We start from the raw sequence: 288,358 nt of genomic DNA on the forward strand, positions 1-288,358 counted from the left end.
GGTTGTCTCCTGAAACATCCCCATGCCTTGCTTTTTTGCCTCTAAAGTAGGGATGATGACCACCTTCTATCCAGAGCTGGTGTGAAGATTAAGCGGGACAAGGTTTCCAGATGCAGCGCAGTGCCTGGCACATGGAAAGCTCCATGTAAATATTGGGTATTAATGTGAAACATTAGGCTTGTCACACCTGCCAAGACGTGGATGTTTTTTTGAGGACACAACCCAAGGTGACACTCCCCTCCCCAAGGCGATTGAGCTTGTTTTCCCTCCTGTGTGTAGGCTCCAGCCTCGCCAAGGTTTCGGCCAACTATGCCAGAGGAAGAATGGCTAGCAATGGGCTCAGCCCCACCATGCAGCTCCCGGCTCCAGTCTGCCCTGAGCCCCCTGCTGCTCCCTAAGGCCGGGCATCCGGAACTGATGTCTTTACGCCACCACCGGGGCTTGCTCCGTTTTCTCTACTCCAGTTCCCATGCAGGTTCTGACCAGGTACCCTCCACCCTGCTGCCGCCCAAGGTACCCTCTCAGGTAGAGCCCTGCTCTAAGCTCCACTTGGTGATCAGTGAGCAGGGTGGGTGCTTGCCTGTCCTTCCCTCTGCCTGTCCCACAACTGGGGGCCTGCCACTCACAGACAGGTCCCAACCTATCCGCTGAGTATCAGCTGCCTCCTAGGATCCCTGCCCTGCACCTCACCTCTCCAAGCACTGTTGTGTGACTAAGAAAGTCCTGTAGTGACCTGCAGCCAGGGAGGCAGGGGAGTTCGAGGAAAAGAGAAGGGCCTGGAGAAAGAATAGCATGAAGCAGAACTCGGGGGAATTCTGACCAGACAGGGCTTGAGGCTGCAAAGCAGTCAGTGTAGAGTTGCCCACGCTGTTCTCTGAGATGGGTGCCCTGCTTCCCAGAGCTGCCCTTGAACCCTAGCAACTCAGCAAGGACATTATCAGTGATTATAGCTCTGGACCCTTCATTCTCCAGCCCTCCCTGTCCCTGCAGAAGCTATTTCCTGTACGAAAAATGCCTGCCAACCTCCCCTGATACACACCGTGAATGAATTCCTATTTATCCTTCAAAACCCAGCTCAAATGTCACCTCCTCCAGGAGGCTTTCCCTGAACGCTCCCTCCACAGTTAATCACACCCTGTTGTGGTGTCCCACAGTGCCCTCTGCATCTCTGTTCCTCTCTGTGTTGTGCTCTATTGGCTCATACGTCATCTTCTCTTGCTCTACTCAGGTCAGGGAGTGTGTCTTGTCCATCTCCACATCCCCAGCTCCTACCACAGAGCTCGGCACTGGGTGGAGGCTTGGCTAAAATATGCGGAAATGGATGACAACACCTTCTGACCAATCCTTCACGGCCTCCTAGCAAAGCAAATGTATTCCCAGCCCAAGCCCTCTGTGGGGTTGGACATCTTAGATGGGCGTCAAGACAAGGTTCCGAGCATCACATGGCCTCATGGAGGAACCAGGACATGCCCACTCTTGGGAAGGGGTGAGTCAAAAGGAAGCACGGAGGCAGCAGTGCACTGGGTGGATTCAGGCAGGATTCAGGAAGTCTCACGCTGGTCACGGAGGAGAGGGAAGAGCAGATGCATGTGTGTGCATGAGTATGTGTTTGTGCATGTGTCCACCTGTGTGTGTGTGGTATGTGTGTGTGTATACAGATCATGGAGGGGGCACAGCTTCCAGTTCCATGTTCTGAGTGGGCCTAGATATCAATCTCACAACCTTCTGCGGGGCTGAGCACCACCGGTGTTGGTAGAACTTACTGGTAGCTGTCTCTCCAACTATGCGGAAAGCCCATGGAGGGTGGGATTGGGCTGTCTCTGCATCCCCAGACTCTCCCTCCATGCCTGGCACTGAAGAGTGTTTGGTACGTGGTGGGTGGATTTAAATCGTGTTGATTCTAACGGAGTCACGCTGACAGGATTTGAAACTGTCTATGGCAGTGGGAGTCCCCCAGGCTGGAGGAGCGGGGCCCAGCAAAGCTCACTGTGGCTTTGTGCTGTTTAACACACACGCCGTCTGCAGGCTCAAATGTTCCTGGGTGATGTGTAAGGAGGGATAGTTGAGGCAAATACTTTGATGACTCCAGACTCACCTGCTTGCCAGTGAGGCCCAGCTCCACACCCTCGAGGACGCTGAGTTCCCCCAACTCTGCCCTCACACTGCAGGCCCCAGCCTGGCCTATATCCAGTGGCCCTAAGCCTGGGGCGTGTCAGCCTTATCTGTCTTCAGGGACAAAGAAAGAGGGTAGAAAAAGATGAGCAGGTGACTCAGGAGATCACACGAGGTTGGCTGGCAGAGGCCTTACATTCCTGTAACTGCTCTGTCATTGGAGGCACAGGTGGGACTATTTCAGAAATTCTGGAGAACAGAGTTGTGAGGAAAAGGTGGACTTGGAGAGGAGAGAAAACCCCACATTTCTTTCTTTTTTTTTTTTTTGAGATGGAGTCTAGCTCTTATTGCCCAGGCTGGAGTGCAATGGCACAATCTCGGCTCATCACAACCTCCGCCTCCCAGGTTCAGGTGATTCTCCTGCCTCAGCCTCTCGAGTAGCTGGAATTACAGGCGCCCGATACCACGCCCGGCTAATTTTTTGTATTTTAGTAGAGATGGGGTTTCACTATGTTGGTCAGGCTAGTCTCGAACTCCTGACCTCAGGCGATCCACCCGTCTCTGCCTCCCAAAGTGCTGGGATTACAGGCGTGAGCCACCGCGCCCAGCCACCCCACATTTCTTGAGCAAATGCCATGTTTTAGGCACTGAGCCAGCACTCACCTCTGTCATCAATGCATATTCACAGCAACCCATAAGGGGCTCTGGGCCTTCATTTTACAAATGTGGAAACCGAGTCACAGAGCTGTTGAGTCACTGCCCAGAGCTCGCATGGCAGAACCGAGGTTCAGAGCAAGGCTCTTCTGATTCCACAGTCAGCGCCCTCAGAGGCAGAGGAAGGAAGGGGCACTGTGAGGAAAGATGCTCCCTGGAGAAGCTGGGAGGGACCGGGTGAGTGGGCCCAGTGGCTGCGAAAGGGTTGTTTTGGCCCAAAGCCAAGGGCTGAGCCTGGGGCTCCAGGCAGAGAAGGCCGTGTTTTCCCCAGGCTGAGGGTCAGTAAGCCTGTGAGGGGCCTGTGGACAGAAGAGGTCCCAGGAGAGGACTGGACACTGGCACTACCCGCAGGGGCGCAGCGTCCAAACCGTGGGCCTGGAGGGGCCTTGTTGCACACACAGTCCAGCTGCAGTCACTCTAGGTCAATAGAATGTGTGGGCTGGGGGACTTCCCTGCATGTGCAGGTGAGCTGAGGCCACAGTACACTCCAGTAACCTGGAAACAGGGTGCAATCCTAGATGGAGAGCTTGACAGAAATGCTTTCCCATTTCTTGCCGCAGCCCTGCCTGTCCTGGCCTGGTTGTTGGGCTAAGCTGGGAATCCACTAATCTCTTAAAGGGCCAGCTCTCAGATTTTACTGTCTGAAAGCTTCCTATACCATCTCCCTGATATTGGAGCGCCCAGGATCTCTGTGACTACAGCAAACACACACTGGGGGCCCACACTGGCCTCCCGGCAACTCGGAAGAGGGTAGGCAGAGGTCCCATCCCTGCCCCATGATTCAGAGGGGAGGACTTATGCTCTAGAGATTTGAACTCGCTCTGCTCACGTCCTCAGGTGCAGCCAGGCACAGAGCTGAACCCCAGATCCCAGACTCCACAGGCCATAAGGGAGACGATTAGACAACAGGAGCCTTTCCCCGCCTTGCCCATCACTGTTGTAGGACATCGTGCTGTTGGGAAGGAGGGAGAAGGAAAAGGTAGCCCCAGACTCTTAGTAGGAGAATGACACTCTCCCCTCTATTCTGCACAAATAGACCTGAACAGCTTTATGGAAACCTAGAAACCCGTGCCAATGTCAGCTCAGGGAGAATCGGACCATCCCAGGAGGCCGGCCATGCCAGGATAGCACCTGTGCCCCAGTCACCCTTGGAGAGGCCAACAGCAGATGGATTCTCTGCCCGTAAGCCTCCAGGGACAGTTTCTTTACATAGCAACCCTTCTGTGGGCTCCAGATTTTGTAGACTTTTCGCCACTGACTGCCAGGGAGGCCACAGCTCTGAGAGGCCACAGGCTGAAGCAACGAGGGCCACCAAGAGTTGAAGGACAGACTAAAAAGTGAGCTTCCGGAGGGGACAGGCTAAGGCAACGGGAACTCTGGCTGTTATTAGACAAACGTGGTCCTCCATGCCAGCACTGCCATGGCAGAAGGCAAGGGGGCCCTGAATAACCACCCATGCTATCTCATGAGATGTCGCTGAGTCTCGGCAAAAGCCTAGGGACTCCCGTCAGCACCAGTCATTCTTTCTCAATGTCCCACTCCCTTCTGAAGCATGCAGGTTCACTGCCAAGACTCCAAGCGTGGAGCACACTGGGGATGGATGAGAACAAGAGGAGGCCAAGACCCTGGGACTGCTGTAGGCAAGGAGAGAGCCAAGGAGGCAGGTGGGAGAACATGCTGGGGCAGGGCTCGGCCCAGGTGGGCACCAGGCGAACAGGGACAAAGAGCGGACAGCTCCCCAGTGGTCTCCAGGGGTGTGGGCTGCTATGATGGACAGGCCTAACCTGCAGCCACACGGTGCCCATGGAGGGTGTCCTGGGAAGACATAAGCAGAGGCCCCACAGCCATACATCCACTGACCACTTAAGGGAAGGGGTCCATTGCAGGCCAGAGGGGCTCTCATTGGATGACTATTGACTGAGGCGAATGAGGTGCTGGGCCGATGTAAGACATCACCACCGTGTTCAGGAGACTCGGCTCTAGCCCCACCTCCACTCTGCTCTGTCCCTACTCCTCCCCCTCTCTGAGCTTCTCTCCAGAGCAGTTAGGACTACCTCCCACCCCACTCCAACCCCACCCTGGCCTCAAATTGAGAGGTCCCTCCTGCGAGTCAAAATCACCCTGTAGCCTTCTTCCTCCTACGGCTCTACTGGAGAGGAGCTGGGACAGCGTCCTCTGGGTGCCCCTCAACAGGGCAAGAGGCCAAGGAGGCTTGATGTTGACCTTCGCTGTCTCAGACCAGCTGGGTGATGAGGGATTCTGCACACCCTCTCCTCTAACCAAAAAAGAGTGGGTGTAACATTCTGCAGGTGTCCCAGAAAACTTTTCCAGAGCTCCAGAGAAAACATTTCTCTAGAAGAGGAACTGGCAGGACCAGGAGCCCAAGCTTCCCACGCTGGGCACGGATGCTCTCCCTGGTGGTTCATCTCCCACATAGGGCCTGGGCAGAGCCCAGCTCTCCCCACCCAGGGCTCCACCTACCCCCACTTTGCCTTGACTTCGTCCCTGGGGGATGCAGGTCTTCAAAGAGGGCAAAGTTTACTGGCTGCCGTGAAGCTGGGAAGGAGGAGGATGGGACGGCACTGCCTTCTTCAAAGTGCCAGCTTCCAACTCACTCTCTCATTGGTGACATCACCCTGCTCTGTGCTCCTGACCTCACATCCCTGGATTGTTAGAGCACAGCCCGCCCTGTGTCTTGACAGGAGGAGGGCGCACGTCGAGGGCATTGGGAACGCTCCAAACTCTCGTCCAGCTGTCTGCCCATATTCCTACTAGAGTCTCCCTCTATCTCAAGGTTCTCCATGTGGAGTGACCGTGACTCCATTTCCAGTGTCCTGAGGCTGCAAAGCTCACATGCTTGCAAGAGTGTGTGTGTGTGTGTGTGTGTGTGTGTATACAGGGAGACCTCTGGCCCTGGTGTCAAGCTACTCAGGGTCCTTGCCAGTCACCCCCAAGGCCCCAGCATCTCTGTGGGAGTCTAGAGAAGGGGGATGCCTCTCTAAGGCCTTGCTGGTGGAAGCCTGGAAGAAAAGAAAATCTTTTCCTTCCTAGGCACAAATACTGGAGTGGCTGGGTTGACAGAGGCTAGGTGAGAAAGTGGCAAACTGCCTCCATTCCCCTCCTGCCCTTACCTTTACCTGACCCCAGGTTCCCAGCCCTAGCAAGCCGGGGTAGATGGCTTAGGGGCAGGTTCTCATGGTCTAAGAATCTGGGAATGGCCTGAGGCAACCCCTCCCTACTCCGGGCTCAGAGAAGTCCCCCCAGTACATGGATCAGTTTATATTTATTTACTTCAGTGCTTCCCAAATTTATGATCTCTAGGATGCTTTTTGAGTGTTTAGCAGCTATTAGTCTAGGGCACTAGCTGCCACAGACCTCACTAGAAGTCATTGTGCCAGAGAAATTTCCAACTTAGAAACATCTTGTGTAGGGGATTCTCATTTCCCCTCTTGGGGTCAAATGATCAAGGGCTTCCCATGCACACCTGCAGGCTCTCACAGAATCAAAGCACTTTTCTAAAGAGGTGTTTTGGGGCGTGCATCTGGAAAGCAGCTTTTGTGTTCCCTTCTTCAACAAATATTTATTGAGCTCCTTCATTACCTTTTCCTTTGTTAAATAATTGCTTCCTATGTACTTTTCAGCTGGGTCCACAGGAAGCAAGCCCTTCCCAGCAGGACCAACACATTCCAGAATCTTGGGTCCTGTCTGCAAAGCGAGGAAAGTTCCAATTAAGTTGCCCTGGCCAAACACAGGGCCCAGCAAGACGAAGGCCCGGGCTGATGAGAGTTGGGTGTGTGTGGGCAGGGAGGACAGATGGCAGGAGAGCTGCAGGGGGAGGAGGGTGGGGCTTCAGAGGCAGCTGAGGGAGGCCCCTATGGAAAGAACCTGTGAGGAGGAGGTAATCCTGGGGGCATGGTGGGCCTGGCTGTGGCAGGAAGCTCCACACGGGCCCCAAAGGCTGGAGCTGGGTCCTAGCAAAGGCTGGGGGAGGACAGGAGGGTGAATGGTTCTCTCCATTGGGCAGGGAGCTCCCAAACTCAGTCCAGGTGCGAGCACCCTCCCGAGCAGAGGGCTAAGGAAGCAGAGGGGGTTGGGGAGGAATGGTGGGAGGGAAGGGCCCGTGGGACAGAGCCATGGCAGACACCAGTGCCTGCGGCAACAGTGGGTATTGAGGGTCCACACTGAGCCATGCAGCAGCCATCGGCCTACAGAGGTTCCCAGAGCCCCTTGCTGATGACATCAGGCCTCAGCGCCCTTTTATGTGGAATCGAGAATGCCTGGAAGAGGTGAGCCAAACACAGTTCTCAAAGCACTAGCGAGCAATGCAAGCCCCAGGGTAGATAGTTTGGGGCAGATTCTCGTAATCTAAGAAGCTGCGAAGGGCCTGAGACATTGGTTGGAAATGCAGATTCCTGGACTGTACCTCAAACCTACTGAATTAGGAATCCAGGGGTGGGTCCCAGGCATCTGTGTTTTCCCAAGACCTCCAGGGGATTCCCATGCACACTCAAGTTTAAAAAACCTGAGACTAACAGCATCCTGCCCTAGCATCCTACTGAGGGCTGGGATCAGGGCAGGCTGCGCCCCTACGGCTGGGCCTCTAAGGAGAGCCAGACTGAGCGGAGCTCAGGGCCACAGGAAGCTGGAGTGGTTTGCCTCTGAGTCATGCCCTCCCCTGAAGGGAAACCCCACAGATCAAAGGCAGCTGTCCTGTTGGGTTGTGAAGCCTGGCTTCCTGGGCCTGGATGGTGGAAGCAGTGCCTCAGCCCCTCCACAGACCCACAGGCCCAGAGCGAGCCGGTACCTGGGGCACAGCCACATGCAGGGACATCCTTCCTAACTCCAAAAAAATGGAATGCTTTATTCAAGTTTGCCAGTCCTACAGCACCTGCCACCACTCATTCATCCAGCATTTGTCCAATACCAACCATGCATCAATTACTGTCAGACCCTGGATACACCACAGTTAATGAAGCAGTGGGCCCCACCTCTCATGGAGCTTATAATCTAGTGCGGACTAGTGAAAAAAATGGTGCTGAGCTCTTTATCTATCTATTTATTTAGAGGCAGAGTCTTGCTCTGTCACCCAGGCTGGAGTGCAGTGGCACGAACAAGGCTCACTGTAGCCTCAACTTCCTGGGCTCAGGGGATCCTCCCACCTCAGTCTCCCAAGTAGCTGGGACCACAGGCACATGCCACCACATCTGGCTAATACACATATATTTTGTAGAGACAAGGTCTCACCATGTTGCCCAGGTTGGTCTTGAACCCCTGAGTTCAGGTGATCCTCCCACCTCAGCCTCCAGAAGCGCTGGGGTTACAGGTTCGAGCCACTGCACCTGGCCTGAGGTCTTTATTGCTCTTTCCATTCATTTCTCTATCCGTGCACATACCTGGCCCTTCCTCTCTCCATCCATCTCTTGGAGCACATGCTATGCCCCCACCACACCGGGCCAGCACAGTGCTTTCTGCCACGCAGGGCCCAGGTCTCAGTGCTGCACATTGCTGCACCAGCAAACCAGGAAGTGAACGTGAGCAGCACACCACACCCCTCACAGCCCTGTGCTGGAGGGCGGAGAACAGATGGGCACGGCTGAACAGAAGCCAGACGACCTTGGTAGGTACATTGATTCTTAGTTCTGGTCAGTCTTGGTAGGACAGGGAAGAGGTATGAGGAACATACCCTTTACTGGATGCCAAGGAAAGGGATAAAGACCATTTGCCATCTGCGCTTTATTCTTTCTCTCATCTAGTGGACAACAGCCCCTCATCAGATTGCCTCAGGCGCTGCCAAAGCTGCTTTCTGGTGCTGTTCTCAGCAGTGTTTACCAGGAACTCAAGACTGCTTGGCCAAGGGTGTCTGCTGCCCGCCAGCCAGCCAGCCAGTCTAGCAGTCTAGCGTGGTGGGTGGACATGTGGCCGGTAGAGTCAGACTGACCAGAATCAGATCAGATCCACCACGTGTCTACTACTGCGTGACCTCAGACAAGCCGCTTTCTGCATCTTACATACTTTCCTCATTCCCGCTATTAAAATAAGCATAGTAATAAAGTCCACTTCATAAGATTAATATCAGGATTACACTGATTAATATGCATAATTTATTGAGCAAATAATAAATGTTAGAATGTATTATTTTTTTTTTGGAGACGGAGTTTCACTCTTGTTACCCAGGCTGGAGTGCAATGGCGCGATCTCGGCTCACCGCAACCTCCGCCTCCTGGGTTCAGGCAATTCTCCTGCCTCAGCCTCTTGAGTAGCTGGGATTACAGGCACGCGCCACCATGTCCAGCTAATTTTTTGTATTTTTAGTAGAGACGGGGTTTCACCATGTTGACCAGGATGGTCTCGATCTCTTGACCTCTTGATCCACCCGCCTCGGCCTCCCAAAGTGCTGGGATTACAGGCGTGAGCCACCGCGCCCGGCCTAGAATGTATTATTATTGGCAGTTGTCATGACAAGTCTTGTATTTCTTACATACATACAGGATTGGCATTTTCACGCGGCTGATGACACCTCAGATCTCAGCACAGAGTCTCTGGCCTGAGACCTCCTGCAGGACTAACTCTCCTTGACTTGTCTACCTGGCCAACGAGCATCCGTGGGAAGATGCCTGTGGATGTTCGTAGATCCACAGAATAGGCCCACAGAATTGACTATTCCAAATTACTTGTTACCAAATGTTTTAACAAGTGGAGGGTGGATAAGCTCAGTCTTGACTAGATCATCTGAGAAGATGAGAGAAAGAACAGAGCCGAGCCTGGTTACCAATCCTCCTGCGCAGGCGTCTCCTGCACACCTCTCGTGGGAGTGTCGTGCCTCGGCCTTTCTCTTCTCGAAAGCCTCTTGGCAGCACACAGGGAGCAGTAAATGAGTTCATGCCCTTTGACCTAGTAACTCCACTTCCAGGAATCTACCTCAAGGAAGCAAGCAGAGAAGTGCACAGAATTTTATGTGAGTTTGTCCATCATAGCACTATTCGTGTCTTAAAGTAGGAACAAATGTCAAATGCGAGGGAAATGGTTAAAGGAGCTACATGTCCATGGCAGAGTATTATATAGCCTTCAATAATCTCTTCAAAGATCGACAACGAGCCTAAAGTTTAATGGAAAAAACTCAGGCTATAAACCTGCTAGCTCCTGTGCCCCCAGTTGCTCCTCTGGGAAAGGGAGGGACCTCACGTGACTCAGAGGGTTGCTGTGAGCTTTACTGAGGCTGCCACCTGAGATGCAGGTCCTGCAACCAGTGGAGTGCAGGCCACCGGGTAAGCACTCAATAAACGGGCTATTATTAGTCCCCAGCAGCTCCCATGAAATAAGAATGAGGCTTCCTACATTAACAAGAAGGAATATAAAACTCAGAGTAGTTGATCAGGGGCCACGAAGGTGGAAATAATGCTGTTTCAGCCTCAGAAAAAGTGGGTGTGGAGTGAGTCTCCCAGACCACACCTCTCCCATCGTCACTGGCTAGAATGATTTATCCCACGGCAGAGCACTTGCCAATTCTCAGAGCAGGTTCTCAGACGGTGTTGCTACCAACTCTCAGCAGCCCAGTGACCCAGGATGAGCAGATATTATTCACAGCGCCCAGCCTGATGGAAACGGATTCAAATCCACACACCACCACTTAGCAGCTGTGCGAGCCAAGGCAACTCGCCCTCACAGCACCTCAGATTTCATTTGTTGCTTGAACCTCTTGGAGACGCTGTAATGATGTAAGAAGCAGATATGGAAGTGCTGTTTCAACTGCACAATGCCAAGTGGGGTTATGGGCCATATTTTTCAGATAAGGAAACTAAGGCTTCAAGATGTTGGGAAGAAAGCTTTCTTTAGGTCCTGGGATTAGCCAGATACAAAGTTGGGAAGCACCTAGCTCTTCCAAAGTCTTAATTTTTCTTTTCTTCTCTAAATAGCTTTCTAAAATGTAATTCACATTCCATAAAATTCACCTCTTCAAAGTACACAGTTTAGTTGGCTTTAATATTATTTAGTATTTAGTAATTCACAGACTTGTGCAACTATCGATGCAACCTAATTATAGAACATCTTTATACCCCCCAAAGGAAGCAGGTGCCCATTAACAGTCATTTCCACTTCCTCCCAATTCCTTCCACTCCAGGCAGCCACGAATCTTTCTATCCCCATAGATTTACTTAATCTGTTCACTTCCTATAAATGGAATTATACTATGTGATCCTTTGTGACTAGCTTCTTTCATTTAGCATTGTTTTCAAAGTTTGTTCAGGTTAGCGTGAATCAGTACTTCGTTCTTTTTTATGGCTGAATAGCATCCATTGTATAGATATTTTGCTATCTGTTCATCAGTTGAAGGACATTTGGGTTGTATCTACCTCTTGACTCTTAGGAATAATGCTGTTATGAGCATTCATAGACAAGTTTTGTGCAGACATATGTTTTCAATTTTCTTGGGCATATACCCAGAAGTGGAAATGCTGGGTAATCTTTCTGTACTGTAATATTTCTCAGAACTTTTGACATGTTAATGTGCATTTCCAAACTTACTTGGCTGGGAAATTCTTTTTCCAAAAGAGCATCTCAGAAGACTTTGGAAAAGTCTGATTAAGTCCAACTCCCTCCCTTAGGGGAAACGGAAGCCCAGAAGGGTTGAGCGACCTGCCAAGATCACACAAGCAGGTGAGAGGGGAAGCCATCACAGCGCTGGAAGCCAGGAGAACCTTGGGACTATTTGCATGGGAGACAACTTCCTAACCATAAAGGACTCTGAAGAAATCATAAAGGAAGAGGAAGAGAAATATGGCTACATACACAAATGTTTAAACTTCTGAACCCCAAGTGTATATAAACAAAATTAGCAAGCAAATGAGAATGTTAAAACAGAACACCGCATCTCAGCCCTGGCTGCAACGTAGAATTGTCCTGAGTCCAGCTAACTATTCTGATGCCCCGGCTTTACCTGCAAACATCGATTTAACTTTTAAAACCTCTCAAGTGATGCTGACGTGTATCTGGTAACAAAATTTAGAGGGCCTAATATTATATAACTAGCAGAGGAAGACATATTAAAAGATCAGTAAGGCTGGGCACGGTGGCTCACGCCTGTAATCCCAGCACTTTGGGAGGCCAAGGCAGGCGGATCACGAGGTCAAGAGATCGAGACCATCCTGGCCAACATGGTGAAACCCCGTCTCTACTAAAAATATAAAAAATAGCTGGGCATGGTGGCGCGTGCCTGTGGTCCCAGCTACTCAGGAGGCTGAGGCGGAAGAATCGCTTGAATCCAGGAGGCAGAGGTTGCAGTGAGCCGAGATTGCGCCATTGCACTCCAGCCTGGCGATAGAGCAAGACTCCGTCTCAAAAAAAAAAAAAAAAAAAATCAGTAAAAAAAAAGTCCTGTGCTCCAACAGAAAAGTGGGCAAAAATTAGCACATTTTTTTGTCAGAGTTCTCCTTTATTAGGCAAGACAAATGAAAAAAAGTTCACTATTAACTAAGGAATGCAAATAATGCACATGGAATGCAAACAATGTACTTATTATTTATATATTATAATATATATCATTTGTAATTATGAATAATTTATACGTTATAATGCAGGTATTATGCTGCACACAGCTTACATTTTCTTATTTAAGCCTCACAAGTCCATGATGTATTCCCATCTTATAGATGAAAAAACCGTAATGGAGGAGCATGCCCTAGGTCACACAGTCTGCAGGAGGCAGAGCCCCCAGAACTTAAACCAAGACACCATGCTTAATCTCAGAATGGGGTGCCTTCCTACCCACCAACTCAGAAACGATCTTGCAAGCTAACTCTCCACATTGAGGCAGACACAGGGAACGGGTGGCTCTTGCCCATCGCTGGTAGAATTGTTAATGGGTGCAATCTCTCCAGAAAACGACTTGGCAGTATGTGGGACGAGTCATACCAGTGCTGATGCCCTTTGATCCCAGACTTCTACTGATCTATTCTGAGGAATAAGTACAGATGGGGACATAGATTTATGCGCAAACATCTTCTCTTGAATGTGAAGATTAAAGAATTTTTAAATTAATTTCCTTTCTAAACTAGCTTAAGTTCCTCAAGAAAAAGAGCTGTCAAGTGCTCTGGCCCAGCATTACCTTCGCTCCTCCAGACTCCTATACGGGCCAAGCAGCTGTTGGGCCTGCCTGCTTCCCTGTTCCTGATGCAGCTCAGGCCAGGAACGGCTGCCTTAAGTCCAAAATCTGCTTCCTGGCCACTTCTAATCATGGTTTGGTTCCGGTTGGATATGGAACAAGCTTCATTCCTTTCACAGTGACTGATTTTCAGCAAGTCAGCTGTCCACATTTAGATCAGTTTCCTCTAAATAATACTATTTACAAGGTATCCTTCTACAGCTAATTTAGCTCTAACCCCTACAACAACCAGGCAAAGTAGACTCCTAAACCCATTTCACAGGACAAGAAAACTGAGTTGTGGAGTAATTTGCCAAAGGTCACACACAGGTACATGGTGGAGGGATGTGGAAACCCAGGCCTGCCTGAGCTCAGGTTCTTTCTGCAATCTTTCCCTGAAGAGGCTGCAGGTTTTCTGCCTTCTCTGCATGGACTGATGAATGCAAAGCGAAAGTAACTTCTCTCTCTCTTGTTCTGGGCTCCAATGTAGCCATGGATGGAATAGGCCAGTTTGGCTTTATGTCCCATTGGACATACCCCACACCCTGCTCAGCTGCCAAGGGGGAGCCCTGGGCATTGGGTTTTTATGTGACTGGACCTGATTCATACTCATCTTGTCAGAGTCACTGTTACTCTGGCTAGACAAAACTTTTTGGACCCTGATTCTATCACTAACAAATGTTCTATCCTGCACTCCAGCTCATTAGTACACTGATGCACGATGGTGCCAGGGACTCAGAACTCTGGAATCAGATTTGGGGTTGAATTCCAGCTCTGACACCTGGTAACATATGGCCTTGGGTAAAGGAGACACACACTGGAATTTCAACTTTCTGTTCATAATGGGAATGATGGCAGTACCTAGGACCCAAAGATAGGGAGCATCATGAGCAGGGAGCAGGGACATGGCACAGGGCAATGTAACAGGTGTCAGCCAGACAGAGCCAATATGGACGTGTGATCCCCATTGTGCACTGAGAGGGAAATTCTGAACCTCTTCTCTTCAATTCCAGATAAGTACGGCCCCTCTGGCCAGCCAGGGCCCCATCCTCCAGAAGGGCATGGCTTATGAGTGTCCCAGATCATTGAAGAGAAAGCATTGCCATGGAGGGTCAAGTCTGGAGGTGTGGAAGAACACCTCTCTTCCTGGAGGTCCAGGACACCGTGGGATGTCAGGGACTGTGCCAGTTCTTGACACAGATGCCATGCACTATGGAGACCCTCTCCATGGCGATGCCATGTCCATGGGAGCCCGTAGGTGCCTGGGCAGGGCTGGACAGTGTTCTCCACACTGACTGCCTCTTCTTCCCAAAGACCGCTGGTCTGGGAGGCTCCACTGGACTCCATCTGTTCCTTTCACATCCCCACCTCGACTTTACCCGCACCCTCAAGCCCACAAGACAGGGTAATCCCAACTCCTCCTGGGGCCGACTGATTGCTTACTGTTCTCTTTCCCACTGTGTATATGGACAAAAAACAGCCTTCGTATCCAGAACACTGTGCCACAAAACAGGTTTTCAGTTTTGAAAAAGTGAGTGTGATCGATTTGGATTGGGAAAAAATCTTTTTAACTCTCAATGCTTCTTGATTTTATAAATTAAAAGCAATGACTTTCATAACTATTGCTTCTGAAAGGGGGACTTAAAAACCTCTTTTGGAAATAAAAAATCTGTAATGATTTTCTTTCCTTTGTATTCCTGCTGCAGCATCCCAATCCTCCTGAAAGCAATGGACGGCTCTGTCTGCAAACATAGAAGCAGCAGGAGTGAAGGGAAAGCCCTCAGCCTAGTTCAACACACGCTCTCCCTGCACTACAGGTGTGTGTTGGGTTAACATTATTTATCCAAGGATGCCAGGGGCGAGGGACCAACCCATTGCTGAACACGTCAGGCGCCACCATCCAGTGGTTGTGAGTCCACCTCCAGCCCTGAGGTCCTGGAGGTCAGAGTCCATGGCTTACTCCTATCCCGCTCCCCAGCACCTGACCCACTTTTGGTGCCGTTTGGATCATTTGAGTTCATGGGCAGAAAATTTTTAATATTTAAAAAAATATTATTCTTAAGTGACCCTTTGCTCATCAGATTCTGTGTCTGCTACAAGAGAGTAGTATCAAGGGTTTGGTAGAGAAATGGAGGTCCCTGCGGCAGGAGGCCTGCACGAGGGTGAGGCAAGCCCTACGCTTGGAGGTTTATGGCCTGGTTTCCAAGCTGTGTGACTTTTGGAAGTTCCTTAATGTTCCCTGAGTCTCAGATTTTTCAGCTGCAATAATAGATTGAGTAGCCAGGAAGAATTCTTAGCAAGGGGACCCCCTGGCTTTGTCCTGATTCTGATATTTCAGGGCCTGTGATAGGCCAGAGGGTAGGCTGATGGCACACACAGGCCTTCCAGGACTCTCATCACATGCTGTGCATGGGTCATATCGGACCCAGGTCTGGCAACCGTATTCCACAGACAAAAAAGCGGATGATGCTGTCTGGCTGTGAGCCAGGACACTGGAAACCAGATCTCAAGGTGCCATGCTTCTCCCAGGTCCATGAGCACTCCACACAGCTCATCTGGATCCCCCAAAAGCAGTGTGGTCACTGCCCTGCCCCCCTCCCTGGCCTGTGTGAGCCCCAGCAGGGAACACCTCTCTGTGTTGACTGGGCAGATGGCAAGTCCCCCGACTCCACCCCATGTTCCACTCTATCGCCAAGGTGATGCTGAGCACGGGTCTGTGAGAGCAGAAGGCAGGCGCCTGAGCTCTCCCAGGTCCATTAGTTGCTAAGTTGGAACTGCCTTGCAGCTGGGAGCCTGCGGTGCAAGCAGACACTCCTGAGCCCTGGGGAGGGCGGCTCCCTTGGAGCAGTCTGGGGTCTCCATGTTTGCTGGCCTTGTTCTCTTCCCATGTGTGGTGGCTGCCCCGGCTCAACTGGAGGTGTCCAGGCAGCCCTGGAGGGAAAATTTGGGCACGGAGACCCTCCCCACAGCTCCTGCAGCAGCTTCCAGAAGCGAGGAACATGGGCTTCTGTAAAGCCGTCCCACAGCCCACCACTCGTCCCCCAAATATCCCCTACTTGCCAGTCACAGGATCTAGAATTCACTTTTTGAGTATCTGCAATGTTCTGGGGACTGACTGAGGCTATAGAGAAACTGATTTTAGTCCCTCTAGCATGGATTCACAGTCTAGTTGGGGCACTGACAAAGAAAAAGAAAATACAATACAGAGCAAGAAGAGCTATTTTAGGGGTATGGGTAGGCTTCTTGTTTTTCATCATGCCTGGGGTGGAACCAGGAAGTCTTCCTAGAGGAGGAGGCCGCCACAGCCCTAGACTGAGAAAAGCCAGGAGGCTGTGTCTAGTGGCTGTATCCTCACTCACTGCAGAGAATGCCCTCATTGATCAGTGATGTCGGTAACAGAAGGGACAGTTTGACAGCCCTTGGGCCAGATATTTGCAGACCCTGTCTTAGACCTTAGTGGGAATGAGTACCTCAGATTCTTTCTAAGGAAGTGACAAAGGAAACTCATATTGTTTTGATTACAGCCAACATTTACTGATTATTTCTTAAATGTCAGGCGTAACCATAGATGATTTCACAACAACCCTTGGAGGTAAGAACTATTTTTATCTCTATTTTCTTGATGAGGAAATTGAAACCCAGAGAGGTTAAAGGACTTGCCCATAACCACAATGTCAAATGTTAGTTCTGGAAGGAACTTCAGTCCTCGTCTGCTCTAAACTCTTCTTCTTCTTCTTTTTTTTCCCCCTCCTTCAGGTTTATTTGTACAAATAGCACAGGAGGACCCCAGCCCCATGCAGATGGCAGCCCCGCGGGGAGGGGTCTCACCAGTCCTTCTGTCCTCACGTTGGCAGACAGAGATATCTACTCTGAAGGCTTTGTAGGGGCCTGGGCGCCTTTGGGAGTCTCAGCTGGAACTGAAGCTGGAGCTGCAGCCTGGGCCTTGGTTTGATCCTGGGCCTGGGCCTTGGCCCTGATCTTTGGCCAGCAGAGCCTGAGCCCCTTGGCAATGCGTGCACGAGCACGCTTCCCAAGCTTGGGGTGGGCAATGTAGGCAAGTCGGTCGAGCTTGCGGCTGACACCCTTTGGGATCTTGGACTTAACCTCCTTGGGCTTTACGAGGGCCTTGATGGCCTCGGCACGTGCGCTCATGGCCTTGGCATTGTTGGCCTGCATCTTCTTTAGGCCCTTCTTGCTGTGCTTCTTGGTAAAGCGCATGTTCCTCGGGAACTTGGGGTCCACCCCCTTAAGAGATTCGTACCTTTGTGATCGGGGTTTCTTGATACCATTTCTGTGCCATTTTCTGGACTGGCTGTGTGTGGTGTGGTTCTTGGACTTGGCCATGTCTGCACCTAAGCCGCAGTTCCTAAACTCTTCTTTGACAAATAAGGAAAGGAAGCCCTGGAAGGAAGAAAAGCATTTTGCTGAAGGCCATTCAGAGCTGGAAGGCTGATGATGGGAGAAAAGGTCCGCAGCTCAGCCGGTCTCAGGGAGGGGCTGTGGGCAGCTAGGGCTTGTCTGGGAGAATCAGGCATTTGTTTAGAGTGAGACAGTGATTGAATCCATGGAAGCCCACTCATTGTCCACAGTATCCATTCTCCCTTGTTTCATTTTAGTAATGAACATAGCTGAGTTTAAGATGGGCACACATCTGCCGCACTAGAAACTACATTTCCTAGGCTTCTTTGGGGATAGGTGTGGTCATGTGACAAAGTGCAGGCTAAAATAAGTGAACAAAGACACCTCCGGGTCATCTTCCTAAAGGCAAGTCGCTGGCCTGCACGCCTGGTTCCCCTTCCTCCTGCCTGGGAAATGGTGCCACTTGGGGAGCTGCCATGGACACTTTTGGATCAGAGACCCGCTGCTGGGACCCACAGCTGATCCCTGAATAACCTCAAGGCGCTGAGCTGCCTACTCAACAGAAAAGCATTCTTGAGGGTCTCACACAGGCAATTCAATTGACCAGCTGTATATCCAGCTCAGAAGTGATCTTTGCCACGGCTGCCCTGAGCTAGCTCTATGGACCCACCCAACCACAGGGGCCGAGAAACCTAATCCTACCACATGCCTAGAAAGGGAAGGACCTTTGGTGAATAGCAATAATAATAATAATAATGGGGCTTCCTCCACAGCTCTGCCTGGGGCCAGTCCTGAGAAGAGCTGCCTTCTCCTCCGTAAAGCCCAAAAGTCACAGTCCCTGAAGCCACAGTTCCCCAGGACTGGTCCACAGACCAGTCTGGAAGCAAAAGGCCTCTTAGATTCCCCTCACCATATCCCTTGGCATGCAAGTTGATGGGTGCGTGCCCTTGCCTTTGCCTTCCTAGCACCCAACCAGAACCAGACACACAGTAGAAGCTCAACTCCTAGGTGATGGATAGATGGGTAAATAGAAGGCGGGGTGGGTGAGTAAAGAAACTAATGGCAGAATCCCCCACACCTGCACAAACCTCCCTCCTGAGGGAAGACTTGCCTGAGGCGTGGCCAGCTTCCTTCCCTGGTCTCGATGCAGCGGAATTTGCAACTCTGGTTTCTTAGCCACATGTTTTAGATTGTTCTAACTCAACACCACAAGCATTGATTGAGCACCTGCCAAGTGCTGGGGGCTTTTACAGGCTCAGTGGGGCAACAGAAATGAACCAGTCTCTTGCTGGAGCTCTTGACTGAGCAGGACTAAGACAAGTACCCAAGAAATGATCCACCCAAGGCAAAATAGCATATATGCCACAAGACAGGGAGGAAGCATGTGCTTTGGGAGCACCAAGGAAGGAGCAGTGGTTTCCGCCTGCCAGAGGTGGGAGTGAGGGTGAGGAGCGTGTCAGGAAGATTCCCGGAAGAGGTGAAAAGTGAGCAGGGTCGTGCACGATGAGTCATCTTCAAAAGTGCTTAGGTAGGAGACTTTCAGGTGAAGGGAGCTGCTGGACAAAGCGTGAAGGCAGGCGCAGGAACGCCAGGCTGTGGGTCATGCTGGCCAAGCCCAGAGGGCAGGGACAGCTGTCTGGCAGATGATGAGTTCTCACTCCCAGCTGAGTAGCTTAGTGAGCGCAGACCCTCCCTTTGCCTTGAAACGGAGGAGCTGGGCAGCCCTCGCTGCTCTCTGGCTGTTTACCTTGGAAAGCCATCTCTCTCTTTGGGACTCAGGTCCTCATCCATGAATGAGGGAACTCAAATTGCACAGGCTGCCGAAAGCCACCACAGGAGGAAGCTGTGTGTGTGTGTTGTCCTTGGGGTCCCCAGTGCCAGGTTCTGCTCCGCCCCAAGGGACTCTGGTACCTGTCAGAATAGCTGGCTGGTTCCCCGAGGTCACACCCTGGGGCTGGGGCTCCCATTTCTCTCTAAAGGTGAGGTGATGACGTCAGCCAGGCCCCTGCGAACGTTTCTCACCGGCTCTTCCTGCTCTTCTCAGACGCGGTGACAGAAATGTACCCTGGCAGCCATAGAGAGAAAGGGCCTTTGACTGAGGGGCCGGGGAGGGGCTCAGCTTTATTTGTTGACTATAAAAATGTCAGCTTCTTTGGGCAGCTTCTTGAATCAATATTTGCTGTTCTGAGGCTGAGTTCAAATGCTCGGTAATCCACTCGGCCTGTCCTCTTCCTCCCTCACCTGGGTGAGGGCTCACACCCACACATACTTGGCAGGGCCCCTCACTGACGAAGATGGGGAGCCTGCTCCAGGCCCTCCACCCACCCCTGAGAGGGGCCTGGGAGTTCTGTAGTGCAAAGGTAGCTTGCTAGGAAGGAAGGGTCCGAGAGACAGGATTGCTCTGAGTTACAGAATAGTAACACCTACTTCCCAGGGTAAGTTCAGACGAAAGAAGGATGTGCACAGGTTTCCTCAGGCATCAGGCTGTGCAGCACAGCAACAATGACGCTGACGACAATGATGGTGACGGCGAAAGCATTTGCTGAAGCGTCCTAGGTGTTGCCGTGCAGTTGAGTAGCCTCTAGCACAGTCTTGCGGCCGTGATCTGCGAGCACACACATTCTAGAATATTTTTCCCTGCGACCTCTGCACCAGCCACTAGCTCTCAGCCTCCAGCAGCTGCCCGCCCGACACTTCGTTCTGGTAAGGGGCCAGGGGAATGTTAGTGAAGAAATATGGGCATGGGCCTCAGAAGGCAGATGGATCCTTGATCTTCCACCTAGCACTGCATGCCTTTTGATCAATTACTTAAGCTTTCTGAGCCTCAGATCTCACCTACAAGATGGACCAAGGCCTGGCCTGCAGAGCTGTTGTGTGGCTTAGAGATAATGCATGCAAAACACCCAGTAGGGCATCCGGTACTTGGTAGGTGCTTCTCAACTGTTTATTCTTCCCTCTTGTCGTTGGCACATCCTGGTCTAACACAACCCTCTCCTCTCACATGTGGGTATTGCACTGGGTGAGATCCTCCTGGGCCCCGGAAACCAAGAGGCTTCTTTGCTGGCACACAGGAAGCTCCTGCAATAGAGAGTACTTTCAAGTTACTCCATCCTCCATCTTTGGCTCCAGATTTGGCTTGGCTGCCAGAGTTGGTGCACAGCTTAATACCTGCCAGGGCACACAGAGAGCCATCAACCTCCCGGGGCAGGTGGCAGCCTTGCATCTGATGCCAAGAGTGGCTTGGGATGAAGGGTACACATTGAATGTGACTCACACAGCACCCGCCTGGGGCTCATCACTTCCAACCGTGTGGTCATTGCTGATGGACACAGGGCCCCACAACCCCTGTCCACCCATTGCTGTCTGCCATGAGTTTCTGAAAAGATGGCTCGACCTTCGAGGAGGCCTCATGGAGAAAAGTCTCATGTGCACTATGAAGCGGCAGTACAACTTCATCTTGGGCCAAACAAAAAGTGTAGACATGATGACCCTGGGAGCCTCAGGCCTCCCCAGATGACGCTCTCAGAGCACCCATTCTGAGACTTGCTGGGCTCCGGGCCCAGGTACAGTTGAGCTGATGGTCAGTGAAGCCTGTACCCTGCTGGGGCTGGTCATGAGCAAGTGGGGAGGAGGCAGCCGCTCCTTCTCCAGCCTGTCTGAGGCACAGCCCAGGCAGTACACATCTGAGCTTTCTTCACTGATGCCCAGGGAGGCTTCATGCAAGAGAGTTCTCCTCCTAGATATATAAAAATTCCGGGAGTAAAGAGTACCTTGGCCCACCAGAGGCACAACAAGCTGTCCCTCCTCCTCTCTCTGCTTGAGATTTGAGCAATCCTGCGTCCCCCTGCCATGGTATGATAGCTATGAGAAGCCCCCTGCTCAGAATGAGAATGAGGGAGGGGGAGCCAGCTGGTGAGGGCTGATGTCTTAAACAGTGTTCCTCCAAGGTTATTCCAGGGCCAGCAGTGCCAGAATAACCTGGATTGTTTATTAAAAATGCAGATCCCTGGCACCACTGCAGACGATGTGCATCAGAATCTTTAGGGTGAAGCCTAGGAATCTGCACTTTTAAAAAGCACCCCAAATGATTCCTATATACATTAAAGTTTAATGACCCTTGCCCAAATCCCATGTCCAATACATGCTTGCTCTGAAATAATGTGTCTCTTTTTATTATTATTATTATTATTTTTATTGCATTTTAGGTTTTGGGGTACATGTGAAAAACATGCAAGATTGTTGCATTGGTGCATACGTGGCAGTGTGATTTGCTGCCTTCCTCCCCTTCACCTATATGTGGCATTTCTCCCCATGCTATCTCTCCGCAACTCCCCAACCCCTGCTGTCCACCCCCCACTCCCCCCCAAGAGACCCCAGTGTATAGTGCTCCCCTCCCTGTGTCCATGTGTTCCCATTGTTCAACACCCGTCTATGAGTGAGAACATGTGGTGTTTGATTTTCTGTTCTTGTGTCAGTTTGCTGAGAATGATGGTTTCCAGGTTCATCCATGTCCCTACAAAGGACACGAACTCATCGTTTTTGATGGCTGCATAATATTCCATGGTGTATATGTGCCACATTTTTCCTGTCCAGTCTATCATCGATGGGCATTTGGGTTGATTCCAGGTCTTTGCTATTGTAAACTGTGCTGCAATGAACATTCGTGTGCATGTGTCCTTTTAGTAGAACGATTTATAATCCTTTGGATATATACCCAGTAGTGGGATTGCTGGGTCAAATGGAATTTCTATTTCTAGGTCCTTGAGGAATCGCCACACTGTCTTCCACAATGGTTGAACTAATTTACACTCCCACCAACAGTGTAAAAGTGTTCCTATTTCTCCACATCCTCTCCAGCATCTGTTGTCTCCAGATTTTTTAATGATCGCTGTTCTAACTGGCGTGAGATGGTATCTCAATGTAGTTTTGATTTGCATTTCTCTAATGACCAGTGATGATGAGCATTTTTTCATATGCTTGTTGGCCTCACGTATGTCTTCTTTTGTAAAGTATCTGTTCATATCCTTTGCCCACTTTTGAATGGGCTTGTTTGTTTTTTTCTTGTAAATCTGTTTTAGTTCGTTGTAAATTCTGGATATCAGCCCTTTGTCAGATGGGTAGGCTGCAAAAATTTTTTCCCATTCTGTTGGTTGCCGATTCACTCTAATGACTGTTTCTTTGGCCGTGCAGAAGCTGTGGAGTTTGATTAGGTCCCATTTGTCTGTTTTGGCTTTTGTTGCCAATGCTTTTGGTGTTTTGGTCATGAAGTCCTTGCCTACGCCTATGTCCTGAATGGTTTTGCCTAGGTTTTCTTCTAGGGTTTTTATGGTGTTAGGTCTTATGTTTAAGTCTTTAATCCATCTGGAGTTAATTTTAGTGTAAGGAGTCAGGAAGGGGTCCAGTTTCTGCTTTCTGCATATGGCTAGCAAGTTTTCCCAACACCACTTATTAAACAGGGAATCCTTTCCCCATTGCTTGTTTTTATCAGGTTTGTCAAAGATTGGATGGTTGTAGATATGTTGTGTTGCCTCTGATGCCTCTGTTCTGTTCCATTGGTCTGTATCTCTGTTTTGGTACCAGTACCATGCTGTTTTGATTACTGTAGCCTTGTAGTATAGTTTGATGTCTGGTAGTGCGATGTCTCCCGCTTTGTTCTTTTGCTTAGAATTGACTTGGCTATGTGGGCTCTCTTTTGGTTCCATATGAAGTTTAAGGTGGTTTTTTCTAGTTCTGTGAAGAAGGTCATTGGTAGCTTGACGGGGATAGCATTGAATCTGTAAATTACTTTGGGCAGTATGGCCATTTTCACGATATTGATTCTTCCTAACCATGAACATGGAATGTTTCTCCATCTGTTTGTGTCCTCTCTTATTTCGTTGAGCAGTGGTTTGTAGTTCTCCTTGAACAGGTCCTTTACGTTCCTTGTTAGTTGTATTCCTAGGTATTTTATTCTCTTTGTAGCAATTGTGAATGGCAGTTCGTTCTTGATTTGGCTCTCTTTAAGTCTGTTATTGGTGTATAGGAATGCTTGTGATTTTTGCACATCGATTTTGTATCCTGAGACTTTGCTGAAGTTGTTTATCAGTTTCAGGAGATTTTGGGCTGAGATGATGGGGTCTTCTAGATATACAATCATGTCATCTGCAAATAGAGACAATTTGACTTCCTCCTTTCCTAATTGAATACCCTTTATTTCTTTTTCCTGCCTGATTGCTCTGGCTAGAACTTCCAGTACTATATTGAATAGGAGTGGTGAGAGAGGACATCTTTGTCTAGTGCCAGATTTCAAAGGCAATGCTTCCAGTTTTTGCCCATTCAGTATGATATTGGCTGTTGGTTTGTCATAAATAGCTTTTATTATTTTGAGATACGTTCCGTCGATACCTAGTTTATTGAGGACTTTTAGCATAAAGGGCTGTTGAATTTTGTCGAAGGCCTTCTCTGCATCAATTGAGATAATCATGTGGTTTTTGTCTTTGGTTCTGTTTATGTGGTGAATTATATTTATAGATTTGCATACGTTGAACCAGCCTTGCATTCCCGGGATGAATCCCACTTGATCATGGTGGATAAGCTTTTTGATGTGCTGTTGCAATCGGCTTGCCAGTATTTTATTGAAGATTTTTGCATCTGTATTCATCATGGATATTGGCCTGAAGTTTTCTTTTCTTGTTGAGTCTCTGCCGGGTTTTGGTATCAGGATGATCTTGGTCTCATAAAATGATTTGGGAAGGATTCCCTCTTTTTGGATTATTTGGAATAGTTTCAGAAGGAATGGTACCAGTTCCTCTTTGTATGTCTGGTAGAATTTGGCTGTGAACCCATCTGGATCTGGGCTTTTTTTGGGTGGTAGGCTCTTAATTGCTGCCTTGACTTCAGACCTTGTTATTGGTCTATTCAGGGTTTCGACTTCTTCCTGGTTTAGGCTTGGGAGGAGGCAACTGTCCAGGAATTTATCCATTTCTTCCAGGTTTTCTAGCTTATGCGCATAGAGTTGTTTGTAATAATCTCTGATGATGGTTAGAATTTCTGTGGCATCTGTGGTGATATCCCCTTTATCAGTTTTTATTGCATCTATTTGGTTATTCTCTCTTTTCTTTTTTATTAATCTGGCTAGTGGTCTATTTTGTTGATGTTTTCAAAAAACTATCTCCTGGATTTATTGATTTTTGAAGGTTTTTCGTGTCTCTATCTCCTTCAATTCTGCTCTGATCTTAGTTATTTCTTGTCTTCTGCTAGGTTTTGAGTTTTTTTGATCTTGCTCCTCTAGCTCCTTCAATTTTGATGATAGAGTGTCAATTTTAGATCTCTCCTTTCTTCTCATGTGGGCACTTATTGCTATATATTTTCCTCTAGAGACTGCTTTAAATGGGTCCCAGAGATTCTGGTATGTGGTGTCTTCGTTCTCATTGGTTTCAAAGAACATCTTTATTTCTGCCTTCATTTCATTGTTTATCCAGTCAACATTCAAGAGAAAGTTGTTCAGTTTCCATGAAGCTGTGTGGTTCTGGGTTGGTTTCTGAATTCTGAGTTCTAACTTGATTGCACTGTGGTCTGAGAGACTGTTTGTTATGGTTTCTGTTCTTTTGCATTTGCTGTGGAGTGATTTACTTCCAATTATGTGGTCAATTTTAGAGTAGGTGTGATGTGGTGCTGAGAAGAATGTATATTCTGTGGATTTGGGGTGGAGAGTTCTGTAAATGTCTATTAGGTTTGCTTGGTCCAGGTCTGAGTTCAAGTCCTGGATATCCTTGTTAATTTTCTGTCTTGTTGATATGTCTAATATTGACAATGATGTGTTGAAATCTCCCACTATTATTGTATGGGAGTCTAAGTCTCTTTGTAAGTCATTAAGAACTTGCCTTAGGTATCTGGGTGCTCCTGTATTAGGTGCATATATATTTAGGATTGTTAGCTCTTCTTGTTGCATTGATCCTTTTACCATTATGTAATGTCCTTCTTTGTCTCTTTTGATCTTTGTTGCTTTAAAGTCTATTTTATCAGAGATGAGAATTGCAACTCCTGCTTTTTTTTTGCTCTCCATTTGCTTGGTAAATCTTTGTCCATCCCTTTATTTTGAGCCTTTGTGTATCCTTGCATGTGAGATGGGTTTCCTGGATACAGCACACTGATGGGTTTTGGCTTTTTATCCAATTTGCCAGTCTGTGTCTTTTGATTGGGGCATTTAGTCCATTTACGTTTAGGGTTAATATTGTTATGTGTGAATTTGATCCTGCCATTTTGATGCTAGCCGGCTGTTTTGCCCATTGGTTGATGCCGATTCTTCATTGTGTTGATGCTCTTTACCATTTGGTGTGTTTTTGGAGTGGCTGGTACTGGTTGTTCTTTTCTATGTGTAGTGCCTCTTTCAGGAGCTGTTGTAAAGCAGGTCTGGTGGTGATGAAATCTCTGAGTACTTGCTTGTTCACAAAGGATTTTATTTTTCCTTCACTTATGAAGCTTAGTTTGGCTGGACATGAAATTCTGGGTTGAAAGTTCTTTTCTTTAAGGATGTTGAATATCGGCCTCCACTCTTTTCTGGCTTGTAGGGTTTCTGCTAAGAAATCTGCTGTAAGTCTGATGGGCTTCCCTTTGTGTGTAACCTGACCTTTCTCTCTCGCTGCCCTTAGTATTTTCTCCTTCATTTCAACTCTGGTGAATCTGATGATTATGTGCCTTGGGGTTGCTCTTCTGGAGGAATATCTTTGTGGTGTTCTCTGTATTTCCTGGACTTGAATATTGGCCTGCCTTGCTAGGTTGAGGAAGTTTTCCTGGATAATATCCTGAAGAGTATTTTCCAGCTTGGATTCATTCTCTTCATCACATTCAAGTACGCCTATCAAACGTAGATTAGGTCTTTTCACATAGTCCCATATTTCTTGTTGACTTTGTTCATTCCTTTTTACCCTGTTTTCTCTAATCTTGCCTTCTCGTTTTATTTCATTGAGTTGATCTTCAACCTCTGATATCCTTTCTTCTGCTTGGTCAATTTGGCTGTTGAAACTTGTGCATGCTTCGCGAAGTTCTTGTGTAGTGTTTTTTTAGCTCCATCAATTCACTTATATTCCTCTCTAAGTTGTCCATTCTCATTAGCATTTCGTCAAATCTTTTTTCAAGGTTCTTAGTTTCTTTGCATTGGGTTAAAACATGTTCTTTTAGCTCACGGAAGTTTCTTATTACCCACTTTCTGAAGGCTGATTCTGTCATTTCATCACACTCATTCTCCATCCAGTCTTGTTCCCTTGCTGGTGAGGAGTTGTGATCCCTTGTAGGGGGAGAGGTGTTCTGGTTTTGGGTGTTTTCATCCTTTTTGCACTGGTTTCATCCCATCTTTGTGGATTTGTAGTTGTTGACTTTCTGATTGGGTCTCTGAGTGGACGTCCTATTTGTTGTTGATGAAGTTATTTCTGTTTCTTAGTTTTCCTTTTAACTGTCTGGCCTCTCTGCTGTAGGACTGCTGAGGTCCACTCCAGGCCCTGCTTGCCTGAGGATCACTTGCAGCAGCTGCCGAACAGTAAAGGTTGCTGCCAGTTTCTTCTTCTGCTCTGTCCCAGAAGGATACCTGCCATATGTCAGTCTGAGCTCTCCTTTATGAGGTGACTCTTTGGATAAACAGGGGTCAGGGAGCTGCTTGAGGAAACAGTCTGTCCTTTATATTAGCTCAGGTGCTGAGCTGTGAGCCCCATTGTTCATTCAGAGCTGCTGGGCCGGTAAATTTAAGTCTGCAGCAGCAGGACTCATAAACCCCCTTTTTTTCCCCAGGTGTTCTGTCCCAGGGAGTTAGGGCTTTATGAGTTTCTGCTGTGTTGCTGCCTTTTTTTTTCTTCAGGGCTGCCCTTCCCACAAGAAGGCAGCCTAGTCACTCTCAGCCTGTAGACGCTTCGCTGAGCTGCTGTGGGCTCGGCTCAGCTGCTGTGTGAACTTCCCTGCAGTCCTGTTTATATGGGTGTAGTTAGAACTGCTTCCACTATGTTGGCCCACCTCTGTAACAATGGCGTCTCTCTATAATGGTGGGTTGCTTCGGCAATGGCGGGTTGCCTCAGCAACAGCAGGCTGCCTCAGTAATGGCGGATGCCCCTCCCCCACAGAGTTGGACCGTCCCAGGTTCAGCTGTGCTTGCTGTGAGAATCTCAACTCTGAGCATTTCCAATTGCTGTTTTTTTGTTTTTGGTTTTGTTTTTGTAGGGGTGGGATCAGCCGACCCTGATTACCTGGCTCCCTGTCTCAGAGCCTTTTGTTTTTTAGTTGAACGGTCGGCTCTCTCCCAGGTGTCCTGGTTGCCTGTTGAATAGGTGCCAGGATCTGTGTGATTTCCCGTGTGGTGACCCACTGCACCGGCTGAAACCGTGGCTCTGAGATTCGTGGCACTTTTTTTGCCCAGGAATCTCCTGGCCTGGCTCCCTGTTTCAGCTCCCCTTGCTGGCTAAGTGGGAACACAGTCCTGTTTACTCTGCACTGGGAGCTGCTGCACCAGGGCACAGGCAAAACAGCCGCGCCGGCCAAAACAGCTGCCCTGGTGACCCATGGGGTTCCTCCGCCTGGGAATCTCCTGGTCTGTGGGCAATAAAAATCCATCTGGAAATGCGGCATCCACTCACCCTCTGCACTTTCACTCGGAGCTGCAATCCTGAGCTGCATTTAACTGGCCATCTTGGAACTCCTCCAATGTGTCTCTTTTTTTCTTTTTTCTTTTGAGATGGAGTCTTACTCTATCACCAGGCTGGAGTGTGGTGGCACAATCTTGGCTCACTTCAACCTCCACCTCCTGGGTTCAAGTGATTTTTCCACCTCAACCTCCTGAGTAGCTGGGGCCACAGGCACGTGCCACCACGCCCAGCTAATTTTTTTGTATTTTTAGTAGAGATGGGGTTTCACCATGTTGGCCAGGATGGTCTTGATCTCTTTGACCTTGTGATCTGCCCTCCTCGACCTCCCAATATGCTGGGATTACAGGCGTGTATACCTCAATTAATGTGTTTCTTTTAATTGAGGTATACTTTACATACAGTGAACCTGAAACTTGTCAATTTTAATGAATGCATATCAAGACACAGAACATTTCAAAAAATAAAGGAAGCTTGACCAATGGCCAGTAAGCCCATCATGCCCATGACAAAATGCTCAACCTCATTAGGCACTAGGCAAAATGCAAATTAAAACCACAATGAGATACCACTGTATACCAACAGAAACGATGGAAATGAAAAAGACAATACCAAATGCTAAAATAAAAAGAGATCGACAACAATAAATGCTGGTGAGGATGTGGAACAGCTAGCATAAGATCTTATATATTGCTAGGAGTGTAAAATGAGCAATCATTTCACAAAACTAAAATTTCTTCAGAGTTTAAATATCTACCTTAATTTGATTTTATAGCTTACAACAATAAAACCACATGCCTTCATCAGTAACTAGCATTTGAAATACGGTTTTTAAAGTCAAAATTATAAGTGTACATAATAAAAGAATCAATTAATTCAGTAAAACTTACAAAAGAGGAATTGTCAACTCCCTATTTCCCTTTCTCAAGAGAGCAATCATTTCCATTCCATTAGTTTTCTTTTCTAACTTTGTTTTGATTTTTCAGTCTAATTGGCTTTTTACTAGTGAAGATAAGGATTCATTTCTGTTTAACCACCATACTACACAACCAATTATCTCTTCCCTCACCCCATTCTTACAGTGTAGCTATATCTCAATTGTTGGATACTTATTCTTTATAATGTTATGACTAAATTCTATTAAGGGTTGAACCATATAATAATAATAATAGCCATCCTATTATTTTTTCTTTCTTGCACTACTTTTCATTTTCTTTGAAGTTTCTTCTTTAATTATTTGCTTAGCTTTAATCTTAGCCCCTAAAAAGGAAAGTCTGAAGCAAAAATTAAAATACTGGTACTCTTTTTGAGAGATGCAAATCCAGATCACTGAGGTTGAGGAAAAAGGAAGGGAGGCAAGGAAAGATGTGAAGTAATGCAAAATGATATGTTACTGCACTTGGCTACTGCTTCATAAAGAGCCACTCAGTGACACAGCAGGTTGTTCAGCAGGTCCGTTTATTTTGTTATCCTAAAATCTCCTTTCACCATCATTTGGAGATGTTCTCCCTCTCTCTCTTAAGTTGAAACAATCTCCTGAATTACATATCTTCTTCTTTGCAATCCATCCGTCTGACAAAGGCTAACATCTAGAATCTACAAGGAACTTAAACAAATTTACAAGGAAAAAAAACCCATCAAAAAGTGGGCAAGAGATATGAACAGACACTTCTCAAAAGAAGACATTTATGTGGTCAAAAAGCATGAAAAAAAGCTCGTCATCCCTGGTCATTAGAGAAATGCAAATCAAAACCACAATGAGATACCATCTCATGCCAGTTAGAATGGCAATCATTAAAAAGTCAAGAAACAACAGATTCTGGAGAGGATGTGGAGAAATAGGAATGCTTTCACGCTGTTAGTGGGAGTGCAAACTAGTTCGATCATTGTGGGAGACAGTGTGGCAATTCCTCAAGGATCTAGAACTAGAAATACCATTTGACCCAGCAGTCCCATTACTGGGTATATATCCAAAGGATTATAAATCATTCTACTATAAAGGCACATGCACATGTGTGTTTATTGCAGCACTATTCACAACAGCAAAGACATGGAACCAACCCAAATGCCCATCAATGATAGACTGGATAAAGAAAATGTGGCACCTATACACCATGGAATACTATGCAGCCATAAAAAAGGATGAGTTAATGTCCTTTGCAGGGACATGGATGAAGCTGGAAACCATCATTTTCAGCAAACTAACACAGGAACAGAAAACCAAACACCACATGTTCTCACTCATAAGTGGGAGTTGAACAATGAGAACCCATGGACACAGGGAGGAGAATATCACACACCAGGTCCTGTCATGGGGCTGGGGGGGCTGGGGAGGGATAGCATTAGGAGGAACACCTAATGCCGATGATGGGTTGATGGGTGCAGCAAACCACCATGGCACGTGTATACCTATGTGACAAACTTGCACGTTCTGCACATGTACCCCAGAACTTAAAGTATAATAATTGTAAAAAAAGAATCCTTAGAGACAAATTACCAAATTATCATTATTTCCTATAAAATTAAAGAAAGAGGCACAACACAACTAAGACCAGCTTTCTGCCCACAATACATTTAGTTTTAAAAGAGGTTAATAGGTTAGTAGGTTTAAGTTATACAAACATTAAGCAGTGGCTGGGCACAGTGGCTCATGCCTGTAGTCCCAACACTTTGGGAGGCCAAGGCAGCCAGACTGCCTGAACCCAGGATATTGAGACCAGCCTGGGCAACATGGTGAAGCCCTGTCTCTACGAAAATACAAAAAAATTAGCCAGGTATGGTGGCAAGCTCCATTACTACCAGCTACTCAGGAGGCTGAGGTGGGAGGATCGCTTGAACCAGGGAGGTTGAGGCTGCAATAGGCCATGATTTCACTACTGCACTCCAGCCCAGCAACACAGTGAGACCCTGTCTAAAAATAAATACATAATAAAAAAATTAAGCAAAGCAAGGTGTAATGCAGTACTAACTTGATTGATGCAGAACCTGATGAAGCCACTTTCTTGGTTTATACTTTTGTTCTGGTAGAAGACCTACTAAGAAATGGTGCATACTATGCACAGGGTACACACAGTTCAATTCTGGAGTTAGTATTAAGCCTAGGCCTTAAAACGGCCAAAAAAGCCAAATGCATACTTAAACATAATTTCTGGCATCTACGAATTTTTACTAATCAATAATCACGTGACCTTGAGGTTTACCACCATATCTAATTAGTGCTAAACTGTCAGTAATGTGAATAAGCCACACCATTCAAATTATTGCTAATATTAGAATATTCACCTTCAAACGTAAGTAGTCACTTTAGATGACTTTTGGAGTGAGAATCTACTTGTGTGCTTTATATATTGTAAATCTATCAATTACTTGGCTATAAATGCATTTGTATTATTAAAAAATTGAACATTTGGTAAAATTTGGCTGTGAATTCATCTGGCCCTGGGGTCCTCTGGTTTGGGGGATTTTTTTTATTACTAGTTCAATTTCATTACTTGCTATTGGTCTGGTCAGGATTTCTATTTCTTCATAGTTCAATCTTAGAAGGTATTACATTTCCAGGAATGTATCCATTTCCCCTAGGGTTTCTAGTTTGTGAACATAGAGATGTTCAAAGTAGTCTCAAATGATTTTTTGTGTTTCTGTGGTATCAGTTATAATGTCACCTTGATCATTTCTGATTGTGTTTATTTGAATCCTCTCTCTTTCTCTTGGGTAGTCTATCAATTATGTTTATCTTTTCAAAGAACCAACTTTTTGTTTTGTTGATCCTTCGTATCATGTTTTGTTTTGTTTTTTGTTTTTTTGGTCTCAACCTCATTTAATTCTGCACTAATTTTTGTTATTTCTTCTCTTCTGCTAGCTTTTGATCTGCTTTTATTTTTCTAGTTCCTCGAGGTATGACATTAGTTGTTGAGTTTATGGCTTTCTATCTTTTTAACGTAGGCATTTAACACGATAAACTTACACCACTGCTTTTGCTGTATCCCAGAAGTTTTGGTGTGTTGTGTCTGTTTTCATTTCTTTCCATCTTTTTAATTTCTGTATTAATTTCATCCTTTACTCAAAGATCACTCAGGAGCAACTTGTTTAGTTTCCATATATTCGTATAGTTTAGAGAATTCTTCTTGATGTTGAGTTCTAATTTCATTTCACAGTGGTCCAAAAAGACATTTTATATAATTTTTAAAAACTTATTGAGTTTTGCCTTATGGCCAAGAATATGGTCTATTTTGGAGAATGTTCCACATTTAGATAAGAAAAATGTATATTCTGCCGTTCTTGGGTAGAATGTCTGTAAATGTCTATTAGGTCCATTTGGTCTAGAGTCCAGTTTAAGACTTTGCTGATTTTATGCCTTGATGATCTGTCTAGTCCTGTTAGTGGGGTGTTGAAGTTCCCACTATCATTGTATTGCTGTCTATCTCTTTTCTTAGGTCTAGCAGTATTTGATTTATGGATCTTGGTGGTTTGGTGTTGGGTGCATATTTATTTGGAATAGTTATATCTTCTTGTTAAATTGAACCATTTATCATTATATAATAACATTTCTTTGTCTTTTTTTTACAGTTATTGATTTAAAGTCTGTTTCATCTGACATAAGTATAGCTAATCCTGCCTAATTTTGTTTTCTGTTTGCATGGTCTAGTTTTTCATATGTTGATCACAGCACGAGTCACAATAGCAAAGTCTTGGAATCAACCTAAGTGTCCATCAACAGATGACTCGGTAAAGAAACTGGACATATATATATATATATATATATATACACACACACACACACATACATACACACACACACGTGATGGAATGCTATGCAGCCATAAAAATGAAATTATGTCTTTTGCAGCAACATAAATGGAGTTGGAGACCATTATTGTAAGTGAAATAATTCAGAAACAGAAAATCAAATACTACATCCTCTCACTTGTAACGGGAGCTAACCAATAGGCACACATGGACATAGAGAAGGAAACAAAAATTATTGTTATTATTATTGGACACTGGGGACTTTGAAAGTGGTGAGAGTGGGAGGGGGTAAGGGTTGAAAAATTACCTGTTGGGTACAATGTTTACTATTGGGGTGATGCACATGCTGGAAACCCAGACTTCACCATTTCACAACATACCCATGAAATGAACCTGCACCGGTACCCCCTAAATCTGGTAAAAAGAATTGAAATGCTGCAAAAATGAATGAGTAATTTAACATATGAAAACAATTATTACAAACATCCAAATAGCTGAATATATAGGAAATAGAGTGTCTGTTGATTTGAAGGTTAAAAAAGAGTGGATTAGTTAGATAAACATAGGAAGAACTTCATATCCTTTTTGAATAAAATGTGAATTAAAAACTAAATGATACAAGAAAGAATAACAGAGATTAGATTATATCATAATTCACATCACTGTAGAATTGTTTAAGGTACTAGCACTCAAAACACTAACAAAATAAATTTTAATAACTATATTTAACTTTTTGTTATTTCCCTTTAGGCCGAAAGTATTTCAAAAAAATTTGTCATGGCTTGTGAGGATATGCTTTGTCCTCTCGACATTTCATGAAAAGAAAAAAAAACTTCAAAACCATGTACAATATCATCCATGATTAATCATCTGCAATCTAGACATAACAAACATACAAATAATACATTTCACAATTTTAGAAAAAAATGAGGTAAACAAAACACCTCACATGTTGTGTATATTTTTCTCTTGATGAAATATCAAAGTAACAGACATTACAAGAGTTCTTTAAGATTTTTTTTTTTATAGTTTTGAGTCTTTGGAGGCTAAAAATGTAAATAATATACTTGTTCAAAGAGTTGAAATAGACTATGATCAACTTTCAGTAATTAAAGATGATGAATTTTTGGCTGGGCGTGGTGGCTCCTGCCTGTAATCACAGCACTTTGGGAGGCCGAGGCAGGTGGATCACCTGAGGTCACAAATTCAAGACCAGCCTGACCAATATGATGAAACCCTGTCTCTACTAAAAAATATAAAAATTAGCCAGGCATGTTGGCAGGTGCCTGTAATCCCAGCTACTTGGGAGGCTGAGGCAGGAGAATCATGTGCACCCGGGAGGCGGAGGTTGAGGTGAACGGAGATTGCGCCACTGCATTCCAGCCTGGGCTACAGAGTGAGACTCTGTCTCAAAAAAAAAAAAAAAGACAATGGATTTTTGAGATTTGTTCAAGCTATGAATTCCACATTAAATAAACAAATATTAACAAAATACTCCTGATTATATTCTTTTATGCAATAGAGATATTATTAATAGTAATGCTTTGGATATTAATATAGTTAAATCAGCTTTCTTTTGATTAGTATTTCCATGGTATACCTTATTCCTTCTTACTACTTTTTACATTTCTAATCATTGTATTTCAAATGCATTTTTTGTAAGCAGCATATAGCTCAGTTTTTATTGTCTGAAGTGAGGGTAGTTGATATTTTAATATCATAAATCAACATTGGGCCCTGCTTGCCAGTGCCAGGCCCATGGGCCGCCTATCTCCCTACTGCTTGGATGGCTGCCTGCAGCCAGGCTTCCCACATTCCCTGGGAAAGATCCAGCAGCAGCCTAGAAGGGAGGTAACAGCAGCTAAGGGGATGGAAAATGGAGGAGACAGAAGCAGGTGCCTGTGTATGAATTTACGCATGTGAACACACACAAAGTGTCAGGTTTACAGACCCTGGCTCAGAGACAGTTTAGGATAGGAAAGGAGGTAGGCAAGAAGAAGCACATATTTTTCTGGAGTGCCTCAGCCTCACCCTATCCCAGGGACAGACATATGGGGTATAAGAAACCCACCCCTGGGTTCCAGGCTTCAGGACTGGAGCCCTTTTGAGTCTGGTGGATTCACAGATTCAGTGTGTGAGGACACTCAGTCTGTCTCCTTCTGAAAGCCCTGGAAAGGTGGGAGGTAGAAAGTAAAAGGAAACAGGTTTCTGACGGATGGACTCGACACCTCAGCCGTCACTGGTGTCCGAGTGAGATGGTGATGCTCTCAGCCTTATGTTCCTACCGTAGACCTGCGGAGCCCACAGAAGGCCTCATTTAGTCCATGGAACACCTCCTTCTCTGTGTCTTCCCCATTGGTCAGCTCAGACAGGCTAAATATGGAGTTGTTCCGGCCACTCCTGGAGACCCACTGATAGAGGAGTTTTCCCATTCTTCTGGCCTCCGCCAGAAGATTTGCTCTTATCCAGTCACTCTAAGTTCCCTTTCTCCCTTAGTTCCTCTAATACAACCTGGATTGATCCCACAGGAAGCCTCCACAGCTTGACAGTGTTGAAGAGCAGGCTCTCCTGAGCGTCCATCGCCATCATGCTGGACTATTTGTGCAGGCGGCAGAAGGGCAGAGCCAATGTACACCAGGTGGCCAGCTGCTTCTGCCACGTGGCCACGTTCAGCTGTAATGTAAAGGGCAAGGGCGGGAAGTGATGCTGCCACAACCGCCTAAAATTCATCACCATCAAAATAGCCCAGGAAATCCCACATTTCTTATTTTTTAAACCTGGCTAAAAACCTTTGCTTTTTAAATGCAGTATTTGGTTCATTCATGTTTTATGTAATTGCTGAGGTATTTGGATTCAAGTCTGTTAGCTTACTGTTTTATTTGTCTTACTGGATATATGACTTTTTCTCTCTTGTCCTCTATTCAATTAACCAAGCTTTTCAAAAGTATCTTTCTCTACTCCATTAACTTTTATTTTTATTTTATTTTATTTGAGATAGGGTCTTCCTGTGTCACCCAGGCTGGAGCATAGTGGCATGATCATGGCCCACTGCAGCCTTGATCTCCCAGACTCAAGTGATCCTCCCATCTCAGCCTACCAAGTAGAGCTAGGACTACAGGTGTGCACCACCAAGCCCAACTCATTATTTTTTATTTTTTATTTTTTTAGTAGACACTAGGTCTCAGTGTTGCCCAGGCTGGTCTTGAACTCCTGAGCTCAAGTGCTCCTCCCAGCCCAGTCTCTCAAAGTGCTGGGATTATACGTGTGAGCCACCGTACCCAGCCTAACTTTCACTTTTCTTTTGATGATTACACTTAGAATTTATAACACATGTCCTTGACTTATTAAAGTCTATCATAAATTACTACTTTTACTATTTTCCAGATAAGGACCTTTAAGACTTTAATTCCCCTTACTGTCCTGCTTTTGTGCTATTTTTATCATATATTTTAATATTTTTTAATCCCACAAGAAATTACCATTACTGTTTTATACAGTCAATATTCATTTAAGTTTGAAATATTTACCTAGTCATTGCTCTTTGTTCCTCCTCCATTTCCAAGCTTTCATTTGGGATATTTTTTTCTTCCTAAAGAAATACTTCAATAACAAGTTCCTTTAGCATTTTTCCCGAGAAAATCTCTTCGTTGTATATTCATGTTTAAAGATACTCTCGGTTTTTAATTGTTTCTCATTTAGCACTTTACAGACATCAGGCCGTCATCCTCTGTCTTCCATTGTTTTTGTTGTAAACCCAACCAGCCTTACTGCTGCTCCGTGACATCTCTCTTCTCTTACTGCTTTTAGGATTTTCTCTTTGTCTTTGATTTTCAGCAGATGCATCACGATGTGACAAAGCAATTTTCTTTGAATTTATGATACTTTTTTTTTTTGAGTCAGAGTCTCGCTTTGTCACCCAGGCTGGAGTGCAGTGGCGCAATCTCAGTTCACAGCAGCCTCTGCCTCCTGGGTTCAAGTGATTCTTCTGCCTCAACCTCCCAAGTAGCTAGGACTACAGGGTGAACCACCATGCCTGGCAAATTTTTGTATTTTTAGTGGAGACAGGGTTTCATCACATTGGCTGGCTGTTTTCAAACTCCTGACCTCAAGTGATCCACCTGACTCGGTCTCCCAAAGTGTTGGGATTACAGGCGTGAGCCACCACATCTGGCCTCTTAGAACTTTTGAATCTGTTGACTGAATTTTTTTTCACAGTTTTAGAAAATTATTGATTAGTAGCTCTTAAAATATTGTTCTGTCCCATTCCCTTTTGGTTTGTCTGAGACTATTACATACTGTTATGTATTAGACCTCATCGCTGTATCACATATGTCTCATGGGCTTTTCTGTATTTCTCATCTCTTTATTTCCCCTCTCCCTGAACTTCAGGATGGATGTGTTCAGTTAGTCTGTCTTCCTGGTGATGAATTCTCTCTTCTGCTGTATAACAACTCTCTGGTAGGGAGGTAGAGAAGAAGCAGAGCACATGAGCCCCTGTTAATCATATTGAGATGACACTGGTTCAAGACTAGATTTTAGTCTTTTGTGAAAGCCATTTGTTTCTGCTTTACCTTACCTCTTGGAGTCCTAATGGCAGGTCTAGAGTGTTTACTGGGGCCTTCTCTTGGTGAACCCTGAACTCTAATTTTTGTTTCCTTAGGCTTATTTGACTGCTGAAAGCTCGGCTCAGCTTTTTAGTCTTATTTAAGTGTCTGTGGCTGCCCTGTTTCCTAGCTTCTCAGCCCTGTGCTGCTTTTAAATTGGCAAATGCCTCGAGGAAAAAGCCCTGCAGAATTCTTGGTTTATCTCAAAATATATTTCTTTGCTCTGATATTCTCACCATTCAAGTCTGGCCACCTCACTCTAACTGACTCTGTATCTATTAATAGCTATGTAATGTCTTCAAAGAGATTTATTTTTGTCTTGCTCTTATAACTTTTTTTTTTGGTGGGGGTTGGTCTGCAAAAAGCGTTCCCAGAGTATAAACTTTAACAATGTTATTTAATGTGCTACTTCTGTATCCTGAACATCAGTCACTTGGATGTGCAAAAACAGAAGAAGACTTTGTTTTTAAAGATTGTCACTACTGGGAGAGGTGGCTCACACCTGTCATCCCAGCACTTTGGGAAGCCAAGGTGGGTGGATCTCTTGAGATCAGGAGTTTGAGGCCAGCCTGGTCAGCATGGCAAAGCCTCATCTCTACTAAAAATACAAAAATTAGCTAGGTGTGACGGCATGTGTCTGTAGTCCCAGCTATAGGCTACTCAGGAGGCTGAAGCAGGAGAATCGCTTGAACATGGAAGGTGGGGATTGCAGTGAGCTGAGATTGTGCCATTGCACTCCAGCCTGGGTGACAGAGTGAGACTACAATGGATTAATGATGAATGCTTGCAAAGGAATCAGGTAGCGGGGTAAGGCAGTTTCACCAAAAGAACAGTGAAATTGATAGACATATTCATAGAGTAGAAAACAGATCTATAGCTTGACCATGGAAAAAACATGGTGAAGGTCATGAGGGATTTAGGAATTACAAGCAAAACATTTTGTATACATCCTTAAATTGTGTATTTAAAATGTAATTATAATCGTATATTTTAACTGAATTACAGGAAAAAGCAAGAAGATGGTGAGGCATTCTCATTATTATTCTTTAGAGACCAACTGCATGGCTTTGAAGTTGTTTTGTTATTTATTTTTTTAAAATAGAGATGGGGTTTCGCCATGTTGGACAGGCTGGTTTTGAACTCCTGACCTCAAGTGATCCACCCGCCTTGGCCTCCCAAAGTGCTGGGATTACAGGCGTGAGCCACTGTACCTGGCCAATTATTTTGTTATTTACTTATATGAGATGTTAAAACAAAATGGAACAGGAGTCATCACATATTAAAAATGGCTTGATTTTTAGAAATACCTTAATGTTGTATGCTTCGGTAATAATAATAACAATAACTTGTTAGTAGGATTTGCTAATGCCTGAAGATTGATTGCAGAAAGTCAATTCATACGCTGGACTCTGCTGGAGAGGTAATCAAAATGATGGATCTTGAGAGGAAACTTTTTCTTGAATTATACTTGTTAAAAGATCCACCTTTCATTCTACTTAAGAAAAGATGCTGATACTTGTATGCATGCAATGATATCTTAAATACAGACGAAAAGCTATAGATTCTGTTATTCTGAAATCTAGTTATGTTCCTTTATTTTCACCCCTGTTTATCCAAGGATTAAAGAAATACACAATGTATGTGAGAAGAAAAATCTGAAGTTTCCTTCTGAAATATTCAGACATTACAAAACTTCAACATGCGTGAAATAGCATCTTTACCAGCAATCAAATCTTCAAGTAGGAGTTGAAAAGAAAATAAACATTACCTTAGTTACTACAGAGAAAAGAAAAGAATTATTTAGGAGCAACATTACCACTAGTGTGCCCTGTACTGGCAAGACGACACTAAAAAACAACTCACCAACCTCGTATCTGGCAGCAGTGAGGCTGGGCCCACACCAGGCCACCTGGTGTCCACTCTCAGCTCTGCCACTGACACTGGGTGAGCTTGGGCAAGCCATGTCAACTCTCTGGATCTCTGTCTCCTCTCAGTAAAAAGAAATGTGAAAAATAATATCCACACAGTTAATAAAATAATAGCATCTTCTCACATGGCAAGGTGCGAAGAACTCGTGAGAACAGACATCTGAATCAAACAAGCTTTATTTAAGTGGAAGAGATTATTTTTATTGCAATAACGTGAGAGTTGGTAGTCTTCAGATGTTGTGTGTGTTTCTCTCTCTCTGCTTTCTGAAGGAGCAGAGCTCGAACAACAATTCCAGAGGCAGGTTTTCAACGTGACAGCTTGACAGCCACCTGCCTCATCGGCAGGATCAGGAGGCTCAAACACCCCGTGCACTGATGACATCACTCAGAAGTGAGCAAAGGTCAGACTCACACAATTCCCAGACCCTTGATGTTGGGTTCACAGTGCAGGCCAGGTTTTGATTTCCCTGTTTGAGACCAGCGGAGGCCTGTGGCTGTCATTTTAACTTTATCTCAGCTTAACTGAGATGGCCTTTTCATCTCCCCAGGCCACCCAGCCTATCCCCACTGTCACTGCCACAGCCTTAGCGCAGGCCCAGACTAGGTCCAAGCTTCCCAAGCCTAGACCTTCATCTTGCCCTCCTCCAGTGCACATCCCACGCTACAGGTGGTTGCAGTCAGTCTCACTGACTGCACGAGTCTGATCACATCTCTCTCATTTTGAAGCCCTCAGTGTGAGTGGGAGCGGGACATTTAACTCTTCCATGTTCTTACCATTTAGTTATGCCTCACATAAATAACACATCGCTGTTTCATCTTAGCCTGGTCATTACTGTCTTTCCTCATTCTTGCCTTTTATAAAAATTACCAAGATGTTTCCTTCACTTCATGTTTTCTCTCTCTACAGATTTGGAATATTCACATGCTGTTAATATTCTTTTAGCGGGTACTGCAAAGTTGACTGTACCTGTTTATCATAAAGTCTTACAGTCAAGCAATATCTTCATTCCTCTCCTCATATTTAGCTCCAGTGCTCCTGCTCTGAACTCAGAGTATTGTTTAGAATATTTTAGTTCTGACTTTGAAGTATCTTTGCTCTTAAGTTCTTCGTTTTTCTTTAATCTTATATGTATTTCCTGCACTCTGGATACATTCTCTTTCAATGTGTCTAATCTTTTGTTTAATCTATTGACTATGTTTTTCATTTCAGTGGTTATATTTTCCATTCCTAGAATTTCCATTTGTTTGTTATTCAAATCTGTCATTTTTGTTGGTTTTATGCAGTAAACTCATCTTTGCAACTGCATCATTTTTTGAAATAAAATAGGAGGCAGGGTCAAAGATGAATTCATCGTGAAAATGTAAAAACACTTAGAAGTAAGTGATAGTGAAATCACTACATATCAAAGCTTATGCAGCGTATGTAATATTTGGCTTTTTCCCCAAATATTTGATACAAATTCAACATTAGAAGCAAATACTTGAAAGAAACCTTTCAAACAAATTTTTACAATCCTTAAATACTTGTATTAAGAAAGAAGAAACTGATTAGGTAAGTCTCTACCTTAAGAAATGAATGGAACCCTTAAAGAAAATAGAAGGAAGTAAATAATAAACTAGAAATTAATGAAGTAGAAAGCAAGGATAAATAGAATTAACAAAACTGAAATTCGATTCTTTTGAAAGAATAATCTATACTCACTATCTTCACCCCCACAATTTGGCTCTACTTCTTCCGCCATTCTGTGAATGTTACTATGGCAAAAAAAGGTTCTAATAACTTCCTGGGTATTGAATCTTGAAGAACTATTGTTAGTCCTTATCTGATTTGCCTCCTGAGTGGCAATGGGTATTCTTGACTACTTCCTGAACTTCAGACTCAAATATCCTACTGCCTGTTCAAAATCTTCACTCAGATAGCTAATGAGCATTTTACACTTAGGTCCAAAGTTGAGTCCATGAAGTCCTCCTTCCCCAGATTTATTCCTCTATTTTCCCCATATCAGAAATGTCAACTGTGTTTTTCATTTCTCAAATGGGAAATATTTCTCAAGTTCTCTGTTTCCCTTCTTGGTCTCTTAAAGTTTATTCTAAAACCCAAAGCCATAATAATCTTCAAAAATACGAATCAGATCATATGACTCCTTCAAAACTTCCAGTAGCTTCCTACCACCCTTAGGAAAAAAAAAAAAAATCCATACTCCTTACCCTGGCCTTCATGATCTGGCCTCTGCTTGTCTTTCCAGCCTAGCTCTCCCCATCCTTCTGCTCATCGGCATCCTCCTGCCATCCTGGGCCATCATACGTGCTTTTGCCCCAGGGCCTTTGTGCTTGTCACTTCTTCCCTCTGCCAGGAATACTGTGAGCCCAGAGCTCTCATGGCTCCCACTGTCCCTCCATTCAGGTGTCTGCATAGATATCTCCATTTTAGACAGGCCTTCCTTAACACTGTATTTAATCTAGGACACACATGCCTTCCCCATCCACAGTCACTGTTTGTCCCCCTCACACTATTTTACTTTTATTTACAACGCCCATTACAATCAAAATTCTATTTGTTTATTCATTTGATGGTATCGTCATCTATCCTTGCCCAACTAGAAGTACAAAAATTGTCTTACTCACCAGCGTGTCTCCCAGGTCTAGAACTGTGCCTGGGACATCATGGGGTTTAATGACTATTTGGTGAATATCTGAATTACATGATTACAAGGATTAATAAACAGACCAGGTTTGTAAGAGAAAAAGAAGGATAAGACCCATAGATAGAAGGGGTTACAGGCAGTGTTTTAACTCGATGCCACCTTCTTTATGAAGCTTTCCTAATTCTCAACTCTCTCTGCCCACAGCACATCAGGCCTGTTCTGTAGCACAGAGTCCACCTGGCAGCTTGGGTATGTTTAGGCTGCTGTGATATTCTTGAGAACAGGTGCCATCTTTCCATCACCTCTGCATCTGTAGTGCCTGCCCTCATCCTTGCCATAGAACAGATGCTCAGTCATTGCTTGTCAAGTTGAATTAAACCCGTACTGGCTCCAGCCAAAAATGTCTTTAGCTTAATTGTTAGCTTAGTCACTTTTACCAACAAAAACCAGATTTTAAAACTATTGACAAAAAGACTAAATGGAACGAAGCTCTTTCCAGGGTAATTTTCCTGCTTCAAAGCAGCCTGAGAGCAAAGGAGAAATGACAATATATTGACAGCTCCTTGATGGTAGGGCCTAAATATAATGAATCATTGTAAATCTTACAGTAACTCAGCACTAATGGTTACCAAAGTGATTTGTAAATAAACAAATGTTGCATGATTTTTTTAAAAGACCCTCCCCCTTTTACAGGTTTTGAATTGCAAAGTGCCTCCAGAAATGGTCTCTAGGGCCCCTCAAGCTAGATAATTAAAAACTTCCAGTTTCCTTTAGGAGAAGTCTTGTGGTTCTTAAGCCTAAGAAAGTGAAAGCTCTGGGAAGTGTCATGGTGTGGCCAAGGGGTGCTGGGTGGCTGTGGCTGTGCCCTCTGCAGCCTTTGCCTTCGCAGTGTTGCTGGGAAATCAGGAACCATGTCAACCAAGGTCTCTTCTGGCATCCACTGGCTCCTGGAGAGGACAAGGAGAATTCTGCTCCCTCCTCTTACTTTTCAAGAAACTTTGCTGGCGGGTGAACAACAAGCCATGGGCTCCGGGCCAATGAGGCTGCTGCGCCTCTCTAAGCCATCTCCCTCGGGCCTCCCCACAACACAGGAAAAGCACTTAGAGCTGAGTATGCACAGGTGATCTTCAGTGCCCTCTCCCAGAGCTAGGCTGACAGCGAATGCGGGTGAAGAAAGGAGAGGAATAAAGTATCTGAGGAGCACCACGTGCTCTTGAAATCACAGATGTTTGTCAAGTGGAAAAACACCAAACCCTCCCCATGCTTCATTTTGTGTTTCTTAGAAACATTTCATCAAAGGGGCAAAATGAAATGTGCCATCTCCCCTGGAGCCAGGTGTGAGCTGCTTCCTTCTTTCCTCCATAAACAGGGTTGCCTTTTCCAAGTATTGTTCTGAAGAGAGCTGAGGCCCCGAATGCCCAGAGGGAACTGCGGATTGCGTCACACGGGTGCCCTTTCCAGGAGAATACCCCCAACATGCCTTGGGAGGCTTCCGGCAGGCTCTAGTTTTCTTCTCAGTCCTGATGTCTTCAGGGACTGCACTGTGGACAGTGCTGACCGGAGCTGGTCCCGCACAGCTTCTGGAAGCTGCAGCCCACCCTGGCCTCTACGCCAGGCAGAGGGTAACCTCAAGGCCGTGACTTCTTCCTCCTCTGGTGCTGCTTTTGAGCCAGGAGGGAGGCCCGGCCAGGCTTCCGAGGTCCCGCTCAGCTGCAGGCCCTTGTGGGGCAGCCCAGAGCTCTAGTGAAACTCACCCAGTCTGGGCAACAAGCTTGGACCAAGCTGTGGAAGAAACGGCCCACCCAGCTCTGAAGGGGAGTGCAGGGTACCTGTAACATTTCCAGTGGGTGCCGGCTCTCAGGGATGGTTGGTTTCGTATTCTAAGCTAAAGTGGTGAGGGCTGCACCCACAGGTAGACTCAACCAGCCATTGTTAGATGTGGTATTGCCAAGTGGTTAGGAGTGCATGCTTTCATTTCGAATAGCCCCTAAGCCTCTCTGAGGCTCAGTTTCCTTGCCTGAAAATGCGAGTGATGCTAGCACCTCCCTCAGTTTGCTATGAGGAATACGTGAGATGATGTCTGCAGTGTGATTAGCAGAGGGCCTGGCGTTTTAGAAAGGCTTGACATGCAAGGGTGTTATGGCTAAGCTGAATGAGAAAAGCATGAGGTGTAGAAAGATTTACAGTCTTCACAGGACATGCGGCAGCTGCCCTCCACTTACAAAAGTCATGGTAGACTGGACGGTGGTGAGCAAGGCTGGGGCCAAGTGGTGACTGTGAGTGAAGTCCTGGACTCCTCTGTCCCAGACTCCAGTCCAGCAGGACAAGCTGTTCCAGAAGGAAGGAGGGGCTGAGCCTCAGCTGGTCAGGCCTAGTGATGCCATGTGGGACAAGCTATTTAATCTTTACAACCACAACCACTCTGTAAAAGTGTCTCATTATCTCATTTTTCAGATGGAAAAATTGAGGTTCGGAAAGAGATGTTATAGTTGTGGCCCAAGATCACACAGTGAATATGCCGCAGACCTGGGCTTTGAACCCTGTGTGTTTGTCTTCGCTGTTGTTTTGTTTTTTTGGTCGCCCAGGCTGGAGTGCAGTGGCACAATCTCAGCTCACTGCAACCTCCACCTCCCAGGTTCAACTGATACCCCTGCCTCAGCCTCCTGAGTAGCTGAGACTATAGGCGTGCACCACCATGCCTGGCTAATTTTTTGAATTTTAGTAGAGATGGGGTTTCACCATGTTGGCCAGGATGACCTAGATCTCCTGACCTTATGATCTGCCTGCCTCAGCCTCCCAAAGTGCTGGGATTACAGGCGTGAGCCACTGTGCCTGGCCCTGTTGTTATTTTTGCTTGCTTGCACCTAAACGGCCTTCCAAATTTTAGGGAAACCTGCTTACTATGTGAGTCTCAATGGGCAGAAAGCTCTCTCTCCCAGGCAGCCCAAGCGAGCAACTGGACCCTTCTACACTGTTCACCTAGATACAAACTGCAAACCTTGCACGAGGCTGTAAAGCAAAGGGACACTAAGAACAGGTCTGGGGTGGTCCAGCAATGGGGCTGTCTGGCAATGGCCCCCAACTGGGGGTTTCTGTGGCCTGGCCTCTGGAACCCCTGCCGTCTGCCTATTCTCCAAGCCTAGGTCTCTGTCTTTCTGTAGACTATCTGAGCCTCCATATATCCTTCCATAAACACCTTTTATACAAGTAGTCAGAGTTGGTTTTTTCTCCTTGCATTGAAGAACCCTGACAGACAGCCCAAAGCCTCATCAGGCTGCCTCCTCAGTGATGCTGCCTGGAGGTGGCTGCTGCTTTGGGTCCTTACAGGGCTTAGCTGGCTACCTTTGGCTTTGCTCTTTCTCACTTGAAGTGCCTTTTGCTAAGCCCAGCTTTCTGGGGGACTCCATTACGTAAACCTGGCTGCATAGTCAAGTGGGGTGGGACTCCAGCAGAGAGGGTTGGGGGCCACCCACGACAGTAACCCCTATGATACATAACCACACGTACACATAGATCCTTGCACTCTTACAAACAACGCCAGCTTCACATCCTCCCCTCCTCCGCCTGCCTGTACACCCCACATGTGCACATTCTTTGTCCCTCTGGCTCCTGCGGCCCTGTCTATTTCTCTTCCCCATCAGCCAACTGAGCCCCCCATTTTGGTGCTGGAACAGTGTGAGCTGGGAAGCAGCAAGTGGTGGGTGATGAGGCTAGAACAATGTGGAGGGGCTAGACTGATATCTCCCTGTGAGGACAGGGAACCTCTGAAGTGCAGTATCAGATACAAGATCCTGGGGTGCCAGCTGGAGGCTGCTGCTGTCTGTAGCTCCCTGCTCCCAAGTTAGCACAACTGTGCTGTGGTTGGAGGCCCATGTGAAGAATCCCTGGACAACTCTATGGCTGCTCCCCTCCTAAGTCTGTCTTCTTCATTTTTAAAGACAAGGTCTCAGTCTGTTGCCTAGGCTGGAATGCAGAGACATGATCATCACTCACTGCAGCTGCGATGATAGCTCAAGCAATTCTCCTGCCTCGGTCTTTGGCATAGCTAGGACTACTGGTGCGAGCCACCATGCTCGGCTAATTTCTTACTATTTGTAGAGGCAGGGTCTCACCATGTTGTCCAGGCTGATCTCAAACTCTTGGTCTCAAGCAATCCTCCTACCACAGCCTCCTGAAGTGCTGGGTTACAGGCGTGAGCCACCATACCCAGCCTTCTTTTCCTTCCTCATCTGGGGTCCTCTCCTTTTGCCATACTGCTTTCTGCTTCCTAAGATGGATAAGATAAAACAAACAATCCAATCTCCAGGTCACATGTGCATTTACACTGGGGCCTTCACGGGCAACTTCCTGGCTTCCCCTTCTTCAAGCCCACCAGATTATAAGGCAGGGGCTCTACCTTGTTCCTCTTTCTAGAGCATCCCATAGACATATGAATTGGACTGGGAGTGCAGGTGCGGGGCTAACTACAGTGTCCCAGATGTTTCTTCCTTATTAACAACTTCAGGTCAAGGTAGCCTGGAATGCTGGGCAGTTTACTTCTTTGGGGTCATTTCTCCTAGATTTTGGTCTGGTGATCCTTCACTAGCTTTTAGTTCTTCAATGATTTTAAAAGATTTACCTTTTTGTTTTACAATTTTTGTGTTTTTTTGAGATGGAGTTTTGTTCTTGTTGCCCAGGCTAGAGTGCAGTGGTGCAATCTTGGCTCACTGCAACCTCTGCCTCCCGGGTTCAAGCAAGTCTCCTGCCTCCGTAGCTGGAATTACAGGCGCATGCCACTACACCTGGCTAATTTTTGTGTTTTTAGTAGAAACGGGGTTTTGCCATGTTGGCCAGGCTGGTCTTGAACTCCTGACCTCAGGTGATCCACCTGCCTCGGCGTCCCAAAGTGCTAGGATCACAGGCATAAGTCACTGCACCTGGCCTTGTTTTTAAGATTTATTTGGCTTTTCAAGTTGTCCTCGGTGGGAGGGTTGGCGGAAAGTCCATAGGTAACATTAATAGTCCAGTCTGCCAGAAAATAAAATAGGCAGTTTCCCTACTCCTTGGAACTGCCATTTTCCTATAAAACTATTTCTAATCCCTTTTCTCATGTTCTTTCACCTTAAATGCTCACATCGTCTCCCCATTCCCTCTCTTAATAATCTTACTTCCTATTTTGTTGAGAAAATAGAAGCAATCAGAAGAGAACTCCCCAGTGCAGCCCCTCCCACTACCTGCTTTTCTTCCCAGGTGCTCGGCTTCCAAGCGCTCGTGAGGCCACGCCCACCGCCAAGGCCACGCCCACCTCCGACCTAAGGACGTGTTTCCTGCAATTAACCTCTCTCCTGCAACACCAGACTTTTCCTCTCTGAGGGAGTATTCCCATCAGAATAGAAATAGGTTGTAATATCACGCTCCAAAAGAAAATCTCTTCTCGATCCTCTCACTCCTGGCTACCACCTATTTTTATGCTCCTCACTGAAAGTGAAACTCCTGTACAGGGCTGTTTACACTCATCGTCTCTACCTCTTCTTCTTCCACTTCCTCTTGAAACTCCTCTGAGCTGGCTTCTGCCCCCTCATTCCACAGAACAGTTTTTGTCAAGATCACCGGTCATCGCCATGTTGCCAAACCCAATCCAATTCTCAGGACTCACTTTACTTAACCTATCAGTGGCTCACTCCCTCTCCTTGGTTTCTGGGTTCTCTATCCAGCCTCTTGGCTCTCTCTGATCTTCTCTGCTCCCTTCTTATCCCACAGACCTCTAAACACTGGACGGCCTCAGGACTTGGCCCTTGGGTGATTTCTTTTCTCAGCCTCTAAGTGGCTTACCCTAAGGGATCGCAGGTCTACAAGGCTATACCTTGACAATTGCCCACATTTGTGTCTACAGCCCAACTCTCTTCTGAACTCCAGGTTCACAGGGTTAACTACTCTCAGTAAACAGCTGGATGTTTAATAAGAAATTAAAATTTAACATGTTCAAGAACAAACTCCTCATTGCACCCCTCCTCGATCTTAATCTTCCCCATTCAAAAATGGTCACTGCATTCTTCAATAGCTCAAACACACTAGAGTCAGACATTTTCTATTACATACCCATAATCAATCACGTCAGCTTTATCTTCAAAATATAGACCACTGTTGCTCTCCCTCACCACTGGTCTGAGTCACCAGCATTCCTCACCTGAATTATCTCGGTAGCCTCCAAACTGGTGTCCCTTGTCCCATCATGGCTCCCTACCATCTGTTTTCCACACAGAAGCCGGAGTGACCCTTTGAAAACAGCAGATCACGTCACAACTGTGCTCAGTCTCCCCGGGTTTCTATTTTGCTTGGTATAAAAGTCAAATCTTGTGGCTCACGCCTGTAATCCCAGCACTTTGGGAGGGCGAGGCGGGTGGATCACGAGGTCAAGAGATCGAGACCATCCTGGTCAACACGGTGAAACCCCGTCTCTACTAAAAATACAAAAAATTAGCTGGGCATGGTGGCGCGTGCCTGTAGTCCCAGCTACTCAGGAGGCTGAGGCAGGAGAATTGCCTAAACCCAGGAGGTGGAGGTTGCGGTGAGCTGAGATCACGCCATTGCACTCCAGCCTGGGTAACAAGAGCGAAACTGTGTTTCAAAAAAAAAAAAAAAAAGTCAAATCTTTCTTTTTTTGAGACAGGGTCTCACTCTGTCGCCCAGGCTGGAGTGCAGTGGCGCCATCAAGGCTCACTGCAGCCTCGACCTCCAGCCTTCTCCCACCTCAGCCTCCCCAGTAGCTGAGACTACAGGTATGCATCATACCCGGTTAATTTTTTTTTGTATTTTTAGTAGTGACAGGGTTTCCCTATGTTGTCAAGGCTGGTATCGAACTCCTGGGCTCAAGCGAACCTCCCACCTCAGCCTCCCAAAGTGCTGGGATTACAGGCACGAACCACCGTACCTGGCCAAAAGTCAAACTATTGACAAGGGACCACAGGGTCTTCCAAGATGGGGCCCTATTACTTCGCTGGTCTCCTCTACCTTCCCCTAGCTCATTCTGCTCCAGCCTCTTGCTCTTGTTGAATGGGTCATGCACTGTGCTTCTGCAGCCCTGCCTGGAAGGACTGGGTGCTGTAAACTGCAGTGCCCTCCTTGCCTCAGTGCCGTCAATGTCTCCTTTTCCTAGACTGCCTCTCCCTCGCGTGTTGCAGCTAGACGCCTGTCACATCCTACAAACTTCTCATTGCTGAAATTTCAGTCAAATGGATAATTCCTCTCTGAAAGCTTGAGTTATAAATTCCTCACCACTCTAACTTCACCACCACGTAGCTCTTCCCTACTTCAAAAGGTTCAATTCCGTCCCCTAACTTCACCCTTACTGAGGTCAATTCACTTCCCTTGTTCCCCGGCTCATCTTCCTTCTATGCTCCTACACACCTTTACTAGCAAAACATAATCTTCGTCTTGCCCATCTCTTCTTCTGGCTCGGAGGCTCCGGAGTTAAATGTCATGGTTGGTTCTGGATCTCCAGTGTCTCACACAGTTTTTGGTACATATATATTCCACAAATGTTTAAAGAAAAATAATTTCAAAAGGACTTAGGCAGAGTTATGGCCTAACAACTATGGGAAACTACAATTTATATCAGGAAATATACTATTCCACAACACACCTATTGTTCTACATGAGCTAAAATCATTCGTAGGGTTCAAATCAGAATTCTAGGCTACTCTTGTCACGAGATTGTATTTTTCATCTTCTACTAAGTCTTTCCTATTAGCTCAATGCCTTTAAAGGCAGGCAGTCACATTTTAAAGGAAAGGGGAAAGTCTTTTTAGTCTTGTTTGTAAAACGTTTCATCACTGACTTGGTTCCAGTGAAGGCTGTGGAGGCCCCAGCAGGCTGCTGGTATGGTAGGCTTGCCTCAACAACCAAGAGCCTTGCACCCTACTGTCATCCAGCAGCAGGCTGTATTGACAAACTTAAGCAAGGTGTTTCACTGTATCTCCAGCCTCCCAGGCTTCAATCAGCTGATCCTGGGAGGGAGAGGGAGAGGAGACAGGAGAGAGAGGAAAGAGAGAGAGAGAAGGGGAAAGGGGAGAGGAAGGAAAGGGAGGAAAGAGAAAGATATTACCGCCCTCTAGTGGCATCTATTTCTAGACTCTTAAATGCTGAACTGTTTGAGATTACGGAGCCCACACCAAATCCATTCTGTATAGTTGTTCAGGCAAGCCTACCATACCAGCAGCCTGCTGGGGCCTCCACAGCCTCCACTGGAACCAAGTCAGTGATGAAATGTTTTACAAACAAGACTAAAAAGACTTTCCCTTTTCCTTTAAAACATGACTGCCTTCCTTTAAAGACATTGATTTTGATTCACTGGAAGTTTTGGAGTGATGAGTATTTTTGAAATCTATTCCCGGGGAGTCCCTTAACCTCGTAAGTAACATTCACTTTTGCATCTTATGGGCTCTTTGGTACTGGCGGAGGACCGAACCGGACTTTTAGAAGGGAGAATCACTCTTGAAGATCTTGGTAGGTACCCCTGTTGGACCCCCACTGAAGGCGTTTAAGAGCTGCAGGAAGGGTGTCTTATGGCTCTCAGTAAAATGGATGTCCCTGTCCAAGTTCCAGGCCAGTGTCCCCACCTGTTAAGAGCTACAGGAAGGGCTGTCTTATGGCTCTCAGTAAAATGGATGTTCTTGTCCAAGTTCAAGGCCAGTCTCCCAACCTGTGCCTTGGCTCTCAAAGCCCTGGCCCCTTCTTCAGGTATCTCTGCCTTATCAAATAGCTTTTTCCCCTTGTTTTCTAATTCAGTCACCTCTTAAAATTCAGTTCCAGTGTCAGTTACCTCAAGAGCCTTTCCTGATTATCCTCTTCCCTCCCAATCTATGCTAAACTTGATTAGGATCCTACTCTACCCATATCATACTGAAAGCACACCTCTTAGAGCATTTGCCACAACATTAAGCAAGGCAGTCCTGTTTGAGGGTAGAGATTTTATTTTGATTTCTGTATACCTGAAGCCCAAGAGAACTTCTGGCAAACAGTAGGTGAAAGCTCAAAAAACGTGTGGAATAACTATATTAATGATCTCATGAATTACGTTCCAATGTTCTAGTCCAGTCCTGTTTCACAGAAAATAAACTGAGGTCTGAGAAGCTGAATAACTTGCCTAAGGCCTCACAACCAGTCAGTCAGGGAAGACCAAGGATGGCGATTTTGGATTCCTGACTAATTAAGGATCCCTGACACTAGGCCCTCCTGACACTCTGTGAATTGTTGTTTGCTGTGTATTTTCTACATTTGCAGAAAACAGAAGCAATACATGGCATTCCTCTTTCATAAGGTTTAGACTTTTCTTAGTCTTTATGGCTTTGGTAAAGTTTTTGTTGATAGAAAACTCAGAGTCAAGAGTAATAATGGACTGTAGTCACCCTTAAATGGGGCAGCCTGGCCTGGTGGAAGAGTATCAGCTCTGAGAACTGGGCTGTTTATTCAACAAATTTGTTGTTAAAAGGAATAAAAAGATGACTAAGATACTGTCTACGTCCTTAATCTAGTAGAAGATGTAAAGACATGTCCACAAATGAGTATTAGAAGGCAGAATATGAGGAGTTGTGGAAGTTATGAACAACTACGGATGTACAAACATGGAAGAACCGCTCAAAGTCTGGGAAATCAGGAAAGGTTCTGTGAAAGTCTTTAGTCTTGTGAAGAAAGACGAGCAGGACTTTGCTGGAAATGGATAAAGGCCTTTCAGATGGGGAGAGTAAAGCTTTAAGAAGGCTGAAAATTATAGAGGAACTTATAAAGAATATGAATAAAGGTATCTATATACACATCTATCTATTCATTTCTGGAATGGCAAATGGCAGAGTGAGAAGCTCAGCAAATCATTTCCCTCAAAAGGAATAACATGGACAATTAAAAAACCCAAACCATTTAGGATTCTGGAAATTGATCAAAGGCATACAACAAATTGAGAAGTTTTTATTCAAGAAAAACTTTCAAAGCAGGTAAGAACAGTGTGTCTGCGGTGTTTTAGCCCCGAGCTGCTCTTCTCCCCTTCCAGTTCCATCTGCGTGGCAGCTCTACCAGGGCAGGACAAGTTGTGAGGGGATTACTTGATTTGGAGTGGAATGCAGAAAAACTCAGTGCTCCTGGTCATTGTTAGAAATGAAAGGAATCTGAGTAGCAAATGAACGGGAAAGGCCAGTGCAGCTAGCCTGAGGTTTTGGTTCTGGTTGGGCCAAGCAAGACATTGGCAGACAAGCCAGAAACTTAAGAGGGAGATTCGTGGAATGAGATGGCCACAGTGTAGTTGCCACCTATCTCTGGTGGCATGGAAGGATGCATGCAAGGACAAGGTGGAGCACAATTTAAGAGGAACCAGAGAAAGCCCTAGCTACCTCCAAACATTCCTGCCTAAATGTGAGGCCTTGGACATGAGGCCTTGGGTGAAGTGGAACCTGGGAAGACTTGTCAACTGCACAAACTTTGAATGTGTTCTCCAGCTTACACGTGGATCCACTGGCAACGTGTAGAAGCCTTTCCTAGCCAAAGGTATTTGGGTATAACCTCTGACAAATCATTAGCTGACCACTGAACCATATTGACACAGGGCTGACTCCTTGGACGCCAGGCTTAAAAAAATATAACAAGATTTTAAAGATACAAAACTAAGCAAAGACATCAATGATGATGCAACATGGGGAAAAGAGCCTCCAAAGAATTAGTCTGCACCAATCACTAAACAAACAGAACAGCAGTTGCAACAACTACCACCTCCCTGGGTCAGAGAGATCAGATCGGAACCCAGAGTTCCTCAGTCATGTCCAGTTTTCAACAAAAAAATTGGAAGATACGCAAAGAAACAGGGAAGAGTGACCCACTTTCGGGAAAAAAAGTACCTGAATTCTACCCCACTAGATGCCAGAATCACCCCCTACCCCCAGTCATGACACTCAAAAATGTTTTCAGACATTGCAAAATGTCCCTGAAGGGAGGAAGGGCAAAATCACCCTCTGGCTGAGAACTACTGATCTAAAGCCAGTTATCAACATAGTGTGGACCTGGAATACGAAAATACATATATCCATGGAACAAAATTAAAAGTCCAGAAATTAATGTCAGTGGATATTTCACCAAGATGGCAAAGCAATTTATAGGAAAGGAATACTCTTTTTCAATAAATACTGTGATAATTGGATATTAAGGCCCAAACCATTGTTAGACCTTCATATTCATGAGGAATTAACTCAAAATGAATCAGAGACCTAAATGTAAGAGCTAAAACTATAAAACTTTAAAAAAATAGGTCTAAACTCTTAGTGACTTTGGATTATGAAAGAAAGCACAATCCATAGAAGACAACATTGATAAACTGCACTCCATTAAAATTAAAATCTTTTGCATGTCAAAGACACCAGTAAAACATGGAAAAGACAAACCCCAACCTTAGAGAAAATATAGAATATACAAAGAACTCTTATAACTCAGTAAGACAATTCAATTTTTAAAATGGGCAAAATATTGGAAGAGACATTTTACCAAAGACATGAACAGCTACTATCACAGATGGCCAATGCCAGTAGTTATTTGAGCAATGAAAATTAAAAGCACAGTGAGATACAACTTCACATCCATTAAAATGCTTCTAATAAAAAAAGGAGATAATAAAAAAACAGTAACAAGTATTAGTGGGATGTGGAGAAACTGGTATCCTTGCCGTCATACATTGCTAGTGAGAATGTAAAAACAGTACTATGGAAGACAGTGTGGTAATTTCTTGAAAAGTTACACATAGCTTTACCATATGACTCAGACATGTATCCACCCAAAGACTTGTATGCAAATATTCTTAACAGCATCATTCATAATAACCAAAAACTGGAAACAATCCAAATGTCTATCAATTAGTGAACAGATAAATTAAATATGGTATATCCATATAATGAAATTTTTTCAGCAGTAAAAAGGAATAACTCTTGAGAGTTGCTACAGTGTTGCTAAACCTTAAATGCAAAATGTTATGCGAGGTTAAAGAAGCCAGATGCAAAAGATCACATATTGTTTGATTTCATTAGTATGAAATGTCCAGTTAAAGGCAGATCTACAGACAGAAAGCAGCCCAGTGGTTACCAGTGGCTGGGATGAAAATGGAGACTGACTACAAATGAATATGTGGGATCTCTGTGGACTGTGGGATGGTTGTACATTCTATAAACTTACTAAAAATCATTTAATAATACACTTAGAATGGGAATATTTTATCATACCTAATAAAAACAATTTTAAGTTAAACAAGGAAATTGCAAAAAAATCTTAAATCCTTACCACACAAAGATAACTGCTATTAACTTTTTGTATATATTTTTTGATGTGTATCTAACAAAAAATGACTTCTGCTCTACAGTTTTTAAACTGCTTGGTTCACATGCATTATTGATGTATTTGCATATTAAACTTTTTTTTATAACCACAAAAAAACTACATGTCTTATTTCATAGAACGATAACACTGAAAGACTATCTTAAAGATCATCTAATGCCTTCATCTTACCCTCCCTTTTGGGTTTGTTTCCTTGTGCCTAAAATGAGAAGGTATAGATGGTTTTCTTGGCTCTTCACTGCCTTAATTGCCCTTCTTTATGTTTTTTTCTATTCCTTTAGAAATGATTACTCCAATCTGCTAACAAAAATACTTTAGAACACCTAAAGCTTTAAGCTAAATTTGGGCTAGGTGCCTGGATTTTTCTCATTTAATTCTGCTAAAAATCCTGTATTATCCCTCTTTTTGAGGTGAGATTAAGATTTAGTAGTGTTAAGAAATTTGTCTTAGAAAGTAGATTTAAGGTTACCAGGTGCCATGGTTTGTTGTGTCTCCACCTGAATCTCATCCAGAATTGTAGCTCCCATAATCCCCACGTGTTGTGGGAGGGATTTGATAGGAGGTGATTGAATAATGGCAGTGAGCTTGTGCCCCTGCTGTTCTTGTGATAGTGAATAAATCTCATGAGATCTGATGGTTTTATAAGGGCAGTTCCCCTGCACAAGCTCTCCTGCCTGCTGCCATGTAAGACATGCCTTTGCTCCTCCTTTGCCTTCCACCATGATTGTGAGGCCTCCCTAGCCATGTGAAACTCTGAGTCCATTAAATCTCTTTTTCTTTATAAATTACCCAGTAGCAGTATGTCTTTATTAGCAGCATGAAAACGGACTAATACACCAGGAGTTGGGGGATGAAAGGGAGCACTGGGGAGTCATTGCTCAATGGTTACAGAATTTCTGTGTGGAATGGTGAAAAATCTGGAAATGGGTAGTGGCAACAGTTGCACGACATTGCTGATGTAATTACTAATGACATCAAATTGTACACTTAAATGGTTAAAAGAGCAAATTTTATGTTAGATATATTTTACCATAATAAAAAACAACAAAAGAAACTTGTTAGGTCAACCAAGAAAAAGGTGCAGGCTTAGTACCTGAACCATTCTGAATGCTATTTGCATGATGACAGTTCCTTTGCAATCCAATGAAATAAAGATGAATATTCCAGCTATCTGACAAAGAGAAGCCTAGATTTTATCAAACTATAGTCACTTAGAGCTCCTTATTTTTTAATTTTTTTTCTGGTCTGTTTTAGTTTTAGTTGCTCCAGAAAATATAAGTCTGCAATTAATTTTGATACATTCACAATGTAATTTTAGTCTAAAATTTTGATCAAGTTGAAATTCACTGTGCCGGGAAGAATTAACACATGAAGGATGTAAATTGGCTATTAGTTCAGAAGGTTTTTACAACTACCTTATTTGATGTTCCCTGGGTGCAGGGTTTTAAATATCCTGTGCTTTTACAGTATTGACAGACTAAACCACTATCTATAGTTGAGCTGATCCTATTGCTCAAGTCTTTTGAGGCTATATTTGCCCAAGAATCACTTAAGAAGGGTCAGGTCAGATTTTAACATGACAGAATGAGGTCTGGTGACTGAGGCAATCTTTAAGCTTGATGATCTCAGAGGCTGGACTGGACTAGGTCTTAGAGATAACATCACAGTAACAGTGTAAGGTTGTCACATAGGTCTATGATTTGTTTTCTCAAAATCAGTTGGCATAAAAAACGACTCTCTAACCAAACTCTTCATCTTTCTGTAACAACAAGAATGTAAAGATTAGCTGATCCAAAAGAAATACTCTGAAAGAGACACTGAAGACTACCAGTTACCGCAAAACCCAAAGCTGCTCTTCTGTACACAGGAAGCAACCGACCTGTCATCAGTGGGTAAAAATGAAGGCTGAACAAAAGACTTTTCACTTAAAGAACATCTTTATTTGAACTTCAATATACAATATTACCTTTAATTTGTAAAAATCACATACTAGAGGACATGACTGGAAACCAGTTCAGGAGCAGCCAGTGGGTACCAATTTAGGAGGCTATACTTACCCCACTTATTAGTTTAGGAAAAAAAAAATCTATCAACGAATTTGAGACCAGTGAGATTGAAGGATGGCATTTCAACCTCCAAATCCAGTAATTAAAATTGAAGATACTTTTAGTCAGCAAGAATTTCTGAATTTTCTTTAAAAATATTTTTCCCAACAAAGAACCAAGCTTATCTTTATTAGGTTTTCCGGTATACATCTTGCAGTAGAATTCTGTAGAAATCAAATAACCACAAGACTTTTGCAACTGTTTAAAATCCTCTGCGTATTAATATGTGTGGGTATGGGTGTACGTGTTTAAGTTCCCACACTTATATTCACACTGAGCTGAAGCAATCTTACAGCATGTTGGACTTGGAAAGGCAGCTCATCTACAATGTGGAAGAGAGACAGTAAGTCTCCGCTCCTCTATCATTCTGAATACAGACTTCCCCTCCTCTAAAATTTCCCCAAATAGTAAAATATAAACTTCTTAAAGAAAACTCTATTATCTATTAGAATGACTGGTGCACTGCAACGTATATGCTAGTAATGTGGTGTGTAATTTCACGAGCAATTTTATGAGTTCTGCAATTACTGGGCTCAAACCAAGTTTGAAACGGATTAGCTGTTAAATAGTGGAAGTTTAAGGATGAGGTATGATTTAGTTGAAAAATGATGCATATTGACTTCTGAAATAATGCTATTAACTTGTAAAGGAATTGAGGAGAGTTATGCAAGAGAAAGGGATTCTCCTTTTGGATACATCTTTTCTCTGTACTCATCAGATTCAGGCTATTCTAGAGGTAACAGGGGCAGTACTGTTCTGCAGTCTAAAAAAGGGATAGTGGCTGCCAAATAGATGAGTCACATAACCCATTTTCTATTGCTCAGAATTCTTCAAAAGTTTGCTTTCTGCAGCACAAAGATCAGACGTTCTATCACACTCTTGTTGTGGAGCTCTAAGAGTATCCAAGTGGATGAATTTCTGCAGCTCCAGCAATCCAGAATCCCGGTCCTAGGGTCAAGGAGCAGAACTTGGAGAATATAGTATTTTGACAATACACAGACCTTCCTTTTACACAGAGATTCTGAAATTATGGCATTAAATAACAAGGCGAAGATAATGGCTGATAGCACACCTACCTTCCCTAACCCCGTTCTGCCTCTTTCATTGTAGTCAATCATTATGAAACCTGAACAGACTCCAGGAGGAGTGTATCTACTTTCAAGACAACAAAATATATAGTTTTAGGTTATACAAATATACACAATCATACATACACACATCTTTTTGATTTAAAAATGAATTGTGCAAGTCAAAACAGAGAGAAAACACATAGATCAAAGGTTAGAGGGTCTAACACAAACTAAACTTGGGATTGGGGTCACCAACTGTGACCCATGGGCCAAATCCAGCCCTCCATCTGCTTTTGTAAATAAAGTTTTCCTGGAACGCAGCTACACCCATTCTTTACATAGTATCTATACCTGTTTTCAACACTTCAACAGCAGAAATGAGTAATAAAAGAGATTGTTTAACTCCCATAGCCTAAAATATTATCTGAAAGCTTGCTGATCAGTTACAGATCAAAAAGAGCATCTCCATCATGATCTGAATGAGCCAAAGTAACAGAAAATCATCTTTATCAGTGTTATTGATCCAGAATAAATGGATTAAAATAGCTTCATATCATATATACTCAAATATTCTGCTTATAATTTGCGCAGCCAAAACCATTTTCAGCTGTTTATTAACAAAAAGTATTAAAAATTTACCTGTGTATAACTGTATTTATATACATACATAGATCATATATATATATATGTAAAGAGTGGAAAAGATAGGAGCTAGCCAATTTGTGTATAAGGAATTCTAAAGAAAAATAATAACTCAAAATGCTATTATTAGGAACTGTTGTTTGGAACTTGGAAATATTTTAGTATATTTTTCTTTATATTTAACAGTATGGGACTATTAATAGGGCCCATATCAGAGCAAAGACAATTCACAACTGCAAGTTTTACCCATGAATTATATGGCAAAATCTTTTTGAATATAAAATAACCAGCATTTCTATAAAACACTGCTTTTTAATTATGCAATTAAAATGATAGAGCAAAATAAGAATGTTTTTATTTCTAAAGTAAATATTTTAGTCAAAGTTGCATCATAAATATTTCTTTGACATTTTCAAGAGATTTTACTTATTAACTACAATTATAGTTAGTATTATATAGTAACACATTGTTTTAAAACATATTATAAACCTTTTCTTTTTCCTCTTTAATTTATATGAAATATAAAATTAAGAATTTTGTAACACAATTCATATTGGAAACATTTAAAATGTTGTGAACTACTCTCATACAGAAAATGCTATGGAATCACATAAAACATTCTAATGATTGGAAGTGCCAGGCACAATGCTTGGCACATATTAGATACTTCATTAATGTTCGTTCACTCATCCTCTCATTTACTCATGCACTTATTAAAAAAATTCCAGGCTTAAGGAGAAACTGCATTGTAATGAGAATGGCAAACACAATCTTTTATCAACAAATTTGGAGTTCTGACAAAGACTTTGGCAATGGAGAGTGGAGAGGATGAGAGGATGATTAAGATTTCAAACTGCTTGGTTAAAATCTACCAAGTATAGCCCTGAGTTGCCCTAGATGACATCATAGAGGATCAGGGTCAATACTCCATGAAAAGAATGCATTCCTTCGATACCAAGGTTTTACTTTTACATATAAACATCTGCTTAAAGTCAGGAATACGTTGGTGTCAGAGAGATATAAAATGTGCAACCCACAAGAAAGTAAAAACCACCTGACTGGGGACATATTTTTGTGAGATGAGACTTCTTTTTGGTTAGGGCCCCATTGTCTTAACAACTAAATACTGGTTGAATAAAAAAAATCTGGTTTAACGTAAAAAGTGTGAATTTAAAATGAAGAGAAATAAACGTAGAGGACAGAAGAGTGTTCAAAATTCCTATTTTTTTCTATTATGCACCAACTGACCTAGGTATTCTGCACATTTGTGCCAAAGGCACAGGTAAGGTGTCAGCTCTTTGAAGAGGCACCTGGAAAGGACCATTTCTGGGTTCTTTGCAGAAGGTCTTATAAATGCAATGAATATTTAACCTGAGTATTAAGGTCTACAAAATGCAAAGAGCTGTAAAAGACAGAAGTAAAGAATACTCTTGGAAGCTAAGCATTATATGGGATGAGAACTGATCTTGAAGGAAATAATTTAAAAATCTATTACAAAAATAAAACATGACACTGCCAAGTCATTTGTAGCTGACTTTAATTGCCTTTGGTATTCAGGAGAAGAAAAAAATCGAAGTACTTTCATAAGCTCTGGTCTTTCCATCACACAGAAGGTAGGGAGTGGTGAAGAAGACCCTTCCATTGTCCCTGTCAAATTCTTTGCTTGTACCAGAACGGACTCTGCTTGTATACTTCCCTGTCTTCTCTTAAGCTCCAGTCATCTAAGTAATACAAATAGGGCACTTGGGAGTATGGGTTCTGTCTCCTTATCCCTTGAGAAGTTCCTGGGGAACTAAGAAGGTCCCTTAACTCTGCATTCTTCTAAACAAGGTGAAAGAGAATTCAGAGTTCATTGCCATCTGCACTGCTGCTCTGGGTCTTTGCCAATTCAAGTTTTTCACTTTTTCTTAGTGATTCATACGTGGGCTTGTGCTACTTTGATGAGGAAGGCTAACTGTTTTTAAGAACCAAATACTTTGCCTTTTCCCTTCTACAGTTACAGTAATATGTATATCTTCTCATCTAGAAATTTAAATGTTCAAGTAGTAAAAGATATTACAAATGTCAAAACATGTGCTATAATTTAACTCTCTTAAGGACTATTGTAACTGGCCCTGCATCCTTATTTTCTATGTATACTGAAAAATTTTGCAGTGGTTATCATTTATGGATCATCAGCAGAACTGTCAAAATTAATGATTTGTGGTATAAGATGATCCACCTTAGAAAATAATGTATTAATTAAATCCTTTCCCAACTTATATCTAAAAGCTAATTTAAAAACAAATGCTATCAAACAAGAAAATAAGCCTTCAGAATTCCAAGGTGGGCATCTCGTACAAACTTGGTTTCGTGTAATCTTCAAATTCAGAGTAAATATTATACTAATTATAATTAGTTTCTATCTTTTATTAATGTCAATGGAAGATGTCTATATTAAACGAAAAGAGCAAAAATGTATCTTGCACTGTCACATAAATTTAAGGACAGAAAATTTATAAGCACTAGATATTTATCTTATAATTTCTGATAAAATTTAAGTTCTTTTTGCCAAAATATAAAGAACTAGTAGTTTATTTAAAAAGAAATGGCAATGCAAAACCTACTGATAGTAAGATAAAGTCCCTTAGATGTAACCCAATTTTAGTGTAATATGATTAATTACACCACTCTTTTATCACTGAAAATTTTGAAACTATTCTGATTATTTCTGTAAATATTCTTGGAGAAAATTAAAAAAACATACAATATCTGTGAACAACTCACTCATCTGATGAGATTATAAATAAACGACCCCCCCATTCCAGATAGAACAAGAAAGTTTCACTGTGTTTGTTTTGCTTTAGTAAGTTATAAAAGTAATTTAGCTTATCAAGGCAAATTTAGAGCTGCCTAATGGTACAGAGATTTTTTTGCCAAGCCACATAAATAAAGTAATAAGTTGAGTGACTCTCCTAACTTTATTATGAGATTAAAGTTGATAAAATTTACGTGGTAGATGTGATGGTCTGGAAAAAATAATGTACTAACAAAACAAAGGATTGCTCTTAGAAGAGGTTTCAAGGCAACAAACTGCGGCATTTCTCCCACTTTCTGTCATGCTACCAACATTAGACTGAACTACATGCACAAAACCCCAAACTCAGGCTCATAAGTGGTGATTATGATAAATATCAGTTTCAATGATTCCACATGGAGAAAAAGACTTGAAGAGTATTCTTTGTGAGATCATGCCCCCAGAGAAAATTAAACTTAACCAAGAAATTTCAATGAAATAGATTGGGATTTGAAATGGTTGCCAGTCTGGTCATCCAATGGGGAACTTGAAAATTCAGATAGGGATGGGTACTCCTGTTTCTTTTTTGAGTCTTCTTGTTACTGATGCAGTTAAACTATTCTTTCATTCTTGTTTCTTTTAGTTCATTCCATTATTAAAATGGAGAAAAAGGGATAAGCAATATGTAAATATTTGATTTGAATGCTGCTCCACTGTAGGAGGAAACAAATATATATAATTGGTTCCAAAGGCCATCTTTAAATCCTGCAAGGTGCTCTTTATTCTTGGCTTGCTTTCAGGAAGTCTAGCCTCCAGACTTCAGGACTCTAAAAAACCAATACAGTAGTACCAGGCATCATTTCTCATGAGACCACCTCATTACCAATCAAAGCACTTCCAGGTCTCTGTCCTACACACACCAGAACATGTTTTTGGTCAGGTATAAAATGGAATAATTTCAAAGCTGATATATCTACAAGTTGAAAAGTCTTAGGGAGAACAGTTTCACCCTGTCATGTTGACACAGAGGTCCAGGTTTTCAAAAGCCGCCTCTCCAGATGAATTTCTGTAGTGGTCCATGTAAACAAAACACAGGTGAGAATGGTCCTTCTGGAACTGCTTTCATCGAACAGCAGGATTACCTGAAAGTGTGGTGTTGGCTAAATGTAACACAGGCAGAGGGTGAGCCTCTGTATTAAACACCCAGTGGTCTAAAGGTAAAAGGTCATCACCAGAGAACAGCAGATACAAATATCTGAAAATAAAAAGGGGAGAAAAATGAGCTTCAAATAGAATTCAACAAGATGAACTGAGCTCAGTTATAATGGCAGAAAAAAACCAATAACCTATTTTGAGCAGCTTTGATTAAAAATATCACAGAAATAAACCTCAGTCCCCCAAATGATCTAAACACAAAGACAACAGGTTTCAGCATAGTGTGTAAGAAATCCAGTAAGATGAACAACTAGACCTGCTGAAATAAAATAGTTAAAAAAAACATTCCGGCCAGGGTAGTGAAGAGAGCAGAGCGTGATCTTAGAGTAACACATTCAATTTTCCTTTTTGTTTTTTTAGACAGTCTTGCTCTCTCGCCCAGTCTGGAGTGCAGTGGTGTAATCTCAGCTCACTGCAACTTCCGCCTCCCAGGTTCAAGCAATCCTCCTGCCTCAGTCTCCCTAGCTGTGATTACAGGCACATGCCACCACATCTGGCTAATTTTTGTATTTTTAGTAAAGACAGGGTTTCATCATGTTGGCCAGGCTGGTCTCAAACTCCTGACCTCATGATCTGCCCACCTTGGCCTCCCAAAGTGCTGGGATTAAGGTGTGAGCCACCACCACGCCCAGCCCACATTCAATATATTAGCTGTAGGTTTTTCATATATGCCCTTATCAGGTTAAGAAATTTCCTTCTGTTCCTACTGTGCTGAGAGTTTTATTTATTTATTTTTTTTTTTATCAGAAATGGATGTTGGATTTTGCCATAAAACTTTTCTATGTCTACTGAGGTGATCTTTTTTTAGTTAACTGATTGATTTTCAAACATTAAATCAACCCTCCACACCTGGGATAAACCCACTTAGTCATAACGTATTATCTATTTAATATGTTGTTAGACTTGATTTGCCAAAATCTTGTTTCGTTCTATTTACATTCAGGAGGAATATTGGTTCTGATGAAGACTCTGCTGTCATTCATTTCTTTTTTCCTTAAGTTACTGGGGTACAGGTGGTATTTGCTTACATGAGTAAGTTATTTAGTGGTGATCTGAGAGATTTTGGTGCACCCACTACCCAAGCAGTATATACTGCATCATATTTATAGTCTTTTTCCCTTGCCACCCTCCCACTCTTCCCCCGAAGTCCACTGTATCATTCTTACACCTTTATGTCCTCACAGCTTAGCTCCCACATATCAGTGACAACATACAATGTTTGGTTTTCCATGCCTGAGTTACTTCACCTAGAAAAATAGTCTCCAATATTATCCAGGTCACTGCAAATGCCATTAATTCATTCCTTTTTATAGCTGAGTAGTATTCCATCATATAAATATACCACAGTTTCTTTGTCCACTCATTGATTACTAGGCATCTGGGTTGGTTCCACAATTTTGCAATAGTGAATTGTGCTGCTATAAACATGTGTGTGCAAGTATCATGTGTGTGCAAGTATCTTTTTTGAATAATGACTTCTTTTCCTCTGGGTAGACACTCGGTAGTGGGATTGCTGGATCAAATGGTAGTTCTACTTTTGGTTCTTTAAGGAATCTCTACACTGTTTTCCATAGTGGTTGTACTAATTTACATTCCCGCCAGCCGTGCAGAAGTGTTTCCTGTTCACCACGTCCATACTCACATATACTGTTTTTGATTTTTTTATTTTGGCCATTCTTGCAGGTGTAAGGTGGTATCGCAATGTGGTTTTGATTTGCATTTCCCTGATCATTAGTGATGTAGAGCATTTTTTCATATTTGTGGGCCATGTGTCTATCTTCCTTTGAGAACTGTCTATTCATGTCCTTAGCCCACTTTTTAATTTTTTTTTCTTACTGATTTGAGTTCATTGTAGATTCTGGATATTAGTCCTTTGTCAGATGTATTGAATGTGAAGATTTTCTCTCACTCTGTGTGTCGTCTGTTTACTCTGCCGACTATTCCTTTTGCTGTGCAAAAGCTCTTTAGTTCCCAGCTATTTATCTTTGTTTTTGTTGCATTTGCTTTGGGTTCTTGTTCATGAAATCCTTGGTTAAGTCAATGTCTAGAAAAGTTTTTCCAATGTTATGTTCTAGAATTTTTATAGTTTCAGGTCTGAAAGTCCTTAATTCATCTTGAGTTGATTTTTGTGTAAGGTGAGAGATGAGGATCCACTTTTATTCTCCTACATGTGGCTAGCCAATTATCACAGCACCGTTTGTTGAAAAGAGTGTCCTTTCCCCACTTCATGTTTATCTTTGCTTTGTCAAAGATCAGTTGCCTGTAACTATTTGGCTTTATTTCTGGGTTCTCTATTCTGTTCACTGTTCTATGTGCCTATTTTTATACCAGTACCATGCTGTTTTGGTGACTATGGCCTGAGGTATAGTTTGAAATCAGGTAGTGAGATGCCTCCAGATTTATTCTTTTTGCTTAGTCTTGCTTTGGCTACATGGGCTCTTTTTTGGTTCCATATGAATTTCAGGATGTTTTTTCTAGTTTGTGAAGGATGATGGTGGTATTTTGATGGGAATTGCATTGAATTTGTATATTGCTTTTGTCTGTATGGTCATTTTTACAATATTGATTCTACCCATCCATGAGTGTCATCTATGATTTCTTTCAGCAGTTTTGTAGTTTTCCTTGCAAAGGTCTTTCATCTCCTTGGTTAGGTATATTCCTAAGTATTTTATTTTTGCAGCTTTTGTAAAAGGGGTTGAGTTCTTGATTTGATTCTCCACTTGGTTGCTGTTGTTGTATAGAAGAGCTACTGATTTGTGTACATTAATTTTGTATCCAGAAACTTTGCTGAATTCTTTTATCAGTTCTAGGAGTTTTCTCTGGAGGAGTCTTCAGGGTTTTTGAGGTAAACAATCATATCATCAGCTAACAGCGACAGTTTGACTTCTTCTTTACCGATTTGGAAGCCCTTTATTTCTTTCTCTTGTCTGATTGCTCTGGCTAGTACTTCCAGTACTATGTTGAAGAAGAGTGGTGAGAGTGGGCATCCTTGTCTTGTTCCCGTTCTCAGAGGAAATGCTTTCAACTTTTTCCCATTCAGTATTATGTTGGCTGTGGGTCTGTCACCAATGGCTTTTATTACATTGATGTATGTCACTTGTAGGCCAATTTTGCTGAGAGTTTTAATCATAAAGGGATGCTGTATTTTGTCAAATGCTTTTTCTGCATCCCTTGAGATGATCATGTGATTTATGTGGGGTATCACATTTATTGACTTGTATATGCTAAACTATCCCTGCATCACTGGTATGACACCCACTTGATCATGGTGGACTACCTTTCCGAAATGTTGTTGGATTTGGTTAGCCAGTCTTTTGTTAAGGATTTTGGCATCTATGTTCATCAAGGATATCAGTCTGCAGTTTTCTTTTTTGGTTTTGTCCTTTCCTGGTTTTGTTATTAGGGTGATGCTGGCTTTACAGAATAAATTAGGGAGATTTCTTTCTTTCTCTATCCTGTGGAATATTGTCTGTTAGAATTCTGCTGTGAATCTGTCTGGTTCTGGACTTTTTTATGTTGGTAACTTTTAAATTACCATTTCAATCTCACTGCTTCTCTATTGGTCTGTTCAGCATATCTAATTCTTCCTGATTTAAGCTAAAAGGGTTGCATTTTTCCATGAATTTATCCATCTCTTCTAGGTTTTCTAGTTTACGTGTGTAAAGGTGTGCATAGTAGTCTTGAATGATCTTTTGTATTGCAGTGGTGTCAGTTGCAGTATCTCCTGTATTGTTTCTTAATGAGGTTATTTGAACTTTCTTTACTTGGTTAATGTTGCTAATGGTCTATCAATTTTATTTATCTTTTCAAAGAACCAGGTTTTTGTTGCATTTATCTTTAGCATTTTTTGTTTTGTTTCCATTTCATTTAGTTCTGCTCTGATCTTGGTTATTTCCTTTCTTCTGCTGGGCTTGGTTTGTTCTTGTTTCTCTAGTTTCTTGAGGTGTGACCTTAGAATGTCAGTTAGTGCTCTTGGGCTATGACCTTTCCTCTTAGCACAGCCTTTCCTGTATACCTGAGGTTTTGATAGGTTGTGTAATTATTGTCGTTCAGTTCAAAGAATTTTTAAATTTCCAGCTCGATTTTGTTTTTGACCGAATGTTTATTAAGGAGCAGGTTATTTAATTTCCATGTATTTACATGGTTTTGAAGGTTCCTTTTGGAATTGACTTCCAGTTTTATTCCCCTGTGAACTGAGACAGTGCTTGATATAATTTCAAGTTTCTTAAATTTATTAAGGCTCATTTTATGGCCTATCATATGGTCTATCTTGGACAAAGTTCCATGAGCTGTTGAATAAAATGTGTATTCTGCAGTTGCTGGATGAAATGTTCTGTACATATCTGTTAAGTCCATTTGTGCCAACATATAATTTAAATCTATTATTTTTTTGTTGATTTTCTGTCTTGATGACCTGTCTAGGGGTGTCAGTGGAGTACTGAAGTTCCCCATTATTATCGTGTTGCTAATTTCTTAGGTCTATCAGTAATTGTTTTATAAATTTGGAAGCTCCAGTGTTAGGTGCATATATGTTTAGGATTGTGATATTTTCCTGTTGGACAAGACCTTTTATCATTATATAATATCATTCTTTGTCTCTTTTAACTGCTGTTGCTTTAAAGTTTGTTTAAACCAACCCTCATTCTTTTTTAAAAAATTTTCTTCTTTACTACTTTATTTTTTATCAATTTTACTTTCTTTTGCTAATATTTTTATGGAACAGCTTCACCCCATAAAGGATCTGGGCTATCTATAAAATTTCAACATAAAAGAAAACATATACCATTTAAAAACATATATATCCCTTTCTGTTACCATGCTTCTATTAGTGAATATATACTTATAAAAGGGGTTTGAAAGTGATTTTCCAAGAACAACGCGAAAAGTAAAAACAGTTTTATCTTTTCTCCAGTTTTCATTTCCAAAGTATATGTGCTGCTAAATAAGAAGTTTTCTTTTTCTTCTTAGATAGTTCATGTTGGCACTTTTTGGGTTTTAAAAAATTATGCATTTTCACAGGGTAATCAGATGAGCTTCTTTATAATAGGTTTTTGTCATTGTTTTATAGTAAACTCTTGCTTTTTCAGAATTTGGAGGCAGTCTTCAGTGGCAAATATTTTTATTATTATGACATTCATGAGCTGTCATGATATAAACATCTTCTGTAAAATTACTTTAAGTCTTTCAATTTCCTGCATCAGAAGGTTTAAAATTTCATGCTTGATTCTTGCTGCCATTTTTATATTTGCCCCTTTTTACCTAATTTTTCTTTCTGCTCTGGTTGCTTTTAAGATTTTTTTCTTTACCCCTGGTTTTAAGCAATTAGATTATAATGTGTCTTGGTGAAGTTGTCTTCATTCATGTTTCTTGTGCCTGGAGTTTGTTTAGCTTCTTGGATCTGTGGGTGTATAGTTTACATCAACTTTGTAAAGTTTTTTGCCATTATTTCTTCAAAAAAAAAAAATTTTTTTTTTTTGGAGGGGGTCCACCTTCTTGTTTCTTCTCTGGAGATTCTAATTTCACGTATTTTAAGCCACTGTAAGTTGTCACATAGCTCACTGATCTCTTTCTAGTTTCATAAAGGTTCTTATTTTTTGCTCATGTTTCATTTTGGATAGTTTCATTGCTAAGTCTTAAAGTTCACTAATTTTCACTTCTGCAATGTCTAACATGCTAATAATTTCATCTAGTATATTTTTCAACTCAAACATTACAGTTTTCATTTAGAGAAATTTGATTTGGGTTTTTATATCTTCTAGGTCTCTACTTTTTGAATAGAGGGAACATAGTTAATAAATATTTTAATTATCATTGTCTACTAATTCTAATATCTTTATCAGGTCTAAGTTGGTTTCAATTATTTTCATAATTACTGATCATATTGTACTGTCTCTTTGCATACATGGTAATCTTTGACTAGAAGCTAGACACTGTGGATTTTACCTTGTTGGGTGGTAGTTATTTTTATATTCCTTTATATAAATCTTGAGTTTTGTTCAGGGATGTAGTTAGATCACCTAGAAACAGTTTGATCCTTTTAGATCTTGCTTTCATTATTTGCTACGTAGGTCCAAAGCAGCAGATTATTCCCCACTATTGAGGCAGGATCTTCCTGAGTACTCACTCTACCCAGTGACACTTGAATTATGAATTTTTCCAGTCTGGTTGCCGGTAACAGGTACTGTTTCTGACCCTACTGTGAGTACCAGAAACTGCTGCCTTTAATCCTCTATGATGATTCTTTCCCTTACCTCAGGAGGTTCTTCACATGCATGTGATGATCAGGACTCTGCTGAATACTCCAGTGGGTTCCCCTGGTTATTTCTCTCTGCAGCTTTCTCCTCTCTGGTACTGTCCTGTGAATTCTAGCTATTTCAGTTTCCCCACACTCACAGCTTCATCTCCCCAGGGAGTGCACTGGGCTTTGTCTCAGATCCCCTCCCTGTACTATGTCCTGGAAACTCTAACAGGACAGTCAGCTGGGCAATCACAGGGCTCACTTCGTTTCCTATCTCTCAGAGATTACTGTCCTTCACTGCCTCCTGTCTGGTGTTTCAAAAACCATTGTTTCATATACATTTTGCCATTTATTAAAGGCAGAAGGGTAAATCTGGTTCCATCTTTAGATTAAGCAGAAGTTCCACTCATCCATTTTGAGAGACTGTGTCAAACAATTTGCTGAATGTCATGTAATTATATTCATGGAATTCCCTACCCTCGTGTCTATTATTAATCCAATCCAAAAAGAATATTAGATGGTCCAGCAAGAACTTGTTCTTAGAAATCGTTTCTGATTCTTCATGATGACTAGTTCCTTTCTAATCTCTTCATACCATGACTTCCTAGAATTTTATGAAAGTAGACATTAAATACATCTATACTTTCTTCAATCCAACTGCATTTGCAGTAGTAATTTAAAATAACAAGTTACTTTTCTTCCTTTGGGGCTCTAGTTTCATCTTAGCCATATTTGTTTAACTGGAATATAATTTGTTATTTTAAATTACTGCAAGAATCCAAATAAATTATATATCAAGGTGCTAGTTCAAATGTGACTTTGAAGTCAATATTATATTTTAGGAATACTGGAGGGGAACAGTGGGATAGGAGAAAGATAATTTTAAAGAAGGGAAAAGTTGGATGAAGGGGTTAGAGGAGAGGAAGTTGGAGGTGAAGTATGAGTGCTTTGCATTTTATCTTATAATTCCCTTTTTAGCATGCCATTGCTTTATTTTTTTTATTGTGGTAACAAACATATAACATAAAATTTACCATCTTAACCATTTTTCAGTGTATAGTTCAGTAGTGTTAAGTATATTCACACTGTTCTTTGCAAAACTAAAACCAATTTCAATTCCCTCCCCAAGTCCCTGGTAACCACCATTCTACTTTGTTTCTATAAATGTGACTACTTTAGAGACCTCACAGAAGTAAAGTCACCCCATATTTGTCTTTTTATGGCTGGCTTATTTCACTTAGCATAATGTCCTCAAGGGTCATCCGTGTTGCTGCCCTGATTTTGATTCTAGAATTCTATTTCCTACTACTTCTCCTAGTGAATGTACTTTAGTTGGTCTAGTTTCTTTAGTGTTTTTTAAAAGGTATTTTTTTTCAGGCTGAATCCTTCTTTTCAGAGAGCTACTTTCTGTTTTACTTCACCTATTAACATTTTACTAATTCAGCATCATTTTAGTCTTTCTTCATGACTACTTCAGCCTGATCCAAAATTCCCTTCTCTGAATTTCTAAAACATTTATTTTCTATTTACAAACTAATACAGTTGTCCCTCAGTATCTGTGGGGAATTGGTTCCAGAACCTCTCAGATACAAAAATCCTTGGATGCTCAAATCCTGATATAAAATGGCATTTTATATTCATATAACCAATGCATATTTTCCCACACACTTTAAATCTATGTAAATAGTTGTTATATTGCTTAGGGAATAATGACAAGAAAAAGGTCTATACATGCTCAATACAGACGCAATTTTTTTTAAAAAAACTGTATTTTCAATCCAAGGTTGGTTGAATTCATGAACCCATGGATATGGAAGGCCAACTGCATATATACTTTGTACTTTTATTAGATTTATCTATGCCTAAAGGTAAGAGACTTCTAAACTACACTCCAAGCTTTTTATGGGTAGAATATATGTTTCATATACTTTAATTTTCAAATAGCACAACTCTGAGAAAGCTGGTACTTAATAAGTACATATTGATTTGACTTAGCTTGTCTCCATGAGTAAGTGAGCAGAAAACAGCAGAATAGGGGACTTGATGCTACTCTTTTCGTCCAGCTGGAAAAACAGTCCTCTCATGGTAGGAGGCTAACTTCAGGATCCAGTTACAGACAAGATAAAAGATAAATGAAAGGAAACAGTGGCTTTGTTTTTCAGTCTTCTCTTTTTTTCCCCCCTTATCTGAGAATCCTCACGCACAATACCACCACTGATTCCCTCCTTCTCTAAAATATATTACTTAGTCACTTTTGCTTAGAAACTTAAAAAAAATTTTGATGTTTTATGGACGAAGCCACTATCAGAGTTGTCTATGAGCTTATTTCAAAATCTTGCTCAGGGAATTTGCTTTAATAGTCTGATAGCTAGCTAACTGTGCATTCATTTACTTATACTGAAAATAGCTTAATAAGCAAATGAAGATAACAGTAGCAGTAAAAAAGAGAATTAAAACTAGAAGAGGATATAATAATAACATCAGTAACAAAACCTATTCTGGATAATTTACTAGTTTTTCCCTCCTTTTTGCCCCAATATTTTATAAAACTTTTTTTTCTTTTCTTTTCTATTTTTTTTTTTTTTTGAGACAAGAGTCTTGATCTGTTGCCCAGGCTGGAGTGCAGTGGCATGATCTCAGTTCACTACAACCTCTGCCTCCTGGGTTCAAGCAATTCTCCTGCCTCAGCCTCCAAAGTAGCTGGGATTACAAGCGTGAGCCACCATGCTCAGCTAATTTTTGTATTTTTAGTAGAGATGGGGTCTCAAACTCCTGAACTCAGGTGATCGACCTGCCTCAGCCTCCCAAAGTGCTGGGATTACAGGCGTGAGCCAACGCGCCTGGCCCGCAAAACTTTCAAACATAGAAATGTTGAAAGAATTTTACAGTGAAGTGCACATATACTTACCTCCTAGACACTACAAGTTGGTATCACAAATCTATTACTCTATTCATTTATTACTAGCTTTCTTTATAATACTACAATATATTCCCTTAGAAAAAGTAGCTAAGTTAGCAAATCAAACTAAATATCATGAATAACTTGTTTAGTAAAATTGTTTGCAAAGGAAGAACTAGATGACAATGAAATTTTTTTAAACCAGGACAAACTTAGGGCAATAAACTGCAGGCAACAATATTTACTTGAGTTTTGAGAGAAAATTGTTGCTACCAATTCTTTTTTTCTGATTTTTTTTCAAAAACATATGATTAACAGGCCATCAAAAAGTGAATGGACAAATAAAATGCGATATAGCCAAACAAGAAAATAATACTCATCAATAGAAAAGAATAAACTAGGGCTGGGCACTGTGGCTCACACCTGTAATCCCAGCACTTTGGGAGTCCAAGGCCGGCGGATCACAAGGTCAAGAGATCGAGACCATCCTGGCCAACATGGTGAAACCCCATCTCTACTTAAAAAAACAAAACAAAAGGTAGCTGGGTGTGGTGGCATGCGCCTGTAGTCCCAGCTACTCAGGAGGCTGAGGCAGGAGAATTGCTTGAACCTGGGAGGTGGAGGTTGCAGTGAGCCAAGACTGTGCCATTGCACTTCAGCCTGGTGACAGTCTGTCTCAAAAAAAAAAAAAAGAGAGAGAGAAAGGAATGAACTACTGATAAATACAACATGGATTAACCTAAAAAATATCATGCAAAAAAGAAACCAGACATAAAATAAATGCTGTTTTGGCAAAAAGCCACCACATAATGTAAAATTTCCCGCCTTAACCATTTTTAAGTGTACAGTTCAGTAGTGTTAAGTATATTCACATTGTTCACCTTGTAAAACTCAAACTCTATACCCTTTAAACAATTATTCTCCTTTACCTCCTCTCAAATATTGCATGATTCAAATTATATGAAATTCTACAAGCAGCAACCTATAGTGACAGAAAGCAGGTAAGAGTTTGGGGTGGGTAGAACTGACTGCAAAATTAGAACAGAAATGTTCCATATATCCACTAAGGCTGATATTTACCCAGGTTTAAACATTTGCCAAAATGTACTGTACACTTACTGCATTTCAGTAAAGCTGATTTTAAAAGTTTTTAAAAAATAAACTAATGAACAAAGATGAAAAAGGATAGCCTTACTGTGTTACTGCTATGTTAAGTACAATTTGGGTTGTAGCTCCCTCTACCGTAGCAAAAGAAATTGGCAAAGAAATTGGCAAGCATATTTCAAAGATTAAACTTTTGAAACTGGAAAATGCTTATATTAAATAGTACAAATGAAATTCACTGTGTGTTCCTCTCTCTCTCTCTCTCTCTCTCTCTCTCTCTCTCTGTGTGTGTGTGTGTGTGTGTGTGTGTATCCCAGTGCCTAATATGTAGATTGTACAGCGACAGGACATAGGAGGCACTTAAAAATGTGGAGACCATGATTCTCGTCTTCCAGTACACCTATTTGAAGAGACTGAAGTACATAAATAGAGCAGTTAAGCAAAGACTTACCCACCTGACTTTATGGTCTGCTAGGTTCTCTGCCTGTATAGTTAATTCATTAATCTCTAATTGCTTCCATAAATGTTTTACCCAGTCACAGATGTCAGTGGTTCTCAAAGTGTGATTCCCCCAGACCAGATGCATCAGCATCACCTGGGAACTTGTTAAAAATGCAAATTCTTAGGCCCCACTCTAGACCTATTAATCAGAAACTCCGTCAAGAGAGCCTAGCATCCCCTGTTTTAAGAGGCCTTCCAGGTGATTCTCATGCACACTCAAGTTTGAGAACCACTTTTCTAGGTTACCAACTTTATGTAACTCTAACAACAGTTGGTTTGTACAGTTTCTTCTTCTCTCCTTTATGTGGGCATCTGGACCTTTGACTCTCCACTGAAAACAAATCCGCAGCCCTGACATCCTCAGCTTCCACATCTTGCCTTGGGTCCTTTCTTCTTGCTTTATCAATTCTTTGACTCATTATCAACTACCTCCTAACACTAAGTGAATTCTGAGATCAAGCTCTAAGCCCCAACCAGGAAATAAAGTAGGTCTATTATTCTCTTCTTCTTCCCCCTCCTACTTTTATTATATACAAGATCTTATAAAATTGCTGGGGTTTTTTAGCTGTCTCCTTTGAAATCAAATGATACAATCCTTTATTCAGCAAACATTTAATACTGAAATACATATTATACGTGTGGCCCTCCTGTAGATACTGAGGATAAAACAACAACCAAAATATACGAAAATGCTGTAAACTCTTCGTGTAGTTTATATTCTAATTGGGGAATGCTTAAGAAAACTATATGCTATGTTGGAAGATAGGTGCTACGAAGAAAAGTAAAGCAAGGAAAAGAACATGGAATAAGGGCACAATTTGAAATTGTATACCAGATGATCAGGTAATGCTTTAAAAAACACAACTGAAAATGATAAAATGATATAATTAAAAACTACTACTTAAGAGTAATCAGAGTACAGATGCAAATAGCCAACAGTTTTTCTTGCCTAATAGACTAAAAATTTATGAACGAACTCAATACATATTTACTGAGTGTCTCATGTGCTAGGTGTTAGGGAGATCACAGTAGTTAAAAGGAAAAGTCTCTATAGCTATGAAGCTTACATTCTACTGGAAGAAGATAGGTTAAAACACACAACTAGGCTCAGTGTGATGACTCATACCTATAATCCCAGCACTTTGGGAGGCTACGGCAGGAGGACTGTTTGAGCCTAGGAGTTCAAGACCAACCTGGGCAACACAGCAGGATCCAGATCTCTACCAAACAACAACACACACCTATGTCAGATGGCAATATGGTCTGGCTATTGTCCCCGCCCAAATCTCATCTCAAATTGTAATCCTCACAATCCCCACATGTGGAAGGAGGTGACTGGATCATGGGGGCAGTCTCCCCCATACTGTTCCTGTGATAATGAATGAGTTCTCATGAGACCTGATGGTTTTATAAGCATTAAGACAATTCCTCCTGCACATGCTGTCTCTTGCCTGCCACCATGTAAGATGAGCCTGCCTCCCCTTCTGCCATGATTCTGAGTTTCCTGAGGCTTCCCCAGTTATGCAGAACTGTGAGTCAATTAAACCTCTTGTCTTTATAAATTACCCAGTCTTCAGCAGTTCTTTATAGGAGTGTGAGAATGGACTGATGCAAATGGTGATAGTGTAATGAAGAAAAAGAAGGACAAGGAAAGAGAGTAATGAAGTGTTTGGATAATACACACAAGGCATATTTTTACAGGCAGGCACTCAAAACAGAGTAATTATAAGTTAGGGAGAGGGTGAATGAAATTTTTAGGATATAAGTTCTTTTATGTTAGGATTATTCTATTATAGTCACTGACATAGCCCTAGCACACAAAACAGCTGGCACACATTTGTGTTTCATATATTACATTGTATTGTCTATATATTTTAATCACCACTTAGTAGAAAAAGAGCTCATATCTTGATAAAGAATAAAGAGGTAGAATTAAGGATTCCAGAAAGCACTAGTTTAAAAGTGTGAGCAAATACTGAAACTTTGATTCCATTTACTTCCTAAGAATGATTGTTTGACTTTTAATCTGTTCTTAACCTACAGAAAACAAGTTTTAAGTGATTGATTCTGTTGTCTGAGGTAAGATTTACTTAAAAACTAAAGGTTTGTTCATTCAAATCTTACTACACACTATCAGATACTGTGTAAATGTTTCTATATTTCTCAAATACCCATCTGATGTTAACCATTTCTAACTAATTTTCTAAAACTTTCTGAGAAGTTTTCTGAAGAGTTAGCTCTCTCAGCTTATTTTGCTTAATTCTATTTATAACAAATGCACATGCCATTGCCCTGGCCATCCATTTTACTTCTAGGAATCTAACCAACATTTATCTTCACACAGGGAGCAGAGATATATGTAAAAGGACATTCACTGCAGCTCTGTTTATAAAACCAGAACCAACTTAAATAACTAACAATAGGGTACTGTTTAAATAAATTATACAACATTCCTCAGTGGATTTATATATGCCAGTATGGAAACCTTTCCTAGATAAAAAGATAAAAATGCAAGTTTCAAAAAAATACGTATATATAATCTTATATATGGAGAAAAAAAGCTAAAGGATATATTATAAATATATATTTTCATATATTTGCATATGCCCAGACAATTTCCAGAAGGATATCTCAAGAACTATTTAATAATTACTCTCTGTGGGGAGTGAGACTGGATGAGAGGCATACATAAACTTATCTTTTTTTTGTCATTTCTTCAGTTCTATACTATTTAACTCATTTTGCAGTAGCCACATACTATTTTTATAATTCAAAAAAAGCCATATTAAAAACAATATTAGCCTTAATTTTTGAGAAATTACACATTGTCGTAGAGCTACGCATCACAGTGTTTACACTATTGATTTAAATATGACAAGTGCTATGCTATTATGCATAGCTCAACCAACATGTTGACTGCATGCACGGTTGTTCTAACTCAAACACTAAAGCACTGAGGATATTAATATCTCACATAGACTCTCAGGACAAATGAAGTACTGACAATACACACTTAAGGATATTTTAAGAATATTCTTCCAAGTGGGGTGAGGGGCCACAGGTGGACCCTGCTTCCTTAACAACAACAAAAAAGAATATACTTCCAGTGTTTGAAAGTGACTAGGTTCTTATATCCTTGTCAACACTAGAAGACAAACTTTTAAAATCTTAAGCAGTGTGATAGTAAATAAGACATAGTACCTGATGTTTAGTTTTATTTCATTTATTTCTTACAAGTGGATCAAGCATTCTTCATGTGTTTATAACCATTTCTTCTCTAAGAACTGCTTCTACTTATTTTTTAAGCTTAGTATTTTTTTTTTAACAACTTCTAATTTTAAAAAATGCTTTCCCACTGTGCCATTTGTCTTTTACTTTGTTTAGTGCTCTTTTTTCCTTACAAATGTTTTCTATTTTTATGTAATTAAAGTTTCAATCTTTTCTTCCATGATTTCTGGGTTTTGTATCATGACATCTTCATCCCCAGAGTTGGAAAAAAACTTTCAATTGTTTCATGATTTTATTTCTTTTTTTAATATTTAAAGCTTTGCTCTATAGAAAATTAGTTTTGGTACTTAGCAGGGATCCAGCCTTACTATTTTTTTTCAAAATAGATAATTTTTAAAGATTTTTTAAATATTTACAAAGGCAAAAACAAAAAATATTTTTAAAAATGAAAATAACTTCAATTAAGCTAAACTATAGTTCACATTTTGATATTGTTGAAATACCATTAACATGTTCATCTATGTGTTACATATGCACGGGTGGACTTAATAGCCCACTTATACTCTGAAAAGTCTATAAAAATACATTGTTTTGGCTTCATGATACTATTGTGGATGTGTCATAATTTATTTAACCATTCAGCTATTATTGAACAAATAATGACTCTTATTTTTATAACAGCAATAAATATCTTTGTACATACATCTTTTTCCATAACTCTGATTAAGATTATTGACATATTCTTACATAGCTTTCCAGAATTTTACTAGAATATTCAAAGTTTGAATTTCAAGAGATAGGGAGGAAAAAGGCACACAAGCAAGAGATACAGACCTAACTCCTGCCATTGAGACTTTGATACCAGTGAAAGGAGACATACTGTGGTCATAAACTTGATCTTAATTTTATGCTATTTCTCTTACCTTTAATAACAAATTTGTTAAGACTGTGTTTCCAACTAACCTGTGATTTCTAAGCTGCCTAATGCCTGATATATATAAAAGCAGAAAAAAATGGTTGAAATGTATCCTCAACATGTATACTTTTCTCAGATCTTCAAATAAATATGCAACAGAATTGAGGTAAGATGCAATGAAAACCTAATTCAATGAAAGATCTAAGTGAATGGGTGTAGACACTAAGGTACATATATAAAATAATACACTCCTTCAAAGTTGTTGATAAGAGGCTTATAAAGTGATAGAACTATACAGAATCCATGTGGGAGATACTCATTAAACAATTCAAGTGCTGCTGCTAGAGAAGTGCTCCTAGGAATCTCGGGGTTCTATCTGCTACTTTCCTTGCAATTCTTTTAGCTTAAGGGACTTCTGACCAACTTCTATTTCACTGAAACAATGAAAAGACAGTCCTTGGAAGGACAAAAGCCATTATCAAAGAACATATTTCTATTTCTTGCAGCTGAAGAAAGGGGGCAGTAATACCATTTAGCTCTTCTTACAAAACAATCAAGACTCCAACCAAGTGTCTTTAAACAAGTTCATATGTTAACAAAAAGCGATTCATGGCTTTTCCTTTCTTGCACATCTCTCCTTGTTTAAAAAGCAGGCTGACTTTATTTAGTAGTAATACTGCACCTAAAATCTTCACCACTGTTTAAATCTCCTCTCAAAATACTCAGATGTGAACAGTCTATACATTTAATCTTGAAGAAATCTCTCTGGAGCCTCTGTCCTCCTCAATCTCTCTATATATTATTCTCTTAATCTTCCTTTTACCTTTTCCCTGCATTCATGTCTTCTTTTTTGGTTTATGTCAAAAAAGAAGCATATCCTCCAAATATGCTTTTCACGGAGCATATCCTCCAAAAACTTAACTGAGAAAGAGGATTGGAAGTGGATTTTTGAGACCTTACATGGCTAAAAACTCAGAATTCTAAGTTGGAATTAATTTTCTCTCATAATTTTTAATCAATTGCTCTAATGCTTCTAGCTTTCATGACTGTTCTTGAGAAGTATGAAGCCACTCAATCCAGATCTATGAGACTTTATTCTATTCTCTCTCCCTGTGGAAGCTGTGAGAACTTTCTTTTACCCCAGGGGTTTTGAAATTCCAAGGTGCTGTGCCTTGGTGTGGGTCTGTTTTCATCTGCTATGCTGGGATCTTGATGGTTTCTTTCAAACTGGAAACATATCCTTCTGTTTTGGGTATTTTCTTAAATTACCTTGTTATATTCATATTTTAAACTTTAAAAATCACTATAACATACATACAGAAACATGCACAAATCTTACATGTTTATAGTTGAATAAACATTTCTAAGTCAATACTATATTAATACTTAAAAGTAAGGCACTAATATGCTGATTAGAAACTGTAGTCAGGTTGGCGCTAAAAACTTTAATATTATCTCTGATTCTTCCTTCTTACTAAATCTCCTTATATCTAATTAGATATTCAGGCTTGTCAATTCCACCTTTAGAGCTCTCATCTCATTCTGAATATCCCATTGTCTACCTTATAGCTATTCCCCTGAATACCAGTTCATCCTATTTTACCCATCTTGCCTTCAAATCTGGTTCAAATGCTACTACTTCCAGGAAGTCTTCATGTTTTCCATGTTAAGCAAACTCTTGCTTCTCTAAAAGACTTCTGTATTTTGTTAATATTTTATTTACACATTTAATGTATTTAAAATTCGTTGTATATATTGCATGTGTTTTATTTCCTGTACTAGAGTATATGAGTTTTAGAATCTTTGGAGGAATCTATCTTTGACCTTCTTCATTACATAGTTTTTGTTATGCTTTCAGTTTATATGCTAGATAAACATTAATAAATAAAGTAAGGACTATTGAGGGAAACCAAAAAGTAGGAAACATGGCCTCTTCTGGGGAAAAAAGTACTATCTATAGCAATAACTAATTGATAGTATAGCACTTATGACAAAATGTAAAAGGTAAAATGACCCTCAATTTAGATCAAGAATACAGGCTTTTTCATTTAACTTTGCCACTGCTGTGACAATGTTCCCATCTCTGGTAGCTAAAACACATTGATTGTTGTCTTTTAATAAATTCACAATGAATTTCCACCATTTGGTAAAATACACAATCTTAAATTGACAGTTACTCAGCTTTTGAAGCCTATTTACATTAACTGATATTTGAGAAATATTTAAGGGATCATACTTATCTTCATTCCTCTATAAAGTTTTAAGTTCTATTTTTACAATAAGAAAATTATAAAACTACAGCTACATTAATTTAGATCTTCAGACAAATGACTGTATTCAATTGTATTTAATATAATGCCATCAGTTTTTATAAAGAGCAAATCAGATTGAATCTTTTTGCATCTTCTCTAAGATCACTGCTTGAAAATGTTTACCATTACCATTATATATTAGGTTGAACCATATTAAATTGCCAATATTCAAATATGTTCAGCTTTTTAAAAGGGTAATTTCTTATGGTTCACTTAAATAGTTCAATATTTTTATAGAGTTATCCAATTTAAGTCATTTTATAATGCAGCAACATAAAAAATTCTGTCCATTTGTCAAAGTAATATGCTCCCTCAACTCCCAAACATGATAATGACACATGCAGAATGATTCCTTTTTGCTTTAGCTGCCAGGAAGCACAATGCTGAATGTACTGCTCAATTGTAACAATTTTCTTAGCCTAGGTGATGTTATAACTATTAGTATGTTTCTTTTTGTTTGACCTTTTTCACTTTTATTGCTCCAGATGTATGTTTTTCTAAACGCAAACATTGTAGCAAATACCCATCTATATATATATACATAAATGACTGGTTACCTAGCCTAGTGTTGTATTGAGCAGAATTCTGTCTGAACTTGGCAGGGAAAAGTACCAGGATTAACTGGTGATATTCCATACAGGTACTGGAAGGGGATGAGGCAGCATACCATCTGTTTCCAGCCCTATGCCATGTGCTAAAGTGCTCAAAGTTTATAGTGATGAGGCATTTGAGAATAAATTATGAAAGCCAGTCTGCAAGAGGTGAAATCTGAACCAAAATTAGAAATGAGAGAGAGGCATTAATTGATAGAAAGGATAAAGGTATTCCTGCCACAAGCAATGAAATATAAAATAGACAATTAAATGCAACAGAAGAAACTTTATATATATGTAAATATTTGAATGTATATTAGGTTGGTTTAAGAATAGAATCTAGGATTCAAAGAAAAAGAATATTCACACAGTCACAAAATTATCGCTCCACAGATAAGTCACTAATGGCAAAAAGAAAAAGATTGTTTACATGACAATAATCAAATCTAACCTATGCTCAAACTTAAAATCACCAATAATGGGCTAAACTGTTGTGTCTCTTTAAAGGATACAATGATAAGAACACAGATCCATGTAATATTTATGCTAAAAATGTTTAACCTAAATCTGATCATGAGAAACAATTAGAAAAAAATCTAAAATGAGGAACATTCCTCAAAGTAACTAGCCTGAATACTTTAAAAATGTCAATTTCATAAACGATAAAAGAAAAGCAGGAAAACTCTGCTAGATTAAAGGAGACTAAAAAGACCACCAAACATAATAAATGATCCCATACTGGATCCTGAATTGGCATTAAACAAAAATAAAGCATATTATTTGAACAATCGGAGAAATTTGAAAATGAGACTATACATGACTATTGCCCTTCAAAGTTTTGTTTAGCAATAAGCAATTCCGTAGAATTTCAAGTTTTGAAATTTGAAAATGGGATGACAGTATTGTATGAATACATATATATATATATATATTTTTTTTTTTTTTTTTTTTTTTGAGACAGAGTCTCACTCTGGAGTCCCAGACTAAAGTGCAGTGACATGATCTCAGCTCACTGCAATGTCTGCATCCTGGTTTCAAGCAATTCTCCTGCCTCAGCCTCTTGAGTAGCTGGGACTACAGGTGCGCACCACCACACCCAGCTAATTTTTGTATTTTTAGTAGAGATGGGGTTTCACCATGTTGGCCAGGATGGTCTCAATCTCTTGACCTCGTGATCTACCTGCCTCGGCCTCCCAAAGTGCTGGGATTACAGGTGTACGCCACTGCACCGGTCTGTATTGTATGAATATTAAGGTTCACAAGGGTGAGAACCGAATTGTGATTATGTAAGATAATAGCCTTTTCTTGAAAGTTATTGCTGAAATATCATAATGTTGGTTATAATCAAGTTGTCCAGCAAAATAAAAAGTAAAAAACAAAGTAAAGCTATGTGTATATGTGAGTGTATAAAGAAAGAGAAGAAAATGTGGCAAAACCAGGTGAAAAGACACAAATATTCATTGTACTATCTTACAGTTTTTTTGAAGTCTTAAAAAAAAAAAAAACAGGAGAGATATACACAATCTGGGCCAACTTCCATAGTTTACAGACATGTAAAGAAAGCAAAGAAATTTTATTTTGACATGTTCATTCAGCTAGACATAGCTAGTGTACAACTAAAGTTCCTGTCACTTTATTTTCTAGTCCAGTGCTCTTTCAACTTATACAGTCTCAAGCCTAATCACACAGGATAAATCAGAGTAAGAAACATCTAGATGTAGGAAACTGAACACCAGGCAGGTGTTCTAAACCATCCCAGCAGTAAGAAGAGGATGGACTATGGTCAACTGTATAAATGGAGAGGAGGGAGCAAAGTTAAAAAACATAAAGAAGCTTAAAGGATTGGTGGTATATTAAAAGGAGGAAGCAGAAATGATTCTATATTTTATAAGCTAAAAAGATAGGAAAACAACAGTACTAGGGCTAATAAATGAAAAATTAGAATAAGATAGACATTTAGGATGAACATTTAGAAACTTAGTTTGAGACAGGTACATTTTAATTGTAATATACCAGAATATAAACTACAAGTGTATTAGAATGTAAAATCCAGAAGGCAGGAATTTTTATCCTGTTTGCCTATTGAAACATCCTCAAATGACTTGAATAGTGACTGGTAATACACATTTGTTGAAAAAAATAAAATGTTCACAAGGCATTCATGTACAGATATGCAAGAAATACAAATAAGAAATTTAAGAGACAGTATGAACAGATATTTACTTGGTCAGTCTTTAGGGAAGTGGACATATTTATAGTCTCCATCTCTTCCAGGTCTGTTTACAGAGAGCTCTACCTGGGGTTTTGAATATAAGACCAAAATATGTCTACTCTATTCCATTGTTTCTTATGTGTACCTTTACAGTAAACCTCACCAGGTGGATGAGTGGTAACAGTAATTTACAGCTATCAAAACTGCATGATTATCCAACAGATTTCATTAGCTACAGTAGCCAGGACCAGCATTAACAGCATCACCTGGGAGCTTGTTAGAAATGCAAATTTTTAGGCTGAACTCCAGACCTACTGAAACTTTGTGGTTGTGGACCCAATTACCTGTGTATTAAGAAGCATTCCAGGTGATTTTTAATGCACATTAAAGAGCAAAGAACAAAAATTTTAACAGGTACTAAATACTTTTTGGATAAAATACCTACCTTATAGTCTAAGCCATTCTTCTTGAGATGTAGCTAAAAATTTACAGACCCAATTACATAAAGATATTTATAATAAAATTAGTGTAACCTGTCACACAGTCGTAATTCATCATCTAGTGATCACACAGCAAAACCAATCTAGCATAAAAACATTTTTTAAAGCTATCTACTTACTTCAATGTTTCAGCAAGAAAAAAGCTCTGCTGTACATCATCATGTGTAGGAGTAGAGGAATATACATCTTTGACTCCAGAAAATCCACCACTAACTCGGCAATACTTTTCAATGGCCTATGAAAGAGATCAGACAAAATAAGCAATGCTATAAAATTTCAAGTTTTGAAGAACAAAACTCTGAAGGAAAATAATCAAAAGTTCATAAAGATTTGTATGAAAACCTGATGATTTAAGAATAATGTATTATCAAAAGGAAATATTCTCATACTGGAAAAATTAACTCATATGAGAAACAGGATGTTTCCTATAGAATTTCTCTCTCTCCAAAACTCTTTAATCTTTTTAAGACATCTTATATTTTCCTAACTTAGAAATCAAATTTAGGCTATTCTTTCTAAATGAGGGGTCTATCTGGAAAAATAAAGATTCATTAATTCTGACAAATCAAGATGGAGGTCAGTTTCAATTAAAAATTTTTTATTGCAATTTTATCACTTCCAAGCACAAATAATCTACAATATGGTAAAAAATAAAGTATTAGTAGGAGGACTGTATAGTAACTGTTGTAAGAGAAAATATTTACTAAAAACATACTATGTGCCAGACATTGTATTATCATAATACTATGAGTTAACCATTAGAGGTGGTAACAACTGGCAGAAACAGCCCACCTACTACAATAATAATTACAATATAAAGAGTTAACAATTATAAGGTATTTACTATGTGCTGAAAGTTGTCCTAAGAGTTTTAAATACAATCATATTTGAATTTCACAACTTTATGAGGTTAATAGTTCCATTTTTCAGATGGGAAAACTGAGGCACAGAGTAATTTGCTCCACATTATTAATTACTGTGCTTTACTGCTTGACTGAAAGTTAAAATTCTTACTTTTTTTTTACATCTTTGGGCATGCCTAAATAAAATATACTGAATGAAATGGAATGTATTCACAACCTTATTTTTTAATTCAAAGCAACCGAATAGTCTGCTTCTGCAGGTACAACACACTCCAGAATTAAGTCATTCATGAAAAGTGGGAAGCACATGTGGTTGTTCTGTTTTTCTATTCTACCTAACCCTGGTTTAAGTACAGTTACTTAAATAATCGTCACTGTCTGCCATGGCTGGTTGTTCCTAGTCTTGCTACTTTTCTTACTCTTCTGGGTTTCTCCTTTCTATGAAAAGCTAATTACCATTAAAGGGTGTTTATTTAATCAATCTGTTCATTTCATAGCTCCATTTTGATTATAGCTAAGTTTAAAGGGTTTGGTGCTTTTCTCTAATATAGTCTAAATAAATTTTGGAAACAAGAGTTTTTAAGAACTTTTCTTTACAATAATCAAGTGTCTTTACCGCCATATGAACTATCAAAACAGTTTAAGAATAATAAGAAAGTAGTGGGGAGGCATGACTAATCTTTAAGATATTTAAAGTCATGAAGGCAAGTTTGGAAGTTTGAATGTGTAAATAGAATGAACAGCTAAGGCTACAGAAGTCATGCTATACTGCTATTCTGCCTCACCCAGTCTTCCCTTTACTTTCTTCACACCCAAGAGGAAGGGCCAATGGTGATGCATGAGCAAATACTATTTAAGATGTGACATCGCCTCTTTTGCCTCCATCCCTCCCTCTTCTCATCACTGCACATTTCTGAAACTTGAATTTAGAGCATAACTATTCCAGTTATTGTTCTTGATCAATTATATGTTGAGTTTGTGTTTGTCCATATAGGATATGAAAGCAAAATTCTACCTCCTATATTTCAAATTTAGACAGACGTAGGCTAAAGTTTGACTCTGTCACACCTCTCCTTAACAAATAAAAGTAGGGCCATACTTGAAAAAAGCACACAGGAGAAAAGGACCTTAGGAAAGGATGAATTATCCTAAATTATTCTTCAATGACAAAAACTGCTTCTGCCATCACTTTCTACTCCCCACATGATTCAGACACACCTCCCTCATGCCTCTAAATAAGAAGCATTAACTATCAGGGGACATTAAAGTGAAACAGATTCATTATACGATCATTTTACGTATCTAGTTCCCTTATATAAAACAGTGCTTAATTTACAGAAGCATTAGTCCACTGCTAACAACAGAAGTGTGTGTGTATTCTATTCCCAAACCACTATGGCAATAGCTGGGCTGTCTTCTCAACTGTGGCAGCACCCTCCTACACAGAGAGAGTTTCACTAGGAGCTGTCCTCCCCATTCTGGATCCAAGGGGCCAAGGAAAAGCAGCATCAATAAATGCTAAATCTGTTCCTGTCCTGTGTAACCAACCACTTGCTTCCATTAATATGCTCTTATTGTGAAAGTCCAGGAGGACTATCAAGGTCTGAATGACAAGTGAAAAATAAGCGTACTCCCCTTAGTTCAAGATCTCACATTATTCCTAGGTTATGGCAGTGGTCTTCCAAACCCATCAATTTGTGGATTACAATCAGATCCTTCTGTTTTCTTACTCCACACTGAAAAAAAAGCCTTCAGGAGTTCCCCTTTATAAACCATTTAGCAGTTCTGTAAGGAAATCTCAAAGTCAGACAGCTTTTGCAGGCAGAAATTGGTAAGAAAAAAAGAAAAATAAGATTTGAAAGGCTTTTTAGACAAACAAAGAACTTTATATTACCACTTCCCATATGACAGCACTTAGTAGCAGACAGAAGAAACTCAGGGAGTGTGTGCTGGGGGGAGGAAGTTGCGTACATACATCTTCTTTCTTGAACAACTAAGAACTTTTGATTTGGTGTGTACAGCTGTCTACATATGCCTCCAAGCTTCTCTCCCACTTTGCCACTGTGAAACCATTCTCTTTACATAAGTTGGTATACATCGTGCCCTAAAACATATCTCGTACATTCTTGTCTGGGCAATTAACCAGCACTACTGACCTCTTTGGGGATATCCTTAGTGATTCTAACTAGACTGTAAGGTAAACAATTAGAATACCAATAGTCACCATAATTAGTGTTATTTATCATAATTAGTAAATCTTAAAGAATAAAATAATCCCTAAGCCCTGGAAATAAGCTATACTTTCATAAAAGACTAGTAGTTTTTTCCTCCCTAGGTACTGATAGCCATGGATTCCCTGAAAGACTAGCATTTAAGAGTAAACCACTTTCTTCCTTTACTTACTAACCATTAAAAATTCTTCCTTTGAAATATATCTATATGTATACAGATACATTTTTAACCTTTCAATCTAGAAAAGTTTTAACAATTTACAGTGATGCTCTGAGGAAATACTCAGAACGTAAGTTGAAGTAAATAGGATGTCATCTACCCAGGCTGTGAACCCAGGCAATTTTGCAGTGTTATTTTTCAGTGAGTAAGCAGTAAGAGAACAGAATAGAAAATTAACCTATTAATTTTAGAATTGTACTGAAAAAGTACCTTTTAAATGACTCCCTACAGTTATGTAATAATGCATGAATACTAGTAGGAAAGTAGCCCTAATAGAGAACAAAACTGGATCAAAAGATTTATTTCTACTGCCAAGAAACTTAAATTGACTAATTAAGAGTTTCTGCATCAGATAAACAAAAACTGCCCTACAGGTACTAAAAATGACGTACATTTAGTATTTTGGGTGAGGATGCATGGCATCATAGGAGGGCGTGACTAAACACTCTTACAGATAAAGTGGAATACTGGCTTATTTACCAGAGCTGCTTCCCAGCCCCACTGCCTGTATCTTGGATCGTGAGTGAATCGCCACAGGTACCAGTAGGTTTCAATTACTTCTGGACGGAGGATATAATACTTTTCAGCTTGCCGGACAGCCACAGCCTCCACTGCACCATCAAACTTGAATGATTCAGGACCTAGCTTTAATGCTGTAACACGACAAAAGAAATAACTGAGCAAAATAAACCATTTAAGTTTGTTTGCAAGGACTTCTTTCTTCCCTGAAAGAATGGAATATGAAGTAATTTTTGTTGTTTATTTTTATTATTGCTGTTTGCACTTAGTGCAAAATGAGTCACTTTAAAGGATCCACATTTGGCTTTCTTAAAATAGACTTATAACTATTCTTATTATTCTGATTTAAAATGTTTCTCAGAATAATGTGTATCAACATACTGCTAAATCTAATTCTACCAATAAGAGTCTAGTAATCTCTTGGAAACAAATGCAAACCTAGACATTTGCACCTAATATAGTCAATTGTGGTCCAAAATAAAAGTATATAGATAATGATACTTTGTGGATTTTTAAGGCAATTTAAAAGACATTTTCCTATAATACGCACATATAAGAAAATATTTTAGAGCTCAGATCATGAACTGATTTAGCTGTAGATAATTACAGTATACATTTAGCTAGAATAACTACTAAGGAGAAGTGAATAGATATTTTAAAATATGGTGGCCAAAAATTATAGCAAGGTATAAGAAAACACAGCAGCGTATGTAATAACCTGCTAGAAAGTTAGCAAAACTAGGATTGCACTTTTTAACTAAAGGATCTAAATTGAGATTAGAGACATGTAAAAACAATGGAAGTCTTGAAAATGCTGGACACAAATCAATTAGTAATCATTTTTTGGTTTACCATAACAAAGAGGATCACAGGTTCATCAACTTGCAATGTGAAAATGACAATCAGAACAAGAATCAGCATCAGCAATGTCATTATGAAACATGAAAATCAGAAATATAAGGGAATCCTTTCATAACTCTGGTATTCTATAAATTTCTGAAAGGCAGGAAATAGCTCTTGTTCATACTTTATCTTATAAGCATCTAGCATAATACTTGGCATATAATGGCTGTTCTGTGTTTCATAGAGTAAATATTTAATTGCAATAACTATACCATATTTTAGTATGTATGCTATATGAAATTCAATTATCTTAGGTCTATTATTTGATTTTTTGGTCAAAAGCTGCAAATACACAATCCTTATTCTCATGGATCCTAATATAAAATTGAATATCCATCCTGTTCCTCAATGTTTGACTAATTTTAGCTATATTTTGTGTATATAATTGACATTCTATATCAACATGATAATTTAGCTTCTATTTCTAACTCAGATTACTGCCTTTATATGTAATATATACTAACACTTAAGCTACCCTAAAATAACACTACTTCACTGTCCTCTTAATTTATATTCTTTCAAGAAATGGAACCCTTGCTTTAGTTAACGAGAGAACTGAAAAATCAATTTTGCCATAGGTTTAATTCCTGACTGTATAAAAATAACTTGACATATTGATGAACTAGCATAAATTTTAAGTCACTCATATTTGTTTCATGGTATCTGATGATAAATTAACCCTAAAACAGAAATTCAGTTATTTTATAAAACCAACAACTTAACTTCTGGAATCAAATTGAAATTTCTAGTTTTTTGGCTTTCAGGGAAGTCATCCATTACTTCACATAGAAACTCACATTTTTAAAGCCAGAGAAAGCCTTGGAAGGTCTAGTCCAGTGCTTCTCAGCCCCCTTTTCATTACCGCACCCCTAAGAAACCTTTTGGCATTTTTTTTTTTAAAAAAAACCTAATTGCCTTCTTCCTCCATAAAATTTTAATACCAAATATATACTGTATATCTATTTATGACTATATGTACATCTGTACTTTATACATAAAAAGAATAAATTTTGCCGGGCGCGGTGGCTCAAGCCTGTAATCCCAGCACTTTGGGAGGCCGAGGCGGGTGGATCACGAGCTCAAGAGATCGAGACCATCCTGGTCAACATGGTGAAACCCCGTCTCTACTAAAAATACAAAAAATTAGCTGGGCATGGTGGTGCGTGCCTGTAATCCCAGCTACTCAGGAGGCTGAGGCAGGAGAATTGCCTGAACCCAGGAGGTGGAGGTTGCGGTGAGCCGAGATCGCGCCATTGCACTCCAGCCTGGGTAACAAGAGCGAAACTCCGTCTCAAAAAATAATAATAATAATAATAAATTTTTTTCCAGCCCCAACTAAACCAATTTTTGTCAGGATTAAGAATCACCTCCTTTTCCATGTAAGGACACTTAAGTTCAGAAAATATTTGCCAAATGCAATGTCAGGGGATCTTTAATTAAAGCCATAAACAATTCCAAAAACTATTGGTGAACTAACTGGAAAACTACTAGTTAGCTAGATATCAATAAAGATAAATACTATTATCTTTTGGTTATTCTTTTTATCACTAGAGGATCGGCAAGGCAATATAGCCTAAATCAATAAATTTTATGTTCTTTTAGATAACTTTTTTTATAGAAGCTGAAATGGCAAAAATAGATTCTTATATTAAAATAAATGTTATTCCATATATTCCCAAGTACCCCACAATTCTTATCTTTCAAATAATAATTTCAAAATCTTTAACAGAAACGGTATAATTCAGAATTTAAAAAATAAGGCAGAGACACATTTCCAGAATTAAAATTCAAGTTCTTAAGAAAATGATTTGCCATGTTGGTATAAACTATCGAAGTAAAAAGTGCCTATATATTCTCCTTCTTATTCCCGGACACATTTTTAACTTAGAGATTATTTTAGACTAAATAATTAGCCTTATTAATATTCTTACCAGTTCTGTCATATGACTCATGACAAGTACGTGCAATTTCTGCCCCTAGCTCTAAATAATGACCAGCTTTATCTGTTCTGGAACCATCTGCTCCTAGTGCAAACATTCCCCCAGCAAAGCAGGCCAAATGCCCCATCTTTTTTTCCAAGTGCCCATTCTTCCATTCTCCAATAAAGATAAGACCTCCACGAGACTTCTTAATAAGATGTTTTTCTATAGCCTATAGGAAAGAAAAGATATTCAAAATTTTAGAAGCAAACTAGTAGTGTTCAAACTTACTATATCCTTCTGGCCATTATAAAACCTGGGAAATGTGATATTCTATAAAGTAGTAACTTTCCCAAACTAGGAGACTTAATTAATATAAATGCTGGAGTGGGTGATCAAATTGCATATAATCTGGAACAAATACCTGAATTACTACCATAATAAGACACAGTGGAAGAGGGGAGACTTGGCCTAAAAATTACCTTCTATATAATATTATCTTTAGTTCCCTTACTTCTCAAACTTAAGCATTTGTTTTGGATGGTTTGTCTGGGTAAGAGAAGCCATATTATAAACACTGTCTATCCTGCTGGAATATAAATTTTACTCAAAGGATGTGAGAGTGGTGAGAGAAATAGTCTATATTAAACTCAAGTATATCAGAGTATAACAATCACATTTCATTTTACAATGAGATTATCAAAAGCTTTGCTCCTTTGAAATATGTTCTTAGACTTTGCTGAGATGAGCTATTTTCTACCTTTAGAGGTATTTCTATGGAAAAGCATAAGAAATGGCATTAACTCAATTTTCTTTAGTAGAAACTATTATATATGATTAGTGGCTATACTTTTCTTTCTGACAAAAAGAAATATTTTCATGGTCAGTTGTTCTCTGACAAGTTTAGTAACAATCAGCCTTGGAAAATTTTATTCTATATTCTCTGTAATAATAATGTGAGTTTTACAGAACTGGAGTGACTATGTCTTACTCATCACCTATGTTCCAGAAGGCACATAATGTAGTGTGCGCTCAACACATGTTTAATTATTAAGTAATTTTATAAATGAATGGTGCTCTTAGATAACTGTATTTGATGTTAGGGGAATGAGAGGTGGCTGAAAACCAAAATAGCAAGAAATTATCTTTGGATTATAAGCTTTTGTCATTGTTTTCTTTTAACCATAGTACTCTGAAACACAAATAAAAAAATTAGTTTTTTGAGTATGGGGCAGGATTTTTCAGCTTTCTGAACCTCATGATACCAGCATGTTTTCCACATATAAGGTATTCCATAAATGCCTAAAGGATGCTATCCATATGTTTGTAATTTCTGTTCATTATAACATAATTCTTACCATATTACAATTAAAAGATATCCAAGCATATCCACATGGACTTACTATAACTAAAGTAAAAGGCAGTTAGGGCTTTTTACCAATAATTTTGAAAGAAAGTAGGAACCAGGGAAATGGGTATCTATAAGGATAGGAGAAGGTAGGGTGGGTATGGAATAATTTAAGTAAAATAGCTCAGAAAGACAAAGTTTAAAAATTATGCACTTCAAATTAGAATGAGTCTTAAGTGGTCATTCCTATCTCTTTCAAACATTCCATATGTCATTTATTTTACAATACTCTAACAGAATAGTTATTGAAAATAATTAACACTGCAAAAACTATATACTTGCGATCATGTCTCAAAGTGAAAGCTGACCGTTATTAGAAAACATTTATTAGGTACCTATTCTTGACTCAGTAACTAATAAAACTAATAAAAACAGGACAAAGAGAGAAAGTATAGAAATATTTACAGGATCCATAACATACAGCAGATGATTCATGGAAAATAATGTGAATTTATAAGGTTAACTTTAAAACAGACATGCCTTTCAAAGCATGTACAATTAAAAAAGCAATGATAAATACATATTTTTTTCCTTTGGAAAAAATTAAGCAAAAGTCAAAATGGTTTTAAAGAAAATTACAAGAAAACAGCAAAAATTAATTTACTGCATGGTATATCATATATTACATTTTCTCAAATATAAAAATATTAAATATATTCATGCATTTATCAAATACTATGGAATACCTATTATGTTTGAAGTATCATACTATGTGCTGAGATAATGATAAACAATTTAGTCTCTCCCCTCAAAAGAGCCCACAGTCTAGTGGGAATTACTAAGAGCTATTTTCAACAATATGGTTCTAATAATATTAAATTCTTCCCAGATAATAACGTATCTTGGATCACAAAACTTTCTAGGTTTAAATTTTAATAAAAGAGAATAAAATTCTCCTACTAAAATTTACATTCTTGGTTGTACTTTTAGTTCCATTTATTTATTTATGAGACGGAGTCTCGCCCTGTTGCCCAGGCTGGAGTGCAATGGTGCGATCTCGGCTCACTGAAACCTCCTCCTCCCAGGTTCAAGCAATTCTCCTGCCTCAGCCTCCTGAGTAGCTGGGATTACAGGCATGCACCACCATGCCCACCTAACTTTTTATCTTTAGTAGAGACGGGGTTTCACTATGTTGGCCAGGCTGGTCTTGAACTTCTGACCTCATGATCCGCCTGCCTCGGCGTCCCAAAGTGCTGGGCTTACAGGCATGAGCCACTGCGCCTGGCCTTGTTTATTATTTAACACAGTATCTCAACAAACACTTATTGAGTACCTATAATGGGCAAAACGCTGTGAGCCACATATTAAGTTCAACTCCTGTGCATTTTTTTAAAACAACTGTAGCAAATTAGTTAGGTGCCTAAAAAGTAAGGATATAAAATGGGTAAGATTCTTAGTTTAATGAAACAAAACAAAAAACAAAAATTTTAACTCTGACAACTAATTACTGACTACATCAGCACGCTGTTGATATAGTATATACAAAATATATAATTTTTAAAAAGTAATTAAATCATTAAGTGAATATCGGTTTATAATAGAGCAAGAAGCTAATAACCTGCCAAACACATTTACTTAACAAACTTTTAAACTTACTTTTCTATTTCACAGGTTTTTCTTAGAAATACTCCATATAAAATCTTCCTAGAAGGAATCTTGTTCCAATTATAAACTGTCACAATATCATAATATGAAGTCATTTAAATATGAAACAATATAATACGGTGGTTAAAAGCACATGCTCTGCAGACAGACTGTTCAGTTCCAGATCCTGTCAATCACCAGCAATACGACCTTCAGCGAGTTACTTAACTTCACTGTTCCTTAAGGTCCTCATGTATAAAATGGTGATGATTAAATGATCTCATATATGTTAAAAAAAAAAAAAAAAGGGTTTGAACAGTGCCTGGCATGTAGAAAATACTATGTAAGTGTGTTGTCATTATTTTAATTATTTACCCATAAGGCTCTCAATATGTAGATTCAAGGGTTCATTTGAAAGAAAAAACGTTTATGAAAATGTACATAAAATCAGAAGTTTTTCCAGTCTCTGTAAACATAACTAAAAGTAGTTAAAATCAATTTTCATGAATACACTAAAATAAATTTATTTATCTTTATCTTATTTTATTTATTTATTAAGACAGATTCTCACTCTATTGATTGATTGATTGACTGACTGAGATGGAATCTCACTCTGTCACCCAGGCTAGAGTGCAATGATGAGATACCAGCTCACTGCAACCTCTACCTCCCGGGTTCAAGTGATTCTCCTGCCTCAGCCTCCAGAGTAGCTGGGACTACAGGTATGTGCCAGCATGCCCAGCTAATTTTTGTATTTTTAGTAGAGATGGGTTTTACAGGCTGGTCTCAAACTCCTGACCTCAAGTAATCTGCCTACCTCGGCCTCCCAAAGTGCTGAGATTACAGGCGTGAGTGGCTGTGCCTGGCCTACAATAAATTCTTTCTTCAAAAGTTTCTTTAAAATGCCACAAATAAAAGAAGATTTAATATGAGGCTTTTCTATTAAAATTGCAAGAAACCCTAGCGTGAATGCATATAATAAAATACTTATATGTATTTCCTGAATGTCTATAATAAAACGGTTATAGGATATTCATCTAGTCACTACCAAATACATTGTACATTCAATATGTTAAGTAGATGGAAATGTTCTGGAAATAATCACCTCAATAGCATCATCATACATCTTTCTCGCCTCATGGTCTGTTTTATCTGACATCAACCATGCTTTCAGTAAATATTCATAAAAACTGTCTCCCAAACCGCCGACAGATGTATGATCTGTAACAAAGGAGAAACAGAAGGACAGAGGTAAGGGAAAGGGAAGATAAGACAAATAAAGTAAAATTTTCAATTATAATGACTATGTTACAGGTCAATAATTTTTTTTTTTTTTTTTTTTTTTTTGAGCCGGAGTTTCGCTCTTGTTACCCAGTCTGGAGTGCAATGGCGCGATCTCGGCTCACCGCAACCTCCGCCTCCTGGGTTCAGGCAATTCTCCTGCCTCAGCCTCCTGAGTAGCTGGGATTACAGGCACGCACCACCATGTCCAGCTAATTTTTTGTATTTTTAGTAGAGACGGGGTTTCACCATGTTGACCAGGATGGTTTCGATCTCTTGACCTCATGATCCACCCGCCTCGGCCTCCCAAAGTGCTGGGCTTACAGGCTTGAGCCACCGCGCCCGGCCTACAGGTCAATAATTTAAAATTATATTGACAATCTTATTTTCAACATACTTCGAATTTAGTCCCATAAGTGTACACATAATCACTTTCCTCTATATGTGTATCCAATTTTCTTTTCTTTTCCTTTTTTTTTTGAGATGGAGTCTTGCTCTGTCACCAGGCTGGAAATGCAGTGGCACAATCTTGGCTCACTGCAACCTCTGCCTCCCAGGTTCAAGCGATTCTCCTGCCTCAGCCTCCCAAGTAGCAGGGATTACAGGCATGCACCACCACACCCAGCTAATTTTTGTATTTTTAGTAGAGATGGGGTTTGACCGTGATGGTCTCAATCTCCTGACCTCGTGATCTGCTTGTCTTGGCCTCCCAAAGTGCTGGGATTAGAGGCATAAATCACCGCACCTGGCCATGTGTATCCAATTTTCTAGAAAATATTTTTTCTCTGGATGTGGTACATCATATACTTAGTAGTCTTTTTCTTGAATTACAGTTTGTACACTGTAATAGAGCCAAACTTTTCCAGAATTGATAATTACCCTTTATATATTAATAGCTTTAAATAAATAAGTTATGACTAAGTATGAAAGGTCAACTTAAATTTGATGTTAATCAAAAAGAGCTCACTCTTAAACATGTTATTATACAATAGTTAATGGTAATTCCTAAGCCATAGATAATAAATTAAAATACATCTACAAAAAGAAAAATAACCCAAGAATTCCTTTATAATATAACCTTGCATAATATAATAATAGCTGTTGACCTGCTATCCTAGGTTACTATTTATACAAATTTAAGTACATACAGGCATACCTTAGAGATACTGCAAGTTTGTTTCCAGACTACTGCAATGTAGCAAATATTGCAACAAAGTTAGTCACACACACTTTTTGTTATCCCAGTAGGTATAAAAGTAGTATTGACAGCATTATGTTTAAATAAACAATGTTCATATCTTAATTTTAAAAATATTGTTAAAAATGCAAATGATCATCTGAGGCTTTCAGCAAGTCATATTCTTTTTGCTGGTGGATGGTCTTGCCTTGATGATGATGGTTGCTCACTGATTGGGGTGGTAGCTGCTGAAGGTTGAGGTGGGTGGGCTAATTTCTTAAAATCAGACAATAAAGTCTCCTGCACTGACTGATTCTTCCTATTTGATTTCTCTGTAAGATGAAAGATGTCTCTGTAATATAGCATGTGATACTGTTTAATAGCATTTTATCCACAGTGAAATTCTTTCAAACTTGGATTCACCTCATCATATCCTGACACTGCTTTATCAACTAAGTTTATGTAGTATTCTAAATCATTATTGTCATTTCGACCATGTTCATAGCTTCTTCACCAGGAGTAGATTCCATCTCAAGAAACCACTTTTTTTGCTCATCTGTAAGAAGCAACTCCTCATTCGTTCAAGTCTTATCGTAAGACTGCAGTAATTCAGTCCTATCTTCAGGCTCCACTTCTTTGCTATTTCCATCACATCTACAGTTACTCACCCCACTTGAGTTTGAATCCCTCAAAATCACCCAACAGGACTGGAATCAAATTCTTCCAAACTCTTGTTAATGTTGATACTCTGACCTCCTCCCACGAATCACAAATGTTCTTATGGGCATCTAGAATAGTGAATCCTTCCCAGAAGGTTTTCCATTTACTTTGCTGATATCTGTTAGTGGAATCACTACCTATGGCAGCTGTAGCCTTACAAAATGCATTCCTCAAATAATAAGACTTGAGAGTCTTAATCACCCTTTGCCCCATGGACAGCAGAATGGATGTTGTGTTAGCAGGCATAAAAACATTAATCTCCTTGGGCATCTTCACCACAGAAAATGGGAGACCAGGTGCATTGTCAATGAGCAGTAATATTTTTAAAGAGATCTTTTGTGCTTAGCAGGTCTCAACAGTGGGCTTTAAACTCTGCCATCAACAGATGTGCTGTCATCTGAACTTTGTTGTTCCATTTACAGACCACACAGAGAGTTTATGTAGCAAAATTCTTAAAGGCACTAGGATTTTCAGAATGGTAAATTAGCACTGGCTTCAACCTAAAATCATCAGCTGCATTAGCCCCCAAAAAGAGTCAGCCTGTCCTTGAAAGCTAAGCATTGACTTCTCTTAGCTGTGAGATGACATCTTCTTCCAGTAGAAACCTGTTTCACCTACACTGAAAATCTGTTTAGTGTAGACACCTTCATCAATTAGCTTAGCTAGATCTTCTGGATCACTTGCTGCAGTTTCTACATCAGCACTTGCTGCTTCACCTGTCATGTTCATGTTTGAGAGGCAGCTTCCTTCCTTAAACCTCGTAAACCCACCTCTGCAAGCCTCAAACTCTTCTCCTGCAGCTTCCTCACCTCTCTTAGTATTCACAGAATTAAAGAAAGTTAGGGCCTTGCTCTGGATTAGGCTTTGGCTTAAGCGAATGTTGTAGCTGGTTAGATCTTCCACCCAGACCATTCAGATTTTTCCCATATCTGCAATATGGCTGTTTTGTTTTCTCATTATTCATGTGTTCACTGGCATAGTACTTTTAATTTTCTTCAAGAACTTTTCCTTTCCTTTCACAACCTCCTAACTAGTGCAAGAGGCTTAGCCTTTTGACTGTCTTGGCTTTCCACGTGCCTTCCTCACTAAGCTTAATTATATCTAGCTATTGATGTAAAGTGAACAGACATATGACTCTTTTACTTGGAATACTTAGAGGCCATTGAAGCGTTTATATTTACTGATGCATACTAGGCATACATTGTAGGGTTATTAACTGGCCTTATATTAATATTGTGATGTTTCAAGAAATACGGAGGCCAAAAGAGAGAGACAGGGAAATGGCCAGTTGGTAGAGCACACAACATTTATTAAGTTTGTCATTCTCTATGGGTGCTGTTCATGCTACCCAAAACAAGTACTATAGTAATATCAAAGATCCCTGATTACAGATCACTGTAACAGACATAATACTAAGGAAAAAACTTGAAATATTGCAAGAATGGCCAAAATGCGACCCAGAGACACAAAGCGAGTACATGGTGTCAAAAAAATGGTGCTGGTAGACTTGCTCAGCACAGGGTTATCACAAATCTGCAATCTGCAAACACACACACCAAACCCTGCAATATCTGCAAAGTGCAATAAAGCAAAGCATAGAGATAAATATATAAGCACATGGGTATGCCTATATTTGTCCTAGATACATTCTTATTTCATCCCACCTATACTTTTAAACCTATCCAATTCGACACTACAGCTCCCACTCTTTTATCCTTGACCTTCTACAAACCCTGCCCTATATCTTCGAACTCTGTTTCAAAACTGGCATCCTCTTCTCTGCATTTAAAAACAAAATTACATTTTGTATAACCCTCATTCATTCATTCATATAGTACTATCCCTGGTTTTTAAATTCGTGAGAAAAAGATAGATTATTTAGTGCTTTATGGCCAAAACTGGCTATTCATTTTGGGGGAAAATGCTAATTTTCATATATTTAGCTCACAAAATACATTTGTGAATGATTAATTATTTATTAGTAAAACACAAAAGAATAAGTTTCCAGAACAAAATATAAGAACATATCTGGTCTTCCTAAGTAAATGATTTTAAGGAAAATACAAAATGAAGGAGTCATAAAGGAAGAATGGATAACTTCATAAGGTAAAGCTAAAAGACAAATCTAAAAGACAAGAAATGGAGAAGAATTTGCAACGTTCGTAACAAGAAAAAGATTACTGTCATAAACTACAACTCCTGACAAATAGGGAAAATTAAAATAGGGTACACACAATTAACAAAAAAAGAAACACCAACTGGTAATTAACATAAGAAAAGATGCCCAATTCCACCAGTGACCAGAGAAAAGCAAACTAAAACAATGAGATTCCATTTTTGTCTATTAGATCAGCAAACATTTTAAAAGACTGATAATATCCAATGCTGACAAGATTATGGTCCCCATTGCTGAAACTGAAGGACAATTTTGTAGTAGCTAACAAAATTTAACCTAGAAATTGTAGTTCTGGAATTATAACAGTATTTACAGAAATATACAAATATAGATGTAATAAAAGTTAATGAGAATTATTTTCATTAGTAAGAAACTGAAAATAACCTGAAATGTTTAGGGAGGAGGAGAAGTTACAATATAAACATACTATGGAAGACTGCACAATCTATTAAAGAGAATCAAGGTGAATCTATAATCTGACACTAAAAATGTCTATTATGCTGTTGAGTGGACAGGGAGAGTAAATTTCAGAATTACATAGTTTGATACTTCTAAAAATGTGTGTTTAAAGAATGTTGGTGTACACGTAGAAAAGATCTGATCTCAAACTCTGGGCTCAAGCGATGCTCTAAGGAAGAAGCCCTTCAATTTTAACTTTAGACACAGTCATGTGGATACATGTAACATATACAATGAAAAATCACCTTTTGTGTAGAAAGTAATAAATGGGGGAAAAGGCAATATGCCCATAGTTTACTTTCACCTCATCTCAAATGCTATTATTTCTCGTTTCTTTTTATTTAATCCTAAGTGTATAATTCTGATGGTTACATATGTATACACCAATGAAACCACCACCAAGATAAAATTATAGATATTTCTGGCATCATACAAGTTTTCCTCATGTGGTCTTCACAGTCAATACCCAACCCCCAATGACAACCGTTTTTTCTAATTTCTATCACCATCATAGATTTGTTTTGCCAGGTTTTGAACGTCATATAAAATGGCCATTTGCAGCTGGGTGTGGTGGCTCACACCTGTAATTCTAAGCACTCTGAGAGGCCGAGGCGAGCATATCACTTGAGGTCAGGAGTTCCAGACCAGCCTGGCCAACATGGTAAAAACCCATCTCTATTAAAAATACAAAAATAAGAGAGGCATGGTGGTGAACACCTGTAATCCCAGCTACCTGGGAGGCTGACGCGTGAGAATCCCTTGTACCTGGAAGGCAGAGGTTGCACTGGGCCGAGATCACAACCCTGCACTCCAGCCTGGGCAATAAAATGAGACTCTGTCTCAGGAAAGAAAAAAAAAGCCATTTTCTTTCAACTAAGATTTGTTAGTTTAATGATATTCTTTTTTTTTTTTTTTTATTCCACTAATCTGAAGTATCTAATATAGTAAAAAATTATAGAAACAGCAAAGAGAATGGTGGTTATCAAGGGCCTCTAGGAAATGGGGTTAGTGTCCAAAAGATAAAGAGTTTTGGTGCTGGAAGATGAAAAATTGTCAGACATCTGTTGTATAATAATGTGAATATATTTACAACTGAACTGTGCACTTAAAAATGGTTAAGATAGTAAATTTAATGTCAATAAGTATGTTTTATCATAATAAAATAATTATAAAATGAAAAATATATACATAATGCATTACTCTTCATTATGAATACCTAATATTCCAATTATTTATGTCTTGTTTGCTTGCTATTACTCTTTCCATCTACTAAGAACATCTTGAGACTTTTTTTTTAAGAAGTGAGGCTTTTTTTTTTTAAAGAAGAAAAAAAAAAGAAAGAAAGAGAGAAAGGAGAGGAAGAAAAAGGAAGAGAAAGAGGGAGAGAGAATGGGAGTATTGCTTTATTGCCCAGGCTAGAATGCAGTCTAAAAATGGGAACTGAAAACCTCTTTTATGCCAATAATTGTGCTTAACAATGGAGACAGGAAGGAATAAGGGAAGAAAATAACAAACAAGCAGCCAACCAATATTACATTTAAACCTATGAAATGCCACGCAGTTACTGAGGAGTGATTTACTTCCAATTATGTAGTCACTTTTGGAATAGGTATGATGTGGTACTGATAAGAATGTATGTTTTGTGTATTTGAAGCGGAGAGTTCTATAAATGTTATATTAAGTTTACTTGTTCCGGGTCTGAGGTTCAAGTCCTGGATGTCCTTGTTAATTTTCTGTCTCGTTGATCTGTCTAATATTGACAATGTGATGTTACAGTCTCCCACTATTATTGTGTGGGAGTCTAAGTGTCTTTATAAGTCATTAAGAACTTGTCTTATGTATCTGGATGCTCCTGTATTGGGTATGTATATATTTAGGATCGTTAGCTCTTCTTGTTGCATTGATCCTTTTACCATTATGTAATGTCCTTCCTTGCCTCTTTTGATCTTTGTTGCTTTAAAGTCTATTTTATCAGAGGTGAGAATTGCAACTCCTGCTTTTTATTTATTTATTTATTTTTGCTCTCCGTTTGGTTGCTAAATCTTCCTCCATCCCCCTGAGTCTTTATGTATCCTTGCATGTGAGAGGGATCTGGATGCAGCATACCAACGGGTTTTGGCTTTTTATCCAATTTGCCTGTCTGTATCTTTTGATTGGGGGATGTAGTCGATTTAAATTTAGGATTAATAATAATATATGTAAGTTTAATACTGCCATTTGATGCTAGCGGCTGTTTTGCCCATTAGTTGATGTAAATTCTTCATTATGTTGATGCTCTTTACTTTTTGGTATATTTTTGGAAAGGCTGATACTGGTTGTTCCTTTATATGTGTAGTGCTTCTTTCAGAAGCTCTTGTAAAGCAGGCCTGGTGGTGGTGAAATCTCTAAGCACTTGCTTGTTCACAAAAGATTTTATTTTTCCTTTGCTTGTGAAGCCTAGTTTGGCTGGATATGAAATTCTGGGTTGAAAATTCTTTTCTTTAAGGATGTTGAATATTGGCCCCCACTCCTTTCTGGCTTGTAGGGTTTCTGCTGAGAGATCTGCTGTAAGTCTGATAGGCTTCACTTTGTGGGTTACCTGACCTTTCTCTCTGGCTGCCCTTAGTATTTTCTCCTTCATTTCAACCCTAATGAATCTGACGATTATGTGCCTTGGGGTTGGTCTTCTTGAGGAATATCTTTGTGGTGTTCTCTGTATTACTTGGAGTTGAATATTGTCCTGCCTTACTAGGTTGGGAAAGTTTTCCTGAATAATATCCTGAAGAGTATTTTCCAACTTGGATTCATTCTCTTCGTCACATTCAGGTACACCTATCAAACATAGATTAGGTCTTTTCACATAGTCCCATATTTCTTGGAGATTTTGCTCATTCCTTTTTATCCTTTTTTCTCTAATCTTGTCTTCTCGTTTTATTTCATTAATTTGGTCTTTGACCTCTGATATCCTTTCCTCTGCTTGATCAATTCGACTGTTAAAACTTGTGCATACTTCGCGAAGTTCTCATGTTGTGTTTTTCAGCTCCATTAATTCATTTATGTTCCTCTCTAAATTGTCTATTCTCGTTAGCATTTCGTCAAACCTTTTCTCAAAGTTCTTAGTTTCTTTGCATTGGGTTAGAACAAGTTCTTTTAATTCAAAGAAGTTTCTTATCATCCACCTTCTGAAGCCTACTTCTGTTAATGGAACGCACTCATTCTCCATCAGGCCTTGTTCTGATGCTGATGAGGAACTGTGATCCCCTGTAGAGGGAGAGGCATTCTGATTTTGGGTATTCTTTGCCTTTTTAGGCTGGTTTCTTCCCTTCATTATAAATTTATCCGTCATCTTTGTAATTACCAACTTTCTAATTAGGTCTCTGAGTGGACGTCCAACTTGTTGATTCCCAGTGCCGAAATCTGAGCAATCCACTGCACCAGTTAAAACAGCGGCGTTAAGATTGATGGTGCTTTTCTGCCCAGGAATCTCCGGTCTGGCTCCCTTCTCGAGTCCGTCCTTCAATCAGCTGAATAGGCGACTCAGCCTTCCGGAAGCTCCAAACATCGGCCAAAAGGGGACCCAGTCCCACTTACTTTGCACCAAGAAGCGCCGCACAGAGGCGCCAGCAAAACCACCACGCCGGCCACAAGAGTCATGCTGGTGACCCGTGGGGCTCCTCCGCTGGGAATCTCCTGGTCCGTGAGCAACAAAAATTCATCTGAAAGTGTGGCGTCCTCTCGTTCTCTGTGCTTTCACTGGGAGCTACATCCTGAGCTGCTAGTGGTCAGCCATCTTGGATCTCTCTCAAGATATTCTTTATTTTCCATCCAAATATCTAACAGGACACCTCTGCTTTAAGAAAGCTTCCTGAATCTCAAACATTAAGTGACTGGGTATTGTAGAAGTCACTTGGAGGAGTAGAAGACAGGGCTATAATAAGATGTCTTATTCTAAATTTCAGATAGCACAAGAAATTCACAATTAAATTTTGAATAGCTTTCCATACTCATCATACTTACATTTACTAATTTTATAATGATGGTAATATATGATGGATTTATATAATAGATTATAGTTAGAAGCTAAATTAATTCTAACAGATTGACACATTTTATAATCACAAAAAATCACAAAAGTTAACACATGACTTGTAAATTATTAATACAGAAATGAATAGAGTAGATAGGGAGAGTCTCTTATATTTAATGGGCATTTGGGATGGGGTAAAGGTTAGTGGTGCCTTTTGGGCACATTATTTGGTAATGAACAAGAGAGCAGTGATTTTGCATTTGAAGAGGTACTATTTAAAAACATGTATGTTATCAAAACAATTATGACAAAACAGTCCCATCAATTACAACCTCATTTTTGTGGTTATGTCACAATATCTTGACTCATTCAGTGACATTACCATCTTATCAACTGCCCAGTCTTTTCTTAGACATCACCAACTGCATAAAATTATGCTGCATTTTAATTGTCCTTATATTTTAACTATGACTTTCTTGTATAGCTTTTTGTTTTTTCCAGATTTTCCAACTGCTTTCCTATTGTGTCCCATCAATTTCCTTATTATTTACTGTATCCTGGCCTCTCAACCATGCTACTTATACTAAGTCACCCTTCGCTCCTTATTCCTCTAGAGACCTTCCTCTCAATCTGGTGATTTTCTAGGCATACTCCACAGCTGTCATCTTGACACCTCTCTTTTCTTGCTTTCCAGAGTTAGGTCCACTGTTTCTTCAGTCCTATGTCTCTGTCTATGACTGTTTTACTGAATCACATTCTGAAATAACTTCCCACAAAAGAGTGTGTGGGATGTAAACCTTTTCATCTGAAAACATTATTGTTATGCTCTCTCAATTTTATTTCATATTGGTATCAAATTCAAGGTTGGAAATAATTTTCCCTCAGAGCTTCTTGAAAATACCATTCCAATACCTTCTCACATCCAGTATAACTGATAAGAAATCTGATGTTATATTTTTTAACAGGCTTAATATGTCCCCAGTCCTACTTCCTCACACTCAACTCTCTTCTCCAAGGTTTACAATCTTCACCTAAACATTCATTAGATTTAGGTAAAGTCTTTTTTTTATTATTATTATTTATTTGTTCCTACAGTCATTGTGCTAGGTGCTTTTCAAACGAAAGATCACTATCTTACAGCTCTGGGAAAAATCTTTTCTACCATTTCTTTGATTATTTTCTGTACTCCACTTTCTGAGTTCTCTCCTCTGAAATGCTCATTAATTGGAAACTGCACCTCCTGTACTGAGTTTCTATTATTCTTTTCTCTCAAATTTTAGTCTTTTAGTCTTCCTGTATATTCCAAGAACTTTATTAAATCAATTTTATCTTTAGTCTCTCCACTAAAGCTTTAATGTCAGCAATCATACTTTTAATCTGAACTTTTTTCATTCTCTAATTGCTTCCTTTCATAGCATCCTATTTTTATTTTATGAATATACCTTCTCAGAGGTTTTTGACTAAAACAGAGAATTAAAAATGTTTATCTATAGAAGTGTCTGTCTCCTGTGGGATCTCTTTTTTGACTGTAATTTTTTTTTTTACTGTGAAACTTAACATGTGTACAGAAAAGCATAAATGTTCTCCTTATTGTAGAGAACATTTGTATAACCCACAGTCAGAACAATATGTTCCATGTATCCTACCCAATCATAATTCCCAACCCCCCCAAAAAAGAAACCAATATATTAACTTTCAGGGTAATTACTTCTTTGGAATTTTTAACACATTTACCATCTGACAGCCTCTCCCAATTACTATGAGCTTATTTTGCCTATTGGTATATTTAATATATTAATTAAATGTAATTGCATTCTCATGTCTAGCTTCTGTAGCTCATGATTCAACCATGTTGTTGTATGTAACAGTGTATCATTTATTTGCATTTCTATATGATATTCCACTGTAGTAGTCAATCACTATTAACTTATCTGTACTTTAAAGTTCTGGGTAGCTACTATGAGTTTCCTCCACTGAATAGCGTTATTCTCCACTGAATAGACCTAATTGTCACTAATTCTGTCCCCTGAGTGGGAATATTGACTGGATGATTTCTGTGTAGAATGCTTTGAGGAAAGGTGGGCTAACTGGTAGGCTTTGTTTCAGAATCAGGAATAGGTATTGTGGGACAGTGGACCTGGCCAAATTTCAGAATTAAGGGAGAATTTATTCTGGGAAACTGACATCCCTACTGAAAGCTTTTACACTCCTAAATGAAACTGTGATTTTTTACAAAAGAGCTGTATAGTTATTCCTAGTGGTAAATGCCAGGGATGGAGGTGGCACATAAGGATTTCAGATAGAGCCCACGTTTCACATAATGACCCTCAACAAGTAGCTGGTTTTCATTCTACTTGTTTACTTGTATCTATTGCTTATGAACCCAAAATCTCTCGGGAACTCCGTCAGTTACCTTTTCTGTAATCCCTAGGCAGCCATTCCCAGATACTCTGTGTTCTGCAAATTTGTTGAAATCTCTTGTTCATTACTACATCCCGCTTGCCTCCAAATCTTTCTATTATTATAAGTTTATTCCTGTTTATAAATATTTCTCTTCTTTCATTTCATTGTGGTCTCAAGAAACATGGCTGGCCACAGTGGTGAAGTTATAGCTGAATCTTCTTCCATGAAGCAGAAGTACTACTATAACTTTCTCAAGTTCACTACTTCTTCAATCACTGCAATTAGTTAATACTATCCATGTTTAACTTCTTATTCCTCTGTCTCATAATCTGCTCCCACTGTTTGTCCTTACCATGAATAAAAACCAAACCACATGGAAGCTAAACAAACCTTCATTTAACTCCTGTTTTCTTTATGGTGTGGAACTTGTAAGTTTGTACCTACTTTGTTATTCAAGATGATTTTATATAGAACACCTTTTAAAAATGTGGTACACAGAAAAACCTTTTTCAAATCATAAAACATTTAATCCTTGAACAACACAGATTTGAACCGCATGGGTCCACTCGTGAATTTTTAAAAATAAATATATCGAAATGACTTTTAATTTTTGCAACAATGTGGAAAAACTCATAGACAAGCCACATGGCCTAGAAATAGAGAAAATATTGAGAAAGAGTCGGGTGTGTCATGAAAGAATAACCTATGTGTAGATACTAGTCTATTTTATCCTATAGTATCATGAAATATTTACAAATTTATTAGAAAAAGTTAAAATGTACCAAAACTTACACATACACAGATATACATAGTGCCATTGATAGCCAAGAGAAATATAAACAAATGTAAAGATGTAGTATTAAATCATAAATGTGTAAGAGTAATTGTAGTACATACTTTACTACTGTAATAATTTCACAGTCACCTCTTGTTGCCATGCAGTGAGCTCAAGTGTTGTAAGTATCCACTGAAAACATCCTGTGACACTAATCATCTCTGTGTCTTCAGTAAATTGCATATTGCAGTAAAAAGTGAACTTTCATAGTTCTTGTGTATTTTTTATCGTGTTTGGTGCAGTAGTGTAAACCTTGAATAACACCATGGGACTCATATGAAGTGCCACTACCAATCTGAAAGTGCTCCCAAGGAGCAAAGAAAAGTCATGATATTAAAAGAAAAAGGTGAACTGTTTGAAATGTACCATAGATTGAGGTTTGCCACTGTGGTTGCCACCATTTCAGACAGATTATTCATCTTGTAAACAGACAACATAAATTTATAGTATCAATAAATACAGTACTGTATAGGTATTTTCTCTTCCTTATGATTTTCCTCATAACACTTTATTTTCTCTGGCTTGCTATAAGAATACAGTATATAACACATATACAAAATATGTACTCGTTGACTATGTTATTGGTAAGACCTCTGGGTCAACGGTAGACTACTAGCAGTTAACTTTTGGGGGAGTAAAAAGTTGTGTGCGAATTTTTGACTATGCAAAGGGCTGGTGACTCTAACCCCCACCCTGTGTTGTTCAAGGGTCAACTGTAGTTATATAATGATTCTTTGTCAAGATGTTCTTAAAAGTTCATGCAAAATCCCACCCCATACCTGAAACACATTACAGGCACCCGCCACCACCCCGGGCTAATTTTTCAATTTTTAGTAGAGACGGGGTTTCACCATCTTGGCCAGACTGGTCTTGAACTCCTGGCCTCGTGATCCACTTTCCTTGGCCTCCCAAAGGGCTGGGATTACAGCCACCGTGCCTGGCTCAAGTTTTAATAAAATTTCCATGTATGCATTTTTAAACACTTTCATAATTCCCCAATACTAAAATTGTACTACATTCAATTACTTGCATTAAATATCCATTATGAAGATAATTTTTTTAAAACTTACAATATCTCATTAATGTAGATTATCAGAAAATGCATTAAAATCTTGGTATCAAAGATTCCATTTCAGAGTTTTTAAATCTTCTGTAAACGTTATCTTTGTGCCTAGAGCTTTTAAGTTTTCTTATAAGCCCTATGTCCACATAAAATATTTCAAACCACTCAGTTGACTGTAATAAGAATGTATCTAACAGAAATACTCAAATGCACAATTCCATTCTGCCCCTCTCTCAAGAGTCTGAACTTAACTGTTACTTCTTTTTCATAATCTACTTGTTCCTTAATCCCCTATACATTCTGTCTTCAGCCTACACCCTAGTCCTAATATATCAAATACATTTTAAGCATAGGAAGAAAATTATTAGATTATACAAGAAGACTATGTAGAATGTGGGTGAAATCAGAAATTAGGAGGATAAAGTTTTAAAGCAAAGATACTGAGCTCAATTTTGTATATATGGAGTTTAAAGTACCACAAAATACTCTCACACAAATATCCTGTACATGTACAGACAGAAGTTTATAACCCAAGAAAGATCACTAATGAAATACTGATTAACATGGGGGAGAAGTTTTTTTTAAAGGCCAAAAAGCACAGAGTCTCTGCTGCATATCCTTCTGCTTTGTTGTTAGAGTTGTTGATGACTATGTTGTTTGTTTAAAAATGTAAAAACCATTCTAAGTTAGAGGGCCATATAAAAACAGGCCACAGGCTGGTCTCCATAGTTTGCCAATTGCTGATTTGGATGTCACCAACATATAGGGTGCAGTTTGTCATGCTGTAAAAAGAGATGAGGTTGGTGAGGCAAAATGGAAAGGGTCAGAAGAAAAAAATCCTAGGAGTATCAACATTTAAGAAGCTGTGTAAAGAACATGAAACAAATTTCCATCCTTTGAAAGTGGACTGGCCTTGCATTTTGCTTTAACAGTAATCTGGTAAACAGTAACAGTGTGCCAGTTTCCAGCCTAAGCCTCAAGAGGCCTTGCATGCTCCACTTCTTTTTGTGGAACTGTTACTACCATGTAAAAGGCAAGGTATCTCCTGATAGATGATGAGACCACATGAAGCAGAGCGGAGTCCTCCCCAGCGGGGCCAACCTAGCCTCCAGCCAACTTGTCAGCTACCTGCAGACACATGAACAAATCTAGATAAGATAAGCAAAGCCCAAGCCAGATCAGCACAATCACGTAGACAACCTGTTGATTTCAGAGAAATAAAAAAATTGTTTTAAGCTACTAAAGTTTAGAGGGGTTTGTTACACAGCAATACCTGTGTTATTTTTGGACCAGTCTATAGGACAGTAAGAGGGCCACATAAGAAATTACTTTTAGCGAAGTGATGGGGAGCAGAGGCCAGAATGCAACGCATTGAGAAGTAAACAGAAAGCAAACAAGAAAAACAGACTATTCCTTTTTTTAAACAGACTTTACCAAGACATGAAAAAGAGATACAGAGTATTTGCCGGAAGAATCTATGGCACTGAAAAAGAGTTAAAGGAAGTATAGAGAGGGACCTACTGGCTATGAGAAAGGAACCAGGAAGTTTAATATATAGCATAAGTAAATGCAAACACCAAAAAAGAAAAAGTTCAAGAGTCCAGAGAAGATAGGATCCAGAGCACAGGTCAATGGAGAAACAGTGTCAGGTCTCCATATGCAAGCCTGGAGCCTGAAAGTCTGAAGTTCTGCTTGCCTAGGCTGATTGTCTCCCACCTCCGGCCTGCGTTCACCATTGGTTCGCCATTGTCCCCCACTAATTGCCCAGCAGAGCTTCCCTGGACAAGCCCCTCACCCCACCCTGCCATCTTAACTGTTATTATAATAATACTCTTATCCCACCTGCCACTGTAACTAACTTATGGTAATGTATACTCCTTACCCCCATCCTCACCACTGTAACTGATCTTACTCTGTAACTTTCCACTGCCCACCCCAAACCTATAAAACCAACTCCTATCCCACTGCCCTTTGCTAAAGCCCTTTTCCGCCTTAGCCCACCTGCACCCAGGTGAATAAACAGCCACGTTGCTCACACAAAGCCTGTTTTGGGTGGGGGGTCTCTTCATTCAAAGTGCGCGTTTTTAATACACTGGACAGAACAACGGATGCTGCATTCTCTGAGACTGGAGAAACAGAGGATCAAGTGGGTAAATAAATGAGTTTATAGGTAAAGAGATTTCTTGCATAAGGATCTTTTCTTTCACCTTGACTTAGGAAGCAAGGTCATTTGGGTGGGGTTGAGGGAAAGGTGTACAGCGACCAACCATTAGAAACCCCTAGAGGACGTGTTCCAGGAATTAAAGCAAAAAATCTAGGAGAATAGAATGGAGCGTGCAAGAAGCAATAATGAACAGAGAGATTAACTCTTTGAACCTCAAGTTCAAAATAAGGCTGAGCAATGGGGCAGTGAAAGTACACAAGTTTTCATGTTGTTCAGAGGGAAGGTACAGTAATGATTAATTCTAGATGTTGTTGAAAATATAAACAAGATGTAAGTTAAAATTCAAGGGCAACTGTTAGAAAAAGATGGAAATATACATATATACAAATATTCAAATGAGTAAAAAAAATGAGGCAGGATGGGGTAGGATATTTTAAGAATGCCCAATAAATAGGAGGAAAAATAACATAATAGAAATTGACTTTTAAAAAAAGTGCTTCTGGCCAAAATAGAGTAATGGGTACTGAGCTTACTCTGAAACCTAAAACCACCAAAAACTCTGGACAAAATACATGAACACTGGTTTTCAAGATAATGAACATCAGGCAACAGAGGATAGTAATCGCTAAATGATGGAAAACAAACAAGGTGAGTCCATTATTGCCCCTGGATTACTGCATCAAGAAAATTTTCAGGTAAAGGCATGGAGAGAAAAAATTAAGACATACAAATTAAGAAAAAAATTAAGAATTCCCTAAGTTGAAGAAATAAGGCTGAGAGTCTGGAAAGACTGGGGGAGCTACAGTTTATAGGACAGTATACCAGAGAGAACAGATGTGCACAGAAAGAGAACCCCAGAGTTCTGCAAAGGATCTCCCTTTAGTATTCAGCAGAGTACTGAGCAGTATATGCATGTGAAGAAACTACCTAAGACTATGGAAAGAACCACATGAAAGGACTGAAGGGAACACTGCCTGCTGCTTACAAAGAGCCTACTGGTAACAGGGCACATTCACACCAGCCAGACAAGAAAAATTCATAATTCACAGGGCATTCAGTAGAGTACTCAGGAAGATCTTGCCTCACTGAGCAATGCTCCAGATTCATCTAAAAAATCCAAAATGCAAAACAGGAAACAGGTCAAATTATTTCCAAATAACAATTGTATCCCTAAACAAAGCTCAAGAAGATTTCTAGGGAATGAAAAATATCCAGCACCTAGAATCTAGTCAAAAATTACCAGGCACACAGACACAGAAAAAATAATGCACAATAAGAATAAGGATTTAATCAAAATTGATCCAGAACTGATCAATTTATCAAATTGATTCAAAGTTCAACATCACTGATCATTAGAGAAATGCAAATCAAAACCACAATGAAATAGCATCTCACACCAGGCAGAATGGTGATTGCTGGCGAGGTTGCAGAGAAAAAGGAATGCTTTTACACTGGTGGTGGGAGTCTAAATTATTTTAACCGTTCTGAAAGACAGTGTGGTGATTCCACTAAAATCTAGAGGTAGAAATACCATTTGACCCAGTAATCCCATTCCTGGATATATACCCAAAGGAGTATAAATCATTCTGCTACGAAGATATATGCATACTTATGTTCACTGCAGCACTTTTCACAGTAGCAAACACATAGAATGAACCTAAATGCCCATTAATGATAGATTGCATAAAGAAAATCTGGTACATACACACCATGGAATACTATGCAGCCATAAAAAGGAACGAGATCTTGTCCTTTGTAGGGACATGGATGGAGCTGGAAGCCATTATCCTCAGCAAACTAATGCAGGAACAGAACACCAAACATCACATGTTCTCACTTATAAGTGGAAGCTGAATGATGAGAACACATGGACATATGGTGGAACAACACACACTGGGGCCTGTTGGGAGGTATAGGGGGAGGGAGAGCATCAGGAAGAATAGCTAATGGATGCCAGGCTTAATACCTAGGTGATGGGTTGATCTGTGCAGCAACCTACCACAGCACACGTTTACATAAGTAACAAACCTGGACATCCAGCACATGTAGCCCAGAATTTAAAATAAAAGTTGAAGAAGAAAAAAAGAAAAAGAAAAGAGAGAGCTAAAACAGCTATCGAGAAAAAACAAAGTAGGAAGGCTAACACCATTTGACCTCACTTATAACAAATCTACATTAATCAAAACAGGATGGTAGACACTGCTTTGATTGCGTAGATTTAATGATAAACAGGATAGAGTCTAAAAATAAACGTATACTTAAATGTATACTGATTTTTAACAAAGGTGCAAAGGCAATACAGTGGGAAAAGGATAGCTTTTTCAACAAATGATGCTAAAATAACAGAATATTTGTATGTTTAAAAAAAAAACAAACTTTGAGCCCTATAGAAAAAACAACTCAAAACGTCTCACAGATGGAAATACAACACCTGAATCTATACACTTTTTTTTTTTTGAGATGTAATTTCGCTGTAGTTGCCCAGGCTGGAGTGCAATGGCACAATCTTGGCTCACTGCAAACTCTGCCTCCTAGGTTCAAGCAATTCTCCTGCCTCAGACCCCAGAGTAGCTGGGATTACAGGCATGCCACATCCGGCTAATTTTGTATTTTTAGTAGAGACAGGGTTTCTCCATGTTGCTCAAGGAGGTGATCCACGCACTTCAGCTTCTCAAAGTGCTGGGATTACAGGCATGAGCCTCCATGCTCAGCCCTGAATCTATAAACTTTTAGAAGAAACCATAGGAAGAAATCTTTGTGTGCTTGGGTTAGGCAAAAATTTCTTAGATATGACATAAGAGAATAATTCATAAAGAGCAAACTGGTAAAATGGACTTCTTAATTAGAATCCTCTGCTTTTCAACACTATTAAGATAATTAAAAGACAAGCCATGGATTGGGAGACAATATCTTCCAAGAATATATCTGATATAGGAATTGTATCCAGAATATATACTGAAATCTCAAAACTCAACAATTAAGAAAATAATCTGTTTTTCAATAGGCAGTAGACAAGAGGTTTGATCAGATAATTCACCAAAGAAGATAAATGGATAGGAAACAGTATATAAAAAGATGTTCAACATAATTAGCCATTTAGGAACTAATTAAACCCAAAATCAGTTACCATTACACATCTATTAAAATGGCTAAAACTGTAATTCTCCTCGAAGAGTCCTTCACATCCCTTGTAAGTTTTACTCCTAGGTACTTTATTCTCTTTGTAGCAATTGTGAATGGGAGTTCACTCATGATTTGGCTCTCTATTATTAGTGTACAAGAATGCTTGTGATTTTTGCACATAATTTTGTATCCTGAGACTTTGCTGAAATCGCTTATCAGCTTAAGAAGATTTTGTGCTGAGATGATGGGGTTTCCTTAATATACAATCATGTCATCTGCAAACAGACAATTTTACTTCCTCACTTTCTATTTGAAGATTATTACTTTGTCTTGACTGACTGCCCTGGCCAGAACTTCCAATACTATGTTGAATAGGAGTGGTGAGAGAGGGCATCCTTGTCTTGGGCCGGTTTTCAAAGGGAATGCTTCCAGCTTTTGCCTAGTCAGTATGATATTGGCTATGGGCTTGTCATAAATAGCTCTTATTATTTTGAGATATGTTCTATCAATACCCAGTTTATTGAGAGTTTTTAGCATGAAGGAGTGTTGAATTTTTATCTAAGGCCTTTTCTAAATCTATTGAGATGATCATGTGGTTTTTGTCATTGGTTCTGTTGATGTGATGGATTACATTTATTGATTTGCGTATGTTGAACCAGCCTTGCATCCCAGGGATGAAGCGGACTTGACCATGGTGGATAAGCTTTTTGATGTGCTGCTGGATTCAGTCTGGCAGTATTTTATTGAGGATTTTCGCATCAATGTTCATCAGTGATATTGACCTGATATTTTCTTTTTTTGTTGTGTCTCTGCCAGGTTTTGGTATCAGGATGATGCTGGCCTCATAAAATGAGTTAGGGAGGATTCCCTCTTTTTCTATTGTTTGGAATAGTTTCAGAAGGAATGGTACCAGCTCCTCTTTGTACCTCTGGTAGAATTTGGCTGTGAATCTGTCTGGTCCTGGACTTTGTTTGGTTAGTAGGCTATTAATTACTGCCTCAATTTCAGAACTTGTTATTGGCCTATTCAGGAATTCAACTTCTTTATGGTATAGTCTTGGGAGGGTATATGTGTACAGGAATTCAAACCACTGCTCAAGGAAATAAGAGAGGACACAAACAAATGGAAAAACATTCCATGCTGATGAATAGGAAGAATCAATATCATGAAAATGGCCATACTGCCCAAAGTAATTAATAGATTCAATGCTATCCTCATCAAGCTACCATTGACTTTCTTCACAGAATTAGAAAAAATTACTTTAAATTTCATACGGAACCAAAAAAGAGGCTGTATAGCCAAGAAAATCCTAAGCAAAAAGAACAAAGCTAAATGCATCACACTACCTGGCTTCAAACTATTCTACAAGGCTACAGTAACCAAAATAGCCTGGTCTGGTACCAAAACAGATATACAGACCAATGGAGCAGAACAAAGACCTCAGAAATAATGCCACACATCTACAACCATCTAAACTCTGACAAACTTGACAAAAACAGGCAATAGGGAAAGGATTCCCTATTTAATAAATGGTGCTGGGAAAACTGGCTAGCATATGCAGAAAGCTGCAACTGGACCCATCCTTATACTGTATTCAAAAATTAACTCAAGATGGATTAAAGATGCAAACATAAGACCTAAAACCATAAAAACCCTAGAAGAAAACTTAGGCAATACCATTCATGACATAGGCATGGGCGAACACTTCATGACTAAAACGTCAAAAGCAATAACAACAAAAGCCAAAATTGACAAATGGGATGTAATTAAACTGAAGAGCTCTGCACAGCAAAAGAAACTGTCATCAGAGTGAATAGGCAACCTACAGAATGGGAGACCATTTTCTGCAATCTATCCAACTGACAAAGGGCTAATATCCAGAATCTATAAGGAATTTAAACAAATTTACAAGAAAAAAACAATGCCATCAAAAAGTAGGCAATGGAAACGAACAGACACTTCTCAAAATAACACATTTTTGCAGCCAACAAACATATGAAAAAAAGTTCATCATCACTTGTCATTAGAAAAATACAAATCAAAACCACAATGAGATAGTGTCTCATACCAGTTAGAATGGCAAACATTAAAGAGTCAGAAAACAACAGATGCTGGAGAGGATGTGGAGAAATAGGAACGCTTTTACACTGTTGGTGAGAGTGTAAATTAGTTCAACCATTGTGGAAGACAGTGTGGTGATTCCTCAATGATCTAAAACTAGAAACACCATTTGACCCAGTAATCCCATTACTGGGTATATACCCAAAGGATTATAAATCATTCTACTATAAAGACACATGCACACATATGTTTATTACAGCACTACACCCAAATGCCCATCAATGATAGGAAGGACTCTAAAAAAAATATCTTTCAATTTTTTGTACTTCCACTTATCAGGTAAGGTGAACAGGGAAGGCTTCATTGAAAAGGTAACTTTTGAGTTAAAAAACCTGAAGAAAGTGAGTGAGTGAGCTATGTGAATATCTGAGAAAATCAATCCAAGTAAAGGAAGTAGTGGCTGCAATAACTCTGCGGTGGAGAAGTGCCTAATGGATTCAACAACTGACAGAAGGCCAGTGTAGCTGGAGAAGAATAATGAAGGAAAAGATAATAAGAGCCAGATCACAGGGACCCAAAAGGACTTTGGCTTTTACTCTGACATGAAAATTGGAGAGTTGCACAAAATGGCATAATGTGACTTACTCTGTAAAAAATGACTGGCTCCTGTATTAAGAATAGACTGAACAAGGCAGAGGCAGAAACAGAAAGGCCAATTAGGATACTATTATAACAATCCAGACAAGGGATGGTGACATGACTCAGGGTAGTGGCAGTTGAATTCTAGTCATATTTCAAAGGCAGACAGAACAGAATTTGCTGAGAAACTGGAATGTGGTGTGAGATAAAAGAAAGAAATAAAGGATGCCAACAAGATTTATGACATGAGCAAGAATAGAGCTGCCATTAACTGAAATGGGAAAGACTGGAGGAATAACAGGTTTTGAGGTGGACAGAATTATTATGAAGAGCTCATTTCCAGACATAATAAGTGTCAGGTATCTGTAAGATATTTAAGTAAAGATGTCAAGTAGATAATTGGATATACGAGTAAAGAGGCCAAGGACAAAGTGGGGACTAGAATTCTAGATTTGAGAGATGTCAGCATGTAAATGGTATTTAAAACTATGACACTGGAGAGAAGACAGTGGAGGACTGACCCTACAGCAGGGTTGTTCACCAATCTTTTGGCTTCCCTTAGCGACATTGACAGCATTGTCTTGGGTCACACATAAAATACACTAACACTAACGACAGCTGATGAGCTTTTTTAAAATTGCCAAAAAAATAAAACCCTCAAAATGTTTTAAGAAAGTTTATGAATTTGTGTTGGGCTGCATTCAAAGCCATCCTAGGCCCTGGGTTGGACAAGCTTGCTTCAGGGCGTTCCAACACTAGGAGAGGCTAGGAGTAAAAAAGAAAACTAATAATAATAATAATAATAATAAGAAGAAGAAGAAGAAGAAGAAGAAGAAGAAGAAGAAGAAGACTGAGTGAAGCATGAAGCTAAGTAAGGTTACGAGAAAAGCAAAATAAGGTATTGTCCTAGAACTAAAAGTGCTTTAAGAAAAAAGAAATCTTTCTGATGTGCTGTTGGATTTGGTTTGCCAGTATTTTGAGGATTTTTGCATCGATGTTCATCAGGGATATTGACCAGAAATTTTCTTTTTTTGTTGTGTCTCTGCCAGGTTTTGGTATCAGGATGATGCTGGCCTCATAAAATGAGCTAGGGAGGAGTCTCTCTTTTTCTATTCTTTGGGATAGTTTCAGAAGGAATGGTACCAGCTCCTCTTTGTACCTCTGGTAGAATCTGGCTGTGAATCCATCTGGTCCTGGGCTTTTTTTGCTTGGTAGGCTATTAATCACTGCCTCAATTTCAGAACTTGTTATTGGTCAATTCAGGGATTCAACTTCTTCCTGGTTTAGTCTTGTGAGGGTGTATTTGTCCAGGAATTTATCCATTTCTTCTAGACTTTTTAGTTTATTTGTGTAGAGGTGTTTATAGTATTCTCTGATGGTAATTTGTATTTCTGTGCAATCAATGTTGATATCCCCTTTATCATTTTTTATTGTGTCTATTTGATTCCTCTCTCTTTTCTTCTTTATTAAGTCTGGCTAGTGGTCTATTCTGTTGATCTTTTCAAAAAAACCAGTTCCTGGATTCACTGATTTTTTTGAAGGGCGTTTTGTGTCTCTATCTCCTTCAGTTCTGCTCTGATCTTAGTTATTTCTTGTCTTCTGGTAGCTTTTGAATTTGTTTGCTCTTGCTTCTCTAGTTCTTTTAATTGTGATGTTAGGGTGTCAATTTTAGATATTTCCTGCTTTCTCCTGTGGGCATTTAGTGCTATAAATTTCCCTCTAAACAATGCTTTAGCTATGTGCCAGAGATTCTGGTGCATTGTATCTCTGTTCTCATTGGTTTCAAAGAATTTATTTATTTCTGCCTTAATTTTGTCATTTCCCCAGTAGTCACTCAGGAGCAGGTTGTTCAGTTTCCATGTAGTTGTGTGGTTTTGCGTGAGTTTCTTAATCCTGAGTTCTAATTTGATTGCACTGTGGTCTGAGAAACTGTTTGTTATGATTTCCATTCTTTTGCATTTGCTGAGGAGTGTTTTACTTCCAATTATTTGGTCAATTTTAGAGTAAGTGTGATGTGGTGCTGAGAAGAATGTATACTCTGTTGATTTGGAATGGAGAGTTCTGTAGATGTCTATTAGGTCTGCTTGGTCCAGAGGGAAGTTCAAGTCCTGAATATCCCTGTTAGTTTGCTGTCTTGTTCATCTGCCAAATATTGACAGTGGGGTGTTAAAGTCTCCCACTATTATTGTGTGGGAGTCCATGTCTCTTTGTAGGTCATTAAGAACTTGCTTTATGAATGTAGGTGCTCCTGTATTGGGTGCATATATATTCAGGACAGTTAGCACTTCTTGTTGCATTGATCCCTTTACCATTATGTAATGCCCTTCTCTGTCATTTTTGATCTTTATTGGTTTAAAGTCTGTTTTATCAGATACTAGGATTGCGACCCCTGGTCTTTTTTGCTTTCAATCTGCTTGGTAAATATTCCTCCATCCCTTTATTTTGACCCTATGTGTCTCTTTGCATGTGACACAGGTCCCCTGAATTCAGCACAGCGATGGGTCCTGACTCTTTACCCAATTAGCTAGTCCGTATCTTTTAATTGGGGCATTTAGCTGTTTTCATTTAAGGTTAATATTGTTATGTGTGAATTTGATCCTGTCATTATGATGCTAGCTGGTTATTTTGCCCATTAGTTGATGCAGTTTCTTCAGAGTGTCAATGGTCTTTACAATTTGCCAAGTTTTTGCAGTGTCTGGCACTGGTTTTTCCTTTCCATGTTTAGTGTGACGGAGAATGGATTCCCTATTCAATAAATGGTATTGGGAAAACTGGCTAGCCATACACAGAAAACGGAAACTGGACCTCTTCCTTACACCTTATACAAAAATTAACTCAAGATGGATTAAAGACTTAAATGTAAGACCTAAAACCATAAAAACCCTAGAAGAAAACTTAGGCAATATCATTCAGGACATAGGCATGGGCAAAGATTTAATGACTAAAACACCAAAAGTAATGGCAACAAAAGCCAAAATTGACAGATGGGATCTAATTAAACTAAAGAGCTTCTGCACAGCAAAAGAAACTATCATCAGAGTGAACAGGCAACCTACAGAATGGGAGAACATTTTTGCAATCTATCCATCTGAAAAAGGGCTAATATCCACAATCTACAGAGAATTTATAAGAAAAAACAACCCCATAAAAAAGTGGGCAAAGGATATGAATAGACACTTCCCAAAAGAAAACATTTATGTGGCCAACAAACATGAAAAAAAAAGCTCATCATCACTGGTTACTAGAGAAATACAAATCAAAACCACAATGAGATACCATCTCACGCCAGTTAGAATGGCAATCATTAAAAAGTCAGAAAACAACAGATGCTGCAGAGGATGTAGAGATATAGGAATGCTTTTACACTGTTCGTGGGAGTGTAAGTTAGTTCAACCATTGTGGAAGACAGTGTGGCGATTCCTCAATGATCTAGAACCAGAAGTATCACTTGACCCAGCAATCCCATTACTGGGCATATACCCAAAGGATTATAAATCATTCTATAAAGACACATGCACACGTATGTTTATTGCAGCACTATTCACAATAGCAAAGACTTGGAACCAACCTAAATGCCCATCAATTATAGACTGGATAAAGAAAATATGGCACATGTACACCATGGAATACCATGCAACCATAAAAATGGATGACTTCACGTCCTTTGCAGGGATGTGGATGAAGCTAGAAACCATCATTCTCAGTAAACTGACACAGAACAGAAAACCAAACACTGCATGTTCTCACTCCTAAGTGGGAGCTGAACAATGAGAACACATAGACACAGGGAAGGGAACATCATACACTGGGCCTGTCGGTGGGTAGGGGCTAGGGAGTTGACGGGTTGACGAGTGCAGCAGATCACCATGGCACATGTATACCTATGTAACAAACCTATGTGTTCTGCACATGCATCTCAGAACTTAAGAGTATAATTTTTAAAAAAAGAAAGAAAGAAAAAAGAAATCAAGATGCTGATGGAGTCTGAAAGATGAGGCATGTGAACTGACAACTGTGTTTTAGTACTTGGGGAACCCTAGTGCCTAGAGCTTTGGTAGAATTCTTATTATTATATTACATCACATCATATATTTATCTCTTCAGTAGTATGTAATTCCTCCAAGGGTATTAGGACACTGTCTACTTTTTCACATCTATATCTCCAGCATCTGGAACAGTGGTTGATATTTAGTATCAATGAAATTGATGAATGCAAACATCCTGTAGATGAGGGAAAACATATTCCTATAATACCATCACCCATATAAAATTGCTATTAATCTTTTGATAGGTATTTATATAAATACTCCAATAATTTTCCTTTTCCCTAACACGTGGTTGCAAGAGGGACTACTATATTTAAACAGTTTACTTAATTTAGAGTTTTCCTCCTACATTTTAATAGAATAGGTAATAAAGGACATAGAGAAGGCGGTGGGTATTCCAAATGGAAAAAGGTACAGTTAAAATGGGGAAAAGAATATTCTAGAAATAGTTAGAACTGACAAGACTTAGTGAAGAATGAATGTAGGATACAAAGGAAAAGACAAAATCTGGGATGATTACCATTCCCACAGCTATCCTAGATCCAGATTCGTATTATATTAGCTTTCTAGTATGTCTTTCTGCTTTAAGCTTTTCCTTTTCCTAATTTAGCCTATTTATTACAATGTGTTTTATAGACAGTTTTAATCAAACAAAAGTAATCTTGTTCCCTCATTACTTTTCTCAAAATCTGGTCCGGTTTCTCGTGAGTCTCTGAATATGACACCTTATGGTATATGCCTTGTTTAACTTTTAACAGAGTATATATTCACTGAGTGCAAAAGGAAGAATGTGAATTGAAAATGTTACAATAACAAATCACAACAAAACAAAATTAACCTTATTATTGAATAGTACAGAGAATATTACATTTTCTTGTCAATTATCTTCATTGAAAGCAAAATATACAAACAAAGAAACCAAACTTCTCAAGTGAGAATTCTGTCCATCTTGCTTTACAGACCATCTGAAATTACATTAAGGCAAAGGGATAACACTAAAGAATTGGGAGCCACTTCTATTTTCTGTAGCGTATATGTCTACCTGTCAAATTTGATAAACCACATCCCTCTAAGGCCCTTTTGATATTCAGAAATTGATAACAATTATAAAATACTCCTAAATAACAATGATTCATATGATTTATTTCAATACCTCATACAGTTAACAGCAGGTTTCTAACAGAAGCTATTGTGTTCTTACAGGAAATTCTAGAATAAAAACTAATTTGAAGCATTTTCAAATATATTATGTCATAAATATGACCCACATGAAAATTCTATTAAATAAGTACAATTAGAACAGATGAAGAAACATGCATAGAGAAGTTAAACAAATTATCTAAATTATTAAGCAAGAAAATCAGAATTCATTTTCTAACTCAAAATAACATGTCCATTCTTGTTTTTCCACAATTATAAAGTTAGTAATATAAAACAATGAATCAGTAATGACTGATTTCCTGTATTTTCTTCACTTTAATCATTAAGTGACATAGGTTAAGTGTTGTGCTTAGAAAACCAGTAGAAAAAATAAAGGTTTTTTTAGAAAAGGAAAAAAGAAAAAAAATAGCAATTTGCCTTTAAATCTAGGTTCCCTACTATATTCTTTCATATCTGTTGCCAAGTACTTTTCCTGAAGGTAATTACCAGTAATTATTCTCTGTGATTGCTATGTGCATATCACAGATATTATCATTACTCTAATTATAATATAGTTAGCCAAAGCTGAATTGTTAAATTTCAGTTCAATTAAATGTTTGTTTTGCAGACTATTTATAAATATGACAGATGTATACTGCTCAATGATAATAATAAAATTCAATATACTTTTCAGAGGCTGATATAAAATATACAAAAACATTAAAAGGAACAAATTGGACAATTTTGTAAGGACTACAGCTGGTAAAAGGATACCAGGGCAGCTCGCTAGGATTTTAAAGATCTTCTGCCAAAATAATCAGTGAATGGCTCTTTCTATAACATCAAAATTAAAAATTGCTGAGAGCAAGTATAAAGTAATTTGAATTTATTTTGTGTGGAAAAAATGCAGAGAAATAAAAGTTGTCTTTTCTGCTGAAAATTTTATTGTGACAAAATGTACATAACACAAAAGTTGCCATTTTAACTATTTTCAAAATGTACCATTCAGTAGCATTAATTACACTGACGGTGCTGTAAAACCATTACCACTACCTGGTTCCAAAACTTTTCATCACTTCAAACAGATACTCTAGCAATAACTTTCCATTCTCCTCTCCACTCTCTTCTCATCCAAAGCCTCTGCTCAACTCTAATCTACTTTCTGTCTCTATGAATTTCACTACTCTAGATATTTGATATAAGTGGAATCATACAATATTTGTCCTTTTGTGACTGGCTTTTTTTGCTAAGCATAATGTTTTCAAGGTTTGTTTATATTACAGCAGGTATCAGTACTTCATTCCTTTTTATAGCTAATAGTCCATTGTATGTTTATACCCACATATTGTTTACCCATTCATCTGTTGGACACTTGAGTTGCTTCCACCTTTGGCTATCACGAATAATATTGTAACGAACACTGGCATACAAGTATCTGAGTCTCTGTTTTCAATTCTTTTGGGTATATATATGACCCAGGAAATAAAGTGCTGGGTCACATGTAATTCTATGTTTAACTTTTTAAGGAACTGTCACTTTTTCACAGCAGCTATGCCATTTTACATTCCTACTAGCAATGTACAAGGGTTTCAATTTCTCCACATCCTTGCCAATGCTTATTCTTCATCCTTTTGATTATAGTAGCTCTGAAGTAGTATCTCATTGAGTTTTGATTTGCAATTTAATGTTAATTATCTTTTTCATGTACTTATTTTCCATTTGCCTATCTTCTTTGAAGAAATGACTATTCAAGTCCTCACCCACTATTTAATTGGGTAGTTTGCCTTCTGTTGTTGAGTTGTAGGAGTTCTTTATATAGTCTGTGTATATAACCTTATCAGATACGTGATTTGCAAATATTTTCTCTCATTCTGTGGGTTGTCTTTCATTCTCATGGATAGCATCCTTTGATGCACAAAAATTTTCCATTTTAATCAAATCCAATTTACCTTCTATTTTTGTATTGTTACCTGTGCCTTGGTGTCACATCAAAGAACCCAATGCCAAATCAAAGGTCATGAAGATTTGCCCCTATGTTTCCTTCTAAGAGTTACAGTTTTGGTTCTCAAATTTAGAGTCTTTGATCTGTTTTGAGTTAATTTTTATAGATAATATAGACTAAGGGTTCAACTGCATTCTTTTTCACCTGGCTATCCATTTTCTCAACACAATGTTGAAGAGAAAAAGTTGTTTTTTTATTGTCTTTGTTTTTTTGTTTTGTTTTCTTTTTGGAGACAGTGTCTGACTCTGTCACCCAGGCTGGAGTGCAGTGGCTCAATCTTGGCTCACTGCAACCTCCACTTCCTCGGTTCAAGCGATTCCCTGCCTCCATGTCATCAAAGCTGTACTTCTGATCATTTCAGGGCTGGCAATTCTCAAATTGTGATTTACTTTTTTGAGTATCCTTATGCTGGTATGGAAAATGGCATTCTCTTTATTTAAAAATGTTTTAGGCTAACATGAAAAATAATGGATATTCATAATCAACTTTGGATAGTAACGGTAAATGAAAAGGAGAAAATAAAAACAATCATTTAGAAAAAAACCACACATAACACTTTGGTTTCTATTTTTACAGCATTTCCTTTTCTAAATATCTTTCTAGATATGTCATATTTATCTATGTCAAGGTATTCCAAAACGTAACTTTTAATGGCTGCATAGTATACTACATATGGATAGGCAAAATGTATTTAACCAAATCCCTATTACAAGATGTTTAAAAGCTGCACTGTCCGATGTAGAAGCACTAGCTACAAGTAGCTATTTAAATATAAGCTAATTAAAAATAAAATTTAACAGGTAATTCCACAACCATACTACCAACGTTTCATGTGCTCTACAGCCACATGTGGCTAGTGACTACTGTACTGAATAACACAGATAATAAAATCTTTCCCTCATTACAAAAGGTTCTGTTAGACAGGACTGCTTTAGATTGCATCCAAATTATCCCTATTATAAATAACTGCAAGACTGTTGTAAATATACTTCAATATATAGCTCTGAAAACTTCTTTGGAATAAATTGCTAGAAATGAGTCGCTGGTTCAAAAAGTATACAAATAGACACACTCTGGAGACTGGGTATAGGGAGATGTCAATTTCCTTTGTCAATTTAATCAAAGAATAGTGTCTGTTTAAAAGCTACACTGATTTGATTACGGATGTGGTGACAGGAAAGGGAGACACAAAGGTCTCTGGTGACCCATCTATGGATAAGTCACAAATGTATCTGTCTTTGTAATTACTAACCTGGCAGTAGTAGTAGTCATCTGTACAAAAAGAGAGGCTGTCACATGATACTGTCTCCAAGATAATGAAGTTATCTTCATTAACACCACTTGTAGGGCCAAAGGTTTTTATTATCCACTTGTGTTGTGATTTTTCAAGAACTAACTTTTCTTGGTCCACTTTTCTATTGGGGTGATCATTTTTCCTAATGAGTTTATAAGAGATTTTGATATAGAAAGGATATGAAAATTCTGTTTTTCAAGTATGTCCAAATATGTTTTGTTGGACTGTAACTTGCTTTTGAATTATTAAATGTAGGAGGTTGATATGGTTTGGCTGTGTCCACACTCAAATCTCATCTTGAATTGTAGTTCTCATAATCCTCAAGTATCGTGGGAGGGACCCAGTGGGAGATCACTAATCATGGGGGCAGTTACCCCTATGCTGTTCTTGGGATAGTGAGTGAGTTCTCACAAGATCTGATGGTTTTATAAGGGACTTTTACCAGCTTTGCTGAGCATCTCTCCTTCCCACCTCCACATGAAGAAGAATATGTTTGCCTCCCCTTCTGCTATGATTATAAGTTTCCTGAGGCTTCACCAGCCCTGTAGAACTGTGAGTTAATTAAACCACTTTCCTTTATAAATTACTCAGGCTCAGGCGTTCTTTATAGAAGCATGAAAATGGGCTAATACAGTTAACAGTAATATACAGTAATTACTGTTAACAGTAATATACAGTAATTACTGTTAACAGTAATATACAGTAATTACTGTTAACAGTAATATACAATAAAGACTGAAACCTTTTTTTTTGTAGTTTCCATTTTATGTGACATGCTTAGAAATAAGCTTTCCTGATTACATATTCAATCTGGTTTTTAGCATTTTTATGATTTCATCTTTTACATTTAAATGGTAATACCATATAGAATATACACTGGCATATCATCTGAGACAGGAACTAAATGTAATTTTTCATGTATATTATTATATCATTATATTATTATAATATTCTCAAATCTCAATATAACTCTCGGGGGTAAAAATTTATAATAGAACTCATGTAGATTACCAAGTAGATATCCAATCCAGTCACTCTTATCTGAAATAAGGAAACTATATTTTTACATTTTAGAAATGCAGCTCTCAGGGTTTTGTTTTTCAGGAAAATATTCCGACTCAGTCTAGGCATTAGCGCTTACATCTTCTTCAAAATAAAGAGAAAATGAGTCATATGTAAATAATTTCAGGAAACAGGAAAAGTAAATATAAAAAGAGTCAAAAAAGATTGAGATCTATTCCCAGATTCATGAAAGGCATAATTATATTGACCTATCTGCTTCCCTTTCATAAAATAAAAGACAATTTCCTGGTAAGGAACAAAAAGACAATTCCAGGGCAAATGTTTTTCTATTCTTGGTACTCACACAGAATATTTTCTTACTGGCAGTATTGGCAGTGTTTTCAATACAAAAATTAAATGATTTTACTTTTGTCTCTTATTTTTACTATTTCATTATGATTTTATTAGTCTCAAAAATAACTGAATCATGTTTTATTAGTGAGAAAGTTGCAACTTCTATTGTTTTCATTTTCCTAACTTTAAAAAATAATAACACTGATAAACCTACAATTACTAAAATTCTGTAAGTTCCAAATTTCCACATAAATATTTATTAGTTGTTACTTTTAAAAATCAATTCCTTCAAAAATAAATGAGCTCTAGTAAGAAAAATTATCCCCTCCCTAAACAAAACACTCTGCCCTCTAGCAGAGGGAATCGCTTCTACCACCATTTCATGTAACAACTGGTACCTTCCTGTACAATATTTATGTGTCTGCCTATCCTGCCAGCCTGTGAATTCAGGCCAAGCCCTATGTTCTTTCCCCATCTCAATCTCTTCAAGGAACTTAGCACAGAGACTGGTAAATAATGAATGCCAAGATGGCTTCTTCTAAAATGAATGAATAGACATGGCTCATCCAAGAGCAACTGCCCTCCTTCTAGTAATCTACTATGCTCGTTTGTTTTTCACACTCCTCCTTCACCTCCCTCTCCTAAGCAGTGCTTTTATTTACATGAAGATATAATTTATTAGTAAGACCTTTTAAGTATAATCTTCAAACTGCCACACTGTACTGTAGCAATACAGGGAATAAAATACTCTTAGAAGACATGTTATTAACATTTCCTTTTGATAAATGAGAAAACTGAAGATAGAGATCAGAAACATGCCAAAGAGGAGAACCAGTAGACCACAAGGTCAGATACTAACTGAGGGTTTCTAACTCCACGCAGTCAACTTTTTACTATATCAAGCAAAGAGTTTTCAGACAAATAATCTTTTAAGAAAGCCTCAGGTATACTAGAAATACTTACACTGACCCCAGCGCCCTGTTCTGGGGTTCAAATAATTTGGATAAAGACCATTTGGACGATCCATTTTCTGAAGTAGTTTCCGAATGTGCATAACCTAAGTAAAATAAAATTAAGAATACAATTAATAAAAATAAGCGTCATCCAGGCTTAGTATTAATGTAGACTTTGTGTTCTTCCTTACTCAGAATATACACCTATTCCTTGCCTTTGTGTGTGTGTTGGAGGGGCGGCAGGGAGTCAGGAAAGCCTTCTATTTCTTAAATAACTCATTTTTATAAGATGATATTTATCTGTTATCTTAAAATCAAGCAATAATAATACAGAGAAAACAGCACAAATAGATTTTAAATCTCAACATGCTACTACCTAGAAATACCATCTGAAACATCAGTTGTAAACATAATTCCAGACATAGTCAATATGTATATATTCAAACATAAGAACAGAAATAATTTCACAGGAATTGAATCATAAAATGCCATTGTATTTTGAAAAGTATTAATTTGAATTCGACAGATCAGAAATTAAACGAGGTAAACAAATTGCTGAACTTTAAATATTGTTCCCACAATTGATATCTTTAAGTTCCTGAAATTCCAATTTTAAAAATATCTCCCTGAGGCTAACAGGGAAAGAAGTATCATGAAATATATTAAGTGGCTGGAGACTTTCCTATGGATTTATTTTGATTGGGTGAACTTTTAAACGGGTATCTGGGGGGTGGAAGGAGGTGTTATGATCCTTGTATTCTTATTTGTTTGAGAATATTACATTTGATGAATAAGTTGGCTGGTATAAATGACTTTGGAAAACTCTTTCTTCTTCAAAGGACCTGATATATACTTCACTGTTCTGGACTTGAGTACAATATTAATCCTTCTGCTACAAGGTTTCCCATCGTCATTCACTTGGCTGGATTTTGTCTTTAAGTAGTTTTGGGAATGGGCTCAGGGATGCTGTCTATATTCCCAGTGTTCTTTCACGTTTGAGACCATCAGTATGTTATAACAATCTCAATCTGAAAAATTCGATGAACCACTTTTTAGAAAGTTCTGAATGATGTTATAAAAGGTGAGAAAATTAACTCTTCTGTCATCCAAAAGAATGTATACTATCAATTCTCTCTGCCTTTCTTCCTTATCATTTTCTTTCTAAAATATATCTCTTTTCATTTCCACACATTTACTAGCTTTTCTCAATTTTGTCTTCTAAGTTTCTTATATTTTGAACACCTTCTTTGTGTTGCTTCCATTTTGGCCTTCATTTTGTTGATAACTACTTTTTCTTATATTTTGTTACTGATATCATATCTTACTGTCTCTGGGCACCTGTCTCTGTTTATATACTTGTTCTACAGGGATGAGGGCTTTATTATGTTTTCTCTCATGGTGATATTTGGTCGAATTGTCAATTGCTCTTTTATATATTTTGTGGCCACAATTTTCCTTCCTTTCCTTTTTTCTGGTAATATCTTTGTATAAATTCTGTGCCTTCTCTTTTTTGACAAATTACTCATTACAGTTTTCCTGAAAGTTTTGACATAAAACACAAGGTAAAGTCCAGTTATAAATGTTTTTATTTAGACTTTGCTTATCCCCAGCCACTAGAGATCAGCAATATGGCACTGCTTATACTAGTGAATCTGTCATTTATTCCCTTCCCTCACCAAAGTCGGCAGGCACAAACAGCTTGTCTGTAAGAAGTCTTACTCAATTCTGTTCTTCCAGCTTCTCAACATATTATGTCTAGTAAAGTCCACATAAGTACTCACTGTCAGCCTGTGATCCTGTTCTCATTGCTGCTCATGAGAATTTTGAGTTTTGTATGTCAACATACACCACCTAATTTAGAGAACTGTGCTCTACTGGCTTTGTATTTTTTAATCTGCAGCCCCAAACATCCCCTCTTCAGTTTATACCAAACCTCTCTCTGATCTTTACTGCTTATATTTCTACCTTTCTTCCTATTTTGGGATATGAAGTATGAAGTCTCTTAATTTTGTTAAAAATGGAATTTGCAGTTTCTTCTTTTCCTTTTTTTTTTTTTTGAGACAGAGTCTTGCTCTGTCCCTCTGACTGGAGTGCAGCGGCTCGACTGCAGTTCATTGCAACCTCCACTTCCCATCCCAGGTGTGAGTGATCCTCCTACCTCAGCCTCTGGAGTAGCTGGGAAGTATAAGCATGCAGGACCACACATGGCTAATTTTTGGTAGAGAAGTGGTTTCACCATGTTGTCCAAGCTTGTCTTGAACTCCTGAGCTTAAGTGATCCACTTATCTCGGCCTCCCAAAGTGCTGGGATTACAGGTGTGAGCCACTGCACCCAGAAGTGTTTCTTCTTCTTGCTGCTTTTAGGTTAACTCCCTATGATTTAGGTCCTCTACTTCAGAAATGCTCATATGTTAAATTATCTGTATTTTACAAATTATCATTTTAATTTCTGCTTTTCCCTTGTTCTGACTACGACTATCTCTTGCATCTATTCTATGTAAGTAATTCGGCTTTTAACTATGTGCAATCAGTTCATTGTTGTTTTCCATTTTATTAGCTAAGGGGATATATTGTTTCAATTTGTTTCTTTAGCTCCATATTATTTTTGTATCATTTTATTGTTTTATTTTAGTTTTGAGTTCTAATTTTATTAAATTTAATTTCTATTATAGGATGAATTACTCATGGTCACTTTTTTTTTTTACTTTTTTTAAAATTTGAAACTGAATTCTTTATCAGTCTTTTACACGCTATGTACCACTCTGCTTTTGTTTCTAGCAGTATGCTTGCACAATTGCAATGCTTTGTTTTATGTTGCTCACATTTACCAGGGTTAGTTCTGATATGAACTGTGTTGAATTCTCCTTGAGTTCCTTGTGTGTGTGTGTGTGTGTGTGTGTGTGTGTGTGTGTGTGTGTGTGTTCCTCCATTCCTGGATACAATTTGAGTTCTGGAGTACAAGTATACTACTATCTGATCACTTGAAGCCTATGTGTTCAAGAAGGATAAGAGGTGAGAACTCTGCTGCAGCTACGGGCAATTACATATTTGATGCTCTGGGCACTGGTCTCTCTGGCAAGATCGATAGAGAATACTGGAATTTGTTGACTCCCTGCCCAGAAACGTTTCAGGATAGGGTAGGAAGCAGACTTATGTCTCATGCCAGAAATCAGAAATCTTTTTTTTTTTTTTATTTTGGTACCAAACATGATGTGAAATTACATCTTTGCCTTCTTTTACTGCTTTTGATGGAATTTTTACTGTCTTTAATATTTTTGTTATTACTCATTTAGTCAGGACAGGGAAAACTCTGTCATCTACTTCCATTTTGCTGTATTTTCCTGAAAATTCTTCTCTGTTGATGAAGTATTTCATATGCTGAAATGAATATACATATATATCTCAACTCTACACACATCTCAACTTAAGAAATATAACACTACAAACACCTTTGGTGGTCTGTTTACCACTTCCACTTCCTGTTCACATACTACTGCCTATATCCCAGATGTATTTGCAGTCCTGAGTTTCATATTTGTCATTATCTTGACTTTGTGAAAGCAAATTGTACAAACTGGGTCATTCTTATCATACTCAACTAAATCAGGGTCAAAGGGCCTAGGGGAAAATCACTTGGGCACAGAACACCAGCTCCAAAATTTAAGTTTTCCACAAGCTCAGTTTTAAAAACCCTAAGATTATAGTTTTACCTACTGCTGTCACCAATCAGAGCTAGAAAGCTTCTAGAAGCTTTACTCATGTCAATACATTTCCTTTCAAAACTATATATAACGTTTCTCTTCTAATAAAACTTCCAACCTTCTCTTTGTTCTCTGGATGTACTGAAGACCACTCCAGTCTGTGTGTCTGTCCTGAACTGGAATTCTGTGCTTCCAAATAAAACATTTAATTTAGAGATTCATCTCTCTATATTATTTTTACTTGGACAATTTATCAAAACCACTTTTGACTCCTTAAACAATATATTGTTCAGCTTTGTTTTGAACTTTATAAAAATTATTTTTTTAACTGACGGATATAAACATAATTCATATTTTCACTAATGTTTTATATTTTATTATATGTTGCCAATATAAACAATGTTTTTATGTATATAATATAAATGTACATACCAAATAATGGAATTGCTGGGTTACAGGGTATTTTTACTAGATAATATTTTTGTTTCCCATTGTAAAAATCCTTCTTTACTCCAAGGGCATAGATTTTTTATTCTCAAAGTATCAGGGCTTTGTCTTTTGAAATTAAGCATTCAATGCTCCTGGAATTAACTATTATAATCCATAGTGTGACACTTGTTATAACAAGTTTCTACATATCTGTAGGTCTGTTTAAGAGCTATTCGTCAGTCTCTTTGTCACTATTAACAAATACTACACTGTCAATGTTAATACCTAGGCAATGTAAATCCAGCCAATGTGTTTTTCCTCACAAGTGTCTAGAATGTTTCTTTACTGTATAAATTCTAGAAGTGTCTCTTCAAGTTCCCACTGCGGGGGGGGAAAAGGCCATTAGAGATTTCATTGGCACTGAACTACAAATCAATTTGGGGATGACTGAAATTTTTATGATATTGTTTATCTATACAAAAATATGATACTTCTCCATTTATTTATATCCTCTTCAATGTCATTTAATAAAGATTTGTATTTTTAAATTTTAAATTTTTATGAATACGGAATAGTCATACATGATATTTTGATACTAACATATAATGTGTAATGATAAAATCTGAGTAACTGAAATATCTACCACTTCAAACATTTATCGTTTCTTCTCTTGGAAACATTCTATATCTTCTCTTCTAGCTATTTTGAAATATACAACAAATCACTGTTAATTATAGTCACTCTATTGTGCTATCAAACACTAGATCTTCCTCCTTCTAACTGCACTTTTGTACGCACTAACCAAACTCTCTTTATCCTTCTCTCCCCACTACCCTTCCTAGCCTCTGATAACCACCATTCTATTCTCTACCTCCATGAGATCAATTTCTTTTCTCTCCCACCTATGAATGAGAACATACAATATATGTCTTTCTGTTCTTGGCTTATTTCACTTAACATATTGCCCTCCAGCAGTTCCATCCAAATTGCTGCGAATGAAAGGATTTTCTGCTTTTTCATGGCTGAGAAAAATTTTGATCTTTTGTTAGATTTATTCCTAGGAAACATACATAGTCTTGTTCTATTACATAAGATATCTTTTTGCAAAATGACATCTTCTTGCCTTTTGTAGCTGGTGTAGAGAAATGCTACTGATTTTTAACATCCATATTGATCATCTATTTAAAAATCATATTAAGCTCTTATTTCTAGTAATTTAAATATAGATTGTCTTAATACCTTAGGTCGATAATCATGTAATCTGTGAATAACTATTATTTTCCTTCTTCCTTTTCAATTCTTAAACATCTGGTTATTTTGTTTTTCTTGTCTTACCATGCTGGCTAGGAACTTCAGACTGCAGCACAATGCTGCATGGAAATAGCAATGAAATTTTAATAGTGGTTATAACTTCTCAAATAACAATAAATATTTTAAATATGTTCTAAATAGAAAGAATATTTCTTTGAGTAACTTCAAAAGAAAAAATAAAGGCTAGAAGCCTAATAAACACATATCTAGAAAGGCAAACATTTTTAAGCATTAATCATATCTTTGGGCCAAACAAAGAATAGAAGGCAAAGAGCGAACCTTTTTGTAGTAAATCAGGTCCCCTGTCAAGTAGCTGAGGTGGACGAACTCCATATGTAGTGTACCAAATTCAGCCAGAATGCTGCTACCTGCAGATGCCCAGCCCCAGTTTCGCCCTACTCCACTGAATGAAAGGAAAAGTAAAAGGAGACAGGATTGGGAAAAGACCAAAACATTTGTTTAATGAATATGTAAATTTTAAATAGATGTCTTATAAACTATCGTATTTGACACAGTAGCTTATTTATATCTAAAATTTTATTAGAAATTTAAATATGTAATAAATCCATGTTCTAAAAATTAAAACAGTATTTTTTAAATCCATAATTTCACCTATTCTCATCTCCATTCATGTCACACACCCCACAGATAATCACTTTCGTTTCTTACATATTACTACAGAATGTTTTATTCATATGTAAACAATCCAAATATATATTCTCTTTGTCCTCCTATCTTAAACAAAACATAACAAGCTAGTGGCCTTTCCATATCAGTTCACAAACAGCTTTCTCAGGTTTTTTTTTTTTTTCACTGTTGTACACAATTCCATAATATTAATGATTCTCAAGTGGAATGCCCCACCCCAAAGGCACATGAAAATGTGTGGGAGCATTCTGAGTTGTTTCAAACCTTGAATGTGCAACCTGCACTTACTGTGCCAGGTCCAAAGTTATAAACTGCCCTGTAGTCAATGATCAGGACAGTATCATACAATAAAGAGCTGGCTTGCACCAAATGCTGATGGTGGCTGTGTGAAAACCAACACATTATATAAATAAATGAAATTTATCTAATAAATTCCCTATTGATGGTCCCATGGGCTACTTCCAATATTTTGTTATCATGAACATTTTCAGTGAATAATCTCATGCATGTTTCATTTGTGCAGATATAATCTCTAGAATATGCTCTTGTGTTTTCTTTTTTTAGTCTGTCCAGAGGTTTGTTATTTGAAACCAGACTACATAAACCAAAAATTACAGAGGCTTTGAATGACCGTATCTTTTAAAAAGGTTAAATTTCTTCTGAACTCAAGACTCAGTAAACACAGATTATATTGTGTTTTAGGCTTGTTAAGAATCGTCCATTTCAGTTTTTACCCCAACCTCCAGAAGTAGCCCTGGGGATTTCAGTTGGAAGGCAGGGGTATTTACCAAGAGCACCTAGGCAGCCTTAACCTCGGCTTCCCCACCATCATGTGGCTGTTAAATAATTTCTTCTGCTATTTTCTGCTGAGTTTCTTTGAGTCTTGCTTGCCTCATACATGTGCAGTTATAGAATCACCAATGACTTGAGGGAAATTTGTCCATAAATGTTGGGGCTTTTCCTCTGCAATTTCTTTCTATCTGAGATTTTGTTCCTATGTTTCAGTCATTTTAGCAGCTCCAAGGCCTGACCACTGTCTCCTCTGCTTGAAATGACTGCCACGTTAGACTTGGCCTCTACTGCTCTAAACATGTCCTCAGGGAAAAAGCCAATGTTATATGGAGATGACCTCTTAGGATCATAGCCCCTCAAGTTCTATGTGAGTTAGTTGCATTTCAATGTATTTAAACCATTTGGTTTTATATATTTTGTCTAGCTTTCATGACTGCTTTTGGTAGGACGGCAGTCTGATAAAAGATATTTCATGGTTGGAACTGGAAGTCTAGATGATTCAAGCAGCAGAGTTCCTGGATTATTCCTACAAGAACTCTAAACCATTCTTAGGATCTTGTCTTATTTTTAGGGTGAAGTATAAATATTTTTGCCAGGAGCAGTGGCTCACGTCTGTAATCCCAACACTTTGAGAGGCCAAGAAGGGCGGATCACCTGAGGTTAGGAGTTCGAGACCAGCCTGGCTAACATTGTGAAACCCCATTTCTATCAATAATACAAAAAATTAGCCAGGCATGGTGGTGCATGCCGTAATCCCAGCTACTCCTATCAATAATACAAAAAATTAGCCAGGCATGGTGGTGCATGCCGTAATCCCAGCTACTCAGGAGGCTGAGGCAGGAGAATTTCTTGAACCCAGGAGGCAGAGGTTGCAGTGAGCCGAGATTGTGTCATTGCACTCCAGCTTGGGCAACAAGAGCAAAACTCCATCTTAAAAAAAATTATATATATACACACACACACACACACACACACACACACACACACATAAATTTTTTTATCTTATGTTCACTTGTATTCTGTCAATTCAATATGCTATATTTTATTTGTGTTTAGAAAACATTAAAAGAGATATAAGAAAATATCACAACCCTGCTTAAAGTTCCTTCATTGTTCGGTGCTATTTTTAAACTGTCTGAAAATATGGAAGGCAAATACCACCAAGATATTTTATAGCTAGAAGTGAGAATCAAAGAATATGGATATAGTAGCTACATTAGACAGTCATTCATTTCACAAATAGTAAGTGTTTACTATGCTGTGAGAGAGTGGTGAACCTGACATATAATATTCCTGCTGCTATAATAAATAAGATCATTTTAAATAGTGATAGTTGCCATGAAGAAAATTAAAAAGGAAAAATAGAATATTGAATACTAGGGATAGAAAGTAAACTAGAAAAAAAGACTCTTTACATATTATGTTCAGAGAAAATGTTTCTAAAATGATACAATTTGACCTGGGACCTGAATGATTAAGAGTTAGTGATGAAAAGATTTGGAAGAACAGAATTCCCAGTAAGGGAAATAGCAAATGCAACGGCCTTGAGGGAAAGGAAGGAGGCTAGTTTGGCTGGAGTTCAGAAAGTAAGAAGAAGTGAATGACACAGGAGGAGATTAAAAAGCAAGGTATAATCCAGACTATGAAAGAATTTTGTAGGCCATCGTAAAATTTTAGTATTTAAGTAAAATTGTAGTCTTTAAGTGTGATGGAAAATCATGAATAACTTTAAGGATTATAACATAATACTTAAGGAATAAAGCATACCATTTAGAAAGATTAACTAGGTTTCAGCACAGTGAATGAATTATAGTGTGGTCAAGTATAAAAACAAAACTTAGGAAGTCCAACAGTTTGTCATCCTCTATAAAAAGAACTTCTACTCAAAAGTCAAAAAGGAACATTTTCCAAATGCTAAATTCTAAACAAGGGTTTTAAATGTTTTACATACAGCATCACAGGAAGAATCTAAAATATTAAATCTGATACTTACATATATCCTAGCAACTCAGAAAAACAAGAAAATCCTTAAGAACAAAATATAACACTGCTGAGGATAGAAAAATTCCAACTATGAAAAGATGACGAGCTGCCAAAAACTAACCATATCATAATTTCATACAAATGTTATGTTTCTCTCAACTGATCAAAATAAAAGGTCTGGATACTAAAATTTACATATATACTCAGAGAACCTAAGTTAACGAAAAATTTGCAATGAATACAAAAAAACAACAAGCAAGGAAACAACATGTTTCTCTTACCTGACCACCAGCAGAAGGAAAGATTCTAAAAATGCTTGGTAAACTATTGACAGTAAATCAACCTAAGTGTTCTAGGATTGTATTAAACTGCTTTGATAATGAGGCATCTATATTTGGTTTGCATTTTGGTCAAAGTCAGTTGAACATATTTAACCAATGTATTGAAAGAATGGAGTAAAGCATTTAGTGAACTGCAATTATTAGAAACCAAGCTTGCAAACAGGGTGATAATGAAATGCATTCCAACAAAAGCAAGGAATGAACTAAAGAAATTAAGCACTCAATGTGTAAACTTAAGTTGAAATATCTTCATTTGTAGGAATAATCATTTGATGGAGCTCCTATTTTCAGTAAGATTTTTATATATTGTATACTTGAATAGAATGAAATTGAGAAGGCCTATGATTTTGTATCATCTAAACTGGAAGATTATTTAAAGTAATTACAAATAAAAGTCTATGTAAAAATATCTCAGATTTGTGGAAGGTATTCTAAATGAAAGCAAAAGAACGGGATTTGTGAAAATATCTGATCTGAAATATTTAAACATTTTAATATGCAAAAATTTAGAATTGAAAATATTCTACAATTAAGCAGAATTTGCTCTAAGCAAACATTGGGAGAATATCTTCTCTAATAAAAGCACACAAGAATCAACTGAAAGTGCCAGTAATTTCAAAATTAGATAAATATACAAGAATGTACATTTTTAATAATTTCATCTTAGAAAAGAGATTTATAGCAGAATTATTTTACAGGATACCCAATAAAATAAAACCTATTTGTCAAATGATTAAATACTCTAAAAATTAAATAGCTTTGCTTCAGCTCCCCCATTCATCCTTAAATTGTACTCTTATGAATAACACACTATACATAATCACTCTCATGATGCCATAATCTGGCTTATAAATTTTTTTTAGTATAATGTAAATATTTTCTCTATAATATCATTTATGTGGCAACATATTATTTTACCTTATGAACTACCAAATTTGCTTAACAAATGACCTTAACTCTTGAACATTCGACCTGCACTTATGATTTTGTGGACTATGTTGTGATAAACATCATTTTGTATATGTCTTCCTTAGTCCATATATCCAATTTCTTTGGGTAAATTGACAAAGGTTCAATTGCTGGGTCAAGAGAAAAAAAGCTTTAAGGGCTTTTGATGAATACACTAGTCTACAAGTAAAGCTAAAATATAAGTTCTCACCTTTTTGTTATAGCAGATGCTTTAAAATTTTTTTAAGTAAAAAACTTCCTTGTTTGATAGCAAATGAATATAACAACTTTAATTTTTATTTTAAAATGAAGTCCGATTTTTGTTACATTTTCATTTAATTTGAGGGGATATGTAATACATACATATAATTTAAAATTTAAAAAGCACTAAAAAAGTATAAAGTCTCCCTCTACCTCTTCCAATCACTCAATCCCAAAGCAATCTGTTAACACATTCTCATCTAGCCTTTTAGAAAACTGTATGCCTACATAAGCATAATTTGAGTTGCCTATTACATTTTAAATACTCTTTGATCTTTTCTAATTTTGATTCTGTATCTTTACAAACATGTTTTCTAAATATGTTTTCAAAGTTGAGATTGTCCTTCAATTACAGGGTAATGTTATTTTTTTGTTATTACACAGCCCCTCAGTCAAGCATAGGATCTGGTTTATTTTTCTTTTTAAATAAACACTGAGGTATAATTTCATTACAAAAATGCATCCTTTCAGGCCCACCATTCAATGGATTATGACAAATGAAAACAAAGATTGGTATACAAACCTAGCCAATCCTTCCAAAACATATCCCTATCCCTTTTGCAATCAATGCATACATTTCCTCCACTAAGTCTCAAACAACTCTCAATCTGCTTCCTCTCACACTTGTTAGTCTTGCATATTCTAGAATTTCATATAAACATCATATAACAACTATTTAAGCTATGTACCTGGTGACATGATAAAAATTTGAAAAATAGTCAAACTTTTCCAAAGTGTCTATACCATTTTACATCCTACCAACCTAAGTTTACTATCTTGCCTTTTTGTTGTCTATTTTTCCCATTAGTTGTTTCGTTCTCTATTCCTGCCTTCATTTGGATTGAGTAGCTTTTAGTATTCCATTTTCTTTACTGGCTTATTTTTGTATGACTGCTCTAGGCATTACAATGTAAACCATCAACCTACCACAGGAGACCTTTATATATTATGCCACTTCACATATAATGTAAGGGTTTCACATCTCATACTATCCTCTGCGCTACTAGGGTAACAAATTTTTCTTCTACATATATTATAGACTCTACAATGCAAGTTATAATTTTTGCTTTAAACAAAGACATAGAAAAACTAAGTCTTTTATATTTATTTAAATATTTACTCTTTCCAGTGCCCTTCTTTGTGTAAATCTGCTTTTCCATCTGGTATCGTTTAAAAGTTCCTTAAAATCTCTAGCAATAATTCTCTAAGCTTTTATTTGCCTGAAAATGTCTTATTTTCACCTTTGTTTTTAAAGAATATTTTCAGTGGCTATAGTATTCGAAATCAATTTTTTTCTTTCAACACTTTCAAGATGCATTCAATTGTTTTCTGGCTTGCATTGCTTATGATAAAAAGGAAGTATTTCTATTTTGGTTCCCCAGTATAAATGTCTTTTTTCTCTGGCTAAAACTTTTCTTTTTCTAGTCACAGATTTTCAGACATCATGTTTCTTTACATTTATCCTGCAGGGTTCCATCAAATGTTGTAATCTGTGAATTTACAGCTGTTTAACAAATCTGGAAAATTTTTAGACATTACTTCTTAAAAAACAGGCTACAAATATCAGAGATATTACGGGTCTGGTTCCAGACTACTTCCATTAGGTAAATATCACAACGAAGTGAGTCACACAAACTTTTTGATATCCCAGTATATATAAAGGTTATGTTTACATTATACTGTAGTCTTTTAAGTATGCAACAGCATTATGTCTAAATAAACAATGTTCGTATTTAATTTTAAAAATCCTTATTGCTAAAAATGTAAACAATTATCTGAGGCTTTCGGCAAGTCATACTCTCTTTGCTGATGGAGGGTCATGCCTTGATGATGATGGTTGCTGACTGATCAAGGTGGTAGAAGCTACTGAAGGCTGGGGTGGCTGGGGCAATTTCTAAAAATGAGACAACAATACAATCTGCTGCATTGGTTCCTGTTTTATTTCTCTGTAAGACAAAAGATCTCTCTGTAGTGTATGATGCTTTTTGATAGCATTTTGTCCACAGTAAAAATTCTTTCAAACTTGGAGTCCATTCTCTCATATCCTGACACTGCTTTTTATCAATGAAGTTTAGGGAGTATTATAAATCTTTATTGTCCATTCAGCAATGTTCATAGCATCTTCACCAGAAGTAGATTCCATCTCAAGAAATCACTTTCTTTGCTCATCTGTAAAAACCAACTCTTCATCTGTTCAAGTCTTATCATAAGACTGCAGTAATTCAGTCCCATCTTCAGGCTCCACTTCTAATTTTGGTTCTCTTGCTATTTCCATCACATCTATAGTTACTTAATCCACTTGAGTTGAACCCCTCAAAATCACCCATCAGGACTGGAATCAAATTCTTTCAAACTCCTGTTAATGTTGATACTTTGAACTCCTCCGATGAATCACAAATGTTCTTAATGCCATCTAGAACAGTGAATCCTTTCCAAAAGGTTTTCCATTTACTTTGCCAGGATCTGTCAGAGGAATCACTATCTATGGCAGCTATAGCCTTACAAAATGCGTTCCTTAAATAATAAGACTTGAGAGTCTTAATCGTTCTTTGACCCACAGACTACAGAATGGATGTTCTGTTAGCAGGCATGAAAACAACATTAATATTGGGTATCTTCACTGCAGAAAATAGGTGACCAGGTGCACTGAAAATCAGCAGTAATATTTTGAAAGAGATCTTTTGTGCTTAGCGGTAGGTCTCAAAAGCGGGCTTAAAATATTCAGTAAACTGCCAACAACAGATGTGCTGTCATCTGAACTTTGTTGTTCCATTTACAGACCACACAGAGAGTAGATGTAGTGAAATTCTTAAAGGCCTTAGGATTTTCAGAATGGTAAATTAGCACTGGCTTCAACTTAAAATCATTAGCTGTATTATCCTCCAACAAGAGTCAGCCTGTCCTTGAAAGCCAAGCATTGACTTGTCTTTAGCTATGAGATGGCATATTCTTCCAGTAGAAACTTGTTTTGTCTACATTGAAAATCTGTTGTTTAGCATAGCTGCCTTCATCAATTAACTTAGCTAGATCTTCTAGATCACTTGCTGCAGTTTCTACATCAGTACTTGCTGCTTCACCTGTCACCTTTATGTTCTGGGAGACAGCTTCCTTCCTTAAACCTTGTGAACCAACCTCTGTAAGCCTCAAACTCTTCTCCTACAGCTTCCTCACCTCTCTCAGCATTCACAGAATTGAAGAAGTTAGGGCCTTGCTCTGGATTAGGCTTTGGCTTACGAGAATGTTACAGCTGGTTTGACCTTCTATAGAGACCACTCAAACTTTCTCCATGTCAGCAATATAGCTATTCTACTTTCTCATCATTCGTGTGTTCACTAGCATAGCACTGTTAATTTCCTTTGAGAACTCTTCCTTTGCATTCACAACTTGGCTGACTGGCACAAGAGGCCTAGCTTTTGGGTATCTCAGCTTTTGACATGCCTTCCTCACTAAGCTTAATTATTTCCAGCTTTTTTTTTTTTTCTGAGCTGGAGTCTTGCTCTTGTCACCCATGCTGGAGTGCAGTATTGCAATCTTGGCTCACTGCAATCTCAGGGTCCTGGATTCAAGCTATTCTCCTGCCTCAGCCTTCTGAGTAGCTGGGATTACAGGCTTGCACCAACACGTCCAGCTAATTTTTGTATTTTTAGTAGAGAGAGAGTTTCGCCACATTGGCCAGGCTGATCTCGAACTCCTGACCTCAGGTGATCCACCCTCCTCAGCCTCCCAAAGTGCTGGGATTACAGGCATAAGCCACTGTGCCTGGCTGTTTCACTTTGTTTTTGTTTTTGTTTTTGAGACAGGGTCTGGCTCTGTCATCCAGGCTGGAGTGCAGTGGCAGGATTTCAGCTCACTGCAAGCTCTACCTCCTGAGCTCAAGCAGTCCTCCTACCTTAGCTTCCCAAGAAGCTGGGGCTACAGGCATGCACCACCATGCTGCATTAGTCCATTTTCACACTGATAATAAAGACATACCCAAGACTGGGCAATTTACAAAAGAAAGAGGTTTAACGGACTTACAGTTCCATGTGGCTGGGGAGGCCTCACAATCATGGTGGAAGGTGAAAGGTACATCTCACATGGTGGCAGACAAGAGAAGAGAGCTTGTGCAAGGAAACTCCCCTTTTTAAAACCATCAGATCTCATAAGACTTATTCACTATCACAAGAACAGCATGGGAAAGACTTGCCCTCATGATTCAATTACCTCTCACTGAGTCCCCTCAACAACACATGGGCATTCAAGATGAGATTTGAATGGGAATACAGCCAAATCCTATCAATCTGCCCCTGGCCCCTCCAAAATCTCATGTCCTCACATTTCAAAACCAATCTTGCCTTCCCAAGAATCCCCCAAAGGCTTAAGTCATTTCAGCATTAACTCAAAAGTCCACAGTCCCAAGTCTCATCTGAGTCAAGGCAAGTCCCTTTGCCTACAAGCCTGTAAAAGCGAAAGCAAATTAGTTACTTCATAGATACAATGAGGGTAACAGGCATTGGGTAAATACAGCCATTCCAAATGGAAGCAATTGGCCAAAACAAAGGGCTGCAGGCCCCATGAAAACCTGAAGTCCAGTGGGTCAGTCAAATCTTAAAGCTCCAAAATGATCTCCTTTGACTCCATGTCTCATATCCAGGTCATGCTGATCTAAGAGGAGGGCTCCCATGCCCTTGGGCAGCTCCACCCCTGTGGCTTTGCAGGGTATGGCCCAATCTCCTCGATGCTTAAACCAGCTGGCATTGAGTACAGCTTTTCCAGGTGCATGGTGCAAGCTGTTGGTGGATCTACCATTCTGGAGTCTGGAGGATGGTGGCCCTCTTCTCACAGCTCCACTAGGTGATGCCCCAGCAGGTACTCAGGGTCTCACAGAGTTGCCCAGGACTTTGGCACATTTCCCCTTGGCACCGTCCTAGCAGAGGTTCTCTATGAGAGCTCCGTCCCTGCAGCAAACTTCTGCCTGGACATTCAGGCATTTCTATACATCCTCTGAAATCTAGGTGGAGGTTCCCAAACTGCAATTCTCGACTTCTGTGCATTGGGAGGCTCAACACCATGTGGAAGCTGCCAAGGCTTGAGGCTTGCACCCTGTGAAGTCACAGCCCAAACTCCATTGGCCCCTTTCAGCCACAGCTGGAGAGGCTGGGATGCAGGGCACCAAGTCCCTAGGATGCACACAAGGGGACCCTGGGCCCAGCCCATGAAACCACTTTTTCTTCCTAGGTCTTGGGCCTGTGATGGGAGGGGCTGCTATGAAGATCTCTGACATGCCCTGGAGACATTTTCCCCATTCCCTTGGGGATTCATATTCAGCTCCTCATTGCTTTTGCAAATTTCTGCAGCCAGCTTGAATTTCTCAGAAAATGGGCTTTTCTTTTCTATTGCATTGTCAGGCTGCAAATTATCCAGAACTTCTATGCTCTGCTTCCCTTATAAAACTTAATGCCTTTAACAGCACTCAAATCACTTCTTGAAACTTCTTGCACTAGATACCTTAGATCATCTCTCTCAAGTTCAAAGCTCCACACACCTCTAGGGCAGGAGCAAAATGCCACCAGTCTCTTGCCTAAAACATAACAAGGGTCACCTGTGCTCCAATTCCCAACAAGTTTCTCATTTCCATCTGAGACCAACTCAGCCTGGACTTTATTGTCTATGTCGCTATCAGCATTTTAGGTAAAGCCATTCAATAAGTCTCAAGGAAGTTCAAAACTTTCCCACATTTTCCTGTCTTCTTCTAAGCCCTCCAAACTGTTCAATCTCTGCCTGTTACCCAGTTCCAAAGTCACTTCCACATTTTCAGGTATCTTTTCAGCAACACCCCATTCAACTGGTACTTGCTGCCTCACCTGTCACCTTTATGTTTTGTAGGCAGCTTCCTTCCTTAAACCTTGTGAACCAACCTCTGTAAGTCTCAAACTCTTCTCCTACAGCTTCCTCACCTCCCTCAGCATTCACAGAAGTGAAGAGAGTTAGGGCCTTGCTCTGCATTAGGCTTTGGCTTAAGAGAATGTTGTAGCTGGTTTCACCTTCTGCACAGACCACTCAAACTTTCTCCATATTGGCCATACAACTATTTCGCTTTCTCATCATTCATGTGTTCACTAGCGTAGTACTGTTCATTTCTTTTACGAACTCTTCCTTTGCATTCACAACTTGGCTAACTGTGGCACAAGAGGCCTAGCTTTTGGCTATCTCAGCTTTTAACATGACTTTCTCACTAAGCTTAATTATTTCTAGCTTTTTTTTTTTTTTTTTTTTTTGAAACAAGGTCTGGCTCTGTCACCCAGGCTGGAGTTGCTGTGGCAGAATCTCAGCTCACTGCAAGCTCTACCTCCTGGGATCAAGCAATCCTCCCACTATAAGTGGGACTACAGGCCCGCACCACCATGCCCAAATGTTGCCCAGGCTGGTCTTGAACTCCTAAGCTCAAGCAATCCGCATGCCTCAGCCTCCCAAAGTGCTGGGATTACAGGTGTAAGCCCAGCCTAATTTCTAACTTTTGATTTAAAGTGAGAGGCATGCCATTCTTCTTATCTCTCGAATATATCAAGGCCATTGTAAGGTTATTTATTGGCATTGTTCTGTCTCAGGGAATAGGGAAGTCCAAGGAGAAGGTGAAAGAAGGGAGAATGGCCAATTGGTGAAGCAGTTAGAACACAGACTACATTTAGTGATTAAGTTTGCCATCATCTATGACTGCTTGTTCATGGTGCCCAAAATAATTCTGTAGTAACTAGAAATATTACTGATCACAGATAACTGTAACAGATATAATAATAATGAAAAGGTTTAAAATATTGTGACAATTATCAAAATGTGATCCAGAGACAAGAAGTGTGTGTCTGCTGCTGGAAATATGGCACCAGTAGACCTGCTCAACATAAGGTTGACACAAACCATCAATTTGTTTAAAAAAAAAAAAAAGGAAAAAAGCAGTATCTGCAAAAAACAATTAAGCGAAGCACAACAAAACAATTCACGCTTGTAGTTTTTCTGCGACTCCTCCCACTCCCAAATTTACTACTCCCACCACTCCATTACAGGTATGAATTCTTTCTGACACTGCCCCATAGGTCACTGGATATGCTTCACTCCATACTCCAGCTTTTTATTTTTCTTTCTGTACTTCAGTTTATGTGGTTTCTATTGTTTTGTCTTCAAGCTCACTGGTCTTTTCTGATACAGTATCAAATCTGCCCTTAAGCTGGTCAAGTAAATCTTTTATTTCATATATTTCTCAGCTCTAGAAGTTTCACTTTGGTCCTTTTAAAAATCTCTTTTCTCATTCTTCACACTTGCCTTTAAATCCTTGAGCGTACTTACAATAGCTATTTAAATTTCGTTACTGCTATCTCTATCACCTCTCTTATTTCCATGTCTGTCTCTATGAACAGATTTTTCTCTGGGCTACAGAATAATGGGCTACATTATTCTGCTGTTTCTTTGCATGCCATAAAGTAATTCTGGATTGGATTACAGATATTATAAAAATATATTGTTGAATATCTGAATTTTGTTTTCTTTCTTTAAAACATGTTCAGTTTTCTTTTAAATATATTCAGACAAGCAGAGAGCCAAATTATGAATAAGCTCCCACTCACAATTGTCTCAAAGAGAATAAAATACCCAGGAATACAGCTAACAAGGGAAGTGAAGGACCTCTTCATGGAACTACAAACCACTGCTCCAAGAAATCAGAGAGAACACAAGCAGATGGAAAAACATTCCATGCTCATGAAAGAATCATTGTAATGAAAATGACCATATTGCCCCAAACAATTTATAGATTCAATTCTATTCCCATTAAACCATTGATATTCTTCACAGAAATTTGAAGAAAAAAAAAAAAAAACTATTTTAAAATTCATATGGAACCAAAAAAGAGCTTAGTCAGGACATTCCTAAGAAAAAGAACAAAGCTGAAGGCATCACACTACCCAACTTCAAACTATACTATTAATAGCAAAAAAAATTGCAATTTTTTTTTTTTGCTATTAATAGTATACAAAAAAAAGCTAATGTACAAAAACATCTTAACGACTGATTTTTTTTAAAATAGCCAATAAAAAACAGACAAAGGACATAAAAATGCTATTCACTCAATAAAATAAACTTGATCTCACTCAAAAATTAATAAAACAAAAATTGAAATAAGATTTTATATTTACTTATCTGATAAATAAAAGTAAACCATATTTTCAAAAGGTTACATTAAGAGCGATTCTCAAACACTTATTAAAGAAATGTTAACTGGCATATCCTCTCTCTAGAAGGCAGTACTTATCAACAGAAAAAAATGTATATAATTATTTGATCCACTATTTCTACCAAAGTCATACCAACACGTGTATGTATACATACACACCATTCCCAACATACAAAGGATACCTCCTCTAATATTTTTTGATAGTATTAAAATCTAGAATAATCTAATAGTTCACTAATACAGAATTAAAGTTACAATATTTTCATAAACATTATATTATGAAGCTCTTAAAAAGAATGAGAAATATATATAAAGTGTTGATATAGAATAATTTTTGAGATGTATTGCTAAATGATGTAAAATGTCAATACTGTTAGACTGAATATCAAAATTTGGATTTTGATCTAAACTATATGCTGTCTGCAAAAGAAGCACTATAGTTAAAAAAATGATTTCAGTGAAGCTGAAAATAAATGGAAAGAAAAGATAAACCATGAAAACAGTAAGCATAAGAAAGGTAGAGCAGCTACATTAATATCTGATAAACTTCAAGACAAAAACATTACCAGAGATGAAGACACACGGAAATAATAAAAGGCTCATGTTATCAGAAAACATATACTAAATGTCTAAGTATTTAAAAGTAAAGCTTCATCAAAATGCATGAAGCAAAAAATTGACAGAAATAAAGAAGAGACAATACCACAACCATACCTGGGATATTTTAACACTTCATTTCAGGAATGTATAAAACAATTATACCAAAAAAAAAAAAAACCAGGAAAGATATACATGATCCAAACACCATAACCTAATTGATAAATATATATAGAATGATACACCCAACAACTGCAGAATACACGTATTCTTATCAAGTGTATATACCAAAAAAGACTATATGCTGAGCTACAAACAAGTTGTAATAAATTTGAAAGGATTCAAATTGTATTTTTTATGATCATAATTAAATTAGAAATCAAAACAATAAGATATCTAAAAAACAGCTTAAAATTTGGCAATTAAACCACACAATTATATAACTAATGAAACAAAGATGAAATTCTACAGAAAATGAGAAAATATTTTGAACTGAATGATAACAAAAAAACAACATATCAAAATTCTGGGATGCAGCTAAAGCAGTCCCTGCAGGGAAATTTATAGCTTTATAGGAAAACAGTCATTTATGGAGGGAAAAAGAGAGAAAGCTGTAAGATCAGTGAAGAAAGGTATAACCTAGAGTTCCAATGTAAGAAACTAGAGAGCAAAATTAACTCCAATAAGAAAAGAAAAGGAAATAATAAAAATAAACCAGAAATCAATAAAACCAAAAAGAAGTAAAAAAAAAAAAAAAGAAGTATTTTTCTGAAAAGATTAACAAAATTGACAAATGCCTCATTAAACTTATAAAGAGAAAAGAAAACAATACAAATTACCAGGATCAGGAATGAAAGAATGGTTGTCACTATGGAATCTACAAAGAAGAAAGGTAAAAGAAAGTAATACAAGAACAACTTTACACCAAATTTTCTAATTTAAGTGAAATAGAGAAATTTCTTTAAAATTAAGTAAAACTGATACACGATAAAACAAAATCTGAATATTTATATATGATACATATGTTTATATATATCTTATATATGAATAGGTCATATATAAATATATATATAAATTTTCTTATATATGTATACATATAAATTTATATATATATACACACACACACACACACACACAAATTTGGGCAGGGTGCAGTGGCTCACACCTGTAATCCTAACACACCCTGGAATGCCAGAAAGGGAGGATCACTTGAGCTCAGGAGTTTGGCACCAAACTAGGCAACACAGAGAGATCCCATCTCAACAAAATTGGCTGGACGTGGTGGCACACACCTACAGTCTCAGCTACTTGGTACGCTGAGACGGGAGGGTCACTTAAGCTCGGCAGGTCAAGACTGCAGTGAGCTGTGATTGTGCCACTGTACTCTAGCCTGGGCAACAGAGCAAGAACTTGTCTCCAAACCACCCCTTCCAAACACACACAACACACACATGAAAATTTTAATTTGTTATTAAAAACTTCCCAACAAAAAAAATATCTGGCCCAGGTAGTTGCATTTAGGTCTATCTGTCAAACAGTTAAGAAAGAAGTAACTACAGCACTCCACAAATTACTTCGGAAAACAACTTTAATAATAATACCTCATTTAATAAGACCAGATAACTCTCACTAAGATCTGACAAAGGCATTCTAAAAATAAAATTCCTACCAATATCTATCAAATAGTTTCAAAACGTATTAGGAAACAAAATACAGCAAAATATAAAAAAAAGTATCTGGCAACATTTAACATCCATTCACAGCAAAACAACAACAACAAAATCTCAGTGAAATAGGAATAGAAGGAAATTTCCTCAATCTGATAAAGGGAACTGATGTGACTGATGAAAACTACAACACCATACTTCATTTTTAGAAAAGGAGTATTTCGAAACTTTTATGGAAATCTCAAAGAATGTAAACAATACAGATGGAGACAATTTTTTCAAAACAAGACTGTAAACTAAAAGTTATAAAAGATATATTTGAATATATAAACATTTAAAACTTATGAATCATAAATTATTATAAAGACAACAGACCAACAAGAGTAGAGAGAGGAGAATTCTATAATCTATAAAACACTTTGTAAATTAATCAGAAAAAGGCAAAGAACTCAAGCAAGACTTAGGAATAGACAATTCACAAAAAAGCAAATCTACATGTCCAATAAATTTATGAAAAGGATGTTCAAATTCACTAGTTAGAAAATACAAACAATGATTATACCTGTAGACAGTTAGAGACTCTCACATATTGTTGGTGGAAATGTACTACAGCCTTTCTGGAACACATTTTCGCAATATCTATTAAAGTTAAAAATACATATCCCTTTAATCCAGCAATCCCACATCTGGAAATCTGTCCCACAGATGAAAAAAGGCCTATGTTCTTTGATCTAGCAATTGTATTCTTGAGAACCATTTTCTAAGAAATAAAATTCCTACTACACAAGGACACATATAACAGGATGCTATTCAGCAATGTGTGTGGTAGGAAAATAAGGAAAACAAATACCACTGATATGAAAATTAATGAATAAATTATAGTATAACTATCCTATTTCTCATTCAGTATTCATCACAAAGATTGATTTAGATCTTTATTGGGTGACTTGGAATCATATTTCCATGGAGTATTATTGAGTGAGAAAGATAAGAAGCAGAAAAGCGAGCCATTAAAGTGATAAACCAAACAAACATTACAAAAAAAGCTCTGCTTTTATTTCTGCCTGCTGCATCATATTGTAGAAGATAAATATAAGACAATTAAGATGGGTTGGCTTTCAGTCATCAAGACTGGGCAGGGGCCGGGCGCGGTGGCTCAAGCCTGTAATCCCAGCACTTTGGGAGACCGAGACGGGTGGATCACGAGGTCAAGAGATCGAGACCGTCCTGGTCAACGTGGTGAAACCCCGTCTCTACTAATACAAAAAATTAGCTGGGCATGGTGGTGCGTGCCTGTAATCCCAGCTACTCAGGAGGCTGAGGCAGGAGAATTGCCTGAACCCAGGAGGCGGAGGTTGCGGTAAGCCGTGATCGCGCCATTGCACTCCAGCCTGGGTAACGAGCAAAACTCCGCCTCAAAAAAAAAAAAAAAAAAAGACTGGGCAGGAAGGCCTATGTGTGGGAAATGTGTAGACCCCAGCCAAAATAATAATAATAATAACTTTAAAAAACAGGTAAATAATGCTAAGTGCAGTGGCTCATGCCCATAATCCCAGCACTTTGAGAGGAAGGAGGATCGCTTGAGCCCAGGAATTCGAGGTCTGCCTAGGCAACAAAATAAGATCCCATCTCTGCAAAAAAAATTTTTTTTAATTTTTAAGTATGTGAATAATTATTCATAATATAAAATGCAAGTAAAACGATATATTTGTTTAAATACACACCAAAGAAACTAAATAAAAATGAATCATATAAAATGCTTATAACATGGTCCTTGGAAACCTTTCCACTTTAATCTCAATCTTAACTTAGAAGTTCTGCAATTTAATCTTGATTTTCAAGTTCTTGTCCTCTACATAGACAAAATAAGAGCCTCCAGTCTCTCTTCCTACTGGAATTAAGTTTTAATTATTATCTAGGTAGACAATAATGTCTGATTTTGATGATGATTCTGAAGGAAATATCACAAAATCTGTCACGAAACAAGTACATACACAACATCACTTGGCCATATCCTTCCATGGAGCTTGCTCTGGAACTCCAGCCAGCTGTTTCCTCACCAAGGAGGTAATTTGCACTAAATATAGTGCATGAAATCAGAAATAGTAAAGTTAGATTAATGTTCAGTATTAAATGCTGCTTACATCTCAATGTAAATCTAACCTCAATAAAGTTGTTCACGTCATTTTTAAAAATAACATCACAGATTCACATCACCAGAAAAATAAATGTTCCTAACTTTTACTCTAAAGGCTCTCAGTGCATGAACAACAATCAGATTTTTAGGTAATTTCCAAATTCCAACATTATGATGAACAAATTTTACTAGGAGAAAAAAATGAGCAGAACAAATTTCAGTCAGCATAAATTACTTAAATGCAAGTTCAAATATGTTGATATTATTAAAATATTAATTGTATATCTTTGTATGATTTATAAAGTTGTCCAAAGAAAACATTTCATCTACTTCTAAGTAAAAAAACAATGTTTTCAATTAGAATAAAACAGATTGTAAAGAATGATACTTAAGAGTTCACTTTGAACTTCAATAGTGTAGATGCTATAATAAAAACCCCACAGTCAACATCATTAATTACCTCTTCCTTTATCTTTAATATGACATTCAGCAATAGGAAGTCCTAATTTCTAGGTATACTGTTTTCCATTTTCACTTAGAAGATCAGCAGGTAGTATATAAAAAGAAAAAGAGGGGGATGTACTTTGGCTCTATTCTAGCACTAAATGGAAACAAATAAGCAAAGAAAAGAAACAAATATTCCATACTGGTGAGGAAGAGAAATCTAGACTGAGAGAAATGCGTAGTAAAAACTGCAATGAAGACAGTTAACTTGTTTCAAAATAAAGGACATATTTTAAAAATTGGAAAATGTTTTAAAGAAACAAATGTATGCATATACACAGAAGAAAACAAAGATTATATATAGAGAGAAAAACAATGTAAGTCTTCAAAATACACGGGTGTAGGTCATTAGAAATTTCTAAGACTAAAAGGTCAAAATAATTCTTCCAGAATAAGAATATCCACATAAAGTTACCTTTTCAAATTCACCATTGCCCAAGGAATCCCAGTAGGTGTGTTAAAGGCAGGAAGGAGTTTCTCAGCCAATTGCACTGCTTTAATCTTGAATATCTGAGATTTAAAACATGGAATATTCATGAATTATAGCCACCAGTAAGCATTTACTTATTGCGCTCTCTCTCTCATAATATACATAGTACAAGGTACTGGGTACATGAAAGTACAAGGTAGGAAAAAGCGTCTCATTGGTACCATGCAGCATATGGCAATGAGAGAATCTGTTTGCAAACTGGATACTAAGGAAAGAAAGCTAACCATGCAAAGCCCTGAAACTACAATTAATTGAAAAGCAAGGACTTAGTTTTGGTGTTGATATTCTCTCTATTTTCAGCTGGCAAAAACTTTAAGAGGAAACATTAGGCTATGGACTTTTCATCCAAGGTAAACAAGTTTAGTCCAAAATATAAGCAAAAGAAAGAGGTAACTCAATTTGGATAAATGCCCTTAAACTACTATGAACATATTATGTCTCAAAATTTTCCATCAAGGTTTAACCATATTATAAAAAAGAAAAGAAAACATTTGAGTTCACATGTTAAATTTACTTTGAGAGTTATAAATGCTTCATTGTGGCCGGGTGCGGTGGCTCACGGCTGTAATCTCAGCACTTTGGGGGGCCGAGGTAGGTGGATCACGAGGTCAGGAGTTCGAGCCCAATCTGGCCAACATAGTGAAACCCCATCTCTACTAAAAATACAAAAATTAGCTGGGCATGGTGTTGGGTGCCTGTAACGCCAGCTACTTGGGAGGCTGAGGCAGGAGAATTGTGTAAACCCAGGAGGCAGCGGTTGCAGTGAGCCAAGATTGCACCATTGCACTGAAGCCTGGGCAACAGTGAGAGACTCTTGTCTCTAAGTAAATAAATGCTTCATTTTTCAGTCCCAACTGCTGCTTTTCTGGTATCCAAAAACAATAAATTTCCTAAATACAGTGGTATCCAAACTTTTAAAATCATGTAGACGGTAAAATTTCTACTATTTTCTTAACATGCAGTATTATGAAGATGTATATAGTAAAATTTCTACTATTTTCTTAGCATACCCAATAGATAAGTGTGTGTACTTAACTTTAGAAACCACTGACTTACAGATTCCAAATTGTGACTGGGTCATAATGTTCTATTAGAAAAAGTAGCACCCTCTCCTATATGCATCAAGCCTAGCCCCTCCTCTCAAATGGTCTCCAAATTGAATGGCTACTTAAAGCTCCAACTTTTCACTGCAGCCAAATAATTTGAAAAAATAGTATTAGATTCTTCTAATAATATAATAAGTAGTTGAAGATCTGGAATAAGTCAAAATTTTGAGTTGAGATTATAACAAAGCATACCAACACTACTGGGGATAGAAAACATTAGAGAGAAATATGTACAAGTAGATAAGGAAATACCATAGAGGTAATGTATCTCCATTACCTCTGTGTCTTCACCCCCTCCTTCATGCACTCTCTTCCATTCACTCTGTCCCTCATTAAGATGTTCCAAAGTTCCCTCAGTAAGGCAAAACCTACTTAGCAGAACTTTTAATTAGATACACTCACACATCTACAATTTATCATTTCCTTCAGTATCTACTTTAACATCAAAACCCCAAAGAAAACCATTATAATTTAAGGTGAAAGTTGCATAATTTTCTCATATTCATCTCAATTAGGAAAAGCAAATGTAAAATCAGTTCTCTCTTTAATATTTTTTGCATGTTAGTAAAGACAAGTTACCTTATACAGCAAAAAGTATTGCTTATTTACCATGAAGACAAAGGAATCAACTTTCTTATCTAATAACTAATATTAATACTACATATTTGTTAATCACACATTTTTGCATCACATCTTTTCTAAATATAAACTAAAATTTAAAGTGATAAAATGACCTACAAATATAAACTTTTTGTAAATAGAAAGCATGCTCAATTCATTTCCAGAATAAACCAATAACATATTGTCTAATTTTCAGCTAAAAATCTTGTCATTAATAGCAATTAACATATATAATAAACAGTTATAGTAGACAGGTCTAAAAGAAAACAATACCGTAATATCATTGAGAAAAATTATCTTACATAGTATATAAATCTTAATTTGTTCACAAATATATAAACTCTTTAATAACGTATTTTAGGTTTATCTTCCCTATTTTCAGAAAAATATTTTGGTAGGCAATAGCAACAGCAAATTTAAAACCAATTAGTTTTCAGTATGCAATGCAGGCAAACCATACAAAATCCAAAAAGTATCAAAAGTAAAAATTAAGCCTCTTTTTCAGTTCTGTCCCTCAACCACACAATTCCTTTTACAACACAACCATCTATTAGCTTCTTTGTATTTTGTGCCAAATCAGTTCCATGGTACACATGGTAGCTAGTTGTCACATAAAATCCTCATTCCCAAACCCTCCTAAAAATAGAATTTCTGTTGCAATTTACACACACTCAGAGTCTCTCTCTCTAACACAGAATATCATACATTCTGAACTTGCTTCTTTAACTTACTGTTTCGTACCTTGAAGAGCTTTCCAAATCAGCCTACAAAGGATTACCATCTCGTTCTCTTTGGTGGCTGCAGAGTTTCCTCTTTTATGGATATACTATAATTTATTTACTCAGTCCTCTATTGATGGACATGTAATTTGTTTCTACAGTATATGGCTATGTAAAATGAATTCCAGAAGTGGATTTGTTGTTTCAATCAGTAGAAACATTTGTAAATTTAGTAAATTACTGCCAATTTGCCCTTCGTATGTGTTTTGCTAATTTATACTTCTACCAGCAATTTGAGTGGCTGTTTGATGTTATCTTTGTTGGCACAAAAGTTATCAAACTGTTGACTACTACCAATCTGATAGTAGAAAAGGATACTCCATTGTCATAACTCTCATTTCTTTTATTATGAATGTGGCAGGTACTCAAAATCCATTCAAATCCTCTTTCAAGTATTGCAGAGAATGGAAAATTATAGGTAACATTTGCCAGAGTCCACTCCAGCTAAAGGTCTAGATAGGACCAAAGCACGCCAATTATAAACAAGTATGTGACATTTAGAGGGAAGAATTGAGCACATTGGAGCAGTGGTCACATGATGGGAGACCGCTTGTCTTGTAAGCACTGTGGTGGAGGTATTTGATTCTTCTGTGGTAGCTCTAACAGAACTTCTAGTGACTGGTCTCCGGCTTCATAGATACTTAGGGGTAATGAAGACAACAGAACTGGTACTCATCAGCTATATGGTATGCTTAAGCACTTCTGCAGGGATCCAAGTGTGTAACAAAAGTATCTGATTTCCTAACTTTCCCAAAGACTGTCAGCTAGTCAGTACCCTCTAATAAATCACTAGCTAAAATGGATTCTGGTTCCTGCAACTAGGACTGTTGACTGATAAAATGATGAAAGTAAATAATTTGCAGGTTCAAGAGTCTTAAAAGTACTTAAAAGAAGACTTCCAAGCATTTCATTTATAGAAAAAACTTTTATGTATTCAGTGTATGTAAAATGTTGAGCCTTCCAGATATTTTTATCAGAATAAATTATAAGTAATAGAACTATGTTAAAACCAGTCCTAGGTTTAGAAGAATTAAAAGAACTGACCCTAGGTTCAGAAGAACTGGAAGAAATAAAATTTAACAGACACAATGTGGCAAGATTATGAAGAGCTTTAAAGTATAAGTAATGACCCTAGGTTCAGAAGAACTGGAAGAAATAAAATTTAACAGACACAATGTGGCAAGATTATGAAGAGCTTTAAAGTATAAGTAATGAAAATGAGGTTGGGCATGGTGGCTCACGCCTGTCATCCCAGCACTTTGGGAGGCCAAGGTGGGTGGGTCATTTGAGGCCAGAGGTTTGAGACCAGCCTGGCCAACATGGTGAAATCTGTCTCTACTAAAAACACAAAAATTTAGCCAGGTGTGAAGGTGTGCACCTGTAGTCCCAGCTACTCAGGAGGCTGTGGCCGGAGAATCACTTGAACCCGGGAGGCAGAGGTTACAGTGAACCAAGATAGTACCACTGCACTCCAGCCTGGGCAACAAAGCGAGACTCTGTCTCTCAAAAACAAACAAACAAAAAAAAACAGTTAAGACAGCACAATAGGTAACACAGAACCACTGTAGATTCTTGAGAGATGTGACATTAGAATCTATATATGCTTCTTATGCTTGTTTTCTTTATTAGAGTATTTAAATTACTAAGGTAATATGTTCACAGCCTATTCTCAATCTAGCAGTCAATGTGGGAGTGTTATATAGAAGTCAACAGTTTAGAACCCTCAAATGGCTCCGTATCTCACTGAGAGTAAAAGCCACAGTCCTTAGAAAGGGTATATACCTATATCAAAGATGTACCCCCATTACCTTCTGTGGCTTCAACCCCTCCTTCATGTACTCTCCTTCATTCACTCTGTCCCTCATGCACTCTACATCAGCTCCACTGGCCTCTTCTGTTGTTCTCTAAGGATGCTAGGTATGTTTTTGTTTCACCATCTTTTCATTTGCTATGCCTAGTAAATGTCCTTACAAAAATATCCTCACCCTCTGATCTCCTTCAGGTCTTCACACAAATGCTACCTTTTAACGGACTCCCTAACCATCCTATTTGAAATTTAAAATCGCTTTTGCCCCATCCCGCTTTATTTTTCTCCTTGGTGCTTATCCTAATAGTGTATGTTCCATCATGTATAATGAGAGAGATACGTACTAAGAAATGCATCATTAAGCAATTTTGTCATTGGGCAAACATCATAGGATATACTTACACAAACCTAGATGGTAATGCCCACCATACATCTAGGTTACATGGTATAGCCTGTGACTCCTATACTACAAACCTATATAACAGGTTACTGTATTGAATGTTGCAGGTAATTTTAATACAATGGTAAGTATTTGTTTACCTAAACATATCTAAACATAGAAAAATTACAGTAAAAATACAGAATACCAGATTAAAAATGGTACATCTGTACAGGGCACTGACCATGAATGAAACTTGCAGGACTGGAAATTCTCTGGTGAGTCAGGGAATAAGTGGTGAGTGACCTATTCCCTGAAGGAAAAGATATTCCTTATCCTTCAAAACAGTAAATTAACCTTGCCTTACTGTAACCTTACTATATAAACTTTTTCATTTTTTTAACTTTTTGACTTTTATAGTAACACTTAGCTTAAAAACACAAATATATTTTACAGCTGTACGAAATATCTTCTTTCTTTATATCCTGATTCTATAAGCTACTTTCCATCAAATTTTTTTTTTTTTACTTTTTAAACTTTTTTGTAAAAAACTAAGACAGAAACACAAAAAGCCTAGGCCCACACAGGATAAGGATCATTAAAACATCACTAGGAAATAAGAATTTTACACTTCTATTATAATTTCATGGAACCATCATCATATCCATTGTTGAGAAACACAGTTATGTGGTACACGACTGTATACGTGTATCCATACACACTCTCTCATATATCCATTTTATTTATTGCCTATTTCCCCCACAGTAAAGTCATAGGGGTACAGGAATTTGTTTGTTTCAAACACTTAAAACAGTGTCTAGCATATAGCAGATGCTCAACAAGTATTGAATAAATCAAGACAAAAGACGCAAAGATTTAAAATAAACAAATTATCTCCTCCCATTTCCATACCAACTTTACTCCCCTAATAATTCACATTAACATACAAGTTTTAAGAACTTTTTAATATGGTCTACAAAAATGTTGGAACAATGATGATGATGCTGATGACAAACATATTAACTCATTTAATCCTCACAACAAGCCAGTGAGATGAGTATTAATTTTGCCCCCATTTTACAGAGTAGAAAACATACAAAATGAATAAGTAATGTATTTCTCAAGGTCATACAGCTAGTTAAGTGGTTAGTCTGAATTTAAACCCAGGCAGTCCAGCTCTAGAGTCCAGTTCTTCACCACACACACACAACACACACACATACACATGCACGCGTGCACACACACTCCTACACCTTGCATTATCGAATCTTAATTTTTATAGTTAATATTTAAATTTCTCAAAAATATTTTATTGATCGATGTGTATACCTCTTTGTATTTATCTTGTATCTTCCCTCTTGAATGACAGTTTGACTAATATAAAATTCTGGGTGGTAGCTATTTTATCTCAGGAGTTTAAAGATATTATTCTAATGTCTTCTGACATCTATTGCTACTGAGAACTCCACTGTCAGCTGTCATTCTTTTTTAAGTAATCGCCCCCTTCTCTTTCTTAGCTTTTCATATTTCTTCTTTGTTCTTCATTATCTTTTCACATATTATCATTTGTTCCATTAAACTCATCTGAGACTTCTACCAAATATTCTCTGAAACCTCTCAATCTATTTTCATCTCAATTCTTTTGCTTATTTTCCCTCTTTGAGTCTACACTACATTCTGGATGAATTTTTCAGTGTCACCATGAGCATGAGTACTCTTAAAGGCTAGATGGCTGTTCCTCAGGACCAAGTGAATGTCACTGCAAAACTGAGGGTTAACACGAAGAGACAGAAACACATTCACACACATCTCCTTCTCAAAATGAACCTGCAAATAATAATTTTAAAACTCATAATGAAATCTAAGATTTTATCATACTTGCAAGCTAGTAAGTCAGCCTGCCACAATTTCATAAATGTTGGCAGAAGACACAAGACTACTGGGTCAGAGATGAAAGGCTTTATTATTTACAGAAAAGTAGCAGCCAAAGCTTCAAGTTCATTTGCATTGATTGTACATGCCCCACCTCTACCCCAATTGTGCTGGGATGATGCACAGGGCCCATGATGAATGCCTATACACACAGTGGGTTACAATATAGAACATTCAGTTTGGGGTATCTCTTCTACAGTTAGCAAAAGTAAGCCTGGATAAAAGTAAAATTTATCCAGGGCAAGATATTACCTCATTCCTATAAGCACAATTCTGACCATCTGGGTAAAGAGCAGTCAGGGACTTGCATTCCTGGTACATCCAGCAAAAGCGTGCACACATGCTCAGGCTCCCATGTTGGATTGCTTTTCTAACCCTTCACATCAGCAAAGGGAGTCCCTTCCTATAGCAGCAGCTGGATCCATTTGGAAGTTGTTCCAATACTTGTAGAACCAACTTTACACCCTTAAAGGCATCAGTTACCATCACCTACCCCAAAGACATCAGCACCAGCAATAACCTGCTAGCCCACTTTCATCAGAGGTGTGAGTTTCAGCTTTGGATATCACTTTCTCTTAAAGTTTCTAAGTTTTACTAATTAAAACCTCTTCCCCATATTATATCAACCCTGTTTGCTTCCTGTAGGAGCCACCTCTATGATACCTATAGATATTCTTTTTTTTTTTTTTTTTTTGAGACGGCGTTTCGCTCTTATTACCCAGGCTGGAGTGCAATGGTGCAATCTCGGCTCACTGCAACCTCCGCCTCCTGGGTTCAAGCAATTCTCCTGCCTCAGCCTCCCGAGTAGCTGGGATTACAGGCGTGCGCCACCATGCCCAGCTAATTTTTGTATTTTTAGTAGAGACAGGGTTTCACTATGTTGACCAGGATGGTCTCGATCTGTTGACCTCGTGATCTACCCACCTCGCCTCCCAAAGTGCTGGGATTATAGGCGTGAGCCACCACCCGGCTGATATTCTTTTTAAACTAGCATTTACCCAGTTAACAACTTTACACCTAGTTAATCTTTATATTAAATTTTCTCTGTTCAAGTAACTAGATGGATTGTCTCTTGCCTAGACTTCTGAAAAATAAATAATCCATATCTTATCTATTACAAAATATTTGCTTAGTTTAAAAAATAGGAAAATTAAAAAATAAAAAAGCTTAAATCATAAACAGTTCCTCTATCTTGAACAAAACACTGTTAATGTTTTTATGTATTTCCATCCCTTTTCTCTATTCATAACATACAATTAAGTAGCTGAATTTTTATTTCATGTTTGGCTGCTACTGACATAATAATACAAGTTACTCTTCCAGTTTTACCAAATGGTCTAATTTACTGTATCCATATCCTTTCCTTTCTATTCACTCCTCAACCTATTCCAACACGGCTTTTGCTGCCATCACTTCACTGAAATAGATCTTGCTAAGGACTGACCACACATGTGACCAGAAGTATTTTCAGTTATTATTGACAAGTTCTTCCTTAAAATACATTCTTACTTTGTGTTCAATAATCTATAATCTCCCTGCTTCCTTCACTAGTTTATCCTCCTTTGTCTGGCCTTTGATGTTGTATTTCTTGGGGCATGACTCTAGGCCCCTTTCTCTCCCTATCCAAAATTGTCTCTCTGGACATTTGAATTATCAGCTACCCAGCAACTGACTCCCAAATTTATATCTATAGTCAATACTTACCCACTGAGCACCAGACCCATTACATCTCTCTACTACTTATTTTTGCTTAAATATAACAAAATCTCCTCAAACTCAAAATACCTAAAATTAACTCATAATCTTCTCCCTCTAATCTAGTATTCTTAAAGTGTTTGCGATTTAATAACTATCCTACCATCAATCTACCACCAAAAACAGAAACCTGAGAGACAAAATCCATTCCTTCTGTCTTATATCACCCTCCAAACATCACCCAATCCTTTTAAATTTATCTTTCAAATACCCTGAAATCATTTCTATCTCTCATCTCCATAACACCATCTTAGTCCAAGTTGCCATTATTTCTTGGCCAAAATACTGTGATGACTAGCTGACTAAATGAACACGGACACACACACACACAAAGCTGTAACCAACTATTGGTCTATAACTTGCTTTAGTCACTGAATATATCAAGTACATTTTTCCTAGTTAAAATATATCAGTTTAGGTTATAGTTGAACATTATCCTACGGTAACAGATACATCAATTTGTTCAGTCACTTTCCTATGGATGAATATTCAGGTCTTTTTCAGATGTTTGCTACCACAAACGGCACTGCAATAAAATATCCTTTTAAGTATACCCTTGTGTATCTACTTTGTTGCTTCTAGATAATAGATTCTTAGAAGTGGGTCAGAGTATTTTAAATTTTAAATATTTACTTCACACAGCCAAATTATTTTCTGAAAAGATAGTATTCATTTATATTCCAACAGTTTATCACACATTTGTTAAAATGCAAAGTATACATTTAATTACATATTATACATACAACATAGTTACATTTTATTGTATATAAACTAACCTCAATAGGGTCTTGAAAGTCTCTTCCAGGAAAAGAATGTGGACGTGTGAGAGCCTATTACAGGCAGAAAATCATGATATAACTCTATAAACATATAGGGAGATAAAACAATTGTGGTCTAAATAAATAGTTTCACAATACTGTGGTTTAATGTAAGTGTAAAGTCCAGAGAATCTTAGGAAATAGTAAGTAGATCCCTCAGATGATCTTTTACAGCTTTTGACCTCTTTAGAAAGTACTCCCTCTACTTTCTATGGAAACTGTCATTCTATCTGACAAACAAGAAACTCCATTCCATCTTTTACCTTAAAGCTGCTGCAAATGCCATAGAATCGCGTTTCCAGGCCTCCTCTGCAACTAAGGTAGTAAGCAACACGCCTTTGTTTTGTTATTCAGGAATATGCAAATTAGGCTGTAAGGGGAAGTTAGAGACCAGAGATGGTGAGGACTCCATTTAGCCATTCAGCCAATAGGTAGTGTCAAGTTCATCTGGTTTCCAGAAATTTTTAAGGATAGTATCCAGTATCAGCTGGGCCATCAGTGCAAACTGCAACGTGTGTGCAGTAATGACTACAATGAATCAGTATTGTGATGACATTCCTGGCTACACAGAATTTAGAAAAAAAGAAGTAAAACTGCCATTAATTGCCGACAAAATGACTGTATCTCAAAAATCAAAAGGAATCTAGCAAAAAACCCATACAAGCAAATACGAACAAGGTATTTTTCTTGCTTTCTTGCAATGCTAAGATTTTCAGTACAATGCTAAATGTAAATGGTGAAAATGGAACACCTCCCTTTATTCCAGATACTTGGGTAAAAACATTCTAATATTTTATCATTAACACATAGTTTGCTGTAGAGTTTTCATAGGTGTCCCTTATCAGAATGAAAAATAATTACCTTCTAGTACAAGCTGAGTAGCCCTTATCCAAAATGCTTAGAATCAGAAATGTTTCCAATTTGGGATTTTTTTAAATTTTGAATTATTTGCATTACACCAGTTTAGTATCTCTAATCTGAAATCAGAAACACTCCAATGAGCATTTCCCTTGCACTCCCTGATGGTGTTAAAAAAGTTTAGGATTTTGGAGCAGTTCAGGTTTTTGGATTGGGAATAATCATGCTGTACTAGTTTACTGAGAGATTTTAATTATGAATGGGTGTTCCACCTTGTCAAATGCTTTTACTAAATTTATTGCAATAATTATATAATTTTTCTCACTTATTCTGTTAATATGATTAATTACATTAACTGCTTTTTCAAATGTTTGACTCTGCTTTCCTAAGATAAAAGAAACTTTTTCATGATATATTCTTTTATATTACATACATAAAAAGTTGCAAAACTAGCTAAGCTTTACAAATATTAATAGTTTGTTCAGGATTCTTGTTAATGTATTCCAAAGGTATACTGGTCTGTAATTTCATCTTGCTATACTGCCTTTCAGGCTATGATGTTAGTGATAGCTGGCCTCTAAAGAAGAGTTGTAAAATGTTCCCTCTTCCTCTGTGGAAGAATGACATTTATTCCTTATTTGATATAATCCACCAATGAAACCATTTAACTTGGAGTTATTTCTGTGAAATTGCTTTTTATTAAGAATTCAATTAATACTACAAATGGCATATTTCTTGCTTTACCTTGACTCAGTTTTGATAAGATTATTTTTTAGAAAATGTTTTATCTAAGTTATTAAATATTGCAAAAAAAAACCTGCTTATAATATTCCATTATTATGCTTTTAATGTATGTGGAATCTGCAATGATAGCCTAATATTGGTAATACCATTTGCTTCTGCTATTGGTAATCTATCTGTCTTCTGTTATTTCTTAATCAATTTAGCTAAAAAGGTTTATCAACTCTGTTGATACTTTGAAAGAATCAACTTTGTAATATTTTCAATTTCCTTTGTAATATTTTCAATTTCCTTTGTAACTGCTTACTTGATGTCTATTTATTTAGAAACATATTGCTTAATTTTCAAATATTTGAAGTTTTTCTGATGTCTACTATTGATTTCTAATTTAATTCCATTGTGGTCAAAGATCATGCTTTTTTTGTTTGTTTTTGAGAGACAGGGTTTTGCTCTGTTGCCCGGGCTGAAGTGCAGTAGTATGATCACAGCTCACTGCAGACTCAACCTCCTGGGCTCAAGTAATCCTCCCACCTCAGCATCCTGAGTAGCTGGGACTACAAATTCATTCCACCATGCTCAGCTAATTTTTGTATTTGTTGCAGAGATGAGGTTTTGCCATGTTTGCCCAGGCTGGTCTTGAACTCTCAAGCTCAAGCAATCCACCAATCTCAGCCTCCCAAAGTGCTGGGATTACAGACATAAGCCACTGTACCTGGCCATACTCTGTACTATTTCTAACTTTTTTAATGGACCGAATGTGTTTTATGATCCCACGTATGACTTATTTTGGTAAGCGTACCATGTGCACTTGAAAAGAAGGTGTATTCAGCAGTTGCTGAGGAAAGTGCTCTATAAATAAAGAACAATTCATTTAAAATCACTGATAGCGTCATTCAGGACTCCTACATCATCTCTGATTTTCTGTCTACTTATTCTATCAATTTAAGAGAAGAATGTTGAAAGATTCAACAATCTTTGTGGAATTGCATTTTTAATAAAAAATTTAAAAGGAATCTTTTTAATTCTTTCATTTGTGATTAATACATTTCAAAGCTCTGTTATTAGGTGCCTACATATTTATGTTTTAATGTTGTGATTATGTCTTTCTAATGAATAGATCTTTTTTTTTTTTTTTTTTTTTGAGACAAAGTTTCACTCTGGTGCCAGGCACCAGGCTGGAGTGCAGTGGCGGGATCTCGGCTCACAGCAACCTTCACCTCCCGAGTTCAAGCAATTCTCCTGCCTCAGCCTCCCGAGTAGCTGGGACTACAGACACATACCACCATGCCTAGCTAATTTTTGTATTTTTAGTAGAGACGGGGTTTCACCATGTTGGCCAGGATGGTCTTGATCTCTTGATCTCGTGATCTGCCTGCCTCGACCGCCCAAAGTTCTGGGATTACAGGCGTGAGCCACCATGCCCACCATGAATAGATCTTTTTATCATTATGAAAGGTCTCCTCATCTCCGACAGTACTTTTCATCTTGAAGTATACTTCCATACTGATGTAGTCATTTAAATCTTTCTACACTTGCTGTTTATATATTATGTATCTTTTCTCCCACCCATTTACATTCAACCTGTCTATAAAGTGTGTCTTCTTTAAACAATGCATATAGTTAGGTCTTGCTCTTATGCCCTTTTAACTACTTTTGCCTTTGACTTAGAATATTTCAATCATTAAAACTTAATGGCATTATTTATATTACTGGATATAGGTGTATGATATGATTTTTTGTTTTCTGTTTGCCATTTCCATTGTGTTTGTTGTTGTTCCTCTCTTCCTTCCTTTTGGTTTGTTTTTTTTTTTAAATATTTTTTTGGCAGGGCGCAGTGGCTTTCACCTGTAATCCTAGCACTTTGGGAGGCCAACGCAGGAAGGTATCTTGAGCCCAGGAGTTCAAGACCAGCCTGGCCAACATGGAGAGACCTGATCTCTACAAAAAATAAAATAATTAGCCAAGCATGGTGGTGTGCACCTGTGATTCCAGCTACTCAGGAAGTTGAGGTACAAAGATCACTTAAGCCTCGGAGGTTGAGACTGTAGTAAGTTGTGGTCACACCACTGCACTCCAGTCTGGGTGACAAGAGTGAAACTCTGTCCCCCCAACCAAGGGGGAAAAAAAACTATTTTATAGAATTACAATTTATTGGTGGTTAAGCTATACATGTTTGCAATACTTTTCTTTAATGTGTTTCCTAGGGATTAATTATGTCCTTAAAGTTTCACAGACTATTAAGAGTAATATGGTGTAACTTCATATAAAATGGAGAAACCTTACAATCTTATCGTTCAATTTCCTCCCTCTCTCTTCTATTTCATAGCTGCATGTGTCATCTATGTGTGTTATAAACCCAATAAAAAATGCTATGGTTTCTGCCATAAGCATTCATGTAATTTTAAAGAACTTTTGAAAAAATAAGAATCTCTGTGGTTTCTGATGAGTAATCAGCAATCATCAAATTAAAGTGCCACCACATATAACGTGTCCTTTTTTTCTGAATGCTTTCAAACTTTTCTCTTTGTATTTGGCTTTCAGCTGTTTGACCATGATATGCCTACATTTGGTTGGTATTTATCATGTTAGGATCTACTTAGCTTCTTGAAATTCAGGTCTAGGTCTATTACCAAATATAGAAAAAAAAAGGAGTCATTATTTATTCAAATACTTTTTACAGCTGTTTGCTCTCTTCATACAGGATTCCAATTATATGTATGTTGGAATACTGTCCTACAAGTTCCTGAAGCTCCATTCATTTTTAATAAATATTTAATTCTCTTTTATCACACTGGATAATTTACATTGATCTATCTTCAAGTTCACTGACTTTTGCCCTTCCAGTGATAACAGTCAACACAATGACTTTTTGCTTTAGACACTGTAGTCTTCATTCTAGAATTTCCATGTTATTTCATTTCTGATGAGATTTTCTTCTATTTGGTCATTTCAGAAATATCTTCCTTTATGTCACTGGGCATAATTATAACAGCTGCTTTAATACCCTTTTCAATGAATGCCAGTATCTGGGTTACCTCAGAACAGGTCACCATTGATTGACTTTTGAGAAAAAAAAAATGGATGATTTTCTCTGTTTTTTTAATACATTGAGTAATTTTTAAACTGTATCCTGATCACTGTGATTGATATGCTTTGGAGGAAACTGATTCTGTTATATCTTCTAAGAAGTGCTCATTTTTTTGTTTTAAAAAGCACTTAAATTTGGCTAAACTCAAAATCTAACAATGAGTCCAAGAGTTATGACAGCCTAGTATATGTGTATAATTGGAATCCCAGAAGTGGGGCAGGGAGCTCTTATAATACATAAAAAAAAAAAATACATATAAAGGAACAAAGAATTAAAGCAGATTTCTCATCACAAATTACACAAGCTGTAAGATAATGTAGTGATTTTTAAAGTATTGATAAGAAAAAATACGGACAGTCCCTGACTTAGGATGGCTCAACTCATGATTTTTCAACTTAACAATGGTATGAAAGTGATAAGCATTCAGAAGTAACTATACCTCAAGTGCCCATATAGCCATTCTGTCATTCACTTTCAGTATTCAATAAATTACACAAGCTATTCAACACTTTACTATAAAATGGGCTTTGTGTTATATGATTTGGCCCAACAGTAGGCTAATATAAGTGTTCTGAGCATGTTTAAGGTAGGCTAAGTTATGATGTTTGGTAGGTTAGGTATACTAAATGCATTTTCAACTTAGGATGTTTTCAATTTACAGTGGGTTTATCAGGACATATGCTAAGTCAATGAGCACCTGTATTTTAAAAAACAATGACTGAGAATTTTTTAGAAAACAATTTAAGATACCAACCGACAGATCCCAGTAGCTCAAAGAACCTCAAGCAAGATAAACAGTCCTACTCCTACCCCCACACCAGACACACACACACACACACACACACTAAAGCCACTCAGATTCTTCATACAAAACAAAATATGAACAGAAAATTTTAAAGGCAGCCAAATAGAGGAACGAATAATTAAAGCAAATTTCTCATCACCAAGTATCCAAACTATAACATAATGCAGTGACATTTATAAAGTGTTGATAGGAAAAACCGTCAACCTAAATTTTATACCGAAAGAAAATTTTTCAAAAATAATGTAGAAATAGATTTTCAGATTAACAAAAACTAAAAGAACTCACTACCAGTAGACTTGTACTCTAAAAAATGTTAAAGGAAGCTCTTCCCACAGAAGGAATAAAATAACTGAAAAATCAGAAACCTGAACCTGCAAAAAGAAAAGACCAACAAAAATGACTGAAATGAAGGCAAACAAAAAGGCATTTCATTTATTTTTAATAATTCTAAATGATAACTGCCCACCTAAAGTAAAAATAGTAGCAATGTATTATGGATTTGCAGCATAAAACTGAAATGTATAACAAAAACAACACACACAAAAAGAGAAAAAGAATATTGTTAGCTATAGTTTTTTTTTGTAGATGCCCTTTATCACCTTGAGAGAGGTCCCCTTCTAGTTTGCTGAGAATTGTTTTCATGAACAGATGTTACATGTTGTCAGATGTTTTGTGGCATGTAATAAGATGATTATATGATGTTTTTCTTTAGTCTGTTGACATAGTGAATTACATTGGTTGATTTTTGACCATCAAACCAGTGTTTGCGTTCTTGGAAAGAAATCCCACTTGGTCATGCTGTATTATCCATTTAATTTATTTCTAGGTTTGATTTGGTGATACACTGTTGAGAATTTTTTGCATCTATATTCACTTAAGATACTGAGCTATAGTTTTATTTTAATACCTCTGTGTATGTGTCACATAAGATTAATGCTGGACTCATAAAATAAACTGAAAAAGTTTGCTCTTTTTTTCTGGAGAGGTTTATATATAATTGATATTAAATGTTTGGTAGAATTTACCAGTGAAGTAACTTGGGTTTGGAGTTTTGTTTTTTCCTTTCCAAGTTTTAAAATTATGCAATTTTTGATAGATACAGCTCTGATCCTTTCCCCCTCCCCGCTTTCCCCTCCTTTTCTTCCTTTCCACTTTCCCTTCTCCTCCCTTCCCTCTCCTTTCCTTCCCTTTCTCCTCTCCTTTTTTGTCTCCTTCTTTTGGAAAAAGAAATCGGTTTTACTTCTCTTGGCACAGTGCAATATATGAAGGTGGCTATGTCCTGACTCCATATACGTCTTACATGAAGATGTCCCTCAAATATGTCCAGTTACCTGCCACGTTTCAGTGTTAGAGAATTGGCAGTTGGCAGATGAAGCACCTCAGGAAGGTTCTTAATGGCATTTTCGTAAGGAGGAAGTTTTTGGTCAAGTGGAAAAGATGAGACCCAAGAATGAATATTCATCCTGCAACTTCCTGGGGAAATCTAAATCCCAAAAGTTTTATGAAGAAAGGCTCCTCTCTGAGTGATCTTTGAGAGGAAGAGCCCAGACTTACTCTTTGTACGTAAGGCTGAGGCAGACAGAGGATAGGGGTAAGCAGCAGACTGCAGACTCAAGGCAGAGGAGTGAAACATATACAGGAGAGCTGAGGGGACTGAAAGAGACTACAGTTCCAAGTCACAAATCCCACTCCTTTCTAAATCATGAACAAAAGCTCTTCCTCTAGGACTAGTTTCTACAGCAACTGTCTTTGCTCCAGGCACAGAAAGGACAAACTAGGCAAAAATCTTATAGGTATGAAAGGTGGAGAGTTAAAGTAGCAGACCAAGAGATGGACATTTCCATAATAAACATTCATGGATCACAGTACTTTTGACGCCATATGCCATGATTATGGTAGAGAATGAAGCAATGACTGCAATTCCTAGGATCAGGAACCAGGCAAGGATGCCTACTCTCCCCATTGTAGTAGATGTCCTAGACAATGCAGTAAGGCATGAAAAAGAAAGGAACCACACAAATAAAACCATTCTCTGCCTCAGGAGAAGGAATGGAAAAGAACAAAAATAACCATTCTCCATACAGAAAAATAAAACTCATCTCTATTTACTAATAACACGATTGTTTATAAGATAAATCCCAAAGAATCTATTAAAGTATATTTTAAAGCTACTAGAATTATTAATGAAGTTAGAAAAATCACAGGGTAAAAAAATCAACATAAAAATCAATTGTTACAATGTGGAGGACAGCTTAAAAAAGAAAAAAAGGAAAAACAAAATGTAAAAAAAAAATCAACTGCATATTGCAAAACAATGCAAATGTTTTTAATGCCACTGAACTGCACACTTAAAAATTTTTTAAATGGTAAATTTTATGTTACGTACCTTTTAGTACATTTTTTTTAAATGATAGCATCAGGAAGTTATCTAAAAGAAATAAAATGTCCTGAGCCAGCTGAGAATTTAAGTATTTATTAAAAGTTTTTTTAAAAAATCAACTGTATTTATGTATACTGGCAATGAACAATGGGAAACTAAAATTTAAAATACAGAACTACCAAAAACATGAAATAGGTATAAATTTATCAAAATACGTGCAAGATCTGTATGCTAAAAACTAGAAACACCAATAGAAAAAATAACTAAATAAATCATATTCATGGATTGAAACACTCAATACTGTTAAGAGGTCAAATCACTCAAAATTTATAATCCCAATCAAAATCCCAGTAGATTATTTTATAGAAATCAACAAGCTGATTCTAAAATTTATACAAAAAGGAAACGTAACTAAAACAGCCACGACAATTTTGAAAAGGAATACAGTTGGAGGACTCACACAACCTGATTTCAAGACTTTCCATAAAGCCATAATAATGAACACAATATGGTAGTGCCAAAGACAGACACATAAATCAAACAAACAAAGAGTTTCTAGAGTCAACTAATTTTCAACAAAGGTACAAAGTCAACATATAATCAACTAATTTTCAACAAAGGTACAAAGTCAATTAAAGAAAAAGTAGTCTTTTCAATATCCATATGGAAAAAAATGGACTTCAACTTATATCTCACAGTGTAGATAGGATTTAACTCAAAATCAATTATAGACTTAAAAGTAAAAATAAAATAAAACTCTAATACTTTTGGAAGAAAACTTAAGAGAAAATCTTTGTGATGTTGGATTAGGCAAACATTTCTTAAACAAAATACCAAATGCATGAACCAAAAAAGATAAAACTAGTAAACCATACTTTCAGATTAACAACATCAATTCTTCAAAAGATACTGTTAAGTCATTGAAAAGACAAGCCACAGATGCAGAAAATATTTGCAAACATACAGATTATAAAAGATCTATGTCCAAAATATGTAAAGAACTATCAAAATTTAGTAATTCAAAAAAAAAACAACAAAATTTTTTAAATGGCCAAAGGATTTGTAGAGATAATTCACCAAAAAAAAACCTACGACAAATAAGCAGAAGAAAAGATGCTCAACATCACTTGTCATCAGGGAATGCAAAATAAAACCACAGTGAGATACCACTAACACCTATTAGAATGGCTAACAATAGTAAAGAAATTCACAATACAAAGTACTCACAACAATGAGAGGCAATTTTTGGAAAAGAATCTGACAGGTTCTTCCAAAGTTAAATATACACTTATCCTTTGACCCAGTAAATCCCGTTCCTATGTATTTATCCAAGATAAATAAAAATTTATTTTCCCACAGAAATCTATAGGCAAATAGTTATAGCAGGTTTATTCATACTCTCCAAAACTGGAAATAATTCCATTGATAAAGATATAAAATCCACAATGGAGTAATGTAATACAGTAAAAAGGATTAAACTACTAATACATGGATAAATCTCAAATGCATTATGCTAAGTAAAAGAAGCCAGCATTCTTAACTGTAGAGACAGAAAAGAGATCAGTAGTTATCAGGGGCTGGCAATGGGATAGGGTAATTATAAAATGGTAAAGGGAATTTTCTAGGATAGTAAAATTCTATATCTTGATCATGCTGATGATTACAAGACTATGCACTGTAAAAACTCCTAAAACTATACACTGAAATGAGTGAATTTTACTCTATGTAAATAATATCTCAATAAACCTGACTAAAAATATCAATTAATTCACAATGATTTTGCTCCTATAAGCGAGGTCAGAGTTTCTCAAAATATAGAACCAATGTTTTCAAAATCACCTTTAACAAAGAATATTCAGCACAAATAATGTAGGATAATAGTCTCCACACTAAACCAACTAAATCAATCCTTTTGGTAGGGCCTGAAATCCTCATTTTTACAGAACACCCTATGTGATTCTGATATATACTGAAGTTTGATAACCTCTTGGCCAGAGTGTGAATCAATTTTTTCTACTGTATTAAATGTGAACTTAAATGTTCTGACTATAGAAATATAGGTTAGAGGCATAAACAAATCACACAATATAATTTGACAAGAAAATTACACATTAATATAAATATTAATCTAATATTATATATTAAATACCAGCATCTTTAAACATATTTCTTTTAAAAAAAAATAGTAGTATATAAGTAGCTCACTCTTTACACACAAAGATAAATGAAATATATATATAAGTATATAAAGTCTCAAAAATCCAGAATAAAATGGGATTTTTTGTTTTGTAATAACACAGACATAGGAAAGGCCTTCTAAGGACCAAAATCTAGAAGCCATAACAGTGGGCGGGAAAAAATCCTCAAAATGATTAATTTAATATTAACAAAAACAAAACAAAATATGGATAACATAAAAATATATCTTTATAACACATATAACAAAAGATAAATTTTCTTAAATCTGCAAAGTGCTCTTACAAATCGTCTAGATCAACAAACCAATTTTAAAATATGGGTGAAATAGTTTCTTAAAAAAAAATAAAAGAAATGACTTATAACCACTTCCTTTAGTTTCTCTTTCGCCCACTCTTCAATCTCATTCTTTAACCAATTTGAATAGTAAAAGGGAATTTCCTACACACACTTCTTCGTCACCTTAGGTCTGTCTCAAGTGTCTCTATGTGTTCTGTGCCAAGATTTTCAGAAAAGAGAATTCAGAGTTGTTATTATTCATAGCCAAAAATTGCATTCAATTTCTAAACAGTAAGTTTTAATTATTAATTTTTGGTCTTAGGAGGATCTATATTAATTCCTTCTGACTCATTATTTAATTTTTATCTTAGTTTCTTTTCCCCCTTTACTTGGACCATGGAATTAATTGCAATGGCAAAATCCTGGAGAAGGATCACTCTTGCAAAGGAGATATGATGTATATAAAGCTAGGATCTGTGATGAACTCATGTTTTACTGAGGTTCTCAAAATGGAAAAATTATTATTCCCAAGGAATAGTTCTACCTGAGGCATCCAGTTCGGGACTGGTTCATTATTACCAATTTACAAAAATAATATGCTTCTAGGGAAATTGTTCATTTTATTAAATTCTAACCCATCCCTCCAAAACAAACAATGTGTTGCTTGATTTTGCTCACCTCCTCTCCTGACAGGTAATATGCTGCAAGCAGGCCTCCAATAAACCGAATGTTGACTTCAAACACAGACACCTCTGAATTCTGTGAAAAACATATTGAAAATATTCACAAATATGTAATGCTTTATAGTTTTCAAATTACTATCAATACTTCATTTGTTTTTCACAAACACCCTATGGAAAATATTTTTCTACTTACTGCATCTTCATTTCTCATACAACTGCAATCTCTTCTCTCATTTGTTAATGTTACTGAAACTTCTCTACTGCTATCACCACAGTTCCCTAAATTCCAAAACCAACAAGTCATTTTTATGTATCTTATTCCGTATTGTGAAATTATCAACATATTTAATAACGTTAACAATTGCCCTTCTTCATGAAAGCCGTCATTTCTTGAATTCTGGATCTTGAGTCTATAGTAAGCACTCTCTACTAGTGGTCCTTCTTTCTTCTGCTCTAATTTTACAGCATCATTTTTATTTCTATCTCTCCTCCTGGATTTTAAGTATTTTTTCCTAGAATATATAATAAATGTTAAAGGAGGCACCCAAAAAAATGGTAGAATGATAGAATATTCAGTAATGTTGACCAAATTGCCTCCTGGGTAAGAAATTAATATAAATACTCATTTCACATATATATCAAAATGAAATCTAAATTATTTAGAAATAAATGTTAAAAAAATTAAAAAGTAGAAGAAAGTGTGACAATATATAAATTTTCCTGAGAAAGCAGGTACTTAAGCATAAAACCAATAGTTTTGATAAACTGATGACAGACACGAAGTTTTTCTAAAATGCAAATTACCTATAAGAAAAAGAATCATGAACAAAATTAAATGGCATACAGATGGAAACTGCACAAATAGAGTAATATTAATAACCTCACTAATTAGAGTCTCTATGTTTGTATTTATATACCGATATAGATATTGCTAGAAATATTCTAACTCATGGAAAGAAAAGTAAAAGTGGCAGAGAACATGATCAAAGAATCTACAGAAGATATACAACTAATATGAAAACATTCATAGTTAATTTTAATAAAAATTAAAAGGAAAACTGTATTACTCTTAAGACTTTCCAACATTCATAGGCAGACACATCATCTGCTAACATATTTCTCCAGTTTAGAATTTTCACAATATAATGTAATTTTTTGATAACATGATTGTCATTCCATCCCACTCTGAAAGTAAAGTGCTTAATATTACTTCACATATTTCCAACATCTAACATACTACAGGGCACGTATTAGACATTCACTAAATATGAAGAGGAAGGAAAAAAAGGCAGGAGGGCCTCCATCCCAAACCAGAATTGCAACAATAACCGTCCAACCAGTGTCCCTGCTTTCATACTTACCCTCCTTCCCTACCCTCTATTCAGCACACTGTAGTTAAAATGAGGCTTTTAAATCTTACATCAGGTTAGGTCACTACTCTGTGCAAACCCTGACAATGCCTACACATTATATTCAGAGTAAAATGACCAATAAGATTCAACATGTGCAGATCCCCTACAACCTCTTTGACAACTCTCGTACTAATATCCCTTTGATTCATCTGACTATGTGGGCCTACTTGCTGTACCCAGAATTGTCAAACTTGAAACTCCTACGTCAGTCTACCCAGAATTGTCAAACTTGAAACTCCTACGTCAGTCTACCCAGAATTGTCAAACTTGAAACTCCTACGTCAGTCTTTACAGTTATTACTCTCTTATCTGGATGCTTCCTTTCACATAGCTGAACAAATCACTCACTTCCTGCAGGTCTCTGAATAAATGTCACCTTATTAGAAATTTTTTCTGACCATCTAATATAAAATATTAATACCCCTCTAACCTTGCATTATTTCCCTAATTAACACATCATCACCTAACAATATAATCACATGGTAATGAAATATTTTCATTTGTAAAATTATCTTCCTTCACTACAGAAACAAAAGGTATGAGAAATTCTGGAGGGACAGAAGGGAGAAATTGGATACAGACATTTTTGAAAGAAGTAATAACTGAGAATCTACTAAACTTGATGAAAGAATAAGCATGTAGATTGATCAAACATTATGAGTCCTTTAAAGAATAACCTGCCTGGGCATGCTGGCTCATACCTGTAATCCCAGTACTTTGGGAGGTTAAGGCGCGCGAATCATGAGGTCAGGAGATCAAGATTATCTAGGCCAACATGGTGAAACCCTATCTCTACTAAAATACAAAATATTAGCTGGGCATGTGGCACATGCCTGTAGCCCCAGCTACACAGGAGGCTAAGGCAGGGGAATCACTCGAACCCAGGAGACAGAGGTTGCAGTGAGCCAAGATCACACCATTGCACTCCAGCCTGGCAACAGAGCAAGACTCTGTCTCAAAAAAATTAAAAAAAAAAAAAAAAATAGACACATGGTAATAGAATTATAGAACAAAGTGAAAAATAAAATATTAAAACAAGGGAAAAAATAGATTGCCTTTTTAAAATTAGACTGAAAACACACTTTGCAATAATATAACAAAAGCAGGAAAGACAAGGGAACTGTACCTCTATTCTCAATTTGAATATCTATTAAGACAGAACCGTATAGTCACATGGCTCCCCTTGGGTCTCTTCTCAGAAGTAACACTTTAACAAAGAGTCCTTCCAAGGCCACCCCATGTAAAATACTAACAGCAATATCCCACCACTTACTCCAATCCTACCTACTCTTCTTTATTACTCTCCACAGCACTTATCATCACCATCTGATACACTATATATAATTTATGTGTTTACTGTTTTGCTCCCTATACCAGAACACAAACACAAAAAAGAGACAAAACTCTGTTTTGATTACTATATCCACAGAATCTAGAACAGTGCCTGTTGCAGAGGAAGCATTTGACAAATGTATGCATTTATTTATCTATTACTCAATTTGGAAGTTTAAAATATAACTCGGGATCAACTAGACAACAATTACACACAAAACAAAAGGGAGATGAGTTAAGTTAAAGCATTCTAAGATCCTTACATTCTTCAGAAGGAGGATAAATCAATTGATTTTTTTTCTGGAGACAGAGTCTTACTCTGTCACCCAGGCTGCAGTGCAGTACCATGATCACGGTTCCCTGTAGCCTCAACCTCCTGGGCTCAAGCAATCCTCCCTGCCCAGTCTCCCAAGTAGCTGAGACTTATTTTCTGTAGAGTTTAGCTCTGACTTTGTTTCCCATGCTAGGCTCAAGCAATCCTCCTGCCTCAGCCTCCTAAAGTGATGCCTGGCCTCCTGAAATCGATTAATTTTAAGCTCTGATATGTATATATATGTATGTGTATATATATATGTGTGTACGTATATATATATGTATATGTGTATATATATATATGTGTGTGTGTGTGTGTGCGTATATATATATATGGGCCTACTTAGAATTACTCTTAAAGTTTATATATACTACACTTTGAGAGAGAGAGAGAGAGAGAGAGAGAGACAGTGTGTGTGTGTGGGGGGGGTCTACTTTGGAGTTACCCTTAAAGTTTAAATATATATATTATATTGTTTATTGTTTTGCTCCTGACTCCTGAAACCAGAGGACAAACACAAAAAAGAGACAAAACTCGGTTTTAATATATTTTTATAAAATATATGTTTATACACATATATATCATATATATATATTTAAACTTCAAGGATAACTCCAAAGTCAATAGAAAGGGAAGGTATAAGTGTCAAACTAGTCCAGGGAAAAATACAGGTGATGTAATTTAATCTAAAATAAGGGGAAAAAACCTAAAGGCAAATGAAAAGTACAATCATAATATAAGTAGCAAAACAAAGATGAAAGACCTAACTCCAAATCTATGTTATCACAGTGAATGTAAATACATCAAACTTAACAGTTAAAATAAAAAGACTCTAAGATTGGATAAAAACAACAAAACCCAAATACTTACTATAGGCAAAATAAGCAGCTAAAATATAATGACATTAAAAGGCTGAAAGAAAGGAACAAAAAACGATTGTGCTGATTATTAAACTAGTTCTCTCAGGTTCAAATCCATTCTTCTATACTCTACACTTTGGTATATGGGAGTTGGAACTACACAAATGCATTTAATTTACCAGCTGGCTCCCTTTCAGGCACTAACAATTGGAGGTTCTAAAAAGACAAGACTGGAGGAAGAAGAGTCTTATTCCCTCTTGTTTACTTCTAGTTTCTGATAGTGTAGTACCAGCCAGGGTTCACCCTGCAGTGGCAATTGTTTCCAGAGTACTGTTCCTCTGTCACACATACACACACACTATCCCCAAATTAGCCTCATCGTTTCCTTTACAGATATCAAGCATTTGGTTAAGTGTCTCCTCCTCAGAGTCTGAGTCCCAGCTATGACAGAGTCTTCTTAAGGTGCCAGTTACACCTGGGCAGCATGGGTACTAGTTCTACAAAGCCCAAGCTACCGCATTTTAATGATCTGAACCTCTTGCCACTGTTCTCATAACCCCCACAGGTGGCAGCTGTTTCCTATAGTTACTACCTCTGGTGCCATCACAATGCTCTCTTTTTGCCTTTTTGTTTCCCCATTCCTTGGATAACAATTCTAAACATTAAATCCTCTAGTTAAAATAAATGGTATAGTTCTGGTTCCTGATTGAACCCCGACTGATAACAATGATATACAAGGGAATTATTAGCCATAATAAAGCTGTCTGTTAATGAATGGGAGTATTGTACAGATGCTAATTCTCCCCCAAATTTATCTGTAAATTAAATGCAATCCTCATCAAAATTTCCACTCAGTTTTCCAGTACTTGAAAGAACAAAAAGCTGAGAACTAAGATAATTTCTGCAGAGAAACAATCAGATACCAAAATTCAGATACAGACATCAAGCTTCTTATAAAAAAAATTACAGTTAAGACAGTTTAGTATTGACATAAGGATAAAGAAAAAAGCCAATGTTAAAGAATAAACTATAATATGACTAATATATGACTAATGTGGCATATAAAAATAGCAGGGAAATAAATGGTACTAGGATCAATTAATAGTGGCCTGTTTTCACCCTACATTAAAAAATCAATTACATTTGGATTAAAGACTAAAGACTAAATACAAAAGCAAAACTTTAAAACCTTCAGAATAAAATACAAGAAAATATCTTCGTGACCTAGGAGTAGGGCTTTCTTAAACAAGATACAAAAAGCACAATCTGTAACATAAAAGTATGTGACTTAACAACCATGCCAAACCTAAGCAGTACCACTTAACCATGCTCAAGTGCCAGAAGAATGGGTACAGGCCTAACTATGAAAACTCATCGAAACTGTGCTAATTACGAAATTTTAAAACACACACACACACACACACACACACAATTTATAAAGTTGTTATGGTTGCCTGATGCTTCTAGTTCATTGCATTTTCCCCTACTGACACATTTAACACCTTGCTTCAAATGATAAGTAAAAGAAAAGATGGTGAGAAAGGATGCACATTTTATGCAAAAATTAAATAACAATTAATAATCCCAAAAGAAGAAAGAGGACTTGGGGTTTCTTTCAAGTCCTAGTATAATGCTGAAAACTACTATGGTTAGTATCTTAAGCTGTTCAGGCTGCTATAACAAATACCAAAAACCAGGTAGCTTATATAAAATAGAAATGTATTTCTCACAGTTCTAGAGACCGGAAAACTACATGATCTAGAAGCCAGCAGATTCAGTGTCTGGTGAAGGCACACTTTTCTGGCTCACAGATGATACCTTCATGACCTCAGTGCCCTCACACAGTGGAAGGGGCAAGGAGTTCTCTGGGGTCTATTTTACAAGAGTGCTATTTCCATTCATGGGAGCTCAACCCTCATGACCTAATCACCTCCCAAAGTCCTCATCTTCTAGTACCATAGTATTAGTGATTAGGTTTCAACATATGAATTTTAGGAAGGCACAAAAGTTCAGACAGTAGCAGTTAGACATTGTGTTTTTTCATGGTCAATCTAAGAGATGAATTATCAATCGTACACTCACCACACTGAAATCAAGGTTTTCTTCAATCCATCTTTGCCCATCTAGAAATTCAGCATGAAGTCCCATGATATAAAGGGTATCCAAAGCATCTACTATAGTAGCACCCATTTGTGAACTTCCTATATTTGGGAAGAAAAAAAATTATCATTAAAAAAATCCCTTTAGGCTCCTGTTCTCCTGGGTGGCGGGTGGGGAAAGATTTTCTTCATATTCGGTGTATTTTAATTTTTTATGTATAAAAGTAAAGTAATAGTACAAAGACTAAAAAGAATATCCAATTTTGTTCACTTTGACATTAGAAATCATGTATATTAGGTAATAATATACATAGTTTAATATATTTTAATAAAAATAGTACTTTGATAATAGGATAATAAAAGAAAACTAAAAGCATACTTTTTCTTAATTTTCAGCCCAGTCAGAATATGAGATATCTATCTACTTAACTGAGAAAGGAAAAGCAAGAAGAGTAATTGAAGAAAAGGGGAGAGTAGTTCAAGATGACAAGCTGAGTAATAAGACAACCATGTCCTTCTGGTCTGGACCAAATTCATAGAAAGACATATTTTACAACTATATAAATATATAAAATAAAAACATATTTTAAAATAATGAATGTATAACAGGGCTAATCACAGTGGAAAAGAAACTTAATCCTTAACAATCAAAAAGCAGGTAGATCATACAGAAAAAGGAAACCATCAAACAAAATATGAGTAGAGAGAATCAAAATAAACTGTAACCACTTTTAAAAAAGAGATAATCCTGATCATTAAAAAAAAATTCCAAGGGGAAGAAAACAAGAGAGAAAGGGAGGAAGAGAGGGAAGAATTAATTCAAAACAAGCCTAACTGATAACAAAACTAGATAATGAAAACACAAGAGAAGGAAACAGGCCAATCTTACTAATGAATATAACTATACAAATCCTAAATAAAATCTCTAGTAGAGTAAAAAATCTAGTGGTATAGCAAAAAAATAGGTAGCAGGGAGCAGATGGGTTCTCCCCAATTCCATAAATGCAATTATTTCTGTCCTCGGAAAATGCAAATGATCCACACAGCTTGCTGCCTGCATTAACATGGCTTTTACTATTACATTGTCTTCCACAACGTGAATTTACTGTTCCAGGAGCTCTTGTCTAGAAAGATAAAAGTTGCAAAAAAAAAAAAAATTTATTGTTCATTCCAGGAACTTCCTGAAAGACCCATCAACTCTTTAACAGAAAGTATCAAATGATAATTTATACCCCAAAACTCTGAAAGGCTACGACTCCAGTGAGGTAGTGATCTCCTTATCAGAGTAATAATTAACAGCTTTGTCTTATCAACAGGTTTTCTTGATGATTTTTAAGAGCTAGCATTCAACATTACTTAGTTCATATTTTCCATTTATTATTCTTTTCTTTCTTTTTCCATTCCTCTTTCTACTGGGCAGAAATTGTTTTCTTCCAATGGTTTGAAGCTATACACAATTTGTCCTTATGATGGTTGTCTTTAATTTACATGCCATTTTCTTGTTCATGTGTTCCTAATAATTTCTTCAACTTATCAATACATCTGTCTTCTCTTAGCTGACGAGTACTCCAACACACTCTGATAAATTCCTTGGTCTTCTCCCTACTCAGTTCCCCTTATACTAATATTATCTAGAAAGTTAGTTATGTGTTATTCCGTTCCTCAGCTTTTTATTAAGATAAAAACTTTATCAAGCCATTTAATCACTCATATATCTCTATCTCTTGCATAACTGCTTGAATATGTATCTCTTTTAATTTTACCATTTCATCCAAAACATTTACTAAACTTATTTTAAATCCTCAAAACTACTGTTTGTGTCCTTATTTCAATTTTTTGTAGGTAGTTCTCTGCTCCTCCAGTTATCTAGTTATTTATTTAGTCCTGTACGTATATACTTCTCTCAGGTATTGACTATTATGGAATGGAAAAAGGCCTGATCCACCTATTCTGTACCAGTCTTGCTTAGTTCCACAAGGTGCCATGAGCTAAAGAGCTCAAGGAAGAAAAGTGTAAAATTGAAATTACTGGCCATCATTATGATTGTTTACCTGGACAAGTCAAGATTTCAACAGGAAAAAATTAAAAAGCCTAACACTATTCTTGGGTCAAAGAAGCAGCAAAATATGACACTACAGAAAATATAAAACATCATAAAAATTTAGTATGAGAGTATGGGAATCAACTGAAGCAGTTCTCAAGAGAAACTTAAAATATTTACACTAGTTACAAGAACAAATGAAAATAACTGAATTTAACATTCTAAGGAAGAAAAAAAATTTGGGCAAAATAACAGAAAGAATGAGAAAATCTAAAGGCAGAAATGGATGAATTAGAAATGAAGAAAATTATTGAAATAACAAATTCAAGAAATGGTTCTATGAAGAACCATACAGTGAATCTACCATTTACCTAGTTTTTAAAAGGTAGACGAGACAAAAACAGAAAATAATAAAAATGCAACAACAGATAAGCACAGAGATTTTTTTAATTATAAAAGGCTCATTTCATTCATATATTCACAATAAATTTGATCTTTCTCAAGAAATATTACTCTTGACTTGAAAGAAGAAACAGAAAAATCTAAACAAACAGACCAAAAAACAGAGAAAATAAAGAAGTTTTCAAAGAGCTATCCACTATCAAAGTACCATACTCTAGAAGATTCATGGAATGAATATTACCTTAAAGTTTTATACTTTTAGCTTTTATATTTAGCTCTGTGATCCATTTCCAGTTAATTTTTGTATACAATGTTGAAGGAAGAAACAAAGTTCATTATTTTTCCAAAGTTCACTATTAATTTTTTCATTATTAATTCTAAGGATAACTCCTATGCTATACAAATTTTTATGTAACACAGGGGAAAAGATCTTAAAATTCAATTTGTAAATTCTGTATACCACTGAAGGAAAAAAATCGAGTTTACTAAGAAACATACAACTATATCTGATCTCATTTGTGAGCACCAAGGGAATATTTAGGAGTAGAACTGACAGGCTATACATAAGTTTATAAGAAACTGACAAACTGCTTTCCACAGTGTGCCATTTTACACTCCCAATACAATTTGTAAGAGATATAGTTGGTCTAGTATCCTTGTCAATATTTGGTATTGTTGATCTTCAAATTTTAGACATGTTAATGGGTGTGTAGAAATACTGCCTTCTGGTGTGAATTTTACTTTCCCTGCTTACTGATGTGCTTACTGGCTATTCATATACCTCCTTGGGTGGGGAAGTATTTATATATTCTGTATACATCCTTATGTATGTATTTCAAATATCTTCTCCAAGCCTGTTGTTTGCCTTTCCAATTTCCTGATGTCTTTGGGGAGCAGAAATCTTCAATTTTCATTAAGTCCAATTTGCCAATATTTTTCTTTTATACTTGATGCTTTCTGTATTCTGAAAAATCCTTGCTTACCTCAAAGTCACAGAGATATTCTCAAATATTTTCTACTGAAAGTTTTATACTTTTAGCTTTTATATTTAGCTCCATGATCCATTTCCAGTTAATTTTTGTATACAATGTTGAAGGAAGAGACAAAGTTCATTATTTTCCCATACAAATATATGGTTGATCTAACACCATTTGTTGGAAAGACCATCCTTTTAATCACTGAATTACCTCAGCATCTTTGTTGAAAATCAATTAACCATGTATGTGCACTTCTATTTCTATTCTTTTCCACAGATCTCTATGCCCATCATTATACTAAAACTATACTGTCCTCAATTGTAGCTTTACTGTAAATTATAAAATCAGGTAGTGCAAATCCTTTAGCTTTGTTTTAAAAAAAAAATTACTTTGACTATTTTAAGTGCTTTCTATTTTTATAAGATTTTCGAATCAACTTGCCAATTTCTACAGAAAAGCTAGTGTCATTTTGATTGGACTGCTCTAAATTTAAACATAAATGTAGAAAAAATTAACATCTCAACAATATTGAGTATTCAAATTCATGAACATGGCATTTCTCTCCATTAAGTCCTTTTAAATTTCTCTCAAAAACAACATGAAGTTTTCAGTGTACAGGTTCTGTACATATTTTCTCAAATTCATACACATATAGTTCATATTTTTTGATGCTCCTGCAAATGACATTATTTTTTAAATTGCATTTATAACCATTTGTTGCAAGTATACCAATACATATAATTGGTTTTGCATACTTGTATCCTGTAACATTTCCTAAATTTGTTTATTTATTCTTCTATCCTTTTTTGGTACATTCCTTAATATTCTTTCTATGGACAATTATGTTGACTAAAAATGTAAAGACAGTTTCACTTCTTTATTTCCAATCTTTATTCTTTGTTTTCCTTTTTTTCTTTCCCTGCATTAGTACACTGGCTAGGATCTCCAGTACAATGTTACATAAAAGTGAGAGAGTAGACACCTTTGCCTAGCTTGCAATCTTAGGGGAAAGCATCTAGTCTTTCAATATTAAGTATGTGGGAGGTATTTTGTATTTTTTGCTTATTGTTGTTGTTTTGAAATTCTCTTTATCAAACTGAAGAAATCCTCTTTCTAATTTAGTGTGCTAACAGTTTTTATCATGGATGAATGTTAAATGTGATTAAATGCTTTTTCTCCAGCTACTGGGATGATCCTAAGATTTTTCTGTTTTATTATATTAATATCTTAAACTACACTAACCAATTTCCAAATATAAAACCTACCATGTATCTCTATGGTAAACTCCACTTAGTCATAATTTAATATACAATAAGCCTTCAGTATTCACCAGTTCCATATCCACAGGTTCAACCAACAGTGGATGAAATATTTAAAAATAATTTTAAAATAATACAGCAATTAAAAAAATAAAAATTTTAAGATACAGCATAACCACTATTTCTATTGTATTAGGTATTCCAAGTAATCTAAAGATAATTTTAAATATATGAGAGAATATGCTTAAGTTATATGCAAATATTATACACTATTTTATACAAGGGACTTGGGCATCTGTGGATTTTGGTATTCTCTGGGGTCCTGAAATTAATCCTCCATGGATACCAAGGGACAACTGTATTACTGAGTAAGATTTACTAAAATGTGGTTAAATATTTTTATGTCTATGTTCATAAGGGATACTGCTCTACAGTTTCCTTTTCTTATAAATATCTTTGTCTATTTTTGATACTAGGGCTTTAGTGGTGTTCCTAAGAATGCATCATCCTAAATGCACAAACACCTAACCAGAGTACCTCAAATTACATGAAGCAAAAGATGACAGAACTGAAAGAAGTCCAAAATAAGAGTTGAAGACTTCAACATCCCTCTCTCAGTAACTGACAGAACTAGACAGAAAATCAACTAAGATAGAGATAGCCTGGACAACCCCATTAATCAATGGGATCTAACTGACATCAACAGAACATTCCACACAGTAACAGCAGAATATACAAAGACTATTCTTTCTAAGCACAAATGGAAAATTCACCAAGACAAACCTGTGTCAGAAAGCAAATCAAAAACAATTTAAAATAATTAAAATTATGTGACGTATATTCTCTAATCTTAATGGAATTAAAACGAGAAATCAGCAACAGGATTTTTTAAAACTCTAAAAACTTAAACTTACTCAAGGAAAATTTTAAAACACTGAATTGAATGAAAATGAAAATATATCAAAACCTCAGGAATGCAGCTAAAGCAGCAGTTAGAAAGTTTATAGTAATAAATACATTAAAAAAAGAGGATCTTTGGTCAATAATCTAGGCTTCTACTTAAAAATATTAGAAAAACTAGCAAAATCGCCCAAATCATGCAAAAGAAGAAAACAATAAAGAGTAGAAATAAATGAAAACACGAAGAAAATATTATAAAGATCAATGAATCCAAAAGTTGTTTCTTTGAAAAGATCAATAAAATTTATAAACTTCTAGCAGGACAACAAGAGACAAAACATAAATCACTATTATCAGAAATGAAAGGGGAGTATTACTACAGCTGCCACAGACATTCAAAGGACAAGGCAATACTCCAAACAATTCGAAGCATATAAAATCAATAACTTAAATAAAACGAGACCAATTCCTCAAAAACCACAAATTACCAAAACTCACTCAAGAAGAAACACATAAACTGAATGAATGGTCCTTACTACTAGAGAAATTAAGTTTGTAGTTTAAAAATCTTCAAGAAAAAAAAATCCCAGATCCAAGTGGCTTCTTCAGCAAAATATAGCAAACATTTAAGAAAAAAATAAAACCAATCCTAAACAATCTCATCCAGAAAACTGAAAAACAGAGAACACTTCCCAAGTCATTTTATGAGTCCAGCATTACTCTGATACCAAAACAAGACGATTATAAGAAAAGTACAGAACAATATCGCTCATTAATATAAAAGCAAAAATCTTCAAAATATGCGCAAATCAAATCACAGTTAAATCAGAAGTAACAAAAGGAATTTATTTACATATAAATATATTCACACACACCCCTGGAAAATAAAAAGCACCCTTCGAAAAGCATTGCAAAGTCAAAGAATACTCTTTTTCCAAACCAAAATAATTTCTTCTACATGCAAAAAGACCTATCCCCAACAAAACTTTCTATTCTCCAGAATATCTCAATAGAAAGAATTCATTCCGCTTTTTTTTTTTTTTTTTTTTAGAGAAAAGGTTTTGCTATGTTACCCAGGTTGGGCCACAGTAGCTATTCACAGGCATCATGATCATGGAGTCCTGTGGCCTTGGACTCCTGGCCCCATGCTATCCTCCTGTTTCAACCTCCTGAGGAGCTGGGACTATGTGCCACTGTACCCAGCCATTCTAACTATTAATCACTGTTAGAATAATTAGTATCAGTGCTAACTTACATCCAGCAACATTTCTCTCTCCCCTCTCCTGGCTCCAGAGCCAGGCCCTCACTAAGAAAAATAAGAACATACCCCCATCCTCCAAGTACAGCATTTTGGTTCAACAACTGGCACAAAACCCAAACAGGGACAAAAAGAAATAATGAGTCTTTCAATTCTATTTCTAAGACATCCAAGAGCTCTCTTCTCTACAATGTTTTCTTTCCTACAGATGAGGTAGTATGAAGATAAGAAGCTTCAAACTGCTGCAGCCATCCTGCTAAGAAACCAGCTTGACATAAACACACAAGAAAAGAGAAGAGATAAAGTAAAAAAAAAAAAAAAGCTCAGGTAGAATCACATATACATCAGGAATTCATTCAGCTGATTAAGTTTCCTTTTTCATTTAAGCCATTTTGCAATAGATTTTCTGTTACCCGTACATAAAGAGGACTCTGATGCTAAGAACTAACTGGACAGAAGTCAGAGGAGCCACTATCTCAGTTACCCATATAAAAGAACTGTTTAAAAATTATCATGGCTAACAAAATGGGGAAAGTTTTAAGTTAATGTTTTCCCTAAAATCTAGAATACTACAAACAAAGGCTCAATATCCATTTATATGTTACAACAGTAATAGAGGCTCTAAGATTCTGATTCTGTAAAGGCATACTAAATTTGAGATGTCAAATGAGACATTGAGAACTAATTACTACCCTTCTCTTAGACTTTTTCTATTTTTTTAAAAAAGAAAACATAAAAATATAGTTTTTTTAAAAAAACTCAAATTGTACTTACTGGCAAGAATTTGAGATACACAAAAGGAACAGAGTAGGAAACAAAGTATTAACTATAAAAAGTAATCCTTTAACAAACTAACTGCACAGCCACAAACATAAGACAAAACAGAATCATGGATCTATTCCTACTTAGGTTGTCTGGCTGGAAAAGAAACTGTAACCACTTAAAAATTTAATAAAAAATAATAAGCACCTAATTTTGAGTATTGAAAATTCTGCAGATTTTTACTTTTTCTACCATTTCACTATAATTTTCTTCTTGCAATAGATGTTTCCCAAACAACTAAATTAATTTTCTTCTACCTTTAAAGTTTACTAAAGCAGCAGTATTTATTTGATAAACAGATACGATCAGTATCTATTTGATAAATATTAATATATTAGATGTTCTGAGAAATATCATTTGAAAAAAGTAAAAAATTAAAATTCAATTTTTATTTTCAATACATTTTTATACTCCAATTTTTTCTAAAGGCTCACAATTTACTTACCACTGAGTTTAACATAAAGGCATAGTTACTTGAAGGGAGGATCTAACTTAAATTGACTACTAAACATCATGTCTTTAGTGCACTAATGCCTCATATTGTGACACCCACAAAGCAGTAAGAACTTTCCAGTCTGAAACACTGCTAAGAAAATATAACTTATTTCATTACATGATAGCTGATAAATTAAATAACATATTATGAAGTCTCTGGTACTCACTGATTACCTAGAGGAAACTTTTTTCTTTTACTCCTTTACCACATCTTCCAAATCCAACAGAAATTATTTTTTAAGACATTTTCTTTTTAGGCCAAAAAAGGCAACAATGAACAAATTATAATGGAAATCACAGTATTAGAAAAATCCTTCTCTAGTGTCAAAAAGAAAATTGCTGTTATTTGAATTACTGTGATGGTTTACTATATGTGATAAAGAAAATCTGATTGCATGTAACTAGTTTGTTTCTTTTTAGCCTATTAAAATTTTCTTGCCTTCATCTATCATTACTTAAAAGATAATCAACAAGTCACATTAAGAAGCATTTAAAATGGGGGAAGGAGTGAAGACTACAAAGAGCAGCTTAACAATTCTCAAGACTTATCTTTGGGTTTAGTAAACGTTGTTAGTTAAATTAGTCAAGTAAGTTAACTTACTCCTTGAGTAAGTTAAACTGGGAAGTTTTATAAGTTAACTGAGCTGGAAGGAGGTAGAATGAACAAACTCAAGATGAACACAGCTCTTCCCCAAACCTCCATTCACAGAACACACTGCTGATTTTTCCTTAAGAACTGTGCATGTACAACATAACCCACTGAATTCAGTAACCCAATCGCCCTGGGTAAGTCACTTTTTAAAAAAAATGTACACAAGACTACAAGAATTTCCTATCTTTCCCCTCTTCCTCTGTAACGTGAATATCAGAATAGGTATTATGTTGAAGAAAAAAATGACAATAGGTGCTTACCTTTCCTGGCACTAAAGAAAAAAAATGCTGAAAAAAGATTTAAAATACTCAGATAAATGACTAAAGCATCCATATGCAAATAGAAAATCTACCACATATATGTGTACTCCAAAGCAACTGGAACTTAATCGTGACTGACACTTGCAAAATTCATACGTTTCTTCAAACCGTAGTTCCACGAAATACTCAGATTTTAAAAAATACTTTAAAAAGTTACATCTTGTTTTAAAAGATGGAGGTAGAAAATGGCAATAGTAATTAGAAAAAGTAAACTTACCAAATATGTTAGTGGAGTGTCCTTTCCTTGCAATAGGTCTGAGTTCATTATGTCCCCACCCATATGTCCTATAGTTATCCCAGGCATGTTTCATCATCTGAAAAGAGAAAAATTATAAGCCATGAATTTAAATTTTTCACAGACTGTTACTTTTATTTCACATAATTTTGGGTTCTATTACTGTATCCTTGCCCACTCTTCTAGATCTACATTAGTATATTATCCAACTAACATTTGTATCAGTAAGAAAACACACATAACTATGTTTAATCTCATGTATATGACAGGAAAAAACATGGGTATAAGAGACAAGTCCTTTTTCTTTGGGAGGTACATACCTGTTTGGCATTCTTTCCTTTTAAGAAATGTCAGTCTTTTGGGGAACAGGCTTCCCCTCTTCCTCACATACAACAGAGCTGTCAATCAAGAGGCTCTGTTTCTACCACCAATTAATCCAGCCTAGCTGGAAAACACCTTATCCTTAGAGCAGAGATCAACAAACTAACTCTGCTGTTATAGCGCAAAAGCAGTCCCAGATAATATGTAAGTAAACTGACATGGTTGGGTTCAAATTAAAATTTATTTTTAAAAAACAGACAGCAAGCAGAATTTCGCCCACAGGTTGTAGCTGTCAACCCCTGCTCTAGACAAAGTGAGTGGATACATGTGATTCAAGTAGGAACAATTAAGTCCTTTTTACACATATTGTTATAGACACCAGGATATAGAGGGACTTTTTTATTCTGCAATCTCATGGTCTATGTAATATATAATTCTGGAGCTGATAATGGCTCTCTCGCAACATGGAGAAACTAGCAAAAGGAAAGAGAAAGTCACATGCCTAATACTGACAGTAATATCTACAGACTTGGATTCAGCCAAACTTGAAGCCCTTGTTTAGAGCCATCAAACCAATAAATACTTTTTGTATCACTTAGTTTGAGCTGAGTGTGTTGCAACCCAAGGACTTTTGAGCTATACAATAGCAGAGTATTTAACTGTGTATCAGATGAATTATATAATAGTGGACTGTGGTGTAACAAAAGTCTATTCATTTAACAGCGTAGTATTAATTAAACATTTCCCAATTTGCTTTATGTAGTCAGCATTAATCAGACACCAAAATCAAGCAAAGATATTACAAGAAAACTCAAGACCAATGTATCTTAAGAACACAGATGCAAAATTCCTTAATAAAAATTAGCAACATCTAAGGAGGATACTATATCATGACAAAGTGGAGTTAATTTAACCCAGGAATATAAGATTAATCTAACATCCAAAAATCAATGTAATTTACCATGTTAACAGAATAAAGAGGAAAAAATCATAGTCATCTAGAGAAAAATGAAGACAAAGCATCTGACAAAATTCAACACTCATTCATGATAAAACTCTCAGTAAATTACAACTATCAGTAAACTACGACCATCAGTAAACTAACAACTCTCAGTAAACTAATAACTCTCAGTAAACTAACAACTACAAGGAGACATTCTCAACCTAATAAACAGCATCTTTAAAAAACCTACAGTTGACACATCATAGTTAATGGCAAAAGACTAAATGCTTAACCCCTAAAGCTGGGAACAAACTTGGTATGTCCGTTCTCCCCACTTATTTTCAACAATGTACTAGAACTCCTAGCCACTGCAGTACAACAAGAAAAAATAGATAAATAAAAGGTATAAAAATCAAGAAGGAAAAAGGAAAAGTAACTCTTCACAGAAGACATGACTATGTATAAGAAAAATTACAGACAATCTACAAAAAAAGCTGTAAGAATTAATAAATGACTTCAGTAAAATAACAGGATAAAAGTTCGCCAAACTAAAACATATTTCTATGTGCTGAGTTCCATGAGTACTTCTGGTGAATCACTGAACCTGAGGATCATCTGGGGGTCCCCTGCACACACATGGTTATCTATCTGAACTATTATATTTATTTGAAAAAAAGTATTTCAGTAACTTGTAATGACATCTGAAAAAAAGCAAGTCAGGTATCTGAAAAAAAAAAACTATCACTGTCTCTCCCAACACTGTCCAAAGGAAGTGCTATAAGCAGTCTACATATTAAAAAGACTCTAGAGGTGAGGTAAAATCAGAACACAGCTCTATTTCTACTCCATCAAGGTCAAGGTTTTATAATAATTCATAAGGCTAAGCTTAAAATATCTGCTATGCCTTCCATATCCATTACTAGAATATATCCAAATAGATATTTGACTATTTGAACTAAATGTATCTTACTTAGTAACAATTAAACCTTCTAAAATACTGCTGGTGCAATTACACTCTGATAAAAATATTTTTCTTCACAGATAGTATAATCACAAACTCCACCCAGAATTTTCAGGAGTTCTAATTAACAAAGTTTAATTCAAATATTCACTAGATTTTTCCCATCTGGTATTCTTTTTACCTTTAAGTAATTATAGAACAACAAACTGAAAGAATTCCGAGGCTAAATAAAGAATTTTAAAATCAATTCTTTTCCATTCTTCAATCCATGGAGACTCTTTGGAAGAAATGTGCTCTTAATCTACAGTATAGTTGAGGGGTATCATGACATGTTCCTTAAAAAATTGGAGATACAATGCTAACTCTTTAGAAGCATGTTTATGAGGGGATTTGTATATTATCTGGCAGAGTCCCTTTTAACTAAACACTTAAGAAACTTTTTAGGTCAATGTTAAGTTATATACAGATATATTATTTATAAAATGCTGAATTTCAAAAGATCTCTTAACAAAGAATGAGTGGCACTAATCCAAATGTTATATAAAAAGCTTATAAGTGTCCAATAATTATATTATAATCAACATTTTTTTTTAAAAAAAAGAAAGAGTTCTAGTCCTTATGAAAGGACCAACCTGAAAACTCTACCACAACTATGACGCAAGAACAAAAAGATCAAAACATGACACCACAGACAATATATATCTGTTTATATCCAGTCAAATACAAATCCATAAACACTCCATATCACAAAACTCAGCTTATTACCTCTTTAATTTTTTCCCTTTTCTCTCTTACGTCATTATCTTCTGGGTCTCCACCACTTATTCCTACAAGGTTGGGAATGGGGACTGGCGGCAGTGGCTTGTTCTCTTTTATCTTCATTTCTTGGACTACCTTATTTTTCTCTGTCTGAATTTCTGCTCGAATTTCCTCTCTTGACTTCCTTAATTTTTCTTTTGCTTCTTCCAAGGCCTTCTCATGATCAGCTCGAATTTTATTTCTCAGACGTTCTTCTTCTTCCCTGTGAGAAAAGGAGGAAATAAAACGTAAGAGTGAGTCTACCTAAGAATGTCAACCTTTAAATATAAAACATAAAGTTTTCTCCATTAAGCCCAGGGACTTGTTTTCTACTTTTGCCATTAAAAGGGAAGAATTATCAGTGAGAGAGATTCAGATCTGGTATGAGAAAGAAAATGAACCCTAGATGCCTAAGATCAAACTCTCTTTATAATCTCTTCATACAATTTCCAGACTAAGAACAGAGAAAACAGTAACTTATCCATAGACAGCTGCAAAAAATAGACACCAGTGAAAACTAAATGGAGGAAAGAAAATAAAAATAGAGTAAGTATAAGAGAAGAGACAAAAATATAAACATAGGGCCAAAGAAAAAGAGGAAAAGATAAGAGAACAGAAAGTTTTTCATTTATATAGTGCACCATATGCTTCTAAAACCTTTAAATTTTCAAAAGTACATAGATATTATAATGTAACATGTCCAACAGATGTGGGTATAATTATTTAAAACTCTCTTGAACCCTTGTTAAAAACAGATTCCAATTTAGTAGATCTATATGTAACCCATGAATCTGTACCATGAGGGGCTCCTCAGATGATTCTGGTATACATACAGATTTGGAAATCACTACTGCAGTGGACACCTACTCAGTTTTCTACCCAGTCCTACTTTTGTGAAAGAGAGTTCGATATTCCCTCTATAGTCACCCTAACCCACAGGAATGAATACAAGTGGTACTTACTGTAAACCATTCTTTTCCAAATCAACCAACCAACAATATCTACTCTAAGGGTAAACACCTAACCCAACAATCACTGGAGTCACCTCTCCAGAAATTTAATTCAGACTCTGCAGATGGCTGAACTTATAACATTGCTAGTGAGAATGTAAAATGGTGTAAATTTTTCCACTTTGGAAAAGTTTTTTTTTTTTTTTTAAAAAAAAACTAGAGATTTAACTATCATAGAATCCTGCAAATGCACTTTGGGGCATTTATCTCAGAGAAATAAAAACTTATGTTTATTAAAAAAAAAAAAAAACTATATACAAGCTGGTCACAAAAGACAAATACTGTACGATTCCACTTGTAGAAGGTACTTAAAGAAGGCAAAATCCTAGAGACAAAAAATAGAATGGTGGTAGCCAGCCAGTCAGAAATGGAATAATGAGAAGTTATTGTTTAGTGGGTACTGAGTTTCAGGCCTGCAAGATGAAAATAGTTCTGGAAATGGATGCAGTTATGACTGTATAATAATATGAATGTATTTAATAGTATTAAACTGTATAAAACGGTTAAGATAGAAAATATTATGTTAATTGTATTTTACCATAATAAAAATAAACTGGAAGAAAAAGGACTATACACAATGTTTACAGCAGCTTAATCCATAATAGGCAAAAACTGAAAACAATCCAGATATCCTCCAACAAGTAAATAGTTAAACAAAACTGTGGTATAACCACACTATGGAATACTACTCAGCAATATAAAGGAGTGAATTATTTATAAACATTCCTTGAATGAATCTCAAAGCCATTCTTATCTGAGTGAAAGAAGCCAGTTTCAAAAGATTACACACCATATGATTCCATTTATATGACATTCTCAAAAAAGACAAAAAAGAGGGATGGTGAATAGATCAGTAGTAGCCAGGAGTTATGGATGGGGAAGGAGTTAACTATAAAGGATTAACACAAGGGAGTTTTTTTGATGATAGAATTGTTACATACATAATTATGATGGTGGTTACATGAATGGTGCATGTGTTAAATCATAAACCTGTATGCCAAAAGAAAAATTTACAATCTAATATTATCTAGTGTTAACAATTAGATGTTAAACATTAGAGAAAAAAAAACTGGATTATTAGCACTGAGAAGGTGCCGATAAGGAAATGAGAGAGAAAGGGAGAGGGAGGTGCAGCAGGCTAGACAGTCAGTAATACGCAAGGTCATTCAGCAGGGAGGAAGAATCCATGGGGCCTACAGACAGACTGGATGAATGTCAGAGGAATAGGGCAAGGAGCTAAGGTTGGCCCCTGAATGAATCCAAGAGGAACTGACATGAGGCCTGATCTGTTCAGGAGACTCAAGCAGACAAGGGCATCATCAGCAGACAGGTGCTGAATGAAGTCTTATATAAGATATCCAAGGCAGATAAACCCAAGAGCCTTCCGATCCCAGCCCCACATTTTACCAACAGAAAAACACTGTGTTACTACCCCGAGAACAGATCAGAATCCAGCTATGCTAATCAAGTATTTCCCAGCTGCCCTTGCGGCTAAGGGTAGCCACAAAACCCCATTTCAACCAAAGAGAAATATTTTCCTTTATGGATTAACAAATGGACAGAGCCAGTTAAGAAAACAGCCTTTAGCTTCTAAGTCTAAACCTACCCAATCACCTATTCCTGTCTTCAAAGGTATTTGTGAAGCCTAAAGCTAAGACAGCCATTTTGCAATCAAGAGACAATAAGCCTGAGGTCAAATGGCCAACATGGTTCAGGACAGAAGAGAAGGAGGGAAAGTGCCTGGGGTTACTGCCACACCCGTCAATTGTCCCCAGATTTCAGATTCTACAAAGTAACTATCAGTGGGTATTCTGCCATTTCCAGCTGAGAATGTCCCCAACTCACCCACTCATTGTGCAAGCATGCACAAAGATTCAGAAAAACAGAGGACCTGGAAATGGGCCCCAAGGAAGAGCAACATCAAACAGAGAGGAGTGGCTCTTTCAAAGGTAATTTTCTGTCCTGATGACAAATAGGGAGGTTTCCTCAGGAAAACAAACTTTCCATTTCTATTTCTGAGTACCATGTTATCCCCAAGTTACTGTTAAATGGCATGTGGAAGCCCCCAACCATGTTTGCAATAGCTCATATGTTAAAACTCTGAAAGCATCGTTATCTACCAGTGAACTTCCATGAACAGATATTACACACCACTTTGTAGAGCCCACACTGAGGGGGGCAAGACATATATGCCACGAAACATCCCATATCCCCTTAGAGAGTTTCACCATGCACATGGGCATTTTTAAAGCCCTGAGAAGATCTGCGATAGAGTTGCTTAACACAACACTTCTTACTTAGTCATAGTCCTCCTTTTCTGCATACTCCTTTTAGCAAGTGATGGAACCACAATAAGGCTACTGTCATACCTCACCTGAACTATTGTCACAGGCTTCCCACAGGCTTCACACATTCACCCTCCAACCACTCCCCCACCCACCCACAAGCTGTTCTCTATCCATACTATAGACCCAATGTGCTTTCTGAAATTATTCACACTATGCCTTTCTCTCACTTAAAACACTTCATGGCTTCCCTTATCCTAAAGAATTCTATTACATTACGGCCTATTAAGGAATTCTGTATAATGTGCTTTCTACCTATCCCTCAAGCTTCATCTCACACACACTCCTCCAGCTCTCTGTTCTATAGGCACATGTCTTCTTTCAGTTCTTTTTTTTTTCCTTTTTTTTTTTTTTTTGAGACAGAGTCTCGCTCTGCCACCCAGGCTGGAGTACAGTGGTGGGATCTAGGCTCACTGCAACCTCTGCCTCCCAAGTTCAAGCAATTCTCCTGCCTCAACCTCCTGAATAGCTGGGACTACAGGCACATGCTGCCACACTCGGCAAATTTTTGTATTTTAGTAGAGACGGGGTTTCACCATGTTGCCCAGGCTGGTCGCAAACACCACAGTTCAGGCAATCCGCCCACCTCGGCCTCCCAAAGTGTTGGGATCAGAGGCATAAGCCACCATGCCTGGCCACCTTCTTTCAGTTCTTTTACACACCATTTTCTTTCCCACCAACAGCCTCATATGCATGAGGTTTCCTCTGCTTAAAACACTCTTACAGTTTGTTCTTTACCTTCAAATCACTGATCAATCATAACTTCTTCAGGTATATCCTAGATTGGACAAATCTCCCTAATATACAGTCTGATGGCACCACGCATCTTTCCTTCGTAGTACTTAATCACGTGATTCTTTGAGTAATGTCTGTCTCTCCTGATAGGACTATTAACTCCATTAAGTTCAGAAACCCTATCTGATTTTTGTTCCAATGTATCTCTCAATGTGTAGCACAACATCTGGTATATAATTGGTGTTTAGAAATATTAAAATGCATCCAGGCGCAGTCACGCCTGTAATCCCAGCACTTTGGGAGGCCAAGGCGGGTGGATCACGATGTCAGGAGTTTGTGACCAGCCTGACCAACATGGTGAAACTCCGTCTCTATTAAAAATACAAAATATTAGCCAGGCCTGGTGGTGCATGCCTGTAATCCCAGCTACTCAGGAAGGCTGAGGCAGGAAAATCACTTGAACCCGGGAGGCAGAGGTTGAAGTGAGCCAAGATTGCGCCATTGCACTCTAGCCTGGGCAGTAAGAGCGAAACTCCGTCTCAAAAAAAAAAATAGAAATATTAAAATGCAAACACAGATTCTAAGCCCCATCTGAAGTGATTATGATATAGAAAGTCTGTAGACCATCATGAGGCTACAGTCAAAAGAGTTGTAAGGCTGGGCATGGTGCCTCATGCCTGTAATCCCAACACTGAGAGGCCGAGACGGGTGGATCACCTGAGGTCAGGAGTTCAAGACCAGGCTAGCCGACATGGTGAAACCTTGTCTCTACTGAAAATACAAAAATTAGCCAAGTGTGATGGTGGGCGCCTGTAATCCCAGCTACTTGGGAGGCTGAGGCAGGAGAATTGCTTGAAACTGGAAGGCGGAGGTTGCAGTGAGCCAAGATCGCACCACCGCACTCCAGCCTGGGCAACAAGAGTGAAACTCTTGTTTCAAAAAAAAAAAGAAAAAAAAGTTGTAAACAGCAACTCTGACTACAGGGTAAGCAATACAAATGCATGCTAAATATTAAAATCCATATTAAAATTAATGACATGGTGTTATGGTGAAACCCCTTAACAACACTGCCATGTGACAGGTTTCTATTTTCACTTACTATTGCTATTAACTTTGTGTTAGCATCAGTTGTTCCTCCACAGGTGAAAAGTACATTTGACAGCAACATGCATGTGTAAATAATTCACAAATGACATAATTTTTATAATTATTTTTAAAAATAAAAAATTGAACCCTCTAAATTTTTGCTCTAAAGGAAAGTTCCAGTCATCTTACCCCACCTGTTATTGTTAAGGCAGTTAAACTTTGTTCATCAGAACCTACACTGTCGCAATATTATAAAGAGCCTTACTCTAATACATTTTGAAAATCTAAATAATCTACAGATTTATTTTTATTTGTCCCTCAAAAAGCACTATTTACTTAAGAGTTTAGTGAGTAAACACTATTTCAGAAGAACCAGTATCAACTAGAGGGTAAGAAAAGACTAACCAGACTGGTCCTAAAAGAAACTCCAGAGTCCCAGGAAATTCAATCAGACCTCCTATTAACTGGGTTCCAAGAGGAAACATTTTGCAGTTAGAAAAAAAGTATACTTAACCCAAAAATCAGGAGACAAAGATTTTAGTTCTAGCTGTGCTCATGCCTCACCCTACAACCTGGAATAATCACTAAAAAAAAAAAAAAACCAACCTCTAAGATTAGTACTTTCATCAACAAAGATAGGAAAACATACACTACTCTGACTATATGGCTTTAAAAGTACTACAACCCTTTTTTGCTACGTAATTCTTTCTACTTCCCTTTACTTGGACTAAAGTAAAAAGTAATGTTCTACATACATGTAAGCCATTAATAATTACAATCCTTCTAACCTCTATGTTCCAAATTACAAGTGAATGTAGCAATCCTTACAACTGCCAAAGCAAATAATATACTTTATTTCCTTTTTTCCTTGAGTGTTTTTCACAATGATCATTTAGTAGCACTATGAACTTTCTTGCTAGTTTTTTAAGATTTTTTTTTTAACTTTGGTATCTTCAACAGATAATCATGTTAGACTTTCATTTGTAAACATCTTTCCTTTTCATCAGTGGCTTATATCTTCCTGTGTAGTAAAGAATTTGGCCTTACCCAAAGAGAAGTCTCACCACTGACTTCAGCTTCTGGGAGGTAATACGTCATAGTTGATAATAGTGTCCCTGTTTATGGTGGGAGCTGGCTATACCAGATCTTCAGGTAGGGTTGGCCACACCTAAAAGTTTTAAAGCAGAAGCTGGCCAAGTCATAAACACCAACAGTATGACTTAGGACAAGGCTCTGGGTTACACAGTATCAGTCCATTGGGAGACTGAGTTCAACCATATAGGCAACTGAGTAATCAATCAAACATGCCTACATAATGAAGCCCCATAAAAACACTATACACTGAAGCTTGAATGAGTTTGCCAAGCTGGCAATACTCCATGCCATACTGTCACACGTTGGTGCTGGAAGAACATGTCCTGACTCCATGGAAAGAGGACACTAGCAGATCAACATCTGGAACTTTCCTGGACTTCACCCGTTGTGTTTCTTCCCTTGGCTGATTTTAATCCAGATCCCTGTAATCTGTAATCCCTTTGTGAGTCCTAGCAAATTATCAAACCTGAGGGTGGTCTGGGAGCCCTCAGGATTTACAAGTGGTACCAGAAGTGAGTGGTCATGTAAAGAACTGTGCCCTCAAACTTTGCAGGTAACTTTGGCTGAGTACCTTCCAAGGTTTCCAATAAAATCTGTAGTCTTATATCTATAAATTCTTATAAGATTTGAAATTATTCTTTTCAAATTTTGGGTATCCCATAAGTAATATAAGGTTTTGTTTATTGTTTTTATCTTGTTTTGTTTTTTGTATTTTGTCCTTCAACACATCCCTGATCCTTGAAGAGCAAGGGCAAATGATAATAAAACTAGTAATTGTGGCTTAGATGTACAAGGCAATGGTTTCATCAATTACATATATTATCTTATTTAATTCTCATACCAATTTATGAGGTAGTCTATCAAACACTATTATTCTCCACCTTATGAAAAAATTAAGGCACAAAGAGAAAAATAGTTTTTCAGGGTCAAGGGCTAGTAAGTAGAGTCTAGATATAAACAAACATCACTTTGACTTCTTAATGCTATCCAAATACTGCAAGAGATAAATTTTATTAAAGAGTTTTCTCACACTTGTTATGCAGATACTGAAAACCGTCTCCCAAAATCTTTTCTTTCTTCTTCCTTAGTCCTAGAACCCTCTGGTTTTGGCTAGACCCATGATCCTGCTAAATAAAAACTCTATTTCTCAACCTCTCTTAATGAAACTTTCCTGCAGAATTCATATGTGTGAACAGAAATTACCTTCTATCTTGCTTAAGCCACTGAGGCCCTTGAATCATGTTTGGAAGCATTTTGGATGATTCTAAATTACACAGGGATACATATCATTACACTGAAATATTGGCTGGCAGAAATTTTCTGTTATAGTCACTTTTTCCTTCTCTACTGGAGCTTTTCCCATCATTTACAAATATGAAGTCTCACCCATCCTTTAAAAATAAATAAAAACTCCCCTCAAAACAGCCTCCACTTCAGCCTTCATTGATGTTCCCCTTCTTTCACTTTACTTTTTCAAAGAGTACCACACTTGGCCTTTCCACGTCCTACACTCTACATCAGTCTTCTAGCCACCACCCTTTCTTTGAAGCTCCCTCTTCCTCAAATCTGCTTTACCAACAGGTCTCTGATCATTGACTTTACCATCTTCGACGTACCCCCAAAGGTACAGTGTTCCACCTTCTTCATTCAGTAGAAACAGAAGAAGAAAGTGAACAGAGAAAAAGAGAACTTCTTCAAACTAATAAAAGATATTTCCAAAGACTACAGCAAATCACATTATTGATAAACTATAGAAGTAATTCTCTCTCAAAATGAGAGAAACAAGTAAGGATGTTCACTATCACAGCTTCTATTTGATTGTACTAGAAGTCCTAGCCAGCAACATAAAAAAGGAAAATAAAAATAAGAAGAAAATATTTTAAAAGCAGTTTTTTTTCTTTTTTTATTGAAATGAAGTCTTGCTCTGTCACCCAGACTGGAGTAGAGCAGCACAATCTCGGCTCACACAACCTCCACTTCCCGGGTTGAAGCAATTCTCCTGCCTCATCCTCTCGAGTAGCTGGGATTACAGGCACATGCCACCACACCTGGCTAATTTTTGTATTTTTAGTAGAGATGGAGTTTTGCCATGTTGGCCAGGCTGATCTCAAACTTCTAACCTCAAGTGATCCGCCTGCCTCAGCCTCTCAAAGTGCTGGGATTACAGGCATGAGCCACCACACATGGCCAAAAGGAAGCTTTTAAAAAAAAAAAAAGAAGAAGAAAAGAAAAGGAAAAGCCAGATGTGGTGACTGACACCTGTAATCCCAGTACTTTGGGAGGCCGAGGCGGGTGGATCACCTGAGGTCAAGAGTTTGAAAGCAGCTTGACCAACAAGGTGGAACCCAGTCTCTACTAAAAAATACAAATATTAGCTGGGCATGGTGGAAGGCCTGTAATCCCAGCTACTCGTGATGCTGAGGCAGGAGAATTGCTTGAACCTGGGAGGTGGAGGTTGCAGTGAACCGAGATTTCACCATTGCACTCCAGCCAGGGCAGCAGAGCCAGATTCCATCTCAAAAAAAACCCAAAAAACAACAACAACAACAAAACACTGTCTTTTGTCACAGGCAGTATGATTTCTACATAGAAAAACTCAAAAGAATCTAAAAAATTTTAAGAGTGCAGCAAGGGAAGGAAACTGCGAGCAGACAGCAGGTACTCAGTAAATATAATTTCCTTCCCTCTGCATCTATTGGGTCCCATTTCTAGACAACATACATTCAAACTTCCATTGATACATTCTTTCTTCTATAGTGATACCACTGTTTACATCAGCTTTCATTCACATCCATTACTACCGTTGCTAAGATTTCCAGACCATGTTCTTCTGATTTAGGTCTAAGAACATAAGAGCCCTTTAAAGCCTTTAGCAGATACCTATTGTCAACAATCATCAGTGAATTTTACATTGACTCTAATCACCAAATTCCAAGAATAACTCCCCACTGCTCTATTTACTGACTTAAAAAAGTATATACGCTGAATGAATCAACAATGTCATGCTACCTATAAAAAAATAAGTAACGATGGCCAATACTAAACTGTTTTATGACAGTTAGATACTAAACAGCCTTCTCAAACATCCTATATTTTAATAATATTCAGAAGAAATTTCTGAGAATCCAGAAAGGCGTGCGTGCACACAGACAAAAAAAATAGTTGAAGCAGTTATGCAAATAGTTACTTGTGCACAATCTAGGCCAAGAATGATTTTAGGAAATGACTATAGGATAGTCAGCACTGGTACAGAACATAATGAAACAACAGCATTCTACACTGCTTTGGTGGCAAGTGCCTCAAGGAATTTTAGACCTTCCAAACAGAAATGCCACAACTTCGAGGTCATGAAAAGATCTCCTTAAACTTGAAAGTAACAAAGAGGTTAATTAAAATGGCACTATTATAAGGGAGATATTTACAAATCTAGTCTAAGATTATTTTCAATAGCAAATGAATGTACTCTACTTGCACAGAATAACACTGTCATACAAATGACAAAAAATTTCTTAACATTATCATCTTAAGATTCATATACCTTCCAGTGTACTGACTGTAGTTAAAAGCCAAACAGGACAAATTGTATCAAATTTGGGATCACCACTCCTAAACAGTAACAGTAATCCCATTCTTAAAACAACATACTAATGAAGAAGCCCAACTGTTTCTCAATATGAGTAATGGTTGGCCACATGAAAGAGGCTAAAAAAGATTTAAAGCTAAGCACTGAGAAATCCAAGGAACCTCAAGCTTTATATCAAATCCAAAGGGAGATATAAGGCTGGAAGTAGGAAAAGGAGTCAGAAAGTCACAGCAGCCCTCCCAGGCAAAAAATGACAAGGGCCTAATAAAATGTATTTAAAGTAGATATGGAGAAGAAGGACCAATATAAGAGACCTTAGAAAGCTAGAAATTTAGGTAAGTGATTAAACATGAAAATGAAAAGGAATTAATTAACAATAATAGATTTTTCACTATACTGACTGGATAAAAAGGGGTACCATTAACTAAACCAAGAATAAAGAAAGAGTGATCTGGGATAAAGGAAGGAGTGAGAAAGAGATGAATTTGTATGCTTTTAGACCTGTTAAGTTTAAAAAGTAAACAAAGTACATAGGTTCAGATGTCAAAGGCTGAAAGATTCGGAAATCATCAGTCTATGTATATGAGGCAGGAAGCACAGCTCCCACCTAACTGTACACTTAACATGGGTAAATTTTGTAGTGTGTAAAGTAACTCAATAAAGTTTAAGTGAGAACAGCTATATTAAATCAGACAGTAGCTTTCAGAGCAGGTAGAAAAAGGGCTGCTTTATATTAATGAGGTCAACATATCAAGAGAATATTACAATGATAAACATTACACACCTAATAACAAAATTTCAAAATACTTGAAGCAAAAACTGATAGAAATGAAGGAATAAACAAATTCACAATGTTGTAGGCCAACATCCTTCACTCAATAACTGATCAAAATAGAAGGAAAATCAATAAGGACATAAAAGACTTGAACGATACTATCAACCAACTTGACCTAATTGACATTTACAGAACACTCTACTCAACAACAACCAAGTATACATTCTGTTCAAATGCAAATGGAACATGCACCAATACAGACCATTTTCTGGGCCATAAAACAAGTCTCAATGAAATTAAAAGGATTCAAACCATATAAAGTATGTTTTTTGCTACAATGGGATTAGAGTAGAAATCAGGTAACATAAAGGTATCTGAATAGTCTCTAAATATTTATAAACTCAATAAAACACTTCTCAATAATCACAGGTTCAAGAAGAAATCAAAAGTAAAACCAGATGACTGGTGATTGGTTCATATAATTGTGAATATACTAAATATACCAAACTCTGAATATACCACTTAATTGTACACTTGAAATGGGTGGATAGAATGGTATGTGAATGCCTCAATAAAGCCGTTTTTAAAAAGTGAAATTTGTCCTAGAACTTTGGGAGGCCGAGGCGGGTGGATCACGAGGTCAAGAGATTGAGACCATCCTGGTCAACATGGTGAAACCCCGTCTCTACTAAAAATACAAAAAATTAGCTGGGAATGGTGGCACGTGCCTGTAATCCCAGCTACTCAGGAGGCTGAGGCAGGAGAATTGCCTGAACCCAGGAGTTGGAGGTTGCAGTGAGCCGAGATCGCGCCATTGCACTCCAGCCTGGGTAACAAGAGTGAAACTCCGTCTCAAAAAAAAAAAAAAAAGTGAAATTTGAAAGTGACTTCAACCAAAAGAAAATGGAAACTATGTAGATAAAGCTAAAGTAATTCTTAGACTGAAATTCACAGCATTAAATGCCAATATCAAGAAAAAAAGAAAAGTTAAAGAGAGAATTATAGCATTAACCAATCTATATTAAGGGGAAAAAGATCTTATATCAAGAACCTCAGGTTCTAACTTAAGAAAATGAAAAAAAGAGAAAATTAAACTCAAAGTTAGAAGAAGAAAAAAATAAAGATAAAAGCAAAAAAAAAAAAAAAGAAATAAAATACAAAACAGAATAAAAGAAAAACCAATAAATCCAAAAGCTAGCTCTTTGAGATCGATAAAATTGATAAATTTCTAATCGTGGTAAGAGAAGGAAAAAAGAGAAGCCATCAATAATCAGTATCAGCAATGAGAGAACTGATACAACTACAATCCTACAAATATTAAAATGACAGTAAGAAACTATTATTGACAACTTTATATCAAAAATTCAATAATTCACATTCCTTGTTAAAAAAAAAACTATTCAAGTGAACTCAATAACTAGATTACCTTAATAGCCTGTATCTATTAAAGAAACTGAATGTATAGTTAAAACCTCTCCACAAAGAAAACTCTAGTTCAGATTATTTCACTAATGAATTCTACCTAGCATTTAGGTAAAAATCAATACCAATTCTATGGAAACTCTTTCAGAATACCAAAAAAGGAAAACTTCCAAACTCATTTCATGGGGCCAACATTACTCTGATACCGGAATCAGACAAATACAATAAGTAAATAAATAAACTAATATCCCTCAAAAACATAGAAAACTACTTTTAGGATTATAGAATAATTACCAAAGGGTGTCTAACATTCAAAACTCAAACGATGTAACACTCACTACATTAAAAGACTTAAAAAGAATGACCTCATGGTCATCAAGAGGTGCAGAAACAGTATTTAACCAAATCCAATATCCATTCCTGAAAATTCTCAGCGAACTAGGAATGCAAGCGTATCTCCTAATCTGATACAGGGCATCTATTAAACGCCTATAGCAGACACCATACTCAAGGGTGAAAGACTGAATGCTTCCCCGTTAAATTCAAGAATAGAAGATGCCCACTCTCACAACTTAAGTCTACTGAAAGATGTACTAAAGGTTCTAGCAGTGCAATTAGACAATTGACAAAAACAAAAACAAAAAAAGGCATAAACCTTATAAGACCTTCAAATTGCATTCCTGTAGTTTTAAAACACATAATGAAAAAATATTAAAACTCACTACCCCAGTATACGGGTTGTAAAATAAAATAAGGCCTGGCCTTCCTGTAATGCAGGGATCCCCTACCCCAAGTACCGGTCCATGGTCTGTTAGGAACTGGGCTGCCAAGCAGGAAATGAGTTGCGCAGGCAAGCATTACCACCTGAGCTCCACCTCCTATGAGCTCACTACAGCCTCCTGCTTCAGTGATCCTCTCACTTCAGCCTCCCAAGTATTGGGAAATACAGTGTGTGCCACCACATCTGGCTAATTTTTTAAAATTTTTTTCTAGAGACAGGGTCTTACTATGTGGCCTAGGCTAGTCTCCAGCTTCTGGCCTCAAGCAATCCTCCTACGTTGGTCCTCCAAAGTGCTGGGATTATAGGGATGAGCCACTGAGCCTGGCCAAAGGCAGACTTTAAAAATAAAATTTTTGGAGCTTGAAAGGAATCAAGTCCCTTGAACTAAGGAAAGAAAACAGCAAAGCAACGAAATGAGAAATAATCCTCAGCCAGAAGGTACAGACAGTGAAGCAAAGGAGGCTATTAATAACTTTTAGCCCTTCATCAAGATGATCCATATAACCTAAGGTTTCTTAAGTGCAATACTGACATTATGAGGGGGATAATTCAATTATTTATTGTGCAGAACCACGAAGGCACCATGGGATGTTTAATATACACGGCCCACATTCATTAAGTGCAATAGTGCCCTCACCCCCATCATTCTGACAACTAAAAAATGTCCCCATGTTTCCAAGCTCCCTCTCAGGTGAACAGTACCAACCTCTACTTTAAACCCCTGAACAAAAAGGGCTGAAAGGATAGAGTCTAAAAAGTCTATTTATATCTGTCTTTCTAAATAGCACAGCACAAATAAAAACTTCATCCCCTTATTTTATTACAAGTCACCATAATAAAATATAGCATTCCTTTCCGTTTCCTTTATGTTTCTTAAGCTGCCAAAACATAAAGGAATTAATTAGTATAATGGTAGCAGAATCCCTCCTCTTCCTACAGAAGCCAGAAAAATTCAAGATATTTAATCTTCCTAACATCTAGCAGCAAGGGTGCCTATCACCTATGTATAAGCAATTGAGATGCTATGGCTGGGACTACACACCTGTAAAGAAACAACTCAATTTAAGAAATCACTGGAAGCAGAGACATCCAGTAACCAGAGATAACAATGCCATAACCAATGCTCATTAATCAGCAGCACTGACAGTGGCTCTGAGTATCTGGCTTCACTTAATGCCTGTTTACTAAACCTAGTGCTTCAGACTTTTATGTCAATTCTGAATATATTCTTCCAATAAATACCTTTTCTGCATGTGTTACAGTTGCTGCTTACTGTTTATATCCCGGATTCCTCTCCTGTAATTATCTGCAATACAAATAAAAAAGTATTTTGGAAACAAAACTTAAGCACATGCCTTTAACTCACCACCTTGCCCTCTCAATTCTTACTAAGGCAAGTCAAACAATATAGAATAGAAAACTTTGATCCAGGCCGGGCACGGTGGTTCATGCCTGTAATCCCAGAACTTTGGGAGGCTGGGGTGGGCGGATCACGAGGTCAGGAGATCAAGACCATCCTGGCCATCATGGTGAAACCCCAACCCCGCCTCTACTAAAAATACAAAAATTAGCTGGGCATGGTAGGGTGTTGCCTGTAATCCCAGTTACTCAGCAGGCTAAGGCAGTAGAACTGAACCAGGGAGTCAGAGGTTGCAGTGAGCTGACATCACACCACTGCACTCCAGACTGGTGACAGAGCAAGACTCTGTCTCAAAAAAAAAAAAAGAAAGACTTTGATCCATCACAACACCCCTGAAAAACAGAGAAGGATCTTACCTACATGATTAAAACTCCAAGTTAATCTGAATATGGTATAGATGAGAATAGGGTGGAATGCAGAAGGCAGTCAACCAGCCCATAATTACTATTACACATTCAAATAGAAGGCACCTTCAGGAATCTAGGAAGAGACCTGGCACCTAGCAAGGCACTCACCTATGTAGGTTCTTCTCTTGGCAAGTCTACTGCATGCCTGAGTCGAGAACTGGTATATACTCCAGCACAGGTTAAGAGAGCTTGTCTTTGTTACTACTGGGAAGACACCTTCCTGCTCATCTAAAGGGCAAAACCTCAGGAGACTATACAAGTCATAAAACTCTGCAAGGCTCTACTGAGAAAAGGCCCCTTCTAACAGGCATCCATTTTGTCTGAGGTGAGCTGCTGGCTATTCAATTCCAATTCTACAAGGAAGAGGTCCCTCATAGACTGTTCCACTGACTGCTTATCTAGACCTAATCAAAGTCCATACACTAAAATACAGACAACTAGACAGCATCAGTGAGTAAACCAAAATTTTCAATCCCAAATCCACTCTACTATATAATGCCAAATTCAATCTTCTATGCTTCATGATGCTGGGGCTTAGACTCTGCAAATTACATCTTTCTTTTGTCAACTGGTCTCCTACTAGGTTCCACCAACAGAAAGCAGTAAAGCGAGACTTGAAAGCACAAGGATGGTATCTTGATAACCCGATTCTAAAATACTTATGGAAGTCAATTCAAGCACATATAAAAACTATAAATATATATACTAAACAACAGAACCCCCAAAATATAGGAAGAAAGCATTGTCAGAAATGAAGGAAAAATAGACAATGTCACAATGATAGAAACTTCAATACTCCCATTTTCAATAATGGCTAGAACATCTAGAAAGATTGATAAGGAAAGAGAGGACTTAATGAGACAACTAGACCTAACAGACATATGCAGAACACCTACCCAGTAACAGCAGAACAGACATTCTTCTCAAGTGCACGTAAAACATTCTCCAAGATATACCACATTTTGAGCCACAAAATGTCTCAATAAATTTAAAGAGATTAAATCATACAAAGTATCTTCTCTGACCTCAATGAAGTTAGATGTTAATAATAGTAGAAAAATGAAAAATCTTAAATATGTGGAAATTATCCAGGACGATTTGTAAATAAAATCATCCTGGATAATTTTATAAATTTTATTTTGTAAATAAAAAGTAAATAATTTTTTATTTTATTTAAAAAAAAGAAAAAAAAGTAGCAATTAAACAAGACACTCTTAAGCAACCAATATGTCAAAGAAATCACACAGGAAATCAGAAAATATAGATAAATGAAGACAAAAACACAACATACCAAAACTTATGGGATGCAGCAAAAGCAGTCCTCAGAGGAAAATTAATAGTAGTAAATGCCTACATTTAAAAAGATATCAAATCAATAATCTTTACAACTTAAAGAACTAGAAAAAGAGTAGCAAACTAAACCTATAGCCTGCAGAACAGACAAAAACATGAAAAATTAGAATGGTGATAAAAGAGAGAACAGAAGAACAATAGAGAGAATCGAGGGAAACCAAAAGTTGGTTCTTTGACAAGATGAACAAAATTGACAAACCTCTGGTTAGATGACAAAGAAAAAAAAGAGAAAACAGAGGGTCAGACACGGTGGCTCACACCTGTAATCCCAGCATTTTGGGAGGCCAAGGTGGAAGAATCATGAGGTCAAGAGATTGAGACCATCCTGGCCAACATGGTGAAACCCCATTTTTACTAAAAATATAAAAAATTAGCTGGGTGTGGTGGCACGCGCCTGTAGTCCCAGCTATTCAGGGAGCCAAGGCAGGAGAATTAATTGAACCCTGGAGACAGAGGTTGCAGTGAGCCAAGATCATGCCACTGCATTCCAGCCTGGCAACAGAGTAAAACTCTGACTCAAAAAAAATAAAAAAATAAAAATAAAAAACAGAGAAGATGCTAATAACTAAAATCACAAATAAAAGTGGAGACACTACAGCTGACCTTCGAAACAAAAAAAGATTAAAAGAAAATCTTATGGCCCAGCTTGTTTGGTGTATGCACCTATAGTCCCCAGCTACTCAAGAGGCTGAGGCAGGAAGATAGCTTAAGACCAGGAGTTCATGGCTGCAGTGCACCATGATCATATCTTGAATAACTGCACTCCAGCCTGGGCAACACAGACCCCCTCAACTCTAAAAAAATAAACAAAAATGTTTTCTAGAGAATATTATGAACAATTGTTCACCAAAAAATTAGATCATCTACATAAAGTGGACAAATTCCTGAAAACACACAAACTATAAAAACTGACTCAAGAAGAGAATCTGAATAAGATCCGTGACACATAAGGACTGAATCAGGAATCAAAAACCCCCCAAAAAAGAAAAGTCCAGAACCAGATAACTTCACCGGTGAATTCTGCCAAACCTTCAAAGAAGGATTAACAGCAATCCTTCTCAAGCTCTTCTAAAAATAACAGAAGAGAAAGGATTTCCTAATTCATTCTATGAGGCCAGTAATTATCTTGATACCAAACCCAGCCAAAGACATCACAAAAAAGCTACAGACTAATATCTCTTATAAATAGCAATGCAAAAATCCTCAACAAAATACTAGCAAACTGAATCCAACAGCATATTAAAAGGATTACAGGCACAGGCAAGTAGACTTTATCCAAGAAATGCAGGGATGGTTCAACATAAGAAAATCAATCAATGAATGTAATGTATCACATTAATAGAATGAAGGGACATATACTCAAACTAAAAATAGAAAAGAATTTCCTCAACATGATAAAGAGTGTTTACGAAAAACACACAGCTAACATCATATTCAATGGTGAAAGACTGGCTTTGCCCTTAAAATAAAAAATAACACAAAGATCTCCACTTTCACCACTATTATTCAGCACTGTACTGGAAGTGCTAGCAAGAGCAATTAGGCAAGAAAAAGAAATAAAAGACATCCAAACTGGAAAGGAAGAAGTAAAATTAATTCAATTCACAGATGACCATGATCCCACATATAGTAAATCCCAATAAATTCATAAAATGACTACTAGAGCTAATATGTTAATTTAGCAAATTGCAGTGCATAACATTAACACTCAAAAATTAGTTGTGTTTCTATACACCAGAAATTTAAACCAAAAAAGAAAATTAAGAAAACAATTGCATTTACAATACCATACAAAAGAACAAAATACCTAAGAATAAATTTAATGAAGGAGGTAAAACACTTGTATGCTGAAAACTATAAACATGGCTGAAAGAAATTAAAGAAGACCTCAAAAATAGAAAGATATCCTGTGGTCATGGTTGGAAGACTTAATAAGATGATAACAGTACCCAAAACAATTTACAGATTCAGTGTAATCACTATCAAAATTCCAACAGTCATTTTTGCAGAAATTGAAAAGCCAATATTCAGATTCACAAGGAACTGCCAGTGGCCTCCAAATAGCCAAAGCAATTTTGAAAAAGAATAACAAAGCTGGAACACTTCTCAATTTCAAAACTTACTACAAAGCTACATTAAGCAAGAGACAGTGTATATTGGCATAAGGACACACATACAGATGAATGGAATAGAACTGAACATCCAGAAACAAACCCTTACATCTAGAGCCAGTTGATTTTCAGTAAGGGTGCCAATACCATTCAATAGGGGAAAATTTCTCTCTTCAACAAATGGTGCTGAAACAAATACATATTTACAAACAAAATAGTTACTTTAGACCTCTATCTCACTCTATACACAAAAATTAACTCAGCATGAATCAACAACCTAAATAAGAGTTACAACCATAAACTTTTTAAAAAAAAAAATCTTCAGAAAAAACAGGGATAAATCTTCATGACTCTGGATTTAGCAACTGATTCTTGGATATGACACACAAAGCACAAGCAACCAAACAGATAAGTTGGGCTTCATAAAAATTAAAAACTTGTGCAGAGGACATAACCACCAATTTAAAAGATAGACAAAGCCTGGATAGACATTCCTTCAAAAATGCAAATGGTCTGCAAGCACCTGAATATGTGTTCAACATGATTATTCATTCTTATTCATCATTATTCATTCTTCACTCATCATTAGATACCACTTCTTACCCACTAGGATGGATATAATATTTTTAATGAAAAAATGTTAGCAAATATAAAAAAATTAGAACCTCTGTATATTGCTGGTGGAAACATAAAACATTTCAGCTGCTACAGAAAAGTCTGGTGGTTCCTGAAAAAGTTAAACATAGAATTACCATATGACCCAGTAATTCTATTCCTAGATATATAACCAACAGAACTGAAAACAGGTACTCAAAACAAATATAGGCACACACATGTTCACAGCAACACTATTCACAATAGCCAAAAAAAGATGCAACCCAAATGCCCATCAGCAGATGAATGTATAAACAAATCACATATATACAAACAATGATGTATTATTCAGCCATAAAAAAGAAATGAAGTGCTAATACTCGTTACCTTTTACAATGTGGATCAACCTCAAAGATATTATGCTAAGTGAAAGCACCCAGACAAAAAAGGTCTTCGATTGCATGATTCTATTTATGTGACATTTGGAGAGCATGTAAATCTATAGAAACAGCAGATTGGTGGTTGTCAGAGGCTGAGGGGAAGCAGGGAAGAGAGAGTGGAGAGTAACCACTTAATGGGTACAGAGTTTCCTTTTGGAGTAATGAAAATGCTTTTGAACTAGACAGAGGTGGTTGTTACACAACCTTGTGGATGTAGTGAATACTATTAAGTGCTCACTTTAAAATGATTAATTATATGTTAAATGAATTTTTCCTGAATAAAAAAAATGCTTATGAAAGAGTTTAGAATTAAGGGCAAAAAATTTTGAAGAACAAGGCAGAAGAGCCCACACTATCTAATGTCAAGATGTATCTAAAAGCTGTACTTAACAAAACGGCACGTTATTCCACCAGAAATATAAAAAAGAACCAAGTGAAATAATAAACTTATGAATATATGAAAAATTTTATACGGCAGAAATGACATTACAAATTCATTAGAAAAAACAGACTCTTCAATAAGTCACACAGGGACAACTAGGTACCCATATGGAAAAATACAAATTCAGTCCCCACCTCATCATACACAAAAATTACACATAGATTAAATCCCTAGGTGTGAAAAACAAAACTTTACAACTATCAGAATTGAAAATACAGGAGAAGGAGATTGTAACTTCAGGGTAGAGACCTTTCCCTACACAGTACCCAAAAAGTAAGACTATATACAAAACTATTAACAATTTTAAATATACTAAAATTTCAAAATTGTATCAAACTAAAAACGCCATAAACAAAATATAAAAATAAGGTACTCACAGTAAGAGGAAATACGTAATGCCTACTGACTAACACAGAATCCATTCAGAATGTACAAATAACTTTTACAAATAAATTAAGAAAAAGGCAGCCAGGCATGGTGGCTCACGCCTGTAATCCCTGAACTTTGGGAGGCCAAGGGGGATGGATCATGAGGTGAGGAGCTCAAGACCAGCCTGGCCAACACAGGGAAACCTCATTTCTACTAAAAATACAAAAAATTAGCCAGGCGTGGTGGCATGCGCCTGTATTCCCAGCTACTCAGGAGGCTGAGGAGGCTGAGGCAGGAGAATTGCTTGAACCTGGGAGGCAGAGGTTGCAGTGAGCCGAGATCAGATCATACCATTACACTCCATCCAGCCCAGGCAACAGTGCAAGACTCTATCTCAAAAAAAAAAAAAAAAAGAAAAAAGAAAAAGAAAACTGGCAAAAAACTGAACAAGCAACTGAGATTAAGAAACTCAAACAGTCAATAAATACATTAAAAATATGTATTTCACCTAGCTAGCAATCAGGGAAATACAAACAAATTGACATCAGGCTAGAAAAGAGTTTTAAAGTCTAACAATATCATGGTTTGTAAAGATGCAGGTGGGAGTATAAACTAGTATGATAACTACTTCAGGGACTAACAACAAAATTTAGAGTCAATGACACACATACCCTACCAGTAATTATATTTCTAAGTTTTGCCTTGGAGAGAAACATGTGTACCCAAGAACATATGTACAGAATGTTTTTGCAACAACAACAACAATAACAAAAACAAAACTAAACAAGAATCTAAAAATGTATCAACAGGGGAATATATAATTTGAGGTTTAATCACTGAATATCTAGATGGATAATATATAATTGAACCAGAGCCCAAACACCAAGTTGTAAAGATAACATGAAGGGGAAAAAACTTGCAGAAAGATATATAATGTTTAAAAACATGCAAAACTGTATCTAATTTACAGCAACAAATACACGATGTGGAAATATAAAACCATGTACTGAGAATGACAATGTTCAACTCAGTATAAGATTTACCTCAAGAAGCGTAATCTTCAGCTAAAATAAGAAAATGTTAAGATTTGACAAAGCTAACTAGCAGTTACACTGACACTCAGTAATATTATCCATTAAGGCTTTTTATGTATGGTTACAACTTTTAAAATAAGAATGATAACATTAAACTTAACCTACCAGATATCAAAACATGCTATTATAAAACTATGAAATTAAAATAGTGTGGTGCATTTGAGAGTATCCAGAAAGATTCACAGGCACCAAAAACAAAACAAAACCCCTCTGTATATATTGGGATGGGATATATCATTTATTTAACTAATCCCCGCTGACAGATATCTGGGTCATTTACAATGTGTCATGTTACAGCTTCAGGGGACATTCTTGAACATTTCTTTGTGCAATAATGTGAGAATTTCCCAAGATAAATCCCTAGAAGAATTGCTGAATCAAAGAATAGGCACCATAAATTAGTAGATATAAATAAGTTGCTCCTTATGAAAATTCTATTAATTTACATTTACACCAACAGCACTCAAGGGGAGCCAGAGGCTCAATGTTCACCTCACCCAGGGTGTTACCAATCTTTTTATGCAAAGGGAAAAAATCTAGGTCATGAAAACGTGATGTTTATTAATGACATCACAAAGTAATAGAAAAATAATTCACATTTATTATATGCATAACAGATACATACCAAACACATACAAACTTTGTATCAGATGCTACCTCACTGCCAAGTAGTTGGAAAAGTCATGTATGCATTTTTAATTTTATAAACATACAGATAAAATCACACATAGCTATATATAAATATGTATATAGCTATATATGAGTAGTTGGAAAAAAGTCATATATGCATTTTTAACTTTATAAACATACAGATATAATCATATATAGCTATATGTAAATATGTATACACAGCTAAATATAAATACAGTCATTCCTTGATATCCATGAGATATTGGTGCCAGGACCTCCCTTGGAAACCAATATCCACAACTGCTTAAGTCTCTTATATAAAACGGTGTGGTATTTGCATATAACCTATGTACATCCTCTCCTATACTGTAACTCTAGATTACTTATAATACCTAATATAATGTAAATGCTATGTATGGTTAACTGCATTGTTTAAGGCATAGTGACAAGAAAAAATAGTCTGTACATATTCAGTACAGAAACAATCATCTTTTTAAATTTTTTCTGATTATTTTCAACCTGTAGTTGATTGAATCCACAGATGTGAAACCTATGGATACAAAGGGCTGACTGCACATACATATGTACCAGATCTCAACTTCACACAATGTTTGGAATTCTTTTCAGATGCCAGAGTCTGATTCCTTATCAAAAAACTTCAAAATATTTGCCTCTTATTACTAGATGTCTAGGGTCTGAGGGGAGTCAGTAGATAAATGGCAGGTAACTGGAAAAACACTCAAGGAATCATAGACAGTTTCGACATGGCTTTACTCTCTCTCTGGGTGCAAGTGAGCCTTGGTGCAAGCCACATGTACCATGTTAGCAGAGTAATTATACCTTTCACAGACAATAATGGCTCCAAGTCAAGCACAAGCTCACATGGGTGATCACCTAATGCACCTCACAGGGCATAGTTACATAATGAGCAGAGCTGTGCGCCTGCACTGCAAACTCGCTGAGTCATGCTGCACTGCATGTTTGCTTCGACCTATTCTTGACCACAGCACATCGACTTTCCTTACACCACATAACCCAGACCATATATTAGAAATACATAAATTAATGATATAAATGCATCTTAGAAAAAAAAAACAAAAATGGGGAAAGATAGAGCAATAACTTATCTGAACTCTTAAAAAATGCCAATGACCTAAATGCCTGTACCAGAACCTCCCATAGGTGGAAAGGTATCTCTAAGACCCCTAGAATCTGACTCCAAACATAATAACATGCTTTAAGAAAAATATTAAGATATGAGTCTAAGATCTTAATTTTTCAATAATGCACAGTCAAAATTAATCTTCTATAACATTCATTAATAATCTCCAATACTTAGCATAATGATTGGTACATAATAAATACTCAAAACACTTGCTGAATAAATGAATGTGACTAATATTTTTTAACAGTAATATCAATATCACTAAGAGGAGGCCAAGAGACCTACATAACAAGTTGATTATATAAGTATGTAAATATCAAAATAAAAGTCAAAAGGAACAACAGTACCTTCATTGCTCTTTGTAATCTCCAGATTACTTAATGTCCTCTTTAAAAAAAAAAAAAAGACTATCTGTATAACTAGTCCCAAAAGTTGTTCTTAAGATATGGAGAACAGAAGAGAACACTTTCAGTGGTATCTCTCAATATTAAGGTTAGGAAATGACAGTCCTTCCCATGAGGGGTGTGTTTTGTTAAAAAATAAAAATAAAACATTTTTTTAAAAGGAAATTAAAACTTTAAATCAAAGAAAATTGTGCCACAGGAGTAGTAAGAGCCTTTAAAGGGTCTGAGGCCCTTAGGCAAGGGCTCTTTTCCACAGAATCTTAACGTCTTAGGTAACAGGTGAAGATGTGTAATTGATAATTGGGCTCAAGAAATGACACCTGAAAACAATTTTGTAAATATACCCACTACCTTCAGGCTGACATATAACACACTCAATAAACTATACTTTTAAACTAATGAGAAATGAGAATGTATAGAAGTCATTTATTCATTGTCACATTTTAAATTAGTATAGATTTCATTATGTAAATAATCATAATATTATGTAAATAAATGTTAGTCATTTCTAAAGTGATTTTTAAACTAATTTTTTTATATAAAAAAGACACTAATTCCTATCTAGCAGAATACATTTTATCTTTGTAATATTTGTGATGTATGAACTAAATTACTGCACACTCTTCAGTTCCCTACTTCATAAAATCATTTGTATTTCATATGCATGAGCTGGAAAAAATCTTTAAAGATTCAATCAGTTCCTTCATTTCATAAATAAGAACATCAAGGCACAGAGAAGTTGAACAGCTTATCTAAATATACTTCAACAACCAAGGACAGTGATGAAACTAAAGCCCCTGTCTCTTAACACTGAGTCCAATGTTCTTTCTAATATATAATGATGCCTTCCTTCTGGACTATACTAAACTGAAAAACAGATCATTGGAAAGAACACCATTTGAAGGAGACTTTTTTTTTTTAATGACAAATCCTAATACTCAATCTGAAAATAAAACTCCAGTGCAGACTTCTAACAGGAATAAAGTTCTAGCAAAAATTCAACAGCAGTGAAAATAAACTTTTCTCACAGAATTTGCATAACTAGGGAAAATAAAAGTAGTAATATGATTTTCCTATCCAAGAAATATGTGGAATCAGCCCAAACCAAGTTAATTTTTTTTTTTAAGAGGCAGTCTCTGTCTCTCAGACTGGAGTGCAACAACACAACCATAGCTAACTGCACCCTCAAACTCCTGGGCTCAAGTGATCTTCCCACCTCAGCCTCCAACTACAGGGAGGCATCAACCACTATGCCCAGTTATGTGCATGGGCATGCATGTGTGTTCATGTGCAGGTGTGTGCAGTGACAGGGTCTCACTATGTTGCCCAGACTAGTCTCAAACTTCTGGCCTCAAGCAATCAATCCTCCCACCTCCACCTGCCATATAAGTTATATATTTCTACAGTTTTCAAACAACAGTAAACAAAACATTTGCCTAGCTAAAAATAAATTAAACTGGCTGCTCTACCTATGGAGTAGCCAATCCTTTGTTTCTTTCCTTCTCTAATAAACTTGCTTTCGCTTAAAAAAAAAAAATCAAATTAATGTTTACCTTGTACTACTGATTTCTAGAAGATACTTAGCTTCTGTGTTACCAACTTTCCAATCTTAGGCATAAGCTCCATTTGAAAGTATCCATAACTGTAAAAATGAGATCTGGTTGGGTGCAGTGGCTAACACCTGTAATCCCAACGCTTTGGGAGGCCAAGGTGACAGGACTGCTTGAATGCAGGAGATCAGCCTGCGCAACAAAGTAAGACCCCATCTCTGCAAAAAAAATTAAAACTTAGCCCAGTGGGATCATTCACACCTGTATTCCCAACTGATGCCTATAGTTCCAGCTACTCAGAAGAAAATACTTTAGATACATTTAAAGGAGTATGTTCTAAATAGGGCCAATACAAGTTATTCCTTATCTTATTTTTTTTATAAAGGGCCTTTATTAAAGACTGTATTCTCACTTTAAGACATCATCCCCCTACTTTTGCATCTTATCGCTCAATACTTCCTTGTATTTTGTTTATATCTTCTCTTGTGGAATTTGTTACTTTGCCATGGACAACATTCACTCAACAGACATATAATTTTATTAAGGACCAAATGTACTTCAAACATTGGAGATACAAACATAAATAAAATATAGTAATCTGTTCTCAAGGAGTACATCTGCTATTGAAAGAGACAGATAAGCAAGCAAACGATTGCAAAACACTTTAAATATGCAATCATAAACAATACGCGAGAAAGATTAAAAAAAGAAAAACTACCTAATGACAGGGAAGTAAGGGATTAAGTCTATATGTGACGTTATGGTTTGAATGTGTCTTCTTCAAAGTTCATGTGTTAGAAACTTAATCCCCATGCAACACTGTTGAGGAGTAAGACCTTTAAGAAGTGATTAGGTCCTGGGGGCAGAGCCCTCATGAATTAATGCCATTGTCACAGGAGTGGGTTCCTGATAAAAGGATGATTTATGCCCACTTCCTCTTCCTCTCTCTCACTCACTCTCTTGCCATTCCACCTTTCTCTATGGGATGATACAGCAAGAAGACCTTCATCAGATGCCAATGCCATGCTTTTGGACTTCTCAACCTCCTGAATCATGAGCCAAATACATTTCTATTGTTTATAAATTAACCAGTCTGTGGTATTCAGTTATAACAACGAGAAAATGACTAATACATGTGGATGTGGGCTAGACAGAATCACTAAAAAGAACCTGAAGATCAAGAAACACTATTAAAATAACATTAAGTGAAAAAACTCAAAGTAATTCAAGCAAAGATTTACAACAAACAGTGATGACAGAAAACAAAATCTTAAACTATATTACCATGGAGATTAAATAATCTTTATAAATCTATTATAAAGATTGTGAGTTTGATATTATATTAAGAAAGCCCAAAAGAAATAATAAGAGAAAATAAACATTTCATAGCCCTGAAAATCTTCTCATAAAACCCAAGAGAAATTGTGTAAAAGTTATTATAACTTTTAGAGCAAATGAACAAACTAGTACTTGAACAATTTTGGATTCCCTGAACATTTAACTATATCCAAAAAATACTTTTCACTTATTAAGAACATTGTGCATTATGTCATCTCCTGAAATGTCCAACCCTCGCTGACCTACATAAAAATCAGGACTCACACTTTGGCATTCCGCATTTTAACCATGCCATAATAATATTCCTCATTTCTGAGAAGAATGAAACACACTGATATATTCAGTGCTTTTATAATGCTGAACTAATAAAAGCAAAGTCACTGTTATTTTGTTTCAAATCAAAATCAGAATTTAAACAAGCGTACATAAAATGTTATCTGATAAGCAGCCCCAGAATATACAGCCTCTTCTAAATTACTGTATGTGTGAAAGGCATAGAAAATGAAAACTCAGACTATCAAAAAAAAATGAGAGCCATATGATACTGTCAGAATCTGAAAGAACTTATTTTAAAAAATCTAGATTTGCCAGAACCATGCCTTACTCTATGAAACAAAAATGTCCAAACTATTACCTTATCCCAATTGTACCCTATCTCAAAGACCCAATGGTCTGTCTCAATAAGAAAATGAGACAGAGACCTCCATGCAGTTCAACCTGTTTTCTACACAGTCCCTTCCAAATTCTTTTTTATCTAGCTACATTTTGTCACAGAGCAACTCTTGGAGGATTTGTGCTAGGGAAGTTTGATGAGGAACTGCATTCTGTGTGGTAAGAGGCAAGACAAAAAGAATCTTAGTGACTGTCCACACTTCCAAATGTACTTGGAGTTTTGAATTACATAAAAACCTATTCCAGCATCAAAACAGTTGAGATTACTAAGGGGCTACCATCAGAACAGAGGAAACTAGACTGAGAGCTGTATAGATCAATTTGTTCTCTCCGACTACAAAGATGAAAAGGGTATTCATTCAGTATACAAGTAGACCAAAAAAAAAAAAAAATGCAGCAAAGACATCTACATCACTCTATTGTTGACAAATGTCAAATATAAACAGACCTCACAATAATTCATATCTGGGTAAAGGGAAGTGGGAAAAATAACCATGAGCAATTTATAAGGGAAATGGAACATCCAGCAGACTTACTAGAGGACAAAACAATGTGAGGTCTCCCAAACAGGAGCAGAAAGCTGTAAATAAAAAACAGGATTTAAAAAATGGCCCAGAAGAGGGATGAGATGAAGAAAGATACCAAGAAAATTAAAATCACAATAGTGAGATTTGAAATCTCTACTTCTGTAATAAAACTGAATCAAGCAAAAAACACAAATCATGGCATGAAGAACTTAAGAAACTCTCACTAAAGCACACTGCAACCTGAACTAGCCACATTTCAAGTACAATATTCATATATAACTAGTGGCTATGGTATTGGACAGCGCAAAGGTTTAGAGTGATTCTGTCTAGCACAATTTCACACAGCTAGTTAGTATAACTAAGATGCAACCTTATTTCTAACTCCAATGCCTATATTCCTTCCCTTTGAGGAAGCTATCAAAGGTAAACATATACCTGACCCTCAAGCATTCAATTCAGACAAACAAAATTATGACTGGAGTGTGAAACTTACTAGGTATTCAAATGAACAGTTCATAAGCCGGGTTTTTTTAAAAATTTATATAATGCCATTATATAAAACAAATGTCAGTTTAAAAAAAAAAAAGTAAATTTTAATTATTGAGGTCTATTATGTACACAAAGTATACTTTATGCATATTACTTTATATATAACAATATTTATGTATATTATAACCACTTCTTGTTTTGGGTACTGAAAAATCATAGATACTATAAATAACCATAATCAATACCAATCTACACATTTGATACGTCCTTATCATCTATAAAGTATCTCTGTAGTGTTTGAAAATTCTGGATTATTTATGAACTACTTAATAGAAGGGAACATATTGGTTTCCTCACGAAAATATACTAAATTCATGTCATACCACTAATATAAATTAAAGCATTAATTAAATGCAGCGTATATTTCTTACTACCCATGGCCATGTCACCCAGAAACCTTTAAGTTATCTCAGGCTCTCTTTTCCTCCTACTTTTGCCCCATATTTAGCCAACCACCATTTTCTGTGAAACTTGATAGTTTAACACCTCTTGAACCAATCACTTTTCTCCACTAATTTATTTCATTCTCCACTATCACCACTGTGGTCCATGCCAATATATCCTTTGTGACCCAGATCCTCTTGTTATCCTCCTGCTTCTCACCATCCAGTAAATAATCACTGCAACCAAAGTGATTATTTAATTTTTTTAATTTAAAATGGTCATGTCATTTTCTTGATTTTATTAAAATCCTTCAACAACTTCTCCTAGTATTTATGATAAAGACCAAAATATTTAACTACAAATTCTCTAGAATCCTGATGAGAATTTGCAAACTCAACAACAACCAGGTTAAATATTGATTCATTTATATTTACTTATTTCGCACTCCGAGTGGCGCTGGGTTCTGGCTTGAATATTACCATCTAAAAATACATTCTATGTTGCCATAACCTCTAATTTTTCAAAAGAAATAAAAAATCCAGAGTTTTACATGAAATCTCCTGATCTGTGAATGCTGACAACTAATTCAAACTTTTGTAACAACAATAAAGAGGCCAAAAAACTTGTAACCAGGCCAAACCTGACCTCTCATCTAGTCTCATCACCTAGACCCACACACTCTACATCAGCCATATTTAACATTTCTCAGATCCTCAGTGATGCCAGGCTTTTTTACCTTACGGCTCTCACACATGTTGTGTCTTCTGCTTTGACCATTCTTCCCGTCAATCCCCAGTTCTACTTCACTAAGTGATCTCCTACTCATCTAAGTTTCTGAGCCACACTTCCTCAATGAAGTCTTCCTTATTCCCACTGCCCCTCCACCCCCACTGCATAGACTAGCTCGCCTATTACGTGCTCTGATAGCACTGAATACAACTTCATAACATTCATCACACCTCAAAAACAAAATTATTTAATGCCCATCATCTCTCTCCTTAGATGGAAAGTTCCATAAAAGCAGGGCCTGCCACAGTAGGCATACATTTATTGCCAGCCAGTTTGGGTCCTTTAGACAGTAAGATTCTAGTATATTTTTAAATATTAATCAAACTGCACCCAACTTTTCAGAAAATATACAGTATTTAAAGCAAAGTAGATTCCGAATAAAAAAATTCCATTACAATTATAATCACTAATGATATTAACAATAATAAACATTTATTGATCATTCACTAAACGCTAGGCACTATGCTGAGTGCTTTGCATGCACTATCTCTTTCAGTACAACAATCTATAAAGTAGGTATATGCCACTGTTATACAAAGGAAACAATGTAACATAGAGTTTAAAAATTTCTCAGTATCACAAATCTAATCAGTGGCAAGCTAGATATGAATCGATATAGTCTGACTCCAGAACTTAAACACCAAATTATTATACTAATCTATTAATAAAGAAATATTAACTAAACAAGTATCTCTTAAATACTGGAAATAAAAAATGGTAGCCATGATTTATTTTGCATTACTTGTCAGCTAAAGGACATTCCTCAGCACTCTATCCTGTACCTTTACACACACACACACACACACACACACACACACAAGATAAACTGTCAATTTGTTTCTTCTAAATTAGGTAAGTTCTGACCAAAACCCAAAATATGTATGATCTTAGTATCAACTATAAAAATGCTACTCTTCTGAATTATTTTTAAATAAGTTAATGTTTACATATTTGATGTTTTCTGTTTCCACATTTTAAACACACACTTAATTTAAAATGTATTTCCTTGCTCAAAGTGAAGTTTATTACTACAGACTCTTTTCTGATATAGTAAACAACAGCAAATAATATGCTAAAGCAAATGTAAACTGATATAACCACAGAAACATACAGAGATAATACAAGGATCCTTTGCTACCTGAACTCTATTTGACTTCTCTTTTTCCAAAACTCAGGAACCGAATAGATTCCAAAAAATACATTGGCATCTATCCAGACTCACTTGTATCACTTGCTATCCAGACTCTTACCATCCAAAACTCAAGAGTATGGCTTACAAACCACCCCTTGCTATCAGAACAATAACCAAACTCTCATTCCAAACTCAGGAACCCAGTAGTTTTAGATAGCTAAATACATATGCATATATATCCAAGGGTTTTATAAATTTAAGAATTCCTGTTTAAACTATTTATATAGACTTTTAAAAATGTGAATAAAAGGCACGTATCTGTATTTTCATTCAGATTTCATATTTTAACCCCATTTACTGAAAATTTTTGTGTAAATGTCTTTAAACTAAAATGTGTTCATATTATTTTAAACTTTTAGACCGTGCAAAGTGAGCTTTTTAAACTGCTTACTACATGACAGATTACTATTCAAAATAGAGCTAAATAATGTTAATGTTAATGTGTGGCTGCTGTGAAACAGCTTTAAAAGTAATCTTAACACTTTTTTTCAATATATTTCATAGGTAATACAAATACCACGAGAAATAAGATTTTCAAGGAAAATTCTTTTCAGTGTTAATTTTTCAGTAACATATTTCACAGATCATATTAGAGTTCTTAAAATCACAACAAGCAAAGGGCAAAATTAAAGAAACAAATCCAAGAGTACAGAAGTTGAAAATGGCAAAAAAATCCAAATTAATTTAGTCACAAAAGAATAGCATGAAACAATATTAGAAGAAACTACTCCAAAAGTTCATCCAAAAGTCAAAGAACTATCACACAAGTAATGAATTAACTAGGTTGAGAAAAAAGAAACACCAGTTCTCCTTAAAACAGTGCATTTTCCCAAATATTTAACGTAGGCTCACATAAGAACCTAAGCTTTTTCGGTGCTTGACAAAAAGTTAAAACTATCATCAAATGGGAACTGAATTCAAGAATATGGTTTTTTCCCCCACATACTCAAGAATTATTTTCTTTTTAGTACAAATATAAAAATTATAAAAATTTTAACTAGAGCACCCATTTTATCCTAGCTTGGCTATGCTCTCCCCAGAGCTCAGTTTAGGTTTGGTAATCTGAAAGCAAGTGAACCCCTTAATCAACCAAATTCTAATAGTTGCTTGACACAGGCCATCTATTACCTTAAGAAAGAAAATTAGTAAAATTAAATTTTACAAAAATAAATCTTGTCTACAAGCCTCACAACGTGCAATAACTTAGGATTCAACGATACCTTTTAACTTAACTGATTTCATATAGAGCACTAACACATACTCAAAAAAGAACAAAAATCAGGATATTTTCACGTTAAGAAATGACAGTTATATTTTGCCCACGTTTGTCATCCTAAAAAGCTAAGATTCACTACTAAGCTTCAACTACAAACCAGAAAATGAGAGCCCTGTGAGATAGCAAACCCAAAAGAGCTGTCAAGGTTCAATGCATTGATTTCACATGATGGCACAATGACTGACTGCAACATATTCTTAAAATGCAGGCACAGCTTATATCACCATTTCATTAGGTTAAGTTTTCATACCTCCCTTCCCAGATGTCCACCTTAGACACAACTCTGAACGCAAATGTTTCTCTTATATAAAACCAAAAAGAACAACAACTTAGGACTCTAAGAACTTTAAACTGCTTAGTACATGACAGATTACTATTCATAATGGAATAAAACCATAGACTGGAGGACTGGACCCTCAGTCTTGAATTAACAATACAATTCTTACGACTCGAAAATTTACATTTTACTGCAAGAAAAAAAAAAAAGACAGATTCGATCCAATAACCGTACCTTGCTCTGCCAAATGTTAGTACCAGAACTTCTGAAATAAACAAACCTGTGTCTATGTTCATCGGGTCCATGGATCAGGAAGACTCCAGGGTTTTTAGCCCCTTTACCGGCATCTACATGTGGAATTAACACATCTTCTAAACCCAAATCAAAGCGTTTGTGTTTTGAAGAGTCTGGAAGGAAAAAGAATGCCCCAAAACATAGGGTGATGAAGGCACTAAGAATAAGAAGAAGAATAAACTTCTCAGAAAGTCTCAAGGTAGCCCTGTGATGTGGGAAGGAGGGCGGCCCCAGGTTCAGAGGTGGTATCCTACGTCCAGAGAGGGGCAGCAGGGCTGGTGTAGTCATCGTTTACGCTCTTGGACAGAATCCTTTAGAAAGTTCTCATCTTACACCAAATGTACAATACATTGAACTGTCTTCAAAATCTTGGCAGAAATGGGAAAACTCAATTTCGCTCCTCTTAAAGGACTGCTGTGCTTTTTAAGAGGGCACCTCTTTCACGCCCATTTCCACTCAGAAACGTGTGTGACCTCCCCTAAAAGATCATAAGTTTATGTCCGGCGATATCCTCTTTAACATGTGTACTTCATCGGGTTACTACAAGCCTCCTCTTCTTTCCTAGGGGTAGAGCAGGCAAGCCACACTGCAGAAAAGCTGCAAGGTGGGTTCTTCCATTCCTGCACCTCAGTGAGATTCTCAAATGTAGTCTTCCGCCCCGAAAGGGGGCCTCGCGACATCCGAGGAACTGTAGAAGGTTCACTTGATCTCCTTCGACGCTTCTATTCCAGAATCTCTTAACCTCCGCGGTGGAAAAAATAAGGGTCTCCCACGGACCTCTGCAAACAGGGAGGAAGGTCTCCCACCTCGCCGGGAAGCCGAGGCAGCAGCGCTGGGCGAAGTCGCAGGAAGGAGTTCTCGGCCGTCTGCGCTTCCCCGCGCTGCCCGGCAGGAGCCCGGGGCCCGGCTGAGCTCCGACGCTGCCCACTCGACGGCTGGCGCGAAGGGCAATCGCCTCCGGAATACCTGAGCCCGGCCAGCCACCGCGGCCGCCGCCGCTGTTGCTACCGCACGGGTCTATCAGGGAGCGGAACTTCCTCCTCCGGTGGCCACTGAGAAGCCCCGGCGTGTACGGCGGGGAGGGGAGGCGCGGCAACCGCCCCCGCCCGGCTCCTCCTCCTCCACCTCCTCCTCTCCGAGGCGGGTTGTGAACCCCGGCGCCTGCTCCCCGAGCTAGGCCATCGGCCGCAGCGGCCGAACTCCGCGCATCCGCGGCATGGGAAGAAACCGAGCCGCGGCCCACGCTCCGAGAGCCCGGGGCAGGTGCCGGCTCATTCCTCGTTCAGCCCTGGGACGGCAGGAGGCCCGGGGCGCGCGGGAGCCGCCGCGCCGCGGGTGGGCAGAGGTCGGCCGTGTCTCCTTTCCGCGCGGCCACGGGAACCTCCGCCCCGCCTCCGGTGGCTCGCAGCTGCTCGCTCTGGCGGCGGCTGCCGGAGAGGCAGCGCGCCCACGCCGCCCGGGGCTGCGGCCTGCTCCTCGTCTCCTGCCTCCCCAAGCCTGGTGAGCGCAGCAGCTGCTGGGCCCACACCCTTTGGGCGCACGCCGGAGAGGAACGGGAGGGCTGGGGCGATGGGGCGCGGGCCGGCCTACCCGCCCCGATTCGCGAGTGGGCGTCCCCGGGCGGTGGAGTATGCGGTGCGCGCGCACGCTCTCGGCCCCGCCGCCGCCGCCCCTCCCCCGCCCCCGCCCCGCGCGGCCGCCCGGGCCGCGCTCGGGCCTCGTGCGGCTGCCGGCTCCAGCGGCCCGAAAGCGCCCTGCTGCTGCCGCCGTCAGCGCGAGAGAAGAGGACGTCGCGGATCTGCGCTGCCCCGAGAACTTCACCGGTGCCCAGGGCCTTGCCACCGGCAGTTCCTGGGGTTGACCCGGTGTTTGGACGAGAGGGAGCGAGGGCTTGGGTCGCGAAGGTTTCCTTGAAATTAAGGGTCACTGAAGTTAACGGCTTCTAACGGCTTAGGTTAACGTTTAGTGTGGCTCTGTGAAGTCTTGTCTTCAATTACGGACCATCAGGCCCCAGGATTCAGCAACAGGGTCTCTTCCATGCAGCCCATGCTCACGTTGTTGGGCGCCCAAGGTTCCATTAATGGAGAGAGAGAGAAACGTGTGCCAGGTTCCGTGTTAAAATGGTGATCCTGCTCCTTAAGCTGGGCTTTGGGAATCTAGGTACCCCCTATATGACAGACGCCTCCTCATGGTTCAGTGTCTGGGGCACGTTCTGTCATCTTCACACTCCTCACCACCACCCCGCCCCTAAAAGAGAATAAGGAGGTGCTGAAACCCAAAAAGGCAACAATATTGTTTACATTCAGCCTTAAAAACAATCTGAATCAATTCTGCTCTCCATAGTATTGAGAAGAACCATGTTGTGATTAAGTGCAAAAGATTTCCTTGCAAGGTAGGTAGACTCTTGCATCTGATTTACTTGCAGATTGTTTTTGTTCTATTATCGTCATTTCCTGTACACATCCTTTACTGAAGACTGGGAATTGGAGAGGAGGCCCTTAAATGCCAGGAGAGTAAAAGTCAGCCTTTGCTTAAAAATCAGGCAAAAAAGTCTCAGGTTCATTGGTACAATTAGTAACTACATTCCAGTCTTCCAGTCTGCACTGTTTCTAGAAGCTCTGCATATCTAACTGCCTACTACATGACAAAAGAAGTCATTGTCACTGACCCTGCTTCACCAAATAAAAAGTAAAAATGTTGAGGGTCACCTCTCACCAGTTCACCAAGGGAGACTGGTAAGCAAGAAGTATCCAGTCCCTATTGAGATTTGTGTTGAACAGTTGTGAAGAGTAGATGTAAGAAACTTTCTGCCTTCCCAATGTATCTTTATAAAATGTGCCAAATTTAAGAATAAGTCTCTAATGTTGAGACTCTATAAGTCAAAGAAAAGAGAACACACTGTTTTCCTACTGTTGAGGTCATTTTCCATGAAAAGTTCAGGGGAAATAAATATTGAACTCTGAATGAAATAGCAAGTTATATAAATCTTTAAAAGTAAATATTACCTAGGTTGACACCAAACTTAGCCACAAGAGATGTCAATCATGAAACCTGACATAACCTAGTTGACAAGTATGACTTAAGCAAGTAAGACCTCATGGCTGATGGAGAAGAATCCTTTTTCTTTGCTTGTCTGTTTTGCAAAATTCATTTTTCCTTCATGAGAGTAAAAATTTAGGGGTTATTGCAGATGTCCAAATGCAGTCTGCAATTTTAAAGTCATTGATGATAACCATCAGTTATTATTACGCTCCTACACCAGCAACCAAAATATTGTATACATAGTATTACAAACTCTTCTCAAGACAAGTCTGAGTTTTTAAAGAATCATATTGTTTTAAAATAGCAAGTTGCAAATGTATTCATTAATTGTGATTACATGCACTTAAAAACAAAAAAAGAATATTTGAAAAAGATTGCAACTAATCTGTTAAGATACTGGTATTACATATGATTTTCTCCATTGTATACTGTTGTATTATATTTACAATTAAATAAATGTTATAAAGGAACTGGTACCTGAAAAAGTTAAGGTCAGATTTCAAATAGATGGACTCAGTGGTATCAAGATGAACACATAGACCGGCCCATCTTAGGGCAGTCAGCAGAAACACTATGCGGCCTGTTTTATGTGTGTGTGTGTGTGTGTATGTGTGTATACACTTACAACAGGGAAGGATCATTCCAGATAATCTAAAGAGACTATTTCATTTGCAAAGAGCAGTTAAGCTTTGATCAGAGATTCCAAAGTGATGATTTCCCTTTTACAAATCCATATAAATATTTTAGAAATTAGAATTAATAAATTAACAAAATTTACTCCTGCAGATTTAAAGGACCATTCCTAAGATCCACTCATGTATTGCAATGTGAAAGTTACTTGTATTTGGCCAGGCGCGGTGGCTCACGCCTGTAATCCTAGCACTTTGGGAGGCCGAGGTGGGTGGATCACCGGAGGTCAGGAGTTCAAGACCAGCCTGGCTATCATGGTGAAACTGCGTCTTTTAAATTAAAAAAAAAGAAAGTTACTTGTATTTGTTCAACCATATGTTGACTTTTCTATTATTGAAACCATTTGACACCTGTTATGTATACACACACACACACACACACACACTCATCTAGCTCTGTTTTAAGTGAAACTGAAGTAATGTGCTACAGGAAAAAAAAAATACAGCTGGTATGCAAAAAGAGGCTTTTGATTTACTTATGTAACCTGTTCCAACTGGTGCCCAAAATGTCTAAGGAAGATGTTAGTGGAGAAATTACTGGACATGACCACTGAATGTGTAGGGCAATAACAGGCTTCAGCCCTGCTCCTTCCACTCTTGCTTTCCTCTATGAGGCATTTTCCTCAGAGGTCAGGGATAAACTGAAGTTCAGTGCTGTGAAGCCCTCAAGTTAGATCCATGAAAATCAGCAAACCCAAAAAAGCTTGGCTGCCTCTCCTATCCAAAGTACTTGAGGCTCATTTGCTTATAAAAGACTCATTTGTTGGAGGACTACTATTTGACAAATCCTGTACTAGGTGTTAGGGATTAGGGATTCGGAGAAGTAAGTCAGAATCCTTATGCTCAGTGAGCTTGCAGTCTGGTGTGGAGAAATAGATGAACACTGGCAATTACAAGACAGTGGGAAGAATGCTGTTGGAACAAAGTGTCATGGGCTTTACGGAAAGAAACACTGAAGGGGCACCAGAGTGAGAGGAGGTGGATTGGGATCCAGCGTCACCTGAGCTGAGCCTTTAATTAACCATTAAAAAAAAGGGTCGTGCTCCAGCCTAGGGAGCAGAACATGCACAGGCACCCATAGCTGGTTTTTCCTGTCATTTACCCAGAACAATTTTTGCTCTGCTCTTCCAGTAAATAGCTTGCCTGGCCCTAATCTCCCAACACTCTTGAGCTGGGAAAGTGAAAATGGTTGGGCAGTGCTATTATATTGCAAGTAAAATGGATTCAGAATAACTAATGGGTATCGTCAACATGTTTCTGTAATCAAAAGACATAGATGATGTATATTTGTGCTTTCACAGGCAGTACCCTCTTATTTCAGGCAATGTTTTACCTCTTTAAATCCGTTAATAAAATGGAGTTCTTTAAATGTATATGAGTACTGAACTAGGAGTCAAAAGACGTGGATTTCAAACCTAGTTCTACTCCTTACTGAGTTTCCTTATTTATAAAACATAATAGTCCTTACCTATTTTATAGGACTGTTTAAGGATCAAATGAGTTATTGTTTCTAAAATGCTCTAAAGACTTGTTTGTTCTATTCAGAATAATAGGCTGCTGATGGTTGTAGTGTTTGTGTGACTTGGAAACATGAAATTTCAGTCTGCCTAGCATCCCTTTAGAAAACTATCTTTTCCTCAGTCTTAGTCTATGGGTCTAGGTTGAAATGACCTCTCAACCACCCATCATAGCACTTGCTCCCACAATCAACTGGATCCAGGGATGTTACCCAGATTTGACTGACTTGTATTCCACATTTCTCTGGCCATAATGATTGATTTGGAGAAGGGCAAGTGACTCAAACCAAGCTAATCTGAACCTTAGGTTATTTCCTGATGTCATCAACAAACGTGGCATCTCTTTTCCTTAGAATTACCAGCCCTGAGCGTGCTATAACCTTAGAGCTTCCAGTGGCCTTCTTACCACCATGGGGGGAAGTTCGCTACTAATGGAGCAAATGTAAGCAAAGAGCTTAGACACTGAGAGGGAAAGTATCCACATGGTATCACTTGAACCCTTGGCACGGGTGGATCTGGGTCTTGTGGGGCCTAAAGCATACATAATTTGAGGAGTCCTCTTTAAGAAAAACAATACAAAATGAATTATAAAAGTGGATTTTGCTAAACTGAATTCTATTACAAGCGAGTATGTCTTAATAATGCTGAGACCACACCACCACCACCCAACCCGTGTGACCAATGGAGCAGTGTGATGCATAGGAAATCAGAGTAGAAAAGAAGCCACAATCTTAACCAGTCATGATTGAAATATTTTATTTTTACAAGATTTCAAGAAACATGATTATGTAAGCACATTGCTAGGCTCTTCCAGAGCCCAACTGAGAACTAAGCAATTAGTAATCCAGAAATTTAACCTTCACTGGGCTCATTGTAAATCTATTTCTCTGAATCCAGGTATATATCTAAGGCTAGTTCATCTTGGAACTTCTCAGTTACATAAGCCTATAAATTTCCTTTTCAGTCAGAGTTAGTTTCTGTGGCTTACAATCAAGAGTCTTGACTAATACACAGCATATCTCTACATGGAGGTATTGTGGCTTGTAGGAGTATGTGAAGTTTCAGTAGTTTTAAAGTATAAGAAATCAGGGACCAGAAGGAACCCACTCTTTCAGGTAGGCAACAAGCTTGGGCCAGGGACAAAAGCAGAATGAAACCAAGAGATAAGATGTCTCTTTGCTCAGCCAGGGGAAGAAAACCTAAAATTGAGAGGGCTGGGCAGATGTGACCACAGAGGTATATCGAACCTAGCAACCCCTACAGAAACCTTCAAAGCTGGATCCTCATACCACCTTTATGAAAAGGAATTTGACTCCAAAAGAGGTTAGGCATTCTTTATAAATCTTTATATTAAAGTGTTTTAAATCTCCTCTAGGTAGCTAGTTTGAGAATGTGTTTCATTGACATATATTTATTCATTCATTATTATTGAGCACTCACTCTCAGTTGGTGTTATGCTGTGTTCTAGGCATCCAGAGATGAATAAAACATGAGAGGCAGCTGTATGTGATGAAAAGAACATGGGCTCTGGTGCTGGAGAAACCTGGGCCTAATCTTGCCTCTGCCATTTGCTTGCACGATCTTGGAAACAAAGGAAATCTTACTTGCTCTTAGTTTATTCATCCATAGAATCAAGATAAAAATACATACCTTATAGAGTTGTTATGACGATTAAACTCAATAATGTATGTGATAGTGTTTCCCCCCATAGTTGGGATTCGATAAGTATTAACTATTGTTTTTATTTTAGGCATTAGAAAAAGCAAGAGCTGGCAGATAGAGGAAGGAAGAGCCTTTGAAAATACTTAGAGGGGCCAGGTGCAGTGACTCACACCTGTAATCCCAACTCTGGAAGCCTGGGCAACATAGTGAGACCGCATCTCCACTAAAAATAAAAATTAGCCAGGCATGGTGGTGTGCGCCTATAGTCCTAGCTACTCAGGAAGCTGAGATGGAGGATAGTTTAAGCCCAGGAGTTCAAGGTGTAATAGAGCAAGTCCTTGTCTCAAAAGAAAAGAGGGAAGAGAAAGGAAGGGGAGGGGAGGAGGAAAGGGAAGGGAAGAAAGCAGGGAGACAAGGAATAGAGGAAGGAGAAAAAGCATGGCATATGTTAAGGAAACCTCCTCTCCCATAGCTTGAGCCCAGGAGTTCAAGGCTCCAGTGAGCTATGATCATACCACTGGATTCCAACCTGGCAAGACCTTGTGTCAAAAGAAACAAAAGAGAAGGAAGGGAGAGAGGGAGGGAAAAGGGAAAAAAGGGAGGAAGGAAAGAAGGAGCGAAGGAAGGAAAAAAGGGAGGGAGGGAGAGAGAGAAGGAGGCAGGGAGGGAAAAAGACAAGATAAAAGAATGAGAAAGAGCATGGCCTGTGTGTTAAGGGAATCTCCTCTCCCTTGGCACCATGTTTCCATGGGAGGAGGGGGTACTTCCTACTGGAGTACTAGTTCTGGCTTCTTACACCACTATTCTTCACACTCAGGCATGAGTTACTTGATTGGTGACTACTGTTACATGCATTAGCTCATAGTTCTTGATTGGGTGGAACTAATAAATTTATTCTTTTTTTAACCTGTCTGCCCTAGATCAGTGCAGACAGTGATCTTGGATAAACATAATTTGGCTGCAGACCCAAACTTCCCCATTAGTGGGCTGTTCCAAGGCTGAATTCTGTAGGGGCTGAGAGTCAGCAGAGATTGTTGGCAAGCTCTTTGGGGCTACAGATTTAGAACCTAATTTTATTAGCTTATCTGTAATGAAGCATAAGGGTAGGTCAGTATAATATAGATATCGATTTTTTAAAGTCTCCATTTGACTTTTTCGTCTTGTCTTATTTCATCCAAAGTTGGGGTTGGGAGACAGGCGTGCCATTTATTGACCCTCTGGACACTGAAAGTAGTTCATTATGACTAGAACATAAACTGTAAGGAAGCGATGGTGACAGATAAAGATGGAGAAGTACACACAGAAATATTTCTGCTCAACTTGGTGCAGTAACATCATGCTTTGATCTACTCCTTTTCCTCCACACAAAGAGAAATGATGGCTAAAAACTAGAAAGAGAAAACCAAAAAGACATAACCAGGCTCAAGAACAAAATGAACATTTTCATGGATCTAAAGTGGAACCAAAACAGAAAGCATTCAGCAAGGCTGAAGCTACAAGCCCACTGGGGTCTTGGCTTCAAATGCCAAGATTTTCGTCTCCTGCAAGGTGAAAGGAAATACGGATGCTTCAAACTCAGTTGAGGGCAGGAGCCAGGCTTAGCGCTTGAAGCCAGGAGCTCCTGAAAGGAGGCTAAAAATAAACCATTGCTGACCCACTACCTGGAGAAGTGGAAGGGCAAAGACACAGCCTTGGAATCAGGAAACAAGCCAAGCAGTTGGCCGTGTGCCTCGGCCTGTGGCATTACTTGGGATAGGAGCATCAAGATGCCAGCTTTAGATCTAATTCTAGAATGGAGGTCTGGGGAGACACGTGGAGGCAAAATCACTAAACATGGAGAGGTGAGCCCAGAGGGAGTGAGAGAAAAAAAAGGAAACAAGGAAAAAGCAAATTAAAACTTCCCCTCAAAATAAGCCTGACCACCAAGTTTCAATCACATAAAAATATCTAATACTATGAAAGATAGCAACAAAATGAACACTCCCAACATATGTTTACTCCAAATAATTCTATGGAACAATCTGGCAAATTTTTTAAATTCAATATTTTTGAATTCAATATGCAATAAATGAATGCATGACACCCATTTTAAAAGGACAAGAAATTAAGGAACACATCCAGCCTGAATTAAAAAACAGGTAAATATGAAAAAGAACTAATACCAATTTTAAAAAATAAAAATACGGTCATTGAAAACAAAAGATCTCTGGAGCTAACCAAAGTTGAAGAGAAAAAGTAGTGAATTAAAGGGATGTACTGAAGAATTCACCCAGAACAGAGTTTAGAAAAATAAAGGGATTCTTAAATGTAAAAAGTTCAGATTCCTAGGGTTAGATTGGCTCCAACATATGTATAGTACAAGTTCTGAAAGGAAACGCTGAAAGGAAGAGCAGAGAAGAAAAATGGCTGGCTGGGTGTGGTGGCTCAGGCCTGTAATCCCAGCACTTTGGGAGGGTGAGGTGGGTGGATCACCCGAGGTCAGGAGTTCAAGACCAGCCTGACCAACATGGTGAAACCCCATCTCTACTAAAAATACAAAAAATTAGCTGGGCATGCTCGCTTGAACTTGGGAGACAGAGGTTGCAGTGAGCCGAGATCATGCCATTGCATTCCAGCCTGGGCAACAGGAGTGAAATTCTATCTACAAAAAAAAAAAAGAAATGGCTGAGGTTTTCTCATGAAAACATCAGAACATCATGTGTACTGAGCACATAGATAAAGGTAAACTAACACTTCTGTCACATTATAGTGAAAGTACAGAACAATAAAGATAAAATCACAAGTTACCAAAGTGAAAAAAATACTGATTATCTACAAAGGAACTGTAACTAGATTCCTCAAAAGCAACAATAGAAACAACAAGACAACTAAATGATAGCAGTGATGAATGAAACACTATCAACCAAGAAATTGATTTCCAGATAAACTACCATTTAAGGGAGAAGACAAAACAGACATTTTCAACCATAAAAGACTAAGAGAGTTTACTACCAACAGATCTACACTGAAAGAACTACTAAAGAAAAATAAGTCCAGAGGGAAGATATATAAGAGATACTTGTGAGGGAAAAAATTAAAATATGCGGTAGAATTAAAAATAATAACCACTTTTTGTTTAAAAGAATAACAAGAGGGAAAGAAGTGTAAAATGGGTGAAGTAAGCTAAGGTCTTTGTCATATTTGTTTGGAAGAGGTCTAGAAATAATGACTTTGTCTGAATACTTTGGTTTGGTTTTGTTTTGCTTTTTATTTTCAGAGACAAGATCTCACTATGTTGCCCAGGCTGGCTCTGAACTCTTGGGCTCAATAGATACTCCTGACTCAGCCTCCAAAGTAGGTGGGATTACAGGAACATGCTACTGTCCCTGGCTTCTGTGAATACCTTGTACTTAAGACAGTTTATATTAATAAAAATATCATCTAGAGCTTCTAAATAAGCAGAGAGGTAAGAGTGGCCAAGTGTTGGGAAGATCCAGTATAGAAAACCAGTAACTTAACGAAAAGCAGAAACAGATTTAAAAGAATAAAGTTATAGCAAAGAAAACAAATATACAAAAAAGTAGAAATAATTTCAAATCTGTGTTAGTAAGCACAGTAACTAAACAGATTTAAATTACTTTTAAAAGACAGAGATTATCAGCTTGGCAGCACAAAACTAGGTCAGGTGTGGTGGCTCACACCTGTAATCCCAGCACTTTGGGAGGCAGAGGCAGGTAGATCATTTGAACCCAGGAGTTCAAGACCAGCCTGGGCAACGTGGCAAAAACCCATCTCTACAAACAATACAAAAGTTAGCCCAGTGTGGTGGCATGCACCTATAGTCCCGGCTACTTGGGAGGCTGAGGTTGGAGACTCTTGAGCCCAAGAGGTTGATGCTGCCACTGCACTTCAGACTGGGAGACGGAGCGAGAGACCCTATCTCAAAACAAAACAAAACAAAAACACCCCGCAAAACTAAACAAAAAGACAATATGAGAGAATAAAAAGAGATAAATTATCAAAATACACACAAAAAGAAAGCTGATGAAGCATTACTAGTTTCAGACCAAAAAAAATAGTCTTTTAAATCAAATGTGTTAATAGAAATAGAGGGTCACTACGAAGAAGTTTAATGTACCTAACAACATAGCTTTCCATTATAGAAGGCAAAACCTCTAGTATTACCAAGATAAATTGACAAGCCCACCGTATGAATGAGAGAGTTTAATCAGAAACAGCTAGATCAAGCAGACAAAAACAAGCAATACAGGGCCTGTAAAGAGACCACATTAAGTAGTTGGGTTTTATTCTGAGTGCAGTAGGAAGCCATGAAAGGGTTTTAAGCAGAGGAATGATTAGATCAGATATGCATTTTTAGAAGGATCACTGGCTATAAAATGGAAAAGAACTTCAGGGTAGTCAAACTACATAAAGGCAGAGAAACTCATCAGAAAACTCCTCCTATCATTTATCAGGGAAATATTAATGGCCTGAACTATAGCAGTATTATTAGCAAAGAAAGAGCAGGCATTTAAAGGAGCATTTGGATAACATAGTTGATTGGATGGCAGGGGAGGGGATCAATGATAACATTCATATTTCTCCTGTAGGCAACTTGATGCATGGCAACATGGAAGAAAAGCACATCTGGTGGGAAGGGGAGAGAAGAAGATATTGTTTCCCCTTGTTTTTGATTACAGCACTTAACTGCTAGTCCCTTAATTCTGACATTCAAACTTGTTCATTAAAAAGTTAAATTATATTCCATACATAAGGAGCATGTAAATCAATTTTTTTCAATATCTGTCTAAAAGCACTCTATTTTAAACTATTGATGCTTGGGGGATTTTTCAATAATCTAGAAGAAATCATACTTTAAGAATGTCAGAAATTTGTGTGTATATTCTAAACAATGTTTCAAATAATAATAATAGTTCTTTACGATTATATTTTTATTGCAGCTTTTTTTTTTTAGATAGAGTCACACTCTGTCGCCCAGCCAGGCAGTGGTACAATCTCAGCTCATTGCAACCTCTGCCTCACAGGTTCAAGTGATTCTCCTGCGTCAGCCTCCCGAGTAGCTAGGATTAAAGGAGCCCGCCACCACACCTGGCTAATTTTTGTATTTTTAGTAGAGACTGAGTTTCACCATGTTGACCAGGCTGGTCTCGAACTCCTGATCTCAAATGATCCACCCACCTCGGCCTCCCAACGTGCTGGGATTACAGGCATGAGCCACTGTGCCCGGCCAGCTTTTCTTACTTTCCTATACATAATGGATTTTCAAACACTCCTATATGCCTAACTACTGAAGCAATAAAGCAGCCATGACTTTGCTTTCCTTTGTGTTCAGCTGCTGTTAGGATCAAATAAATCCAGTCTGTTGACCTGTGAATTCTTACAGTCACAGATTTCACAGCACATACATTCCCTTCTTTTTCCTAGTTGTTACTGATTACCTTAAACTAATGTTTGAGTTTAAAATGTGTGTTTGTCCTTCAGAAATGATTTTGCATTGACTGGAGTTAGGGTGGTGGGTACGTATTATACAACCAAAATGAGGTTGCTGATAAATGCTGGAAATTAAGGAGCTATTATTCTAAAGGTACTTTACTTATTATCTTCCAGCATGAAGAAGGTTTAAAGGACTTACAGATTTCTAATTATGAATTTTAAAGTTTTGTATTTATTTTATAGCAGCCCAAAATGCAAATGAGATACTGATTTTAAAGTTCCAAATGTGCTGTGCAACTTTTTAGTCTAAAAAGTTGAGTAAAGTTTATCCTGTACTCCAGAACAGGACTGCTCAAATAGTCACAAAACCTTTTGGTGTGGTTTAATTCCCATTAAAAAGAATTTGGAAGTCTGAAGACTGGAAGTCTCCTGATAATAATAAAGCCATAATGAGATGTTTGACTCTAGGATCACTTCTTGAATGACAATAAAGATGCATTTTGAAAAGGCAAAATCTATTTTGTGTCTGATTTTTAATGTTAACACTTCGTCGAGGGCAGATATTGCATTAAATTTCACACTCAGAGTCCGCTATTTATTATGCACCATGATCATATAATTTTGCTCCAGACCATGTTGCTTCTTCAGTTACAGCCCTTTCCATTCAAAAATAGAGCAAGCAAAGTAGCAAAATGGGCTCTTCGCCTTTAGTGACAATCGTTACATTTTGTCACCCAACCCAAAGCATCCTGTCATTCTCATCTGCCACGTAGACATCACTCCCTTAATGGAGACATGCTAAAAACACAGAGGTCCTGCTATCAAGATGTTGTAGCCTTCTTCTGCTCTATAAGCTGAAAGAACAGATGTACTATGCTTTTCTGGTATTTTTCAAAATTATAATCACTTAATGGTTTTAAATAGCATGGACAAAATTAGGCCATGAGAATAAAATTATAGTTCCTTACATTTCCAGTTGAGCCAGAAATGTATTAGAGTTGGGTTGTTTTTATTTTTATGTTTTTTGATAGTTTTTTCTTCTAATCTTCATGCCTCCTAGAAATGTATATGCAAGGAAGGAAGGAAGAGAATGTTGCATTAGTGGATGTGAATAATGCACAAGATTCATACACACTATTCAGAAAGATTCATCAAGGTTCAAAGATAGAATCAGCATCCAACAGGAAAAAAATCTACTGATTTCTGTATGCAATGGGGAAATGGTAGTCACAGCAGCTCCTGGGCATCAGGTTTACTTAGGCTGATATAATAGTAGAGGAAGAAATTAATTCGACTATATATATTAAACCAGAGCTGGGTACCCCGTAACCAATCAAACTAAGCAAGGCAGAAAGATAGAAATAGAAACATTGTCTGAATCCAGCAATTCCAAAAGGAAAAAGGAACATCGGGGAGCAATCTAAGTGCATTCGATAGGGAAGATGAACCAGGGGGCACAGAGCTGAGAGGCAACTGTGGGTGAGGGACACAGAGGGAACTAACTTAGGCCAGGTCATAACTTTTTATAAAAGATGGATCCCTTGATGATGCTGTGGCACAGCAAAGGCTAGGAACTATAGACCCCCAAATATGCTAATTTCTAAATAAATTACCAAATAGGAAACATCTAAGTCCCAGGACTTCTTGGAAGCATTCATTCATTCTACTAATTTAATTTGTTATTATTATCATTATTGATGTCAGGCATTCTTTACCTTTCATAGGCAGGTGAAAGACCTCCATCCAATTAACCCATTCCAGGGGTTCTTAATTCTATCTGTATATCATAATCACCCATGGAGTTTGCTTTGTTTTGTTTTGCTTTTGAATCTGCATGCCTCAGCTTCTTCCCTAAGCTACTAAATTAGGATCTCCTGGGGTAGAACCTGGTCACATAATGAACCATAAGGAGCTTCATTAGGAACAAAAGACTGCCACAGTGTCACTGCCGTTCACCTTTGGCTGAGCCTTTGTGGAGCGCTCTCTGCAGGGGAGCCAGGATTCAGGCTTGGATTAAAAACAAAACAAAACAAAATCCACCTACAGGCAGTGACTTCACTGCCATGATAGATCACAAGGTTTGAGTGGGGTGCTTTTGCTCACTGCTCCATTGAAGGTAACCAGCTTTACAACATCTGGTTATTTGGCAAAGGTATAGAGGTAATGAGTCAAAAGCACTGGGGGCGGATGTGGCTGGTGGTAGGTTTATTTCTGAGATTGCCCATAAATGATCTTGATTCATATATTACAGGAGAACAGAACTGAGGCTTATCTTTCATAATTTACATAAACGATTTCATGAACTTTTGACAGTTCTAAATTTTCAGCAATGAATGATAAAAGAGGTAAAGGAGTCTGAGGTACAAGACTATGAATAAGAGCACAGACTCTAGGCCCACACTGCTCTGAGATTAAATGCAGTGTCTAGTACGGACTCGCTGCATGAGCAAAGATATCTTAACTTCTCTGCCTCAATCTCCTCATCTGAAGCATTAGGAATAATTGCTCCAACCTGACAGGATTATTATGAAGACTTAATGAGTTGGTACCTCACCAGCTCAAGAAAATAGTCTAGCACAAAAGTGTTAGGTGCACAGAGCCAAATGATGTCATTAGGAGATGTTTTATCCCCTCTGGGACACCAGGACCCTACAGTGGACCTCCACATGCATCTTCACCTACACACATGCTATTTCTTATTTGATGTGTTGAGACCCAGTCACAGCTGCCCATCAGCTCATGTTGGGGCACAGGAACATGAAACAATTGTGGAGGAGCCTTGAGTTCCATTCTTTTTTTTGGAAAATTCCAATCGGAGAAATGAACGTCATCATCTCCAGAGCCTATCATTACTGCTTTGCAAAATATTTGAGAGTCTGACAGCACAATTCCTCAAATAAATTCAAACTCAACCTAACACTCCCCAGGCAGACATAGTGACTTTCTCCCGAGAGCCCACAGTATTCTGCCCGTGCCTTCATTTATTACTCAGCACTTAGCAGCATAGCAAACTCCTCAAGCTTCCCCCAAAATGCCTTGCTCTTTTCTGCCGCTGGGCCTTTGCAGAGGCTATTCTTTCTGCCTGGGATAACTATGCCACCCCACACCCTCTGCGTTGTGACATGAAGTTGCAATTGCCTGCATGCTTGTAAACCTTCTGCTCAGCCTTGCTAGCCTCACAGGCTAGCAGCTCTGTGAGGTCCAGGATGGGGTCAGTCTCACTGACATTATCCCCTCAATCACCTACTACAGAGGCAATCCAAAAATATTTGAGGAGCAAATGGGTAGGTAGCTCTAGCTATTGATGGATTAGGACTCTGCCACTAGGCAGGTGTTAACTTAACAGGCTACTTAACGTCTCTGATCCTCAGTAAAGTAGAGATAAGTTAACTTTCTTGCAGCTTCTTGCACCAACTAAAAGAGTATGAGGAAAGCAGCTGTCACAGTCAGTGTTAATAGTCAACACATGTTTTATAAGGCAGCATAGCCAAGTGCAACCAAACCTTTTAATTTCCAAATTGTGTCCCTTTTCTTCTTTAACAAAAATGGATGTTACAACTGTAATTGTAGCTATCAAAACCCCAGAAAACAGGGGAGACAGGATAAAAGGTCAGCAGTTACTGCTCTGCAATTCTCTCAGGTAGACAATTATTAACACTGATTTATATTCATTAGAAAACTTTTAGAGATCAGGCAGAGTATAAAGGGAAAATACCCAGTTGATAGCTTAGCCTGCCTTCATGCCAGTTCCTCCACACAGAAATTAACCCAACACAAAAATTAACATTTGCAGAACTAAAGCAAAAGATATAATTTAAAGCCCAGCTGCACATGCCTATCTACTTGCCCAAGCAAGAACCTAGGCACAGGGACAAAATAGCTTTTTTAAAATCCGTATCGATTTGCTTTTTTTTTTTTTTTAAGACAGGGTCTTGCTCTGCTGCCCATACTGGAATGCAACGGAATGATCACAGCTCACTGCAGCCTCGACCTCCAAGGTTCAAGAGATCCTCCCGCTTCACTCCCCCAAGTAGCTGGGACTACAGGCTCATGCCACCACATCTGGCTAATTAAAAAAATTTTTTTTGTAGGCATGGGGTCTCACTATATTACCCAGGTCTCAAACTCCTGGGCTCAAGCAATTCTCCTGCCTTGGCCTCCCAGAGTTTTGGTATTACAGGTGTGAGCCACTGCACCTAACCTCTATTTGCTTGTCATGATAATATTAAACATTATTTTATGCCAGGAAATTTATATGCATTGTCTCTTTGGGTTTTCAGAACATAGTTATTTCCATTTTAGAGAGAAGGAAACTCGGGGTTGTCACTGAAACTGTAGAGTTCTAGAAACATGCCTAAGATCAATTGGTCAGTAGAAAACCAGCCTGTCTGACCAGACAGCCTGACTTCATAACCACTGCACTGAACTCACCTCCCAAGATGCCAGCCTTCTCTCCCACTGGCATGGCAGGTCTGCCCCCTCTCCACGCCACAACTTCCCATCATTCTGACTCTCGTTCTGAAGTCTCGTTTCCTGAGGCTGAGCTCCTCTAGTCCCTGAGCTAATCAGCATCTCTCTCAGTCTGATTAATCCAGGTGATATTTACTGCTGGTTCACAAGACATCTGGACTGTAGGGAACCAGGACCTTGCCCTTCTCGCGGTGAAGACAAGGCAGTGATTGCATAGGAGGATCACATGGGGTGTCTCCCCTCTCTGCTTATTTAGCACTCAGGCCCCAGCAAGCTCCCTCACTAAGGAAGCACAGCCACTCAGGAGACGCAAGAGACTACTAACTGGCAGTATGAGCTTATGGGAGAAAAAGAGCCAGGAATAAGGCAGGTTATTAGGGGCATGCGTTCACTGCCTCAGGGCTAAACGATGTGGATTCTGTTAGGTAGCAACCTGCCACTTCCATTCCACTTGCGCTTGTATCTTTCTCACTTTGAAGTGCAGCCTCTCTCCGTCTCCCCACCTGTGAGAAAAAGTGCTCTGGGCTTTAAATTGCAAAGACTGGATATTTTGTACTGCAGAAAATACCAATAGTCCTAGTTAAGAGATCTCGGAACATCACAACAATCTCATTTCCTCATACCACATCGAAAACATATTTAAAAGGATACTTTTCTTTGTAATGACAAAATTATAATTGATAAAGCTTACACCCGTTGGAATGCTATTTTTTCAAATGAGCATATTGAGGTCTATTCTCTAAGTGTTGACCATTTACTGTCTACACACCCCCTCCACCACTGCCCCCATCCGTCACAGATAGGAAGATGAAGAATGGCCATTGAGTGTTGTTTAGAATACTCTCAAACCCACACTTGGTACTGATTCTGCAGGTGGAATGTTTATTTACTAAGAAAAACCATGTTTCACTCCAATCATACACTCCCTTGATTCTATTTCCTAGAATGAGTAGGAGAAAATGAAATAAAATATCACTGCATTTCTCATTTTCATTTTTCTGCATGAGGTTAGCAGAGAGGAGAATCTCCTTTTCAAAGCAATTGCAACGGTGGCAACTGGTCGGAGCCTGAGACTGTCAGTGCCCAGCTGGCCTCAAGGTAGTCACTGAAGCAGTGAGCTGTGCCCAAGACCTTTTCCTGATTTAGATGTTATTCCAGAGAGAAAACCCACACAAGAAAAGATCACGGAGGAGGCACTGGCAACAGATTTTTTCAGGGAAGAGGATGGTGGGCATGGGAATGGGGATGCAGAGGTTGAGGATTTTAATCACAGATTTTTTTTCCTAAAGAACTTTGCGGTGGCAAAATGAGCTAGATGATAGATTGGTATTGATATTGCTGGATCCAAGGGGTAACAGAAACACGTCCCTCACCCTCTCCTACACACCTACCCACCACCCTCCAACACCAGCTATTTCTGCCCTAGTTTTTGCTTTCACTTTGGAGGAATATTTTTCTTATGTCAGGTGCATAAATATAATTATGAAACACTGCCTGTTTCTCTCATCCTGCAGTGAAGCTACCTTCATGCCGAAACAAAAGAAAACTTGATTGTGGTTTCTTTTTCTCCCAAAAGTATATTAAGATTAATTGCTGAATTTAGTATTCTCTAAATTGCTTAATGGCAGTGGGTTTTTTTTTTTTTCCTAAGCCTTCATAAAAATCAACCCCATTTAGCTAGGATACAGCTTTTAATTGAAGTAAATCCTAATTTGCCTAAAGTGGTGAAAGACGAGTGAGTCCATAAGTTTGACTTCCCCTATTTAAAATTCTTCTGTGTCCACAAAGTATACATAAATCTTTATGGAATGACCTATTAACTGCCTGCTGCTGGGACCAAGCTTTGGGCTTTGTGTCAGTTATAAAATAAGGTCACTCTGCTTTTGGTAAAAATTGATGTAGCTGCTTTGATAATTAAAACCTACAGAGTCGTGAAGAGATGATATATTTAAACCTCTAAAAAATAATGTGGAAGCTATAAAATTGCAAAAGGAGAAGGCATGGGGTCCCCTATGGCTGTTCATCAGATTAAATATTGGTAATAGGGTATTTATGTCACTCTTTAATAAAAAATCTGCAAAAATTTTTGAAAACTTTAAATTCAAGTCCTCAACCACCTCCCATCTGGCTCCATTATATAAGATCACCTATAGAGAAGCCTACATTTCTGAGGGTATCATTTAAATAAATACATAATATAAATTCGCTGATGCTGCCAGTTGAGAAGCCAAGACTCAAAATGAATCAACTTGGTCCTTAATGTGAGTTTTAACCCATAGATATATCTATTCCTTGCAAGCTTGTATGCCCCAACCCACTATGTGAGAAGGTTTTTCTATCTTTTTTTTCTTTTTCTTTCTTTCTTTCTTTTTTTTTTTTTTTTTTGATGGAGTTTTGTTCTTGTTGCCCAGGCTGGAGTGCAGTGGCACGATCTTGGCTCACTACAACCTCTGCCTCTCAGGTTCAAGCGATTGTCCTGCATCAGCCTCCCAAGTAGCTGGGATTACAGGCATGCACCACCATGCCCGGCTAATTTTGTAATTTTAGTAGAGACGGGGTTTTGCCATGCTGGACAGGCTGGTTTCGAACTCCTGACCTCAAGTGATCCACCCACCTTGGCCTCCCAAAGTGCTGGGATTACAGGCCTGAGCCACCACGCCCGGCCATCTTTTTTTTTCTACTGTAATTAGAGCAAGCAGCTTCTGGCTCAAGTATGAGAAATCCACCTCAAGAAACACTACCTAAAAATGAAATCCAACAAATGCTTGGGCAAGTTAATTAATCTTTTTGTGTCTCAGTTTTTTCCTTTCCAGAATGGGACAGATAAAGATAATAAATACAGGTAATAATGAAATTGATCATCATAATCATAGGCATCTTGTGAGTATCAATACATGTCACTTTCTTCCTTGCCTACTCCTCAACATCCGCCTCCTTGTCTCCCTTCATGCCCGTCATTTAATCTCATGATTGTAGTGTGTCATCCCACATAATTCTACCTACAGGAAGACAGTATACTGGTGGTACCAGCAACTGCATTCTATCTTGTTCACATGGCAGTAATGTTTCTCACAATAAACAAGCCGGTTTACTGGTTTAGAATTCAGTCTCGTATGGGTTTGGTCAGAGTACCTTGGTTGACTTGATTGCAATATTCTGGGACATTGACAAGCTAGGGAGAGACCATACAACCTGGGGACTTCGGGAAGCAAGGTCACCCGTGAGGTTTCTGAGGACACAGTCAGCCTCTCCTCCCCTGGCAACACACACCAGCTTCAACACATGCTCATTTTAAATGTCAACCTCACTTACAGGCTGTGTGGGCTTGAGCAAGTCATTTAATCTTGCTGAGCCTGTTAACTCCTCTGTAAAGTCTACTTGCCTCATGGAGTCGTGGTGAAGGTCACTGAGGGTGTGAGAATGCTCTATAGACTATGACACACTATATAAATGTAAAACATTACTCTAAAACTCTTTTTCATTAAAATCTAGGAAGTCTTATCATAAATATGGTTCCCACTTCATTCTGTCAATGTGAGAACAAAGCAAAATTGAGAGGAACTTTCAAAATTCAGAAAACCACATTTGTAACAGTACTTGAGAAACACTGTCTTGAAGCTTAAAAATACATTTATAAATGTTTATATTAGATATATTAATTATGTTATTACATGTTGATGCTTTTTATGCCCCTGTGACTGTTATAATCCAGACGGGGGACTATTTAAAGCAATGAAACACAGTTTTACGTTAGTTAGCATATGTGTAGCTTCTGGTGTGATCTGAACATAGCCTTCACCTTGAGCTTTATTGGTCTTCTATTTATGTACCTTGCCCCAATCATTAACAATTACTTTCTGAGACATAAATGGCAACTATAGGAGTCCCAAGTGACCCATCTTTACTTTGCTGTAAACTAGATTATATAGAGGAATAGCTAAAAGCACTGAATACCAATGCCCTGGGTTTGGAATTTTATCATTCTCTCTGGCCACCAAACCTACCCGTTATAAATTACCTTTTATTGCCTTCTAGAAAAACAAATTAAGTCCTGGGCAATTCAAATTCCACATGCAAAACAGCTATCTGAGAAGTAAAACTCAGCTGGACAAATGCCCATTTTTTTAATCATGGGAAAATGAAGAATATGTCTGTTTGAAAGTGACTGAAATGCCTGACTCTCCAGTTGGTCCCGTTCCTGCCGCCAGCAGGTTCAGTCGTGTGATGATCTCATGGTGCACACACAGAAGTGTCAGCCGTTTCTCTCGCACCTCCCCCATTTTCCCTCAAGAACATAGGGCAGGGAGTAACAGCTGACGTGGCCTATAGACTTAGCCCATTTGCTTATTTGGATAGCTGTCTGCATTTCGGTTCATGTTTATCTTGATTGGATGTGATGTCACTCCATATCCACTTTCAGTCTTCAATTAGCTTTGCTTCTTCCTTTTGTGAGCTGTCTTTGCTTACTTTCAAATAGCGAGTTTTTCCTCTCAACTTCTTTTATGTTTTGCCTTATGTTTGCGTATCTTGCTCCTGCCGTGTTCTGCTTCTTAATTTTCCTAATCTGTTTTTTAAAGTTTTTAAATACCTTTTTTTCTCTTGATTTCCCATCTTATTTTCACTCCATTCCAGGTGGATGAGGTTTACATCACTTTAAGAGGGTCAAGAACTGTGTTTCCCACAGTATACAGTACACAAATCATGATTTGAGCCTGAGTGACACAGGAGGTGATTATCAGTGGTACCCAGATAACAACATTAAATGGCACTGAATCACATAGTGAGAGAGTTATTCCCTTTCCAGTTCTCTCACTCTCCTGCTCATTATTCCAAGGAGAAAGATTCCAGTTGATCCTTGTATGGTCTATCACTTGCTAATCTCCCTTTTTAAAAGAGAGACAAGGCCTCAGGCTGAGAGCCTTTGGCTTGTAATGGTATCTAGCTAGGGTTTCACAACACTGTCTTGGTTTTTATTCCATAAGTACTTATTTTTGTTGTTACCTCCTATTTATGGCAAATGATATAGATTGTCTATTACAGTCATGACATGAAGTTTCTTCTTTAAAAAAGTATATGTAAGTTTAAAATACTACCGATTTAAAGAAAAATGTGAAACAAAAGGATGTGGCAAGGTGGTAGTACTAGAATGGCAGAAGTTTGGGAAATACCAGCCTGGAATTACTCCATCAACTTCGTTTTTTGTTTGTTTGTTTTTGAGACAGAGTCTTACTCTGTCACCCAGGCTGGAGTGCAATGTTGCAATGTTGGCTCACTGCCACCTCCGCCTCCTGGGTTCAAGCCATTCTTGTGCCACAGCCTCCCAAGCAGCTGGGATTATAGGTGTACACCACCAGGCCTGGCTAATTTTTGTATTTTTAGTAGAGGTGGGGTTTTGCCATGTTGGCTGGGCTTGTCTTGAACTCCTGGCCTCAAACAATCCACCCACCTCAGCCTCCCAAAGGACTGGAAATACAGGTGTGAGACACCATGTCTCGCCCTCTCCATCAACTTTTGTTATCTTCCTATTACTTTATAGCATTATATGTTATTTTAAAGCATATTTATTGATAACATATAGGTCTGGAGACAACTCAATCCACTTCCAGTTTTTCCAGTTGAAATGATACACGGATTATTTCATGGTCTCTTTTTATTCCCTTCAGTCATCCTAAGGTTTTGACAGTCTCCTCAAACAGACACTGATAATCACTGGTCTTTTATTAGGTAAATATTCTAGGGCAAGTATCATGTACACTGGTCTGGTTTAATTATTCAGTGTTCTAAAATGTACACCTTTTTTTTCACCCGTTTTTACCCCTCACTGCCTCATCAAGAGAAGGAATACAGGTCATGAGACTTCAAAACTTTGTCGTTTATCAATTAGGAATTAATTCAGGTGATCTCATTTGCCCAAGCAACACAATCTTTGCAAACGTTTCCCCTAGAGGGAAAAGGATTATGCAGCTCTGTTTTATGCTGTATCCCTGAAGACCACTTAGTCTCATTCACAGAAAGGGAACATTTGTTTTTAGGGAATTATATTCCCCTCAATCTCTTTTTTCACCTAGCAGTGTAATGCGCTAATATTTCTAAGTTTACTCTTGGGGACCCAGTAGATGCCTTTAGCTCCTTCCCAAGCCTATCTCCTGTAGGCTTTGGGCTGCAGAGGTGGGTGAAGAGAATGTTCAGATCTCTGTGATACCAACCTGCTGCGTACAGTGTAGCAGAAGTACTTGTAATGAACTGGAACAGGTTCTTATCCCTGCAGCTTCTCCTTGGCCCTATCTTTCCATTTCAAGCACACAGCCACTGCCATCCGCATCCACTTCTTCCCTTCCTTCTGGAACTTCAAGCCTTTGGAACTGGGAGACCCTACCCACAGTTCCAAAGTACACAGGGAGGCTGCTTGTGATGGATCATGTCTGTAATCCCAGCACCTTGGGAGGTTGAAGCAGAAGGACTGCTTAAGGCAGGGAGTTCGAAACCACCCTGAGCGACAAAATGAGTTAAAAAAAAATTAGCTGGGCATGGTGCACACACCTGTGGTCCCAGCTAATTGGGAGGCTGAGGCAGGAGAATTACTTAAGCCTGAGAAATTGAGGCTGCAGTGAGCTGTGATTGTGTCACTGCACTTCAGGCTGGGCAACAGAGCAAGACCCCATCTCCCCACAAAAAAAATGTGGGTTGGGGTAACCTTCATGCTAACACCACAAACCCTAATCCATCAGATGCTTGCGAAGGGAGGTAGATAAGGTGTAGGTCATGGGGAGACTGAGAAGAAATCATTGCTTGGGATCCACTTTCTTGCACTGCTTGAACACCAAATCTCTCCATGTTCCTGTTCAACTCCACTCTGATATCCTCAAATCTCTGCGTGCCTAAGGACTGCTATTGTGATAGGACCAGTTCATATCTTGGCCCACATTGCCATATCTGACTTACTATAATGCTAGTTTACTTTGGGAATAGTAAAGATGGGTTTTCATCCGGATCATTTTCTGTTTGCATATAGCCTTGTTCTCTACACTGTCCATGAAAGTAGAGTTTCGTTTAGCAGTTTTATGGACAACCTCTTCCACATTTTTTTTTTCTTGGCCAACTGACCCTTGAAGCTGGCAAGAGGCCACTTACCAGCCTTCTCAGAAGCCCTAGAGTGAAGTAAAACCTTTGTGTTTCTAGCAGTTAAGTGACTGTCCCAATTGGTCTGGGTGACTCCCTCCTGATTTAGACAGGCATTTCACGCTGCTTGTCTCTAGTCTTGGCAGCTGGAGGGAATTAGGAGCCTATCCTTGGACTGGCAGCTCGAGTTTTGATTGAAGTGTTCTGTTCAAGGCAGCCTCAATAATTGCTTGTCCACAGGGTAATCCATGCTTTCTTTTGGCCATCTTCCATCATAGGGTTTTAAAAAGAAAGCTTTTAAAAAATTTGTTCACTGATAATTTAGCAGTTTTACCTGTGTAGCTCTTCCAAATACCTGCTCAAGAGTTCTCAATTTTACCACACTTACTGAAGTACCACATCCCTTAGGATATATATGACCTCAAATGTCAAGCCTCTAAAGTTCTCCATCTACCCCCTTCAATTTCCTAAATGAGATAATGCTTGTAAAGTGCTCCTCACAATGCCTGCAACCGAGTAAGCAATGGGTAAATGTAAGCTATTGTTAGGATTGTGTTTGGGGTTGTTATTACTTCACTTCTGGTACACGCAGTTTTTGCAGTGTCACAGGTTTTCCCTAGCCAGAGTTTAAATGTCTCTCCTCCCAGTGGTGTGGTAACACTCTTGAGAAACATACCTAGCTTTTGCCCCCGGTCTCCATGGTTTCCATCATATCTGTCCCAGAACTTGAGCTCATATGCATGTGACACATGGCCTGCTTAGGTTTAAATCCATTGTGTGAACTATTACTTAAGGACTTGGGTCATATGTGACATTCCTTGTTTATTTTGATATAGGAATAGCTTCAGTCCATACAGAAATTCAATATTCAGCCTGGGCGCCGTGGCTTATGCCTGTAATCCCTGCACTTTGGGAGGCTGAGACAGGCAGATCACTTGAGGTCAGAAGTTCGAGACCAGCCTGGGCAACATGGGGAAACCCTGTCTTTACTAAAAATACAAAAATTAGCCGGGGTGGTGGTACGCTCCTGTAGTCCCGGCTACTCGGGAGGCTGAGGCAGGAAAATCATTTGAACCTAGGAGGCAGAGGTTGCAGTGAGCCAAGATCAGACCACAGCACTCCAGCCTGGGTGACAGAGTGAGACTCTGTCTCAAATAAATAAATAAATAAATAAATAAATAAACAAACAAACAAACAACAGGGTTGAAAGATTACTTTCCAGATACTTTCCCAACATCCTTCCAACGGTGTAAAGTAATTACGCTCTAGTAAGTCTACATTTGCTTCCTCCTCCTTCCTAAAAAACTTGCCAAGCATTTTATTCCTTTCCAGGGTCTTTCAAGCAACCTGTCAGGTATTTTTCATTAAGGCTCTTCACTATTCACTGTCAGTCACAAACAAGCTCAGATTCCAGACCCATTTCCACGAATTAGGTCTCCAACAGTATCACCATTTCCAAATATTAGTTGACCATAATTCTTAGAGGAAATAATTAGTACTTGCAACAAAGGTGTACAGCATTAGGATTCAGGAAAATCCTGGATGAACCCTAAAAGGCAACAATATTCAGACTTCACTAGCTTGGGAGGCTTCCTGGGCATTTATACCCAAGTTGCAACATCTCTGAGTGCACTCTTCCTGTCCTCACACCATCTCCAGGCTGATTTGCCTTAAGTGCAAACTTTTCTGGGTTCCACTGTTTAACTGTGTCCATGAATTACTGTGAGTATTGGTACACATTCACTCCAGCTTGCTAATGAGGCTGGCACTGAGAAACTGCCCAGCTTGATAAGGTGTGCTTGGGAATTTCTCTCCCTTGTTTTCTTATTCAAGTTTTTAGCTGTGAAGATCCACCTCGTTTTCCTGTCTCCTCTTTGTCTCATGTCTCATTCTCAGGGTTCTATGACAGCTCTTTAATTTTTTGTTTCTTTTTTTTTTAGACTGATTCTTGCCCCATCACCCAGGCTGGAGTGCAGTGGCGCAATTTCCGCTCACTGCAACATCTGTCTCCCGGGTTCAAGTGATTCTCATGCCTCAACTTCCCAAGTAGCTGGGATTGTGGGGACCCACCACCACGCCCGGCTTTTGTGATTTTAGTAGAAACAGGGTTTCACCATGTTAGCCAGGCTGGTCTTGAGTTTCTTACCTTGTGATCCACCTGCCTCGGCCTCCCAAAGTGCTGGGATTACTGGCACAAGCGCCCTACCTAATCTTTTTTGAAATGCAAAGGAGAAGATTACCAGAGTCATGCTCCGTTAAGGATATCCCACACCAGAGCTACCTGGGCCCCAAAGTGTTAGAGCTCTTTGATTGTGCTCCCCTCTTTCAACTATCCCTCTTTCTCACTCTGACACACACTCCACAAACACTGAGGTTCTGTCAAACACTGAGGTTCCATTACAAAGCAAAAGTTCCATTACAAAGGCTGGGGTTCTTCAATAGACCTCCTAAACTCGGGTCTTCCTATTGTAAAGCTTCAGCTAATGCAGACAGTCTCATTAGAAAATAACTTAAATACTCGTGGAACCATGGAGAATAGAAGCACAGCTATACAAAACAAAATATCTATTGCTCATCCCAAATAAGCTCACATCTGTTATCCCTAAGAAAGAACTAAAGAGAGGATATGCACTTGGCAAATATAAATGTAGCACAAATACATGGCAAGTCCCCTATAGCCCTCTAAGCCAGTCCCCAGTGTTTATATAACTAAGATGTTCCATAATTTTGCTGAGAAAAGTCACATAAACTCAGTTACAGTTTCCAGTCAGGTAAATATCCTTTAAAAATGGTAAAGTAACACTTTGCATAGAAAACCTAGTGTCCCACCAAGAATCAAATAGATTTCACCTGCTCTTTCATTCTCGCTTTTCTTCTGTCTTCTGTGACTGAAACCCAGCTTCAAGAAGGAATGACAGGAAGCTCTAGGGATCTGGTCACTCAGATTCATCACATCAGCCCTGACTGTCAAACTGGCCAAATGCTTTACTTTCACATTCATTCTTTCAATTTTTGAAGCCTCAAGCAGCTAATCACATAATTCCCCTCCGTTTTGTTGTAATTTGAGACTTGCAGGAAACATACAGTCCGGGATACAGATACTGATCCCCAATTCTGTTTCTGATTGGCTGGCGACTATCACTTTGTCGTATGAGACACGGCCAGGCCATACAGTCCTGCATTACTAGCAGGGATTTAGCCTCAAATACTGAAGCAGTCCTTTGGTGAGATCTACCCAGGTCTAGAAAGCAAAGAAAATATTTCTCCTTTCCTTGAAGTTAAGAAAAAACAGAAGGAAAAAAAGAGAAAGAAATTATCCTTTTTCTTTTCATCTTTGCCTATTTCTTTTTGAAGAGACTAAAGTGTGCTATACAAAATTCAAATTTATATCTAATCAAATTTATTAACATTTTTTTTCTAGCTTCTGGGCTTGGGGTTAGACAGATAGATAATTTTTTTTGAGATGTAGTCTCGCTCAGCTTCCCAGGGTAGAGTGTAGTGGTGCGATCTCAGCTTACTGCAACCACTGTCTCCTGGGTTCAAGAGATTCTCCACTCTCATCCTCCCAAGTAGCTGGGATTACAGACTCCCGCCTTCATGCCCTGCTAAGTTTTGTATGTTAGTAGAGACAAGGTTTTACCACATTGGGCAGGCTGGTCTTGAACTCCTGACCTTAGGTGATCTGACAGCCTCGGCTTCCCAAAGTGCTAGGATTACAGGCGTCAGCCACCATGCCTGGCTGGGGTCATATTTTTAAAGTCATGCCCATTCAATCATTATAAAAATATGCATCCATGTGTTCTTCTAGGACGTCTGTGATTTCATGTTTTACATGTAAATCTTTGATCCATCTGGAATTTATTTTGGTATAAGAGGCAATATAGGGATCCAGTTTTATCTGTCTTTTTTTTAACCCCAAAATGGCAAGTCAGTAAATCCCATTACCATTTATTGAATTAATCTACCTTTTACAGGAGTACTTTAAATAGAATCTTCTCCATGTACATTTAAAATGACTCAACTGATATAAGTTCTATATATGGCTTATAAAATTCCTATTTAAAACATAATACCAGGAAATAGCCATGATTGTGGACAGTTATTTAACCCCTCTGGATCTGTTTCTCTCCCTGTAGAAATGGAGACAGTTTCTCTACCTTGCATTGTTCTTATGAACATTTTTTAAAAATAAAATATGTAGATGCATCTACCTCAAAAAATGTGAGTTTCGTTTTCTTTTCAACTTTCTGTAATAAAGCAACATGGGCCCTCAGAATTGAAGATCAAACTTGGCTATAAGACTAGGTTTCTATTAAAAGCTATTAAAAGCTTTTATAAAAACTTTATCATTGAAAACTAATTAAAAAAAAAAAGGCTTGGTTTCTATATTTATTTCCTGAGCATATGGAGAGATCAAAGGGGGTCATGGCTTTTTCAACGGTGACGCATAATTGTTTTCCTCTCAGTTCAGCATCTAAAGAAGTATGCTATTTAATCCTCTTGAAGTACCAAACTTATTTCCACTTCCACAAATATTTCAGCAAGCTATGGTGCTAGGGACAAGTGGTATCACATAGATCTAAGTGTGAATTCCAGTTATGCTATTTACCAAATATGTTGCTAAACTCTTGAATACTTTACAATAGACCCTATGTCACAGCGTTCTTGAAAGGGTTAATTAAGATTCCTTTTGAAATATAGGCTTCATAAGGACAAGAACTTTGTCTGGTTCATCACGGTATCCTAAGTGCTAGAATAGTGCCTGGTATACACTGTGGCTCATTAACTCAATGGAGAAGGGAAGAGAAGGGAAGGGGAGGGGAAGGGAGGGGAGGAGAGGGGAAGGGAGGGGAAGGGAGGGGAAGGGAGGGGAAGGGAGGGGAAGGGAGGGGAAGGGAGGGGAAGGGAAGGGAGGGGAGGGGAAGGGAAGGGAAAGGAGGGGAAGGGTGGGGAGGGGAGGGGAGGGGAAGGGAGGAGAGGGGAAGGGAGGGGAAGGGAAGGGAGGGGAAGGGTGGGGAGGGGAGGGGAAGGGAAGGAAGGGGAAGGGAGAGGAAGGGAGGGGAAGGGAGAGGAGGGGAGGGGAGAGAAAGAGAAGGGAGGGGAGGGGAGGGGAAGGGAGAGGAGGGAGGGGAGGAGAGGGGAAGGGAGGAGAAGAGAGGGGAGGGGAGGGGAGGGATAAAAGGACTCAGCTAGGTGCCAAAGTAAGTGTACTAAAACTACTAGCTATAAGCAGTGGTCAGAGGTAACAAAGATGCAGCCCTGGCTTCAGGGGTTAAAATCTTGGATCTGAAAGCCAAGGGGTATAACACTTCGATACTAAGCATAAGGAAACACATAGTACAATACAACACAAAAAAAAGGCTTTGAAAATGGTGGTAAGTAATAATTCCAACTGGAGGATGAGGGAAGCACTTTATGGAAGAGGGCTGTATTTAAGCTGGACCTTAAAAGATAATTTAATTTTTGATAAAGGGGAAAGGGGCAGCTTTCCACACAAGGCCAAAAAGTACAAAATTGGGGAAATATCTGGCATGTTCCAGGACCAGGGCTTAATACAAGTGATGAAAGTGCAAGTCAGGTGGAAGAAAGAACACCTGGAAGGTCAATTCCAGTGGCCTTGAATGTTCAGCTATGGTGTTTAAGACAACACAGTGACTTCAGGGTTATTGAGTTGCAGAGTCACAGGCACAGGCCCATCTGACTACATTAAGTTTATTCAGAAATCAGTGTGAAAGGTAGATGAGCTGGGATCTGGTCACTCAGATTCATCAAATCAGCCCTGTCAAACAGGCCAAGTGCTTTATTTTCACATGAATTCTTCCAATTTTTGAAACATTTTTCAATATTACATTGGAAATAAATATGATATTATCATAATAGCTCAGGGGATAAGTCCAAACTCAGGAGTTGCAGAGAGAATAGGGAAAGAAGGAAGGGATTTAACAGTGAGAGGGGAAGACCCTGTCAGAGTGGTTGAAAGATCATTGGGCAGTTAGGCTGATGATGATGTTTTCTGAGGTCACAGATGGGATCAGTTTAGTTTGGGAAGTGTTGAGCTTAAGGATGTATTTTGAACACTCAGTTGGAAATAGGCCATTCATGCCCAAGATGTCAGAGCAGGGGAAATGGAGATATGTTAGCATTGCTTCACCATTAACAACATCAACTTTGCTTCTCTAAGATGTTTACAGTTAACATAATATGTGTATATCAGAATGGAAGTATCTCAGATCAATGGAGAGAGGTGACTTATTTAATAATCAGTGTTGGGAAAATTAGCTGGCTATTTGGTCAAAAAAATGCGGCACCCATCTCACACCGCACATAAAAATAAATCCTAGATGAATTAAATGTGGAATTGAAAACATGACAAAGTCAGAAAAATATTTAGGTAAGGAATATACACACAGATACACACAGACACACACTTATTGACAAATATATACATAAATACATTTACATCTAAATTTATTTCCATATTTGTAAGGCCGGTCGCCTCGCTGGGAGCTCGGACACCTCCCTCCCCGGGAGCTCAGACACGTCCACCCCCTCGCACAGCCTAGCCCTTCCTTAAAGAACCCCGCCAGTATGCAAATGAAGTCTTGTAACTCTACCCAATAGCAGTCAAGTCTTGTATGCGAACGAAATCTTGAAACTCTACCCAATAGCAGTCAAGTCTTGTATGCAAACGAAATCTTGAAACTCTACCCAATAGCAGTTGAGTCTTGTATGCAAATGAAGTCTTGTAACTCTACCCAATAGCAGTTGAGTCTTGTAAAACTACCCAATGGCACTCAAACCCTGCCTACCTGCCAATAGCAAGCTTGCCTTTCCCACACCCTGCTCTCCCACAACCAATCGAATGCCTCCACTCCCTATAAAACCCCACGTCTGAGAGGAGTCCCTGCGACTTCTCTGGCCCCTCCTGTCGGACCGCAGAACCTCACCCGGGAGCTGAATAAATTCGCATTGGATCTTCTTGTGCTGGCCTCAGTTTCTTCTTTTTAAACTCAGCAAGAACCTAACAACCCTTACAATATGTACATATATTTACCGAAATTCACGAGTTTACACTGGTATCTCCAATCTCAATTCAACACAATGTTCATGCTAGTTTTCTCCCTTTCCTCATTTCTGACTCTCTTCTATAACAATGAGAAGCTTGGCTCCCATTGTTTTTAATGTATTTATTTATTAGATCAATTCCCCTGCATATAGCCAATCTCTTATCACCATTGCTGCCCTTGTCCCTGAGTAGATTCCTCACCCCATTTGGGCTCTGACATCCCACACTAGGCCACCCATCTGAATGGATGTCTACCTTGCTCTGCCCCATACAATGGATTTAGGATGGAATTGTTCAGTATGGAGAAGGGTAGAAAGAAGAAAGAAAGAGAAAGGGAAAGGAAGGGAAGAGAAAGGGAAGACTCTTCCATTTTTTGTTTATTGCTTTGTTATAGAAAATAAATACTCCAAATTTCCAAAATCTACCATTTCATATATATATATATATATATATATATATATATATATATATTTGATTCTGTTTCATTCAAGTCCCATTCATCAAATACTTTTTATGTTTAACGTATTCTGGGAAAAATGAAGAGGTATTTCCCAGAGCATCACTTCCATCCAGGAATTTATAATCTCATTGAAGAAGTTAAACACAGATACTTAAAGCAGATTAATAACACAAACCAAAAATTAGCAGTTCAATAGAATAGTGGCACAGGCTAGCACTAGTTCCCTGGTTCTCATAGGCCCAGGTAGGTGAACACATAATTTCTGCAAGCCTGACTTATTTGGAACTCGGCTCTGACAGAGTGATCCCAGCTTGCTAGGGCAGGTCGCAGACTCGCCCTTAGTAAAATGCAAGCTGCCTAGAGCAAGGGTTCTTTCTAGGATACTTTATTGTAACCACTTCTTCTAGCTTACAGATTTTTTAAAAAACATGTGCTCTGAACACTCAGTTGGAAATAGGTTGAGTGCACCAGCCTATTGCTCTGTTGCCCAGGTTGGAGTGCAGCGGCACGAACCCGGCTCACTGCATCCTTGACTTCCTTGACCTCCTAGACTCAAGCGATCCTCTCACCTCAGCCCCTCAAGTAGCTGGGACCACAGACAAGCACAAACATGCCCAGCTAATTTTTAAATTTTTAGAAAGACAGTGTCTCCCTTTATTGCTCAGGCTGGTCTTGAATTCCTGAGCTCAAGCAATCCTCCTGCCTGAGCCTCCCAGAGTGTTGAAATTACAGGCACGAGCCATCACATCCAGCCCTTTCTGCCAACTGAATAAAAATTGCTACCATCCCATATAACACAGAGCGGAGAACCATCTGCAAATCTTAACGGATCATTGTCCCATTCCCAAGCAGAGCCAGGTCTGTGGTCCTGAGCCTGCTACTGCTCAGATGCCAAATGAGAATGTGGGAAAATGATTATGGGAACTGACAGTCTCCCCTTTCATTTTGTCACATAACTGATACAAACTCTTTTTAGAAATTAAACACAGGCAAAAGAGCAAATATCACCCATAGTCTTACAACTTTTCGAGTAAATACTTCCAGAACTTTTTTCTATGCAGATGTAAGGTAAGTTTTATAATTAATTGCTGTGAATCAGTTTTCTCATCTGTAAAGTGAAGATAATAATATCTGCCTCATTTGAGGGACTGAGGACAAAAGATGAGGTAATAACACAAAGTGCTTCATGTACTGCCTAGTGCATCTATACAGGTAACACAATCTATATCTTTCTAGCATTTACCTGTCTGGATTCAGCTACATATTTTTTATAAAATAGATGGAAGTATTCATATTTCCGGATAGTTTGCTTTTTTCACTGAAAAATATAGCATGAACTTCTTCCCTTGTGGGACAGTTTGAAAAGTGCAAAGAGACCATTAGATCCTTTGAGTGACTTTTTAAAGTGAAAAGTGGTGTGGGGTTATCGGCCCTGGTCCTTCAAGGGTATTATTTCGAGGTGATAAGTGAGGTTAGGGCAAAGGCCGGATCTACTACTTCTTGGACATAAAAGCTTGGAAATGCCGCTTGTATATACACTCTCAGAGTCTGAGTGCCAGGCAAACCTTGAAGCTCAATCCTTTTCAACTTGGTGGTGGTTGTTGTTTAACCCCTAAAACTATGTTTCCCCCAACAAAATCTTACAAAGAACCCAATAAATAAAACCATTTTGAAACATCAGAGTAAATTTATTTTAAAAGCTTGAATGTACGCTATTTGTTTATTACAAAGCTTATCAATAAGATCCATAAGGCTGTTTGATAAGCAGAAATTGAAATCCAGGAATATGGATAATGATCACAGTCTTGGTCAACATCAGCTTTCATGAAACGGAATAAAACATTTGTGAAAATTTTACAGTACCACTCTCATAGAATGAAGTACAAAAACCAATGCCTCAACAGATGAGAAAATTAAGGCCCAGAGATACTGGCTGCTTTTTAAATATTAAAAGCACCAATAATAAAAATACTCTGATAACAAGAAGAAAATATTTTACTGAAGAAAGTATCTGGAATGGTTAATATGTATTTTCCACAAAATACGGTTCTTTTCCACTTAAATGATTACCACATCATTCTCCAATTAATAAAATGGAAATGGCCAATTAACTTAGCTGCTGTTCTTTATTATTTTGCATTAGCCTCCTAGCTTGGAAGCCCTGAATTGTGCTGACTATGTAATTTGTATTTTATTCTGTTCGTCGATGCAAAGATTTACTGATTATCTCTAATAATTAACTTGTGTGTTTCAACTTATGAATCAGCATCCCACTTTCCACATGTCAGCTTTTCTTGTCTATTAAATATCTATCTCATCATCTGTAATTTCAGTTCTTTTCTCATCACAAGACTTGTCTGTAAAATTTAGGAAACCGCTATCTACAAACAATCTCCTGCACTAATTAAACAAGGCCAAGCTTCATTGACAGGAATTTAAAAGCTGAGTCCAGATTTCACCCTGCCACTTCCTCCTTCCACGTGGACAGCTGATGGACAGCTTCTTAGTGTAGCTAAGTTTTCCACCCTGTCTATATAAGGACCGACACACCTCTGCTCTCCACATTGAGCATAGTTTCTCAGAAATTTATGTATATTTTGTCTTTTAAAAAAATATGCTCCAAAGCTGTGTTTTTAAAAATTACAGTGTGAAATACACTATACATGCAAATGAATAGATCAAAAATATTTATTTATTTTTATTTTTTGAGGCAGAGTCTTGCTCTGTTACCCAGGCTGGAGTGCAGTGGTGCAATCTCACTAAAACCTTAAAACCTCCGCCTTCTGGATTCAAGTGATTCTCCTCCCTCAGCCTCCTGAGTAGCTGGGATTACAGGCAGGCAACCACACCTGGCTAAGTTTTGTATTTTTAGTAGAGATGGAGTTTTGCCATGTTGCCCAGGCTGGTCTTGAACTTCTGACTTCAGGTGATCCACGCACCTCGGTCTCCCACTGGGATTACAGGCATGAGCCACCGTGCCCAGCCTATCAAAGGTATGTATTGTAAAGTCATATATTCTTCTTGAAAAGTAATGGTTTCATAAAATTATACTTGCTTATTGTAGACATCTTAGAAAATATTTTAAAAGCATAAAAATATCTAAAGACATACTGAAAATCACTCATAAAAGAGTCTACCCTTTGTTTTTCTCTTTTCCTATATGTTTTTGTGTCCTCCATTTTTCACTCAGCAATATAGCAAGATTATTTTCTCACACATTAAATATTTTAAACAATCCTGATGTCTAAAAGTATCTTATTTCTTCACCTTTTACTGAACATTGGTTCTTCTCATGGTATTTTAAAAATCATGAGTAAGACTGTGAGCAAGAACTTTAGGCATAAATATTCATCTTTATCTCTAATTTTTCTCTTTGCATTAAAGTAATACCTTCTGACACCAGATTTTGTGAATAGATTGATAACTTCCTTGGTAATACTCCTAAATCCATTCTCATTACTACATAAATGATTTAGATAGTAGAGTTCCTGGAAAAAATCATTATAAGTTTATATGAATAGAATGGGGGAATTATGGTTCCTATTTTTGGTTTGGTTTACAAAGCTCTTGATCCTGTAAATCTTTTGGCTTCTAGAAGTTTCGTTTGTGTGGATCTGTGTTCTCATGATGATACATATGCAAATGAAACAGACTGAGACTTGATAGATGCCTAGGATTAATGGGAAGAGTTGAAGCCAGGAAAGGAGAGATAAGCAAGGGCAGAAAAGGTAGGAAGGAGAAGATATCATAGAATTGTGGAAGTTCAAATTAGAATAAGAAAAATCAGGTGAGTAATCGGGCAATAGTGTCAAAGGCAACAGAAAGATCAAGATAAGATGAGATAAGATGAATCAAAGAGATGTCATTAGTTTCAGCCATAAAGTGATTATCATTTGCTTTTGAGCAGTTTAAGTGGAAGGAGGAGGAATGCATCAAGAAAATTGAGTTAATAAGTCATAACTCCTGATCCTCTTCTCTTGCCTCAAGCACAGTCTGCTGGTAACAGTAGCATAATACAGTTGACCCTTGAACAATGCGAGGGTTAGGGGAACCAGCCCCCCGTGCTGTCAAAAATTCGTGTGTGGCTTTTGACTCCCCCAAAACTTAACTACTAGTAGTCTACTGTTGACTGGAAGTCTTACTGATAGCATAATAGTCGATTAACACGTAATTTGTATGTTATAGGTATTATATTCTGTGTTCTTACAATTAAGTAAACTAGAGAAAAAATTATAAAAAGAGAAATATATTTACTATTCATTAAATGAAACTCAATAACAATAAAGGTCTTCATCCTCACCATCTTCAGTTAAGTAGGCTGAAGAGAAGCAGCAAGGGGAGTGGGTGGTCTTGCTATCTTAGGGGTGACAGAGGTGGAAGAAAATCAATGTATAAGTGAACCCATGCAGTTCAAACGTGCGTTGTTCAAGGGTCAGCTGTACATGGGATTTTGTTCATTTGCTCATTCCACAGTATTCGTTAAGCACTATGATAAGTGAGGCACTGTGCTAGGAGAGAGGGACACATCAGTGAATAAGGCAGACATGGTTCTTGCTCTGATTAAGCTTCCATTCTAGTAGAGGGAGACAGTCAATTAACAAGGAAACATATTAATAAAAAGGAAATGTGATGTGGTGCTAGATGTCAGTGAAATAAGACAGAATGATGCGATTGAAGTTGTTTATGGCTGGAACAACAGCGAGTTTATACATGGTGGTTAAGAAAAAGTCTTTTCTGAAAGGTAATATTCGAGATGAATTATAAGAAGAGCCAGCCATGGGAATGTCTGGGAGACGAGCGTTTCTGGCAGAGTAAATGGTAATTGAAAAGCTGGGAGACAGAATGAAAAGCCTTTTCTAGAAACAGAAAGAAAGCCAATGTGACTGAAGTGGCATAAATGAAGGGAGAATTAGGGTGGCTAGGGAGTGGCAGGGAAGGAGGCTAGAAATGCAGATGTGGGCAGGGGCCAGATCTTATCAGAACTTCAAAAGGATTTTGGACCTTATTCAAAAGAAATCAACTTTGTAGGGAGATAACCTTAAGGTCAAATGATTGTATTCTTCCCCATGTCATCTAAGTGCCTCATTTAAAGTACCCTGAAGATCCAGAGTGTTAGTGTTTCTAAAAATAAGGTAAGCAGACACAAAGGCTTTGGTTTAGTCCACTTAACTTACCTTCCCCTCACTTCTTCTGGTAACTGTACCCTCTCGACCTACCCCAGTCCAAGCAGGGTCCACCAAATACCATACAGAATCTTACTTTCCCGGAAGTCAGAAGGGGTGTGCACATCCCCTAGGTCTAGCCAATTAAAGGGTCCTATTCCTCTGAACACAATGATTGACTCCGACACGGTGTATGACTTAAGCCAGGACTACCACAATGGTGCCCTGGGATAGAGATGGAGGCTAGAAGGGAAAAGCTGTTTCTTTCCTCTGGGGTCACCAAGCTGGTGTGATGCAAGCTTGGCAAGGCCTGGGGTCATTTCATCCCTTTCCTGCTCAGGACTCTCTCCTCTGCACTACTTCTTTATAGAAAGCTTCTGTGCATTTGGAAAGAACACGGCAAACATGCAGAAATAGGGTGAAAAACGGAGAGGGAAAAAAACCTAGAGCTGACAACTGACAGCGCTTTTTAACTCGCAGGAGTCCCTAAAGCCAACTCCTTCCCCGGACTTGCTGATTAGAGTGTCTGAGCAAATAAACTCCCCCTTTTTTTGGTCAAGCGAGTTACACTGCTTTCTGCCACTTGCAATCCAGAGAATCCTGACTATTATAGCATGTGAAAGAGGAAAAATCAATTAGCGTTTACACACCAGTGTCTCCATTCAGCGCACTTTTCTCATCACTAGAAATAGAGGTATGTGAACAGATGGGATGTGTATGATTTAAGACTTCAGTTTTCCCCCAAAAGAAATTTACTATTTGTAAATGCTTCCACAGCCATCCACGTGCTCTCCCAGCCTTCTCACCAGTGGTGTGCTGGTTAACTGGGTCTCTGGGAGAAAGAAACACACTAGTTTGTAACATTTGCCAATTTCTGTCCTATAAATACTCCCACCATCGTGGATTGAGCTGCCAAGGGTATAACAACCAGATAACAAAATTCCTGAATATGAGAATAGATTAGGGCAGGCTTCAGTATACCAATGCTTCCTTCTCTCTTTCTTCACAAAATCTCTCTCGTCACTCCTTCCTGTTAATTTCAGTTACCGCCCGCTCTCTGCATGAAACTACTCACAGTTCACCTAGTGTTCCCTACCTACCCGTTCCCCGTTCCTTTGAATCCCACCAGTATTATCATCCTGTCATGTCAGCAAAACAAGGTTACTGGAAAGATCAGAGGCTTTGGAGTAAGAATTAGATTGAGCGTCTTGTTACCTGGAATAAGTGACTTAATTACACTGGGCCTCAGTTTCTTAATCTATAAAGTGATACAAATTACATCCTATGTGAAGGCTTTTGTCTTTCCCACCTCCTTCAGAGAGAACAGTAACTCCCTTATCTGTGCACTCAGGGTATCCACCTTCTTAGTCCTTGCCACATCTTACTGCTGTTCTCTTTCCCAAGGCTTTCATCTTGCTTATCTTGCATACCCCAGATCCTAGCCTAGTGTCTGGAGCACCGTAGATGCCCAGTAAATATTAAATGAATGCTGTCTCTGTTGTCCATTTCCTACTAGATCATGAGAAGAGCTGGGACAGAAAGAACTTGGCTACAGAGAGGAAGAGGTTTTGGGACCCTGGGACCCACTGGTATGGATGTGAGCTGCCAGCACAGCAATCGGACAAGGAGGGGATGGATCGTGCGGAAGCTGATTTGTTAGCATATGGATCATTGAGTTCTCCCACTGGCCCAGCTCATTAGTTTACTTGGTACACAGAGCTGAACAGAGCTCAGGGGAAAGATAATTCACCCAACATCACTCACTCTTTTTTGCTCTCTTGTTTATCTTAGTTGCTGGTGCTTATGTCATATCTTTAAGTTTCTTTCGCTGAATGCCTTTTTGGTTTAAATCTTAGTTATTTTTCCCTTGCTGTCCTGGAGATAGATGAACCAGATCCAATAATATAAATGCTTTCTTTTTCCTTCACAGCTCTGAAAGCTTTACATAAGTGTTTCTCCGCTTCTATTTTATGGCCAGGACCAGATGCAGAAGTGCTAAAATATTTTGATAAGAGCTGTCCTGGCAGTAGTTCTTGCTTTTACAGCTATCCAGAGGGAGAGAATGAGCTAGGAAGTCAGCCCACAGAGAGGAGAGATAGAAGCTATGAAATCTCACTACTGACCGAGATTCTCAATTTGTTTTAAAAATCAGTTGAAGACAGAACGAAAACGTTTAGGTCATGTCGCTATGTAAATGGAGAACAGTAAATAAATTTGAAGGCTGTAATAATCTCTAATATTTATGAGAATAAGGCCTCAGAAGTTTATAACATGCTTTTACATGAAAACTCATATCCTGAGACCTCTTGAGTGAGTGTTTGATACCTTCCTCACCCATCGTAAAGGTGACGGCTGACACTTCTATAGCAAAACACAGGCTAACAAGAGGAAAACAGAACAGATTTCTTTAATCAAAGTTTTTCCTGATACAGGAGCCTTCAGAAATGAAGACCCAAAGACCCAGGGAAAACTATTCATTTTTATTCTTAGATTCGATGAAGAATGGACAGTCATGTAGAAATGTGATTGGACCAAAGAGGTAAGCTCTAATGGTAATAGACTGAGGGGAACCCAGCAAGGCCTGCCTGTTAGGATTCTCCTTGGTCTCTCCGTGTTGCATTCCTTTTTCCCAGACATGGGGCAGGACCACTCTGCAGTGAGGGTCTTATAACCTATAATCAGACATGGTAAGTCAGAGAATTTCTTTATGACCAGCTCCTACACAGAAAGGCAGGGGAAGGTTAGAGAAATATCTAGGTTTTGTGGTTTTCTTTGGGGGTGGAGGTGTTCTAGTTTCTATGACTTGCCTTGGGGGAGAGGAATTCTGGTTTCTTTTCTTTTCTTTTTTTTTTTGAGACGGAGTCTCGCTCTGTTGCCCAGGTTGGAGTGCAGTGGCGTGATCTTGGCTCACTGCAACCTCCAGCTCCCGGGTTCAAGTGATTCTCCTGCCTCAGCCTCCCAAGTAGCTGGAACTACAGGCACGTGCCACCATGCCTGGCTAATTTTTTTGTATTTTTTAGTAGAGATGGGTTTTCATCATGTTAGCCAGGATGGTCTTGATTTCTTGACCTTGATCCACCCACCTCAGCCTCCCAAAGTGCTGGGATTACAGGCGTGAGCCACTGCGCCCGAGCCTGGTTTCTATGACACTTTGGGGAAGAAAGAGGGGCAAGAAACTGGAGGGCAGAAGGTTGGAGAAACCTTGGTTCTCAGGCTGCTTCTGAGGTCTCCAATCTCCTTTAGTTCAAAGTACTCAGCATGCCAAAGCACCATGCTTGGGGTATTATGTTCCCCAGTGTTAATACTATTAATATTCTTATGAAACAGTTGAAATTAAGACCTAGAGAGGTTAAGAAAGTTGCCTAAGGTCACACAGCTAGTCAATGGCAATGCTGGTATTTAACCACTACTCTCTACAGCCTCTCATCTTTTTTGCTGGGGAGGAATCAGAGGACAGAGAGGTCAAGTGAGTTGTACGGGATCATATAGAACAGGAAACAAAAGGGCTTTGGTCCTTTCTTTCTATACTCTGCAATGGAGTCACTATCTTTCTCTGAACCAAACACTTGCCTTGTGTTCGTTTACAACTTTCTCTTCATTCGGCCCATTCTTTTTTTTTTCTTTGTGCTTCATTCCACCTCATTCTGCCTTCTTATGTCCTTTAGGGAACTCTGTTTTTTAGCCTTCTTTCTGTATCCCAGATTCATGACTGCATTTCAACTGATGTTCCAGAGTTTTTACCATGTGCCAGGGACTGGTCTAAGTACTTTGCAAATATTAGCTCACTTTTAGTCCCCAGAACAAATCTGTGAAGCAGACAGTATGATTTATCCTCATTTTACAGATGAGGAAACTGAGTGACCATACTTGTCCAGGGTCACACAGCTAGCAGGGAAAAGAGCCAGGATTCAAGGCTGAGCAGCCTGGCTTCATAGCCCCATTTAAATCATTTTGCTACAACCGCCTTTCACTTGGGCATGAATGGATCAACATATCCATCTATGGAAATATGTTTATATCTAGGTTTTCTTGGACATAAATTCTCTAGATGTTCTTGTTTTCCATTCCTTTCAATCTACCTACAAAGACATAAATTTAGACAGTGTGATCCTGAGCCCTGAGAAGTAACTCTGGGGAAAGGAATTTCTAAAGGACATATTTGAGATAAAACTAAAATTTAAGTTTTCTGAGTTTCAGTCTGGAATTTTACTTATCTATTAATTTGTTCATTCACTAGTCTGATGTTGTCTATTACTTGTCTGAAAAATATAATAGCAGCAAAAAATTAGTCAATTAAGCTACTTAAAGGACTGGTTTATAAAGAAAAAATAAGCTAATAAACGAGTTGAATAGCTTGGGATATGTTTGGAACTGTAGAAAACATGTCATTTTCCAAAGGAAGAGAGAAATTTAGGCTGACAGAAGGGAGGATAACCAGCATGGGAATAGTAATGAAATAAAAATTCTGAATCCAATTTCCTTTGTAGAGATGTATTAGATTTTAAGCATCTAAACCAAATGGCTGAAACTCATTTAAAGCCAAATCAGCTAAAATTTGCCTTATACTTATGTAAGTATCTTTTTTTCATTTGCCACTAGACTAAAAGCCGTTTGCATATGAAACTGAAGGACACACATTTTGGTCTCCACCAGAATACCTGGCACAGTGCCTAGCACATAGCAGGTGCTCAATAAATGTTTATTGAATTGAATTAAAAAGAAGACATTCACTACTTATCAATTCTGCACTCGCCCCAGGAGAAAAAAGAATGAATGTGATATTATGCTCTATTAAGTGCAAAAATGAAAACAAATGCCATCTCAAGGCTGGTAATTTAGGAATATAGGGACTTTGAAATGAAGGCTCTCCACAATGGAGAATTGCTTGCAAAACATTTTCTATATCAAGGTTTACTATAATAATACCACAGAATAGCCCAATGCCTTTCTATTTTAATTTTAACTTTTCCAAGATCAAAGAATAAAAAACTCTCTGAAAAAGACAAATAGTCACTTATTATATTTGATCTCAATATAAAGTTTGTTTTTTAGCCTACTTAGGTTTGAAGTAGAAGAACTTGGGGATTGAAGCATCCTTGTTAATTTACCTGGTTATATTCAGGGTTTTTTGGGGGTGGGGGGAAGCAATACACCATATCCCTTCCTTCCCATTGACAGAACCAGTTGTGTAAGATACACAGGGGTCAGGCAGATGTAAATCAAAATATAATCTTTCTTACTCATAAAGGTGTTTGGAGAAGACGGGTTGGCTCCATTAGCAAGTATACTTGCTAGTACTGTGACCCCAGAATAAGTTTACCCACTGCATCTGCCAAGCCAATCTTTGAGTGAAACAGCCTCAGACCTCCAATATAGGGGTGTGCTCCTTAAAACTTTATGGCACAGAATTGTGGAGTACATTAGAATACATGCTTCCTAGAGGCATGTGGATCCCAAGGGAAGGGTGAAATGGACTGACAAGAACAGGCCTACTTTGGTCTTCCAGATGGTAAATCACTCCTCTTTTTCTGAAAGGAATGAGGAAGGGGATGGAGCAAGAGGCTTGGAATGTTATTCTAATGGAGGTCACTTCACACAAAAAATCAGGAGCAGGAACTAATTGTTCCCTCCAACATATGACACATTTTACAGCAGATGTACTCTATTGCTGATAACTTGTATATAATTTGAATTATATCTTTGTGTAATGATTTATCGAGTTCCTGCTATGTGCCAGGCACTATACTAAAAGCTTTACAAATGTGTTGGCTCATTTGATTCTCAAAATAACTTTAGGAGGAGAAACAGTTTGGTGTTTCCTCAATAAGTTAAACATAGAAATACCATATGACCCAGCAGTTCCAGTCCTGGGTGTATACCCAAAAGAATTGGAAACAGGTGTCCAAACAAAAAGTTGCACACAATGTTCATAGCAACAGTATTCACAATAGCCAAAAGATGGAAACAATCAAAATGTACATCAATAGATGAATGGTTAAACAAAATGTGGTATATTGCAACCGAATATTACTCAGTCATAAAAACAAATGAAATTATTATACATGCTACAACATGGATGAATCTTGAAAGTATTATGCTAATGAAAGAAGCCATATACAAAAGCCACATATTATATGATTCCATTTATATGAAATATCTAGAAAAGGCAAATCCATGAATAGAGCAGATTAGTTGTTGCCAGGGGTAGGGTGGGAAGGGAGAATGGGTAGTGTCTGCTTAATAGTTACAGGATTTCTTTTTGGGGGAATAGAAAAAGTCCTGGAACTAGATAGAGGTAATGGTTGCACAACATTATGTGCCTAATGTCACTGAATTGTACCCTTTACAATGGTTAAAACAGTGAATTTTATTGTGTGTGTGTTTTACCACATTAGAAAAAATAAGCCTGGGAGCTAGAAAAGATTATTCCAATTTTAGAGATAGGAAGACTGAGGTTCTCAGAGAGACAAGAACATTACTACCAGGCAGGCAGAGGACAAATCTAAGTCTTGTGTGGTCTGAATGGTTTACAATTTTGGAGGGCCCTACTTAATAAAAACCATATAAAATTATGATTATAAAGCTGCTAGGTTACCTGAGAAGGTTTTGCAAAGGGCCTTTGCAAGGGAGAACTCTGGAGCTTAAGCAGTGTTAACTCCAAGGTAAATCCACATTTGCTGGTAGTAGAATTGAAAAATAATTTTTAAAAACCTATAATTCTATTTTCAATAACAGGAAAAACATATAATACCTAGGAATAAATCTAACAAAGAATGTGCAAGACCTCTACACTGGAAAGTAAAAACAATGCTAAGAGAACATTTTAAAGACCTCCATAAGTGGATAGATATACCATGTTTATGGATTGGAAGACTCAATATTGTTAAGATGTCACTTCTTCCAATACTGATCTACAGATTCACTGGGGTTTTTTGTACAAATTGTCAAACTGACTCTTACATTTATATGGCAAGAATCTCGGATACCTACAGAAATGCTGAGGAGAACAAAGTTAAAGGACTTAAACTACCTGGCTTCAAGACTTACTATAAAGCTACGCTATCGAGACTGTGTGGCATCAGGAGAAACAAGTAAATCATTGAAACAATAATAGAGTGCTTTAGAACAGACCATTTACACATACAGTCAAAGGATTTCCAGCAGAGGCACTGTGGCATCCAATGGAGGAAGAAAAGTGTTTTCAACAACTGGTGCTGGAGCAATTGGATTTCTATCTGGAAAAGTAAGGATGTAGAACTATATTTTGAGCCTAGGTCTGTCTGCCTCTATTTCTCCTCACTACCTCTCTTCCTTCCTCCCATGCCTTGACTTTGCCCCACCTATCCTTTCTGGTCACAACCTTCAGAAAGGAACCTAGAGCATGAGACAGTGGAGCACCCGAATCAATCATGGTGATAGCTGTGTGCTAGGAAGATTGACACTTGTCAAATGGGGTGGAGTCTTGACTCTGAAGGAATCGCCTGCCTTCAGTCTTTTGGCCTCATAAGATGACTGGGACCATTTTGCCTGTAGTCAGGAGGGGATTTTAGAAGTTTGTGAGAATGATAATCATTGTACCTTTTCACTGACAATGGAATGACCAGAGCCCTCTATCAGAGGTCACCTGATAGAGAAGACTGATGAACTTGCACTTAGAATTCTTGGGATCTATTCTATCTCTGCCTCCTTGTGACTTTGGGTATGTCACTTTAACCTCCCTAATCCTTAGTTTCCTCATCTGAAAAATTGGGATAATAAACACCTTCTCTGCTTTACCCTACTGAATTTCTGTTAAGTTCAAATGAAATAGAGTATAACACTTAGAAAACTATGAAGTGTTACATGAATATAATGTATTATGGTTCCATGTGTGCCTTTTGCAGTTGAAGTAATAAAATTTCATCTGTTTGAAATTCAAATTTTACTGTAATTATTTTTCTAGTTCCTTTTGTGTTTACAAGAGAAATCTAACATTCTAGTAATGATTCAAGATTTTTTTATTAGTGTAGCTTTTGAGTTGGAGATAACTTACTTAAAATTTCATTTACTCATTTCTTTGATTCAATGAGCATTTTAAAATTTTACTCATTCCATTCATTCATTTTATTCAACAAGTTCTTATTGAGTGCCTACTGTAGGCAAGACACTGTAAGTGCAGGGGACAAATGGATGAAAAGAGACTTGTCCCCTGTCTACAAAAGGTTCATAGTATGGCGAAGATATAGACATAACTTAAAGGGCCAATTCTGCTACAATGTAACCACTGCTATGAAGGACCCATGCACAAAGTACTGCACTGGGGAGGAGCTTCTAAGTCTGCCTGAGATATCAGGGCAAGCTTCACAGAGTGGGTGATGCCATAAGTTGGGACTTAAAGGAAGAAATATGTCTTTACCAAGACAGTCTATAGCGGGTGGTACAGGCAAAACATGGCCAGAGTGAAGGATGATGTGGGGGGTGGAGAGGGGTGGGGTAGGTGAGGAGGGAAGGGGAAAGCAGGTAGTGAGGCATGTAGGAAGGCCAGTTAAGTGGTCATTGCAATATTCAAAACAGAATGGTGGAGGATTGAAGCAGGCTCACGGTAATACAACTGGCAAAGAGGAGACTGATTTGAGACTTATTTAAGAGGTAGAACCCCTAGGATTGAGCAGTTAGTTAATTGAAGGCAAAGGCTGAAGAAAATCTCAGTCTACTTCTTATTAGTGATGTGGCCTTGGGCACAGGGCCTGACCTTTCCAATACTCTGTTTCTTTATTTGGAAAATGGGCAGTAATATTACCTAATTCATAAGATTATTGAGAGTCGTAAAGGTGCTTATTGTAAAAGAATGGGGCTTTGTACACATAGATTTTCCACAAATAACTAGTTTTCTTCCCAGTTTCTGTTTTTCTTCTCAGTCTATGCTCCAGAAGGGCTCTTCCAAATTATGGAGACTTTGCTCTTAGAAATACTCTCAATAGCTAAAAACATCTGAGGTTTGAGGCTTTTGGAGCAGCAAGCCATAACACATTTCAGGAGTTTTCATCAGAAAGCAACTTCTAGGCTGGATGGGTCATGTTTTGAGCTCATTTGGCAATTCTTGTGTTCTTAAATTATCTGAAGGAGCAAGTGGAGCTCCTGGTAAGGTTCTAGAAATTTCCAGATGAGGTCTGACAGTATAGTCTCTGTACTCTGGGCTCTGCCATTCAGTTTACACTGTCCTCACTCCAAACCTCCATGACGCAAGCTGATGGGAGCTGGAATCCCATGGCTCTCCTAGCTGCCAACAGGGCTGTGTGCCTCCTTCCTACTGCAGCTTGGGGCAGATGAAGGAAGGATTATGGAATTTCCCTTTAGCTCCTACATAAGGCGTTGTTGCTCACCACACTTCATAACCCAAAACTTTTCTTATTTTCCTATAATGCTAGAAACTACCAAAGCCTCGAACACAACTTTAGGAAACACTCCCAATCCCCCCTTTCCCTGGGTTGAAAGAAATGACAAAATCTGCCATGCTTCTTCCCAGCGTCCTGGCTGGATGACCAGGTGGCATTAGAGAAAGCAACACTTGAGGAGAGACAAACCCTGTGCGGCGCATCCCTGAGAAGGTAGAAACAGACCTTGGAAACAGTGGGTTGACTAACGAAAGCTACTGCCTGGAGAGATGCTGATTGAAAGCCCTGCAGTCTTCAGAAGTTACGACAATTAAGAATTGAGGAGCTTTGCTAAATTAAATGTTCCCTTTATTTCTGACTACCATTTCTTGGGTGTTACTGCTTTAAAGGAGAGACTCATTGGTAACTTATGAATATTTTTATACACAAATAAAAATTAACTAGCTCCAGCTCCTGTGGTTACTGTCTTGATCAGGATTTATGCCACTCTGCAAATCTAGAGCAGATCTGATTTTTTTTCTTTGCCAGACCATTTCGCATTACTTGTACTACAGACCATTCAGATCCTGAGCTCCTGGGAACCCTGTTAAGACACACCAGAGTAAAGTCATTAGATCTGCCTGCAGAAAACCTAAGCTCTGGTTCTCATCCCTGGCACCATCTTTTGCGATAGAGTTTGGTCTAATGGTGTGAAATAAAACTTTTTTTTTTTTTTTGAGATGGAGTCTTGCTCTGTCATCCAGACTGGAGTGCAGTGGTGCGATCTGGGCTCACTGCAATCTCTGCGGTCTCCCGGGTTTAAGCAATTCTCTTGCCTCAACCTCCTGAGTAGCTGGGACTGCAGGTGCATGCTGCCACGCCTGGCTAATTTGTCTGTGTGTGCGTGTGTGTGTGTGTGTATTTTAGTAGAGATGGGGTTTCAATGTGTTGCCCAGGTTGGTCACAAACTCCTGAGCTCAAGCAATCTGCCTGCCTCGGCCTCCTAAAGTGCTGGGATTACAGGGGTGAGCCACCACTCTCAACCTGTACTAAAACTTTGAGGGAAACTGAGTTATTCCGCAGGAACTCTGGACTGAGCAGGGATTCAGTCTCCTGAATGATATCTCTGCAGTAGAGAACAGTTGGAACATTGCATCTTCATGGCAATTCTACTGGGCTGCAGGGTGGGGCATTGCAATTAAACCAGGAGTAGTAGAAGATGGTAGCAGTCTTCACCTGACAACTCAGTACCAGTCCACAGATATAATCGAGATAAGTAAATCTGTGGTCTTATAGGAGGATAGTACCAGGAGCCAACTTATTATAATAAAAAATCACATACAATGAGTTCTAAATTATCTGATGATGAAGGTTGAGAGAGGGTACCAGAAAATTGCAGTTCACAGATAATTCTCTTTCCTTCCTTCCTTCCCTTTCCTTTCCCCTTTCCTTTCCCTTTCCCTTCCCTTGCCCTTCCCTTGCCCTTCCCCTTCTCCTCCCCCCTCCCCTCCCCTCCCGTCCCCTCCCTTCCCTTCCCCTCCCTTTCCTTTCCTTTCCTTTCCTTTCCTTTCCTTTCCTTTCTTTTTTTCCTCAGAGTCACCCAGGCTGGAGCACAGTGGCACAATCTCCACTCACTGCAACCCCCGGCTCCTGGGTTCAAGCAATTCTCCTGCCTCAGTGTCTCGGGTAGTTGGGATTACAGGCATGAGCCACCACTCCAGGCTAATTTACGTATTTTTAGTAGACACAAGGTTTCACCATGTTGGCCAGGCTGGTCTTGAACTCCTGGCCTCAAGTGATCCACCCACCTGGGCCTCATCCAACGTTAATCCAGGGCAGTGAATTTACCCTCTATGTTTTTAGCAGCAGATACAGATAAAAGTGGGGCTACTTTGGGATAGCCAGGCACGGGGGAGCCAAAGCACTGCCTCTGGTTATATCTCTTACCCTCAATCCCTCTTGTAGCTATGGCACCTAAAGCCTCAGTTAGGAGGCCCGAAAGCCTGAAGAACACAGTTCAAAAACTCCTGACATACATTAGCTATCGACTCTCACCTGCCCTGGGAGGTAGGCATGTCAGGAATTAATATTCTTATTTTATAGATAAGAAGAGGTTCAGGAAGGCTATGTCACATCAGTAGTAACCTGTGGATCTGGGACTTGAACTCACTCTTCTGGTGCCAAATTCAATATTTTTTTAACTGCACCTATTCCCTGCCCTTTGCTCACTTCCCCAGTCTAACCTTTAATGGTGGAATGCCACCAGAAGAAAATTCACCAAAGGAGATTTAAGGGCTAATCCACACGCCGTCAGAAATCTACAAAGTCTCCCACATTTGTTGAACTATTCTTTCCTCATTCTGGAAGTGACAAGCATGGGTCTGATGATGAGAGGTTGAAATGAGAGCTGTTCTCTGTTTCACTGATCACCTTTAGTGCCTGGAATTTCAATTTCTTAATCATTTCTGTCACTGCTTTGCTCTGTCTAAATATTTAGGCAGATCTGTGCAGAGTGGATTTATCTGTTTGATATGCTACATATATTTATGTGTCTGATAGTCAGCGAGGAAATCATGCCACAGAGAGCAGATGTGATGTGACAGTTGCCAAATGTGGCTCTCACTTTTCCTGGCATTCCCTGTGCCTCCCAAAGGCAGTGCTGGATTCTGCCTTAAGACCACAGACTCTGGCAGAACTCGACCACCTGGCTTTCACCTTCTATGTTCATTTCCTGTGAAATATTGGTCATATCCATGGCTTCAATTACTTTCCCAAACTCTGGTCAGATGCTGGATTCTATATCTGCAGGCCTAACCTCTAAAGTTCCAGAGCTTCATTTCCAGTTACCCACTGTACGTGTGTAGAAAGCATCCAAACTTGGATTTTCAAAGTTAAATTGACTTCTGGCTGAAATAGTGACCCCTGAATTTTCTTGACTAAGGCTGCTACCACCCACCTCCTAACAAAGCTAGAAAACTCGGAGCTTTCTTGAACCCTTCTCCTCTTTTCCTATCCACTTTAACTAATGTACCAAGTCATTTAGATTCAACATTTAAAATATCTCCCGTCTCTGCATTCCCACTTCCCATCCCAATTCCCACAGTTTTAGTTCTGTTCTTCTTTATTCCCTACCTGACAATTCCAACAGTTTAATGTGCATTTCTCCAATTAGCTTAATTGGCCTCTTCCTCTGCTGATTCATTCCCTATGCTGCCCCAACACTTAACCTTTCTAAGATTAACTTCATATAAATGATCCTGCACAGTCTATGCTTAATCCATCTTGTCAGACTCATCTCCCATTGCACAACTCAATCTTTTCTTTTCCTTAACCCCTATATCCATTCAGTCAGGAAATCCTCCAGGCTTTTGATTAAATATATCTCATAGCTGCCCCTGCTGTGCTGTTCTTATTGCTAGTCTACCAAGATAATGCTGAGACTCATCACTCGTTGCCTGTACTATTGCCATCAAATGAGAGTTCGGCTGATCTCTTTGTCTCCAGTCCACCTTCATGTGTTTTTGCTCCAGCATTACAATATATTTATTATTACAGCTTTATATTCCATACTTAACATCTGGCGCAGTGAGCTCTGCCCTATTTCTCTTTGGTCATCTCTCCGTCTTGACATGTACTCATTATTCTCAAGATTGCAAGCTATTTATAAACTTTTATTTCATGTATATGTTAAGATTTTAAAATGTTAAAATTACATTAGGTAGATTAAGTTGGAGGAGAAATAACCTCTTTATAGCTTTGAACTTTCTGCATTCATGAACATGGTATGTCTTTTTATTTGTACATAAATATTTATGTCCTTTAATAGAGTTTTAAAATTTTTCCTATGAGGTTCTTTTTTTTTTTAAATTTGTAGATCTTTTATTGCTTTATTGTTATTGAAACTAGTATTTTGTTTTATATTATATTTTTTAGCGGGCTCATGCTAGCATACAGGATCCTTTTTTGTATCCTTTCAATTTTGGAACCTGATTTATATATAAATGAGTTGGGTAGCTATCAGTCCTTTAAATTTTTCTGAAACATCTTTGATTAGAGAGACAGTGTCTATTCCTTGAAAGTTTCAAAAATTTACTCGAGCCGTGTGTGTGTGTGCAAGAGGGGTGTGTGTGTGTGTGCACATTTAGGGACAAAGTTGTTGATGACTGTTTTAATTTATTGTAGTTAGTTCCAATTTTTTATTTCTTCTTACTCCAATAATTTTGCTTGAGAAAGTTTTGCCTCCATTTGATCTGTGTAATCAAATTTATTAGCATATAATTCCTCATAATATTCTTTCATTATGTTTAAAATCTATTATATTGTTAGTTATTTTCCATTCTTATTCTATATCTTATTTATCTGTATCTTACTTTTTCTCTCTCATTCTCTTACCAGAGGTTTGTCTATCTTATAAATCTTTTTGAAGAAAACACTTTTGGTTTTGTTTTTCTTCTTTATTGTATTTAACTTTTTGAACTGATGAGTTAATTCATTAGATTTTGGTCAAGGAGTATTTTTAGGAATGTCTCTTGCATGTTAAAGTTCCTTTAGCCTTGTTTACCTAAGAATACCTTTATTGAATCTTCACAGTTAAATGGGAAAGTTCAGTTCTAGGTTAGAAGTTCTTTTATTTTTACTCCTTGAAAATAGCACTCCATTGACTTATTATTCCCATGTCACAACTGCGACAAGTAATGTCAATTGTATTTGTGTTACTTTGTAAGTCATATATTCTCTTCCTGCATGACTGTAGAATTGCCTTTTGGAATTATACTATAAATCCTAAGTGAGGTTCATTTCTGTCTTTTTTTTCTCCTTGTTCTTTTGTTCTTGTGCTAGTCTTTCTATCTAAAATATTTATTTCAGTCTAAAATCTTTTATTTGGGGAGTTTTTGGTCATTTTTTATTCATATATTATCTCCTATATCAATGATCTATTGCTAAATACATGATAAATTACCCAAAACTTAGTGGCTTAAAAGAACATTGGTTATTTCTTGTGGTTCTGTGAGTTGGCTGGGTGGTAAACAAAAACAGGTTTAGGGAGGCTGCTTTCAGCTGAAGAGAATCCAGGGGGCTAGATTCATCTAGACAGCAGGAGCTAGGCCCCTGTCTCCATGTGATCTTTCATCCTCAAGAAGGCTATAGTAGGCTTCCTCACATGGTCAGAGCAGCTTTTGGCACAAGTGCTTACTAAGCCTGTTTGCTTCAAATTCACTGATACCTCATTGGCTAAAGTTACACAATCACATATCTCACCCCAACCCCAAAGCACATGTACTTAATATATTTTTGTTTGCATCACGTTTATTGACATCCCATTGGTCAAAGTAAGGCAAATGATCAAGTTCAGCATGAATGCAAGATGGGACTGATTATGCATTGTAAGAGGTGGGATTCACTGGAGAGCATAGTTTTGCAATCTACCACACTTGCTTTTTTTCTTTTTTCTTTTTTTTTTGTCTTTCCTTCTAGGACTTCTATTACATGGGTTAAAATTTTTATTCGAATTTTTTTCACTTTTTTCTTCCTGGTACTTTGTGAAGTTCCTCAACTTAATTTTGTGTTCACAAATTCAAATTTTTCTGAATATATTCTGCTGCTTTTCTCTTCACTTGAGTTCCTTAATTCAGCTATTATATTTTTTCTACCTGATATTTTTACTTGGTTCTTTTAAAAATGATTGTATTTACTTTGTGTTAACAATATACGATCATCTCTCTTTGATAGTATATATTATGTTTATTTTAATTTTTAATTAAATTATTAATGACTTTTTGAGACAGGATCTCACTCTGTCGCCCAGGCGGGAGTGCAAGGGCATAATCTCGGCTCACTATAACCTCTGCCTCCCAGGTTCAAGTGAGTCTTCTGTCTCAGCCTCCGAGTAGCTGGGATTATAGGCATGTGCCACCATGCCCAGCTGATTTTTATATTTTGGGTAGAGATGGGATTTTCCATGTTGGCCAGGCTGACCTTGAACTCCTGACCTTAAATGATTTGCCTGCCTTGGCCTCCCAAAGTGCTGGGATTACAGGTGTGAGCTACCACGCCCGGCCCATTTTAATTTTGTATCGTCTATCCCATCTAGTAGGATTGATGGTTTATTATCTTTCTTTTAGTTGTTGCATTCCTCAGTTATCTGGGATTTTTCACTGTTATTTTATTTTGCCATGTAGGTGTCAGCTATTTGACAGGACATTTGACGTAGAGGGAAGAAGCCTAATCTCAGCCTATCACTAGGGTCATTCCTGTTGAGTGTAAGGAGGATGAGGGGAGTCAATGGATCAGAGTCTGGGTTTGACCATTGCTAGTTGTTGCCTCTTCATAAGGTGACTGCCCCCATGATCTAAGTCCTCATAGCTCTGTCCTAGGTACTGGTTGGGGTTTTGTTGTTTTCTTTTTCCATAGGTGTTGTACTCCCCTGATGGGAAGGCAGAAGGAGGAGGCACGGAGGTATCCCTTTCTGTTCCTGTCCATCCCTCCTCCTCACAGCAGGCTTCCAGAGTCATACAGTGAACATGCCACCCCGCTACTGACCTGGAACTCAATTTTTCTATCTATCTCTCAATAATGTTGGGGTGGCCAAAATCATCTAAAAAGTTTTCTCTATTTTGAATCTCCCCCTGAAAGGGAAGTTGGCCAACTACAAACCACCATTTAGAGCCTGAGTCGACCCCTCCCAGCCTCGGCTGGGTCTGTGCAATTTATCCCCTTAGTAGAGTCCCCTCCTTTCAAAGGCCAAGTATTTATCGGTCATCTCTGATTTCCCTGGCTCTTCGAACTGTCATAACTTCTTTGTCTTTCCTCTGCTTCCTGCTCGTTTGTTGTTGACACCAGTGAGGTTATTTTACTCAGTGCTTTGGCCTCATGCTCTGATGTTTTGGAGCTCATAGAGGTACCTTGATACCTGGTTTTGTTCAAGATGCTATCTGCAGGTGGTTTTGCTTGTTGGTTTTGTCTGCCATCTTATTTGCTGTGCCTCTTTTTGTGGACAGGGGTCAGGGAGGTGAAAAAAAACCAGACCATCTAGATGCCAGTCCTTAGACATTTATCCAAACCCACAGAATGTACATCACCAAAAGTGAACCGCAATTTAAACTACAGGCATTGCATGGTAATGATGTGCCTAGGTAGGCTCATCAGTGCCAATCTGACGGGGGATGTTGATGATGGAGAGGCTGTCCATGCTTAGGGGCTGGGGCAAAAGAGAAAGCAACGAAACTGTCTGTCTCCACTATATGTCTCCTTATGCAACCTTTTTCTTAGTTCATGCACAGGCCTCTCTCTTTTGGAGAACAGCCAAGACTCCTTTCTGTCTCTTCCTTCAGGATGTTTCCCTAACCCCGAATACCCGTGGATCTCCCCTCTGACTATCCTAGTCTTCCCCATTCACCAGGGACCAGTTCAAGTCTTGCCTCCTCTAAGACTTCCCGTCTTATCCCTCTCCTTCAACATCTCATCACTAGAAATAGTTACATATATAGAGCACTTGAATTTAAATGCCAGGCACTGCTAAACGCTCTGTCTGTGTTATCCCATTTAGTCCTCACAACAAACCTAGCAGATCCTACAATTACCATCCCATTTTATAGGTAAGAAAACTGAAACTTAGAGAGGTGAAACACAACATGCACAAGGTAATGGTCAGTGGCAGAACCGGGATTTAAACCTAGATTGCGTCATTGTGTCTTCAGAGACCACCTTGTCAATCATTTTGTTACACAATGTCTCAGAGATGGCTGCCATTAACTTTTCTGATGCACGTCCTTCCAGATACTTCTTTTTCTTTCTAAATATACAGATATATGTGCTCTTTTTCTCTCTCTCTTTGAGACAGAAAAAGTTACTTTGCATACATTTTATGTACAATTTACATAATATTTTTCCTTGATTCTTTAAGTTTATTAGCTACAGAACCAAGAACAGTCCTGTATGTGCCTTCCAACTAGATTTTAAATTCCTTGGTGGCCTCTTGTTTCTGGATATCCCCCTTCACTTCTATTAATGCAGTACTGAGCACTCAGAAAGTACTTTAGAACCGCTCACTGATGGACTGAATTAAGAAAGGACAAAATAAAAAAAAGGCAAATTTTCACATAGGTTACAATAGGTTGTTACAAAGGCAAAGGCCTGGGGGCTAGGAGAAATGACTCTTTTCTCTCTCTGATCTGTCATTTCTAGGTGACTTTGGACAAGATACTTAGATGGGGAAGGTTAAGAAATGAACCTCCTGTCTCCACAGCTGCGGAGGAAGACCAGGCATATTTGTCACGGTCATCAACCCACCTCCTGCAGAGGGAGGTTTGGAGAGAAGGAAGATAACATCTATCAATTGCTCAGAGCTCCCTGCAGAAGCCAGACCACACATGTACCAAGGATAATTGCTGGGGGGAGGGAGCAGGAACAGGAGAGCCGGTCCTTGTGCTCACCCAGCAGGATGTGAAAAATTCAGCTGGGTTCTTTTTATAGTTTCAATCATCCCTGGTAATGAAGATTCTGCAATTAGAACTCAGCTGGCAGTTGTGTTGGGGATGTGTGAGGCAGAATAGAATCCTGGGTCTGCAGGAGGGCAGGCCTGTTTGTCAGGACGACTTCAAGGCGCCCCTGGAAACAAGTGATGTGATGTCAGGGCGAGAGCTATTTTTACAGACCAGTTTCTAGCCATAATCAATCCTTAAGCAAGTTCCACATGGGCATTACAACTTTAACATTTTAGTCAGGCTAATTCGGTTCTCAATTATCTGTACCAAAGGAGTGGAGTACTGACACAGATATTAGAAGACAGTGATGCCTCATTTAGTCAGGTCACCACTAATATGGAATTTGTAATACTTTCACCCAGACTTGATTGGAGTTTACTTGTATATGTTTTGTGAGGAGATCATTTGCTGAAAAATATTCAAAGTGGATTAGCCTACTTAACAAGGTAAACTGCTTTCAAATACTTAAGCGGAATAGTAAGTAAACTTTTAATGGGCACTTACTATGTGCTAGGTAGTGTGCTAAACCCTTCACGTGTATTGTTAGCCATAATCCATTCAGTCACCTTACTAGATAGACACGATGAACCCCATTTTGTAGTTAAAGAGGTGGGCCTCTTATCCAAGTTCACATAGCTACTAAGCGGCAGTCTCCGGCTCTAACCCCAGCTAAACCTGACTAAGCCACTTTTGCTCCCAGGCATGAAGCAAGAAGTTGGTTACAAACCAGGCTCCTCTCATCACAGAACAACTCTGGTTATCTCTGCATGGCATAACTGTTAGCAATTAGGGCTATCATCACTGAGTTTTAAAAATCTTTGCAGTAAGGGATGAGAGGGAAGTGTCAGTTTCTTGCTCAATTTCTCATTCCTTGCTTATGTATGTACCTCCTGGTTCCTTCTCTATTGAATTTAAAACTCTTGATAAAACTCCTACACTGTGACAACCATTCCACCTCCCTAAATGGTACTATAAAAACAGAAAGCACATCAGCTCAAATTGACATTTCCATCCTGACAAACGTATCTGGTGAGCTACAAGTTGCAGTTTGCTGCTAGAGTCATGTCTTTTTGTGGGCTAGGTAGATACTTCCTGTTCCTTCCTCAGGTAGAAACTCTGCGATCACATATAGCATACAGACTGCCACAGGCAGGGCAGTAGAGACCTCATGAAAATGAGAAAAACAGAAAGAAAAAAAACACACTGTTCCTTAATGCTCTCATAGCTGTAGAATACAATCATCTATTTTATACTTTTTAGAGAAGAGGTCCATTCATGAATGGATACGGATAGACCCTTTCATAAATGCGTAAACTAAATTCTTACATGTAGGAGCAGTATGGCTTTGTGATTATGTATTACTCTGATAAAATGTGCCAATATTCTAAGTCAGGCATAACCATTATAAAAGATGAGTAAACACACACACACACACACACACACACACACACACACACACACGTGATTATAATTAATATTAGAAACCTGTATCCTCCTGGTACTCTAAGCCTTTAAGTCAACAGTCAAAATGTGAAGTTTCATTTATGTTTGTAGTTGTGACAATGAAGCAAGCTGAAATAACGGTATGTAGTGCCAGCAATGTAAAGATCAATAAGCTGGTCATGTTTCCCTTCAAAGACTGGAGCAGCAAAGAAAGTAAGTTGAAGCTGACAGAATTCAAGTGGCTACAACTGAGTAAGAGGAGGTTTTGAGTGCTTTGTAAAATCAGTTTCACTAACAGCATACCCATGCACACACGACTTTTATAAAAGATAAGAAAAAGGTTTGAAGAAAGCATACTTTGGCCTTAGGTTGAATATTAGTTTTGAGGAAACGCTACTATGTTAAAACAGAAAGGAAAAACCAAATATGGTTTTAAATATAGCCCCATCCAGGCAGATTGTCCCAAGCAATTTTTTTTTTTAATCTCTGGTCAATTTAATTGCTGGTAGATTTTCTTACTTCAGTCCTACGACAATTAGTAGATATGAAACAGAATATGAATTAATTTTAATTCAAGTAAATCTACGGTGGCAAAATCTATATGAAAAAGAATCGCCAATGACATTCTAAGGACAACTTCCCAAAGCCCTAATTTTGTGATCATCTGCTGTTTTGAATGATATGTGCCAATGCCCACTGTCCTTTGTGTGGATAATCAGCGCTGCCTGGCCATAAACTCTGCATGATAAATACCAGCAGGTACACATGCAGAAGCTGGGGCAGCAGGAGCGCCTTCGGATGACTTCACTTCGGGTAAACTGGGAGGGCTGCTTGGTTTCAGGCCTGGGCTGGGCATGGCAGTGGAGGGGCCTGGGGTTTCACTGACTACTGGGCTAAGTGTAGGAAGGCAGGATGCGAGGGATGATCTGAAGAGGTAAACTGAAGCGGGTAGGTGAAAAGCAAGAACCAAATCAAACTGTGGCGGAAATAAAGGGTGGGTGGCAGCGAAGGTAGAATAAAGAGCTGTGCAGGGCTGCCACCAGCCCATATGGTGGCATTTTGGGGAATTAAAAAAAGATGTGCCTCTGAGTGGATGAGCACACTGACAGGGTTCACAGCTAGACAAGCATGCTTCAGGCTGCATTCTGCCCCATGGCTAGGAGCTTGTGTTCAGAATGCAGCCTACATAACCGCAGAAGGTATCCCGGAGTAAGAGGAAGGGCCTGGAAAGTCCTCTGAAGGATGGTCAGAAAGACTTTGGAAAAATGTTACAAAAGTAAAATTAAGAACAATATATACTTAGCATTAATAAATATAGAAAGAGGCCGGGCGCAGTGGCTCACGCCTGTAATCCCAGCACTTTGGGAGGCTGAGGAGGGTGGATCACGAGGTCAGGAGCTCGAGACCAGCCTGACCAATACGGTGAAACCCCAGCTCTACTACAAACACAAAAATTAGCTGGGCATGATGGCGTGCCCCTGTAGCCCCAGCTACTTGGGAGGCTGAAGCAGGAGAATCATTTGAACCCGGGAAGTGGAGGTTGCAGTGAGCTGAGATTGCACCACTGCACTCCAGCCTGGATGACAGAGCAAGACTCCATCTCAAGAAAAAAAAAAAAAAAAAAAAAAAAATATATATATATATATATACACATACACAGAAAGAAATAAAAGTAAGAAGCTCTACATCCACAAAAGCAACCACTCTTGATACGTCCTTGAATATTCTGGAAACAAATTTTGTCTAGCACAAAATGTATATGTATAACATTTATATACTAGTAAATATATATAGATATATACATTTACAAATAATTTTATATTTACCTAAAGTGTTCCTATGATACATCCTTCCTGTTCCTTACACTTTTCACTTAATATATTTTGAAGTAATTTCATATAGTGTATGTTAATCCATGGATTTCTTTTTACTGGATATGTGGTATACCATGATATAGATGTACTCTAGTTTAATCAGTCTTTTGTTATTGGATATTTAGATTCTTTCTGATCTCATACTATTTTGATACTTCAGTAAACGTCCTTTATATCTCTCAGTATACTGGTTAAGTAAGGAGAAGGAAGTCGAATCAGTGTTATGTCCAGTTCAGGCTACAGTGAGGGAAGAGCCATGGTGGGAACTTGACCTGAGAAGTCTCTTGCCTTCAACAAATTTGCCTGACTTATGGTGGCTGATGCCAAATGGTCTCTGGGGGTAAAATGACAGGGCGGGGCTTTGGGAAACATGTGTCTTGCTTCTTGTGGGTCTGACATAACAGCAGCTATCCTTTTGAAGGGACCCATAGAGTGACCCACGAACTCACCTCTGCAGTGCCTGCCCTCACACCCTCTCCTCTGCACCACTGGATGGGTTACGAAGCAGATAAAATCTCCTGAACAGCACTCTCAGAAAACAGGCCTTGAGTGGCAGCTGTGAATCCAGCTTGGCTCACTTGGAAAACTTTTTTCCAAGAGAATGGATCTTTTGAGAATTCCTCTGATACTGTGGTTACAATCCATTTCAGAGCTTCTGTGCTCAATTTATCCTTCCCCTGGAGAGCTCAGTGGGCTGAGTTATGCTGAATTATACGTGGCTCTGCTTCCAGATTTTCTAAAATGAGAAATTGAGGAAGAAGTTACGTTAATGACCTTCCTTCTTCCTGAAATTTCAATCAAATGATAGGAAGGCAATCTGCATAGTAATGACAACACCCCTCCAAGAGAATCCCTGTGCCCCAGCCAAGGAGAAAAACATGGAAGTCATATCTATAATGAAATTCACACCCATCTGCTTCTAAATCACAGGGAGGTTAATTCAGCCTGTGCAGTCACAATCAGAAGTAGCATAATATACTGGTCACTGGGACAGCTCACATCATTCTTCTCAATATTGAAGGGCAATAGAAAATAAACTGTCATCTGGACAAGGCTTGTGCTAACAGGGACCTTAATCTGGGACTGCTTGTTAAGGACTTTATGAAAGTACCACTGACCATTACAGACTGTGAAGGGAAGCCTTGCCTTTTTCAGCATCTAAGTAGAAAATATAATGGCCAGAGTCCTTGCCCTAAATTCTCAAACCAAAGGATTACAAAACTAATGGATGCTAATGGTGCTAACGGATCACACTTTGGAGGACTTAGAGTTGTTTGAGAAGGGGAGAAGTACACATTTCTAACCTTTTGAGTGTCTACCCACAGACTTCCATTGATACCTCTGCTAGCCGGAATGCGGTGCTGACAGTATTTACTGTCATGACCTCGTGTGGCATTTCTCATGCTTTCATTGATTGCTCCAGTGAAATGACATGACGTCTTTACTTCCTGGGATTAAATAATGTTAACTTCTCAAAGTGAAATAAATCTGCACTCAATCCTCAGGGCTCTGATGGCAACCAATGAGCCACCACCTGGTGTCTACAACCTGCTGGCATTCAGCAAGATTCCTCATTCTCCAAGTTGTTCCCTAGGAGCCCTCCTTGTCTCTCCATCGCTGAGTTATCTCCAGTTCTTCCCAAGCCAGCAAGGAGCAGAGGCCTTGGCCATTGAATATGCCCATTGTCCAGCTGGGCATTTCAAAAAAGAGGCAAGTTTTATTCCTTTTCTGTTTACTCTTGACAAGTGTTCCAGCCCCAGCATGATTTCAGAGAACGGCTTTCTTCCTAGAGTTCCAACACAACTCTTCTCTGTGTTGAGCTTGAAGTTCTCCTTGGTCCTTGTGCAGGGCCTTGTGATGGGTGTCATGTGTGAGCTGGGCCTGTGTGAAAATGCTGAGTGAGAGGCATTGAATGACCCCCGGTGATTCCAGTGAACTAAGACAACTACACTATAAAATACTGCTGCTGGATGGCATGCACTTCAGCGCTGGATTTGACCCTGTATTATTTGTTTCATTGCCTTGGGTGTGTGTGTGTGTGTGTGTGTGTGTGTGTGTGTAAGTCAGCATACCCATTCCTATGTCCTTTCCAGAGACTTGGGCTGTTTCCAAACTGTTACATGCTGTATTAATTTCCTGTGGCTGCTGTAACAAATTACCACAAATTTGGTGACATAAAGCAATAGCAATTTAATCTCTTTCAGTTCTGGAGGCCAGAAGTCTGAAATCAGCACCACTAGGGCAAAATCACAATGTTGGCAGGGCCGTACTCCCTCCAGACGCTCTAGGGGAGAATCCATTCTTTGCCTTTTCCAGTTTCTGGCAGCTTCTAGGATTCTTTGGCTTGTTGGCTGCATTGCTCCTGTCTTCAAGGCCGGCATCTTCAAATCTCTGTTTGCTGCATCCTTACATGGTCTTCTCTCTGTGTATGTCTAGTATCCCACTGCCTCTCTATTTTTTTTTTTATTTTTTTGAGATGGAGTTTTGCTCTGTCACCAGGCTGGAGTGCAGTGGTGTGATCTCGGCTCACTGCAACCTCTGTGTCCCCGGTTCAAGTGATTCTCCTGTTCCAGCCTCCCAAGCAGCTGGGACTACAGGTGCACACCACCATGCCCAGCTAATTTTTGTATTTTTAGTAGAGATGGAGTTTCACCATGTTGGCCAGGATGATCTGGATCTCTTGTCCTCATGGTCCGCCTGCCTTAGCCTCCCAAAGTGCTGGGATTAAAAGTGTGAGCCCCTTCACCTGGCCTACCTCTCTATTTTAAGGATGCATGTGATTGCATTTTGGGACCATCCAGATAATCCCGAATAATGTTCTCTTCTCAAAATCCTTAACTTAATTACATCTGCAAAGACCCTTTTCCCAAATATATTAACACTAACATATTTGAAAATTAAAGTTAATCATAGAGAGTAAGACCTGATGTCTTTGGGGAATACTATGCAGCCCATTACACATGCTTCTTCTATGTATTTCCCATATTGCTCTGCATGCACAATTGACACTTTATAGATTCTTCTTTGATTAAATGAAATATTTATTGGAATGAACCTCAGAAGTCTGAAAGATTAGCCTTATTGGCTGGGTACCTCCTACCCATCAGATTTCCTACTTTGGTTTTTTGATTTTTGTTTTTTGGGGGTTTTTTTGAGATGGAGTCTCACTTTGTCACCCATGCCGGAGTACAGTAGTGCCATCTCGGCTTATCGCAAACTTCGCCTCTTGGGTTCAAGTGATTCAAGTGGCCTCAGCCACTCAAGTATTGGGATTAAAGACATGCACCACCACGCCCAGCTAATTTTTGTATTTTTAGTAGAGACAGGGTTTCACCATCTTGGTCAGGTTGGTCTCAAACTCCTGACCTCAAATGATCTGCCCACCTCAGCCTCTCAAAGTGCTGGGATTACAAGCGTGAATCACCTTACCCAACCCAGATTTCCCACTTTGGGAGGAAGAAAATCACCTGTGTTTCATGTTAGATACTGCACCAGGCTTTCCCCATACTTTGACTCACTAAGTTCACCCTCTAGCTTGTGCTACCTATGGTAGCAACCCCTCAAAGAAGAAATGGAAAGAGAATGAGGTAACCAAGTAGAAGAGGAAGTAGGAAAGTAGTTTTTACAGTGTTTTTCTTTTGCTCAAAAGATAAAGGATGAAATTGGAGCCATAGGGAAATGGACTAGAACACTGATTCACATTCCTTCTGCTCATCTGCCCGTCAAATCCTATGAACATGAAAAAGTAAGTCCCATGGATACAGGAACCTCTGAACATAATGGCCATGGGCATACAGCACATGTCTGGAATCAGGCCCTGGACAGTCAGATTTCTTCTCAATGACCAATCATGAATTCCAATTTTCTTTTGAATCTGTGATGGCTTCGGTATCTTCAGACTTTTTCCATGTAATTGATTTTTCATGAATTAACAGAACACACCTAGTCTCCTACCCAGAAGGCTGTACTGGCTTTGAATTTTCTATATATCAAAAAATCCAAGAGGAATCTGAAGTTTGGGACTGGAAGAAGAAAATGTTTTGACTCAGGAATAGATTGGGACTAACAAGAATGCAGAATTACGGGATGCCCAAGGACCTGGAAGGTGAACAGAGGGAAGAGGAGAGTAATATTCTACCTAAGGATGCCAGTTAATTGATTTCAATGGTTACAAAGACAAACATTCAGACTTCAAGAGGTAAAGCTTAAGCAGCCAAGCAGGGAAGACTGTTAAAACGTACACTTTGAATGAAGAGACCCGCCAAACAGGCTTTGTGTGGGCAACATGGCTGTTTATTCACCTGGGTGCAGGTGGGCTGAGGCTGAAAGGGCGTTAGCAAAGGGCGGTGGGATAGGAGTTGGTTTTATAGGTTTAGGCAAATATTTTGGGGAGAAGGCAGAGGTGTTACGGGGTAAGATCAGTTACAGTGGTTGGGGTAAGGGCAAGGAGTATACATTACCATAAGTTCAGTAGTTGAGATGGCAGGGTGGGGTGAGGAGTATTTATGTTATCATAATAACAGTTAAGATGGCAGGGTGGGGGGAGGGGAAGCTTATGTTGAGGGAAGCTCCACTAGGCGGTCAGGGATAATGAGGAAGCAGGCGGGGGAGGGGTGGTGGTGATCAGCAGAGGCAGGCAGGACTTTAGACTTTCTGGGTCTGGGCTTGCAAATGGAGGCCTGACAAAGACTATTGTCTGTTCTTCTTCAGTTTTAAGCATAATTGCCATCCATAATAAAGGACTCCCTCAATAGCTTCATAGAATGTTTCCTCCACTTCCTGGTCTGGTGGGAACCCCAATACCCTCCTGACACATACTCTGACTGCAGCCTCCTGAATAGAGGCTGAGAATTTTTTAGTCCTATATACCAAAGAGTGAGAAGGTGAGTAGTCAGCATTCTTCCAGGCCCCCTGCTGCTTTTAGACCAGTACTGCTCAATATTCATGCCACCTAGCTACTTTGTTCTCTGCACTTCCTTATCACTAATCTCACCAAAATCTTACGTTCCTTCTCTCTTCCCAAACTCTGCCATCTTCCTAGATGACATCCATACGGAAAACCCATCTTAGACCTCATTATGCCACTGACTCTATTCTCACCAAAGTCACTTGTGACCTGGTTATTAAACCCAGTGGAGACTCCTCCGTCTTTAGCTTGCTTCCTGTATCTCTGGCACTTGGCTTTTTTGGGCCATTTCCTCCTCCTAAATTCTCTACCCCTAGTTTCTACTGCTCTCCACTAGATCTTCTCTCTCTCCGAATGCTCCTTCTTTACCTCCTTCATGAGCTTTCTGTAAGTCTTGACGATCCCCTAAGCTTCTCTCCTCAGACTGCTTTTTTTTTTTTTAGAGACAGGGTTTCACCATATTAGCCAGGCTGGTCTCGAACTTCTGACCTCAAGCAATCCACCTGCCTTGGCCTCCCAAAGTGCTGGGATTACAGGCGTGAGCCACCTCGCCCAGCCAGATTGCTTTTTTCTTGTCTGTGTCAGATCTCATCTACTTCCATGATTTCATTTACTAACAATACACTGATGACTCCCAGATATTCCTCTCCAGCTCAATGTGCTACGCTGAGCCCCAGACCCATATACACAACTATTAACTGAACATTTTCACCTGCATATTCTTCCAACACTTCCATTTCAACATATTCAAACTGAACTCACTACTTACCACTCCAAGCTAGATCTAATCTTATATTTTTATCTTTTTAATTTTCATTGATTTATGTATAACTGTTAGCATCATTATGAACTTTTGTTTTTTAGAGATGAAGTCTCACTATTTGCTGAGGCTGGAGTGTAGTGGCTCTTCACAGTCATAATCATAGCATACTATGGCTTTGGATTCTTAGGCTCAAGCAATCCTCCTGCCTCAGCCTCCCAAGTAGCTGAGACTACAGGCATACAGCACTGTATTCAGCTGACACTATGAACTTTTGAATTCATTATTCTTGTTATTTTTAAAATAAACTTTGGGCCGGGTGCAGTGGCTCACGCCTGTAATTCCAACACTTTGGGAGGCTGAGGCAGGTGGATCACCTGAGGTCAGAAGTTCAAGACCAGCCTGGCCAACATGGCGAAACCAGATGCCTACTAAAAAATACAAAAAACTAAGGGCCGGGCACAGTGGCTCACACAAGTAATCTCAGCACTTTGGGAGGCCAAGCAAGTGGATCACCTGAGATCAGGAGATAGAGACCAGCCTGACTAACATGGAGAAACCCCGTCTCCACTAAAAATACAAAATTAGAGGGGCATGGTGGCGCATGCCTGTAATCCCAGCTATTCAGGAGGCTAAGGCAGGATAATCGCTTGAACCCAGGAGGAGGAAGTTGCAGTAAGCCGAGATCACGCCATTGCACTCCAATCTGGGCAACAAGAGGGAAACTGGCTCCAGAAAAAAAAAAGTACAAAAATTAACTGGGTGTTGTGGCAGGCACCTGTAATCCCAGCTACTTGGGAGGCTGAGGGAGGGAGAATTGCTTGAACCTGGGAGGCAGAGGTTGCAGTGAGCCAAGATCGTGCCACTACACTCCAGCCTGGCCCACAGAGTGAGACTCCATCTCAAAAATAAATAAACAAAATAAAATAAACTTTGTTTTGAATTGTAAAATACAGAAAAATTCACAAATCCTAAATGTACAGCTTGATGAATTATCACCAAATAAACATACCCATGCCATCATCCAGGTATAGAAGTACAACATTCGTTAGCATCTGGAAGGCCTACTTGGCATGCTTTTCTAATCACAAACTGCCTCCCCTCCTTAAGGTTAACCAAGATATTGATACCTCACATCATAATCCAGTCTTGCCTACTTTTTAACTTTATTGAAATGGCACCTTAGAGTAAGTATTCTTTTGCATTTGGCTTCCCCTCCCCGCCCCCAGTCTCTCTGTGTCGCCAGGCTGGAGTGCAGTGGTGCTATGTCAGCTCACTGCAACCTCCATCTCCTAGGTTCAAGTGATTCTCCTGAGTAGCTGGGATTACAGGCATGTGCCATCACACCGAGCTAATTTTTGTATTTTTAGTAGACATGGGGTTTCACCATGTTGGCCAGGATGGTCTCAATCTTCTGACCTCCTGATCCGCCTGTCTCGGCCTCCCAAAGTGTTAGGATTACAGGTGTGAGCCATCGTGCCGTGTTTTGCTTCTTTTACTTAACATTATGTTTGCAAGATCCATCCAAGCAATGATTCTAGCTATAGTACATTTATTTTTATTCTTATACTGTAATCCATTCTGTGAATATGTAATAATTTGTTGATACATTCTGCAACTGATGGACATTTGGGCTGGTACAAGTTTGGAAATATCATGAGTGTTATTTTGAGCATTCTAGTATGCCTTTTGGCACATATACCTCTGCAAGCTTTTGTCCTTGGGTCTGCCATTTTCAATGCTTTAATTAATGACTCATCAAATCCATGAATCATGCACCACATGGGATAGCAAAGTAAAAATTCAAGAAGCTCTTGATATGTTGTAATAATTGGCCAAAAACTAATAAAGTTAAATTTAGCAGGGATAAATGTAAAATTTTATATTTCGCTTTAACAAATGTATTATTGCACACAATATCGATTAGTTGAAACTAAAAAAGTCTAAATACCCAATAATATGGGAATGGTTAAGCAGATTATTAATCTTCTTAATGCAATGCTAAGCTATATCCCAAAATGAGATTTTGAAAGTTATTTAAGCTCAAGAAAAAGATGAAAGATTTCTGATAAAAACATAAAAAAGAATGTGTATGTAAGCATATGATTATAACACGTGTACATGGCAAAACTTTGAAAAATAGAAAAAAGTGCTAGAATGGTGAAATGAGAAATTAAATTTACTTTCAAAATTACCTTTAATATATTTATATTATTTCAATGAAAATATTTAAAAACTATTAGAATTGTATGGGACATGTGTGGGTAGAGACAAGGAAGCAGAGATGTGAAAATGAAGTGCGTCACTCCTCTAAGCTCATGTAAGGATAACAATAGTCCCAGCTGATACATTATTATGAAGTTTAAAAGTTATAAGGGCCCAACAAACATTTAAAAATCCCTGGCTGCTGGCACTAGGAAGGATGCGAAAGGCAGTATGAGAGTGATATAGAAAGGGTCCATGAATTAAACAGCATAGGGAAAATGTGGGGAGCACGTTTATGATAGAAACTTTTCTCTTCCTAGCCAAAGCCAAGCAAACCAACATACAAACCCCTCCATTCTGTGAAAGTTGTGGGGAAGACATGGAGGATGCAAAATGGTGTCATTACAATGGTGTGGAGGTGACGGTGCAAGGTGGACATGATTGCAATTCCTGCTGGAGCAGCTATGGCAGCTGGGGAGCAAGTCAGTTGCCCAGGCCCAGTGAAAAATGGGCCTGCTAGGATGAGGGATGTGCTGGAATGGAGGCTCTGATGATTGGAACTCTCCATCTGTCCCTTAAGTTTCCCCTCCAATGACTATGCATTTGTAGAGTTGCACATGCACCCCTAGATAGGGGTTCTGGGAGACTGTTAGCTTTGATGATTTGAAACCTATAGATTTAATGTTTGTTGTATATTTTCTCTATAACTAAATCCCTGTCTACAAGTTATACCAACAGAATATATAATGAGGTTGGGCAAGCCACCACTTTCCTCATTTAGCAGCAAGTTGCATAAGTGCTTGCTCTAGGATGGTGATCATCCTTAAGTCGATGACCTTCAACCCCCCTTTAGAGAGCTCTGTGACTTTGAACTTGAGCAGTCCTACCCTTTATCTGACTCTGTCCATTGCATCCACACTATACTTACTATTGAGTGCAAGTGTGTGTAAAACACAACATACACACAGAAAGGTATTTAAAAAAAAAAAGAGTTAACAATCTGTAAAACAAACCTCTGTATAATCTACCTGTGTCAAGACATAAAACATTACTAATAGCTGTAAAAACCTTTTCCTGATTGTAACCTCTAACTCGCACTAAAAGTAAATACTCTCTTGATTTTTACAGTATTTATTTATTTTTTATTTTATTTATTTATTTTTTTGAGACGGAGTTTCTCTCTTGTTACCCAGGCTGGAATGCAATGGCGCGATCTCGGCTCACTGCAACCTCCGCCTCCTGGGTTCAGGCAATTCTCCTGCCTCAGCCTCCTGAGTAGCTGGGATTACAGGCACGCGTCACCATGCCCAGCTAATTTTTTGTATTTTTAGTAGAGACGGGGTTTCACCATGTTGACCAGGATGGTCTCGATCTCTTACCTCGTGATCCACCCGCCTCGGCCTCCCAAAGTGCTGGATTACAAACGTGAGCCACCGCGCCCAGCCAATTTTTACAGTATTTACTTTCTTATTCTTCTTTGATAGTTTTAGTCCTAAAACTTGTTTAGTTTTGCCTTTTAAACAATTGTATATTAAGCCAGGCTGGGTGACATGTGTCCATAATCCCAGCTACTCCAGAGGCTGAGGGGAAATGACTGTAAGAGCGCCGGAATTCGAGATTAGCCTAGGCAACATGGCGAAATTCAGTCTCAAAACAAAAATTGTATATAAATTACATTATACAGCGTATATTCTGTACTGTTTGGCTCCTTTCACATAATATTGTGTCTTTAAGATTCATCCTCTATATGTCGTGTAGCTGTATTTTTTCCTTATTTCTCATAATATAGTATTTTATAGTACGAATACATCATAATTTGTTATTTATTTCACTCTTGATAGACATTTAGGTTGTTTCCAGTTGGAGTTATTATTCAGTACCGCTATGAATATTTTTAAACATGTATACTGGTACACATAAGCATATGCTTTATGAGGGTATATAACTTGGAGGTGAATTGCTGTGTCATAAATTTTGCATATCTTATACTTTATTTGATAATGTCAATCTGTTTGCTATGGTAATTGTGCCAATTTGCACTTCCATCAGCAACATTTCAGAGTTCTTGATGTTTTACAACCTTGTAAGCTTGGTTGGATACTCTAGTGAGGGACAGCGGTGTATCAGTGTGGCTTTAGTGTACATTTCTCTGCTGACTAATGACGTTGAGCATTAATGCTCATTTCATATTCAATATCTGTCAAATTTTCTGCCCACTTTTTTTGTATTGTGTTAACTGTTTTTGTTTTCTTTTGATTGGCAGGTTTGTAGGAATTCTTTATATATCTTAGGTAAGAACCCCTGAGCCCCTTGTTGGTTATACACATTGAAAAATGTTGTTTCACTTTGAGGCTTGCTTTTTGTATCCTTTAGTTGTGCACTTTAATAAACAAAAGTTCTTAAATTTAATCTAGCCAACTTCAAACTATTTTAATGTAGTCAACTTCTTAAAACTATTTTAAGTGCTTTGAGGATCTTGTTTAAGAAACCTTTCCTAATCCAGAATTCATAAAGATATTCTCCTATGTTATCTGCTAGAAGCTTCATTGTTTTACTTTTCCCATTTGATCTATAATTCACCTAGGAATGATTTTTGTATATAATGTGAGGTAAGATTACTAACCAATTTTTGAAGGATTCTTTTATCTTTAGGTGAAGTTGACCTTCCGCTGTCCTGATTCTACTCCTAAATTTGAGGCTAATCAAGATAGTAGGTCTCCTGACAGAGAAGTGATCTACTAGATCTTCAAAATATCATGAAGAATATATAAATATAATTTATACATACAGTACCTATATATGTATACATTCATACATAGTCATAGTTATCGATCAGGAAAAGAAAGAGGTATCCCTTTACAAGGAGAAAGAGATATAATGGTAAGTGTGACTATGTTTTTAAAAGAAGGCATAAGATAA

The 288,358-nt window shown here is 38.4% G+C and overlaps 2 protein-coding genes across 4 annotated transcripts; both read right to left on the reverse strand.

Annotated features, from left to right (window-relative positions):
* Positions 1-16,828: 16,828 nt before the first annotated feature.
* LOC105721690 (large ribosomal subunit protein eL29-like) lies at positions 16,829-17,308 on the reverse strand. Its single transcript, XM_064371840.1, has one exon. The coding sequence runs from the start codon at positions 17,306-17,308 to the stop codon at positions 16,829-16,831; it is 480 nt and encodes a 159-aa protein (XP_064227910.1).
* A 38,802-nt stretch (positions 17,309-56,110) lies between these two features.
* MAN1A2 (mannosidase alpha class 1A member 2) lies at positions 56,111-220,576 on the reverse strand. 3 transcript variants are annotated; one of them, XM_012458861.2, is made up of 13 exons: positions 219,782-220,576; positions 187,654-187,909; positions 184,646-184,742; positions 175,286-175,404; positions 169,282-169,362; positions 148,985-149,079; positions 130,768-130,891; positions 125,059-125,152; positions 93,256-93,371; positions 89,171-89,390; positions 86,298-86,470; positions 82,623-82,738; positions 56,111-62,040 (listed from the first exon to the last, which is right to left on the reverse strand). In XM_012458861.2, exons 1-13 carry the CDS (start codon positions 220,081-220,083, stop codon positions 61,908-61,910), a joined length of 1,926 nt encoding a protein of 641 aa, XP_012314284.1. In that variant the 5' UTR covers positions 220,084-220,576; the 3' UTR covers positions 56,111-61,907. The 3 variants fall into 3 exon arrangements, with proteins under 3 accessions (XP_012314284.1, XP_012314286.1, XP_012314285.1); XM_012458863.2 differs by lacking the exon at positions 219,782-220,576 and adding an exon at positions 201,761-201,786; XM_012458862.2 differs by lacking the exons at positions 56,111-62,040; positions 82,623-82,738 and adding an exon at positions 85,128-85,151 and having other exon boundaries at positions 219,782-220,572.
* Between the last annotated feature and the right edge of the window lie 67,782 nt (positions 220,577-288,358).

This window comes from Aotus nancymaae, unplaced genomic scaffold, assembly GCF_030222135.1.
Source record: "Aotus nancymaae isolate 86718 unplaced genomic scaffold, 86718_ANA_hifiasm-v0.15.2.pri h1tg000007l, whole genome shotgun sequence".
NCBI lineage: Eukaryota > Metazoa > Chordata > Mammalia > Primates > Aotidae > Aotus > Aotus nancymaae.

Bases quoted from the DNA above. Each gene is read 5' to 3' on its own strand.
- LOC105721690 (XM_064371840.1), bottom strand. From the start codon at position 17,308: ATGGCCAAGTCCAAGAACCACACCACACACAGCCAGTCCAGAAAATGG.
- MAN1A2 (XM_012458861.2), bottom strand. From the start codon at position 220,083: ATGACTACACCAGCCCTGCTGCCCCTCTCTGGACGTAGGATACCACCT. The intron at 184,743-187,653 runs GTAATAAGCTGA...TTCTCTTTTCAG, and splicing joins AAAGGGAAAAAATTAAAGAG to ATGATGAAACATGCCTGGGA. The intron at 82,739-86,297 runs GTAAATAAGCCA...TCTCTTTCATAG, and splicing joins GGGGCTGGGAAGCAGCTCTG to GCCATTGAAAAGTATTGCCG.